The sequence below is a fragment of the Cetorhinus maximus genome, chromosome 7 (genome assembly GCF_964194155.1).
Source record: "Cetorhinus maximus chromosome 7, sCetMax3.hap1.1, whole genome shotgun sequence".
In the NCBI taxonomy this organism is placed as follows: Eukaryota; Metazoa; Chordata; class Chondrichthyes; order Lamniformes; family Cetorhinidae; genus Cetorhinus; species Cetorhinus maximus.
In genome coordinates, this window is record NC_135885.1 from 83,675,362 (window position 1) to 83,916,202 (window position 240,841).

General features: G+C 43.5%; 1 protein-coding gene across 4 annotated transcripts; it reads left to right on the forward strand.

Annotated features, from left to right (window-relative positions):
• Positions 1-28,537: 28,537 nt before the first annotated feature.
• Positions 28,538-176,550, forward strand: amotl1 (angiomotin like 1). Of its 4 annotated transcripts, none has more exons than XM_078545779.1 (16): positions 28,538-28,686; positions 41,032-41,152; positions 49,820-49,843; positions 51,611-51,661; positions 84,032-84,178; positions 86,111-87,023; positions 92,974-93,247; positions 110,914-111,058; positions 125,527-125,619; positions 139,275-139,420; positions 156,818-156,967; positions 160,877-161,067; positions 164,803-164,928; positions 166,986-167,251; positions 169,323-169,571; positions 170,929-176,550. In XM_078545779.1, exons 2-16 carry the CDS (start codon positions 41,059-41,061, stop codon positions 171,033-171,035), a joined length of 2,976 nt encoding a protein of 991 aa, XP_078401905.1. In that variant the 5' UTR covers positions 28,538-28,686; positions 41,032-41,058; the 3' UTR covers positions 171,036-176,550. The 4 variants fall into 4 exon arrangements, with proteins under 4 accessions (XP_078401905.1, XP_078401906.1, XP_078401907.1 ...); XM_078545780.1 differs by having other exon boundaries at positions 170,932-176,550; XM_078545781.1 differs by lacking the exons at positions 28,538-28,686; positions 41,032-41,152 and adding an exon at positions 42,860-42,909.
• Positions 176,551-240,841: the final 64,291 nt, after the last annotated feature.

Below are 240,841 nucleotides of genomic sequence, written 5' to 3' on the forward strand. Positions count from 1 at the left end.
TTATTAAGAGGCTGATGGTTACTGAAAGCATCTGCTAGTGCTCATTAAGAAAGGCTGCGCAGTGGTTTAATGGCTTGTGCTTGTTCCAATGCCCTCACCTAACAGCAACCAGCTGTTGGTGAGCAAACACAGCATTGATGTCGATTTCAAGTGCTCCTTAAAGGGATACTCACCATTTCATATTCATTAGCTGCTGGAGCTGTGATGAGAATGTCTGAAACATATCAGGAGACTTTCTGGGACACCTTCATTGTCAAGACTTTAACAACACTTGAGCAACATTTATCGTCAAAATGCACTGAGGAATTCATCTGAAAAGAGTAAGTGCCGTGCTATTCCTCCTTATTGGACACCTATAGAAATCACCAGGAGAAGGGCACTGCTCGTTCATGTGCATCCTACTAGGGATCCCTCCTCATCTGCCAGTGGAATGGAAGGAGGGCATGAGACCAGACAGAGCAGCACCAGCTGCTATGGGAAAGAGGGACAGGAACTTGAAGTATAGTCCTTCCCCCCATGCTCCCTCCCCTTCCCTCCTCCTTCACCAGGACATCCAGGAACCTCTTGTGGCACTGCTGCCAGATCCTTGTTTCATTACTCTGGAATTGACCTTCCTGGGCACCTGCTTTTAATCCCTTCCGAGCGTGGTCCTTGATGGTGTCCAGGCTCAAGCGAGACCATGGCATCTCTCCTCTTTCCCACCTGCACCACTAATGCCTTCAACGCTGCATCTATCACTATGGATCCCTTTGTCTGTCCTGGTGTTCATTTTGTAAGATTCCCATTGCAGCAATCTTTTTATCAGCTTTGCTTTAAGAGGCAGCCTGCCTTTAAGAAGAGCAAGCTGCCTGTAATACAATTGGCAAACAACACTGCTGTGGCCTCCTGCTGTATGCAGAGCTCAATGGCTGCGTTCAGAAGCAGAAAGCAGCTTTGGATGTGTACCGCCTAGCACTGAATTCATTTGGATGAGGTGGGTACACAATTTTTTGTGTTTCCCACCTTGGTCTGAACAGGCATGGTCATGTCATGTCACTGGACTAGTAATCCAGAGACCAAGGCTAATGATCTGGGGACATGGGTCCAAATCCCACCATGGCAGCCAGTGGAGTTTGAATTCAGTTAATTAATCTGGAATATAAAGCTAGTCTCAGTAACGGTGACCATGAAACTATCATCAATTGTTGTAAAAACATCAGGATCACTAATATTCTTTAGGGAAGGAAATCTGCCATCTTTACCTGGTTTGGCCTACATATGACTCCAGACCTGCAGCAATGTGGTTGACTCTTAACTGCTCTATGAAATGACCTAGCAAGGTCAATTCAAGGGAGATTAGGGATGGGCAACAAATGCTGGCCTTGCCAGTGATGCCCACATCCCATGAAAGAATAAAGAAAAATATCATTGGTCACAATCTCCACCCACATACCTGAAAATCAGGGCAATCCAATTTCTAGATCTGTGAGTTAAATAAGCCAGGACTTTCCATGTATCTGGCAAATGTAATGCACTGTCAAGAAAGTCTTGCCAAGGCTAAGGCCGGAATTTTCCGGCCGCGTTGGCGTTGGTCATCATGGAGGGCATGAGCGGATAATATGGCGAGAAGGCAAAAAATTGGTTTCAAGCCATCGTGAAACCAGTTTGCAATCGTCTGCTCCACCCGTCAATAGTGGGCCCGCTTTCCCACTGCCAGAGGTCAGGAATCTAATTTCAATGCATTTGCATCTCATCATCTTGCCTGCTCACTGGAATCACCCCCCCATGTCATATTTACCACCCACATTGGTGGGAAAACAGGCTGGTCCAGAACACGTCTTGACAAATGTGACATGCAGAAGTCAGGACTTACCGTTAGGGTCTTGCTCACATCATGGACATCAGAGGAGCAGAAGATGCTGGAACCCGACAGTTACTGGACCCTGGAAGGTGCATCACATGCTGGGTGGATTCTCATGGACATGGCTCTGCTGTGAAGCAGCTCACGGAAGGTTTGAAGTCTCCGTTGATATCTGGGGCCTGTTTTGGGACATCACACCTTGGCTGTGGGCTGCTATAGGTGATCGTTGCAGTAGGAGAGAAAGGTCCAGCTGCAAGTGGGAGAGGAAGGTGCATTGGCAGGGGTGGGCGGGAGAGAGAGGCCTGGGTTTGACTAGGAAAGGAAGGTGTATCGGGGGGAGGGGCTGAGGTTGGGAAAGGGAGAAGGAGTTCAGCGGGGAGCAAGGAATCTGGGGGGAGGAGGGAATACAGGTGGAGGAGGGAGTAAGAGGGTGAGATGAACAGGTGAATATGCAAGGGAGGGGTCTGTGGAGCCAATGACTGCGTCCTGGGGAGGGAACTGAGGGTGGGTGTGGTAGGAGGGAATGGTGAATGTGAGAGGGGGCAGAGTGAGACAGAAGGGTGGGAGCGTGAGGATGTGATGGTAGCGGTAGAAGGGACGGCAAGAATGGGGACTCGGTGACAGACATGGACCAAGGAGGAGGGAAGGAGGAGGTCTGGGAGGTCAATGGACATACACCTGGACATCCTGGAAAGAAAAGGGTTCTGGTTGGTAAGTGATGGTGGGGAGGTGGAAGGTGGTACCGGGAGGCTCAGCAGTGATGGGGGAAAGGACATGGGTAACCAGGGAAAGGGAAAGGACGGGGGAGCTGAGAAGAAACCTTACTATGGCCATGTTTTTGAAATTGAAAGTGAGGAGCCTCGTGTTGAACGGGCACAGGTGCTGCATGGGAGTGTGATCAGTGGGTGGGTGGAGATGCAGGTCAGCTCAGACGGATAACTGAAAGGGAACCCCAACAGGCAGCATTGAAAATGCTCAGGACAGTGAGGCGAGTGTGATGGAGGAAGGCTCTGCATGCGTGAGTGAGTGCTTGTACAAGGTTCCAAATGGCCCTGCCACACACACACACTTCTTCCTCCAGAATCACTCGTGGTCTGGCTGCGTGCAGCTGAAATGGCTGTGGGGAGGGATGCGGGGGGAGGACTCGCAAAGCCTGTCAATGAAGCTGAAAGGCACCATTACACATTACTCAGTGGAAGAGAATATATTTTCAGATTATATAGTGACAAAATTTGTTCACGCGTGCAACCACTTGTGATCAGAAATTCTTAACTTTTCTAGGCCTACCACTTCTTCTAGGTGCTGCCCTGACATCTGCCGGAGAGGTGGAGACAGCCTGTGCAATTGTTGCCCTGTTGCCTCTGATGACTTCAGCACGGGACCTCTGGAGAGCCAAGGCCTTGAGAGCCCTGGCCTGCTTTGTCTGTCCTCCTGTGGGCCAGCTGCTCCCTCTGCAGTGACAGAGGACAAGGTTGAAGGGGTCACAGGCAAAGGGGCTTCGGAGGGAGAGGACAGCCTCTGAGATTCCTGAGTGGGTGACCCTGGGTGTCCAGCTGTCGTTCCTCCTCCCTTTGGGTGTCTGAGGGCCCGGGCCTGACTCCTTGAGGGGAAGGAGCACCTGGAGGGATGTCGAGGTGTCCCATTTTCCTCTCGTGTTGCCAACGCAGGAACATACCCATGGCTACTGTGATGGAGTGCAGGTCTGCGTGCATCTCCATATTCTGCTGGACCATGGTCTCCATGAGATCCGCCATCCTCCCCAAGGAGACCTCAATGCGCACATATGGGGGCACCATTTCATCAGAGAGCAGGCAGGTGCACTCCTCCAACTCGCGTGTTGAGGGTTTTCAACAGCTCGGTGTGATGTTCCCCCGCCTTCTGCTGACTCTCCAAGATGAGTTGGAAGGCCAAATTCAAAGGCTCATCATCAGATGCCTCTTCCCTAGCAGTCCACCAAGTGCCAGGGAGCTTGGCTGAACTGTCTCCTCCTGCTTCGGACATGTGTCCGTGTGGTGACCACCAGATTGTGATCACAAGCCTGCTCTAGATCTAGTCCCACCGAGGTGTGTGTGTGTCTCTGTGCTGGTGGAGGGTGTGGGTAAGCGCTGTATTGGGACTTCCAAGTTGCTTATTTCCAGCTGTTCAATGGAGGAGATATCCTCTTGGCTGGATGTGAGGACCTGGATGAAGCTGAGTGACTGGCTGGCTGAGGGTGTCAGTCACTTGGCAGAGCTCCCTGTGAACCAAAGTAGAGATAATTAGTGCCTGTCAGCAGAGTCAAAAACAGGAGAGACAGCACTCACAGTTGTGTTGAGAGAGGGATGGTGTGGTGCAGGATCCTCGTGTGGGTGCTCGCCACTGACCTCACCGTCACCACAGGCACGTTTCACGTCTTCACCAGTCAGTGCGATGGCACACTCCTTAAAGTGAGCGAGGGGCCTAGGCTAGGACTCCCCTGCTGTTGTGAGCCAGGTTCTCCTGCATGAAAACAGATGGAGTTGTGTGAGCAGGACACATGGCACTGCGTGGAATGTTTGTGTGGAATGTTTGTGTGGTATGTTTGTGTGGAATGTTTGTGTGGTATGTTTGTGTGGTATGTTTGTGTGGTCAGCAGATATGAGCCTGATGGAGATATGAGGGTTTGTGTGAGAGTTAGTGGCATTGTCCCTTAAGGTGTGAGATCCCTGTGGATGTGTGGGGGGTTTGTGAGTGTGTGAGTTGAGAGTGATGAGAAGAGTGACTTACCCTGGTGGAACAGATGAGAACATTCAATCTCTTCCTGCATTGGGTGGCTGTGTTCTTTTCCAGGAAATTGGCACTGGCCACAACTTCCACCGCCTCCCATGCTGGATTGGTCACCTTGCTTGCTGGTCTTTGCCCAGAGAGGGGGTACAGGGCTTGGCAGCGGACCTTCACTGCATCCGGTAGGCACTCGGGGGAGGCATCACTAAATTGGGGACAGCATGCTTCCTCCCTTTGGCAGCTATCAGTTCCCAGCAGCTTCCTATCTCTTGAAGATTGCTAACTCTGTGCAGGGGCGGCCTTAAATATGGCACCCAGTATACAGAAGGCCTAAGGTGATAGCGGGGTGGGTGAATCAGAGACCGGCCATCAGCGACCCAGCATGTTTCCTGCGAATGCATTAATAACGAAGCGGGACGCGCCAGGAAGGGACGATGTGACTTGAAAAGTCGCCATTGTGGCGGGCGGGTAAAACGTCCTTTTTTCCCACCTGCTACCACACTTAGTGCAAATCTGGGATGATTCTGTCCTGAGGCTCTGATTTCCAATTGCTAAAGTGATAAATGCGACTAATTCCAATAAACTGCCATTGGATGGCTTTACTCACAAGCTGCCTTCAGCTGAGAAGCACTTTGTTAACTCATTTATATTAATTTATTTTGATGACAACTGCCATCATCATTAAAAATTAATAAGTCCCCTCTCTTAAACGAGCACTGACATGAAGCTGTGAATTAACCCAATTTAAAGAAAACATCAAATGATATTAACATTTGCTCTTAGTGTTTAAAAATTCTTTCGAGTTATCAACAGTCACAGATTGCAACTCTATCGAGTACAATCACAGTTCTTGGTTTCCGGGAGTGGGACACGAACCCACAACCCTCTGATTCAAAGGCGAGGGTGCTATGATCTGAGCCACAGCTGACACCCCTCTTAGTGTTTAAAGATGCACTACAGTCCATCCAGTGGTAATTTTCTTTCTTTCATAAATAAATTCTAACGTCTGGGAAGAACTTTTTGCTGGGGTTGTACTGCATTTTTCTAGTATTTTTGCCCCTGTCATAGATGGTCTCCAGGGCTGCCTTTGGGGCTGGAGGATGAGGTGTCACAGTGGAAAAAGGAGAGCATGAGCAGCTGGAAGAAGAATTGAAGAGGAGGGGACTTCCCAGAAAGCAAAACCCAGACCAGCTCTTCAGGGAGAACTTCTCACATCTCAGATTCATGAACTGAAGAGCAACGTGTAGAGGCTGTCACTGAGCTATGTCATCTGTTGCAGCCTCAACTGGAGCCCCAAACTAGGGCATGCACAACACTGTGAGAGGAAAGGTCACTGTGGTCCTTACCTTTTATGCCATGAGCTTGTTCCAGGTTGAAACCAATGATATCAATGACATATTGCAGTTTACTGAGCACTGCAGTTTCAGTGAAGTCACTGAAGCTCTCTACGGCAGGAGGAAAATGTATATCACATTCAAAGTGCACAGAGCAAAGCAGGATGAGAGAGTACCAGGCTTCATCTGCATTGTAAGCTTCCCCAGGGTTCACAGTGGCATAGGCAGCACCCACATTGTTTTGCGTGCTCACTATCACCAACCTTGCATTTTTCTCAATGGAATGGAATTTCACTCTATATATATCACTGATTTATTTGCGACCACAGGCATTGCATCCTGCAGGTCTGAGCCCAGTTTCCCGGCAGCAGTCACGGTCCATTCATTGGGCACCAGTCTTCCGTGTCACCTTTGTTCCAAACGGGCGGTTAGGTCACAAGCTGGCTGTCGGGTAACAGGGGTATCCCATCCAGAGATGGCTCACGGCTCCTGTCAGGAACCTGCACAGCTGCAGAGCTGGTGTACAAGAGCCATTACACCACCAGAAACATCACTCAGCAAACCGTGGGTATGCTCAGGCAATGCTTCAGCTGCTTGGCCTATTTAGGAGGAACTCTGCAGTACACACCTGACTGCGTTTTCAGATTTATGGCCATGTGTTGTATGCTGCATAACTTTGCTACACTGAAGGACAAGCCTTTGCCACCAGCTGTGGAGAAGTGGAGGAGAAGCAGAACAAGAAAAAATAGGAGCACCAATAAGAGGAAGAGCAGCAATATCAATCACCAGTGCCCTTTTCTGTTTCTATTTCAGATTCTGTTTTCAGTTAAGTCTTGCATTGTTTAAGTTTCTCCATTTGCTGTTTTATAACTCTATCTCTCCTTCTCTGACTTCATTAAACAAACATGGGCCACCTTTTGAACTGCCATTTCTTTAGGTGTTCTGACAATCTCTAAAGCCCAGCTTTTTAATTACCCTAACTTTACAACTTTAATCTTCTCAAAACTAAAAGCTACCTCTAAAATATTAACATGAACCATGAACGAGATATTCACAACATTACCAAAATGTATTACCTCACGCTTATCTGTTTTGAAACTCATTTGCCAATTATATACCCATCTTCAAATTTGTTAATGTTTTCTTGTAATTTATTGCAGTCCTCCACAGTACAGACTATCCCTCCCACTTTGGCATTATCTATAAATTTAGAGATTTTGTTTTTGAGTCAGAAGTCTAAATCATTATTATAAATTGTGAACATCAATTGTCCCAACACGGATCCTTGTGTTACACCACCACCTGTAAGCCACACACTATCCTGACTTGGAACTATTTCACCATTCCTTTGCTGTCGCTGGATCAAAATCTTGGGACTCCTTTCCCAACGACACTGTGGCTGTTCCTACAGCACATGGGGCAGGATATTGCGCTTGTTGGGCGGGCGCGCGCCTGACCCGAATGAGCATAAAATGACACGCGATGATGGCAGGCAAGCATCCCGATGTCATCCTGCACTTGCATGATATTTCGGTCAGCGGGCATACGCGGGAGTCAGCAGCGCGCCCGCCGACAATTAACAGTCCTATTAAGGCCATTAAAGCATTAATTAAATGAACTTTTTCGCTGCCCATCCAACCTAACGGTTGGCAGGCAGGCGAAAAGGCCAAGCGGCCTTTAGATTTTGTGCGAAACATCATCCATGGGTGGGATGAGGTTTCGATCAGTGATTTAAAAAAAAAATTTTCAAACTAATTTGTAACATGTCCCTGCTCATGTGACATGAGGGGACGTTATTAACATTTTAAAATTCTTTATTTTTTATGTTCTGTGAGCTCTGTGCCTCAGGGAGCTTTTACTGCGCACACCCGCACGCATGCATGAACTTCCGCGCTTGCCCTTCTCCCCACCCCACACAGGCAGTGCTGAGCGCTGCAGCATGTGATTCATGCTGGCTGGCCGTTAATTGGCCAGCCAGCGTGAAATGGCAGACACGGCCTGATCGTGGGCAGTGGTCTGGTTTGCGGCCGCTCCTGCTTGACCCCACCGAGCCCACCCAACGACTGGAAAGTCTTGGATATGGATTGCGGTGGTTCAAGAAGCCGATTCGTTTCCACCTTTTCAAGTGCAATTAAGGATGGACAACAAATTCTGGTCTAGCCAGTGACACCCGCATCCCATGAATGAATAAAAGAAACTTCCACCTTCTGCTACTTTGAATAGCCACCCTTTACCCCTATTTTGCGCTTTCTGCTTTTCAGCCAGCTGGCTATTCATTCAACTTGTCCCACTCCAATACTCTGAACTTATTTATTAGTCTATTATTTGGCACCTTATCAAAGGTCTTTTGGAAGTCTGGATATATTGCATGTACTACACTGCCCTTGATTATGATTGACCACATTTAACCTGATAGCATTAGTCCGGGGTTTATCCAAAGTGGGATGTTTGTCTTAATGGGAGGTTGAATTCCCTGATGGCTGATTTGTTTGTTACATTATTGGAAGGAGTATCATTAGAAGAATGAGTCAAAGGGCTGCCCCCATGTTTCCTGATGTCTCCCTAGAGATGGTGGTGAAAGAGGTGAAGACAAGGAGGGAAATTCTCTCTCTCAATATGTTGTTCCTTGATTTTTAGACTTCTCTCCTAATCTCTTTGTTTCCTTTCATGTCATGCTCTCGCCTGCTGTCCATATATTTAGTCTATGTCTCTTTCCTTAACCTCACTTTTTTCCTTATGTCTTTATTCATCCTGTCACGAGGCTATCCCCCTTTATTTTTGAAAATCTGATGTTTCAACTTTCAACTGATTGAAGATTTTGCAATTTGAACTGAGACAGAGCAACCTGCTTAAAATGCAAGGCCACCTTCCAAGGTGAAGGTAAGAAACAAATAAATCACCCTCAGGGGAGTGTGAAGAGAGAGAGACATTTCCTATAATCCAGATACACATTGAAACTCACAATTGTCTAAGGAAGAGACATTAAAAATGCAAAGTACTGGATATTCCACTCACTCTCTCTCACTGACTCAGCCGTGCCAACAGAACTTCACTGCTTCACATGCCCATAGTAAAGATTTACAGATCTTTGGCTGTCCCTTGGATCTTCTTTATTCTTGCATGCCTAAATTGCTTGAAATCAGCGTCCAGTAGCTTTCTTCTCTTTAAGCTTGAAACTTGGAGCCTTCCTTCTGCTCCTTACTTTCACTTCCACAGTACAGGACGTTTTCCAGATTTCCGTCCTTGTCCTTTGACTAGACTGTCCTCTTGGGACCTTTCCTGTTCCACTCCCCTTGAGTTGGGGACTTTCTTCTTTAGTTTCTTCTGGAACCTGCTCCTGCAGTTTCCTCTCCTGTGTCCAGCTTCTCCTAGCAGTTGGCTTCAACTTTAGTTAGGGACTTGCTATCTGTCCCTTTGCTGTCCAGCCTCTCTGGAATCCTGGCTTCAACTGAACTGAAACTGCTTTTCTAGTTTTCTCTGTCTATGGACCCTTGTTGCTAGGCAACAGTACAGTTTTTTTTAACCTTGTGTTTGTTTTAACTTCCCTTCAAGTGTCGTAAAACCTTCATTAAAATGCAGGCATCTTTTGAAGTGAAACTAAAACTCAACAACTTATTTTCATAACACACAAATGCAGAAATACAAATCAAGCTGAAACATTGGGCAGGTTTTTCCGGTCGGCGAGCGAGGACAGGGGGAAATGTTGCCCATTAAAGCTAAAATTCATTCCTAATGCCCACAAATACAAATATACCTTACTTAAACTATCTCTAGTTCCTGATAGGCTACCACAGACAGACATACCCAAAACCTCTTGAAAATACACAATGTTTACAGGACTCCTTGATAATCCAATATGTAAGAAGCCAACGAGGGAGGATTTTTGCTACTGGATCTGGTGATGGGCATGAGACAGAGCAGATAAAAAAATACAAGTAGGGGAACATCGAGGCAATAGTTACAATAATATTATACATTTAAAGATAAGAATTAAGAAGGGCATAAGTATCACAAAGGTAATAAATTGGAGAAAAGATGATTTTGAAGGGCTCAGAATAGAACTTGGGAAAATAAAATGGAAAACAATATTTGCAAACAATGGTGTGCAATGGCAATGGGAAACATTTAAAACTGTGATGATCAGGGCACAGGAAAAATATATCCCGCTAAAACACAAGAACAATCTAAACACTAATTTATATCAATGATTTGGATGAAAGGATGGAAAGAATGGTTGCTAAATTTGTTGACGACAGAAAGACAGGTAGGAAAGTAAATTGTGAAGAGGACGTAAGGAGGCTACAAGGTGACATAGATAGGTTTAGTGAGTGGGCAAAGATCTGGCAAATGGAGTATAATATAGGAAAATGCGAAATTGCTCATTTTGGCAGGAAGAATAAAAAAGAAGCTTATTATCTAAATGGTGAGAGATTGCAGAGCTCTGAGATTCAGAGGAATCTGAGTGTTCTAGTGCATGAATCACAAAAGGGTAGTATGCAGGTATGGCAGGTAACTAGGAAAGTTGATAGAATGTTATCATTTATTGTGAGGGGAATTGATTACAAAAGTAGGGAGGCTATGCTTCAGTTATACAGGGCATTGGTGAGACCACATCTGGAATATTGTGAACAGTACTGGTCTCCTTATTTAAAGAAAGGTGTAAATGCGTTGGAAGCAGTTCAGAGAAGGTTTACTAGACTAATACCTGGAATGGGCCTGTTGTCTTATGAGGAAAGGCTGGACAAATTAGGCTTGTATCCACACTGGAATTTAGAAGAGTAAGAGATGACTTGATTGAAACCTTTAAGATCCTGAGGAGTCTCGACCGGGTGGATGTGGAGAGGATGTTTCCTCTTGTGGGAGAATCTAGAACCAGGGGTCACTGTTTAAAAATAAGGGGTCACTCATTTAAGACAGAGATGAGGAGAAACTTTTTCTCTGAGGGTTGTGAATCTTTGGAACTCTCTTCCTCAAAAGGCGATGGAAGCAGAGTCTTTGAATATTTTTAAGGCAGAGCTAGATAGATTCTTAAATAACAAGGGGTGAAAGGTTATCAGGCATAGGCAGGATTATGGGGTTGAGGTTACATTCAATCAGCCATGATCTTATTGAATGGCGGAGCAGACTTGAGGGGCCGAGTGGCCTCCTCCTGCTCCTAATTTGTACGTTCGTATGTTCATATGTTCTTATGGATTGTTAAGCCCAGGTGAGAAGGGATGAACTGGCTCCCCTTTATTCAATCTCCTCGGACGGTCACAACAAAGGCCTAAGTTTTATTTTCATGAGGATATTCCTTCTCCAAACCAGAATGTATTTAACTAGTTAAGCTGTGAGCAAAAAGGAGCCAATCAAGTAAGGTTTCCTTGAGCCAAAGAAAGAGCAAATTTATTAACCACTAACCCCAAGAAAATTAATAAAAACACAATGTCTAGCATTCGACCCTCATGCAGTCATTTGGGCCACACACACGCACCCACACACACGCGTGCGCGCACACACACCCACACCCACCCACACCCACAGGCACCCACACCCACAGCCACACACACACATCCATGCCCACAGCCACACACACACACCCACACCCACAGCCACAAACACACCCACACTCACAGCCACACACACACACCCACAGCCACACACATACACCCACACCCATCCACGCCCACAGCCACACACACACACACACACCTACACCCACCCCCAAACACACACACACATAACATAATTAGAAATAAGGGGAGTTAGAGTACAATAAAAAAAAGTTAAAGGAATATACAGTTAAGTGTTCTTCGATTGTCATGGAGGTTTTAAACATTGTGGCTGATTTGGTTTCTTGAATGCAGTCAGATGTAGAAGATATTGCAATTATTACACGATTTCGGTTTGCTGGTAGGTTTCTGGTAGAATTCGCTTCGCGAAGCAGACGACACTCTTATTCCAAAAGAGAGAGAGGGACAGAGAATGGCCTTCAGCTTGTTTTCCTTGCTGAAGACTTTCTTGACATCACCTGTTGTGTCACTTGCAATCTCTCTCGAGTGACTGGGCAGCCTTCCCTTGAAATACTTCACCCCTTGTGAAGCAGCTGAAGGTGGTTGGGCCGAGGATACTACCCTGAGGAACCCCTGCAGTGGTGTCCTGGAGCTGAGGTGACTGACCTCCAACAACCACAACCATCTTCTTTTGTGCTAGGCATGACTCAAACCAGCGGAGAGTTTTACCCCTGATTCCCAATGACTCCAGTTTTGCTAGGGCTCCTTGATGCCACACTTGATCAAATGCTGCCTTGATGTCAAGGGCAGTCATACTCACCTCACCCTGGGAATTCAGCTCTTTTGTCTATGCTTGAACCAAGGCTGTAATGAGGTCAGAAGCTGAGTGACCCTGGCAGAACCCACACTGAGCATCAGTGAATGTGTTATTGCTAAGCAAAGATGGGGATATTTGTGGAGCCACTTCCTGCAGTGAGTTATTTTATTGTCCACCTCCATTCATGACTGGATGTGGCAGGACTGCAGAGCTTAGATCTGATCCATTGGTTGTGGAACCTCTTAGCTCTGCCTGTCACTTGCTGCTTATGCATTTGGCATGAAAGTAGTCCTGTGTTGTTACTACACCAAATTGACACCTCATTTTTAGGTATGCCTGGTGCTGCTCCTGGCATGCCCTCCTGCACTCTTCATTGAACCAAGGTTGATCCCCTGCCATGGTGTTTTTTTTTATTCATTCACAGCATGTTGGCTTCGCTGGCTGGGCCAGCATTTATTGCCCATCCCTAGTTGCCCTTGAGAAGGTGGTGGTGAGCTGCCTTCCTGAACCGTTGCAGTCCATGTAGTGTAGGTACACCCACAGGGCTGTTAGGAAGGGAGTTCCAGAGTTTTGACCCAGCAATAATGGGTCATGGTAGGTAATACCCAGGTAATGGTATAGTGGGGTACATGCCAGGCCATGAGGTTACAGATTGTGTTCGAGTACAATTCTGCTGCTGATGGCCCACAGTGTCTCATGGATGCCCAGTCTTGTGTTGCTAGAACTGTTGGAAATCTATCCCATTTAGCATGGTGGTAATGCCACACAACACAATGGAGGGTATCCTCAATGTGAAAACCGGACTTCATCTCCACAAGGACTGTGAGGTGGTTACTCCTGCCTATACTGTCATGGACAGATGCATCTGCGGCAGGAAGATTGATGAGGATGAGGTCAAGTATGTTTTTCCCTCTTGTTGGCTCCCTCACCACCTGCCACAGGCCCAGACAAGCAGTTATGTCCTTTAGGACTCAGCCAGCTCGGTCAGTAGTGGTGCTACCGAGCCATTCTTGGTGATAGACATTGAAGTTCCCCACCCAGAGTACATTCTGCGCCCTTGCCACCCTCAGTGCTTCCTCCAAGTGGTGTTCAACATGGAGGAGTACTGATTCATCAGCTAAAGGGAGGGCGGTGCGTGGTAATCAGCAGGAGGTTTCCCTGCCCATGTTTGACCTGATGCCATGAGACTTCATGGGGTCCAGGGTTGATGTTGAGGACTCCCAGGGCCACTCCCTCCCGAATGTACCACTGTGCCACCACCTCTGCTGGGTCTGTCCTGCTGGTGGGACAGGACATACCCAGGGTTGGTGATTGTGGTGTCTGGGATATTATCTGTAAGGTATGATTGCATGAGTTTGACTATAGCAGGCTGTTGCTTGACTAGTTTGTGAGACAGCTCTCCCAGTTTTGGCACAAGAACCCAAGTGTTAGTAAAGAAGATTTTGCAGGGTTGACAGGGCTGAGGTTGCTGTTGTCGTTTCCGGTCCCTAGGCCGATGGTGGTCCGCCTGGTTTCATTCCTTTTAGACATTTTTTTTCTCGGTTTGACACAACTGAGTGGCTTGCTAGGCCATTTCAGAGGGCATTTAAGAGTCAACCACATTGCTGTGGGTCTGGAGTCACATGTAGGCCAGACCAGGTAAGGACGACAGGCTTCCTTCCCGAAAGGACATTAGTGAACCAGTTGGGTTTTTACCACAATTGACAATTGTTTCATGGTCATCATTAGACTTTTAATTCCAGATTTTTATTGAATTCAAATTCTACCATCTCCCCAGATCATTACCCTGGGTTTTTGGATTACTAGTCTGGTGACAATACCACTACACCACCGCCTCCCCATGTAGAAGTATAAGAAGACTTTCTTCTGCCTGGGTGCATGATATTATTCAATATAATTATTTCATACAAGAGTTGTAATTGGATTCTATTTTATCAGGATTCTCACAGGGTAGAAAGATTAAATGTCTCCCGAGCAACAAAGTGGACTGATTGAATAAAGTAGGTCTTCACTGTCAGTGAGAAGAATTGGAGCCCTCAGGTGTCCCTGTGCAACACAACTTTTAAGAGGACAAATACTGAATGGTTTACGATTGTATCTGTGTTTTCTTGATCAGCAAGTCTGGAGACTCTGCTGATTGTTGCTTCTCGCTACAATATATTTTCAATATCTACTATACAACACAACTTTATAATGATATTTCAATAACTCAAAAACTCATTAAAAGAAACCCAAGATAGAGTGGGATAATCACTAAATAGACAAAAGGACAAGATTGAAGTCAATGGAGAATCATATGCAGTGTAATACAGGTTACTGATTCACTGAGTCCATTATGCAGTCCTGGCAATCTCACTCCACAAAGCAAGCTCACAGTAAACTTTCATTAGTAAAAAAATAAACAAAATCTAGCCATGATTGCACCCTTGGTTCGCAAGTTAATTATGGGTGAAAAAGGCAATCTAGCTCAGTTCATGTCATTCATCCCAGAATGACATACGAACATACGTATCAGGAGTAGGAGTAGGCCATTTGCCCCCACAAGCCTGCTCCTCCATTTGATAACATTTCCTACTTTATACCAGTGACTATAACTCAAAATTATCTCATTGGCTGTAACGCGATTTTGAGGCATTGTGAAAGGTGCTGTATAAATGTAGGTTCTGTCTTCCTTTCATTATACCGGTATGCAGCATGCAGAGTGACTGTAGCAATGGTGAAATTGAAGGTCCAATGCTGATTCTCTAAAGATAATTGATCACAGAGCAATCAACTGATGTTCAGAAAGTGGCTACAAAGAAATCACTACGGCTGGAATTTTCCACCCCCATTGGTGGGTGTCAGTGGATAATATGGCAAGAAGGCCAAAAATTAGTTTTACACCATCATGAAACCAGTTTGCGATCACTGCTCCACCCATCAATGTTGGGCCACCTTTCCCGCCATTCAAAGTTGGGAACCTAAACTCATTTGCATCTCATCATCTTGCCTGCATGCTGGAATCATCCCCTGTCAAATTTATCTCCCACATTGGCGTGACTTCAGAACGATGTGATTCATAACAGCACTTGAGCTGAATTTCAAGAGGAACTTGGAGGTGATTGCACACTAACGTAGTGCAGCGCTCACAAGGGTCACGCATTCAACTTCAAGGAAGAGGTGCCAAGCATTCAGGTGAGGGCACAGGCAAATAAATTTTTCCCGGCTGGCTTACAGTGTGGTGCTAGGGCAAGGGCTGCACTGTGGTTGGGGCGAGGCTAAGGGGCAAGGCAGCATGATCTGATAGTCGTGCACAAGCACATGTGAATAGGGGAGCGAAGTGGCCATGCATTAGGGAAACCTTGTACAAAGTGAGCATTCTTTCAGCTGAGACAGTTCAGGCACAGCCACATGGACATTCTTGGAGTTGGGCCTCTAGCTTACCTGTCCATAAAGGCAACACAGAGGCCCGAAAGTGCCACCAAATATTCCTGAACTTTGCACCTCTCAGGCACAGACTGCAAATTAATGAGCATTTTAGGGGCTGCCAAACAACTGGGCATGTTGTACAACCTCCTTGCGAAAGCTGGCCATGGAGTAGTCACTGCTGGAGGCACTCACAGCCCCTTGCAATGTCTTCATTATGTTTTGGACTAGCCTCCCCCATGGTTCAATCTAACAGTGCAGCTTTGCAGTGTGGGTTAGGAGAATGCCCGCACCTGAGCTGAGAGCACAGCATGGAGTCCCGTGGGCGAAGCTGCTGCCAATTGGTCAGTGGAGTGGGGCGGAGGTAGGTGGGTCTCGGGCAGCCATGCAGTGCACTAATCTCTGGCAATCCAAGTGGTGGCCAGCACTCTCCGGTATGTGTAAAAGGGCCTTGAGACGGAGCTGGAACTGCACACGCACCCATGAGATGTCCCTAGGAGACCAATGCTAACCCATGTATCTCTCTTTTTCATCCTGCAGGAGTAGTACATCAGGAGCATGGAGCCTGTAGCCTAGCTGTATGCCTCATGGCTTACAGAGAGCGGAGACAAAGGGGAAGAGATTGACAGTGGCGCCTGACTGGGCAGATGGAGGAGCAGCACCCTCAAGAGAAGGGGTGGTTGGGGCTCCTGCACATGCCACTGAAGAGCCACAGCGAGTCATCGCAGGTCAGTGCCTAGCTAGACCCAGGGTATTCAGATGGCAGTTGTCATTTACGCAGATGACTAAGAAACAGTGTCGCTGAAGACTGCGCATGTCCAGAGAACTGGTTGGTCACATCTACCATCTGCTGCAGGGTCTGGTGCAATGGTAACTTGGAAGGCATCCACTGCCGGTGGCCATATAAGTGACCGCGGCTTAATTTTTATGCCAGTGGCTCCTTCCAGGGCTCCACAGGTGACTTCTGCGGGACCTCACAAACCTCCACCCACAAATGTTTCCAAGAGGTCACAAATGCCATACTTGCGAAGGCCCAAGACTAGGAAAGCCAGTAAGTAAGAATGCTGGGAATTGTGCAGATCTCAGGTTTCCCTCCGGTGCAGGGTGCCATTGACTGCACTCTGGTGGTGCTTCAATTTCCATAGCAACAAGCAGTCAACTACGTCAACCGCAACGGCTTCCACGTGCTGAATGTTCAGCTAATATGCGACCACCATAAACGAATCCTGCAGGTCTGTGCATGATTCTCAGGGAGTGTCTATGACTCCTACATTCCCAGTTAGTCACAGACCCCTAATGTCTTCCAGGGTCCACAGAGGCTGCAGGGTTGGTTCCTCGGGGACAAGGGCTACCCACAGAGGACGTGGCTGATGGCACCTGTGCTCCGGGCTGCAGCACAGAGAAGGTACAACGAGGCTCATGCTGCAACTCGCACTTTGGTAGAGCAGACCATTTGGATGCTGAAAATGAGGTTCTGGTGCCTGGACCGGTCCAGTGGAGCCCTGAAATATAGTCCACAGAGGGTGTCACGCATCGTCATCTCCTGCTGCGCCTTTTACAACCAGGCGCTGCAACGGGAAGAGGAGCTAGCTGAGGAGGAGATGGAGGAGCTGGAGGTCTCCTCCGATGAGGAGGACGTCAACGGAGATGAGGGTGAGAAGGTCCTCAATGGCGAGGATGACGGAGATGAGGCCATCGCACTGGCCAGACAAGGCAGGATCGCTTGCGAGGCCCTCATAGCCGCTAGATTCATGGAGGCTGATGACGACATGCAGTGAGGAGACACCATAGATCCTCATATTGCATCTATGAAGGTTTGACTCTGGCTTATGGCAGCGCACATACCCTCTGTGATAAGGTTCTATAATGGAGACGCAGTGGATGCCCATAGTTCGTACATTCCAGGGGGATGATGACGACATGCAGTAAGGACACTCCATAGAGCCTCGCATAGCTTATGTGAATGTCTGACTCCTGTCTGGCTGATGGCAGCTCTCTTGAGCTCTGTAAACAAGGTCATATCATAGAGATGCAATGGAGAAACTTTAACTTCTCCTGATTCTATGGCATCCTTCGTGAGCTGAACCCTTCAGGACCACGGTGTCATGGGTCACAGATACTGATGAGATAGGGAGCCAGCCACACCTTAAAGATGCTGAGAGCGCATAGAGAGAATGACAGAACTCTGTGCCGCCGGCCCAGGACATTCTGGCAACAATTATAAACCCCATCGAGGTACAGGCATCCCTGATGTGTCCAGGGACTGTAAAGGCACACCATCAGTGTGCTGGGGAGGTTGCACAAAGCACTGGGAAGAGGCCCTGGACTGAGACACCTGTCTTTATCTTATGCAGGAACCAAGGTTTCACTTCAGACTGACACAAACAGTGTTCATCAGGACAAGGAGCTATAGGCAGGGTGGCATTTTTGGGAGTTTATTTATAATAGTCAACATTACGTTCAAGTGATTAACGGCCATGCCGACACAGTGACATTTTCTTTACTTCCTAACCCTGCCGCTACGTCTTGGTGCTCCCTCAACATCCACAGTGGAGGTGGAGGCAGCCTGCTGACTGCTACGTCCTGTCTGTGATGACTTGACTGGCATCCTTTGGAGGGCCCTGGTCTGCTTTCGGGGTCCTGCTGTGTGGCAGTGGCACCCACTTCAGCCTGTGGAGCTGGAGCTGCTGAGGTCACAGGAAGAGGGCTTTCAGATGGGGACACACCTGGAGTCGCCTGGGTGGATGGCTCTATGGTGTGCACCTGCTGGTCCTCCTCCCTATGGATGCCTGAGGGCCCCTAGCTGACTCCTTGAGGAGAAGGGGAAGCTGGAGTGAGATCAAGCTGCTCCACTCCCCTCTCACGTTGACACTGTTGGAGGCCAACCATGACATCAGCGATGGAGGTCAGCCCATGCAGAGTGCAGGATCGATGTCCTGGACCAAGGTCTCCATGGAGGCTGCCATCCTACCAGTGTTGACCTTGGCGCATTGGCATGCCAGCGCTATCACTGCAGAATGAAGGCGGATGGACTCCTCCATTGTGCCTTGCAATCTGAGGAGTGTAGCGGACGTCCTTTCCTGATGTTCCTGAGCTTGCCTTTGCAGCTCCAGTAATTAAGGCATGACTGAGTCCAGAGGTTCCTCATCTGACTTGGACTCGGCAGGTGCCTGGCCTCCAGCAGTCGTCCGAGCGCCGGAAACCTGGGAAGCCCCTGCCACTGCCTGCTGCGGATCAGATAGTGCAATGTGCTCACCAGGTTGTGACCCTGAGGCTACTCTAGAGCTTGGGCCCACCGAGGTGTGTGTCTCTGTGCTGGTGGAGGGTATGGGTGAGCGCTGTGACGGGACTTCAATGAGGGTGTCATCAGATTTTTCCTGTGAGGTTCTTAAGGGCTTGAATTGAGGACCTGGGTCATGGACCCCCTCGGCTGCTTCCCGGATGTGCCTGCAAAAATAAGGCAAGATAATTAGTGCACGGCATGGGACTGCGGAACAGGGGGACTCACTCACAGCATGGTTGTCTGATGGATGTTGCACTGCTGGATCCTCACTTGATTGAGCACCACTGACCTCACCGTCAGCACAGGAATGATGCAGATCATCATGGGCCAGCTGGACAACTCTATTTTCAAGGTCCGTGAGGATCTTGATATCAGGCATTCCTCCACCAGTCTGTGACCTCTCCCTCTTGTGTGTCAGCTTGTCTTGCATGAAGACAGATGGGGAGCGTATAAGCAGGACGACTGTCAGGCCAGATGATAAGGATGCCTGGCATGTGTAGGTGGTGAGCGTTGCCATGGATGGGATGAGGAAACAATCTACAGGGCAGGTGAAGTTGTGTGTGAGAGAGTGGGTGGTGATGAATGGAAGTGAGTGAGATCCCTGTGGATGTGTGATGGGCTTATGAGTGTGTGAGTTGAGAGTGATGAGAAGAGTGACTTTCCCTGGCAGAACAGAAGAGATCATTCATCCTCTTTCAGCACTGGGTGGCTGTCCTCTTTTGCACGGCGTTGGTGCTGACCACCGCTGCCACTGCCTCCCATGCAGGATTGGTGACCTTGCTTACTGGTCTTCACCCAGACAGGGGGTAGAGACTTTGCAGTGTGCCTCCACTGCATCCAGTAGGCACGAGGGAGGTGTCGCTAAATTTGGGGGCAGCATGTTTCCTCCCTTTGGCAGCCATGACTTTCCAGCAACTTCCGATCCCTGAGAGAGAGCCAGCGCTTTGCAGGGGTGCCCTTTAAATATGGTGCCTGAGGTGATGGCGGGGTGGGTGAATCTGAGGCCGACCCACCAACGACCTGGCGTGTTTCCCAGGAATGCATTATTAATGAGGCAGGATACGCCAGGAATGGGAAGTATCTCTGCGTCATTTTTCCCGCCCGTTACTGCACTTAGTGCAAATCTGAGATGATTCAGCCTATATTTACAAAAACAATTCAAATCTGTAGTTAACCTTCCCCCAGCCCCAACATCCCCCCTTCTCAACCCCTCCTCTGACTTCCCCCAAGTCCACTAACCCCTCCTCCAATCACCCCCTTAGCCTCCCCTTCAACCCTCCGACCTCCCCCAGTTCCCCTTCAACCAACCCCCCCCCCCCAACAGCCACCGAGACCATCCTCTAAACTCCCCAACCCCTCCAACTTCCCCTAACCATCCTCTAAACTCCCCAACCCCTCCAACCCTCCCTCCAATCCCACACTAACCTCCCCTAAACCCACTCTAACCTCCAACCAAAACCCCTCTCCAATCTCACCCCCAACCTACCCCCCCAAACCTCCCTCTGACCTCCCTCCAATCCCCTTACCACAACTCCAACACCCCCCAACCCCACAACCTCACCCCAAAACCCCTCTCTAACCCCCCCCATATCCCTAAACCCTTCAAACCCCCCAACCCCTCCCCAGCTAAACCCCCCTCTAACCTCCTCCAACACCACCCCCCAACCCATACAGACACACAGCATCCAATTGTTTCTGAAATCACATGGATTTGACTTACCATTTTCCAAGAAAGAACACTCCCAGTTGCTGCGCTGCGTTCAACCTTTGGGCAGCTTTGTGGTTTTCTGTGGGCTTTTTACATAGAAAGTTGGCATCACTAAGCTTCCCGAAGGTCGGAAGCAGCACAGCAACTCAGTGAAAGTGGCCTGACACCAACAGACCGGCTTTTAAAAATATCAGAACTTTCAGCCTGACAGATCCAGTTTTTTTTAAGCTGGTCTTTCAGGTTTGAAGTTTTGGCTGCTCAGTCTGGACGATGAGAAACTCTGCAACATTGAGCCTGGGCCCCCCAAGCTTTGATATTTGGCATTGTCTGTGACCTCCTCTCCTGGGCCCTGCTTGAATTTCATCTTCAGGTGACCTATGGCGGCTCCAGTTGCCACATACCTAGTGTTGTATTTCTCCTCTCTTCTGTCCTATGGTTCCTCACTGGAGTCAGTAGCCATCTCCTTAGTAGGTAGACCTTGTCACCAAGAATCCAACCTTGAAAGCTTGTTTGGCTGGGGGGTGGTGAATGGTATAAAAGCCTGGGTACCTGAGAGTACCTGAGTACGTTGGTGTCATGGCTGCTCCGAGGGTTCCGAACAATACTTGCAGGATCACTGGCAGTGGTCGCAGACTGGTTTCACAATGATGGAGTGGAATCTATTCCTATTAATGAATGCTGTTGACTGGCCTGTGGGAGTCTCAGTAGCTACTTGCATGCAGTCTATCACACCTTGTACCTGAGGGAATCCAGCCATGGCCGCTGTATCCTCTGGCTCTCTCAGGGTGACTGCCTGAATCAGTGTGATAGTGAAATATTGGCTGGCCTTCCTGAAGAGGACATCAGTCACCATCTTGATGCAGATATGTGTGGCTGATTGGGAGATGCCACACATGTCTCCAGTGGGCCACTGGAATGAAGCAGAGAGGTAGAAATTAAGGGCCACGGTAACCATCACAAGCACTCTCATTGGGTGACCACCAATGCTAGTGGAGTTCAACTCATTTGTCATCATGGCCTCTCAGCATAGACACTCCCTCTCCAACATCTGGAGGTAACTCACCCTCTCTCTGTATACCCTTGCTACAAGGTACTTTCTTCTTCATACTAGCACCTCCTCATGGTCTCCACCGTGGTCTTCTGCCACTTCCCCACCACCTCACCCTCCACCAAGGCAGCCCCTGCAGGTGGCCATGAGATTGCTGCTGTCCAGATCCCTGTCTCTGCACCTCCCTCTTCTCAGGTTCTCCTCCTCGGTGGAGAACCCGCCTCCTGAATGGATGATGCCAATAGGATGCAGGAATTACTGGCCTGAAGGGCCACTCTGTCACTTGCTTTCTTAACACCCCCCCCCCCCCCCCCCCCCGCCGGACTGCCTCACCCAGTAGCTGCCAAGTACAGCATTGATCTTAGCTGGCAGCCCATTTCCGGCCTTTAATTACCTGCTATGGCTCAGACCCCCTTGACCTCTGTGTAATCTCTGTAAAATACCATTCAATTGCGTGTTCAACTATCTTGACCAGCTCTCAATTGCCTGTTTTCCAAAAGCACACACCATTCACACTTCATTTACCATCTGCTGCTGGTTAAATACAGACCTGGCGTGATGACATTGATGGTCCATGTCAACACCACCCCATATGATCTTATGCTCCCCACCCCCGCCACCTCCAAGGCCATTCACTATGAGACTGGAAAATCTCGGCCCAGATGTGAGCACTAAGCATTTATTCAGATCCTGGCCTTCTGGCTATTAACAAAAAGTGCCATTCAATCTCACTACAGTTTGAATGCCAAAATTCCCAAACCCTGTGAAACCCATGCAGCAGTCATTAATTCCAAACTGGACATAATGACACACGATAAGAGCCTCATTTAAATATGTTCATGATGGAGCTGCTTCTCCAGGGTGGGATAGTCAAACACAAAAAAAAAAGTAAAATGATAAAAACGTATCTCTGTTGAAATTGGACATTTCAACGTGTCCCACGATGGAGTGAATTGGTCGCCCGCTATTACTGCCCATCTCCCCTGCCCCTGCACCACCTCACTCTTATCCTTTTTTTTGTTAATGTTGAGCTGGAGGTGTCCAGTGCACAGATAGGCCAGAATTTTGATGTCGGCAGGCGGGGGTGGGCCTGACATGCCGACGCGTAAAATGACGCGTGATGACGTCATTTCAGTGGGCAGGTGAGCTATGAGCTCCAATGCCCGCCCGCCATTAATTAATGAGTCACTTAAGGCTCTTGAGGCACTAATAGACTGAGATTCTTTGGAGCCCGTGTGATCTTCAGAGCGTCACATGGGCGCAACAGGCAAGCGGGTAGGCCACATTTTTAAAAACCTCACCCACGGGTGGAATAACATGGGTGAGTGGGCTCGTGAGTGGTATTTGTTAGATATTTACTTTTTAAACTTACTGCTACCTGCTTGTGTGAACAGGAGAACTTCAAATCTCTTCAGAGCTGCTTGTACAGGAATAACAGGCTTCAGGTCAGGATTCTGGAGTAAACATCATTCTTGGGGCCTTGCAGGTTTCAGGCAGCCTTCCCTTAGCCTGGGAATTGTGCTATCCACTGGAGGCACCTCCTCTGAGGAGGAAGAGAGGGCCAGAAAGGGGAGGAGGCCAGGAGTCCATATTCAGCCTCCAGGGGAGCCACCTGTGGGTGGACAGGCCTAGGCACAAGGGGCGCAGGGCCAACAGGAAGTGCAAGGTGGAAGGGGCCACAGAAGACGCCACTATCCTGCTGCCAGGGTTTACAGGCGGCGAAGCAGCTACCTCAATATGTCTGAGGTGCAGTGCCAAAGGAGGCTCCGTCTCTCAAGGAAGACAGTGACCTCCTTTTGTCAGAGGTTAAGCCCTGAGATCAGCTCTGACTGTGTGGGCGGACACACCATGCCAGTGGCGTTGAAGGTCACAGCTGCCCTCAACCTCTATGCCTCCGGCTCTTTCCAAGGGTTAGTGGATGATTTTTGCAGAATCTCCCAGTCAGCTGTCCGTATTTGTATCAAGCAGGTGGCAGATGCTCTGTTCAGGCGTGCATTGACTTTCATTCACTACCACACGGACGAGGCCAGACAGAGCGAGCCAGAGGCTTTGCAGCGATTGCTGGCTTCCCCCATGCCCGGGGTGCAATAGACTGCACACATGTGGCCACCAAGGTGCCAGCAGGTGAGCCCGGTGCCTTTATCAACAGGAAGGGCTTCCACTCCATGAACGTGCAGATAGTGTGTGATCACAGGATGCTGATTCTACAAGTCTGTGCAAGGTACCCAGGCAGCTCCCACGACGCCTACATCCTCAGACACTCCCAGGTGCCGGGGCTCTTCAGTGCTCCGGCTCGGCTTGATGGATGGCTGCTGGGTGACAAGGGCTATCCCCTCAGAAGGTGGCTCATGACGCCTCTCCGCCATCCAAGAACAGAAGCTGAGCAGCGGTACAATAGGAGCCAGGGCACCACAAGGGCCGTGGTGAGAGAACCATCGGTCTTCTCAAGATGCATTTCCGATGCCTGGACCGCTCAGGGTGCGCACTCCAATAACCACCAGATCATGTGTCACTGATATTGGTTACGTGCTGCACTCTCCACAATCGGGCGCTGGAAAGAGGCGACGCAGTGGAGGAAGAAGATGTAGATGCAGATGCTCTGGTTGTACAAGATGAATCCAGCAATGAGTCCGAGGACGAGCACGCTCAGGAGAACGCTGAGGGGATAGACGTTGACCCAGGCATACTCCAGGGAGGCAGCGACACCCAGGAGGCTTTAATCCAACAAACCTTCAGCTAGTCCACCATGGATGAACCACTACCACAAGCCAGGGCTGCAGGCTCCATACTCAGTACCTGAGAGCAACATCTGTCTGGTTAGGAACATTAACTATGTGCCTTGACAATAAAGCTCAATGACAAACAAGTCACTCATAACATCACAAGTTCCCGTACACCTGCAGAAGTAAAGAAACACCCTGTGCCTTGTTCACAGGTGTTGAGCTGCACACTGACTAATAATCAACTAATACGGGGGCAACAGAAAACCACCAGTGAGAAGCCCATGTTGTGCCTAAGGTGCCTTACACTTACGTTTTCGGGTGCTCTGTCTAGGTGCTCCCCCCTCGCTGACACCGGCATTGGAGACAGCCTGTTTACTCTGCTGTCCTGTTGGCCTTGATGACCTTGGTGGGCGTCCTCTGTCCAGTGGAGCCTGTGATGGCCCCAACTGGGAGGGAGCAGCCAGTTCCACGGCTGGCATCTCCCCAGTCGCCGCAGCCGCGTCAGATGCAACGGTCACTGGCGGAGGGGCGAAGGAGCTGCTGCCGTCATCCAGAGCACCCTGAGAGTAGCTCACAGAGACAACAAGCAGCTCGTGCACCAACGTGAGGTCGCTTTGGACATCCCTGCTCACCATTGATGAATGGGCACCTAGCTGGGATACTGGGTGCCAAATCCATCTCCCACACTGACAGTGACCAGCTGAGGCCAATGCTACTGTGAGGGCTTGCAGGTCCGAATGCATCCCCAGGAGGCCCTGATTGTTCTCCTGGAGGAGCCTGTCCATGAGAGTCGCCACTCTCTCCATGGAGGAAGCATTGCACTAGGCCATGAGGGTCAATGCATTGCTGATGCTCTGCATGGACTTCTCCATCACAAAGGCCATGGCACGCATTCCCTCATGTATCTCTGCCAGATCCTTCCATACACTCTGCTGGACTTCCAGCATCTGCTGCCTCAGGGACGACTCCAGAGGCCCATCATCAGCCACCGACTGAGCATGTTCCTGGTCTCCAGCAGTCCTCCGACTGCCGGCACCCTGGGCACTCTCTGCCACTGCCTGCACCTCAAGCGAGTGTGAAGTGCCCTCACTACTGCCCTGGGATACTAGCCGACGATCCTATCCCCAGCGAGGTGCTGGTATCTGCGCCGGTGCCGGCCTGGCTGAGATGGTGTGATGCTGGTGCTTGTAAGTTGTCAGGACCCTCAGGTGTTAATGGTGGGCCCTCTGCCTCCTCGGTCCAGGCCTGCTCTGGTGAGGCTGAAAGGAAGAACAAGGACATTTGTTTAGTTGAAGTAGTGACACTGTTAATGTGCTTGCCTGGCACCCGGATCAGGATGCGCTTCTCCTTCCATAATTAATGGGAAACCCATGTTGGATGCTGAATCCAATAAACAGTCAACAGTGGAATGGTTGCAAGGACAAACATTGTGACTTCAGTGCACAGCACTCTTACCTCCCACTGGCACCCCAACCTCACTGCTACCAGTTGACCTGGGCGCATGGCGCTCTCCAGCTTGAAAGCCTCCTGCTCGTATCTGGTGAGAATCGCCAATTGGGCCTGGCCTCCGCCAGTCCGCATCCGCTCAGAGTTATTGTGTGTGGTCTTCTGCTGAAAAGGAGCGAGGAGCATTGATTAGTCCACCCTGTACCTGGATTGCCATTGTATCTCTGCCAATCCCCACATGAGTGAAACATTTCAGGGCTCATGAGAATTGTGATCCTGGGGCTGCCATATGCTCATTCCAAGCAACCAGGGCTGACCCCTTTGCCCAGATGCTCCCTCCATCACATTTGCCACTCACACTGTATCACCTTCCAAAGCAAGGAAGCGCTACCATGTAGAACGCCAAGGGCAGCAGATGGATGACTGCCCCACCTCCTGGAAGTCCCCCTCCCAGTCAGTTAGCATCCTGACTTTGAAATGTTTCGGCGCTCCAGCACTGCGCCTAGGTACAACTCCTTGAGGTCACCCCCAAAACAGTACTGTGGGTGTAAATGTACCACATGTAGCAGATACAGAAGCCAGCTCAGCACCACCCTCTCAGGGTCAACTAGGCATGGGCAATAAATGCTGGCCCACCCAGCGAAGGCCACATGTCGTGAATGATTCAATGCAGTAACTACATTCAGAATTGGGGAGGGGGGTGGTGCCAGGGGGGCCAGCCTAACTGCTGTGCTAAGTGACCCATGCCAACACTGTACTCACCCCTGATCGTAACAAGTCGTTGAAGCGCTTACGGCACTGCACCCAGGTGCAACGCAGCACATCGTGTGCGCTGACTCTTTCTGCCACCTCCTCCCAGGCACGTTTCATCATGTGGAGTGGCCTCCTCCTCCCGTCCCTCAGCACGAGGATTTCACACCGTGCTGCCACCTCCTTGAGGAGGGCAGCAAGGCATTCATCTGAGAATTGAGGGGCACAGTGCCCCGCCGACCTGTCCTCCTGCCTGGCCTGCTCTCCGACAGCGCTCTCCAGAGTCCTTCTGGTCTCCATGTTTGCCAGCCTTTGGAAGGCTACCTGCGCGCTCTTTAAACAGGCCACCAGGTCGCCATTGGACCCAGAGGTCATTGCAGTCCCGCCTCCGCCCTCCCCCTCCCGCTGTCCTCAGGAGCTGCGATTCATGCTGGGCGGGCATAATTGGCCCACCCCGTAAAATGGCGGCATGGAGCCAATCATGGGCGGTGATCGGCTCCACGCCCACCCATGCCCGCTCCTGATCAGCCCACCCAACATGCAGAAAATTCTCTCCATAGAGTTGTTACCTCTTTGGTTTATGACTGGGCTGCCCAGTTTTTGAGTAGGTTACCTGGAAATTCCATGAAATTTTGTCAACTGCAGGTTTCTTTGGTTAACATCTAGGTTCATGATAGGATTGGCACATTTTCCCAATACATAAGCGCCAATCATTCTGTAACTCATCTCTGTACTAGTGTTGACAAAAATTGAAATTCCTGTTCTTCCAATTTGGTGTGCCACCTGTCATGATGATAGCTGATTGTGGTAGTGGGCTCCAGTATTAGATACTATACGGTACTTTCTACTAGATATGGGGTCACATCTCCTGCAGTTTGATGGTCACATAGCACATGTTGGAGCCTGTCTTAATTGAATTCAGTTACTGCAGATATGTGATCATGTTAGGAAAATGTGTTATCAGTAAAGTTAGCTCAGCTACAATGTCAATGGCCTGTGTGCCTCATTGAAGCAAAACTCAAGACAGCAACATTATCTGTGGGTCTAACAGCATCCGTGGGGAGAAAAAGAGAGTTAACGTTTCGAGTCCGTATGACTCTTCCTCAGACTGAAGAAGAGTCATACGGACTCGAAACGTTAACTGTGTTTTTTCTCTCCACGGATGCTGTTAGGCCTGCTGAGCTTTTCCAGCACTTTCTGTTTTCGTTTCAGATTTCCAGCGTCCGCAGTATTTTGCTTTCAGCAACATTATCTGGCCTGAAACATTGGCCCCCCTTGAGGAGGTGAGAAACTTTAGTACTAACTGATAAAAGACATGCACAAGGCATAAAAGGAAAGCCTTAAAACTATTTTCTGATCCTTCTAGTATTTTGTGTTTATCTCCAAACATCATTTGAACAGATTTTAGAACTGAAAATTTATAATTATCTATTTATAATTGCCAGTAAAGTGAAATGCTGCAGCAGCCAATTAGAATAAATTGTTGGATGATGCCTCCACTGTGAACACAAATGAAAGAATGTGCATCCACCCAGCTATCAGAAACATCCAACATGTTCAGACACGTGTTAGTGAAGGGAGCTTTGGTAGCAAATAAAGGGATATGTAATTTCATGCCACACTCCAACATAATTACAAGGCAGCTTCCTGACTTAAAAAGTAACTTTTTTTTTTGCTTGTTATCATACTTACCTGCATTCATGAAAGAAACAAGTTTACATCAAATCACTGATCAGGGAACCTCAGTGTTTTGAAGAAGCTGGAAACATGCTTTTTCTTGAAGACATTTTTTTGAAGAACTTTTGATCCCCGCCCTTGTGCACCCATTAATCACTTAAAAGATGTAAGAATGTGTTTGGCAATCTAATCATCAGTTGGAGAGAGGATCAGTGTAAGTATGCGGTAATGCTTCCAGCTAGAGGCAGGTTGAACCAACATACCTCAGACAGACACAAGTCCAGACATACCTCTGAAAGAGCTGCCCTCAGTTGACTCATGATCAGTTACAGAAGCTACGAGTTTATTGTCTGTTTCGAATATCGTGGATTGTGCGGCAGATTAATTTACTAAACCTTTATCAGCAAAATCTCTTTACCAGGTAAGAAAACTAAAATGGGGTTTGTTCTGAGATGTATCAAACAATTCTTCGATGTTCAATGTTGGTTGAGTTTTTTTGTTGTTCTATGATTCACAGAGCTTGTGAATGGTGCCTGCTGATTGTATAATTGTGACTATTGTATTTACTTGTGACTATTAGGGGGTTTTAAGTCCTGGGTCAGACATTCCAGACAACAAGCATATCCCTTAATAAGATTGGAGTTTTAAAATTATTTCCATCAGGACATGGTATTACTTGATAAACTGTTCTTGGAATCAGGTGTTAAGGGCAAATGTAGTATGCTACTGCTTAATGCTGTGCTGCATTATAAGTTGTGTTTATTTTTGTAACTTGGCTGCCTCCAGAAATGATAAGACCATAAGACATAGGAGCCAAAGTAGGCCATTCGGCCCTTCGAGTTTGCTCTGCCATTCAATGAGATCACGGCTGATTTGATAATCCTCAACTCCACTTACCTGCCTTTTCCCCATAGCCCTTGATTCCCTTACTGATTAAAAATCTGTCTATCTCAGCCTTGAATATACTTAACGACCTAGCCTCCACAGCCCTCTGCGGTAAGGAATTCCACAGATTCACCACCCTTGGAGAGAAGAAATTCCTCCTCATCTCTGTCTTAAATGGGTGACCCCTTACTCTGAGATTGTGCCCTCTGGTCCTAGACTCTCCCACAAGGGGAAACAACCTCAGCATCTACCCTGTCAAACCCCCTAAGAATCTTATATAAAATGAATGTAAACAATATATAACAAAGTCTGTAGGTTATTAATGCTGTGCATACATGTTTTGATATTTTTTAGGAATAATTTAACAGAATAGGTTTAGATCTCGTTTTGTGTAAGCCTGAATTCAGATTTCTCATAAGCTTTATAGAGTTATAATGATACATTTAATTGCTCAAAATATACCATTCTGAAAGCATTCTGTTCTATTTTGCTGTTGAGTATTATATTTAATGCTTTGCTGTTCTATAATTGCTGCCTCTATTCCGGCTCAGTCATTGTAAAAGTTTCATGTTGTCTCTTGTTGCATTTTGATTTTTTATTCTAATATAACTATAAACCATGGGCCCCATGTAGGCTTGTTCATTACTGATATGCTGACGATCCTTTTTCGTAAATTTGCCTGTGCCAATTTGATTTTTAAATTAAAATTTCACTTAGGCTCTACTGGTAACTGTGGCCTATTGGACAGCTAATCACATCACAAGCATTTAATTAACTGTTTGCTAATAGCACTTAAGTATAATTTGCTCAGTGTGAAAGTTGGGTTTACTAAATTTATACCTTGTTTATCTTTTCAAAACCACTTGATAAGATTCAGCTAGGGAAGGAATAAAAAAAGACAACCAGTATTCATCTGGTCTATCTAGTGTCCTTGCAGAAAGTTGCATTTTCATAAACATTGGATAAGAGCAGGATCAAAATCTCCTGTGATGTTCTCAAAGTCAAACAGCCTTTCAAAACTCATGGGGCTGTTAATGCTTTCTTGAGCGGTCAGGGAGGCAGAGGGGATAGTGTGATTAAGTTCCAGCCAACCAATCAGCGGCCAACCAAGAAGGAAAAAAACAGTAAAAACTGGGAAATAAGAATACTGGTCCGAACTGGTCTTGTATACCTTAAAATGGAACATCAGTAAAAACTGGGAAATAAGAATACTGGTCTGAACTGGTCTTGTATACCTTAAAATGGAACATCAGTAAAAACTGGGAAATAAGAATACTGGTCCGAACTGGTCTTGTATACCTTAAAATGGAACACCAGTAAAAACTGGGAAATAAGAATACTGGTCTGAACTGGTCTTGTATACCTTAAAATGGAACATCAGTAAAAACTGGGAAATAAGAATACTGGTCCAAACTGTTTTTTTTCCTTCTGGGAAGTCTGGTCTGCAGGGATGGTGTCAAATCATGGGCCTAAGTAGTGGGGTCAGGCCGTGAACTGGACGTAGGTTCCAGCATTTGATTTAAAGGGCCACTGACACTGGGGAAGCATGTTCAGGGCCTGAAAAGTTTAATTGGCAGACTGTCATCATTAAGTCAAAGCAGCACTGATAACACAGAATTAAGGAGCAGAAGACCTATAGGGCAGAACATCTGTCATCATTCTGATGACTCTTGTGCCAGCTGTGTCTCGTGCCAGGCCCGGATAACAAAGGAGGAAATATCATCTGCTCATTCAGGGCACCCCCACACCAGATCAGAGTGACCAACCCCCATGGCAGTGGCTGCCAAGAGCAATGGAGGAGGCTTACGGCCTGACAGTTCGATGATGACTCCCTGCCTGTCCTCCTCCAGGCTGTGACTGAATGCCGAAATGTTCTCATTCTGCAGGATGGGAAGAAGAGATCTCCCTGCCAGACGAAGCAAGACTGGGTGGAGGTGGAAGAGTAGGCCAGCAGCCGTGGGGTTGTCTAGAGAACCTGGCTGCAGTGCCGCAAGAAGCTGAACAATCTTCTCCATTCTGCAAACCTTGTTCCCCATGTGGGCTCACAACTGTGGGAGGGTGTGTGGGGGATATGCATCGAAAATGGGGAATGGGTTCACGATTGGGCAGTGACCAGAATGTGCAACCAAGGAGCTTTGTAGTGGCAGAGGGAGGAATGCATGTGTCTCATCTGAAGGATGAGAGGGTATCACCTTGTGTCATGGTTTACATGGCAAGAGTGTGTTTCCGAAATGCGACAATCTCTTACTCAACCTCATATGAACAGCAGAGGGTGGATAATCTTTATCGCTTCTCCAACAGGTTGGTCATCGGCCCCAGCAGTCACCCATCCCCAAGGGACCAGCGTTGAACTCTGAGGAAGGGGAGGGACCCTCCCCATCTCCCCATCCTTGCTCCAAAACTAGCACCATCTGGCACCTTGGTGAGTTTGTGTGCGTTGGCAAAATAGGAACCACGAACTGGTCTGAGAACATCACAATCTCCAGATCTGCTGTTGGAGGCTGTGGTGGTCTGGCCATCTGACACTCAGAGGCATGGTGGAGGCCAGCTTGAGACTGAACACCAAGCAGATGATGAGCCTCTGGAGTTGACCCCGTAAGATGACAGATGCTGGACGTCCAACAAGACATGTGTGAAGATCTGGTAGAAATTCCAAAGGGTAGGCATGCCCTGGCAAGGACAGTGGAGGAGTCCGTCCAGGCCATGAGCGCTGTGATCTCTCTTCTCTGAACATATGGCTGCCTTCATTGAGAGATTGACGACTTTCATGGAGAGCCAGAGCCAGCAGTTCAATCCAGGGATTCTGGGTACATGTTCTGACCTGAATTCCAACGCCTTGTCATTAAGCAGTGCCAAGGCAAGATGGGGATGGGCCACCTGGAGTCTGCACCAGGTCCTGAACACTCTCAGGAAAGCATGTAGGGCAAGTTGGAACTTAGGATGGTGGAGAACAGCAGCTGCCTGCATTTTGGGCCTCCTCTCTGGGTGATGGTGAAAACATCTCCTCCATCCCTATGCCAGTGACACCAGCATATCAAGATGCCATGGCAACGAGGAGGCTCCTGACATTGTGCAGGGGGTCCTCACCATTTTGGGGCTCAGGTGGCCAGAAGGCACCTCCCCCCGGCCCCAAGGTCATTCTGGACAAAGGGAAATGAAGGTCGCCAAGCTACCTCCAGTGCAGCTCACCGTGAAGAGGGGACACCAGAGTGTAGCACATGTAAAAGAATTAAGACATCACAATAGACACACATGGAACATCACAGGTGTTCATTTATTTTGTCTTGCTGTGCGAGAGGTTGTGTTGATGATCTTTGTTGAATGATTGTGACCAAGAATGAACGTGTTGTTGTTGTGAGGATCTTGTGGATGCATGTTGGTTTAAAGGGCTTTTAGCTCAAGACTGCATGATTGTGTATGCGCCAGCAGCCATCCTCCCTGTTGTCATCACCAATAAAATATGAGATCCTAGCTCTGGTGGTAATGGCTTGGAGTGGTCAAACAGGGTCACAGATTGGAAGACTGTGCGGCAAAGATCTTGTTACTTAAAGTTCGCCACATTAAGAGAGGCCTCTGTGTTTCTTTGGCACCCACTCCCTGCTGGCCCCTAGGTGCAGCAGCTGACTGGTCTGACTCTTCTTGCTTGTTTTCAGAATTCATTTCAGATTCATCATCTAAGGATGCAGGCTGGTCAGCTTGATCTTCCTCTGCCAGGGCCTCCCATCTCTGGAGCACCAGGTTGTGAAGTGTGCAGCATATCACAACAAGAAGGTGCCTCAATACCATCTTCTCAAGGGCAATTAGAGATGGGCAATAAATTCTGGCCTAGCCAGCGACACCCACATTCTATGAAAGAATGAATTAAGAAAAAAAAATCAGGGAGGCGAAGCCCATGCATATTGTAGTGTGCCACCAGCTCGGTCCAGGCATCAGCATCTCATTTTGATGGCCTTGGTGGGCGCATGGCTTTCATTATAACAATGTCAACCATCTATTCTTGGATTCCTTACTAGGGTCCTGAGCCATCCCTTCAGCAGACAGCTTTCACACCAAGTACCTATCCCTCCAATTGTGCTGGAGAGAAAAGCTGTGGCACCGGGATTGCCTGAGGATGTAGGCCTTGTGACAACTCCCATGCACGGACCTGCATGATCCTCTGGCAATGGTCACACATAAATTGTACATTCTGGGGGTGAAACCCTTTGCGGTTCATGAATGCCTTTGTCTGGCCAGCAGGAGCCTTAATAGCCGCATGTGTGCAGTCTATCACTCCCTGAACCTTGAGGAATCCTGCTATGCAGTCAAACCCCACTGGCTCTCTCAGCCTGACTGACTACATCCATAGTGCAGGTGATGGAGTCGTCCACTCTTCTAAAAAGTGCATCTGTCACCACCCTGGTGCAATGATGTGCCACAGCCTGAGAAACACCGCAAATACCCCCAGCTGATGCCTGGGAGGAGCCCAAAGCATAAAAGTTGAAGGCTCCAGTTACCTCCAGACCTATAGGCATCAGATGTCCATGTACACAATTTGAAATAACCCCCGCAGCCAGCATCACACAAAGGGACGTCACTGTCTCCTGGGAGTGACACAGTACTTGAAGACATTGGTGCTCTGATAGCTGGAGGTAGTTCATCCTCTGTCTAAGCTCTTCACACAGGGTAAGATATTCTCCTTGGAAGGACTTGCTAACATTGGTCTCTGTGGCTTTCTGCCTCTTGAGCAGCACCAGGTCACCTTATGTGCTTGGTCAATGGGACACAGTTGTCCCTGGCCAGCTGCCCTCCTCTCCCTCCTGTTCCCCTCCTTACTGGAGGAACATTCTCCAGAGTGCACAATTCCCTTGGGGACAGAAACCTCTGAAATCCCAGTTGGAGCCTTTTCTTTCAATGATCCTCCATGGCTCCAGACCCCCTGACCTCTCACTCCCCTCTATTGGCTCCTTTTAAACTGTTGGACCTCACAAAGATGTTCCAAGGCCCACAGGTTAATACCCTTGCCTCTAGCAGCAGACTCAGCTGCAACATTCACCCTCTCTGAATTGCTCCATTTCCAGGTCTTTTCTACCACCCTTGTCCCACCCAGGAATAGCTGCCAGAATCATTTCCCCCACTGGGCCCATTTGTGCCATGTAAAATGGAATGAGTAGTGCAAAATGTCAGTCAATTGCATGCTTAATTATTTCAATCAGAGATTAATTGCTTGTATTGTGAAAGTGGGCAAGCACCCGACTTTGGGCCTTGCTTGCCTTCTGTAATATCAGAGACTGGCATCATGGTGCCCACTTTTATGGAAACGCGGGAGGGACATCCGCCCTAATTGCCTGCATAAAATCCAGTCCATGCTCATGACACATGGGGCAGAATTTTGCCCTCGGATGGCGTGCAGGCCCCACTGGCTCGGCGGTGGGCAAACAGCCGACCCCCGCCACCGAAACGGGGCCCGCCGCCATTTTGAGTGGGCGGGCCAATTAAGGCCCGCCCAGCGGCCTGCCCGACAGGAAGCGCTATGCACTTCCTGTGAGGGGGAGGAGGGAATCCCCAACTGTCAAAGTGTGCTCTTTCACGCATGTGCACGAAAGAGTGCACTGCTCCCTGAGACTAAGTGCTGTCTCAGGTAGATTGGTGAAAGTTTCATAAACATCAAAAATAGAAAAATAAAAAAATTATTAACATGTCCCCTTCATGTGATAATGTCATATGAGATGGGACATGTTAATAAAAAGGACATAAACTTTATTAGACTTTTTAAAAAAGGAGATGAAACCTCATCCCGTCAGTGGATGAGGTTTCATGCTTTATCAGAATCCCACTGGGGCTCCTGGCCTGCCCGCCAGCCTTAAGGTTGGACGGACAGGTCTTTAATTATCTTAATTCCCCTGTCAATGGCCTCAATTGGCCATTGACAGGACGGCGGGTGGACAGCTGATTTCGCTGTCCGCCCGCCTTCCTAAAAATTTAAAGGGACCGGGATGAGGTCGGGGGTTCCTCCCAACATCATTTTCCCGTCAGCGAGCGGGCCCCGCCTCAAATCACCGACGGGAAAATTCAGGCCATGAATTCTTCATGATGAAAGAGCAGAGTATTGCCCAAATCCATGCTGGAAGAAATATTAATCCCCATTTTCCCAATTCTGTGCAGCAACATTACCTGAATTGAAACCACATCGCATGATGAGCACCACTTTCAGAAAAGGAAGAATTAATAGATGAAAAGTGAATTAAAGAACAGTGGCAGCAGCAAAATTAAAACCCTGATTTCATACCCCTGTTGCAAAGACCTTACTTAAAATATAATAGAGTTCAAGAAGCCCATCGTAAAACTATTTCAAAAAGCTTAGCTTTCTCACAAGGTATTTTACCTGCAGAGCCAGCAAAGTAAATCAAGGAAATTTGATTAGTGAGAATGGGCTACAAATGTCAGATGAAATTCAGTATCAGTACATCTGAGGTAATATATATTTGGCCACAAAAAACAGCAGCATAATACAATGATTGGAAATACCGTATGCTCAATATCTTGGAAGAGAAGAGAGACTTGGGGTTATGGGTTTACATGATATTTAAAACTTGATAAAAGAAACAAACAAAATTTTAATTTTTAATCACAAAGTATAAAATATAACAGTCAAAAGGCAATATTGAGCTGCATAAAACCTTAAAACTTCAAAGTTCTCTGCACACTATTAGACTACAGGAAGGATATTGAGGACTAAAAAATTTGTTTCCTCCCGTTTTTGGGCGCGAGGTTTGTGATTTATGATCTGCCTATACCCGGCTCCATTGAAACAGGAAGCACGCGTACTCCTCATTTGAGTGATTGCAGCACTCAGCCGAGCACAGCTCGCATTGCTGGCTTGCTGAATGCCAAACAGAAGACGGCAGCAGCATATGCAGCTCACACATGTTTCAGCTAGCCTGAACCTCCTGAAGGGAACTGCACTCAAAACAAGGAAGCTGCTGCTGGCTGCCTGAACTGCAGTTGGTGGAAAGTAGGTGCTGAACAAATGGAGCACCAGGGAAGTGAGAGGGCCCAAGGTTCATGGATGTGGTGCTGGAGACTGTAGCCAGGGCGCAATAGGAAGAAACAACCGCCCAGACCAGTACTCTTATTTCCCAGTTTTTACTGGTGTTCCATTTTAAGGTATATAAGACCAGTCTGGGCCAGGATCCTTATTTCCCAGTTTTTACTGTATTTTCGTTCTCCATGTTTCCACAGGGCCAGGAAGCCCTCAAGGAACACCCTCCAAAGAGAATGGAAGCAGGTGGCAGGGGAGGTCAGTTCCTGGGACTGGATTTTATGGGGTGCTGTGGTCCCTGCGCCACCCCCCCCTCCCCCCTTGACTAAAACGTCAGGCAGGAGCCTGCCCACAACACTGACAGTTGTCCTTTAGCATTGTAATGCTGAGAACAGCACAAATTGTTTTAAGGTGAGGCTTCTGCCCCTTTACTGTAGGAAGTCACGCCTTAGCGAGCTCCTGGCCAATCAGATGGCTGGCAGCTCTATAGTCCCAGCAGCACCACCTGGAGCAGTGGCCACTATTGGGACTAAAGACGGTCCCCAATTCTGAGGAACCCAGGTAAATCCAGGGTTGGGGGTCGCGGTGAGGGGGTAGGGGTAAGGGAGCAGGGGCTTTATTCAAGAGGCTGGGGGTAGCATTAAAGGGGAAGATGATCTTGGAAGCAGAGGTGCCTATGATTGGCCCAGAGGGCCCACAATGGAGGATTCTCCCCCTCCTTGCCTGACACCAGCCCGCGCAGCCAAAGCTGCTGAGCTTCCTTCATGGCTTGGGCCTTCCCCCGTTGTGGCTAAATGGAGGTGGATGAGGCCGTTAAGTGGCTATCTTAGGGCCTCAATAGACTGACGGGAGTTTCCCGCCCTTTCACTTGGTTGGGCGGCTTTCTTATGGGTGGAGCTGCAGCCCAAGGGCCTACCCAATCTACGGAATCATGTGAAGCCTCGGAGTTGCCGCAAATTATAGCCCGATTCAGCGCTCAGAGTTGAGGCTGCATCGTGCACCGAACTGCCTGTTCAATAACGGGGTTCCATGATGGATTAAAAGGCTCTAAGAATGGATTCAAAGTCTGTGGTGGGCTCCTGCGCACCCTGCCTTAAGAGAACATTGTCTGCTACTGGATCAGCTAAAGAAAGGAGCTAACTTGAAGCTTTGGCTCCTTTTCATGAAGACCTGGTGCTGCTCGGTACCAGAGAAAAGGGTGTTTCCATAATTCCCACCGCCAGCCTCTCTGCACTGTCGAGGCAGTCAAACAGGCAAGGCAAGATCAGGGCCTGCTCACCAGGTACAGTCATCGTTACCTCTCTCTCCAGTGTGCCGCCAACATTTTTTGAGCTGCTTTCAAAGGTTTCTTCATTCTGGTTCCTTCGAAAATACAGATGTGTTTTTTTTACATTGATGACTCCACGGCTGCCACCATGTTCTGAGATGGGTACTTTTGTCTTGGACTCTAGGTGTGGTACTTGGTTCTAAGACTGTAGACATATTCTGGTATCTGCTTAACACTTGTTTATTAGCACTACATTTAAACAGGTTACAAAGTAGGTATATTGCTCCTAGGCATGATTCCAAACTCTCTCTTGAGAGTCTAACACATGACTGAGTGTTGTCAGTGATACATCATCTACGTCATACATTAGCATACCCCATCTGTTAATCCTTTATACTACACTGGGAACAGCCTTCATCACTTGCCATCAAGTCAGGATTAGTGTCCAAGCTTGTTGACAATGGAGGAGTGAGGGATGTGCTGGACTATGGGGTTACAAACTGTGGTGGCATACAGTTCTGATGCTGCTGCTGATTGCCCATTGCACCCCATGGATGCCCAGTTTTTAGCTGTCCTTGGTCTGTCCCACTAAGAGTGGTAGTGCCAGATTACATATTACACATGGTGGATGTCCTCATTGTGAAAATGAGACTTTGTCTTCATAAGGATGGCTTGGTGATCACTCCTACCAGTGCTTTCATAGATGAATATATTTGGAAAGGTTAAGTTTATGAGAGCTTTGGCATGCAGAGGGATTTGGGTGTCCTTGTGTATGAATCACAAAATGTTAGTATGCAGGTGCAGCAAGTAATTAGGAAAGCTAATAGAATGTTATCGTTTATTGTGAGGGGAATTGAACAAAAAAGTAGGGAGGTTATGCTTCAGTTTTACAGGGCATTGGCGAGACCACATCTGTGTACAATATTGGTCTCCTTATTAAAGGGAGGATGTAAATGTGTTGGAAGCAGTTCAGAGACAGTTTACTAGATTGATACCTGGAATGGGCGGGTTGTCTTATGATGAAAGGCTGGACAGGCTTGGCTTGTACTGCTGGAGTTTAGAAGAGTAAGAGGCAACTTGACAGGGTGGATGTGGAGAGAATGTTTCTTCTTGTGGGAGAACCTAGACCTCGGGGTCACTGCTTAAAAATAAGGGGTTACCCATTTAGGACAGAGATGAGGAAACATTTTTTCTCTCAGAGGGTTGTGAGACTTTAGAATTCTGTTCCTCAAAAGGTGGTTGAGGCAGAGTCTTTGAATATATTTAAGGCAGAAGTAGATAGATTCTTGATAAGCAAGGGGGTGAAAGGTTTACGGGGGTAGGCAGGAATGTGAAATTGAGGTTAAAATTAGATCAACCATGATTTTATTAAATGGCAGTGCAGGCTCGAGGGGCTGAGTGGCCTATTCCTGCTCCTAATTCACATGTAGGATGAGGTCAAACAGGTTATTCCATCACCACCTGAATGAATACTCAGTCTCACAACTGGCCAGCTCAGTCAGTGGTGACACTGCTAAGTCTGTCAGTGGTTATTAATGAGGACCAGTGTGCATTCTCTTTCTCCTTGCTTCACTCAGTGCTTCCTGAAGGTGATGTTTGACATGGTAAACTATAGAAGAGTATAGAAATAGCCAGTTGTGGGTTGGTAAGCAGTAACTGGGAGATTTCCATGGCTTTGTTTGAACTGAAACTCGAACATCTCAGAGTCTGGAATCAATGTTGAGAACTCCCAGGGTTATGTCCACCCAACTGTATGCAGATCAGCCCTACCTGGCATGGACAGTACATACAGAGGGATGGTGAAGGAGGAATCTGGGACATTGGCTGATAGTTAGGATTATGTGTATATGACTACGTCAAGCTGTTGCTTGACCAGTCAGTGGTTCAGGTTCCAACCTAGGGAACAATTTCCTGGATATTGTTGAGGAAGACTGACTGGCATTGCCCACACCTTATCTTGATCTTTTACCTGGGTAATCTTTCTTATATTTCTGTTATTATTCTGCTCTGTAGCAGTTGTGTGGGTTGCTTGGCGACATCAGAAATGTTAAAAAAAATTGGGACTGCTGTTACGTGTAATGCAGATTGGTTAGGAGTGGCACATTGCCTACCTTGCAGAACATTAGTGAACTACTTGAGCTTTTACAACAATCTGGTAACCTCCATGGTTATTTTTCAGATGATTACCAAACTTATTGAATACAATTTTATCTGTTGTGGAATTTGATCTTGCCACCGCCTGAGTTGATGATCCAGTATTATAATCATATGTCTGATCAACTGCTGCCTAATTCTGATCTAACAATGATTCTAAAAATGTTCTGAAGTGAGTGGGACTATCATTGGGATTTCCAAGATTACTTGTCCACAGTAAGCATGCCTAGGCCAGAAGTTCTGTCCTGATAAGAGGGTGAGAAGGGAAGTAGGTGGGCACATAATTTGGTAGCTGTCTGAAGATGGCTGTCTGGTCAGCACTCCAAGATGCCTTTGAGGACCCCCCTCATCTACCTGTCTGGAGCTGCTGTTACATGCTGCTCTATGGTGGAGTTCCCCTCCACAGTGGTGGCCCGGCCATTTTTAAATTTGAAATTTGTTAAAGTTGCTGATAGGGAACCTCAAGATGGAGCCGCGTGCTCTCTCCCTTGCCTGCAATGGCAGATTGCAGCTCCTTCCATGCTGGATGGCCTCCCAATGACCCTTCAGCTTTGAGACCCCATCTGCTGTCCTTAATTGGACATTAATTGGCCAGTAATAGGGCTATTCAGGCAAAATTACTGCTGGGTGCCTGCTCCTGACACACTGTGGGGTAGAGACCCTGATTTGAGACCGATGTCCCAACCTGAAATGCAAGGTCCTGCCCCCAATCATGAATTAGGCAATTTAGGTTATTTTCTAAAGTAATAACATTAAGTAAAAAAATTGTGTCATAGATCATCAAATGGAAAACTACTGTATGAAGTCTTTTTTTTCAGGACATTACATTAATTATAGTTATATTAAATTAAATGAAAGCATCATTGTTTCTTAAGTATAATGAATTGCATTGAAAACATGTGACTATATTATTATGGAAAGCTGATCTGAGCTACCTCACATTTGCATCTGGTGCTGATTAAAATGTTTTCCAGATTTGGGTAGTATTGGAATGGCTCTTTAGCCAGTCTGAAATTGTAGCACTTGCTGTTTCCAACAGAATGCCTCATGTTCCAAGTGGCTACTGTACCAGAGCAGTCTGGCAATAAAGCAAAACTGACCTGATGATCTCCATTCTCGCAATCAAATTGCCATTTCTACAAAAATAGACTTTTCTTATTTCTGCAAATGTATGATTTGTGTTAACAATGTTGAAAGTCATGATATTACTTTTTTGGGTTTTTACACAGGCTGTTATTTTGGAATTCATAAAATATCCTGAATGACTGAAGCCATACGAGTTGAACAAATTCAGCAAAATGCCTTCATAAGCAAATAAGAAAATGGACAATTCTTATATATGAAAGCAAATTAGAAGTATGACAAATGAACTGACAAAAGAATATAAAAAACATTCAGTTGCATTAAATTAATGTCAGTTTGGCGTTATTATTGTGTTTCAGGCTGGCTTTTACACTTCAATAAAAGGCATGGAGCAATGTGAAAACTGGGCCAGTGCAGCTTTGACCAACTGGTTAACGCATGTTGGAATCCATCATATTGCTGATATTCTGAGAAGTGAAGGTAAATATATGTTTAATTTCATATTCGGTTTTTTTAAAAATCTATGTAATTTGTAAGCTGACAGTTATTTTAGTGCAACATTATTTCAGTGAGAGCTAAAATGAAGGCATATGCAAATATTAATATTTTAATTTTAAATATATATTCGATATGTATCATTGACACTTCAGATATTCGTAATTTCTTTTAAAGCAGTATTGCAATTAGGATAAAGTTTTTTGGTTATACATTTTTATACATTCATGGATAAATTAGTAAACCCTATTTATTTTAACATGTTTTCACACTCCAAAATGTACAATTCATCACACATGATCATCTCACAACTGGAAAGATTTTCCTAATCCCTGTGCTGCCACAAAGTTATCATATTTGGAGCTCCTCTATCGAAAGTGCACCATCTAGTAATGCAGACCTGAAGGTTTCCAGGTTCAAACCACAATCTGCTCAATTAATTCAGTACTGTCTAGGTAGTAGCCAAAGCATAACAAGTGGCTGTTCCAGACTTTGCCCCCTACCTATCCTCAAAGGTCAACAATAAAACATTTATCACATAACATTGCAGGGCTGCTGCTGTAAGAGCATAGTCCACCAAGATTTCAAAAAGGTTTGGAATTTTACTGCCTCAAACAAATACCTCCAAGCTAATTATCACCCAGCTGATATGAGCCTATAGTGCCTTCCTTAAGGGATCTTTTACCTATTCTATACATACCTTAAGTACTCATCCAGTCATTTCAACTTGAGAGGCGGAAGGCTGCTATGACCAAGTTGAGAGCGCCCAAGATGCTTGAGGTTAACAACTTCTTAGAGTCTAGGCCTAAGTAGACAATAAGGACCTCTTCCCGCATCTGGCATCTGCCAGTGGCAGTGGGGGGCCTGCTGTCACATGGGAGTTCCGGTTGTGGGGTGGGGGGGCTCATATTTGGCCATTCTATGGCCCACGGAGGGGACCCGGTGCAATGGTGACTGCAAAGAAACTGCCTACCCTTAGTGACCCCAGGCCCCCTTTACCAGAGCATGTCCACACCACTTACCTTACTCTGAGGGTTCATGGGCATCGATACGAAGGTCTGATACCAGGGCAGGCATTGGTTAAGGGGGTGGCAATGTTACTGTAATACTGGAAGAGGATAACGGATTCCACTTCCATCACTAACCCTGTTTTATGGTTACAGCTCAGTACTTGCACTGACCTGCAGATAAGCAAACAGTCATCCTCCACATGGCTGATGCTCCCTAACTATTTCGTCTCCCAATATGTCCTAGGGAGATAGTGGAGTCCAGCACCTGCATGGCTAATACATTGAGCAATTGCTGGTACATGGCAAACATTTTTCCTTTGATGGCTGGGCCACTAAATTCCTTCAAATGAGTCAGGACCCAAGTTTGTCTTCCAGCAAACTACTTCCTGAACTGACCTTTTTACTATTTGCTCCTGCACTGAGTATATTAATCTGTGCAGACCCTTCTAACTACATAACTGTTTGGGTTTGAAATGCAATCAGTTCTACATGTCCTCTCTGGCTTGCTGTAGTCATGTGACTTTGCCATGAGGCAGTCTCTCTAGAGGCTGCCATCTTGAGATCAGTTCAATAAAGACCTACAAAGAGAAAGCACTGAGAAGCTGTCTTTAAACACAAACCAATAACCTAGGCGCTAATCTTTGCGCCTGTGTTTCAGAAGGTATGAATGTGTAATAGTGGATCTTCGGAGGATGCTCCTTCCTCTCCAACTGCCTTGCCTCTACTGCCTTGGTATGGTTAAGCCCTTTCTGACACTCCAAGTAGATTCTAAAACTGATTCTGCTGATGCCGACTGGCTCAGCCACCTCTCTCCATGCCTGCTGACTTAATTGAATGGGAACATGCCTGACGCCTGAAGGAAACAAGAATACTTTCCTACCCTTGACTCCTTTAATAAATATCAGAAATTAGGGTCACCTCTCAGGTGGATGTTAAAGATTCTATGGCCGTATTTTAAAGAGAAGCAGGGAAGTTACCCCCAGTACCATGCCCAAATAACAATCACAAAATACAGATTATCTGGTTATTATCATATTGCTGTTTGTGGAAGTTTGCTGTATGCAAATTGGCTGTTGCAATTCATACACTACAACAGTGACAGCACTTAAAAGGTATTGTATTGGTAGTAAAGTGGTTGGGATGCTCTGTATTTATTGAAGGTACTTCTTAAATGCAAGTCTTTCCATTTTTTCTTTTATATTTTTATCTCGTTATAAATATTTTTGTTGGTCTAATTCTCTTAAATTTTGACAGATGAAGTAGGCAATACTGGTGAGCAGGTAGTGCCTGTGGAATTATATCCAGCACAGGTTAATGCTTTCAGGACAGTGAGGAGTGAATTGCATAGAAAGAAAGATTATCTGGTTCAGGTGATTTACTGTGAGGATTGCACATTTTCAGCTTATTGCATGACATTGCAGCAGCTCTGTCTGGTATCCCTTTCTTACCAACTGCCAACAGCAAAATGTTCTGTTCCGTTTGTGTGGAGTCATGGAGTTCAATATTCACACGAACTTCCTTGCCCACTCATGAAGGAAGAAGTACTTGGGGCCAAACGGAGATAAGAATTTAAAACTCTAACTTTGCATAGACTTTCAAGATAGCAGTAAATATGACATGGGCATAATTACTTCCTATGCAAATGTTAAAAAACTCATCTTAAAAGCACTCAAAAACTTTTAAAACTATTTGATATTTATTTTAAATAGATAAACCCTTCACCTGTTATAAAAGTAGAATCCAAAAGAGAATGGTGGAATATCCAATATTCAATATCTCACAAGAAAAAATACTTGCAATACCCAATTACTCTAGGCTTTCACATAATTCAGGTTTGCTGAGCTTACATCTTCCAGACTCTGCTCCCAATATTCACATTTGTATTCCTCTCTTCATTAAAACTCATGTTGTCTACCTCAACCAGTTTCATTGTTACCATCCAGCTCATCCAAATTCACGCCATCCAGTTCACCTCATGCTAGCAATGAACTCACTCAAACTCATAACCATCACCTAATTCGCCCAAAGTCAGGTCACCATCACTCAGGTCAACATCACTCAGTTGATTCACAGAAGTCACCATCGCCCAAGCTACATAAATAACTGCACAGCTTGGAAACTCATACACATTACAATTCTACCACAGTTGCTCACTATTCTTCATTTGTTCATTTCTCTTCTTTACTCCAGCTTTTTCCTTCAACCAAAAAACTGGGATGATTATCTGTGGCATAAGAAGATAAGAAATAGGGGCAGGAGTAGGCTATTTGGTCCCTCCAACCTGTTCCACCACTCAATAAGGTCATGGCTGATCTGACTGTGGTCTTAACTTCACTTTCATGGCTGCCTCCCATAATCCTGGACTCCCTTGTTGTTCAAAAATCCGTCTAACTCAGTCTTGAATATCTTCAATGACCCAGCCTCCACTCCTCTCCGTGGAAGAGAATTCTAAAGACTAACAACTCTTGGGGAGAATAAATTTTTCCTTATCTCAGTCTTAAATGGTTAGACCCCTTATTTTTAAACTGTGTCCCCTAGTTCTAGGGGACTCACATGGGGAAACATCCCTTCAGTGTCCACCCTATCAAGCCCTCTCAGAATCATATATGTTTCAATAAGATCACTTCACATTCTTCTAAACTCCAGTGAGCATAGGCCTAAGTGCTTAACTTTTCCTCATGAGGCAACCCTTCATCCAGTAATCAGCCTATTGAACACACTTCAAACTGCTTCCAATGCAAGTATATCCTTCCTCGAGTAAGGAGACTAAAACCGCACACAATACTGTAGGTGTGGTCTCACCAATGCTTTGTACAGTTGTAGCAACCCCTACCTACTTTTATACTCCATTCCCCTTGCAATAAAGGCCAACATTCCATTTGCTTCCTAACTAATTGCTGTACCTGCATGCTAACCTTCTATAATTCATCTACGAGGACACCCAGATCCCTCTGTACTGCAGCATTCTGCAATCTCTCTCCAATTAAATAATATTCTGCTTTTCTATTCTTCCTGCAAAGTGGACAACCTCACATTTTCCCACACTATACTCCATTTGCCACATTTTTGGCTACTCGCTTAACCTATTTATATCACTTTGCAAACTCTTTGGGCGGAATTGTCCCAGATTTGCACAAAATGTGGTAGCGGGCGGGAATTAAGTTGTTTTACCCGTCGGCTGCAATGACGGGTTTTCACACCATATCATCCCATTCCCACCTCATTAATTATGCGGCCACAGGAAACATGCCATCTCTTTGGCGGGTGGCCTTTGATTTGCCTGCCCTGCTGTTACCTCGCCACTTCCTCATGCAGAGCACCATATTTAAACTGCAGCTACGCGCACACTTCTCAATGCTTGCAGCCCAGGAGGGCACTGATGAAGACATGGCCCGAAAAGCCAAGAAGAGTTCAGCCCCCCGATTCAGTGATGCATCCCTGGGATGCCTTCTGTATACCGTGGTCTGGTAGGTAGAGACCTGCTCGTGAGCCCGCCTAAAAGAGATGTGGTGCTGCCTGTGAAGCCTGCCGCTGATGACCGCGAGTGTTGCCCGAACCAAGGTAGGCAAATAAACCTCGAAGTCCCGAGGAACTGCAGCTCACCGGGTGCACATCCCTTATGTAGTGTTATGAAACACATCAGCGTGCAATCATGCCAATGTGCACAGTTGACCCAGCATGGGGGGATGATTCCAGCAAGCTGGGCTTATAATGAGATGCTGAAGTATTGAAATTAGATTCCCGACGTGTGGCGGTGGGAAATGCGGCGTGCCATTGACGGGTGGAACGGATGATTGCAAACTGGTTTCACGACGGTGTGAAACCGATTTTTGGCCATCTTGCCATACTGTAAACCCTCCCGCCCACCATGATGCCTGATGCCAATGTGGCTGGAAAATTCTGGCCTTCATGTTCTCCTCACAACTTGCTTTCCTACCTACTTTTGTATTGTAAGCAAATTTGGCTACAACACAGTCAGTCTCTTCATCCAAGTCATCAATATAGATCGTAAATACCCCTTTAGTTGAGGCCCCAGCACTCATCTCTGTGGCATTCCTCTAGTTATGTTTTGCCAACCTGAAAATGATCCATTTATTCCGACTCTCTTTCCTATTAATTAGCCAATCCTCTATCCATGCTAATATGTCACCTCCAACACCATGAGCTCTTTTCTTGTGCAGTAACCTTTTATGTGGCACCTTATCAAATGCAAATACATTACACCTACTAGTTCCCTTTTATCCACCTTGCTTGTTACATTCTCATAGAAGTCTAATAAGTTTCCTAAACATGATTTTTCTTTCACAAAACCATGTTGGCTCTGCCTGATTATATTCTGATTTTCTAAATGCCCTGCTGTTACTTCTTTAATAATGGATTCTAGCATTTTCCCAATGACAGATGTTAGGCTAACAGGCCTATAGTCATCCGTTTTCTGTCTCCCTCCTTCCTTGAATAGAAGTGTTACATTTGTGATTTTCCAACCTGCAGGGACCTTTCCAGAATCTAGGGAATGTTAAAAAATTACCACCTGTGCATCCACTATCTCTGCCACCACTTCTTTTAAGACCCCAGCATGCAGGCCATCAGGTCCAGGAAACTTGTTAGCTTTTAGTTCCATTAGTTTTCCCAGTACTTTTTCTTTAGTGATCGTGATTGTTTTAACTTCCTGCCTCCCTTTTGCCTATTGATTTTCCACTATTCTCGGGATGCTTTTTCTGTTTTCTACTGTGAAGACAGGTGCAAAATATTTGTTCAAAGCCTCTGCCATTTCCTTGTCTTCCATTACTAATTCACCACTCTCATCCTCTAAGGGATCAACGTTTACTTTAGCTACTCTTTTCCTTTTTATATACTTGTAGAAGCTTTTACTGTCTGTTTTTATATTTCTTACTAGTTATCCCTCATACTCTAATCTTTCCTCTTTTTTAGTCATCCTTTGCCGGTTTCTAAAAATTTCCCAATCCTCTGGCCTACCACTACAATCTTCATAGCATTGTAAGCCTTTTCTTTCAATTTGGTACCATCCTTAGCTTCCTTAGTTAGCCAAGGATGGTGCATCCTTCTCATAGAGTCTTTCTTGCTTGGGCTGAATGGCCTCTTTCTGCGCCATAACTTTTTTATTGCTCTAACTTTTCTATGGTTTCTCAATGGAATATATTTTTGTTGGGAATTATGAATTACCTCCTTAAATGTCTGCCACTGCTTCTCTACCATCTTCCCTTTTAGCCTATTTTCCTGTTAAACTTGAGCCAACTCTGTCTTCATGCCCTTGTAATTGCCTTTATTTAAGTTTAAGAGCCACATTTCTCACCCTCAAACTGAACTTAATATTCTAAGAAACTGTCCTGAATACACTCTATGAATTTATTCTCCAGGCTACCTTTGCCAATTTGATTCATCCAATCTACACGAAGATTAAAATCGTCCATGATTATTGCAAAATTATACTGTTCTTACAAGCCCACATTATTTCTTAATTTATACTTAGATTATACTGGGTTTATAAAATACTCCCACAAATGACTTCCTTCCTTTGCTCTTTCTTATCTCCAACCAAACTGATTCATATTCATCTTGCATTTTTCATATTGATTTTCTAAACCAAGGTTAGTTCTCACAACTGTACTGGTCTCATCCTTTATTAACAGAGCTATCCCACCTCCTTTTCCTTGCTGTCCTTCTGAAATGTCAAATTCCTTTGAATATTCAGGTTGCAGCCTTGGTCACCCTGTAATCACACCCAAGTAACTTCCCCCTCCCTGATGCATCGCAGTGTCCGAATCTTGGACTCCAGCTCACAAACTTTGAGCCAAAGTTCCTCAAGTTTCAGACACTTTGTGCAGATGTGGTTGCTGTGGATCACACAAATGTCCACCAGCTCTCGTGTGCTCCGGCTGCAACACATCACCTGCGTTGCCATTTTTATTGTGTTTTATTTCACTAATTAGGTTTCAAGTTTAGAAACCTAACTCAACAATTATTTGTAGTTATACTAAGTAGCTTAAATATAAATTTAATACAATATATATATCTCCCCCGTACTAGTTAAACCTACTGCCCAGTAAATTAATGTATCTAGACCTGCTCTGTTCTTATACTTGTTATGAAAACTACACTCACCTCATTGGAGAGCGGGAGATCGGGAACTCCTGAAAAACTACGGAGTTGCCACACATGCACAGACCGGGAGCAGACTGCACGTGCGCAGTTCTGCATTTTTATATTCTTTGGGCCCAGCGCACTTGTGCTTGAAGAAAAACAGTGTGAAAAGCCAGGTCATGTGACCAGGAGTGGAGCGCCATTGAAGCCATGTGTCCCAGGCAGGGGACAGAAAGAGGTCCCAATTGAGTTAAAAATAGAGAAATACTGTGGTTATCAGACCTTAAGTGAAGAGGGCTCAGGAGAAGCCCTGAAGTTTCAAGAAAGTAGCAGAAGATTGGTGACTCCATGCTGCCAGCCATTAGGACAAAGGTACCCCTTTGGAGCAGCAGTGTTCTGCTCGGCATGGCCAAAGCCCTGAAGTTGTACTTGTGAATTGGTGCTTTTGTGCACACTCGGGAATCCAGGGGAACAGAACCTCAGGAGACGAGATTGATACCCTGTGAGATGGGCTGTTGCTGATGCCATGCGAGTTAGTGACATTTGGAGAGAATTCCCAGGTTAAATCTTCGAAGACGAGCACTGGAATCCCTCATGAGAGAGATAGAGTTTTGGTGTAATTGGTTTGGTGGATTGTCAAGAAATCTGTGGACTCTGTCCTGGTTACATTTGCCATTTAGTGTGTAGTGTGGTGTGATCGACCACAGTTTGCCTGTTAATTCACAAGTACCTCATATTAACCCTGAATGTTAGAGTATATGATAGATATTGCAAATTGTTTTATCTTTTTGTATAGTAGAGTTTATTTTTGTTTGTTCAAAACCCAAGGAATCTTGTAGCTTTATTCTCTTAGCAAATGTCTTGAATCTCAAACTTTGTCTACTTTAAACAAAACATTATTGGTCCCTTACCGAACCTTACCAAAAACATAGGGGTCAGGTCAAGGGTCATAACAACTCTTATTCACATATTTCCTATTATAGATACCCAATTTAAATTTTTAATTCCTCAACTTAGAGTTTAGAGAGAGAAGTGGAAAACTACTCACCAACCGCTCACTTACCTACTTCTCTCTGACTTCACACCAAGAATTTTTGGCTCTGAACCTACCTGCTAGCTCTTTTCTGCTTCGTGCCGGTCTCACTCTGTTCTCGTCTCGCTGCTCCTGCCGCTTCCATAGCGCAAGGCAATTCTCAATTGTTCTCCTTTAACAATGCTTAATGTATCTCTAAAGAGGGCATCAGAGCTATATACTACCATCTCATCTACTCTGGTGCCACCTGTCTGCTACTTCTCCCTTTTAAGGATTACAGTAGAATTGTGCACTGTCCAAATATGTGAAGGAAGAAAGATAGAAAAAGCTTGCATTTATATCATGCCTTTCACAATCTCACGCACTTTACAGCCAGTGAAGTACTTTTGAAGCTTGGTCACTGTTGTAGTGTAGGCTTATAACATAAGATATTATTGCAAGAATACTATGAATTATGTAAGATAGTATATGTGTTTTAACTTTTTTGTTTACTTTGCTTTTCCCTAGATGAGAGTCCTTTTTTTTGCCAAGGTATGTATTTCCATTTCCCTTTATTTGTACTTTTATGTATTACATATCAGACAAGCAGAAAAGCCAACAACTCAATCTTAGGACCTTGCCCACGTAACTCTGAATCTCAAGCAGATGTTCACTTAGATTCCCACTTCCTCTATCTCTCTGAAGGCAGCAGAATATGAGATCAGTAATTCAGCACATGGGAATCTTGGGCGTGACCCCCACATCCCTCCACTTTGTGGCAGAAACTGCTAATTTTCCAAAATGCTATATTACCCAGGGCACATCAATGGATCAGCCTATGAGGCCCTTTCAGAGGGTCCCTGAGACAATTATAATGCCCTCACCAGGGACAGAGAGCTGCGACTAATAGACAGCACATTTAGTACAACCCAAGCTCCGCTCCAAATCCTATTGGAGTAAGAAGTTTCCCATCAATGGCTGTGGCAGAAACAAATTCTCCTCATCTCTGTTTTAAATGGGCGACCCCTTATTTTTAAACAGTGATCCCTAATTCTAGATTCTCCCACAAGAGGAAACATCCTTTCCACATCCACCCTGTCAAGACCCCTCAGGATCTTAAAGGTCTCAATCAAGTTGCCTCTTACTCTTCTAAACTCCAGAGAAATCAAGCCTAGCCTACCCAACCAATAAGACAACCCCCACATTCCTGGTATTAGTCTAGTAAACCTTCTCTGAACTGCTTCCAATGCATTTTTATCCTTCCTTAAATAAGGTGATCAATACTATACACGGTACTCCAAATGTGATCTCACCAATGCCCTGTATAGCTGAAGCATAGCCTCCCCCCTTTTGTATTCAATTCCCCTCACAATAAACAATAACATCCCATTAGCTTTTCTAATTACTTGCTGGACCTGCATACTAACCTTTTGTGATTCATGCTCTAGGACACTCAGATTCCCTCTGCATTTCAGAGCTCTGAAATCTCTCACCATTACTCCATTTGCCAGATCTTTGCCCACTCACTTAACCTATCTATATCCCTTTGTAGCCTCCTTATGTCCTCTTCACAACTTACTTTTCTACCTATCTTTGTGTCATCAGTAAATTCAGCAACCATACCTTTGGTCCCTTCATCCAAGTCATTTATATAAATTGTAAATAGTTGAGGCCCCAGAACTGATCCCTATGACACACCACTTGTTACAACTTGCCAACCAGAAAATGACCTATTTAAGCCTACTCTCTGACTCCTGTTAACTAGCCAATCTTCTATCCATGTCAATATGTTACCCCCTACACCATGAGCTTTTATTTTCTGCAATAACCTTTGATGTGCCACCTTATCAAATGCCTTCTGGAAATCTAAGTACAGCAGATCCACCAGTTCCCCTTTATCCACAGCATATATTACTTTTTCAAAGAACTCCAAAAAATTGGTTAAACATGACCAAGTTGACTCTGCCTGATTACCTTGATTTTTTCTAAGTGCCCTGCTGTAACATCTTTAACAATAGCTTCTAACATTTTCCCTGTGACAAATGTTAGGCCAACTGGCCTGTAGTTCCCTGCTTTCTGTCTCCCTCCCTTTTTGAATAAAGGAGTTACATTTGCTATATATATTTTATAATATAATATAGTATATTTTATAACATAACATACCTTCAAAGCACTGTGGGAACAGCACAATGAAAACAGTACATCAGCTTTTCAGAGAAAAGTTTGCCTTTAAGAAAACAGTTTTTTTTTGTTTCATTAATGTCATGTAACATAAAATGTTTGAAAGAAAATTTATCTATGTGTATTTCTCTCGTACAGAAAATGTTCCCTCAGAACTGGTAGCTGCTCAGAGGGATGGCAATCAACTAGGTGAGATTGGTACATTTGGAATACGGAGGCATTGATAGTGCCATGATTACTAATGCAAATAATTTATTCTGAGGCAGGAATTACCACACAGTAATGCAGGCTTCTACTAATTGGAATATTATTCAATACTTAATAGTAAATGTATTTGGGAAGTTGATAAATTGTTAAATAATTATGATTCAGTAACAATTTAACTGAGCGAGTTTAAATGGCATCAGCTGTGAGAATACAAATTGTTTTCAGAAAAATAATTATGTGATACACTGGAAAGTATAATGCTGGAATAATTTTTATTTATATCCTATATTCTGGAACATAAAGCCAGTTCAACAAAAAAGACAATTAGCAGAGGATTAAAGTGTGATTGCGTTTATTGTTCTCTGTACTTACACTTACAGAAACCTCACTGCACAGGACTGTAGTACTAATTGACGTAGTACTAATTGATCTTCAGTGGCATTGCTCAGGGGGCATTAAGGTCAAGTGCAATATTCACACCCAGTAAGACAGTGGGGCAAGGAGGTAATTTTTAAAAATTATTCATTCATGGGATGTGGGTGTCACTGGCTGGGCCAGCATTTATTGCCCATCCCTAGTTGCCCTTGAGAAGGTGGTGGTGAGCTACCTTCTTGAACCGCTGCAGTTCATGTGGTGTAGGTACACCCACAGTGCTCTTAGGAAGGGAGTTCCAGTATTTTGACCCAGCGACAGTGAAGGAACGACAATATATTTCTAAGTCAGGATGGTGAGTGACTTGGAGGGGAATTTCCAGGTGGTGGTGCTCCCATCTATCTGCTGCACTTGACCTTCTAGATGGTAGTGGTCGTGGGTTTGGAAGATGCTGTATAAGGAGCCTTGGTAAATTCCTGCAGTGCATCTTGTAGATGGTACACACTGCTGCTACGGTGCGTCAATGGTGGAGGGAGTGAATGTTTACGGATGGGGTGCCAATCAAATGGGCTGCTTTGTCCTGGATGTTGTCAAGCTTCTTGAGTGTTGTGGACCAAGGCAGGGGAGGAGAAAAGGTTTAGAAAGGGGGCATATTGGAGAGGAGCAGCAAATGCAGGAGAAGAGACAAAGAGTGGGGAAGAGGGAGAAAGGATGAAAATTGGGAGAGGAGGCAACAAGAAAAGGAACATAAATGGAGGAGAGGGAAGGGATGGAGAGAGAAGGGGTGGGTCAAAAGGAAGAGGGTGGAGAGGGTGAGGGGGGAAGCCAAAAATCTATCCAGTGGGCTGGAACCCAAAGCCCAAATGTTACTCCAGGAGGTTGGCGTGTACACAATTGGCCAAAATGGGGAGGAGGGGCATCAGAATTGAAGTACAGTAGATCAGTCTGGCACTGGGGCTGAACTATGATAAACTATGGAAGTGAAAGAAAAGTTGCCAAGCCTAAAGTATGAGGGGAGACAGAGAGAGAGTGTCACTCCCAAAATTGGAGGAGTGAGGAGTTCCTCAATCGAGTATTTCAGTTCAATATGACAAAACCTCTCTTTAAATTTATCTCACCAATTGCTATCTTAGATGATTATTCAGTGCCCTACTTTAGCAAACACTTAATCTACCAATTTTTGTATTTACCCAACAAAACTGGTCAAAATTTTGGAATGATCCACCTTATACAGCTGCTCATTCTGTATAGGTTTTGCATCTCCTCCTTTTTGTTTGCTGCTCCTGTTCTGCTCAAACACAGAGATTGATAACTAGAAATGTAACATTGCAAATGAAGGAGAGCACAAGCAATGTCTCAACACTGAACGTTCTGTCACAGTAACCTGTACAGGGCAAGTAGATACTGCATGGAATGTTGTGATGCAACTACCACTTTCAATATATGTTATGCGTAGTGACTGACTGATTGTCATTAATTAAAAATGACTACAGGGCCACCACAGGAAAATTAAAGGCTTTAATTCTAGTGTTTGATCACAGGCTATTAATTGTTATCAAAATGGGGGGTGATGGGCAGAGGAGCAACACCATGGAGACCCTCTCAATGATTTGGTCTGCACCCCCAGCACTACTGGAAGTAAAAGTAAGATAAACACAGTCTCTGGTACAAAAGTAAAATACTACAAATGCTGAAAATCTGAAATAAAAACAGAAAATGCTGGAAATACTCAGCAGCTCAGGCAGCATCTGTGGAGGGAGAAACAGAGGTGACCCTCTCTGGTGGGACTGTCTGAGTGCTTGATCAACCTGTACAGATCGGGGAAGTCAAATAATATAGATGTGAATGATTACATTTTTCTAACTCTGCATGCACAATACATATCTGTGCCAAAGTGTGTCGCTTTTCCCCTTCTCCGTAACATTTTATCTTGATTTAGAAAGAAGGTATCTGGCATACACAAATACAATGCCATGTTTTAGAGTCTAAAACAAGCTATTGAGAAACCCACCCAACTGGTGTCTTCATTTGGATGATATAATGTGTACTCTCTCCCTGTAGGAATATATTCCATTTACATAAGTCCAGAAAGCTTAGGTTGGGAGGAATCAATGCCCTAAGCCTTGAGACCCCAGGAGTACATAAAAGTTGTGCTAGTGTTTACCCAACTAATTTCTGTGGGAGTTCTCCCAATTGTCCAACCCTGCCACAGTGTCGAAGCGGCTCTTATTGAAGTCACAAATTACATCCTATGAGACTGTGACAAATGTAAACTATCCCTCCTCAACCTGCTTGCAGCCTTTGACATGGTTGATCCCACCGTCATCCTCCAATGCCTCACTGCCGTCATTTAGCTGACTGGGTCGGCACATGCCTGGTGCCATTCCTATCTAGCTAATCGTAGCCAGAATAATACCTATGATGGCTTCTCTTCCTGCTCCTGCATCATTACCTCTGGAGTCCGCCAGGGATCTATACTTGGCCCCCACTTATTTCTCATCTACATGCTGACCTTTGGTGACGTCCATCATCTAAAAAGCACCTGTTTCCACATAAAAAAACAAAAAGTTGCATTTATATAGTGCCTTTCATGACCACCAGATGTCTCAAAGCACTTTACAGCCATGAAGTGCTTATGAAGCATAGTCACTGTTTTAATGTAGGAAACGGGGCAACCAATTTGAGCACAGCAAGCTCCCACAAATAGTATTGATAATGACCAAATAATTTGTTTTTGTGATGTTGAATGTGTGATAAATGTTGGTCTGGACACCGGGGAAAACTCCCCTCTTTTTCTGTGATATAGGGTCATAGGATCTTATTAGTCCACCTGAGAGGTCAGACAGGTCCTCGGTTCAACATCTCATCCAAAAGACATGTGCATTGATGACACCCAGCTCTACCTCATTACCACCTCATTTGACTCCCCCATTGCTGCTTATTATCAGTCTCCTTGTCTGACATTCAGTAATGGAGCAGAAATTTCTTTCAATTAAATATTGGGAAGACTGAAGCCATTTTCACGACAATCTCTTTTCCCTAGCTACTGACTCCATCCCTCTCCCTGGCAACTGCCTGAGCCTGAAACAGACTATTCACAGTCTTGGTGTTGTATTTGAGCCTGAGATGAGCTTCTGACCACATATCCATGCTGTTGCAAAGACCAGCTATTTCCACTTATGTAATATCATCCAGCTCCGCCCCTGCCACAACTCATCTGCTGCTGAAACTCTCACCAACGCCTTTGTTACCTCTAAATATAACTATTTCAATGTATTTCTGACTGGCTTCCACATTCTACCCTCTATAAACTTGAGGGCATCCAAAACTCTGGTGTCCATGTCCTAACTTGCACCAAGTCCTGTTTACTCTTCACCCCTGTGCTCGCTGAACTGCATTAACTACCTGTTAAACAACATCTCAATTTTAAGATTTTCATTCTTGTTGTCACTTCCCTCTATAGCCTCATCCCTCTCTGTCTGTAAAATGTTCCTCAGGCCCCACAGGTTTCTGAAATATCTGCGCTTCTCTAATTCTGGCCTCTTGAATGTCCCTAGTTTAATCACCCCACCATTGCTGGCTGTGCTTTCAGCTGCCTAGGCCCTAAGCCCTGGAATTCCCTCCCTAAGTTTACTCACTACGTTTCTTTCCCCCTTTAAAACTCTGCTTGAAACCTCTTTGACCAAGCTTTCAGCCATACGCCCTAATATCACTCAGTGTAAAATGTTGCTTTATACAGTTTTATTATGTTAAAGGTGCAAGTTGTTGTTGTTGCTGTTGTCCACTATAACCTCAGTGAAAGAGCTGCAGATATTCTGGAAATCAGTTGAAGCTATGCTCACATCAAATTTCCTGGGTTTCTGTGGCTTCCGTCCAAAGTTATGGTGGATAATCAAGAGAATCCCCATGGAAGTTCGCTTCCTTGGTTTTCCAGTGCCATCCCTGGCTAACTGCAAAGTGTTGAGGTTCTTCTCACAGAATTACAGAATTGTTACAGTACAGAGGGAGGCCATTTGGCCCATCATGTCTGCACTGGCTCTCCGAATGAGCTATTCATTTGGTGCCATTGTCCTGCCTTCTCCCTTTAACCCTGAAGATTCTTCCTTTTCAGATAACAGTCTCATTCTTGGGGCAGCATGGTGGTGCAGTGGTTAGTGCTGCTGCCTCACAGCTCTAGGGACCTGGGTTTGATCCTGACCTTGGGGTGTCTGTCTGTGTGGAGTTTGCACATTCCCCCTATGTTTGTGTGGGTTTCTGCTGGGTGCTCCGGTTTCCTCCAACTGTCCAAAGAAGTGCTGGTTAGGTGGATTGCCTATGGTAAATTGTCCCCCAATGTGTGTGAGTGTGTGCCCTGTGATGGACTGACATCCTGTCCTGGGTGTACCATGCCCATTGCTTGTCAGGATAGGCTCCCTGTGACCCTGAATTGGATGAAGTGGTTCTGGAAAAGTAAGTGAGTCTAATTTTCCTTTGAATGCTTCAATTGAACCTGCCTCCACCACACACTCAGGCAGTGCATTCCAAACCTTAACCACTCACTGTGTGAAAAAGTTTTTCTTCATGTTGCTCTTGCTTCTTTGACCAATTACTTCAAATCTATGCGCTCTCATTCTTGATCCTCTCATGTGTGGGAACAGTTTCTCCCTATCTACTGTGTCCAGGCCCCTCATGATTTTGAACACCGCTATCAAATCTCCTCACAGCCTTCTTTTCTCTGAGGAAAACAGTCCTTACTTCTCCAATCTATCTTCAGAGCTGATCTTCTTTATCCCTAGAACCATTCTTCTGACTTTTTTCTGAACTCTCTCCAGTGTTTTCACATCCTTTCTAAAGTGCAGCGCCCAGAATTGGACGCAATACTCTCTCTGAGTCCGAACTAGTGTCCTACACAAGTTCAATATAACCTCCTTGCTCTTGTGCTCTATGCTTTATTATCCACTCTCTCAATCTGTCCTGCCACCTTCAATGAATTATGCACATAGACACCCAGGTCCCTCTGCTCCTGCACCCCTTTAGAATTGTGCCCTTAATTTTATATTGTCTCTACATGCTCTTTCTATCAAAATGAATCACTTTTTGCATTGAACTTTATCTGCCGCCAGTCTGCCCATTCCACCAACTTGTCTATGTCCTTTTGAAGTTCTGACTGAAAATGCTACAGACTGTGGCTGAATGCTGAATACAGTTCTTTCCTGCACTACTGTCTCTATTAATTTATTTTAATAAAGCACATTTTATGAAATAGTTAATGATCTAGTTCATGTGACTATATCGGAATACATCTGCTGCACCTAAAGGCTCCTTTATTCTTTTTTTTATTTGTTTGTGGATTATAAGTGTTGCTGGCTGGGCCAGCATTTATTGCCCATCTCCTAGTTGGCCTTGAGAATGTGGTGGTGAGCTGCCTTCTTGAACTGCTGCAGCCCATGTGGTGTAGATACACCGCAGTGCTGTCAGGGAGCATGCTCCAGGATTTTGACCCAGCGATAGTGAAGGAATGGTGATTTAGTTCCAAGTCAGGATGAGTGGCTTGAAGGGGAACTTCCAGGTGGTGGTGTTTTCATCTATCTGCTGCCCTCGCCCGTATAGGTGGTAGTGGTCATGGGTTTGGAAGGTGCTGTCTAAGGAGGATTGGTGAGTTCCTACCGTGCATCTTGTGCATGGTACACACTGCTGCCACTGTTTGTCAGTGGTGGAGGGAATGAATGTTTGTGGATGGGGTGCCAATCAAGCAGGCTGCTTTGTCCTGGATGGTGTCAAGTTTCTTGAGTGTTGTTGGAGCTGCACTCATCCAGGCAAGTGGAGAGTATTCCATCACACTCCTGACTTGTGCTTGTAGATGGTGGACAGGCTTTGGGGAGTCAGGAGGTGAGTTACTCGTCGCATGATTCTTAGCCTCTGACCTGCTCTTGTAGCCACAGTATTTATATGTCTAATCCAGTTCAGTTTCTGGCCAATGGTAAACCCCAGGATGTTGATAGTGGGCGGAGTGATTGATGTAATGCCATTGAACATCAAGGGGCGATGGTTGGATTCTCTCTTGTTGGAGATGGTCATTGCCTGGAACTTGTGTGGCGCGAATGTTTCTTGCCACTTTTCGGCCCAAGCCTGGATATTGTCCAGGTCTTGTTGTATTTAGACATGGACTGCTTCAGTATCTGAGGCATTGCAAATGGTGCTGAACATTGTGCAATCATCAGTGAACATCCCCACTTCTGACCTTATGATGGAAGGAAGGTCATTGTTGAAGCAACTGAATATGAGTGGGCCGAGGACACTAACCTAAGGAACTCCTGCAGTGATGTCTTGGAGCTGAGACCAACCACAACGAACTTCCTTTGTGCTAGGTATGACTCCACCCAGTAGAGAGTTTTCCCCCTGATTCCCATTGACTCCAATTTTTCTAGATGCCGCACTCAGTCAAATGCTGCCAAGGGCAGTCGCTCTCACCTCACGTCTGGAGTTCAGTTCTTTTGTCCGTGTTTGATCCAAGCCTGTAATGAGGTCCATTTGTTAGAAAGTCCATGATTCCATCCTGTATTCATTATGGATAATGAAGTGCTATCCTGGAGATAAAGAAGTCTGTATCCACTCATTATGCTGACTTTCAAAAAGAAAAGAAATTATGGCTGGAATTTTCCAGCCCTGTTAGTGTCAGGCGTCATGGTGGGCATGAACAGACAATAAGGCAAGAAGGCCAAATATTGGTTTCATGCTATCGTGAAACCAGTTTGCAATCGTCCGCTCCATCCATCAATGACCATTTCCGCCTTTCCCACCACCTGACGTTGGGTATCTAATTTCATTGCATTTACATCTCATCATTTTTCTTGCTTTCCGGAATCATCTCCCCAAGTCAAATCTACTGGCCATGTCAGCGGGAAAACACACCAGTGCAGAACACGTCTGGACAAGTGTGACGTGCAGAAGTCTGGACTCACTGTTAGGGCCTTGCTCACATCACAAATCCTGTAGGAGCAGAAGATGCTGGAGCCCTACAGCTAGCGGACCCTGGAGGGACACTTGCATAGCATGCTGGGTGGATTCTCATGGACATGGCTCCATCGCGAAGCAGCTCACGGAAGGTGGGAGGTCACCATTGATGTCAGGGTCCTGCTTCGGAACATCAGAGTCTTGGCCATGGGCTGCTACAGATGATCATCAGGGTGGTGGGGGAGAGGAAGGTTCAGCTGTGAGTGGGAGAGGAGGTGTACTGACGGCAGGGGTTGGGGGGGAGGTGGGAGAGGAAGGTCTAGGTTTGACTGGGAGAAGAAGGTGTACTGGTGGAGTGGGATGGCAGGGAGTTGTTCGGGGGAACAGAAGTGCTGGGGGGAAGAGGTTGGGACCAGGGAAATGAAGGTGTCGGGGGTTGTGTGGTGAGGTTGGGAGGTGGGTAGGGAGTACGGGAGGAGGACCATGTAACGGGGAGAATGTGGCAACTGGGGAGATAGGTATGAGGGGGAGAAAGGTGTAAGGGAAGGAGTCTGGAGAGGGGAAGGAATCCAGAGAGGGGAAGGAGTCCAGATGGGAGTAAGGGTGGAGGAGGGAGTATGGTTGGGGGGAGATGTCCAGGTGAACGTGCGAGGGAGGGGGTCTGTGGAGTCAATGGCTACCTCCTTGGGAGCGAATTGAGGGTGGGTATGGTAGGAGGGAATGGTCAGTATAAGATGGGGCAGAGTGAGCAGGAAGGGTGGGAGGGTGAGGATGCAACGATAGCAGTAGAAGGGATGGCGAGGGTGATTGATGGGGACTCTGAGGCTGACACGGACCCTGGGGGTGGGAAGGAGGAGGTTGGGGAGGTCACTGTGGATGGGGGTGGGAATCTCGGGTAGGTAGGGAGCATACACGTTCACCTGGACACCCTGGAAAGAAAAGGGTTCTAGTTGGTGGGTGACAATGGGGAGGCGGTAGGTGATGCAGGTGGGTGGGGGGGGTGGGTCCACCGAGATGGGGGAAAGGTCATGGGTGACTGTGGGAGGGGAAGGACGGGTGAGCTGAGAAGAAACCTTACTACGACCATGTTTTTGAAGACGAAAGTGAGAGGAGCCTCATGTTGCGCGGGTACAGGTGTCCCTCGGGAGTGTGATCAGTGGGTGGGTGGAGATGCAGGTCGGCTCAGATGGGCAGCTGAAAGAGAACCCCAACAGGCAGCATTGAAAATGCTCAGGATATTGAGATGAGTGTGAAGGGAGAAGGCTCCGCATGTGTGGGAGATGCTTACACGAGGCTCTGAAAGGCCCTGCCCACACACACTTCTCATTGTCCCGTTGCATTCAGCTGAGCTGCTAGTGGGGAGGAATGCAGGGGGAGGACTCACAAAACTTGTAAATGAAGCTGAAAGATACCATTACACATTACTCCGTGAAAGTGAATATATTTTTAGATTATAAAGTGACAAAATCTGTACATCCCTGCAACCAGCTGTGATAATAAATTCTTAACCTTTCTAGGCCTATCACTTCTTTTAGGTGCTGCCCTGACATCCGCAGCAAGGGTGGAGACAGCTTGTGCAATGGTTGGCCCTGTTGCCTCTGAAGACTTCTCTTGGGTCCTCTGGGGAACCGAGGCTTTGAGGGCCCTGGCTTGCTTTGGCTGTCCTCCCGTTAGCCAGCTGCTCCCTCGGCTGTGACAGAGGATGAGGTTGGGGCGGTGGGGGGGAGGGGGCGGGGGGTGGGGAGGTGGTGGTGGTGGTGGTGGTGTCACATGCAAAGGGGACTCGGAGGGAGCGGATAAGCGGATAGTCTCTGAGATTCCTGAGTGGATGATCCTGGGGTGTCCAGCTGCTGCTCCTCCTCCCTTCGGGTGCCCAAGGGTTCTGGCCTGACTCCTCAAGGGGAAGGAGCACCTGGACAGATGTCCAGGTGTCCCATTTCCTTCTTGCGTTGCCATTGCAGTAACTCACTCATGGCTACCGCGATGGAGTGCAGGTCTGCGTGCATCTCCGTGTTCTGGTTTCATGATAGCATGAAACCAATACTTGGCCTTCTCGCCTTATTGCCTGTTCACACCCACCATGACGCCTGACACCAAAAGGGCTGGAAAATTCCGGCCATAATCTTTCCCATGGAGAACTCCATGCGTGCACCTGTGAGCACCACTTCATCAGAGAGCAGGCAGACACACTCCTCCGACTCATTTGCCACTCTGTTGAGGGCTTCCTACAGCTCTGGGTGATTTTCCCCTGCCTTCTGCTGACTCTCCACTATGAGTTGGAAGGCCAAATCCAGAGGCTTATTATCTGACTCAAAGCTCACAAATGCCTCTTTTCCAGCAGTCTTCCGAGTGCCGGCAAGCTCAGCTGAACCTGCCTCCTCCTGCTGTGGATACATGTCTGTGGGTGACCACCAGATTGTGAAGCCGAGCCTGCTGTAGATCTAGGTACCACCGAGGTGTGTGTCTCTGTGCTGATGGAGGGTGTGGGTAAGTGCTGTGATGGATCTCCCAGGCTGCTTATTTCCAGCTCTTCAATGGAGGAGGTGTCCTCTTGGCGGGACGTGAGGACCTGGATGGAGCTGAGGGACTGGCTGGCTGAGGGTGTTGGTCGCTTGGCAAAGTTCCCTGTGAACCAAAGTAAAGATAATTAGTGCATGGCAGAGGAGTCAAAGCAGGAGAGAGAGCACTCACAGTGCCGTTGAGAGAGGGATTATGTGGTGCAGGATCCTCACGTGGGTGTTTGCCATTGATTTCACTATCGCTGCAGGCACGGTTCACGTCCTCACCAGTCAGCGCTCCTCAAAGTGAGTGAGGGGTCTAATGTGAGCCACTGCACCCAGTCTGGGACCTCTGCTTGTCAGCCAACTTCTCCTGTATGATAACATAGATGGAGAGAGTGTGAGCGGGACACACGGCACTGCATGGAATGTTTGTGTGGTGAGAGGAGCCATGGATGGGATAAGGACATGGGCTCCAGAGGATATGATGGAGATGTGAGGGTGTGTGTGACAGTTAGTGGTGGTGTCCCTTGAGGTGTGAAATCCCTGTGGATGTGTGATGGGTTTGTGAGTGTGTGAGTTGAGAATGACATGCTGAGTGACTTACCCTGGAGGATTGGATGAGAGCCTTAATCCTCTTCCTGCACTGGATGGCTGTCCTCTTTTACAGGGCATTGGTGCTGACCATTGCCTCCCACGCTGGATTGGTGACCTTGCTTGCTGGTCTTCGCCCAGAGCGAGGGTACAGGACTTCGCTGTGTGCCTCCACTGCATCCAGTAGGTGCTCGAGGGAGGTGTTGCTAAATTTGGGGGCAGCATGTTTCCTCCCTTTGGCAACCATCAGTTCCCAGTAGCTTCCTATCCCTTGAAGAGTGCTGGCTGTGTGCAGGGGCGTCCTTTAAAAATGGTGCCCGGTTTACTGAAGGCCTGAGGTGACCAGGCAGGACAGGGCGGGCAAATCAGAGGCCCACTGTCGCACTTAGTGCAAACCTGGGACGATTCCACCCTTTACTTTGTTTTGTTACAAGAATAATCTTTTCTTCAAGTTAGAACTTATTAAGAAATATGATATACTTTCTTGAACCAATAAAGTTTGGATCCATAGGCATTCCAGATTCCTTCATTAGATGAGTAAAGGTTGACATTTTTTATTTTTGTTTATCTGCTTTAATGTTTTGAGGCCAATGTGATTTAAAAACAAGCTTGATACTTATTACAAGCAAATCTTTTTCCAAATTATCTACAACAGAACAACTGACCCATACGTAGATACAGAAGCTGGTATTAAGCAAATAGAGTTATCGATTATTGAATAAACTGTGTGTTATTTTTAAAAAAACACCTAGCATTGAGTAATATTAGACAAAAGCAAGCAATCCCCTAACAGACAGTCCTTAAAAAGGAAAAAATATTTACCTGATCACTTTATGACCCACAAGGGGGCAGGAGTTCCTACCTTTTTGTACAGTGTTCCTGGCTTTGTAACCACAGCACCAGTCATTTTTAATGACAGTATTAAATTGCTCCACTTCACCCCCAGTTTCTAGTGGTTTGTCCAGGCCACAAACCATGCAGACAGCCTCCTTCCAGGTATCCACCTGTGCCTCATGAACCATTTGACAGAATATGTATAGCAGTGGCCTAGAAGGAGCATGGGAGGAGACAGTTGACTACGCTGGAGTGAGGCGGAGACTGAGTGAGTAGCAAATTAGGTTCATGTGGTAAGTTCTGCTAAGTCCTTTTCAGATTAAGAATCAAGACCTGACATAGAACCAACCTTTAAGTAACTTAGGTTAGCTTGTTAAACAGAGAACTGCCTGGATTGGCAGTTATCTGTCAATCACCTGAAAGCAGGTCTAGAAGAGAGACAGGCTTTTCAAACCGCATGATCAGTAAGGGGTGCACAAGGAGACAGGCAACTATGCCAGAGTGAGATGGAGACTTAGTGAGTAGCAAATTAGGTTCACTTGGAAATTCAGTGTACGGGGAAAGAGGTGTAGGATACAAAGGAATCATTCTAAGTTAATTAAGTGAGTAATTAAATTAAATAAACTAAATAACATAAGTAGCAATGGCAGGACAGATGTCATGTTGCAGCTATGGAGCATGGGTGGTTTAGAACGTCAAGGCGATCCATGACAAACACATTTGCAAAAAGCATATGAAGACGGAGGAATTCTGGATCAGGCTTATTGATCTGGAAGACGAACTGCAGACACTGCACAACATAAGAGAGGGGCAGAAATACTTGGACACTTTGTTCCAGAAGGTGGTCACGCCTCTTAGAATAGGGTTGTCTGTTTTGGTCAGCAGTGAGAGACAGGGGGATGTGACCGTAATGGGAAAGAAGCCATTCAAGTGCGGGGAGCAAACAGGAATGTAGTGGTAATAGGGGATAGTATAGTGAGGGGAATTGACACCATTCTCTGCAGTGGAGAGCGAGAGTCCAGAAGGCTGTGTTGCTTGCCTGGAGCCGGGGTTCGGGACATCTGCTCAGGGCTGGAGAGGAACTTGCAGTGGGAGGTGGAGGATCCAGTTGTCGTGGTCCATGTAGGTATTAACGACATAGGCAGGACAAGGAAGGAGGTTCTGCTTAGCTAGTATGAGAAGCTAGGTACCAAATTAAGAAGCAGAGCCTCAAAGGTAATAATCTTTGGATTACTACCTGAGCCACGTGTAAATTGGCATAGGGCAATTGGATTAGAGAGATGAATTCGTAGCTCAAAAACTGGTGTGGGAGAAGTGGGTTCCAGTTCGTGGATAACTGGCACCAGCACTGGGGAAAGTGGGGGCTGTAGTGTTGGGACGGTCTACATCTGAGCCCTGCTGGGACATGTGTTCTTGCGAATCGCATAACTAGAGAAGAAGATAGGGCTTTAAACTAAATAAGGAGGGTGAGGGATCAAGCTTGGGTAGATGTGGCAAATCAAGGGGTAGGTTCAAGGTAGGACAACCATAATAGTAATATGGGAAATGAGGGTCATAGATTAGCAGGAAGGGAAAGAGAAATAAAACCTAAGAATGTACCAATAGTCAAGACTAGATGTAACAAAGATAACAAAAGACAAAACTAAGGCTCTACATCTGAATGTGCGTAGCATTCACGACAAAGTAAATGAATTAATAGTGCACATTGAAATAAAAAATATGATCTGATAGCCATTATGGAGACGTGGCTGCAGGATGACAAGGATTGGATCCTGAAAATCGAGGGATATATGATATTCAAGAAGAATAGGAAGCAAGGTAAAGGTGGAGGGGTAGCACTGTTGATCAAGGATGGCATTGGTGCAATAGTTTGAGATGACCTTGATTCAGGAGATCAGGATGTAGAATCGGTTTGGGTGGAGATGAGGAATAGTAGGGGAAAGACATCAGTGGGAATGGTCTACAGGCCCTCTAACAGTAACCACAATGTAGGACAAGTTATACAAGAAGAAATATTGGGTGCTTGTGATAAAGGGACAGCAATAATCATGGGTGATTTTAATCTATGTATAAACTGGAAAAATTAGATTGGCAGTAGTAGCCTGGATGAGGAGTTCATAGAATGATTTTGAGATAGTTTTTTTAGAGCAGCATGTTCTGGAACCAACCAGAGAGCAGGTTATATTAGACTTGGTATTGCGTAAAATGACAAGATTAATTAATGACTTTAGAGTAAAGGCACCTCTAGGTAGCAGCGACCACAGTACGATTGAATTTTACATCCAGTTTGAAAGGGAGAAGAGTGGCTCTAACACTAGTATTTTAACTTAAATAATGGCAACTATGTGGGCATGAAAGCTGAACTAGCTGATGTGAACTTGGATATTAGGCTAGGAGAAAGATCAATAGAGAAGCACCAGCAGACATTTAAGAGGATATTTCAGAATACTCAGTATAAGTATATTCCAACTATAAAGAAAATTTCTAAGGGGAGGACCGACCATCCGTGGTTAACTAAATAAGTTAAGGAAAGCATCAAACTTAAGGAAAAAGCATATAACTGCGCAAAGATGAGTGGCAGGTCAGATGATTGGTCAGAATATAAAGAATGGCAGAGAATGATTAAAAAGTTAATCAGGAGAAAGAAATTAGAGCATGAGAGGAAGCTAGCTAGAAATGTAAAAATGGAAAGCAAGAATTTCTACAGGCATTTAAAAAGGAAAAGAGTGAGGAAAGTGAGTGTTGGTCCTCCAGAGAGTGACAGTGGGGAGTTAATAGTAGATAATAAGGAAATGGTGCATTAAATGAACAAATAATTTGCTTCTGTCTTCACTATAGAGGATACAAAAAACATTCCAGTAAAATCAGGAGGTGGAAGGGAGACGGGAACTCGGTGAAATTACAATCACTTGGGAAGCGGTACTGAGCAAATTGATGGAGCTGCAGGCTGACAAATCTCCTGGTCCTGATGGACTTTATCCTAGGGTCTTAAAAGAGGTGGCTAATGTGGTAGTAGATGCATTGGTGTCCATTTTCCAAAATTCGCTAGATTCTGGAAAGGCTCCATCGGACTGAAAAGTGGCAAATATAACCCCTCTGTTCAAGAAGGGAGGGAGGCAGAAAACAGGAAACTATAGGCCAGTTAGCTTGACATCTGTGGTGGGGAAGGTGTTAGAATCAATCATTAAGGAGGTTATAGCTGGGCACTTAGAGAAACTGAAGGTAATCAGGAAGAGTCAGCAAGGTTTTGTGAAAGGAAATTGTGTTTAACCAATTTATTGGAGCTCTTTGAAGGAGTAACATGCGCTGTGGATAAAGGGGAGCCTGTAGACATGCGGTACTTGGATTTCCAGAAGGCATTTGATAAGGTGCCACATCAAAGGTTATTGTAGAAAATAAAAGCTCATGGTGTAGGCGGTAACATATTAGCCTGGATAGAAGATTGGCTGGTTGGCTGAAAACAGAGTATGTATAAATGGGTCTTTTTCTGATTGGCAGGATGTGACGAGTGGAGTCCTGCAGGGGTCTGTGCTGGGGCCTGAACTTTTTACAATTTATATCAATGACTTAGATGAAGGGAGTGAAGGCAAGGTAGTTAAATATGCAGATGACACAAAGATAGGTAGGAAAGTATGTTGTGAAGAGGACAGAAAGAGGTTGCAGATGGATATAGATAGGTTGAGTGCGTGGGAAAAATATGGCAGATGGAGCATAACATGGGAAAATGTGAAGTTGTTCACTTTGGCAGGAAGAATAAAAAAGCAGAGTATAACTTAAATGGAGAATGGCTGCAGAATTCTGAGGTGCAGAGGGATCTAGGTGTTCTAGCTCACAAGTCACAAAAAGTTAGCATGCAGGTACAGCAAATAATTAAGAAGGCTATTATGAGAGTCTATTATGAGAGGGATTGAACCTAAAAGTAAGGATGTTATGCTTCAGTTATACAGGGCATTGGCGAGACCACATCTCGAATATTGTGTGCAATTTTGGTCTCCTTATTTAAGGAAGGATGTAAATGCGTTGGAGGCGGTTCTGAGGGAGTTTACTAGATTAATATCTGGAATGAGTGTGTCATCTTAGAGGAAAGATTAGACAGGCAGGGTTTGTTTCCACTGGAGTTTAAAAGAGTGAAGGGTGACTTGTTTAAAGTCTATAAGATCCTGAACAGTATTGACAAGGTGGATATGGAAAGGATGTTTCTTCTTGTGGGTGAGTCGAGAACTAGGGGGCACTGTTTTAAAATTAGGGATTGCCCTTTAGGACAAAGATGAGGAGAAATTTTTTCTCAGAGGGTTTTGCAACTTTGGAACTCTCTGCCTCAGAAGGTGGTGGAGGCGGGATCATTGAATATTTTTAAGGCAGAGGTAGATAAATTCTTGTTAAGCAAGGGAATCAAAGGTTATCGGGGTAGATGGGAATGTGGAATTCGAAACACAGATAGATCAGCCATGATCATATTGAATGGCGGAGCAGACTCAAGGGGCCAAATGACCTATTTCGTATGTTCATATGTTAGAAGTGCTCTATTTATAGTTTTCTCGTGGCAAAAACTTATTCCTCAACTAGCAACAAAAAAACAGATTATCTGGTCATTATTGTATTTCTGTTTGTGGGAACTTGCTGTGCACATATTGGCTGCTGTGTTCCTAAATTTATAACAGTGGCTACGCTTCAAAATGTACTTCGTTGGCTGTAAAGTTCTTTGGGCTGTCATGAAAGGCAATATATAAATGCAAGTCTTTCTTTAATTCTTTTCCCTCCTAACTTGGTCATCCCCTTCCCTCATGATTGCTTCCTTCATCTTGAGTCACTCCCTTTCTCCTGATCTCCTCCTCCTCTGATCTCTTCCCCCTTTTCCCAGTCATGCCCCTCCTCCCAATCACCTCCCCACCAGGACCCATGCAAAGGTTGATATCAGTGACACAGTGGTCCAAGATTAAATAGCTCTTTGTTGGTGAGCTACCTGGGGATTTGCAGCTCAGCAATCCAATGGCCCAATATCTGCTCTAAAGAGTCATACAGACTCAAGACGTTAACTCTGTCTTTCTATCCACAGATGCTGTCAGACCTGCTGAGTTTTTCCAGCATTTTTTGTTTTTGTTTCAGATTTCCAGCAACCTCAGTATTTTGCCTTTATCCCAATATTTGTGTGTGCTTCAGGCCTACCCATTAGAGATTATTCACCGTATCTGGTTTGTGTTGGCATTATGGTGAAAACCAATTTCCATGCCCCACATGTTTAATGATCTTATGAAATCTTCAATTCTATAATTAAGAACATTGATGATAACTCTACAAGACATGTGGAGCACCATCAAAACTACTTGTGGGTTATAAAATAGGAAATACGTTAGCATAAAAATGTCTAAATTTAAGAATTCTTACATAATATAAAAACAGAAAATGCTGGAAAAACTCAGCAGGTCTGGCAGTATCTGTGGAGAGAGAAACAGAATTAATGTTTCAAGTCCAATATGACTCTTCTTTGGCACTATTAAGAATTCTTATGTTTGCTTTGTTTAAATTGCCACCTTCCTGCTTAATGCTCAACTCTGTGCTGAATTAACAAGTTCCAGGTGTGTGATAGCATTAGAATTTTGTATAATAAACATTAACAATATTGAGCTAAGAGAAAATCAACTTCAATTATTGTTTTTGTTCAATGACCGTTGCTAGAAAATGAACATATCTGGTGTGGGCTAAGGAAAATAAACCTCCTCACTGTGTATAACAATATTGTAAATTGATTCAAAAAGTCATGTTTGCTACATCACTAAACAACTGGAAGTTTTATTTATTTAATACCTTTAACATTGTTAAACTTCTCAAGGTACATCACAGCAGTTTTAAAAATTGACAACTCTGGATTAAACTTGACTGACATGCCACAATGATAGACTATTAACCTTTCCCTACTATGTGTAAAATGTACAGTACAGGAATGGGTTTCTTTGTTTCTTAATGTATGATCTTTTGGACACAATTGACCCTCCACATGCTTTTTTTCAATTGACTATAGGTCTCCATTTACAATTTATTAGTTTGGAATTCACTATTGATGATATTAAATATTATTGCACCAAATTTTTCTCCTTTCTCCCTAATCCTTATCATGTAGAACAAGCAAAAACTCTATGAAATTGGCACAAGAAATATAAGCAGCGAGAGTTAGTCAAGAAACAGAGGGAGTGGTCAGGGAAGCTTGAATTCTTTCAGCCAAAGTGGCAGATAATCAACAGATATTGTAGAAATTTCTGAAATTCTATTTGTGTAAGTGACAATCGGGGCTTACTGATGCACTGTCCAATATTTTGATATGTACATTGATCACTTTTTCACTGGCGACGATAGATAAACCAAAAGCACACCTTACATAAAATAGGGATTACACATATTTGGTATATCATGCTTCGAAAAGTAATACCATACAATCACTTCCTCTGGATCGTCTTTATGAGAACAATGGATCATGGAAATATACAGACAATGGGGTTGAATGTGATAGTGGGGCACATCACACTTCTCTATTGATTTTAATATAATGAATCTGTTTTTGCGATGTTGTTTGAGGGAAAAATATTGGTGAGGACACCAGGGATAACTCCCTGCTCTTCTTTGAGAAAGTGCCATGAAATCATTTAAGTCCACCTGAGAAGGCAGACAGGACCTTGGTTTAATGTCTCATCTGAAATACGGCACCTCGGACAGCACAGCACTCCCTCAGTACTGCACTGAAGTGAGTGTCAGTCTTGATTTTTGTGCTCAAATCCCTGGAGTGAACCCACAACTAGCAATTGAGCCACAGCTGGCACATGGAAAATTGTGTTATACCCAAGTGCCTGTGTGAATGGACCCATCATCCTTTTCTGCTTGACAATCCCAGAGAATCCTGTGCCCTTTCAGGGGAACTTGCCCATGAGTTATTTGAAATAAAAAAAAGTTCCAGAAAAATATTTTTTACAACTACCATATTGTCAGGCATGATTAATAAAAGTTACTGTACTATTGCTGTTAAAATCTATAAGATCCACCTGTTTTGGTAATGCATAAAATTAATGCCTCATATTTACTAATCAGAGGAAAACCCAGTGATGTTATTGTGTCTAGATTTCCACTAATCTTTTTCCCCCACTTAACCTGACAATCCCTAAAACTATATGGAATCCCTTTATGTATTACAGTAGGTAAAACTCTTTCTTGACTGGTTCTTGGATCCTTAGGAAATCTCTCTGTGTTACAGCATCAAAAACCTTGTAGAACTACCGCCAAGATTCTCCCTCGGTTGCAGTCGATATAGTGGAGTCAGAAACTGGCGCTAGGACCTAGTCGGCCCACGCTCTGGTGCAGTAGGTAAAGCGCTGACATTCCTCTCATTCCGATGTGAATGGGGCTGATTGTTGGATGGCTGGGGCTGCTCTCCGACTAAAGCCATTTTCCCTGCATTAGCCTTTAGGTCAACCCGGCCCGTTGCCCTTTCTAGCTCTACTCGGAATTTGGGGGAATTTGGAAGTTACATGGATTGGCTACAAATTGCAATTTCCGGCAAACATTGAGAGACTCTTATTTTTGGAGGAGGCAGCTGAAGGTAACAATCAGAAATATGTGTCGACTGGACAAGTTTGAGGAAGATGATGAAAGTTTGGAGAGTGTTGCTTGGATTGCTGGTGCCGCTGTTCTCTGCGCTCCTTGCTGCTGTTGGGAGGTTGAGAGCTGTGCTCAGTTATAAAGAGGAAATGTAAAGTTAGTGTGAGTGGGAGCACCGTGTTTTCTCGTCTGGCGGCTGATGAATGAGAAGCGCCCATGCAAAGAGGTGTCAGCTGCCAGATCACCGACATGTTTACAGTTAGCTTTACTTTAAAGCAGGAGCTGCTGTCCGGTTGTCACTGTTTCAGAGGCGTTAATATACGCGAGTAACATCACAAGGGGGCCGAATAAATCATTGCCAGAACGAGAGGTGAAAATAGCCCAGAATGTGTGGCTTTCACTTGTAGCACAAACACTTTTTTTTCGGGATGTAGAATTCACTCCTACACTCCTGACCATGTCTATTTACACACTGACTAAACGACTTCGTTTTTTGTTTCAGTCCACGGTACTACTTTTATTAATTATTAATACTTCAGAATTGTAAATCTGGCCACATTTTTAAGTTCTCACGTTTGTCACTTTCTCGAATTGAGAAGGAGTTCAGACTTTGTACAAAGGCTGTTTGTGTCTCTGGCCGCTCACTGCTTTGCCCCAGTTTTGTTTCTCTGTTCAGGGATAGCATTGAATCCTTGCAGGGTAAACGGTGAAAATAGTTCTCAAACACTCTCCGTGTTCCTTCTGTAGCTGATGAAACTGTTCATTTTCGACACTTGAGTTCAGCCACATGCAAAGTATTTTTTTAAAAGTGATTCTCAGCTGTGACAGGCCTGTTCACAAGAAAAAAATAAACTGGGGGTGATTTTCAGCTTGTGTGCTGTCCGTTTGCACTCAAAAAGGGACAGCAGCAGGAAAAAGGAACCCGCGGGGTAGTCCTGCAGACTACCTCAGGGAAGGCCCTGTGGTCTGACGTTCATTCTGAATTTCAGGTGGACTTGAACCCTGCCAGCCAGAATCTGGCGGGAGCCTACTAAACACATGCAAATAGGGGCCATTTTTACCCTCACAGCCTGACTACAGCCATTTCCTAACCTCCTTTCCAACCATGGATAGCATGTCAATGGTACCCATTTCTAGTAGCACTGAAGGGAACTTTAGCTGTTTGTAAGCTAAGCTGTATGAAGCTTTTGAAAACTTTTTTCATTCCCCTACATAGCCACTGTCACAGGCTGAATATGACTGTTCACAATATTAGCTTTCTATTTGACCCACAGCTGAGTTTCTGACCCTGTACCCACTCCGTCACCAAGATTGCCTACCTCCACCTTTATAACAGAACCTATCTGCCTCAGCCCATCTGCTAAAATGCTTATTCCTACCTTTTGTTACCTCGAGGCTTAACAATTTCAGTGCTGTTCTGGATGGCCTCTATTTTTTCCACGCTCCATTGAGTTGACCTTGTCCTGAATTGTGTTGTCCATAACCTAACTTGCAACAAGCCCCATACTCCTACAACCCTTGGCTCAATTATTACATTGGCTCTTGAATCACCAACAGCATGATTTTTTTTTCATCATCTTGTTCAAATTCTTCCATGACCTTGCTTTCCTCATCTCTAACCTCTGCAGTTCTACAGCCCTCTTGAGAACTGTCTGCTCCTCCTGGCCCCTTGTGCATTCCTGAATCCATCACCTTACCATTGCTGGTTGTGCCTTCATCCGCTTAGCCTTAAAATCTGCAATTCCCTCATACTGCCTCTCTTACCTCTCTCCTTGTTTTAAGATATTCCTTAAAATCTACTTCTTGAAGCTTTTAGTAACCGATCCTAATGTCTACTCCTTTGGCTCGATGTCAGTTTTTTGTCTAATTACAATTATCATAAGTGCTTTGGGATGATTTACTATGTCAATATGCTAAAATAATTGCAAGTTTTTGTTGTAAGTTTTACATTGTGCACTTGTATTCTGCTGATCCACACGATTGGTTCTCTCTGTGCCACACAAAAAATGCATTCTCCCTTTAAGCTGTTGCATGCCATTTGAGAAGTGGCCGCGCCACATGATTTCCCACCTCCATATTGGTAAATGCCATTGGGGGTGCTAATTTGTTTTGGCAGCTTGCCAGTCACCCTGCCAATCATCCTCCCCAACCCCCACTCCTCCCCATTTATTGCATACAAAAAGCCCCTGCATTTTAAGTAGTTTCATCATTTCAAAAACCGTGTGTAAATACCAAGTTTTTCTTGCAAAATTCAAAAACTGAAGAGTAAAATCTAATTAAATATATTAAAAAGTGGGCTTGTTGGTTTTTGACTTGCTTTCACTTCTTCCTCCTTTTGTATATGCCACACTTTGCAATGGAGACGATTCTCAAATAGCCTGCTTCATAGATTTTTAATTTGTTCCATTTGTGAATTATTCTGTTGTGTAATGGAGATTGTACTGCCTCCAAATGTTCCTTCTCCCCACGTGGCTCAGCACACTTCATCTGAGATCAGGAGCTTAGTTGGGGGAAGCTATTAAAGAATCAACCTTTCGTACCTTTCTGTGATACACTGTGTGAAGATATTTATATACTGCATGAATATGATGCCTGTTTTAATTATTTTTGGAGATTTTACTGCCATTTCCTGTCAGGAATCTCCTACTGGATTCATGTGAATCACGGCCTTCTCTATGACCTCTATCAGTGCTGATGCATAATTAGTAGGCAATGCTGGCCATTTACTAAACAATACTAAAGAGCTCTGGTACAGTAAAAACCTGATAGCTTCATAATTGCTTAATATCACAGATCTCTTTGAACACTTTTTTTTAATCTCTGACCTGTAACCTGCCATAAGAGGCCACCCAGTAAGATCCCCTGATTCTAGCATCATCCAATCTGATGTAGCAGTACCAGGATTTCCCAGTAATTCTAAAGTATTGAAAATCCATATTGTAATTCTAAGAGAGAATAGCTGGGGGGGTGGGGGGGAGACCTGATTGAGGTGTACAAAATTGAGGGGCATAGATAGGGTACATAGGAAGAAACTTTTCCCCTTAGTGGAGGGGTCAATAACCAGGGGACATAGATTTAAGGTAAGGGGCAGGAGGTTTAGAGGGGATTTGAGGAAAACTTTTTTCACCCGGAGGGTGGGGGGTATCTGGAACTCACTGCCTGAAAGGGTGGTAGAGCCGGGAACCCTCACAATGTTTAAGAAGTATCTAGATGAACACTTGAAATGCCATAGCATACAAGACTACGGGCCAAGTGCTAGAAAATGGGATTAGAGTAGATAGGGACTTGATGACCGGCGCAGACACGATGGGCCGAAGGGCCTCTTTCCATGCTGTAAAACTCTGACTAATGGCGAAAGCTGTGTCATCTGTTCTCCGTTTTGATGCTATCTCCAAACTTGACCAATTAACCCCCTTAGGATAGTGTTTATTGTATGTCAGTAGAATTCAAGAATTTTGAAGGAAGGGAATGTTTTGCTCAGCATTTTGCAGATGTCACAAAACTTGGGTGTTTAGTGAACTGTGAGGAGATAGTGTTAGACTTTAAGAAGACGTAGACTGATGGAATGAGCAGACGTGGCAGATGCAATTTAACGCAGAGAAGGGTGAAGTGATGTAAATTGGTAAGATGACTGGGGAGAAGCAATATAAATAAAAGAAAACAATTCCAAATGGGATGCAGGGACAGAAACACCTGGGGGTATATTTGCACAAATTGTTAAAGATGGCAGATTGAGAAAGTGGCTAAAGGACATGGGATTTTGAGTTTTACAAATAGAGGCATAAAGCACAAAAGTAAGGAAGTTATTACAAAACTTTATAAAGCTCTACTTCAGCTTCAACTGGAATTTTGTGTCGAATTTTGGTCACCCACTTTAGGAAAGATGTGAATATTCTGGAGGGGGTGCAGAAAAGATATGAAAATTGTTCCAGGGATGACGGACTTCATTAAATGGATAGACTGGAGAAGCTGGGCTTGTTCTCCTTAGAGAAGAGAAGATTGAGAGGAGATTTGATAGAAATGTTCAAAATTATGAGGGGTCTGGACAGAGTAGATAAAGAAAAACTGTTCCCGTTGGCAGAAGGGTTGTAAGTCAGAGGGCACCTGATTTAAGGTGATTGACAAAAGAAATAACGGCAACATCAGGAAATGTTTTTACACAGAGTTAGGATCTGGAATGCACTTCCTGATAGTGTAGCTGGGGCAGGTTCAGTCGTGGCTTTCAAAATAGTAGTGGATAAACACCTGAAGAAAGAGAATTTGCAGCGCAAGGGGAGTGGAACTGATCTTGCAGAAAGCTGGCATGGACTCGATGGGCTGAATGCCTTCTCTCTCTGCTGTAACCATTCTATGATTCTAACAAGCCCATCATTTTTAAAATTGTTTTCAATTTTACCCATCTGTCTTCTCACCATATCTTTCAATCTCCTCTTCATAAGTATGTTTAGTTACAACCCATTTATATTGACCATCTTGTTCCCAGAAAAATAAACTTGTATTAAAAAAACACTTAACTGGCTTTACTTCTTTCTTCTAACCATCTAATTTTTAACTACTTTCCTCTGATGTTTGAAGTATTCAGCATTGTCTAGATCTAAACAATTTGTCTAGATCTACTTTATCAATCTTAATCATGAAACAATCAGTTAAATGAGAAAATATACAAAATACATGCAAACTGTCCAGTTAGTACTATCCTGTGTTTGTTAAAACCCTTAGAAGTTAACTATGCATAAATGACAATGACTTTTATAGAGATTACTTCTCATGCTAATGAATCAGTTACAAAGTAGCCAAAGAATTATGTCTATAAAGGAGCAACCCTAGCCTAAACTGTTCCTATAAACTAATAGCTTTTTCTTCTTGTAATAATTGGGAAGGACTCAGAATATAGGCTTTTATAAAACTGAAAGAGACTTCCATGTTCCATCTAATCAGCCCCAAACATCGTTATTTTTCATATCCCTCAGGCTTTCTTTCTGCCAAAAATCTATCCAGTTGCCTCTTGAACATAGTGACACAATTTGCCATCACTCTTTCCCAGGGCAGTATGTTCCAGTTACTCAACACTCTTCTTGTGAATTAGTGAAATCTAAATTGTCTTCATCTTCTCCCTTCTGAATTTAAGTTCAGCCCACTAGTTGCAGAGTTTCTGATTATGCTAGTGAAGTTATTAGGATTCTTGGTTAACCAAATGCTTGTGGTAACTGGTACATATTAGCTGTCGTGTCCTGGAGGAACAGATAAGTTAGGGGTACGAAGGCATTGTTTGTATTGGTAATAAACTTGCATTGGTAAATGCATTATTGCACAGCTCCAAGTTCCACCTACCACAGCATTCATCAATGTTACATTAGAAATTGACTGAACCAATGTGAAATATGTCAATGGTAACTTATTAAGTATGGACCAAAACAGAATGCTGGATTTCAAATGGTTTAACCACAGAGTGCAAAATATTGAGTGCTAATTACTTAACAGCATTGGGTATGTTTGGGTATGGCATAAGTCCTTTTGTGCCCCATGACAGCCATACACTTTTGTTATCCACCATTTTCTAATTAAATAAACTAATCAACTGTGGGACCAGATGTTCCCATAACAGAGACTTCTGTGACAAGTGTCACTGGAAATTCAGTTAAATTGAGATGTGGTCTGCATTTAATTAGATGGTCCTGGTTAAAGAGCTGACTCACCTACTTTCGCATCCACATCATTAATAATCAGTATGCCCCATCACTAATATTCTGTGATTCAGGACCAATACATAATACATACACTCATCTAGTCATCAGATTTAACAGCTACAGGGCAAGCCATCTTAGCTGTGACAAGAGTTACGAGGATATAAGCAAAACTTTAAAATAATTATGTTTAAAAGCAGCAAAGTATTTTTGCCTTAGCTAACAATAGCTAGCGTTTGTCTTTTTAAATAATTTTTCCCTCTTTAGTGGGTTACATTATTCCTGAACATGCTTATTTGAGTAATGGGGGAGATTAATACAGAAACAGCTGCTTCCTACACAATCTATTGAAATTTAAATTTCTTCTTTAGAATATATTTACAGTTTTGATATATACATTGTCCAGAGGAAACTTTCCCCCAAAATTTACAAATTAGAAGAGTGTTATTTTCTCCAGCAATGACATCTCAGTGAGTATAAAAATTCACTGCAAATAAATAAATAGCTCCTTTCTTCCAAATAGCCAATTATCACATCAAGGTGGTCCTGGCTGAAATAAGGAATGTGCCTTGGAGAGAATTGCAAATGTGTATAAATTTAATGCATCAATAATGTTTACTTATCTCTAACATAGCTGTATAAGTGAACATTCATTGAGGTGATGGGAGTTAACCGTTTGAGGTTTAATTGCATATATGCAAGATGTATTAGTCCACTAACAAGGCTAGTGACTGAAGTATAAAGGAATTTACTATCTTAATGTATTTCTATTTTAATTGATCATTGTAACATTATTTGCAAAGTGAACTATTGTGCAGGGGTTAAAATCTTTATTTATTTGCAGAAACAAAATTGTCAATACTGTTGGGTAATTTTATTCTTTTTATTCCAATTCTCTGTTGGTAGGAAAAAAATGAGGGTAACTTTTCAATTTTGGTTTAGAATGGAAAGTTGGTGGTATTGTCAGAAATACAACCCATCCAATTTTCATCTTCATTGAGGTTAATCAAATGTGGTGTCAAAGTTGAAATTTTAGCCCAACATATTTTAAAATTTATTCTTGATGCGCAAAACCCAAAGAGGATCCACATTTAAAAATATAGTAGTGAATCAAGGAGTGGTGTTGATCACTTATGAGTCAGAGGTTATATTCCAAGGGATGTGGTGGGGGCACTGACCAGAGGAAGTGGGAAGAGTGGGCATTTACAGTGAAATAAATTTGTAAGAGCAGAGAGTTTTTGCCTGTGTCTTGGAAAGTATATTTTGTGCTGTGAGCCTCAACTTACTTGGAGCTAGATTGCTTGAAACTACATTGACAATGCCTCAGACTCGCTTCCTATTGGACATTGCGGTGACACTCTAGTTCTCATTCTGAGCTGAATTCAAACTGGGGCATCAGAACCAGAAGAACTGTGTGCTGCACCAACTTCTCCAAATTGCCTCCGTAACATTTTTTTCTCGTAATTTTCAAGCTAACTACCCTGTAATGTTCAGGGGTTCTGCCTGTGTATCTTCAAGATTTGTAATACAGCTTTTTACTAGTTTTCCTGCTTCCAAAGGGCGAGATATAATTTTAACTACAATAACCTTACATCATATTAGAATTTTAAAGGAAATTATTCATCTGTGCAAGATAATTTATTCTATAATTACTTCAGCCACCACAATTTGCACATCTCTCTGCATCCCCTTGATATTATGGTTAGAGGATGGAATAGCTGCCACAATGTATTATCGCGAGAACTACAAGAACTACATCGATGGAGTGCAATGCTCCTATTCCTCCTTTAGATACTTTGCTTATTCTTAGAGTTACGGCTTTAATACTTTTCTCCCACTATAGAGCTTTCTTTTACTTGTATTTGGGTCTCTTTTAATCTGTTAACTCTACTTCAGATATGTTAATGTGTCAATGGGGAATTGAGCTGCAAAAGTAACAGTGCCTTGTCTCTGCCAATACCTACTTATGAGTTTCCCAGCAATCAAAAGCGGAACACTGCCTCAATTTTTCTTTCCCCCTCCCCAACCAAAAGACACATGACAATTTTAGTGCCTCTACTACTCTCCTGCCCAACATCAGTTAACTCACTGAGACTGATGACTTAATATGGAACGTTCTTGGTCTGTAAGGGTTAGTACTACACCTGATGGTTCACCTGCAAATCAAAGTGAAGGTTGGTTATCATTTTTTCCCTTGGCTAAATATAGAAAACACCAGATTAGATTTTTATTTTAGATTCTGTTTTCCAAAGGTATCAAAACTATTCTGTGTTTTAAAAGGTGACCATACTGCATTTATTCAAAATGTTTGGACCAAAGTTGCAGCATTTTGGCAGCCATATTTATGGAAGAGTTCTAGGCATGGATTTCTGTGAATAAATAATCTATGGAGGTAGATCTTGCATACAGTCTACTGCATAATAATAGTCCAACATAAGAAATAGGAGCAGGAGTAGACCATTCAGCCCCTCAAGCCTGCTCCACTGTGCAATAAGATCATGGTTGATCTGATTGTCCTTAACTCCACCATCCAACCCAACTGGCCCATGCCTGCATTTATGTTCCACACTAGCCTCCTCTCCGCCCTCTTCATCTAACCCTATCAGCACACCCTTCTATTTCTTCTCCCTCATGTGCTTATCTAGCTTCTCCTTAAATGTTGTTCACCTCAACCACTCCATGCAACAGTTTGTTTCACATTCCTACCACTCCTTGGGTAAGCAAGTTCCTCTTGAATCCCCTGTTGGATTTATTTGTGACTACCATACATCTACTCCAGTTTTGGACTCCTTACAATGAAACCATTTTATCTACATCTACCCTACTCTATCATACCTTTCATAATTGGAGACCTCCATCAGGCCACTGCTCGGCTTTTTCTTATCTAGAGGAAAAAGCCACAGCCTGTTCAGTCTTTCCTAACAAGTATATTCTCTCAGTTCTTGTATCATCCTTGTGAATCTTTTTTGCACCTTTTTCAAATATTGATTTTATAATGCAGAGACCAGAGCTCTACATCATACTCTCTGTGATCCATCCAAGGTTCTATACAAGTTTGACAGAACTGGCTGCTTTTCAATTCTATCCTTCTAGAAATTAACCTCAGTGCTTGGTTTGTTTGCTTTTTTGGCCTTATTAACCTGTGACACCACTTTTAACGATTTGTGCATCTATATCCTTGTTCTTCTCTAGTATTGCTAAAAAGAGAGATATTGTCAAAGCTTTTCATCTTGCACTCATCAGGACAGATTCAAGAATGCCAAATTTCAAAGGAAACAACAATTTATACTGCATGAGAAAAGGGTGCTGATTTGTTGGCAAATCGATGCTGGTTGAGGTGTTGCCGTGGAGAATGCACTAGGGAATTATTGCCCCCATGTTTTTGTTAGCTTCAAAAAAGGTGCAATGCCTGGACATATTCCTTTTCCCTGAAGTGGTCAGGTCCCTGTGTGTGGAATATATGTAGCTTCTGGCAAGTGTAAATGCAAACCCAAGTTGCCAGAGTTCTCTTTGAAATTTGGCATTCTTGTGTCTGCCCCGATGAGTACATGATGTAAAGTTTTGACAGCATGTCTCTTTCTTTTACTCCATTTAGGCCCATTATGCTAGCAGTAAGTGGCTCCTAATAATTCCTATCAAAATTAATTTGCCAGTTATGTGCCCATTCTGCGAGCTTATTAATGTCCTTTTGAATTTTGTTGCATTCTTCTTCAGCATTAGCAATATTACCAATATAGTAGATTTGGGCCTACTAAAGTCTTGCTGTGATGATTTCAACTGACGTTTGCTTAAGCCACAGATCCAGGATCATGCAGATGTGATAGGTTGTTTATGTTTTCCAATAACATCTTTCAGCAGCTGTGGTTCTGGAAATATGTTAACTTGCATGGATAACATTGTACCAGATCTGAATATTCTGTCCAAGCCACAAGTGTCAGCAACCAACTGCTTTAGTTTGGCTATTGTTGCCAGTTGGTTCTGAATGAAATATGTTTTTTCATAAATTAAATTTTGTGTTTAGTAACCTGAAAATAAAGATTAAGAAAGACAAATTGGACAAAACAAAAATGTACTCTTTTAACTATTCAGAGCGTTATGAATAGGATTATTTAAAATAAGACAAATAGCCAATAGAGGTGAATGGGTGCTGACAGGCAATGGAGTTGATACTTCTGAAGTATTAACCCCAAATGTCAAATGCCAGCCTGTCTATAAACATCATTCCTTTTCTTGAATGTCATTGCTTTGATGTAATTGTGGTGGTTCATACTCGTACCTCATTGTAGTCTTGAAATTATGCTGTGTTCAAAACACTAATGTTTGCACAGCATAACATCAACCTTATTATTGAAGTGCTTTGTGCAAAATGAAGAATAAGAAAATAAATTATAAAAACTACCAGCAGAGGTGATGATGGAGGAGGAGAGTTTGATTTGCAGCAGACAAACTGACCTCTGAAGTGGATGACGTGGCAGTTTTTGTTGAAGACTGTTCCAGAAACACACCTATTTGAAAACTCCCCTAAATATCAAGGCAGCTATCATATTCCAAGTTCCTAGTTATGTTGTGTAAATTATATATGCAGTGGTTACTGTTCCAAATGAGTGAATTGCAGGCATCCATGTTGGTTGTAATTTTGTACCAGATGTTAGTCTTGTGACTCTTCAACAATAATAAGCACATGAGTGGATATGTACTTTATATTTGAGTAAAGATTTGATAGCCCAGAGTTACAGATATATACAGAACATGTATGACATGCTACATTTAAACATATGATTAGATGGAGCCTGAAAAGCCAAAGTGTGAAGTTATAATGGATTTTGGATGAACGAGCCTCAGAATCTGTGCAATAACTTATCTGAATTTAGTGATCTTATGAGGCCATAAAATGATCAACACACACATTTAACTTCTCAAGCCTTCTGCACTCCTGTAATGAAATGCTTTTCTAGGCATCTGTTCCTGTGCATTAAAGGCCTTCACAATCTGTTAGCACTTTAGCTTTACAGCCGCATCTCCCACATGTCTTCAAGCTGGATAACCAATTCTCTATAAATACTGAAAGGACCCTTCTGTAGTTTCTTAAATTTCTGCTTGTACAATTCAGACAGGAAATCATAATCCTCAAGGGTAGCATACTTTGCAGCAACACCATCCATGCTATCAGCAGAATTGACACAATAAAAAGTGGCTTTCTGCTTATTGATGTTGCAGGGTGACTAATCATTTGTTTTTGTCCCATTTGTTGTGAATGCCTAGCCACATAAATGCTTAGATAAAATCATCAATGTCACTTCCCTCTTTTAAAACTTGCCATGAGGTTTGATTTCATAAAACAGTGAGCCTCCAAGTTCAATGAATAAGTGGACATGCTGCTAATAACTAATTTCCCTTCCAGTTCAGGAGCACAGTGGTGCTGTTCCTCCTTTGCATTAGCCTCAGATTCACAACATTTGCTCTTCCTGCAATCTGCATTATTCATTCTAGTTCTTCTTGCTAATGTTGCTCTCAGCCTAATTTTTCTTCCTGCCTTAATCACTCAAGTCCTAATTGAAACTCTCACCCCCTTAGTTGAAAGTCTCTCTGCTTCACTTTCTCTTTGGACTCTAACATTGTTAGTGCAAGATCAACTTCTTTTCATTTGAATAATTTGCAAATATTACTGCTTCTCAGCAACCAACTGTAGAACAATAGCATTGTGTTGTGATCTGAGCTGGATATTCATGCCTTTCCTGTGCTCTGACTTGTGCATCTGCAATTTTTTGAAGGTGAACCAGGAACACACTTGGTAAGACAAGGCCAGATATAAATCATTAAGCTTTTTAATTTCACAACAAATAAACATACAGAGCAACAATTTGATTGAACTTGCTAAGTTCCTGAGAGCCAGTGCAGACACGATGGGCTGAATGGCCTCCTTCTGTGCTGTAACATTTCTGTGATTCTGTAATAATATAGTGGAAGATACACAATATATTTCTTCACATCAGTGTGTCACTTTTCCTGATAACCCCAAGCTATCTCTACATTCTCCTTTGGTGCCTCGTATAGGTTTGTCTCTCAGCTCTATTCTTGTAAGTCTCTACCTTTGTGATTTTTCACTCTTAGCCTGAGTGAAGGACCTATTCCTGACAATTCTTGCAGATTGCCTGGGACTAGAAATCTCCTAACACAATGGCCTGGAGTTTGTGGTCAGTAGTGAGAATTTAACCTCATTTGCATGCAGTGATCCTGCAATTGATTACAGTGTTCGTTACTGACCAAGTAGCCAATCACATTAAAGGATTTTCACAGACATCCAACCAGGAAACAAAAAGCAGTAAAATCATTTTTAAACATGCTAACATAGAACAAATTAAAGATTGGGGCATGCACATGGATGAAGGTAGAAGCTAAAATAGTCTGAAACTTTTTTTAAGACCAATAATTATTTTTAAAATGTAGTTTAAAAAATCTAATCCTTCAACGGCACCCCACAATTTTAAAATTAATCCTTTTGGGACCAGTTCTCCTCTTCAAATTTTATTACCCACATTGCTGATTAAAAACCAGTTGCACCTGACTGAACAAGGAATGATTTTTTTTATTGGATTTCTAACAATGATATGGAAGCAGGAAAGTTTAAGTTCTCACTGATTTTAGTGTTTGCTGGTTTGTGTGGGGTGGGGGGAGGGGGGTGTGTGTGTGGGGGGAGCGTAGAGTGCAGCCCGAGGCTGAGCACTGAGTAATATGTGTGGTCAGATTCGGACTGGTAATGACGGAGAATGCTGACAGCTCGTCACCCTCCCGACCCCACCCCTAACTGAAATATCCTGGTCTTGGGTGTGAGGTGTTGACCAATTACTGAGACAGACTGACAACTTGTTTATTGATTGTTTATACAATTTGAGGGAAAAAAAACAAAGCCCACCTCATTAGTTTTAAATTCCTTTTTAAAATCTTGTTTGAATATACAGTGTTTTTAAATACAACCCTTAAATGTAACTCAAATTTTTCTCAAATCCTTTCGATTAAAAAAATACTCAAAAAATCCCCTAATTCAACCAAGCTGTTAAAATTGAATGACTGTTGGGTGAGCTGCAACTCTAACATTCATATAAGATGCTATCGAGAAGCTAATGTGAAGGACCAAAGCTCTTTCAGGATAGCTTCTATGGTTAAAGACAATGGAAGAGAAAAACAGATAATTCCAGAAGTGATCAATATTTTATCCTTGGCTATGGCCTTTAAAACCAAAGTTAAGAACATAAGAAACCTAGGCCATACAGTTCCACCATTAAATAAGGTCATGGCTGATTCTCATGCTCACTTTCTTGCCTGACCCCCATATCCCTTGATTTTCCCAGGAGGAAGGCAAGATAGTAAGCTAATGTGTCTGAACATTCAAATATACATTTCAATGTCTTTACACTGGAATGAAGTATCACTAAAATAAAAAAAGTATATATGATGAAGAGTCCTAGATTATAATTGCAGCAGCTTTAGTGTTGTGTTGCTCACAAGTAGTCTAGGGACTTGGAGTATGGTTATGATGTTTAGCTTCTCACTTGGTCCTGTCTTTTTTATACTATAGCTGTTAACAGGCAAAGACAAGTAACTGTTGGTACTTATGTACAGCTACAATGACTTTCAGTTTATATGTAAGTTTCAGGCCCCTAGCCAATGTCTGATTTCAATCTCTTTTTTTTGAAGATTGTTTACAGCTGTAATGAAATGTGGCACTTTGAAGTGTAATGTCTGGTGTGTGATGGATGTATTTTAAATTCAAGGCTTTTTTAACGCACAACAGTAGCTCAGTAGATATGTAGACTAAAACTATTACTTCATAACATTTTGTTTCTGATTTTCAGATTCCCAAGATGAATGTTACCCAGGTACTTCATTCTACCTATTAGAACAAAGTGGATATTTGTATGAACAAGGATCATATGGAGAGCATGAATTATATCATAAGCATTTCCCATTAAGTACAGAAGAAATTGATGCAACTGAAGAAGGTACCTTTTTAACTTTTCACTGTTAGTAAGTGTTATGGACAGGAGAGAGACAGGCAAACTGTACTTATTTTCTCTCTCCAACTGTCTGTAAGCAGAAGGTGTTTTGAATTTTTAAGGTATGCGGCGGCGTGTTTTCCCAAACCCTCAATGTGTGAGATCCAATTTACTAATAACTCACAGCAAGCTTGCATTATGATTAACTCAGAAGGTTAGTTTATTCCACAATCAAAACCTGGGGGAAGAGTGTTTGCAATTTCCCACTCTACTACACACACACAGTAAAGGGGGGAATGGAAAAAAGAATTTTACAAGTATGGATACTAACAGTACAAGAAGCACAGAAATGGATATTAGTTCACGTGGTTTTCAGAGTCAGAGTCCAAGGAGGAGTTCTTTCACATAGGATTTCGAGTTCAGCTGGCTGAAGACTGGAGTTGTAGAGTTTGCTTTACAGTTGGTGCTGATATAGCAGATGAAGTAGGTACACAGAGACTGGGTTAGTTCTGTAGGCGATGGTAGGAAATCTTCCAGGAGGAATAGGCTTTGAGGAACAGGCGGATGTTCTGCCTAGACTTTTGCTCCTCAGTTGGTTCACTAGCTGGAAGTTAAACAGCAGACTGCCTGTAATGTTAAAACTATCCAAAAAGGCCAGAGGCTTAGGTCATGTGAAATGTCACGTTAATGGTTAATTGCAGCTTAACAATTAGTTTCTGTGCTTCTGGCCAGAGTTCCATTGTGCCTCCTTACGTGGTTATTAGCACTTCTTACAGCAGAGTTTTGATCTCTTTCTTTTGTGATTGTTCAGGTTGGGTAGCCAGTTCGTCTGCACTTCCTCTGCTTTTGTTGATTACAAGGGGCCTGTACAATGAGGTGTGCGATTCCCCGAGCTGAGCAAGGAATACTTTTGCGCTTGTAACTCCTGGTGGTAGCTCCCAGATTAAAGGGACCAATCATGTGGTCACATGTCTTGTAGCAGCCATCCTTTTTGGTTCACCAGAAAATCTATTTAAAAATAAAGCAATAAAAATAAAGTTTTTGAACGTAGTGTTGGATTTCTTTTCATTTCGTAGGAACCCAATATAAGAGTTGGCTGTGATTGTTTATTTTTACAATTCTAAGTTTATTTATGCAAAATAATAGAGTGGGCATATGCTTATCCTCATCTGAATTTCCCTTTTTACTTTTCATACTGAAATATTTATTCGAGAACTCAGCAAAATTGCCTTGTGAACTTGAAGTAACTTTTTCCAATGATTTACAGAGCATTAAACTCTAAACAAAACAATACAGAACAGGTCTGCATTTGCTCTAGACACCTAAGGAAAGAGCTTGCATTTTTATGGCACCTTTTCTAACCAAAACAATTCACAGCCAATGAAGTACTGTATTTCTGAAGCGCTAATGCTGGGAAACACCAATGGCCAATGTGTGCACAACAAAGTCCCACAAAAAGCAATGAGATGAATAACCAGGTTCTCTGTTTAGGCAATGTCAATTAAGGGAAAAATTTTGGGTAGCACACTTCCACGTTTCAGCGATGTGGGCAGACAGCATCTCTGATAATGTAGTGCTGAGAGAGAGCGTGTTGCACTGAAGTATCAGTCTAAATTTTGTGCTTGGGTCTCTGGAATGTGCTTGAACCCATAACCCATAGCAAGAGTGCTACCATGAAGCCAAAGTTGACACTTTGCAACTTTTAATTTTTTTTTAGTGCTACATTTTAAATCAGCTGCAAGGTAAATTGTACATAAAATGTTAAAATGATTTTAATGTAGTATGCCACTATATTTAGCTAGTGAATAATATCTTTTTCTCATGCATGTACACATCAAAGTCCATATCAATAAGTTTTGCATTTAAATGAATGCTAATAATGTATGCACTTTCTAAGTTAAGCAATACTTAAACCTTAACAAACTTGTTGTTTTCTAGGTGAAGAGCTACTTTTCAGCTCCATCAGGACTCCAAAATTTGAAATGAGAGGTTCAGAGGAAGTAGCAACAGGAACAGTTTTGCAACGCTTAATCCAGGAGCATTTAAGATATGGAAACCCAAATGAGAACATGAACTTGCTGGCAATACAGCAGCAAGCTACAGGGAGCACAGGGCCAACCAACAGCACTGGGAGCACATACTCTTCCACAGAGAACCTTGCGCAGGAAGATCCGCAAATGGTCCATCAGTCAGCACGCCAAGAACCTCAAGGGCAAGAGCATCAGGTGGACAACAGTGTGATGGAGAAGCAAGCACGGGTCACTCTAGCTCAGCAGAATATTGAAGAACTACCAACCTATGAGGAAGCCAAAGCACAATCTCAGTTCTTCAGAGGGCAGCAGCAAGCATCTGCTGGCCCTGGTTTCTATGTTGCAGGGGTCTCTAATCAAAAAACAAGAACTGAGGGGAGACCTACAGTTAACCGAGTAAGCTCTGGGCAGGTACACAAAGATGAGGCACTAAAAGAACTTAAACAAGGTCACGTTCGTTCGCTTAGTGAGCGTCTAATGCAACTTTCTTTGGAAAGGAATGGTGTAAAATCACATCCTCCTGCCTCAAATAACAATCTCCCATCCCAGCAAACCAACAAAGCCTTCAAGAATGGGGGTCAACCATCTGCTCAAACCCCTACGAAGGGAGTAGACCTAAGAGGTCCTCCTCCAGAATACCCTTTTAAAACCAAACAAATGTTGCCAACACTTAATCAGCCTCATGAGTTTGGGCATTTTTACAATGATCCACATTCAGCGAATCCTCAGGAATTGCTTAAACCATATCCTGGAACTGTGGCAATTAGACAAGAAGCAACAATCCTAAGGTATCAGTCACCACCAGAATATGGGTCCAGCAGGTAAAAACATGTTCCTTTTTTAAAAAAATGTGTTAATTGGAAGGAATTGTTAAGCAATAATAGATTAGGTATTCTGTGCTTGTGTATAAATTGTTGTACTCTGGAATTATTTTGGTATGTTAGCACCAGGATTTTGGAAATGTATAATAGTGGATGTGTGAAATATTAATGCTGACCTTACCCACCAGGAGCACGTTTCAGTGCTGTACTCCTCATGCGATCTGCCCATTAAATTGCCAGCATGCGTTTATAGACTTTACCCTTCCACATTTGTGTTGCATCTGAAGAGAGATATTTTGAACCACATGCCAGATTCACTGATCCTGCATCCCCAGTGGTTACTGTGCTTGAAAGTAGCAGGGATCAAAGATAGCATTGCAACATTGGTGTACCAATTCTTTCACTCGCATTCCTTTCAAGCCTGGCTCCCTACTGAGATTGAGTTTGTTGAATTTACCTTTGTATAACATGACAGTGAAGTACTAGTGATTGCAGAGCTATCACTGGTGATAATAACGGTGGAAACAATTTGAAATAAGTTAAGAATATCAGGCAAAAAGAACATTGGTTTAAATGTGATTTTTTTTCTTTATAAATCTAAAAACAACGGATTTTGTGTACAAGACAAAAGTAAATTATTTTAAATTAATATTAAAATCATTAATGTCTGATTTTTCAGTCATTGATACTATTTAATTATTTAGTGCTTAGAATCACATAGCAATGAAATAGAATGTATATCCTAACATCTTTCTAGTCCCTTACATTGTATAGAAACAAAATTCTCATTCTACAATTTCTTATTGACTTTTCAGCTCATGAAGCCCATTCTTTCACTATATCCAATCTATACATTCACATTCAGAACTTTCATGGTCCTCACATCTTCACTATTCAATTCTGCCTGGCCAGTATTGCTCTCTACTTCTTTATAGCAGAGAAATCCTTGTATCTCATGGGGAATTGATAATTTCAGACGATACCTGTTTCTACAATTGCAGACCCCTTTCTTAGCCAGATATTTTTCTAATTGTTCAGTAAAGGAATTATTAATCATATTGTTCTCATCATTAGCTTAGTTAAGTCAAATTAATTCTGTGCTCTCAAGTAACCTGCTTGTATCTGTATAATTTCTGACTCTCAGCATAATTTAACTACAACATTTCTTTTTAAAAAAATACTACTGGCATATAGCCATGATTTTCTGGTCTGGACATTCTAAACATTGTCCTGAAGAAATGGAAAATGTTCTGTTCCCCATAACGTCATTTCTCAGCATGATACATACGAACAGGCAGAGTTTCAGTAGTACTGTGGCAAAATCCTTTCCAGGTCCTTGATAGCTCACCACCCTCAACAGGAAAATAAATATTCTTTTCCTGAATTAACTGGCTTCTTATTGTTTGAAAAAAGTCTCCCATAAGGAGAACATTTGGATTGGATTGTAGGTAACCTATCTAAATATTATCAGTTGAAATGATGAGAAATGTACACTGAATAGGATAGGAAATTAGGGAAGTGGAGGTAAGGAGAAATAGAGAGGAATTAATCTTTAAATAAAACAATTTTTAGTTTTGAGAAACAACTTGTGAAATTACTTGAAAAAAAAATTAACAAGGAACTTAAAGACACCAAGAATCCTTAAGAAGTGTTATGATCATGTGAGGATTAAAAATGAACAGCTAGTTTATTTTTGTCTCTCTTTTTTGGCCAGCGCAGGCAAGATGGGCTGAATGGCCACTTTCTGCACTGTAGCTTGTCTATGGTGAGGAGGAGTGAACTGGCTTCCCGCTCTTCAGCCCCCTCGGTTGGTCACAACAAAGGTTTAAGTTTCTTTTTCATGAGGATATGCCTTTTCCGAACCCAAATGTATTTAGCTATTTATGCAGTGAGCAATAAGGAGCCAATCAAACAAGATTTTCTTGCGTTAAGGAGCAAATTTATTAAGCACCAGGAAAAATAATAAAGCACAATGTCAAGCATTCGGCCCTCATGCAGTCATTTAGACGCATGCATACACATACACACGTATCAGAGATAAGCTAAGTTTTAGCTCACTAAAAAAATTTAAAAGAATGTTATGGTTAAGGGTCCTTTGCCCTTGAGTCATAGATTTTTAAACCTTGCGGCCGATTTAGGTCAGTAGATTTCGTGGATGTGATCATATGTAGATGATGTTGCAATTATTATGAGACTTCGGTTCACTGGTAGATTTCTAGTAATGTTGGCTTCTGAACCGGGTAATACACTTGTTCTAAAAGAGAGAGCGGGAGAGAGAGAGAGAGTTAGAGCTTTCAGCCTGCCTGTTCTGCTGAAGTCTTCCTTGAAATCTCTCTGCAGTGGCTGCAGCCTGGCCCATTATAAGGGTTATGAGGAAGGCGGTGGTGGGGAGGGTGGGGTGGGTGGGGTTGGGGGGTGGGGGGTTGCTGGTTGTTGATGACGAACAAACAGCGGCAGGTAAGGGGAGCCCAACAACCAGTACCCTGCCTGGAGACATGAGGGTAGATGAAATGAAATGATGGGGCAAAATGGCAGGGGCTATTATTTAATAGAATAGCTTTTGAATAATTTTTTTGTGCTAAAAATGAAGATTCACTAGATTTGAATTAAAATGTTTCAGAACAGCTGTTAGGTGAGTTAAAAGAATACTTTGGTGTTGATTCTGTAGATGAAGAAAATGATAACTGTCCAGAGTTTCTACACAGTCTAACTCCAAAGGGTATGCCACCGCAAAAACTTAGATTCAAGGAAGGAGCAGTTGTAACATTGCTATGAAACCAAAGCAAGGACTTTGTTATAGAACAAGATTGGTTGTTAGGAAGCTGATTTCTTTGATAATATATGCTGAAATTATAACATTCAGATTTCAAGGAGATTGTGTTTATTCCTTGAGCGACATTGAAACCATCAGATCTAAACCTGTGTTTTCAACTCAGAAGGAAACAGTCCTCGATCAGACTGTTATATTCTATGTCTATACGCAAGTCATAAGGCCAGACTCTTGGCAAAATTTGTATTTATATTCCTAGGCCTGTTTTCATACATGGACAGCTCTATGGTGAGAGGTTTTAATTCTGGTAAAGCTTTTGATGAAAGATTACCTAGAAATCCAGTATTTAAAGAAGTACTGTGAAGTAAAGGGTGGGGTTTTCCAGCCCCTGTCATGGACGGACATTTATCAGCTTTCCAAATTTTGTTGTCCTGGCCATGACAATGCCCACGGGTGTTAGGGCAACACTTCACCCACAGCTACACCTTTTACAGATTTCTAAGGAGATAACCCAAAGATAATCATTCGACTGTAAATGTTTTGCAGGTCTCTGTTAGTTTAAAAAAAACCCAGAGGATAAAAGCCCTGGTCCAGATAGATTATAACTGCATATTTTGAAAGAATCTAGAGGGTAGTAGAAACACTTTTATAGATATTTAATTATCTGTTAGATAAATGTGTATTGCCAGATGACTGATGTATGCTGACATTTAAGAAGGGAGGTAGAATATGTCTAGGGAAAGATCAGCCTGTCAGTTTAACATTGGCAGTAGGAAAAATAATGGAATCCCTATTAAAGGAAGGAATAGAAAAATAATCTAGGAAACCAAAAATATAATGAGGGATGTTTAGCATGGATTTCAAAAAAGAAAAGCCTTGCGTAATCAACCTCACTGAATTCTTTGAAGAGGTAACTGAAAATGTAAATGCAATTTATCTAGATTTCCAAAAGGTGTTTGATAAGGTGCCACATAATCGAGTAATGAATGACAACGGAACATGTGGAGTTGGGGGATAAGTAGAAAAATTGGATAACTCACTGGTTGCAAGACAAAGCAAAGAGTAGGGATAAAGGGTAGTGTTATGATCCCAGCTGAGGTTACCCCTGGACAAGCCTGATCCCAGACTGGAACCCAGCTTGATAGATCCTAACTTTTATTTGTTTGTTTAGATACGTGGAGAGTAGCTACTGAACAGAGTCACAGACGTCAACTGATGAACTTTTAATAAAAGAATAAAACATAAACAAGATGAATTATATTACAATATTCTTTCACCCACAGCTACACCTTTTACAGATTATATACAGATTTGTAAGGAGATAACAAGTTACAAAAGCTATCTTATACTCTAACATTCACAGTTAAGTACACAGCCCATGTAACCCAATTGGCAACCTGTGGTCAGACACACCACACTCTGAAATCAAGTGACAGACTTCACCTCAACCAGATGCTATAGATCTCTCCTCAACTTCCCCCAGACACTTGTCACACAGTGAGCCAACTGGTCTCACTTCACTCCATCCTTCACACAAGGGTTTCCAATTTCCAGTCTCCAAGACCTCGCCTTAGAATCTTCTTCCAAACCAATGCTTTCTCTCAGATGCCTTCCGCAAAGGTTCACCTCCGGGGTTTCGAACTCTTGTTCCGATGTTCCTCTCCCCTGGGTCGCCACATGCATTCAAGCTGTCTTCCATGCACTCTTTCTCACCAACTCAGCCATCAACAGTACCACTGCGTCACACGCCCACAGCAAAGAGTCACAGACCTTCAGCCATCTCTTTGGACCTCCTCGCCTCTTGCAAGCTGTTATCGTTTTAAATCTGCTTTCTGCAGCTTTCATCTCTTTAAATCTGGAGCCTTTCTTTCTGCCCCTCACTCTTAACTTCACTTAACAGGACCTTTTCCAGGTTCCTGTTCTTCCTTTGACTAGAAGGTCTGCTTGGGAGTTTCCCCTGCTCTACTCCCCTGGATTTTTGGGGTTTTTCTTTAGCTTGGAACTTGCTATCCAGGTTGCTACCCTGGCAACTATCTTCAAAGGCAACTGAACTCCAACAGCTTCCAAAATAAGCTGCTGTTTCCATCTTTCCTGTGTGTGACTGTGGGAGGGACTTGCCTCTCTGGACTCCTGTTGCTAGGCAACAGCCCAATTCTTTCACCCTTGTTCTTCCACCCTTCCACTGTAACTGCTATAGTTGTAAAAGCCACTTTAGAAATGCAAGCGCCTTTTAACAGTGAAACTGAAACTCAATTTGACCTTTCTTAACACACAGATACAGAAATACAAATCAAACTTAAACCTTAAAGCCAAAACTCATTCCTAACACCCACAAATATAAATATAACTTACTTAAACTATCTCTATTTTCTAACAGTAGCTATTTGGAGTGACACGAGGCAGAAAGTTGGGTCTCACAGGATTGTGCTGGGACCACTGTTCATAATTCATGTTAACTATTTAAATTGGGTGTCGGGGATAGTCAATAGTGCAACAAATTACAAGATGATATTAATAAACTTGCAGAATGGGCAAATGAATTTCAACAGAAATCTGAAGTATTACTGTTTAGTAATAAAAATAATGTCACATATTTTACTTACAAAATAAAAATGTAGATGGCGTAAAGGAACAAAGAAATTTTGATTAGAGATACACAAGAGGCAAAAGGCAGTGACGCAGGTTAATAAGGCCGTAAAAGCAATCCAAGAACTAGAATTTATTTCCAGAAAGATGGAACAGAAAAGTAGAATAGGTAAGCTAAATTGGACATTGGTTAGATCATGTAGCCTTGCTCAACATTTGGATACACCGGAGAACTGATTATGGAGGGAGTCCTGCCTGGTCTGTGGACTTTCAGTATTGTGCTCCTAAGTTGTTTTGCAGAAACTTTATCAGACAAAAACTTGACATCAAACCACATAAGAGGATAATGGGGCAGGTGATGAAACAGCTTGGTCACAGTGATAAGTTTTATGGAGGAGAGAGAGGTGGAGATGTTTATGGAGGGATTTCCAGAGCTTGGGGCCTAGACAGCTATGTCGTCATGCTATGTAGTGCAACTGCCCGTAACCCCTGAGATTTCAACTTTTTAAAGTTGTAGCTAGAATTCTGAAGTATTCATCATGTGTGTGGCTGTGTACCATTCCATTGATTTTCATTTTTGTTGTGATTTTCCAGGCAATGCCAGGCATTTTTCCAACCACTGCCATCACAGCACCACAGCCCTATGTCTTCCCAGAGCTCCTTGGAAAAGAGTCAGTTGCAACTCGCACTGTTGCAGCCTGCTCCTCCCCAATCTCAACCACCTCCTGTGTCAAATCAGCAGCTTTCAGTTGATGCAGTTGCAATTGTGGCACGAGCTCAGCAGATGGTGGAGATATTATCAGAAGAAAACCGTGCCCTTCGCCAGGAGCTGGAAGGCTTCTATGAAAAAACTGCAAAACTACAAAAGGTATAGTGGTTCTTTATTTCAAATTGAATGCAAGCCAAGTTCCAAAGATAGTTCATTGTTGAGGTGTTTGTAGCATTTGTTGGCCATATGGCTGTTTATACTGTTTTATATAACCAGTGGATTTCTAAAACGGTATTAATAGCATAGCTGCAATGGTTTTTTTTAATGCTGAAAACAGCAAATACAATCAATATAAACTAAAGTTGCATTGTGAGAAAAGCAAAAGCAATACATCAGAAGAAATCTAAATAATTGTATAGTATAATTCTGGCAAATGATTTTCATTTGCACCATTTCATATTTTGTGTAACTGAAAAAAGTTAAGTGCCAAAACTGTGCTTGAAGCCTTGATGTGGAATCATGTTGGGCAAGGCTTGATTGAAAATCATGTGCAAGGGCGGCTTGCCTGATTCACAGCATTCCCAATTTTTCAGCTGCAGCAGCTGATGTCTGTATCCTACTGTCTAATCTAGTTCTTCTCAAGCTGCTGTCCAAGTGAGAGATGGAAATAAGATGATGGGTGCGGTGTGTTCCTTGGATCTTTATCTCCTCTTCAATCACAAAGGTTATCTTGTAACTGCTGGCACCATGTCTGGGATTGCCTTCTGCACGGATTATTTGCATGGACAGTTGGGTGAAATGGATATTGAGCCTTCTGAGAGGGGAACTTTCTCAACAGTACCTACTTTTTCTACTGGGCACTCCCTCCCGCATGTCTAGCTGATTTCTCCAATATGGGGAAGACATAGAAGACCAGTCTCAATGACGTTGCAAAGCTGAAGATCTCTATTATGTCAATTAGTAGACTCCAAAGTGAACCTACAGCTCTACTTAGGGTTTCAGTTACCAGTAGCCCTGAGGGTACCATGTGTTCCAGTATTGACAGCAGTTCTATGAAGTAGTACGAAGTGGATAAAATCTACTGTATGGATAGAGGTACTAAGTCCTCTACACTTAACGTCACACCTCTTAAATGATTCCAGAAACTAATAGGGCTTAAAAAGTATCATCCATTTGTAGACAGATCTTGGATAACATCTACCCTGCAGTTTTGCTGATGAGGTGGCCTTAAACTGTCCTCCAACCAATCACTTCAGTCTCTTATACTGTCACCTGCACTTGTTCCTCACCACTAATGCTATATACTTCACTTGGCATTTCACCTGTTACTTCCATTTGGAAATCAATCAGAACCCAGTCTTAATGTATCTATACAAATACTTGCAGCAGTTGGAATAAGTACTGTGTGCTGTGAGGTGGTGGGGTCATCATACCCCATGATTACAACATTTGGCCCCTCAGGGACACCTGGGAAAGCACAAAAAGGAACAAGCACAACAATATCAGTCACACATGTTTCAGTGTGGCTTCCCAATATGTGTTATCATGTTGTGGTATATGTTAACTTTGTGGCTGACAGAAGCTTGAGTTGTGAAAGAGTAATAGAAGCAGCAGCAAGATGAGTATTAGCCTGCAGATGTGGGATGCCCTCCTGCGCAAAAGTTATATCTTCCACCATTATCACTGCAGCAGTGCTCGAGAGCAGACATGTCAGTGAGAGTTGCTATGACTAGGTGAAGGGGGATTTAAAATTAATGACGTTAGCTTATCTTTGTATTAAGGGCTCTACAATTGGCAACAGCAACCCTAATTTAGCAAAGGACAATAAATATTGGTCACTATTCATGCTCCTAATTGGAAACATATTCCAACTTGAGTCAGAAAAGAAGGGGGAAAGATAACACACAATAAATATTTTGGTACCATATTGTTGTCTGTCTTCAGAAGAGGAGGGGGTAAAACTGGGAAGAGTTAGACTCTTAAGGTCACCTGAAAATTGCATAAACAACTGATTAATTTCTATTTTAATTCTGTGTAAATGTTTTGGGGGTGTGTGTGTGTCACTTTAGAAGAATAAACATGAATGTAATTATTTTTACATGCTTTGAATATCCAGTTCCATATCTGTTTAATGTAGTCCAAATAAATAGATGGTCAAGGTGTAAGAAACTTATAAATTATCCTGCTTAATGAATTTAAAGTGTCAGAGTTTTGGGAATATGCCAACTATGTCACTAAAAACGTGGTGCTGGTAATTTTAAATGCAAACTAGTACTTTCTAATGTTAGAATTTACCAACCTGTGCATCGTATTTCCACTTAATCCATTCCACTATTAATGATACAACCTTCAGCATTAAGGTTCCCTGAAACTTTTCAAAAGTTGCATCTTGAACTTTTCTTTCAGTAACTTTCTCCACAGTTCCTGGCTGGTATCTGTTTTGTCCCCTTCTTCCTCTCCCCCACCTATACTGTAAAGAGTCTAGGACCTGCGAATGTTAAGTACAGTTTGTTAATGTTACATTTGATGTATGATATTGAAATTGCATTGCAATTATGGTGTTCATTTTGTAAAGCGTTCATACACCAAAAATAGAATTTTTCCTCAGATGTTTGTGTATTTGGGCCACATTGCTTAACTGGAATTAGCACATAGCTGAACTGGCACAGGTATGAAAGTCTTCTTTGAACATAACATATTATTACTGAACTGCACTGGGCTTTTATAATGGGATTAGTGAAAAAGTATACAAAGATTTTGGGGGATTCTTCCCTCTCTGGGGGTATTTTATGGTTCTCTGCCGCTGTTTTTGCCAGGGCTGGGCACATAAAATAGAACAGGTTGCTACCCTGCCCACCCCTGAGCTGTCCCCCAGGTTATGGTGGGCAGGTAAGGTATCAGCCAGCCAGCATGCCCACCTTAGGCCTATTGTGGCCCTTACTTGGCCAATTAATGTCTAGTAAAGGGCGTGTTTCCAACTCCACCTCAATGTGTGTGGCTGGGGAAGGCAGAATGAAGGAGGCCAGCCCTCTCTATAACAACCCCAGGTTAAAAGGTGGGAAAGACAGGAGGGATAACTCCTCCGGGGTGCCCTGTGCCCACTGGGGGCACCCTCCAACCCCACCCCCCAAAAGATGGTACCACCCTTTTTGTGCTTTCCCCCTCCCCCCGGCCTCCAGAAACTGATGCCCCCACCTGGGTCCCTAATCCCTCCCAGACCAAACTCCCAGGCTCGCCTGTAAGTCTGACATGTATGGCTTGTCACCTCTGGTTTGCTTGTAGTCTCAGCAATGACTGCTATGGATTCTGGGGCTGCTGGCACTATTCAGCTGCCAGCCAATTAGATTGTTTGGCTGCTCTCGCGAGCAGGACTTCCTTTGCCTGAGGGGCCGAAGTCCCACTCTCAGCTCTTTAAGGTCACTGCCAGGGTATTATTACCGCGGGACAGCCTTCTTTTAAGTTGGTCAGCTCAAGGCCTCCTTTTCTACTGGGTGGGGTGTGTAATACACCCCACCCCCTCCCCCAACAAAATCCACCGCTATGTTTTATGGTTCGTGCTTTCGTACTATTTTCTAGTCACAAAATTTATAATTTTGTAGCCTTGATGTTATTTACTTATTTAAACACATATGCACAATGTTTTATGTTAAATTTAAAATGGAAAGAATCAGTTAAGTTTTTATAAATAGTCGTTTGGTAGTACAAAACTTGAGTAGTGCTGAAAAAAGACAGATGTTGTCGGAGCTTTTCGTCTTGCACTCATCAGGACAATTCACAAGAATACCAAATTGTAAAGGGAACACCAATTTATACTGCTGAGAAGAGAGTGCTAATTGGTTGACAAGTGGACTCTGATTGCTGGCGTTGTTGCCATGGAGAATGCCCCAATTAACTGATAACTGACAGTTAACTGCCAAGCTTTGTTTAAATTCAAGCCAGGCAAGTCGACTCTGATGGTCAAGGCATTGCTCTGGGGAATAAACAAGGGAATGGCTGTCACCTATTTTGCTTAGTTGAAAAATGCGCAACGTGTGTACATGTTCTTTCTTTCTGCAAAGGACAGGACCCTGTGAATTAATATGTAGCTTCTAGCACACGTAAGTAAGCCACATTGTGGGCTCGACTGATAATATTAAATTGGTTGTCAGTGTAATTCTTGGCACGCTCAGGATTGTTTAGTAAATTTTGTCCAATCGTTGAATCACATCTAAGATTGGATAGAGTTTTGAGTTTTACAAGCACGGGCTGGTTGGTACAGTAAGTATTTTGCCTGTTGCGAATAGCTGAAGGGACATGCTCTTTATTTAGATTATCAGCAAATTGGTGTTCCCATTACAATTTGGTATTCTTGCAAATTGTCCTGATGAGTGCAAGATGAAAAGCTTCGACAACACGTGTCTTTTTCAGCATACTTAGGCTGGGATTTTCTGGCCCTGTCGTGGCAGGATCCACTGCGGGGGTGGGGCGGGCCAGCTGAAAGTCCAATTAACTTGCGGTGGGACCGGAAGATCCAGGCAGTGGGTGGGGCTAGAAAATCCTGGCCTTAAGTTTTTTTACTTAAACATTATTTGAATATATCCCAGCTTTACCAAGCAATGAGTATCAACACAGTTTAAGATGGCACTCTCTACTGCACCTAATTCAAAGCGGCACTAGGGGTCATTTTGACTTTGGTTGATGTTGAATCAGTTGCCTGTTAACGCATCGTTCCTGATTTTCATTTCCATTGTGGGGTTTAAGAAGATGGTTTGCAGTAGAGAACAGAAGCTGTGGGGGGAGGAGGGGTTATCTTTGCATTCCAGGACAATTCTGGAATTATGAGCAGTTTTAGTGAATGAGAACAGGATTCGATAGTGCCTTTTGTGATCCAGCCAGATGGTTAGATGGCTGAATGGTTAAACCAGTTGTCCACCATATCTGTTCAAGTCTGTGTCCCTTGGACCCAGGGGAGCTTTGATGAGGACCAGGGCAAACAGCTAGGGTGAAAGAATAATGGTTTTATTGGGGACTAAGGCATTTAAGGCGGAGGTGATTGAACGACAGCTCGAACTTCACCCTTACACGAGGATAAATCTTGAACAAAATCGTAAATGTGAACATATTAATCTTTATTTGCATCTCTGGTCTGGAATGATCACCCAGGGCTCCCATTCCTGATTTTCTTCCCATGGGCCAAGTGAAAATGAACATCTCTGGATTTCAGGTGAAGGCATGAAGCTCAGCTCTTTCTCACAGATCTGATTAAGCATACCAACACACACACGTCATAAGAAATAGGAGCATGAGCCGGCCCTTCAAGCCTGCTCTGCCTTCAGTAAGATCATGGCTGATCTGAAGCAAAAGGATAAAAGCAAAATACTGCGGATGCTGGAAGTCTGAAGCAGAAGCAAAAACAAAAATTGCTGAAAAAACTCAGCAGGTCTGACAGCATCTGCGGCGAGAAAGACAGAGTTAACGTTTCGAGTCTTTCTCTCTACAGATGCTGTCAGACCTGCTGAGTTTCCAGCAATTTTTTTTTTGTTTCATGGCTGATCTGATTGTGTCCTTAACTCCGCTTTCCTGCCGACCCCCTCATAGCCCTTGACTCCCTTGTGGATCAAATATCTGTCTAATTCGGCCTTCTATATATCCAATGACCCACCTCCACTGTTCTCTGTGCTAGAGAATTCTAAAGACAAACGACACTCTGACAGAAGAAATTCCTCTTCAAATCTGTCTTAAATAGGAGATCCTGTATTTTTAAACTCTGCCCACTAGTTTTAGATTCCCCCATGAGGACAAACACCTTCTCAGTATCTACCCTGTCAAGCCCCTTCAGAATCTCACATGTTTCAATAAGATCACCTCTCATTCTTCTAAACTCCAATAAGGTATCGGCCCAAACTGCTCAACCTTTCCTTATAAGATAACCTCTTCATCCCAGGAATCAGCCATGTGAACCTTCTCTGAACTGCTTCCAATGCTAGTATATCCCTCTGGACATCAGAAGTGTACATAGTACTTTCGGTGTGGTCTCACCTATGCACTATGTTGCAAGACTTCCCTACTTTATACTCCATTTGCAAAAAAAAAAGGCCCACATTCCATTTGCTTTCTTAATTACTTGTTGCATCTACATGCTAACTTTCTTGTGATTCATGTACAAGGGCACCTAGATCCCTCTGTACCGCAGCATTCTGCGCTCTCTCTCCATGTAAATAATAATCTGCTTTTCCATTCTGCCTGCCAAGTGGACAACCTCACACTTTCCCACATTCTACTCCACCTGCCAAATTTTTGCCCACTCACTTAACCAACTATATCCCTTGCAGACTCTTTGTACCTTCCTCACAACTTGCTTTTCTACCAATCTTTATATCATAGCCAAACTTGCTGGCCATACAGTTGGTTCCTTCACCCAAGTCATTTAAGATAGATTGAGGCCTCAGCACTGTTTCCTGTGGCAGTCCACTAGTTACATTTTGCCGACCTGAAAATGACCCATTTAACCCATCTCTTTCTTTTCTGTTAGTTAGCCAATCCTCTATCTGTGCTAATATATTGTCCCCAACACCGTGAGCTCTTGTACAATAACCTTTTATGTGGCACTTAATCAAATACCTTTGGGAAATCTGAATACACTACATTTACTGGTTCCCCTTTTCCACCCTGCTTGTTACATCCTCAAAGAACACGAATAAATTTGTTCTACACTAGTTTAGAGGGACATTGATGTGCACGTCCACCGGTCCCTTAGGTAGTGGGACAGATAGATAAGGTGGTTAAGAAGGCATATGGGATACTTGCCTTTTTTAGCCGAGGCACAGAATATAAGAGCAGGGAGGTTATGTTGGAACTGTATTAAATGCTGGTTAGGCCACAGCTAGAATATTGTGTGCAGTTCTGGAATCTGCATTGTAGGATGGATGATTGCAGAGGAGATTTACCAGGATATTGCCTGAGCTGGAGAGTTTTAGTTATGAGGAGAGATTGGATAGACTGGGGTTATTTTCCTTGGAGCAGAGGAGATTGAGGGGGGACATGATTGAGGTGTATACTCTATCTATGCCCCTCATAATTTTAGACAGGAAGGAACTTTTCCCCTTGGTGGAGGGATCAATAACCAGGGGGCATAGATTTAAGGTAAGGGGCAGGAGGTTTAGAGGGGATGCGAGGAAGAACTTTTTCACCCAGAGGTGGGAATCTGGAACCCACTGCCTGAAAGAGTGGTAGAGGCAGAAACCCTCATAACATTTAAGAAGTATTTGGATGTGCACTTGTGTTGCCATGGCATACAAGGCCTAGTGCTGGAAAATGGGATTAGAATAGTTAGGTACTTGTTTGACCAGTGCAGACTCGATGGGCCGAAGGGCCTTTTTCTGTTCTGCAGACCTCTATGACTATGACTCTATTTCCCTTTCACAAAATCATGTTGACTCTGCTGTGGGTCACATATGAAGTATGGCAAATACAGCACTGAGCTCCTGCTACCTGTAAAACCAGCAATGATGAGGGTGACAGGGGGATCAGGGGCATGGTATGGGTGGGTGATCATTGTGGAAAAAGTCACAAGCCAGACATCTTGCTGTTGAATTGTGTAAAGCATGATGGATGTCAGAATTTGATAAGGTAATGTAAATAACAGGTTTGAAATCTGACATAAGCCCATGTTATAAAAAACAATCCTAACCAGCTGCAGGATTTGATGAGCAAGAAATATAGTCCAGATAACAAGCTGTGCCTCTATTGGTGATACAGTATCTGTTTCATATGGGTTACATATGCATGCTTTCCAAATAGTCATTCAATAAATTTGGCAAACACAGGTTTTCTTTCCTATCTTGGCTTACTTTAAAATTTCATGGAGCTAGGGGAAACTAAACTTGAGCACAAGAAAGTATTCAAAGAAACAAAAAGTTTTAACCTTTTTTTTCCATCCCTGTAGTGAATTGTTGACTTGGCCTTTGCTAATCCAGTAAGTCTGATTTATTTATTTTGTATTTTTTCTATTCTTACTCTTTTGATCCCTTCTACAATGTGGTATATTCTGGTTAGTAAAGCAAGAGAACTCTGTTGTTGTTAGCCAGTCTCACACTGTTAATGTTATGGGAGACTGTCCTCTAAATTAAACAATGAGTATGTCCTAAAAGTGTTCACTTTAGAAATTGAGGCTGAAAACCCATCTCTTGAGAAAAGGCTGTTATGTGAATATATCTCCATTTTGAGGGTTGCATTTTTGGGCAGCACCTGTTTACAACATGGTAAATCTTCGGTCTGGATGAGATTGGAACACTTCCTATAATTTTCCCATCATGGGCACGTATGGCTGCATAAGATGTCCAAATTTGCTATAGTTTCCACCCCTTTAAACATGATTTCCATCATTGTACCTTACATGCAGGTAAATTGAGGTGTGCTCGAGTCATGTGCCAACACAGTCAGGGAAAATGATCAGTTAAAAGGTTCTCACTGTCTGGATAACATTGCCTGTATCTCTGTATCTCAGGTTTGTCTACATTTGTCAGTGTTTTTATTGTCTTGGTGAGCTACAGAAATGTCTTTCAAATTGCCAGAGGGATGACATTCTCATCATAGTATCGTTTTAGCAGCACGTGTTTACTTATTGGATTTGAGGCTAACAGAAGACAGCAAAGGAGAGTGCTGCATACTTGAATGAGGCTAACTCAATATGGTCTTCCTCCATAATTATCCAGCAAATATTGAGGGGCTGAGTGAAGAGATGTATGCCTTTATCACCTGTTCCTCTTTTTTAAAAAAAAAAACCCCTTGCAATGACCTGCAACCCAGATCAAGTTTCCAAATGCCACTACCAGCGGCTATCAAAGTCAGTGCAGCTGTTAACTTTTCTACCATTGGCTCCTTCCAAGTTGGAACTGGGGTTTTAAGCAACTGAAGTATTAGCTGTGGTAGCACTTTCACCTCTGACTCAGAATCTTGCGAGCTCAAGTGCCGCTCCACAATTTCAGCACAAAACTCAACACGGAGGGAGCACTGCTGTGTTGGAGGTGCTATTTTTCAAATACAATGTTAAACCGAGGTGCCAACTGTCCTCTCCAATGAACTTCAAAAAAGTGCCATGCAATTTTTTTTACAAAGTGCTGGAGGGCTATCCCTGGTGTCCTGGCCAATATTTGCCAATCAATCAAAATTGCAAAATCTGATTACCCGGTCATTATCACATTACTCCTTATAGGAGCTTGCTGTGCATAAATTAACTGCTGTGTTTCCTACATTACAACAGTGAATACACTTCAAAAACACTTCATTGGCTGTAAAGCACTTTGGGATGGCTTGTGGTCATGAAAGGTGCTTTTTTCCTTCCGCCAGGATGTTGTGTATTTGACAAGTCACCAATATCATCTTCAGAAGATAATAAAATAAAAGGTGCTGGAGATCTGAAATAAAAACAAAGTGCTGGGAAAGCTCAGCAGGTCTGGCAGCATCTCAGGAGAGAGAAACAGAATTAATGTTTCAAGTGCAATATGAATCATCTTCAGAACTGTTCCGAAGAAGAGTCATATTGGACTCAAAATGTTAACTCTGTTTCTCTCTCCGGAAATACTGCTGTCTTCAGAAAAGCTGAACAACTCAATGCAATGGATGGGACCCATAATGCACTGCAGGCTCCTACTATGAACCCAGTGAATTTCTGGAATAGCAGAGATTCAACTCCCTCAGTGATCTTATTGTCTGTGCTAGCTTGGCAGTACCAGATTTTCAGTATTTTCAAGATGCATTTTCTTAAACTCCAGCCTCCCAGTTGAGAACTCACCTGCTTTTTCCAAAATGTGCCACAGATTTCACCTGTGTCACATTTCGGGATTCACCTGAACAAACAGGCTATGTTTTAGTGTCACATCTGATAGACAACACCTGCAGCAATATGGTACTCCTTAGCACTGCACTGAAGCATCAACTTGGATTATGTATTTAAATCCTGGAGTGAGGCTCGAGTGCTTGACCTTGTGAGTTAGGCAAAAGTGCAATAATTTATCCATGTTGATGCTCAAAAGTTTGCATAAATGACCAGGATACTAAAACAGATTTTCTGACAACACTAAACTAGAAAGATCAACAGAGATAGAATACAATTAAAGATTTGTAGAAACATTTTGCTTGATAATGTAAATAGGCAAAGAAATGAAATTTATTTGTTAACTGTTGCCAATTGTATGAAAATAATATGTGGCTTGGGAAAAATTGAGAGACTAGAATTAGCCCAGAAAGAGACCCAAGAATATTTGAAGACTCAATATTTTCACTGTCTAGACAATTTGGCAAAGCAGTTAAAAAGGTATCTAGAATACAGAGTATACACCGCTGGGAGGCTCCACCAAGACTTTATGTGCATTGTTCAATTCTAATCACTGTGCCACAGAAAAGATGTACATACATTGGAGACGATGCAGAGACATACAATAAGAATGATCCCAAGTAAAGGGGATGAGCTAGGAGAAAAATCAAAGATGCTTATGCATTATATTCTGGGAGACAGGAAGGAGCCCCATTCGAATATACAAAATATAAAATGATGAGTATATATAAAGTAAATTCAAAATACTATATCGATATAAGTCAGGTTAGTGGGTTCAGAAGAAATACAGGGATATCAGAGAAAAGTAAATTTTAAATATTAGGAAGAATTTCTTTCCTCAAATGGAATGATGTGACTGGCAAGACAGTACAATAGGAGCATTCAAAATGCAGTTGAATACAGGGTTGGGAGAGTTGAGAGGACTAGAAGGATGAGCTCTAGTGGGTAGGATGATTGATTTTTTTTTTGCCCTTGAGTGTTCTTGAGTTTGTACATTCTGTTCTCTAGTGGCTCATATAGTATATGCACTGACCACTTTTGGAACTGAGCCATTTAGAACAACTGGTCCAAGATAAGTTCCCTGCTTAATTATCTTATCTCCACCAGAATGGCAGTAGGGTGCTAAAATTGGCCTCAGTGTTCCTGGGCCAAGGAGCAGGGGGCAAGAAGCAACCATGTTTTCCTGTGTCCATCCGGTGATTCTGGCATGGAAAAATGCATATGTGTTTGGACATTGAATTAGGTGCCATTGTAATGTTTTCTGTGGTTGAATATATACTGTGAATCTAGTTCAATCAATGCAGGCAGATTACTGGATAAAGTAAAAGAACGGTGAAAAGAACAATTTACCCTAAGTCTTTTAGGAGAGGAGGTAAGTGTTAATAAAAAAGAACAGGTGGTCTCCGAGGTGTTAAAAGAAAATCATTTCTGCACTTTACACCTCTGAGGATGTGTCCATTCCTAAGATAACCACAATTTTCAATATCACCTATGGTGCAAGCCATTTTTACACCAGGATCAGCATCCAGAACCAGAGGATGCCAGTTTCTGCTCACTGAGTCAGCTGATCAGAGGTGAGGCCATCAGATATATAGAGAGAGAGAGAGCATAGGAAAGCAAAGTTCTTGGGTTTTTTTAAAAAATTCCCTCTTAAATGCCATTTCACATCAAATAACTTTATATCCCACAGGGGATGAATGATCACAGTCAAAATGTCTGTGCTTGTGTGTAGCGATTAGGGCAGTTAGATCTTTTGTGGAGTTAGCACCAGCACAGGCACCATGGGCTACATGGCCCCCTCTTGTGCTGAGATTTTAATTCTTTATTCTGCAAGAAGGAGTGTTCTCACTGTGTTGAATGAATAACTTTTGTTTCATGCTTTATGTTCGTATACATGTTCAGTACACCATGTCTCAACAACTATCATAATAGGTCAGACTGAACTGGAACTAATATATTTATCAGGACCAAACAAAATCAGATTAATTGCAAATTTGCAGACCTTTTAGTTTTGTCCAGAGGCCTTGTCTATCTAGCAGAAGCTGGTTGCTACAAACATTACATTTTTAGGCCAAACCATATTTAATTATGAAGACTGATTATCAATATAGGCTGAGTACTTAATGTAACCAGTTTAACCCTATGAGTGCCTGTCATTTTCAGAGATTTTTGTCTGATAGAAGCTAGTGTTTATTTTAGATTCCCAGGAATCTCAAGTATGGATAATTGGAATTTCTCCAAAAAGACATTGAAAAATCTGAATAATTAGTAGCTACGGCTGGACAGAGATTTCAGAATTTTTGAAAAACGCAGCTTATGTTTCTGGGTCTAATGGGTAAAATGCAAACATAGATCATTTTTCTAGAAAGGTATTATAATTGAAGACCCATGACAACAGTTTCATTAATTTGATATAATTCTACACTGAAGCTAGCAATGAATCTGTCCAATTGCATACCTTGTGCCTTGTTTTAGTGCAGCACACTGTGTCAACTTAGCAAGCATGAATCATAGTGCACAAACCAGGCACAGTTCCTTTTCATGCTTGACTGAAAACATGCATTGTTGGTTACTTGGCATCCAGTAGTCATCAGTGCACGGAAAGCATTTTTATAGAAAATATCAAGGCTTCTGGTGTCTTTATTGAAGCATGAACTTGGTATAGTGGTGTTTTACCCATCCCCCAACATTGCTTACACAAAGGATGTTTTGATGGGGCATCTTTAGCTAATTAGATGACGTGGATCTGCATTCCTAAAGCACAACCATAGAGCCAAGAGGAATCTAGTCCAAGATCTTAGACTCTTGTGATATGAAAGAAGAAAGTAGAATGACAATTCCAATAGCAGTAAGTAATAAAAAATATTATAGCCTGCAATATGTTAAGCTGATGAAGTTGCAAGTATGGGAATCCCTTTGACTGTTCCCATTGTATTGTAAACTGGTGTCCTCATGAGCAAAAGCATCTTACAAAATGTGTTTGCTCCCATCTATCTGGGTATGACACATGACAGCTGTTTTAGCCTTTCCACTTCACTGCCAAGGCAGCACAGGACAATGCTGGAACCTGATTTACAGACCCCGTCAATGATTGGGGTTCCCCTTCTCATAGCTGTGAAGGTCACAAGAACATTAAGTTTCTATATACAAGATCACTTCCAGGCAATCAAAGGGGTCATCTGCAGTTGAGCCAGTTGACTTTAAAACCAAATGATTGATGCCATGTTTGCTCAGACAATTACCTTTATCACTTTCCAGTGGAAAGGAGATGGCAAGAGGGGGAAGGCACCATAGATCTTTCACTGGCAGTATTCCTGAGAGTCTAGGAAGTTATAAATGGAACCCACATCAGATCAACTTTAATACACACATGCATGGGCATGGATTCTACTCCATGAATGTTCCGATGGTTTTTAATCTTAAAGATGTGACCCTGTATATTAATGTAGTCTGCACCCATGATATTTTAACTATGCAGCAGTCAGCTATGCGTATGTTATTTGAAGGCTGTTTGCATCTATGAATGATGATCTAAATAAAACAAATACGATGAGGCTGATCCCACTACTTGAGCTAATGTTGTGCTTTGGAACACTAAAGCAACAATTCCATCGTTAGGACTACCCAGTTGGAGTATTGTTCTAGAATTCAGCCAGCTTCTCAAGTCATCAACATTTGCTACATGTGTAATTTTGACAACTGACAGAGTAGGGAAATCATATGCCTGCAGTCTCACATTTTCTCCTGATACTTGAATATTTCCACTGTGCTTTCTCCTTCCCAGACTCTTCAAGCTTTCTTTAAAGCTTGGATTCTTTTAAGGTAGATATCAATTTGTTTCCCTTTTCAGTACTGCCTGTATATTAGCAAGTTGTTAGTTTTCACTTCTTTTTAAAATTAAATATCATTGCAGCTCCTGTGACATGGCTCATGCTGATACAGAGAGAATGACATGAGTCTTGTACCTCATTACGCAATGGGCCATACTTTGCTGTCCAAATGATAGCGATGCTAATGGTACTTGGTTTTATTTATGCACAAATGTTACAGCAACTTCAGATGAGGGCAGATGTGCAGTTATACACAGATGGATAGCATATATGGCGCTTCACCATTAGTTTTGTAAAAATGGCATTTTGCTGTCTGGTTCCCCATTCAAATGCATTAAATGGTATGAAATTGTTGTACGTGCACAGTAGATGTGAACTAAACTCAGCACGGAAAGTTAAATGTTATCTATTTCTGTCTCTAAGTACCCTTTTAAAGATGTAATAAATAGCAAATACAGCCACACAATAGCTCTGGCATTGAAAAGTGTGGAGTCTTATTCCTAAAGGTTTTAATTATTGTTGGAGATTTTTTAAAAAATTATTATTTTTGCTTTTCTTGTCTTTTTTCTCTCTCTTAATCCAGTTTTCCTTTCTCTCTCTCTTTTCTACGTCTATATGTGAATTGACTGAATTCACCCACTTCAGTTTGCACTTCCTTCTTAGTTCATGTGCTGTTACTTTCAACCTTTCAGTCTGCTTGGTTAGGGAGATACAGAATTGTGTTCACTCAGGTTCCTGATGCCCAGTTACTTTAGCAGCTTGCACATTTAGCAACTTGCAGTGCAAAATATCATATTGTGATTAAACAGGCAAGGGCAAGCCTAACTAATGGCAGATGCTTGCCCTGCTACAATTCTGACCCAATATGTTTTAAATTTGTTTGATCTTCTTTGGCAATACACACTAACAAAAAAAATCTCTCATAACTATTTCTGTGCTTCCTGCCTAGTTCATCCTTTTTGTGTCAATCTCTCTGACTTTGCCTTCACCTGCACCCTGCCCTTTCTGTTCAACTTCATATTTTTTGCATTGTGGTGACTCTGCCCCTTTCTTTTGCTCTTTGCTTTTGTCTCCTTTTTCCTCTATAAGTCCTTCCACACCTCTCTTTTCCATGTATCTTCAGTGTTGATGTGGTTCCCACAAATACCACGTTATAGATAATACTCAAAAGCCTAACTTTTCCAAGTCTGCACTGGTGGTAAAATACCTTGAACCCATATAAGAAATTGCAGTTGCGCACTTGTAATCTTCTGATATATGCTGGCTGTAAGTGAGATATCATCCCATGGATGGGAACTCCAAAAAACTTACCTCAATGTCCCTCTCTTCTCATGCAACTGCAGAAGGTGTTACACCTGCCCCTTTACTCCGCCGCCCACCCCCCCTCCTCACCGTCCAAGGGCCCAAACACTCCTTTCAAGTGAAGCAGCACTTCACTTGCTCTTCCCTCAATTTAGTCTACTGCATTCGCTGCTCCCAATGCGGTCTCCTCTACATTGGAGAGACCAGATGCAGACTGGGTGGACCACTTTGCGGAACACCTTCGGTCTGTCCGCAAGCATGACCCAGACCTTCCTGTCGCTTGCCATTTCAACACACCACCCTGCTCTCAAGCCCACATGTCTGTCCTTGGCCTGCTGCAATGTTCCAGTGAAGCTCAACACAAACTGGAGGAACAGCACCTCCTCTTCCGACTAGGCACCCTACAGCCTTCCAGACTTAACACTGAGTTCAACAACTTCAGATCATGAACTCTCTCCTCCATCCCCACCCCCTTTTCAATCCCCCTTTTTCCAATATTTTATATTTTTTAAATATATTTTTCTTTTCCCACCTATTTTTAAATCTATCGTTTTATCTCCACCTTTTAGCCCATTTCAATTCCTTCCCCCCCACCCCACCCCCACTAGGACTATCTGCCACTTGTTTGTCCTGCTTTCTACCCTTAATGTCACCATTAGCAAATTCCTTAGATAATATCACCACCGTCAACACCCTTTTGTCTATGACATCTTTGGCGATCCCTCCTTTGTCTCCACATATCACTGGCCCTCTATCCAGCTCTACCTGTCCTACCCCCCTCTACCAGCTTATATTTCACCGCATTTCTATATTTCTTTAGTTCTGAAGAAGAGTCATACAGACTCGAAACGTTAACTGTGTTCCTCTTCGCAGATGCTGTCAGACCTGCTGAGTTTTTCCAGCTATTTTTGTTTTTGTCCCTCTCTTAGATTTTTTGAGGTTGGGTTGCGCAGGGAGGCGAGGCTAGTAATATATACCAGGCTGGAGCAAAGGGAGTGAAAGATATCAGAAAAGTGATGTGAGAGTTGTATCTGGTCTGCTGTACCCTGTCCAAAATCATTCCCAGCCAACTCCAACGCAGACCTATTTATAGTCCTTATTGTCCCTCACTCGCTCTGATCCATTCCAAATGTCCTTTCTTGCCCCATAGAATCTGTATTAATTTTGATGCAGACTTATTAATGATCTCTTCATATATAATCAAATGTTTATAAGGTGAATTTATTCCAGACTCATTCAATGCTGCTAAATCCATATTTGTTCCAGGGAACACTCATTTAGGGACATGTTCATTTATAAACAACCAACACATTTAAGGACTTCACTGTTTATATTTTGTCAAAGTGCCAGTTCTGTTCTGTAGGTGCACTGCAATATGTAAGTTTAAAGATTTAATTGGAAGTACAAACCCACTGTGATCTTTATAAGGATCATTGTTGGAAAGTAAAATGAAAATTGTAAATAGTTCTACCCCACTTTTTTGATTATGGCATCAGCATTTACTCCTTTCTACAGGACAGTTTAGACTATCCTACATTGTTACGATACTGCCCATTCCTCAATCCAGCCAGACATTGTTATGATTTTAAGTTGTTATCCACTATAAAAAAAAAATTGAATGTATAGAAGCATTCAATTAAAGCTTCTCATTCAAATCCATTTAGCTATTGTTGGAATCATACCTCTCAAGACTGAATTTTTCTTTTACAAAATGGAAGGACTTGGCATGATCTGTACATTTGGATGCAGACCTGGGATTTTTTTTTAAAAAGTCATAAATTCACCTTGGAACTGTCAACAAGTAGGCCTCTTCAAAGAAATCACCTAACCTTTGTAATCACTTTAAATGATGGGGAAAATACTGAAGAAAAGCAAAGGCTAGTAACTTGCTGGAAATCACGTGGCAGAGGGGAAAAAAACTCAAGTTTTGAACCTGCTGGTTTAGAAGGGAGTCTTGTTGGGGAACAAGCTGAGGAAGGAAGGCTACCCTGACTGGCGCTTTCTCTCTCTCTCTCTCTCTCTCTCTCTCTACCCTGCCTCAAATTGTGTGTGGCTATCAACCTGTTGCCAGAGAACCCTCATCTGAGTATAAGTGGTCTGCATTTTGACCTGCAAAGCTGTGACCAGCTGGTGAGAACTTCCAGACATCCACCAGGACCAGCGGCCCATCTTCACAAAAGGGAACTCCAGGTCTACAGTGTCAAGACCGTGCGAAATGTATCCTTTATTTTATATTGCCCATCCTCTAAAGCCCATCTCTGCAGAGAGACTCTATCTCTTTATCCTTTGTGTGTGCTGGGGGGATTCTTTAGGGAGAGATAGATAGTTATACTTCCTGATTACAATTGTGTGTTAACCAGTACTTGCAACTTGTTGAAAAGAAGTTTTGTTTTATAATAAACAATCGTTCTGAGTTTATTGAAAAAAGACTGGTTGAAGACTCTTTTATTCTGGGCACCAGTAGGGGAAATAGACGATTAGCTATTTTGGTGAGAAAATTCAACTTTTAAATCAATGGTACAGTCTGCAGAGCAGTGGGGCTGGATCATACGCGCACTCCTCCCATCCCGATTATAACAATATAAGAATGTGTAGCCTTCCGTTCGTTTCCCCTGCTATCATCTGGTATGAAAACAAGCATTCCCCTTCATTCCACTTAAAAATTTGCAGTTATGTAATTGATTTTTCTAAATCATTGGATATGGCTGCATAAGCTTCAAAGGAGTTTTTGATATCGAGTTACATTAATGAAGTCACATGTACATGTTTTTAACAAGAAAATCATGTGCTATCGTCTCTGAATAGCTCCATTAAGTAAATGTATATGACTGGAGACAGGACCTAACAATTGCTGCACTATTTTTTGTATTCTTTTACAGTTTGAAATGGAAATCCAGCGGATCTCAGAAGCCCACGAGAACTTGGTGAAGTCCACTACCAAGCGAGAGACTCTGGATAAAGCCATGAGGAATAAATTGGAAGGGGAAATACGAAGGCTGCATGACTTCAACAGGGACCTTAGAGGTATTATTTTGGGGGGAGGTGAAAAAAACAACTTTAAGCCCAGAGATTTGGTCATTTTGAGCATCTGCCTATACTGGAAGCAAGCTCCAAAACAGATTAATTTTAATTCTTGAGATAATGCACAATAAGATGTCAGAACCTCAGTAAGATAATGTCAGGCACTGTTTGTTGCCTTGCTACATCAAAATCTGGCCCAAAATCTGGAATTCCCACCGTTTGGGTAAGTTTACTGTTTAGTTCATTAGCTTTTACCCCCAACATCCACATGCATGACTTATAAACAAAAATGCTGCAAATACTCAGCAGGTCTGGAAGCATCTGTGGAAAGAAACAGAGTTAAGGTCAATGTACTTTCATCAGAATTGAAGAAAAATAGAAATGTAAGTTTTTAAGCCAGTAGCAGCAGGGTATGGTGCAAGAAGAACAAAGGGTGGTAATAGGTATAGTAAGAGACAAAGTTTGTGTCCAGATGAGGCATGAATGGCTATATAGCGACCATCTGAAATGCAACATGAAGGGATAAAGGAAAAAACAAGCCAGTGGAAAAAACACAACGAGATGGAGGCAGAAGTTATTATCTAAACTGTTGAGTCCAGAAGGCTGTAGAGTGCTGAGAAGAAAGTTTGAGGTGCTGTTCTTCAAGTTTACATTGAGCTTAATTGGAACACTGTAGCAGGCCATGCATAGAAAGGTCAGAGTGAGAGCAAGGTGGAGAATTAAAATAATAAGCGACAGGAAGTTTGCGGTCATGCTTGCAGACTGATCAGAGGCGTTGTGCAAAATGGTCAGTGCAAAATGGTCACTCAGTCTACGTTTGGTCTTCCCAATGTAGAGGAGGCCCCACGTTGTGAACAGCAAATACAATATATTGTATAATAACATACAACTGATTTTTAAAAATCCATTCACGGGGTGTGAGCTTCGCTGGCTGGGCCTGCATTCATTGCCCGTCCCTCGTTGCCCTTGAGAAACTGGTGGTGAGCTGCTGCCTTGAGCCACTGCAGTCCATGTGGTGTAGGTACACCCACAGTGCTGTTAGGGAGGGAGCTCCAGGATTTTGACCCAGCGACAGTGAAGGAATGGGGTATATTTCCAAGTCAAGATGGTGAGTGACTTGGAAGGGACCTTTCAGGTTGTGGTGTTCCCATTTATCTGCTGCCCTTGTCCTTCTAGATGGTAGTGGTCATGGGTTTGGAAGGTGCTGTTGAAGGAGCCTTAGTGAATTCCTGCAGTGCATCTTGTAAATAGTACACACTACTGCTACTGTGTGTCAGTGGTGGAGGGAGTGAATGTTTGTGAATGTGGTGCCAATCAAGTGGTTGCTTTGTCCTGGATGTTGTCAAGCTTCTTGAGTGTTGTGGGAGCTACACTCATCTGGACAAATGGGGAGTAGTCCAACACACTCCTGATTTGTGCATTGTAGATGGTGGACAGGCTTTGGGGAGTCTGGAGGTGAGTTACTCATTGCAAGATTCCCAGCCTGTGACCTGCTCTTGTAGCCACAGTATTTATATGGCTAGTCCAGTTCAGTTTCTGGTCAATGGTAACCCCCCTAGGCTGTTGATAGTGGGGGATTCAGTGGTGGTAACACCATTGAACATCAAGGGGCAATGGTTAGGTTCTCTCTTGCTGGAGATGGTCATTGCTCGGCACTTGTGTGATGTAAATATTACTTGCCACTTCTCAGCCCACGCCTGAATACTGTCCAGGTCTTGCTGCATTTGGACATGGACTGCTTCAGTATCTGAGAAGTCATGAACGGTGCTGAACATTGCGCAATCATCAGAGAACATCCCCACTTCTGACCTTCTGATGAAAGGAAGGTCATTGATGAAGCAGCTGAAGATGGTTGGACCTAGGACATGACCCTGAGAAACTCCTGCAGTGATGTCGTTGAACCGAGATGATTGACTTCCAATAAATACAACTATCGTCCTTTGTGCTTCCAACCAGTGGAGAGTTTTCCCCCAATTCCCATTGACTCCAGTTTTGCTAGGGCTCCTTGATGCCACACTGTCATATGTGGCCTTGATGTCAAGGGCTGTCACTCTCACCTCACCTCTGGAGTTCAGCTCTTTTGTCCATGTTTGAACCAAGGCTGTAATGAGGTCAGGAGCTGAATGGCCCTGATGGAACCCAAACTAAATGTCAGTGAGCAGGTTATTGCTAAATAAGTGCCACTTGATAGCGCTGTTAATGACCACTTCCATCACTTTACAATTAAACAACTCACTGGAGGCAGCGACAGCGATAGAGAGTAGACTGATGGGGGGTAGGTAATTGGCCGGGTTGGATTTGCCCTGCCTTTTCTGTACAGGACGTACCTGGGCAATTTTCCACATTGCTGGGTAGATGCCTGTGTTTAGCTGTACTGGAACAGTTTGGCTAGGGGTGCAGCATGTTCTGGAACACAAGTATTTTGTATTATTGTCGGAATATTGTCAGGGCCCATAGCCTTTGCAGTATCCAGTGCCTTCAGCAGTTTCTTGATAGCATGTGGAGTTAATCAAATTGGCTGAAGGCTGGTACCTGTGATGCTGGGGACCTCCGGGGGAGGGTGAGATAGATCATCCACTCAGCACTTCTGGCTGAAGATTGTTGCAGATGCCTTACCTTTTGCACTGATGTGTTGGGCTTCCCCATCATTGAGGTTGGGGATATTTGTGGAGCCGCTGCCTCCAGTGAGTTGTTTAATTGTCCATCACCATTCACGACTGGATGTGGCAGGACTGCAGAGTTTAGATCTTATCTGTTGCTTGTGGAATCACTTAGCTCTGTCTATCGCTTGCTGCTTCTATTGCCTGGAACACAAGTAGTCCTGTGTTGTAGCTTCACCAGGTTGACACCTCATTTTTAGGTATGCCTGGTGCTGCTCCTGGCATGCCCTCCTGCACTCTTCATTGAGCCAGGGTTGATCCCCTGGCTTGGTGGTAATGGTAGAGTGGGCGATATGCTGGACCATGAGGTTACAGATTGTGTTCGAGTACAATTCTGCTGCTGCTGATGGCCCTCAGCATCTCATGGATGCCCAGTCTTGAGTTGCTAGACCTGTTTGAAATCTATCCAATTTAGCACGGTGGTAGTCCCACACAACACGATGGAGGGTATCCTCAATGTGAAGGTGGGACTTTGTCTCCACAATGGTTGTGCGGTGGCCACTCCTACCGATACTGTCATGGACAGATGCATCTGCAGCAGGCAGGTTGGTGAAGATGAGGTCAAGTATGTTTTTCCCTCTTGTTGGTTCCCTCACCACCTCCCGCAGACCCAGTTTAGCAGCTATGTTCTTTAGGACTTGGCTAGCTCGGTCTGTGTTGTGCTACTGAGCCACTCTTGGTAATGGGTATTGAAGCCCCCCACCCAGAGTACATTCTGCATCCTTGCCACCTGCTTCCTCCATGGTTTTCAACATGGAGGAGCACTGATTCATCAGCTGAGGGGGTGGGTGGTATGTGGTAATCAGCAGGTTTCCTTGTCCACATTCGACCTGATGCCATGAGTCTTCATGGGGTCCGGAGTCAATGTTGAGGACACCCAGGGTAATTCCCTCCCGACTGTATACCACTGTGCCGCCACCTCTGTGGGTCTGTCCTGTTGGTAGGACAGGACATACCCAGGGTTGATCATGGCGGTGTCTGGGACATTATCTGTAAGGTATAATTCTGTGAGTATGACTATGTCAGGCTGTTGCTTGACTAGTCTATGAGACAGCTCTCCTAATTTTGGCACTATCCCCCACATGTTATTAAGGAGGTATTACAGGGTCGACAGGGCTGAGTTTGCTGTTGTCATTTCCGGTGCCTAGTTGATGCAGGGTGGTCCGTTTAATTCCTTTTGAACTATTTAGCAGTTTGATACAACTTAGTGGCTTGCTAGACCATCTCCAAGGTCATTTAAGAGTCAATCACATTGCTGTGAAAGAAAGGGAAAATGGGATATGAAAGTAAACTAGCAAGAAACATAATAATGGACTGTAAAAGCTTCCGTAGGTATGTTAAGAAGAAAAGATTAGCAAAGACAAATGTGGGCCCATTACTGGCAGAGATTGGAGAATTTACAATGGGCAATAAGGAAATATGTCTGTCTTCATGGAGGAAGATGCAGAACACCTCCCAGAAATACAAGAGAACCAAGGGGCTCGTGGGGATGAGGAACTGAAAGAAATTATTGTTAGTAAAAAAAAGTAGTAGTGGAGAAATTAACGGGACTGAAAGTTGATAAATCCCCCGGACCTGATGATCTACGTCCCAGACTGTTGAAAGAGGTGGCTGTAGGCTGTAGAGATCGTGGATGCATTGGTGGTCATCTTCTAAAATTCTATAGATTCTGGAACAGTTCCTGCAGATTGGAAGGTAGCAAATGTAATCCCACTGTTTAAGAAAGGAGGGAGAGAGGAAGCAGGGAACTAAAGACCTGTTAGCCTGACATCAGTAGTAGGGAAAATGCTAGAATCTATTTTAAAGGATGAGTTAACCAGAAACTAAAAAAATAATGGTAGGACTGGACAGAGTCAACTTGACTTTATGAATGGGAAATAATGTTAGGATTTTTTTTTGAGGATATGACTCAGAATAGATGAGGGGGAACCAGTGGATTTGGATTTTCAGAAGGGTTTCGTTAAGGTCCCACACAAGAGGTTAGCAAACAAAATTGGAGTGCGTGGGATAGTAGTAACGTACTGGTGTGGATTGAGAATTGGTTAACAGACAGAAAACAGAGTAGGAATAAACGGGCCATTCTCAGGTTGGCAGGCTGTGACTAGCTGAGTACAGCAAGGATCAGTGCTTGAGCCCCAGCTGTCCACAATATATATCAATGATTTGGATGTGGGGACCAAATGTAATATTTCCAAGTTTGCTAATGACACAAAACCAGGTGGGGATGAGCTGTGAGGAGGATGCAAGGGGACTTCAAGGGGATTTAGACAGACTAAGTGATTGGGCAAGAACATAGCAGATGGAACGTAATGTGGAAAAATGTGAAGTTATCCACTTTGGTAGGAAAAACAGAAATGCAGAGTATTTCTTAAATGGTGAGAGATTGGGAGTGTTGATGTCCAAAGGGATCTGTGTATCCTTGTTAATGAGTCACTGAAAGCTAACATGCAAGTGCAGCAAGCAATTGGAAAGACAAATGGTATGTTGGCTTTTATTGAAAGAGTATTTGAGTACAGGAGTAAAGATGTCTTGCTGCAATTGTATAGGGCCTTGGTGAGACTGTACCTGGAGTATTGTGTACAGTTTTGGTTCCTTACCTAAGGAAGATTATACTTGCCATAGAGGGAGTGCTGCAAAGCTTCACCAGACTGATCCCTGGGATGGTGGGATTGTCCTGTGAGGCGGGACTGAAGAGACTGGGCCTGCAATCTGTAGAGTTTAGAAGAATGAGGGGTAATCTCATTGAAACATACAAAATTCTTGCAGGGCACGACAAGGTAGATGCAGGAAGAATGTTTCCTCCTTGCTGGGGAGTCTGGAACCTGGGACACAGTCTCAGATTAAGGGATAGGCTATTTAAGACTGAGATGAGGAGGAATCTTCACTGACAGGATGGTGAGTCTTTGGAATTCCCTACCCCAGAGGGCTGTGGAGGCTCAGACATTGAGTATATTCAAGGCAGAGATTGATAGATTTCTAGATAATAAAGACACCAAGAGATTTGGGGATGTTGCGGGGAAAATGGAGTTTAGGTGGAAGATCAGCCATGATCTTGTTGAATGGCGGAGCAGGCCCAAGGGGCCAAATGGCCGCCGCCTCCTATTTCCTACATTCCCCCTTTCGAAGGCACTTGGTGCCCAACCGTGAGACCCAGCATCGGGAAGCTGGAGGCCGCTGAAAGCCACCTCCTTGCCCGTGCCTCTGATCTCCTTCGCACCCTCTCCCATGACCCCTATCTGGCCCTCACTCTCATCTGAGTCCAGAGATCCACTAACTATCCCTGGCGAAGGTGCTGGAGCACCACTGGCAGCAACCACTGCTCCCGGTGGCACTGCCAACAATGGAGAGCCGTTGGCATTTAATTGGCTGGCAGTTCTAGATGGTTGGGATTTCCATCCCTGGGGTCCTGAATCCCAGGGAAGGCCCAACGCTAGCCAGTTTTGGTTGGGCTCTTCTCCTCCACCCCACCCTCCTGAACAGAAGTGACATGGGTTTCCCACTGGTTCTGAGACTGCTGGGCGAGACCTGCGTCAGCAGCATTAAATTCTGCCCACTGTTGCTGCAGTTATGTCCTTCACTGTTATACACTCCAGGGCGTCCTGTAGGACCCCTAGTGTAGTTCCTCCATTGTGTAGCAGTTGTGGGCAGATGCCAACATATCCACAATCTGCACCAGCTGCTTGGAAACAGTGTGTACTTTCCCACACATGAGATTCATGTTCTCTTATCATGATCTGTTTGAAAATCTGTCCTCTGGAATTGGAGTCCCAAGCTTCTCAGCCAAGGACAGTCATTTCTCCACCTGTCATGAAGCACCAGCTTGTTCTCCTAGTTTGACTCCCAGACCAATCTGTGTTCTTCCCACTGACTTGTTAACTGTATCCTTGCAAGTGGTATATCTGGGTTGCTGAAATACAAAACATGCCATGACAGATCTTTTGAGGCTGGGGGAGGAGTTCTTGTGCTTGATGTGTCAGACCTCTCTTCTGAGGACATATCTTCTTGTTCATGAGTTTCTGCTTGTTGGTTAAAGAAAGGAAATTACATTTCTAAGGGTTGATTCTTGCATGTCACTTGACAATGTTACAGCTCAGTAATCGATTCAGCTATAAACTTTGTCTCAAAATTGCACCAACCCACTATACATTACTATCTCATCTTCCTTTACTAACTCTGCCTACCCCTCATTTGTGTCCCCCTAATGGTGGTTGTGCCCCTCTCCTGTGTCCATTTTTTGGTGCTGATTTTATTTTACAAGAGGAAAAAGCACTAAGAATGGAATCTTAGTGGAAACTCTGTTTTCATCCAGTTTGCCTGTATCCGTACTATGGAGATATTGCTTTTGGTGGGGGTTAGCTTTAATCACCTACCCTTTACACTCTTATTTTGTGTCAGGCACAGAGAGAATACACAGTGATATGGTAGGAAAGAGATGTGGGTATGCTTCTTGAGAATATAAAAGTTTTATGCTCACCCAGTCAATTATATTGAGGGAATGGTGAGTATGGAGTTGTCATGCCTCTCAGATGTACAGGATTCTTCTTTATTTCTGCTCCTCATAGGAGATGGAACAATGTCCTGTCTACATTTTGCATCACAGCACAAAAATGCCATCCTCATCTCACCAGATGCATTGTTCTCAGGACTTAGCAATCTCCTCTTGATGGAGATAATTCCCATTTATGTCACCTGAGCAAAGCAACTTCAAAATCTTGTGAAAAATGCTATCTGCATACACTTTAATGCAATCCCACATTTACAGTCCTGTTTGCTCTTGGTGGCAGCAAGCAATTTCTGGGTCCTTTTAAATTAGCCTCATGCTTCTCCTCGGTTGACTAACTGTTGCATTCCAAAAGGAGCCTGTTGGAACTGCACATTATTTAATTCCTGGATCTACTGCAAGCTGCAATTCCAGAAATTCCTTCATCCTTATGTGTGGGCATCAGAGGGAGGCAGGCGGTTTCCAGGCTTTCAGCAATGTTATGGGCCAGTGTGGCAGGGTTAGAGAGGAGGGATTGAATTTTAAAGGGCTGCTTTGATCATGGAGAAAAAAATACTTTGAGATCTTCAACCAGCAGCAAAGTTGGCAGTTCCACCTCACCTGAGATGGTTGGTACCATAAAAATCCCTGCTGTCTGCTCAAATTATTTAAATTTCTCTGTGTCAATAAATCAGCTGGTTTCATGGACACAGTCATGGAGGAGGCAGAAAGTCCACTGCCATTGCAGCACAAAGGTAACCTGTCCCATTTTATTTTGTGAGAAACGGATGATCAGATGTTGGCATCTCACCATCTAGGAAACCCGACCTACTGTCATGTTTTCCATCACAAATACAGTTTGTGACTAACTATTCAGCTACAACAGATATTTAATCTGGATTTTTACAACATACAGCTGTTGACACTAGAAAACACTCCAACTTCAATTATCAAATATGAGCAAGTGGTTACCATTTTACCCAGCATGTACTTCTCTATTCAAACAGGCAACATGACTTCAAACAGATTTTAGTCCCAAAGGTCACTTTTATTAAATCTTGATGGATTCCCCAGGGGATGTGATAGATTAGATACCAAACTATATTAATGTGCCTGCATTGTATTAGACTGACAGGAGGAACATTTCCTATAGTCTAAGAAGTTAGCTTTTATATTGTGTCATATTCCATGTGTCTCACATTCCATAGCACATTTATAGTGCTCTTGCCTCGGTATCAGAGGGTTGTGAGTACAAGCCCCACTTCAGATATTTGAGCGCGTAATCAACTCTGGCACTTCAGTGCATTACTGAGGAGCTGCTGCACTATCTGAGGTTCCACCTTTCAGATGAGATGATAAACCGAGCCATGTCTGCCCCCTCTAGTAGGGTAAAGGTCCCAAGGCATTTTTCCAAAAAGAGCACGGGTGTCATACAGTCATAGGGTCTACAGCACAGAAAAAGGCCCTTTGACCCATCGAGTCTGCGCCAGTCAAACAAGTACCTAACTATTCTAATTCCATTTTCCAGCACTAGGTCCATAGCCTTGTATGCCATGGCATCACAAGTGCACGTCCAAATACTTCTTAAATATTATGAAGGTTTCTGCCTCTGCCACCCTTTCAGGCAGTGAACTCCAGATTCTCACCACTCTCTGGGTGAAAAAATTCTTCCTCACATCCCCTCTAAACCACCTGCCCTTTACCTTAAATCTATGCCCCCTGGTTATTGATCCTCCACCAAGGGGAAAAGTTCCTTCCTGTCTACCCTGTCTATGCCCCTCATAATTTTATACACCTCATTCATATATCCCCTCAATCTCCTCTGCTCCAGGGAAAATAACTCCAGTCAATAACTGCACGCAATACTCTACCTGTGGCCTAACCAGCATTTTATACAGTTCCAGCATAACCTCCCTGCTCTTATACTCTATACCTCGGCTAATAAAGACAAGTATCCCATATGCCTTCTTAACCACCTTATTTACCTGTCCTGCTACCTTAAGGGACCGGTGGACATGCACACCAAGGTCCCTCTGATCCCAGGGTCCTACCATTCATCGTGTATTCCCGTGCCTTGTTTGTCCTGCCCGAGTGCGTCACCTCACACTTATCTGGATTAAATTCCATTTGCCACTGATCAGCCCATCTGTATCCTCCTATAATCTAAGACTATCCTCCACATTATTTACCACCCCACCAGTTTTCATGTCATCCGCGAACTTACTGATCAACCCTCCTACATTCAAATCTAAATCACTTATATATACCACAAACAGCAAGGGACCCAACACCGATCCCTGTGGAACCCCACTGGACACAGGCATCCAGTCACAAAAACACCCCTCGACCATCACCCTCTGCTTCCTGCCACTCAGCTAATTCTGGATCCAATTTGCCAAATTGCCTTGGACCTCATGGGCTCTCATCTTCATTATCAGTCTCCCATGCAAGACCTTATCAAAAGCATTGCTGAGGTCCAAGTAGACTATGTCCAATGCATTGTCCTACACACCTGTCGCCTCTTCGAAAAATTCAATCAAATTGGTCAGACATGACCTCCCCTTAACAAACTCATGCTGACTGTCCTTTGATTAATCCCTGCCCCTCCAAGTGTAGATTAATTCTGTCCCTCAGCATTGCTTCCTATAGTTTCCCCACCAATGAGGTTTGACTGACTGGCCTGTAGATCTCCGGTTTATCCCTTCTTCCCTTCTTGAATAACGCTATCACATTGGCTGTCCTCCAGTCCTCTGGCACCTCTCCTGTGGACAGAGGTATTGAAAATTATTGCCAGCGCACCTGCTATCTCCTCCCTTGCCTCACTCAACAGCCTGGGATACATTCCATCCGGGCCTGGAGATTTATTTACTTTTAAGCCTGCCAGACCCTTAGAACCTCCTCCCTTTCAATGCTAATTTTTTCAATTATATCACAGTCCTTCTGCCTGATTTCCATACCCACATCGTCCCTCTCACTAGTGAACACCGACACAAAGTATTCATTTAGGACCCTACCTGCGTCTTCCGGTTCCACACCCAAATTACCACTATGGTCCTTAATGGGCCCTACTCTTTCCCTAATTACCCTCTTACTCTTAATGTACTTGTAAAATAACTTTGGATTTTTCTCTATTTTACCTGCCAATGTTTTTTCATGCCCCCTTTTTGCTCTCCTAATTTCCTTTTTAAGTTTCCCCTCTACACATTCTATACTCCTCTTGAGCTTCTGCTGTTTTGAGCCCTCAGTATCTGCCATAAGCCTCCCTTTTTCTCTTTATCCAATCCTGTATATCTCTCGACATCCAGGGTTCCCTGGATTTGTTGGTCCCGCCGTTTATCTTTACTGGAATATGTTGGCCCTGTATTCTCCCTATTTCCTCCTTGAATGAGTCTCACTGCTTCAACTCAGATTTACCCAAAAGTAGCTGCTCCCAGTCCACTCTGGCCAAATCATATATGACCTTCTAAAAATCGGCCTTTCCCAATTTAGAACTCTGATTTCTGGCCCATCCTAGTCCTTTTCCATAACAACCTTGAATCTAATGGAGTTATGATCACTATCTGCAAAATGCTTCCCCACTGATACCTCTACCACTTGTCTGGCTTCATTCCCTAAAGTTAAGTCCAGGACCGCCCCCTCTCTTGTAGGACCTTCTGTATACTGGCTTAAAAAGCTCTCTTGGATGCATTTCAATTATTTTGCTCCCTCTAGACCTATCACACTATGACTAACCCAGTTAATGTTGGGGAAGTTGAAATCCACCAATTTACTACCCTATTATTTTTACACTTCCCTGAAATTTGCCTACATATCTCCTCTTCTATTTCTCTCTGACTGTTTGGGGGCCTATAGTACACTCCCAGCAATGTGATTGCTCCTTTTTCTGTTTTTAAGTTCTTTCAATATGGCTTCATTTGAGGAGCCTTCTAAGATGTCATCCCTCCTTACTGCTCTAATTGATTCCTTGATAATTTTTGTGATACCCCCACTTCTTTTCCCCCCTCCCCTGTCTCACCTGAAGACCCTATATCCTGGAATATTGAGCTGCCAATCCTGCCCCTCTCTCAACCATGTCTCTGTGACAGCAATGACATGATACTTCCATGTGTTAAATTTGTGCCATCAACTTATCTGGCTTATTCGTCAGACTCCTTGCATTATAATAAATACCATCCAGACTTGCCAAACTCCCTTGTGCCTTAGCTGGCCTATAATTTCTATGCCTTCCAGACTCACTTGCTCTCTCTTCTAATTTTGGCTGTGCATCTCCCCCTGCTGAACCTCCTCTCAGGATCCCACCCCCTGCCAAGTTAGTTTAAACCCTCCCCAACAGCAGTAGCAAACCTCCCCGCAAGGATGTTGGTCCGTTCCGGTTCAGGTGCAACCCGTCCAGCTTGTACAGGTCCCACCGCCCCCAGAAACGGTCCCAACATCCCAGAAATCTAAAGCCCTCCTTCCTGCGCCATCTCTCCAGCCACGCATTCATCTGGACTAACACGTGATACCGGAAGTAATCCAGAGATTATTACCTTTTGAGGTCCTGTTTTTTAATCTGCTTCCTAGCTCCCTAAATTCTGCTTGCGGGACCTCATCCCTATCTCTGCCTATGTTGTTGGTACCAATATGTACCACAATCTCTCTGTTTGCCCTCCCACTTTAGAATGCCCTGCAGCCGTGCCGTTCATTGACATCCTTGACCCTGGCACCAGGGAGGCAACATACCATCCTGGAGTCACGTCTACGGCCACAGAAACGCCTGTCTGTTCCCCTTACTATCGAGTCTCCTACCACTATTGCTCTTCCCCTCTTTTTCCTCCCCCCCCCCCCCCCCCCAATCCCCCGTGAAGCTGATCCACTCAGTACCAGGAGCGTGGCTACACTTCCCAGGGGAACCGTCACTCTCACCATTTTCCAGCACAGAAAAACGGTTCTTGAGCGAGATGCACCGTGGGGATTTCCTGACTACCTACCTGACACCTTTCTTCTCACTGACGGTCACCTATTCCCTCTCTGTCTGCACTTCCATAAGCTGTGGGGTGAGTACATCGAAAATCATGCTATCCATAAAACTCTCAGCCTCGCGGATGCACCTCAGTGTCTCCAGCCGCTGCTCGAGCTCCGAAACTCGGAGCTCAAGTAGCTGCAGCTGGTGGCACTTGCTGCACATGTAGTTGGTCAGAGTGTAAGGAGCGTCTAGGACTTTTCACATGTTGCAGGCGGTACATAACATGTGACTGAGCTGCCCTGCCATGCCTCTAGCTAAATGTAAAACTCTTTAAGTTAAATACAGTTTTAAAAAAAAAGTTTAATTATTTATGTACTTTAAATCAAAACTAGAACTCTTACCTTTCCTTAGCTTAATCTATTTTAAACTGGAGAAGAACACTTACCACTACTCACCAATCAGCTCTCATCTTTGTGCTGACATCACTTTTTGAAGCTTCCCCGCATTCACGCTGGTTTTGTCCTGGCCAACAACACTCCTCAGTCAACACTAACTAAAACATTTGTTATGATCTCAGCTAATGTTACTACTGGATAAGTCAGATTCCAGGGTGGAACCTGGCTTGATAGATCCTATCTTTTACTTTTTGTTCAGAAATGTGAAGAGTGGCTGCTGAACAGAGTCACAGGAGTCAGCTGATGAACTTTTAACAAAAGAATGAAACATTTATTAAACAAAAAAGATGAACTATATTACAATACTCCTTCACCCACAACTATCCCTTTACAGATTCATAAGGATAACACCAGTTACAAAAGCTTCTTATACTCTCATGATCATAATAAGTACACAGTCCATGTAAACCAATAGGTGACCTAAGCTCAGACACACCACACTCTGAAACCAAGTGACTAGATCCCACCCTAAACAGATGCAATGGGTGTATCTTCAACTCCCCCCCCCCCCCCCGCCCCACCCCCAGACACTTGTCACACCGTGAGGCAACCAGTCTCACTGAACTCTTTCACACGAGGGTTTCCAATCTCTTGAACAACTCACTTTGGAATCTTCTCCCAAACCGACGCTTTTTCTCAGATGCCTTCCACAAGGGTCCACCTCCAGGGTTTCAAACTCTCCTTCCAATGTACCCTGGATTGCCACTTGCATTCAAGCTTCCTCCTACCCACTCTCGCTCAAATGCTCAGCCGTGCCAACAGAACACCACTGCTTCACATGCCCACAGTAAAGAGTTTCAGACTTTTGGCTGTCTCCTTGGATCTTCTGGCTTCTTGCAAGCCTATATTGCTTTAAGTCTGCACCCAGCAGCTTTCTCCCTTCAAGCCTGGAACCTTTCTCTGCTCCTTACCCTTAACTTCACTTAACAGGACCTTTTCCAGATTCCTGTTCCCTCTGACTAGAAGATCTTCTTGGGCCCCCTCTTCTGTTCTTTGGGGAAACCTGCTTCCTGCAGCTCCCCCTTTGTCTAGCTTCTCATGGCAGCTGATTTCAATTTTAATTTGGGACTTGCTATTTGTCCCTCTCCTATGTTGCTTCTGCTGGCAACTTCTTTTCAACTTTAGAGCACACTGACCAATTGAACTCAAACTGCTTTTGGTTTCTCTGTCTCTGTTGGCGGGGGGTGGGGTGGCGGGGATTGGGCTCCCTCTTTGGACCACTGTTGCTAGGCAACAGCACAGGTTTTTTCCTATTTTGTTTTAACTTCCCTAAACCACTACCCAGCCCCGACTTTGTTAACACAGCTCCCCACTTCAAGGGCCATAAAACTTATTAAAAATGCAGGCATCTCTTAAAGTAACTCTAAAACTCAGGTTTCATCCTTTTAACCCACAAAATACAGAAATATAAAATTAAACTTAGATATACCTTATTCCTAACACACCAAATACACATACAACCATCTCTTGTTCCTAACACATTATCTGGTTATTACCACATTGCTGTTTGTGGGATCTTGCTATGTGTAAATTGACTGCTGTGTTCCCTACATTACAACTGTGACCACACTTCAAAAATAGGTAATTGGTTGTAAAACTCTTTGAGGCATCCTGAAGCTGTGAGAGGTGCTATGCAAATGCAAGTCTTTCTTTCATCTGCGTGGCCAAGAGTAGGTGGGGTGGAAACAGGACTCCAGCCTCTGGGTGAAAAGTTAATGAGCAATTGTTATCTGAAATTTGGCCTGAAAATCATTAGTCACTTGGATTTTTTGGAAGTTGCATTCACAAGCCATGACAGTACTGTTTTGAAATTTTAGTGCAATTCTGTAAAGCAGAATTGAATTTGGTTTACCTAGGTCAGCTTGTGTAACATCCTAGCATAAATGACATTTCAACATATTCGAAATAAAAGGATTTCCTATTTCTTGTAGATCGCTTAGAGACTGCCAATAAACAGTTGGCCAGCAAGGAGTACGATGGTACTGAATATAACATGACAACAGAGGACCATTATACGACACAGAGTAAGTACTACAGACCACAATTCCTAGAAATAGTTTTATGAAATATGAGGGTGGGGATGTTATGTGCATTACAGTAAAAAAATGAAATTAACAAAATGGTGAAAATTTGCTTTCACTGCAGAAAATGATGTCCTTTGGTAGGGTGGATCTAAACCAATCTCTGCAAAGTGTGATTTTTGTTTTAAGGTGAATTGGCAGTGAATATTATATTTACTATTTTTCACTCTATTTGTAACAATATGTAAGGGCAAATAGAGAGGCTGAGCTGTTTGTTTCATTGTAATATTTTTTGTACAAAGGACAAGTAATTCAACATTTCCTTGAACAAAATGTAAAAGGTTAAAATTCAGTCAGTGCATTTCCAGAGGCAGTTCTTCCTTTCCTCAGTCAGATTCAAATTCCTTCTATTTTCCTTGCGCTCACAACATTTTTCTTCTCATTTAAGGCTCGCAAGTCTGAATATGTGTATTTTTTTTTTTACTTTCTGATTGGAATGGAGGGACTTTGAATTCCTTTGAATTTATTTTAATAACGTGCCTAATTTCTGTCTAGTCCCGACAGGCTGCCAAGTTACACAGTTATTTGTGCTGCCCAGATGGATGCAATTTACAGTAAACAATTCTAATGCAATGCCATTTTTTGTAATCCGCATTAGGTCGTGTATTGAGTGCGAGTGAAGTCTGCAGTGTGGTTAGCTGAGTGGACAGTTGTCTGGTGCATGTGATTTGGATGGAAAGACCATGTTTTTCAGCCTAAACATTTAGAATGAAAGAATTAAAGAACCTAAGAGACTGGAGTCTATGAAATTTTGGAACAAGGGAAAATGAGTATCAACACATCCACTGCCCATTGCTAAGGCCATCAGCAAGTATTCTCAATTCTCAGCTAAGGTGTTAGGACAGTGTCCTGCCTGAGAACAAAATATTCAATTTATTTAGGAGACTGTTTAAGATTGGGATTGGCCTATACAGGTTTCTTTTCATGATGCCAATGTGATATTGATGGATGGCCATAGATTAGGGCTTCATTCCTTTTCAGCTAGAAATATTGTCTATCTCTGAGCAGTGCCTGTGGGAAAATAAAAGTAATAACTTTATAAATATATGTTTTTTCAAAAAGGAACAATTCCAACAGTTTCACAGTAAACCTATATTATTGTATTCATTGCCAGGAGGGTTTGTACAGAGGTTCATTTGAAGCTCTTCAGAGAATGCGAGTCCCTCACTTTGTATTTAAGGCTGTGACCTGCTTGGCTTCTAATTGATTTACAGGCTCTGCTGAGCCTCTTATGAATGTGACCAATTGCAGTGTTTTCCATTACAAAATATGAAATCACATCAAAGGGAAAGGAATCTGATGCTTCACAAAATTCTACAGTGACTCTCAACCGTTTTATCCTAGTTCATAAAAGTGATGATCACATTGTATTCATTTTATTCCTCAAAACTTCCAACCTTTTATTCTGTCAACCAACAAAGGTAGAATGTAGGAAGAAGGACATTGAAATTACATAGCACATTTCACAATATCATATAATCCCTAAATATGGGTAAGGATATTCTACATCCTCTATTTTTGGAAGAATATCCCAGAAATGGCAACAACTAGAGTGCCAGCAGAGCTACATTGTGGCCAATTTCCCAATCCAGCCTGCCGTGCTACTTGCCAAAAACAGGCAGTAAAGGGGAGGACACTTTAGCCCTGTATGACTTTTGGGCTGTACCTTCAGCTAGACACAGCAACGTTATTTTAAATGGGAAAGTGCATCAGGACCCACATTTAAGTTTTCGCAAATTACAGGGCCAGTTGGGTCATTCCAGTTTACAGATTAATTGTATAACCATCCACAGCAGAAATTGACCATGTGTTATATGTCATGAATTTTCAAGAATTTGCTTTTGTAAGTGATAACATATGCTTAAGGCATGGAGCAGTAAACACATTTTATAAATATCCTTGATCAGTTGTAGTAATATCTCTAATTTCTGTCTTACCATTTTAATTTTTACACAGAAAAACTATTAGCGAACACAAAAATCTGTAAGAATTGCTTTGCACCAACAGTATACTGCTTAAATCTTTCGTTGAATGTTTTCTCAAACCTGCACATTACTTTTTTTTGTTTTTCAATGTGGATTGCTTTGCTATTGGATTTTTTCTGATATCAAGTGATCAGAAACTTGATACAAGATGTCAGGAGGAGCAACTTTGCATAAAAATACCCTACATTGAAAGGAAGCTGTGATGTTGACTGCAGCTAATTAAAAATAAACAACATATTATGACATTACATTATGGTCTAGTCTGGACTCAGTTTACACCTTAAACCAAACATAGGCCATGATGTAATGTCACATATGTATAAAAATAAATCCGATGCAACCATGCCAAATTAAGATTTTTCTTTAATTCTAACCATTTCTTTCCTTAGAAACTGGCAGAGTTAGAATTTATTAATCAAACTTCTAGGACTCTGAATCCTAACAGTAAATCCACCATTAGACCTGAATATGTTGAGTAAAATGAGAATCTTGCAATGTGTGATAGCAGCTTCATTTCCATAACTAAATGGTCAGAAATAGTGTGTCCAATTCTATATTAGCACATTCCCTTGAATTAAGTTTGGATGGAGCACATGTTGGGCATGCCAACAGCAGCTGCATTGCCGGTTAAAGATCTACAGTTTCTCGCTGGATTACCCATGCCAGGAGTTTTGCATACTTTAAATAAACACAGCACATAGTGAGCTTCAAGCATCACACTCTAACCTGGACCACGAGAAATGCCATTTGTTGCTGTCTGAAGATGCTCTGGTTTGGCAGCTTGCCAGCCCTGTTTCTCTACCCTGTCTGTTGGCCTCTCTGAACCTGTTTCCTTTATGGAAACAAAGATGAACAGAAGGCTAAATGGAATTGTGAGCAAATTGAGATCTGGGTTTCGGGGATTTCCTTTAGTAAGTTAAAATTAAAAAATCAAGCTACCTGCATTAAATGGGGAAAGTGGGGCAAAAACAATAATCAGAGGGCATAAATTTGCAGTTCCCCTTGGGCTACAGCTTCAGCGGGATATGAAGCAGAGGCAACAGAGAAAACAAGCTGCTCGCAGAGGGAGAAGGGCTGTCAGCAGGAGGCCTTGCCCACCTAAGGTTTTCAGGGTGCACTTCCACCTCCATCTAAAGCCAGGTGAAGTGTGTTCGCTGGCTGCACTTTACCAAGGACGTGATCTCTGAACTGTGACACCTCTTGTAATCAGGTCCATACAATTGTGGTATTGTCAGTGGCTGTTAAAGTAGCCATGTCCCTGAATTTTTACACCAGTGGATCTTTCCACACTGGAACACGTAACATTGCCAACATATCTCAAAGGTATTACCACACCTGGCAAGTCACAGAACCCCTGTATGCTAGAAGAGAGGACTTCAGTTTTTTTCTCTCTAAATAGAGAGAAACAGGCGGCGTGGCCACGTGGCTTTACCGGAATAGCCAGCTTCCTCATGGTGCAGGGAGCTATTGACTACATGCATGCAGCTTTGCAGGCACCACATCTCAATGGGAAGATATACTGAAATCACAAGAAGTACCATACGCTCAACATACAGTTATACAGTTGGTGTGCGACCATGTCCAGAACATCATGTTGGTGAATGCCTGCTATCCTGGCAGTAGTCACAATGCTTTCATCCTGCGCCAGTCTGCAGTTCCAATAATCGTCTAGCAACCACATCAAACCAGATGGTGGCTGCTCAGCAACAAGGGCTATCCACTTGTCTGACCACACACATGTGGCCAGTTCTCATGAAATAAGAGCTGTGTTTCAATGAGATCATCATCGAGTGGACCATCACAGTGCTGAAGCAATGGTTCTGCTGCCTAAACCAATCGAGAGGAACCCTCTAGTACAGAACAGGTGTCCTGATTGGTGGTTTGCTGCATCCTTCTCAACCTGCCCTTCATGGGGGTACAGCAGCTGCCACCGTGGCTTCAGTGGCCACCCCAGGAGGTGGGGAGGAGGTGGCCAGCACATCCACGGTCAGGGCAGGCTATCCAACGACGCACAATCAGACTTTGGTTCCCCTGAATGAAACTCTAGATCCCCATTACTCAACAATTTCGCACCTTACCATCTCTCTATTCCAGACCATCATGGTGACCGTCCTCTTGGCTACAGTCCTGAAATAAAAGCCATCACAAAATGACCATTCTGTAGAATGTCAGCCATGGTTCAGTTGTCTCGGAGTTAGAAAGTTGGGGATTCCAGTCTCACTCCAGAGGCTTGAGCACAAAAATCATGGCTTCTCCAGTGCTGTACTGAGGGAATGCTGCACTGCAGAGGTGCCGTCTTTCAGCTGAGACATTAAACCAAGGCCCCATCTGTTCTTACAGAATGACGTAAAGATCCCCTGACCTATATTTATCTCATAATCAACATTACAAAAACAGATTATCTGGCCATCATCATATTGCTATTTGTGGGAGTTTGCTGTGCACAAATTGCCTGCCACATTTCCTACATTACAGCAGTGACCACACTTCAAAAATACTTCATTGGCTGCAAAACGCTTTGGGACATCCAGTGGTCATGAAAGGTGCTATATAAATGCAAGTCTTCTTTCCTTATACCAACTTTATCTAACAATACTTTCAATAATGCATACAAAACTGAACTAATCATCCTTGTGCTTTTCCTTAGTGCCTGTCTTCTCTGTGCCTTTGCCTGTGTTATTCCTCTGACATAGTGCTGCTTCAGTGGCTGTAACACGGCTGGTGGAAGGCTTCTGACTTTCATTGGGGAGACTGCAGGTGACCTTGCAGAACATCCTCGAGCAGCTTTGACTCCAGAAGGCCTGATTTCAACAGAACCATAGAAAAGTTGTGATGCAGAAAGAGGCCATTCAGCCCATTGTGTCTGTGCCGGCCATAGAAAGAGAAAAAAGAAACTAGCTGGGATTCATTTTTAATCCCACTGTCCTGCACCTGGTCCATAGCCTTGCAGGTTACAGCACTTCAGATGCAGATCCAGGTACCTTTTAAATGAGTTGAGCGTTTCAGCCTCAACCACCAACTTAGGGAGTGAATTCCAGACGCCCACCACATGCTTGGTGAAAATGTTTTTCCTCATGTCCCCTCTAATCCTTCTACCAATCACCTTAAATCTATGCCCCCTGGTAATTGACCCCTCAGCTAGGGGAAACAAGCCTTTCCTGTCACCCTATCTAGGCCCCTCATAATTTTGTACACCTCGGTTAGGTCATCCGTTAGCCTCCTCTGTTCTAAGGAAAACAACCCTAGCCTATCCAATCTCCCGTCATTGCTGCAATTTTCAAGCCCTGGCAACATTATTGTAAATCTCCTCTACATTCTCTCCAGAGAAATTATGTCCTTCCTGTAATGTGACCAGAACTGTACACAAAATTCCAGCTGTGGCCTAACCAGTGTTTTATACAGTTCCATCATTCCATCCCCGCTTTTGTTTTGGACTACATTACCTCGGCATGGGATAGCTGGAAAATGGCAACAGCAGGGCATTGGTGGAGAATGCATGCTGCATTCTTGAGAAAGGACAGTAGGACTGTGCTGTACGGCGGCACTGCCATTTCTCAGAGGTGGAGCCTTAACGGAGTTAGCAATGTACTGGAGGACAGATTACTGGGCTATCGCAACAATCAGCAGCCATGGCTGTGGAAGTCTGAGCATGCATTACAGCAAGCAGAGATTTCATGATCTCAGTCGGAGACTGAACGCTGAGACTTTGGTGACTTTTGCTTGTGCTGCATTGGAAACTGACAGATCGACCATCAGATGCTTCATTGCAGTTCTCAAGGAGTTGATTGCTGTTTCCCCTGGAAAGATTGGTCTCCAAGCTCTGCTTGATCTCTGTGCTGAGTTGAAACTAGACTTCTCCATGCTCATTAACAGTAATAAGAGGCTTTCTGTCGGGCCTGCCAATGCGCAAAGCATTTCTGTGCATGTGCCTGTCAGCATTCTCCTGTACGCCGAGTCTTGTAGCAGAACTTGTTTGTGACCTCGTCTTCCAATAAACTGTCACGTGCGTGCTCCTTTCCCCTGGCCTGGCTGCAACCCACTTGTGCCTGATGACTCACCACAGCTCTATGCTTTCTCCCTAAGGTTAGTGCAGTGCCAGTATAAGAGCTGGTTTCTGTGAGTGTCAGATTAAGTGGTGGTATTTTTTCCTCAGATGTCTATTCTCCCTCTCTGCCTTCAGCCTCGGGCATTGGTTCTTCAGTGTCTGAAAGCACAAGTGCACAAAGGGGAGAGTCTGATGAGATGGAAAAGCCAATGGTGCATGGTTACACTGCCCTGCAGCTTGTGCATCACGACAGGTTGTGGAATAAGGGCGAAGTGGGATTTGAGAAGGTGCACAATGCAGGAACCTAATTCCATCCTCCATGGCTTCAGCGATGTTGCTAGCCTCGGTTACCACCACTCTGGTTATCCCCAGCACCATCTCCTCCAGGGATTCAGCACATGTAGCCATGCCTGCCCACTCCAGTTTGCAGCTGCTGCAAGTTTCTCCTTAAAAGAGAGGGAAGTGTATCAGTGAGAGTATTTGGGTGATGTGCCTGACACAGTTGAATAGCTGGCAGCATGTGAAAGCTGAGAGAGATGAATGTGTAGCTACCTGTACTTTGTGTGTGGGGGAGGTGAAGCACACGAATGCGAGGTTTGAGTCGTGGTTAATATAGATTGCTGGTAGGGGATGTGGCAGTTGGAGAGTGCGTAGGGCTAGTGGTACGGTTGGTAGGATTTGGCATGTGAAGATGCATTCACTGACCTTAACCACTCGTGTGAGGTCATTAAATTTCTTGCAGTACTGCAGCCATGTCTTTGGCGCCTGACCGGCATTGACCACCAGGGCCATTTGATCCCACTGATCAGTTATCAGGTGGGAGGGGGGGAGGGGGTGCTGGGAGCCTGCTCTCTTATCTGTTGTGCCATTTGAGGTCCTTCCTCAGGGTCTTCTAATGTTACCCACATGGTTTTAGCCTGCTGCATCCAGAATACACTATGCCTTTAAGTGTGTGCCACAATCATGGAAATGAGCAGCAGCACAAAGTTTGTGTGTTGCCTACTTCACTTTGATCAGGCCAGGGCTAATCACTTGTCAGGACCCCCTTCACTCAAGTTCAGGAGTTATTCAATTTAACTCCTTAAAACTATTACGATATTCCTCAGTTTTACCACGTTAGTTTGGGTAGCGCTATTCTGTGGCTCCCAAGTGATCACCACTTTTTCCAGGTTCTTCCAGTGAAAGTGACGGCAGACGTTGAAAAACCCACCCATGTGTAGGCAGGTGTATCTGAAGTAGATGGTAATAATGGTGTAACATATGTAATATTTTCAGCAATGCCATAATAATGCTGAGCGCAGATTACAGACATTGTGTTTCTAAGGACTCTCAATTTAGGAACAAGAGTAGGCCATCGACCCCTTAGCCTGCTTTGCATTCAGTAAGATCATGGCTGATCTGATTATAGCCTTGACTCCACATTCCACCTAACCCCAATAACCTTTGTCTCCCTTGTTAGTCAAGAATCTATCTACCCCTGCCTTAAAAATATTCATTGACCCTGCTTCCCACATGTGAAGTGTATCTAATTCAGATACACCTGCCTACACATGGGTGGGTTTTTTCAACATCTGCCATCACTTTCACTGGAAGAACATGGAAAAGGTGGTGATCACATGGGAGCCACAGAATAGCGCCACCCAAACTAACGTGGTAACTCTCTGGGGAAGAAAGTTCCAAAGATTCACGACCCTCAGAGAAAAAAAATTCTTCTCGTTTTCGTCTTAAATAGGAGACCCCTTAATTATAAACTGTTCACCCTAGTTCTAGCCTCTCCCACAAGGGGAAACATCCTTTCAACAGCCACCCTGTCAAGTCCCCTCAGGGTCTTGTATGTTTTGTTGAGAGCTCCTCTGAATCTTCTAAACTCCAATGGATACAGGCCCAGCCAATCCAACCTTTCCTCATAAAAGATAACATCCGCACCAATACCAGGTATCAGTCAAGTGAACCTTCTCTGAACTGCTAATCTATTTATATCCTTTCATAAATAAGGAGACCAAAACTGTACACAGTACTCTAGATGTGGTCTCACCAATGTCCTGTACAACTGCAGCAAAATATCCCCCTTGTAATAAAGAGCAACATTCCATTTGCCTTCCTAATCACTTCCTGTACCAGCATACTAACTTTTGTGATTCAAGTACCAGGACACCCAGATCCCTCTGTACCATAAAGTTTTGCGATCTCTCTCTCCATTCAAATAATATGCTGTTTTTCTATTCTTCTGGCTAAAGTGGATAAGTTCACACTTTCCCACGTTCTCCTCCATCTGTCAAATTTTTGCCCACTCAGTTAACCTATCTATACCCCTTTGCAGACTCCTTATTTCCTCTTCACAATTTACTTTCTTACTTATCTTTGTGTCATCAGCAAAGGGGGGGACAGTGGCATAGTGATAATGTCACTGGACTAGTAATCCAGAGGCCCAGGCGAATTCCCTGGGGACGTGGGTTCAAATCCCACCGTGGCAGCTGGTGGAGCAGTTTGACCATGAAACTACTGCTGATTGTCACAAAAACCCATCTGGTTCACTGATGCCCTTCAGGGAGGGAAATCTGCCATCCTTACTCAGTCTGGCCTACATGTGACTCTAGATCCACAGGAATGTGGTTGGCTCTTAACTGCCCTTCGAAATGGCTCAGCAAGCCACTCAGTTCAAGGGCAATTTGAGATGGGCAACAAATACTGGCCTTACCAGCAATATCTGCATCCCATGGAAGAATTTTTTTTTTAAATTAGCAACCATATATTCAGTCCCTTCATTCAAGTCATTTATATAAATTGTAAAAAATTGAGGACCCAGCAATGATCCCACTGTTTCCTGTTAGCTCACCAATCCATGTCAATATGTCACTCCCCTACACCATGTGCTTCTATTTTCCACAGTAATTTGATGTGACACCTTATCAAATGCCTTCTGGAAATCTAAGTGCAGTACATCCACCGGTTCCCCTTCATCCACAGCACGTTACTTCATCAAAGAGCTCCAATAAATTGGTTAAATATGATTTCCAACATAGGCTGGTCCTGTACCCATTGGAATTTAGAAGAATGAGAGGTGATCTTATTGAAGCACATAAAGTCTTGAGGGGATTTGACGGGGTGGATGCTGAGAGGATGTTTCCCCGTGTGGTGGAGTCTAGAACTAGTTTTGAAATGAAGCGTCTCCTATTTATAACTGAGGTGAAGAGAATTTTTTTTTTCTGAGGACAATTAGCCTGTGGAATTCTCTTCCCCAGAAACCATTTGAGGCTAAGTCATTGAATTTATTCAAGGCAGAATTAGATCTTTTAATTGACAAAGGAGTCAAGGGTTATGAGCAGCATACAGGAAAGTGGAGTTGAGGCCACAATCTAATCAGTTATATGCTATTGAATGCGGCGCTGGGTCAAGCGGCTGAATGGCCTACTCCTCCTGATTCTTGTATTGTGTAGAATCCATTTACTAAGAGGACCTCGGACCTCCTTTCTTGAGGTGGGTGGGGAGACGGATGGAGGAAAAAAAAGAGAAATATGCTGCTGTGCACAAGATTGTTACGTAACAATCCAACAGAAGACATTTTTTCAGTCTTAACAGCTAAAGAATCATAATACTTTACATGTATTCAGCCCATCCTCCTGAACCAGCTCCCTGAAGCACATTTGTCTGTCCTTATCCCATATCATTTTAAAAATGTTATGCTTTGAAGTATTTATCTGCTTTCCTTTTTAAAAGCTGTTATGGATTCCGCTTTCACCTTTGTTTCTGGTAGGTGAATCAATGTCATCAAATTGTTCTGCTTTTTAAAAAAAAATCTTCTAATCTCTTTCTTTGCTCCTTCGGTAATGACCTTAAATTCATGCCCTCTAGTTACTAATATGTCAACCAATAAGTTTTCTTAGATACCTTATCAAAAGCCTGTATCAGATGTTCTCTTAATTTTGTATCTATAATGAAATGTGTTTCAGTTTCTGGAGTCTTTCGTCACAGTTGATATCAAATTAATAAATCTCTTATGTACCCTCTGCATGACCTTGACGTGCTTCAAATGGGGGAATCATGTTCAGTGCCAGAAATTGGACAGAATATTCTAACTATGGCCCAACCAACGATTTGCATGTATTTGGCATGATTGCTATACTCCATGCTCCTAATTATAAAACTGAGGATTCTATATGCTTTTAACAATTATTAGTATTTAATTTAATTTAAAAATGGGTGTTTGAACACCTGAACCTCTGTAATACAAAACCAAAATACTGTGGAGGCTAGAAATTTGAAATAAAAACAAAAAATGCTGGAAATACTCAGCAGGTCATTCAGCATCTGTGGAGAGAAACAGAGTTAAAGTTTTCAGATCGAAGAACTTCCATCAGATAGACTTGAGCCTGCCGCCCCGGGTGTGGATTGGAGATGGCCGCAGGTACTGTCAAGTGCCAAGGCAAGCTATTTAAAAAGCACCCCCTCGGTTCTCTGGAAAATCCATCCCAGTTTTTTTGTTAAATATTAGGCCGTTTAGCCCTCACCCCTCACATCCCATCCCACCACCAGTCCCCATGCCCAATTCCTGCCAATCCCTGTCCCCAACTCACCAGCCTTTGCCCTTGTACCTCCATGCCAACTCATGGATCCACCATGGGCAGAGCTCAGGAAATGCTGAGATGAAATATGATAAAGTTCTAAATATCTATTACAGAGATCAGTAAATAAAAATCACCCCTATTCCTTGAAAGCTCAATTCGAATATTTAAATCCCCTCAGTACTTAATCCCTTATCAAAACAAACAGACTTGTATTCATAGCCCCATATCAAAGACAGTTAATCCTTTAACCTCTTTAGGCTGTCAATCAAACTGTGAATTTACAACAACCACACCTTCCCCCATGATAATTGTAGGTTGTGGAAAGCAGCCAAGTATTAATAATGCTAACATTTAGGACTGCATCAACAAACAACTATTGAAACTGCTGGAGCATATTTTTGTTTCAACTCTTACACCATTTAAATAACTTGACAGTTCTACATATCCTATCCGCCCTTCAGGAGCATTTATGACTACTCTAAAGATTTGTAACTTCCACGCTGCAGGATGAAACCCTTGCTGCAGTGGAAATGTGGTTTGTTTAATATCAGAACTGAGTTAACACAGTCCTGCTGAGTCTGGATTTCTCACATGTGGAAGTAATACCCCGCCTCCATTCCCCCCACCCCTTGGCGTAAATGGTTTCTGCCAGATATTGGGGGCGGGACTTTGGATCCGGGGTCCATTCACCATTTTGGATACGCCATGGAATCTCCGTGACTCGGTGAAAATCCACACCATTGCAACAATTGTAATGACACCCAATTTTGTCATCAACAAGAATGGTTGCAACCATGGGTTCACCCATGGGAATTCCACTGCGTTTTTACTTTCCGCAGAAAGAAAATGACCAAAAAGGGATGTCAGAAGTGTCCTGCACTAACCATAGTATCATAAAATTATTACAGCACAAAGAGGCCTTTTGGTCCATCGTGTCCTTGCTGGCCCTCTGCAGGAGCAATTCACTTAGTGCCTCCCGCCTGCCTTTTCTACACAGCCTGCATATTTTACTTTTTCAGATAATAACCAGTACTTTCACACCTATACCACATACAGATGTGCAATTACCTTGCATGGTCAGGAATTAACATGTGAAGAGGTCCCAATTCCCAATTGAAGGTGTGATAGTCGATCTAATGTCATAAATGCAAAGCAAGAACCTAATAACCTGCATACTGGATTGTTCTTCAGCTGCATTCCACAGTGTTTCATGTTCTAAATGGTACTGGATGAAAGAGAATATTTCAGCCACAGTTGGCAGAGCATGATTAGCTGAATCTACAATGATTCATGTTTCTGCAGGCCTTGGCATATCTGCCAGTTGATGGGCACTGGCTTCAGCAATTTCAGATCAGTGGAAAGCCAGATTGTAGGATTGTGCCATTTGCTGAGAGTAAACCTGCAGCTAATGTGCAGTATAGGACTGGCAAATCCAAGACAACATTGATCAGTTACCACCTCCTTGCAGACTTGCTGCAATGCTGGCTTATGACTAGTGATCCAAAGTGGTAAACATGGCCAACCTTCTTGCAATCAGCTCAACTAGCACCAGCTCTATCATGTCAGCTGCCATGAAACATGTGTCAGCTGCTGAGCTGTTTTGTCACTTGACAATTTGTGAAAGGTTTTGGTAGGATAAATGGCCTGGATTTTTGCCAAGTCGGGATGACTCGGGGGTCCTTTTAAAAATGGCGGCTGGAGCCCAATTCCAGGATTCCTGACTTCATTCCAGGGTTTCAGACTTTCAGGAGTGCTTTTTAAGGGTGTAGGCTGGTTCAGTTCAAAAGTTCGCACCCTGCACTCCCAACCTGATTGGCTGAAAAAAGTTAAGAGTTGTAACAGGTTTAAGCAAGTACAAAGGCAGGGAAAATGTTGGGTGGGGCAGGGAGGGACGGGAGTGATGGTCTGTGTTGGTATGAAAGAAAAGAATAAAAGGGGAAGGTGTGCGATAGGGTGGAAGGCAGGAAAGATAAAATGGTAAAAGGAATGAGTGCAAGGCAAAAGGCAATGGTAATAGGGCAAGTGAAGAAACAAAAGATGGTTGAGGAGATGTAAATGCGAAAAGCAGAATCATTATTAACAGCTGAAAATGGAGCCAAGGTTATGATCTGAAATTGTTGACTCAATGTTGCATGCAAAGCCTGCTAGGCGCTCACTCGAAAGTTGAGGCCCCGTTCCTTGAGCTTATGTTGAGTTTCATTAGAAGAGTGTAGGAAGGTGAGGTCAGAATGGGACAGAGAATTAAAATGATGAGACCAGTAGCTTAGTGTCACACTTGCAAACTGAAATGTTTAACAAACCTTTCAGCCTCCTACATTGTTCCACTGAAGCTCAATGTTAGCTTGAAATGGAATACTAGAGATTGATAATCCAAGTCTAAATTTCATCACAAAGTAAGCCCAGTTCAGAAATATGAATGCTAGCTTTATGATATTTTAATATCTATCCTCATAAAAGGTAAAAGGTGTCCTCATAATTAGAATAATGTGCAAAATAGATGTTGAAGTGACTTTGTCCAAACTGAATCCATTGCATCACTTGGCACTTTCATCAGTTTTTTTTTCTTGTCTTGGGGCAAATCCTACTCCATACTTGTGAACTTGGGAATTTCTTTTGCTCCATCAGTGGAAATTGCGACCACAGAGGGCAATTCATCAACTTTGATAGATCCAAGAATTACTTTTGCAGACCTAATACATCTGTAAATTCTCTCAATTTTGACAGTTTGTACCACCTTTCTCCTCTTCCTAGTCAGTAGCTTGAGTCCTACCAAAAAAAAATTGTGCTTGAAGAATTATTCATCTCTTTAATTCTGAAAGGCTGGCCATTGATATTCCCTCTGTAATGTGCTATAACAGCCAAGATTTACAAATGAGAAGAAAAAATGTCAGGTAACTTAAACTCTGCTTTAGGTTTTCTTCCTGCCTGAGGCTATCTGGCTTGGTCCCAGCTAACAGGAAAACTACCACACAGAGCTAACCTTGTTCTCCATTTTTCATTCAGACAAAGAGAACTTGAAGGAAGAGGAAAAGCTGGAAATGGAACTGGCGACGATGCGTTCAGCCAACGAGGACCAGCGGAGGCACATTGAAATCTTGGATCAGGCATTGAACAACACCCAGGCCAAGGTGGTCAGGTTGGAGGAGGAGGTGGGTTGAAAAATGTATAATTTGATTTGATTGACCTCATTGGTGACAACCAAATTCAACACTGTTGGCCGCAACATATTAAGCAGTTGATATCCAATTAGAAAACTGACTTGGTAATTTAGGGGAAATGATGGCTCAGTGGTAATGTCACTGCACCAGTAATCCAGAGGCCCAGGCTAATGTCCTGGGGACATGGGTTCGAATCCCATCTTGGCAGCAACATGCTGGGCTTTTCCTCCTTTATCTCTTGCTGCCTGAGTTAGAATCCTGCATGACAAATGTGAAGAAGGACCTATCTTTCTGCTAGCTCCAATACTGCCAGGTGAAATATATTTCAGTAGTCTAATTCTACACCATGGTTCAAACATGGACAAAAGAGCTGAACTCCCAAGGTGAGGTGAGAGTGACTGCGCTTGATATCAAGGCCACATTTGACTGAGTGTGGCATCAAGGAGCCCCAGCAAAACTGGAGTCAATGGCAATCAGGGGAAAAACTCTCCGTCGGGTGGAATCATACCTAGCACAAAGGAAGATGGTTGTGGTTGTTGGAGGTCAGTCATTTCAGCTCCAGGACATCACTGCAGGAGTTCCTCTGGTTAGTGACCTCAGCCCGAACATCTTCAGCTGCTTCATCAATGACCTTCCTTCCATCATAAGGTCAGAAGTGGGGATGTTCGCTGATGATTGCACAATGTTCAGCACCATTTGTGACTCCTCAGATACTGAAGCAGTTCATGTCCAAATGCAGCAAGAACTGGACAATATCCAGACTTGGGCTGACAAGTAGCAAGTAACATTTGCGCCACACAAATGCCAGTAAATGACCATCTCCAACAAGAGAGAATCTCACCATCGCCACTTGATGTTGAATGGAATTACCATGCCTGAATCCCCCCACTATCAACATCCTGGGGGTTACCATTGACCAGAAACTGAACTGGACTAGCCATATGAATACTGTGGCTACAAGAGCAGGTCAGAGGCTAGGAATCGTGCGACGAGTAACTCACCTCCTGACTCCCAAAGCCTGTCCACCATCTACAAGGCACAATTCAGGAGTGTGATGGAATAATCCCCACTTGCCTAGATGAGTGCAGCTCCCACAACACTCCAAGCTTGACACCGTCCAGGACAAAGCAGCCCACTTGATTGGCACCACATCCACAAACATTCACTCCTTCCACCGCCGACACACAGTAGCAGCAGTGTGTACCATCTACAAGATGCACTGCAGGCATTCACCAAGGCTCCTTGCAAACCCACGACCACTACTATCTAGAAGGACAAGGGCAGCAGATAGATGGGTACGCCACCACCTGGAAGTTCCCCTCTAAGTCACTCACCATCCTGACTTGGAAATATATCGCCGTTTTTTCACTGTCGCTGGGTTAAAACCCTGGAACCCCCTTCCTAACAGCACTGTGGGTGTACCTATACCACATGGACTGCAGTGGTTCAAGAAGGCAGTTCACCACCACCTTGAAGGCAACCAGGGATGGGCAATAAATGCAGGCCCAGTCAGTGACGGCCACATCTGTGAATTAATTTAAAAAAACTTGGCCCAAAACTAGCCTTAATTAGGCATTAAATTGGTAATTTTATTCAGAATGGCAACAAGGGTGAATATGTAGAGGAAGCTTACTCTGAATTTAACCTGAGCTATAGATGACTTGGGATGATGAAACTATTTACTCGAAATAATAAAATATTCTACTCTTCAGTGCTAACAATCCATGCCCTTTTTAGGCTCCCAAGAAAAGGATAAGGTCCTTCAGGCATATTTTAGGGAGCTGAGAAGGAGACAAGCAAACGGGACCACAAAGGTAGTAATGGCTGGATTACTCTTGGTGCCACTTGATAGTGAGTACAGAAATTGGAGGATAGAGCAGATGAATGCATGACTAGAGATGATGGTGCAAGAGCGGGAGGGCTTTAGATTCTTGGGGACATTGCAACCAGTTCTGGGGAAGATGGAACAGGCTGGAAAGGATTGTGCCTGAACAAGGCTGGGACCTATGTCCTTGTGGGGCAGTTTGCTACTGCTATTGTGGAGGGTTTAAACTAACTTGGCAGGGAGAGGGGAACCAGGAGGTAAAATTAGAAAGGAAAAACAGGCTGCACAAACAAGATGCACAAAGGTGTACGAGTGAAAGGTAGCACAGTAAGTAATTGTAACTAATTAGGTGGGATCAGAATAGGAGAGAATGCAATGGAGTCTAAATTAGATTCGCAGCGTGTTACAATCCTGTCAGAAGCTTTTAACGTTTAAAGAGACACCCGAACACATTGTGATTAACTGACAGAATTTTGCCACAAGGTTTCACATTTTATACAAAAACAAACTTTATTATATAAAAAGAATTAAGCAAAGCAAGCACTACTTACATAATACTATAGTTTATAACTAATTATGCTGCGAACTCAGTTCCACTTTTTATTTCTCCCAACCCCAGCGTCCTCTCCCAAAAATTCTGCTATACATTACAAGAATCTTGAAGGTTCATTCATTCACTCAGTTCTTTAGGGACCAACCCAAAGGTATGCCACAACACTCTGGAACACCCTTTACAGAATCACAGAATCATACAATGCAGAAAAGGCCCTTCGGCCCATCGAATCTGCACCGACAAGTGAGAAACACCTGACCTACCTAATCCCATTTACCAGCACTTGGCCCATAGCCTTGAATGTTATGACATGCCAAGTGCTCATCCAGGTACTTTTTAAAGGATGTGAGGCAACCCGCCTCCACCACCCTCCCAGGCAGCGTATTCCAGACCATCACCACCCTCTGGGTAAAAAAGCTTTTCCTCACATCCCCCCCTTAAACCTCCTGCCCCTCACCTTGAACTTATGTCCCCTTGTGACTGACCCTTCAACTAAGGGGAACAGCTGCTCCCTATCCACCCTGTCCATGCCCCTCATAATCTTGTACACCTCGATCAGGTCGCCCCTCAGTCTTCTCTGCTCCAACGAAAACAACCCAAGTCTATCCAACCTCTCTTCATAACTTAAATGTTTCATCCCAGGCAACATCCTGGTGAATCTCCTCTGCACCCCCTCCAGTCCAACACATCCTTCGTATAATGTGGAGACCAGAACTGCTCACAGTACTTCAGCTGTGGCCTCACCAAGGTTCTATACAACTCCAACATGATCTCCCTATTTTTGTAATCTATGCATCGATTGATAAAGGCAAGTGTCCCATATGCCTTTTTCACCACCATACTAACATGCCCCTCCGCCTTCAGAAATCTATGGACACACACGCTAAGGTCCCTTTGTTCCTCAGAACTTCCTAGTGTCATGCTGTTCATTGAATACTTCCTTGTCAAATTACTCCTTCCAAAGGAGTAATTTCAGGGTTAAATTCCATCTGCCACTTATCTGCCCATTTGACCATCCCGTCTATATCTTCCTGTAGCCCAAGACACTCAATCTCACTGTTAAACACCCGGCCAATCTTTGTGTCTTCAGCAAACTTACTAATCCTACCCCCAACTTGGTCATTTATGTTGTTTATATAAATGATGAATAATAGGGAACCCAGCACAGATCCCTGTGGTACGCCACTGGACACTGGCTTCCAGTCACTAAAGCATCCTCTGTCATCACCCTCTGTCTCCTACAACTAAGCCAAATTATCCTGTATCCCAAGTGCATTTGCCGTCTTTATAAGGCTCCCATGTGGGACCTTGTCAAAGGCTTTGCTGAAATCCATATAAACTACATCAACTGCACTACCCTCATCTACACACCTGGTCACCTCCTCAAAAAATTCAATCAAATTTGTTAGGCATGACCTCCCTCTGACAAAGCCATGCTGACTATCCCTGATCAAACCTTGCCTCTCCAAGTGGAGATAGATTCTCTCCTTCAGAATTTTCTCCAATAGTTTCCCTTCCACTGACGTGAGACTCACTGGCCTGTAGTTCCCTGGCTTATCTCTACAAACCTTCTTAAATTGCGTAACCACATTAGCTGTTCTCCAGTCTTCTGGCACCTCCCCCGTGGCCAGAGAGGAATTAAAAATTTGGGTCAGAGCCCCTGCGATCTCCTCCCTTGCCTCTCTCAGCAGTCTGGGACACAAATCATCCGGACCTGGAGATTTGTCCACTTTTAAGCCTGCCAACACCTCCAATACCTTGTCACTCCCTATATCAATTTGTTCAAGAACCTCACAGTCCCTCTCCCCGAGTTCGATACCTTCATCCTCATTCTCTTGGGTGAATACGGATGTGAAGTATTCATTCAACACTCTACTGATGTCCTCTGGCTCCACCCATAGATTGCCCCCTTAGTCCCTTATGGGCCCTACTCTCTTTCCTTGGTTATCCTCTTCCCATTGATATACTTATAGAGTATCTTGGGATTTTCCCTACTTTTACCAGCCAGAGCTTTCTCATATCCCCTCTTTGCTCTCCTAATTGCTTTCTTAAGCTCCACCCTGCACTTTCTGTACTCCACTAATGCCTCTGCTGATTTGCTTCCCTTGTACCTGCTAAAAGCCTCTCTCTTCCTTCTCATCATTATCCTGAATATCCATGGTTCTCTGGGCTTGTTACTCCTTCCTATTATCCTAGAGGGAACATGTTGAGCCTGTACCCTCCCCATTACCTTTTTGAACACCCCCCACTGTTCTTCTGTAGATTTCCTCACAAGTAGCTGTTCCCAGTCTACCTTGGCCAGATCCTGCATTATTTTACTAAAATCCGCTCTCCCCCAATCCAAAACATTTTTTGCGACTTGTCTATTTCTTTGTCCATAACCAGCTTAAACTGTGCCACGTTGTGGTCGCAATCACTAAAATGCTCCTCTACCGCCACCTCAGCCACCTGTCCGGCTTCATTCCCCAGAATTAGGTCCAGAACTGCGCCGTCCCTTGTTGGGCCCTCTACATATTGACCTGAAAAGTTCTTTTGTACACATTCAAGAAATCCACTCCATCCAAGCCCTTAACACTATTTCTATCCCAATTAATGTTGGGAAAGTTGAAATCACCTAATATAGTTACCCTATTGTTGTTTTTACACACCTCCGCAAATTGTGCAAATATTTGCTCCTCAATTTCCCGCTGACTATCTGGGGTCTATAATAAACACCTAATGATGTGGCTGCCCCTTTTTTTATTCCTAAGCTCTACCCACAAAGCTTCATTCGATGCCCCCTCCAAGATATCATCTCTCCTTACTGCAGTAACTGACTCCTTAACTAATAATGCAATGCCTCCTCCTCTTTTACCCCCTCCCCTGTCTCTTGTGAAGATTCTATATCTAGGAATGTTGAGCTGCCAATTTTGCCCCTCCCTCAACCACGTCTCTGTGATCTTTAATTCTGGTGTTCCAACTATTCTCCGAGGTATGACTTTTATGGGGATCCTTCCGTTAGCTTTTGAGCTAAGCAATCCTCCAAATTTTCTTTAAATCTCAAGACTGTGGATTCCTTGAACTGGCTGCTGGCAGATGGTCAAGTGACGTCCCACAGCTTTCCAAGCTAACTCTGCTAACTGCTTTCTGCCACAAGGCTCTGTGAGGACCACAGTAGATTTCACCCTCTAGCAACAAGCTAGGCATATATTCCTGCTGCTTTTCCCTTATGAAATACAAACTGAGCTTGAGTTCCATCCGCATTCTGTGTGGTGAACAATAAACAATATTTTCTGTGCTTAAAGAGCAGGTCTGACTAACAATCATCTCCTGTTGGCACTCTTAATTCAGTGAGTCTATACCAGTCCAAAAGCTGCAACTGCCTGCTGTGAAAAACATCAGCTAATTTAAACAGAAGAACCTTCCATTACAACAGCCCATCTCTATGACAACGTGGCATGCTTTGGGATGGTTTTGAACAGAAATCTAAACAAATTATTTTACCTTCAACACAAATTTTTGATTCTGCAACCTATTTGAATAATTTATATTTCTAACGGATGTAATTGCCCTCTCTCCGGACTCCCTGGGTCCATGAAGAAACCCCATGTTTACAAAGTACATTTCAGCTTATTTCACCAAGATAACAGCCTGGCTCTTTCAAGAGGCCCAGAGATGTGTCATCCATGGTTCAAATCATCTCCCTTCTAAGCCTGACCTCATTAACAAACACTTTGAACTGTAATTATCCTGGGTCCATTTGAATTGGACGTACTTAAGGGTGGCTTATCAGTTTCTCAATCAGATGTTTCCATTTAACGTATATTTAACACTTTAACCCCCAACCTAAAATTCATATTCCTAAAACATGAATTCACCAAATTTTCACGACAAGTGCATGTTTGTCAATGTAAGGAATGTGGGAAATAAGGTGGTTAGACGTAGGTGCAGGTAGTCAAGTGGAAATATGATGTGGTGATAACAGGAGACCTGGTTCAAAAAAGGACAGGGCAGGGTACTAAATATCCCTGGATACAATGTGTTCAGGAAAGATAAGGAGGAAAGAAAGGAGGAGGTGTGGCAGTGTTGATTAAGGAAAATGTTACAGTGGGAGAGAAAGATGATGTCCTGGAGGGATCAAAGAACCTGTTTGGTTACAGCTAAGAAACAATGGAGGTACCATTACACCACTGGGCCTACAGCTAGTGGGAAAGATATAGAGGAATAAATTTGCAAGGAGATTACAGACAGGCACAAAAATTGAGTATTAGAAAGGGGGACTTTACACTATTAATATCACAGTCTATATTAGGATAATTAAAGGGCAGAGAGGGGGCATTTCTGAATTGTGTTCAGGAGAATTTTCTAGATCAGAATGTTGCCAGCCCATTGTGTCAGGAGGTATTGCTGGATCTGATTCTGAGGAAAGAGGCATGTCAAGTGGACCAAGTACAAATAAGGAACATTTAAGGGATAGCAATCATAGCAAGACTTAGGTTAGCTATGGAAAAGGACAAGGAGCAATCCAGAGAAATTAATTGGCAGAGGGCCAATTTTGATCAGGTTATAACAGATCTGGCTGAGGTAAATGGAATCAAAGATTGTCAACCAAAACTATAAGTAAATAATGGGCTGCCTTTAAGAGGCGATGGTTCCTGTACAGGTATATTCCAACAAAAGGGAAGGGTAGCACAACCAATACCAGAGCACCCAGGATGACAAAAGATGATGGAGAGTAAATCAAAGGAGAAAAGGATGCCTATGACAGATGTCAGGTGGATAATACAATTGAGAATCAGACTGAATATAGAAAGTTCAGAAAGGAAGTGAAAAAAAAAATATGAGAAGCAAAGAAAGAGAATGAGAAGAGACTGGAAGCTAACATAAAAGGGAATCCAAAAGTCTTCCATATAAATGGTTAAAGGAGGAATAGGCCAATTAGGCACCATTGGGTACGGAGGCAGAAGTACTAAATTTATACTTAGCATTTGTCTTTACCAAGGAAGAAAATGTTGCCCAAGCCACCGTGAAAGAGGAAGTAGTGGAGCCGCTGGATGGACTAAAAATTCACTAAAGAGAAGGTATTAGGAAAGCTGGCCATACTTAAAGGTGATAAGTCACCAGGACCAGATGAGGTGCTGTAGTAATCTGATGTGTAATATACCTTTAATACAAATATTATAATGTAAGATCACATTGGGTATCACATGTGTAGTCAGTAGTCTTGAGTTAGAGCCTGAGGAGTAAAGACAGAGTTTTGAGTTGTAAGCACACAAGAGTAGCTGCCGAGTTCCTTTTGTAAATAAACAGAATATGTTTCTTCTACTGATCTTCTCTGTCTTGGTACCAACTCGGTCACCCCAAAATAAGCGTGCAACCTGGATCCTTTAGCCCCAACAAACCAGGGCACTGGATCCAACAAACTGCCTACAAGAGTAAAAAGCAAGAAAAGACATGAAAGGATGAGGTAAAAAGCAAGAAAGAATGAAGGAAATAAGAAGAACTGAAATCGGGCTGTACCTCGCACAGTAATACTAAGTAAAGAAAAATTTCCTTCCTGGTCGTCGAAACAGTCCCCTTAGAGCATGCCGCAATTTGGAAGAGTGGAGCCTTTCCATCCAACCTCGGACCACTGGTCTCATTAAGTTGAACGCCTTGCGTTCTTCCAGGCGAACGACATTGTGGGGGAGGAGAAGAGGCACGCGATCCTTTTATCCAAGTGTGGGAATAAAACATATGGATTCATTCGAGATTTGTTGGCAACCAGTGCTCCAGATTCGGAAATTTTTGATGACTTGGTGAACCTCGTGAAGAATCATTACCAGCCCCAAGCTGCCAGTGACCATGCAATGGTTCAAATTTAACTCAAGGAATAGAACCGCGGGGGAGACCGTTGGCTTGTTATGTGGCAAGTCTGAAACGATTAAGTGAATATTGCAAGCTTGGTACATCTATCAATGATATGCTTGGAGATCGTTTGGTGTGTGGTATAAATGAAGATGCGATTCAGAAGAGACTACTGTCTGGAACAAATTTAGATTTTCAGAAGGCATTGGAAATCGCTCTGGCAATGGAAGGTGCAGTGCGAGACTTGAAGCCATACAAGAAGCGCAAAATGGCGCCGTCCTCCACTTTTGACGGGGAGCCACAGCCCAAAAGAGCGCGAAAGTGCAGAGCTTTACTCAGGAGCAGCCACTGCTAGCAGACAAATTAAAAGAGGTAACTTAGTAGCAAAAACATGGAAAAATGGTAACGGAGGTCGAAGCAGACAACCTTGTAATGAATCACAGTTTAAAAAAATCGAATGTTTTTTCTGTCATCGAGGATGGACACAATGTAAGGCTTTGTAAAGATAGAATCAGGCATACTTTTAGACAAAAGCAAAAACCTAATGAGATTAACAGCGTTGAAAAGCCGGAAGTAATAGATTCAGATATTTATTTGTTATATAATTTAAAGGTAGGAATAACAGAACTTATCTATGTAACCGTGAGAGTGAATGAAAGGCCTATCAGAATGGAGGTGGATACTGGTGCAGCCACTACAGTGATAGGTGAGTGTACTTTTAAATATGTGAATCATGGGGAATGTAAACTAAATTTGGAAGAAACAGATGCCAAATTGAAAACTTACACAGGAGAAGACATACAAGTCAAGGCCATATGTAAAATCACAGTACACAATGGGGGTCAAACAGTGAAATTACCCTTGTTGGTAGTAGCAGGCGAGGGACCTAGTCTCCTCGGACAAAACTGGCTGAAAGAAATTAAATTGGAATGGACTGAAATCTTCCAACTGAGAACTAATGGGCTATCAGAGCTACTACAAAAATATGTCTGTTTTCAAGGACGAACTTGGAAAGATTGAGGGGCTACAAGCAAAAATTCATGTAGATCCAAAGGTAGCACCAAAATTCATGAAGGCAAGACCAGTACCTTATTCAATGCAGGAAAAGGTAGACGCCGAATTGGACAGATTAGAAAAACTGGGAGTGATACAACCAGTGCAGTTTTCAGAGTGGGCAGCACCAATTGTACCTGTTCTCAAACCTGACTGAAGCATTTGAATTTTTGGGGACTACAAATTAACAGTCAATAAAGTTGGACAGACACCCCATACCAAAAATTGAAAACTTGTAGGCTAAACTTGCAGGTGGAACTGCCTACATGAAGCTTGATATGAGCCATGCCTATCAACAATTGGAATTAGAGAAGGCCTCCCATAAGTTTATCACCATTAATATACATAAGGGGTTGCACCAATATACCCGTTTACCTTTTGACGTATCTTCAGCCTGCGCCATATTCCAAAGAACCTTGGAAAGTTTACTACAGGGACTGCCCCATGTTGTAGTTTATTTGGATGACATTCTTGTGACTGGACTCACTGAAAAGGAACACTTGATGAACTTGGAAGAAGTTTTGAAATGTTTTTCATAGGTTGGAGTGAGGTTGAAAAAGGAAAAGTGCACATTCCAAGTGAAAGAGGTAACTTATCTAGGTCACAAGGTAGATTCATAAGGCCTACATCCAGTTGAAGAAAAATTGAAAGCCATTAGAGAAGCCCCAATGCCAAAGAATACATCCGAACTGAAATCATTCTTGGGGATGCTTAGTTACCATGGACGCTTTTTGCCTAATTTGTTGACAGAACTGGCACCACTGTATCACTGGCCCAAGAAAAACCAGCGATGGTCTTGGCAAACATCACAGGAAGAAGCTTTCATAAAAATGAAGCAGTTGTTACAATCATCTAACACTTCTAGTACATTTTGACCGCCAAAAAAGTTGATATTAACATGTGATGCATCTCCCAATGGAGTGGGAGCAGTGCTTTCCCATCGAATGGATGATGGATCAGAACAACCTATAGGATATGTATCGAGAACACTCAGTACTGCAGAAAGAACGTACTCTCAAATAGAAAAAGGCCTGTCAATCATTTTCAGTGTTAAGAAGTTTCACCAATATGTACACGGTCGTCATTTTACTATCATATTGGACCAAAAGCCATTATGAGGATTATTCAGCAAAGATGAGGCTATACCCCCTAGAATTTCAAGAATGAAGACAATAGCACGGAGCTATTTATGGTGGCCTGGGATGGATGGAGAAATAGAAAACTTAGTGAGAAGTTGTATGCAGTATCAGCAAGTACAAAAATTACCTGCAACAGCTCCGTTACACCCTTGAATGGCCAGGAAGGCCATGGGTGTGGGTACACATCGACTATGTGGTAACCTTTTATGGGGACAATGTTTCTACTTGGCGTTGATGCACATTTAAAATGGATGGACATGTATGAAGTGAAATCGCCTACATCTTCTCCTACAATAGACAAGCTACGACGAAGTTTAGCAATCAATAGACTACCTGAAGTGCTCGTATCGGACAATGGAACAGTATTCATGAGTGCTGCATTTCACTGATTTATAAGCCTCAATGGTATGTGAGAACTTCAGCATACCACCCTTCTTTAAATGGACTGGCGTAGAGAGCAGTTCAGACGTTCAAATCTGGTATGAAGAAATTGGAGATTCTATAGCGACTAAATTAGCACGATTTCTTTTCCATTATAGAATCACCCCTCATAGGACAACAGGTGTCACACCTGCTGAATTGTTGATGAAGCACCGTCTCCAATTGAGATTGAGCCTAATTATGCCAAAGGTGTTGGGGGGGGCGATGTCAGGGAAGTCAGAAAATTGGACATAACTGCCATCCAGTCATGATAGGACGTTTAACGTAGGAGAGAAAGTACTTGTGAAAAAATTTTAGAGGGACCAACATGGTTGTTTGGTGAAATAAGTGCTGTAACGGGATCTCTTTCCTACCACGTGAAAGTGGAAGTCGAGTCATACGGAGACATGTGGATCATATAAGAAGAGGAGAAACAAAATGCCCAGGAATGATTCCACCAGTATTCATGACTGAGTCAACGTCTCCTGTTGAAAGAACTCAAGTTAGGTACAGATGTGTTTGAAGGGCTGACTACCTGAAAGAGTCAAAGAAACAGATTTGCAGGTACCTGCTGCAGAACCAGATGCTCAGGCGACTACAATGAGAGTGGGCCTGGATCAAACATCAGAAGCTGTAGAGTTGAGACATTCTACACGCATAAAACCACCAGAAGGACTGCCTTTGTAAATTATTGATGTGTGAATAATTAGATATTTTAACAAAAATTGTAAAATATATTTGAGAAAAGGGAGAGGAATGTAGTAATCTGATGTGTAATATACCTTTAAGACAAATGTTATAATGTAAGATCACGATCCTGATACCCAATAGCAGAGTATCATGGGCTACCTCTGTAGTCAGTGATCTTGAACTTGTCTGAAGAGTAAAGACAGAGTTTTGAGTTGTAAGCATACAAGTGTAGCGGCTGAGTTCCTTTTGTAAATAAACAGAATGTGTTTCTTCTAAGAATGGTCTACTGATCTTCTCTGTCTTGGCACAACTCGGTCACCCCAAAACAAACATGCAACCTGGACCCTTTGTCCCCAACAAACCAGGGCACTGGGTCCAACAAGTGCCTCTGAGGATATTGAGGGAAGAAAGGATGGAAATTGCAGAGGCATTGGTCGTAATCTTCCAATCCTCCTTAGGTACATAGGTAATGTAAAGGGACTGCAGACTTGTAAATCTTATACCTTTGTTCAAGAAAGGATATAATGATAAGGCCAGCAACTACAGACATGTGAGTTTAACCTTGGTAGTGAGAAAGCTTTTGGAAAGGTTAAACCAGTTCTCAATTAAGAGTCTTGATCATCAGCAAAGCGATGGAAGGAGTCATCAAGATTGCTATCAAACGGCACTTACTCAGCAATAAGCTGCTCACTGATGTTCAGTTTAGGTTCCACCAGGGCCACTCCAAACCTGATTTCATTATAGCCTTGGTCCAAACATGGTCAAAAAAGCTGAAGTCAAGAGATGAGATGAGTGATTGCCCTTGACATTAAGGCAGCATTTGACCGAGTGTGGCATCAAGGAGTCCTAGCAAAACTGGAGTCAATGGGAATCGGGGAAAACTCTCCACTGTTGTCATATGTAGCACAAAGCAAGATGGTTGTAGTTGTTGGAGATCAGTCATCTTTGCTGCAGGAGTTCTTCAGGGTAGTGTCCTAGGTCCAACCATCTCCAGCTGCTTCATCAATGGCCTTCTCTCCATCATAAGGTCAGAAGTGAGGATGGTTGCTGATGATTGCACAACATTCACTGCAGTAGTCCGTGTCCATATGCAGCAAGACCTGGACAACATTCAGGCTTGGGCTGTTAAGTAGCAAGTAATATTCATGCCATGCAAGTGCCAGGCAATGACCATCTCCAACAATTGAAAATCTAACCATTGCCCCTTGACATTCAACAGCATTACCATTGACGAATGCCATACTAGCAACATCCTGGGGGCTATCATTGATCTGAAACTGAACTGGACCGGCTATATAAATACTGTGGCCCCAAGAGCAGGTCAGAGGCTGAGAGTAACTTGCCTTTTGATGACATTCCCTAAACTTGCCCTAAAGCCTGTCCACCATTTACAAGGCACAAGTCAGGAGTGTGATGGAATACTCTCCACTTGCCTAGATGAGAGTAGCTCCAAAAGTACTCGAGTAGCTCCACATCATCCAGGACAAAGTAGCCCGCATCATTGGCATTCCATCCACCACCTTAAACATTCACTCCCTCTACCACCAATGCACAGTCGCAGCAGTGTGTACCATCTGCAAGATGCACTGCAGTAACTCACCAAGGCTCCTTCGACAGTACCTTCCAAACCTGTGACCTCTACCACCTAGAAGCAAAAGGGCAGCAGCTGCATGGGAACACCACCACCTGCAAATTCCCTCCAAGGCACGCACCATCCTATCTTGGAAATATATCGCTGTTCCTTCACTGTCGCTGGGTCAAAAATCCTCGAACTCCCTTTTTAACAGCACTGTGGGTGTACCGGCACCATGTGAACTGCAGTGGTTCAAGAAGGCATCTCACCACCACCTTCTTGAGGGCAATTAGGGATGGGCAATGAATGCTAGCCAGAAATGCAAACGTCCTGTGAAAGCATAAATTTATAAAAAGTCACTTGGACAAATGTGCATTAATGAATGAAAGCCAGCACGGATTTGTTAAAAACAAATCAAGTTTAATTAACTCACTTGAGTTTTTTTTATGACGTAACAAAGAGGATTGATGAGAGTAATGCAGTTGGTATGGTATTTATGGACTTCTAAAATGTATTAGATAAAGTGCCATAAAATAACTTTGCCAGCAAAGTTAAAGCCCACGGAATAAAACAGGCAATGGCGGCATGGATACAAAGTAGGCTGAGTGACAGGAAATAGTGGTGAACGGTAGTGGTCAATGGCTGTGTCCTGAACTGGGGAAGGTATTCTGTGGGGTTCCTCAGGGTCAATACTAGGACAACTGCTGTTTGTGGCATGTATAAATGACCTAGACTTGTGAGTGTGCACTCCCTCCCCGCCCCACCACTCCCTGCTCCTGTGATATTAGCAGCAGCCTCCCCCCTCCCCAAATCTCTGTTTTGTCAGCAACCTCCTCCCTGCATCCTCTCGCTCGCACTGCCCAAGGTGAAGTGTCCTTTTCTTTTCGTCCAGAGTTGATTACCCTGTCGGTGGAGGAGTGGTTTGCTGACTTGCTCTTGCAAAGAACTGACAAAACATAATGGGCTGAAAGGCCACTTTCTGTACTGTAACTGTTCTTGATTCTATGATAAAAACTTTCAACAGAACGTAAAACCAGTCGTCTTGTACATAATACAAATGGTTGGACAGTTTTTCCTCAAGTGCAATGGTGTGCTCCACTCTTTGAAATTCAGTTTCACAGAGGAGGCCTAAACAGGGCCATCCTTCAGATATATAAGGGGCCTAATGCCTGTTCCAGCTGTCCATTAAGGATGCCTGAAGAAGCAGCTTGACCCAGTAACTGTGCCCTGAATTTCCACAAGCATTTTTCCAATTCTGCTGTAACTTCACTGGAGATCAATGGAACCCCTGTAAAATGACATAAACAGCTGAAAATGGAGACTTATGCCATTTCAACAAGCTTTCTATCAGTCTATCAATGAAGTTGCAGCAGGAATTGAGGACAACCCCCTCAGAAATTCAGGGCCCTGATATTTGTGTTCATACATGAAAAATTGTGTGGGGTGAGGGACTGAAGTGGATTAATATGCCAACACAACATGTTAAGGAGGAGGGAGAAGGACATTTGAGGAAAGGGGGGAACAAAACAAATAATTTACCAATTTAGAAGAGTTAAATGAACTAAATAAAAATAGTATTTATAAATGAGTCCATAAAATTTCAGTGGCTAAACTGAGCTTACCACGTAGTGTCTGATTTGGTTTGTTCCATGTCTTATTCCACAAGTGGGAATACAATGTTTGATTTAACCCTTCTGCTGTCTGTAAGTCCCTGAAGGGAGCATTTTACAAAAGAGAAAATTGAAACAGTATTGTGCACTGCAAGCTATGTCTTGAACCAGTTATAAGCAGCTATAAATCCTGGATCAAGCAAGAACATAGAATAAATGGACCACTGCTCTGCAAAACACTTAGTTTATACAGTATCTGTTGTGGTTTCTTTAACTCCAACATCTGCCAGAGGATGTCCTGTGCTGGACTAGCTGCTTCAGTTATTTCTTCGGTTGATGTACTGGTATTGTGAAGTAAAAATTAACAAATTTGTTATCTCATTGAGCAATACTAAATTGAAAGTGACCTGGTTTGTTAACTAACTGAGTATTTAATGAATAATTGCCTCAAGAAGTTGTAGCAAATAATGACTACTCAGCCAAGTTGTTAACATTTGCTTCTTGCAGATTGAAGGAGGGAATTTATACAGAGCTCTTTTGGGAATCTGGCCTTGTTCTTCAAGACTATCTCCTCAAGATAATTATGAAGTCAGTTCCAGAAGCATTACATTAATGTGTGATGGGGTAACTTTTGCATCTAATTTGTGGTGTTCCTGATTCTCCTGTGGTTAACTTTAAACACTGGAAAATCATGAATGTCCTAAATTGGGTCAACTAACCTCCACACTCTCTGCCCTGGGTTTTAAGCCTCTCAGAATTTTAGCTTCTATCGAAAGCATTCACAAATATTTATAGAGAGTACAATTGACAAAAAACATAGATAATGTTTCATTCTATCAAAGAAATATTGAAATTCTGATCTTTTATCTAAATTTGTCATAATGAAAGGTCTTTTCAAACCCATTTAACATTTGAGTGTTCATTTCAAGCCTGAGGCCTAGAAATTAGGCTTGTCCTGGGTTGGGTGGTCCCCAGGCCCACCCAGTATCAGGTCTGGGCCCCATTAACATTAGACAGGCAAGCTCAGACACCTAGATAAAAGCAAAATACTGCGGATGCTGGAAATCTGAAACAAAAACAAAAATAGCTGGAAAAACTCAGCAGGTCTGACAGCATCTGCGGAGAGGAACACAGTTGACATTTCAAGTCCGTATGACTCTTCATCAGAACCAAGAAAATAGAGAAATGAGGTGAAATATAAGCTGGTAGAGGGGGGTGGGACAGGTAGAGCTCGATAGAGGGCCTGTGATAGGTGGGTATCCCCAGGCAGCTTGCTGATGAAAGGCTTGTCAATTCAGGCCTTTGCATTGCCAGCAGAGGCTTTCAGGTGGATGCTTTAGGGGAAGAAATTAGGAGGGGATGAACTAGGAGAAGGGTTGATTAGATGTTTGAGATGGGGTTGAGAAGTGGCTGGCAGTTGACTGTGGTTTAAATGTAGAATGTGGTTAAAATGAAAGATAGCCTGCTTCTCCTAGCTCCACATTCGAATATTTTTTTTAAACACTTACCTTTTTGATGACAGCTTGTAGCAGTCCCTTTACCACCTAGTTAGGCCACGTGCAGACCTGGTTTTCCTGAATGTAGTCCGTCAGGTACACGCAACAAACAGGGCAGCCCAAATTTGCCCAGGGGGCAATTTTCAATAGTATATAAATTTTAAAACAAATGCTCTTCTTGCAAAGCTAAAAATGCTGACTGGAACATTCTAATTCTATCTATTTGTACTGAGAACACATTGTCACTTGTATCATGTTGAATAATTTTTTCAATATCTTCGCAACCGAGCACAGTCATTTAGTTTGATAAATGTTGTGGAAATAAACCCTGGATGGAATCCTGTGCCTTCCCCCTGTGGTGAGGTTGGTGGCAGGGGGCATTTGATTGGCAGGATTGTAGCCACCCTCCTGCCTCCACCCCAATTATGTCCATGGTGGGGAAGGCCCCTTGATGGACTTTCCATCCTGCCCCCAATTGAGGCCCTTAAGTGGGCAATTAGGGCCACATCCTGCTGCCAGCTGTGGCAGGGGTGGGGGGGCTCATCATGTGGGGAGCACGACAAACGAAGCCTGACGTATTTGCTTGTGGGCTTCTGGGGTTTTTTGGGGTGGGGGTGGGGTCCCTTGTTTAAAGGCACTGAATTCCTGATTGAGGAACTGGTATTAGAAAGGGGAGGGGGTTGTTTGCTGGAAATCACTCTCTGCTCTCACTGTCGACCCTTCCCATGATACCCCTCTCCAACGCCATCACTCACCTGTGCCTTGGGTGAGTGTAATACTGGCAACAGCCACCACCTCCCCGCTGACGCTGCTGAGTAACGAAAAGCTCAGCGGGCATGACTTCCACCTCTGGGGTCCATGGTTCTGGGGGAATGCTTGCCAGTGGCATTTTGAGTGCCAGAGTGGCACAAGATGTGGCAAGCCCACTCTAAAAGAGGCGATGCAAAGGTCTCACTGGCTCTGCAGACAGTGGCCATGACCCCCAGCCCCTCTGAATGATTCTGTCCCCAGTTTTCAGCATTCATGCTCTTAGTTTGACATCTGATACCAAGTGTTATTGCTTGGATATGGAGTAAGGGAAACTAGACTGCCTGTTCTGAGGTGTACTGGTTGATCTGTGACAGGGTAAATTTGTGAGATGAAGCGTGAGTTATTTTCTAGCTCGGTGTATCCATTGGGCTGATGTTTACTTTCTGTTGTCAGTTGAGGAAGAAACAAGTGTATGTGGAGAGGGTGGAGAAGCTGCAGCACGCCTTGACACAGCTGCAAGCAGCCTGTGAAAAGCGGGAGCAGATGGAACGAAGGCTGCGCACTCGGCTGGAGCGAGAGCTGGAATCTCTCCGAGTGCAACAGGTACCTGCTGAATTCAGACATCATTTTGTGTCAGGAAAACCGTCACGCCAAACTTCAAAGTGTACAATTTTAATTGCACAATATGCAAGGATTGATAGGTTAATAATCACTTAAATTTAAGATATCCTTAAATTGTCACCTTTTTCCTATGTTAGTCACCTCTGTCAGTTTGAGGATTTTCTGTTCAATACCAATGTTGAATGTGTAAGCTTTCTAGCCTGTTTGGATCACATTGAAACCATTGCAATCACATCACAGACAATAAAAACATGTATTTATTAAGCTCATTTAACACTGCAAAATGTCCCAAGGCACTTTAGAACAATGTTATCAAGCAAAATTTTGACACTGAGCCACAGTAGGAGATATTAGGACAGATGACCAAAAGCTTGGTCAAAGTAGTAGGTTTTAAGGAACATCTTAGAAGAAGAGAGAGGCAAAGAGGCTGAGAGGTTTAGGGAGGAAATTCCAGAGCTTAGGGCCAAAGCATCCGTAAGCAAAACTAGCAATGGTGGAACGGTTATAATTAGGGGTGTGCAAGATGTCAGAATTGGAAGAGACTCTGTAAAGAAACTATGCGAAACAGTTTTTGAATTATTATTTTGAAGAAAATAAATATTTGGCTGTAATATTCTGTGTAAATACTGCTGGTCTGTACACTCTGCAATTATACACAGTTGCACTCCTGCCATAGAGCTTCACCTGATAGGAGCACATGTCAGAAATTGCAGGTCTGCCCACCCACCCCCCAGCCAAGATTTTCTAAACAGTTTTGGGTTCCCTATAGGAAGGGTGTTAAGGCGTATGGAGAAGGTACAAAAGAGATTCACAAAAGTGACACCAGGCATCAAAGTTTTTAGTTATGAGGAGAGATTAAAGAAACTGGGGCTCTTTCTATCCTAGCAGAGAACATTAAGAGGAGACTGATTAAGGCTTTCAAAATCCTGGAGCATTTTGTTGAGTTAAGTCAGGGAGAAACTATTTTCAATATTCAGTGAGTTGGTTATGAGAGGACATAAGTTTAAGATTGCACAACAAAGAACAGCGGGAGAGGTTGGGAGAATTTTTCATGCAGAGGGTTGTTAGGGTATAGGATACCCCACCAGAAGTGATGAGAAAACAGAATTAAAAGCCAAGTGGGTAAAGGCTTGAAAGAGAAAAGGATCGTGAGGAAAGGGCAAGGAAGTGGAATATACAGCACAGGCATGAGTTGAAACAACTTCTTTTGTAAAATTATATAACTCTGTTTGCCGTGTGCTATCTGGATCACTGAATAGCAATCAACAACAGCATCCCTGGATGACTTTTTCTGTTTCCTGTCTCAAGAAGCCAGCAGTCATTCAGTGTCATAACCACTGCCCTTTGAGATCAAGAACAGAAATAGACTTGGCATTAAACTTTGGATCTTTCTGCTCTGTGGTATTCAGCGCTATATAATATTGTGCATTTATTCTCACAGCCATGGCAGGCTAACTGGTAGATCCATTGGCTGAAATCACCTAGTTCACTGTTTGGCTTCAATCTATGTGGGGCTTAATTGAACAATTCTCTAATTAAATTTAGAAAACTAGTTTCAATTTTTAAGAAAAGGACACTGGACCAAGACAAAAAGGAAGCTTAATAGAAGTTTATTTTTTAAAATCTAAAGGATTTTAATAGGTTCAGTAGAGGGAAAGACTAGTTCCTCTGGTTGGGGAGTCAGCAACAGAGCGAGTCATCAATTTAAAAGGGAGAAGTTAGGAGAAATGTCTTTACAAAAAGGGTTGTTGCAGCATGGAACATTTCACCGCAGCATGTAATTGAGATATTGACCAGTGCATCATTTAAGGGAAAAGCAGATACATTTAAAGCAGAGGAAAATAGAGACCTATGGGCAGAGATTAGGTAAGAGGCTATTAGACTTAGATTGCTCCAGCAAAGAGCCAGCACAGGTGTGATAAGCCAAATAGCCTTCTGTGCTGTAAAGTTCTCTGATTTTATGTACCCTACTGAGGCTGGAAATTTTAAATACTCTTTGAGAGCTTGCTTGCTGGGGTTGAATATTGAGAAATCTCAGTACTCTATGCAATTTTCCACCCATTCATCTTAAGATGCTCCTGGTGGGTGAGGCATCCGGTTGTGTATAGTCTAAAAAACTAGCACCATAAAGATTCAGATCCTTAGCAATATTTGTGGCCCAGATGATCATTTTTGTAACTAATCATCCTGTAGTAAATCATCAAAAATAGTGCAAGTAGCTTTGAATATATGTTCGCTTTTATTTTTGAAAGTGTTGATTTGCTATTGAAGAACATCACAACTCATTTAGATCAGTTTCCAGTTACTTGGCTAATGAAAACTCTACAGTTCAGAATTACAGGCTGTATTTTACAAATTTTCCCTTTTTGTATAGTATTTTTCCCACTGGGATTGCATATTGGGGTTTCAGACGTGGGGATCAGTGGACTTTAGATTTTCTATCTTGCGAACAAAATTGTACTAGGAGCACAAATTTGTAATAATGTTTGATGGCAGATATTGTGAGGCTACGGTACCGCTGTGGAACCTCACTGGATGCGAGTACGGTCAGGAATATGTCTCTAAAGTTATAATCATGATTCCAAGTAGAACCATAGAAAAGTTAAGGCATAGAAAGAGGCCATTCAGCCCATCGTGTCTGTGCTGACTGAAAAAAAAGCTAGTTGGCCGTTTTAATCCCACCTTCCAGCAGCTGGTCCGTAGCCTTGCTGGTTACAGCACTTCAGATGCAGATCCAGGATCCTTTTGAAAGAATTGTGTGTTTCTGCCTCCAACACCACCACCAAACCAGGCAGCGAATTCCAAACACCCACCACCCTCTGGGTGAAGAAGTTTTTAGTCTTAAACAATTGTCTATTGTGGCTGTACCCTGGCAGTTGAGCCTCTTAGTACCTTCCCTATTCTCTCATAGTACTATGTGTATTCCTCTATATAACTGAACTTGAACATTTCTATCAAACAATGCAGAAATATGACATACTCATTAATATCTGGCTGTGCAACAGATCTTCCATCTATTCTCTTTCACACTTCTGGTCCAGTTGAACTTCCATTTAGGCAGTCTCAGTCTTAACCCCAGCCTTGACTGGCCTCAATGTGTGGAATTCCGTTTTGAACAAAAACAGAAGTAGGCTAGTTATTTTTCATAATCAATAAGAAGAACTGTGAGGTTAATGGCAGAGAGCAGGTCTCCAGCTAACTGCTCATTTTATCAGGGGACCCTACAGAGTCACACCTCCGTTCACTCAAGTACACTCTGACACCATCTTATTTCCAGATTTCATTGGAACTTTGGAATATGACACAAATAGTTTATCTCAACGTAACTGGGCAGTATTCGAAAGAAAATGATTTAAATAAAGAGCTAAAAGCAGACAACTATCAAGCTCCATTCCAGTAGTTTTCAGCTACCCCAGTCAGGCAAGTTCTGCAGTTCTTGCTCAGTAGCCTCTTCACACCAGGCAATATATTCCTTACACAGAATTACACGTGCCACTAGCGTATTACCTGTACAGCCAGAGAAAGAGAGGGAAACTGTTCAAGATCTGAGGAAATAAGAGGTGAAGATTATTGTTGGTGAGTTTGCAGGAGTCTAACAGTGGCTGACTTTAACATTCTTCCAGGTTAGGGAAGATATATGAACATTGGAGCCATAAATTGGAATGTAAATATCCTGCAATTTGCATGAATTATAATTGATTATTTAGCGCACATTACTTTTCAGCTTCCATAGTTGACCCAGCCAGTCATGTAGGTATGACACTGGCTACAGGTTGTAGGTTATCTGATGCCAGATAAAAAAAAATCTTCTGTTAGGGAAACTCTTCTATTCTACCTGGAGTTGATGAAATAGACTTTTCTTTTACTCCAAGCAATTATTTTCCCTCACAGCGACATGGTGGCCCTCTAATGGCTAACGTTCCCGAGTACAATGCACCAGCATTGATGGAGTTATTACGGGAAAAGGAAGAACGAATCCTGGCCCTGGAGGCTGACATGACAAAGTGGGAGCAGAAGTATTTGGAAGAAAGGGCAATGCGTCATTTTGCCATGGACGCTGCTGCTACAGCCGCTGCTCAGAGGTAATGATCAAGTAGTATGTACAGTGGGTCTTGGAGCAGGGCAATCTTTTTTATTTATTCATTCACAGGATGTGGGCGTCACTGGATTGGCCAGTATTTATTGTCCTGTAGGTGGTAGAGGTCGTGGGTTTGGAAGGTGCTTTGAAGGAGCTTTGGCGAATTGCTGCAGTGCATCTTGTAGATGGTACACACTGCTGCTACTGTGTGACGACAGCAGAGAGAGTGAATGTTTAAGGTAGTGGATTGGGTGCCAGTCAAGTGGGCTGCTTTGTCCTGGCTAGTGTTGAGCTTTTTGAGTGTTGTCATCCAGGCAAGTGGAGAATATTCCATTACACTCCTAATTTGTGCCTTGTAGATGGTGGGCAGGCTTTGGGGAGTCAAGAGGTGAATTATTCACCACAGCATTCCCAGCCTCTGACCTGCTGTTGTAGCCACTGTATTTATGTGGCTTGTCCAGTTCAGTTTCTGGTCAATAGTAACCCCCCAGGATGTTAATAGTGGGGGATGCATCGATGTTAATGCCATCGAACGTCAAGGGGAGGTGGTTATATTCTCTCTTATTGGAGATGGGCATTGCCTGGCACTTGTATGATGCGAATGTTACTTGTCACTTATCAATCAAAGCCTGAATGTCGTCCAGGCCTTGCTGCATATGGACATGGACTGCTTCAGTCCATTGGCTTTAAGAACAGCCAACTAAAAATATGCCAGCTAATGACTCAGTTTTAATAACCAGTATCACTGGTCAATTGTGGTGCTTCTGGATACTAGAGAGCAGATTTTCCAAGTCCTCAAACACAAGGGGCTATCTTGCAGCAAAAATCCTGGGATTTTCCCATGTATGTTTATAATGAATAAGATACCTTGTCAGAATCTACCTTATTTCATAGTTTCTCCCTTTCTGCTCTAATTACAAGTGTACCATTCTTGACTGAGAAGGAGGTCCAGTGATCTGCTGTCTGCTCCTCTAGTTTCTTTCTCCTCTTTTCTCTGAGAGAGGGTGGGATTTTCCGGCCCCAACACTGGCAGGCATCGTCACGGGTGGGACAAAAAAATTTGGAGAGCTGTTAAAAGTCAACAGCTCTCCAAATTTTCCCGTTCCGTCCCAGAAACTTCTAGGCTCCACTTGGCACCTTCACTTTGACAGTGTGGCTAAAATTGGGAATTGATCATGAAGGATGTTATGGGAATATAGTCTCTTGCTATTACACCGTGTCACAATGCCTTAGCATTGCAGGGTGCTTTTCCCACATCGCCATCTGCAAGTTTGCTTTACAGAGATTGAAGAAAATTTTACAGAGAGGAAGAAAATTAGGTGTGGATAAATGTAAGACAGAATTTATTGCCTTGAAAAAAATAAAATGTGAATGTTTGATAAGTGATAAATTACTGTGGTGATTTGATCGTTATGTCATCTGCTATTGGCTGACAGAGTTTTGGATATGTATAGAACCCACATGATGCCATGTTTGGAATTTTGCACCAAAGGTGATCGAGCCTAACAATGTAATGGGCAAGTTCTTAAATATACCAAAGAGAAGTTCCCGCTTAATCCCCAGTCTGTGTCCAATTAGCTAATCTTGGCTGTGACTCTACAATTTGCCTTGGTGTTCCCTGAATTAGGAAAGGAAAAGTTGGCTATAGTTCCTATTCCCATTCATTATTCAGCATCCCATGCTGGAAGGCATCTATATAGACATTGCTCAAGTATTAAATTGAACACAAATGCAGTGCCTCTTGAGTGAATAACTTGCCAATGTTCATTATCAAGGCTTACACATGAATGACGTTGCTTCAGTGAGGTACCCAAGGATGACTAACACCTGTGAAATCAGACCACAACATGGGGGAGAATTTTGCCTGCGGGTTTCAGGACCCCCGCCGTCAGGCACCAATGGGGTCAGACGTTTGCACTATGTGGGAGACGGTCACTGATCTTTCATTTTCCCTGAATCAGCCTATTAATGGCCAGAGGGCAGGCTCTCCATCCAATTAAGGGCAGAGGGGTAGGCTCTCGAAGCTGGAGGAGCCAATAGGAAGCTCTCCAGTTTGGAAGCATGATGCTGTTCCAGGTAAATGAGGAAGAGGAGCCCCAAAATGGAGTTGTCTTCTCTCCAACTTTTTAAATCTTAAAAAAAAACGTCATTGCAGCCAGGTCACCATGCTGAAGGGGGAATCCTGATGCTAGAGCAGCGCAGGTAGAGAGGGCTCAAAGACTGCTTGGAGAACTGCATCCCTGATGCTGCCTCCAGCCAGCCTCCCATCTGGTCTACTTGAAATTACCCTGGGAAGACACAGTATCTCAAAAATTTGAACAGCAGAATTAGCAAGCTGTTTCACCCTGCTACAATGCAGTGGCTACGCGAGCAGTATTTTCCACTAACAGGATGCTGCCGTCAGTCCAAAAAGACATTATGCCTACCATGCAATTGAGCAATGTCATGTATGAATTTCAGTGCAAATGCAATGCCAGGTACATAGGCCTTAAGCCTCAATGGTTGGCTGATTGAATCAAACAGCATTTTTTTGGTAATAGGCAGATTATAGACCATACACAACCAGCCTGCACTTGCAAAACCCAAAGCAAAATGTCTGCTGTTAGACATGACTCTGTGATTGGGAAACACTTGCTGAACAATCCTGAGTGTGCTAATAGCAACACTAACAACCAATTTATGATAATCAGTTGAGCTCATAACATGGGTCATTTACACTTGCTAGAAGTGACTTGCATTCATATGCAGGGACCCATTCTCTGCAAACAAAAGGAATATGGCCAAGGCCTATATTTTGAATTACCCAGTAGCTTTGGGAGCTGATAATTCCCCATTGCTTTCTCCATGGCAACACCTCGGCTAATCAGAGTCAACTTGTCAACCAGTCAGCAACTTTCCTCCTGTAGTATAAATTGTTGTGATCATTTGAAATTTGGCATTCTTCCATTTGTTCTGATGAGTGCAAGATGAAAGGTTTGAGCAACATGTCTCTCTTTTCAGCAATTTTCAAGTTCTGTACCACCAAGCACTGATTTAATCAGAGTTTTACACTTGCTATAAGTGGAATCTCACGAGCATTGTTCCCCTTGCAACTTAGCCTATGTTGAAAGCCTGAAACAAAACAAACTGATGGATTTACAGTAGGTACTTCATCATTTGAAAAGAGAGCTGACGAATTAATGTTTTAGATAGAGACCATTTTCAGAATTGGGAAAAGCAATCAATAATGTCCTTGTTTTTTTAAATGATTGACAAAAACCTCGAGAGGAGAGGTGAATGCCAGCTGCAGATCCTGCAAGGCCTCAGTTGCGAGTGTTCTTTTCTTTATAATCCCAGGGCGAAATTCAAATTTGGTGGAGGTGCAAAAAGGGGGTAGTGGATAAGCTGGTGGTTATATACTCATCTAATTTTCCTACTGCATTGAAATTGCTGTTTTACATGTTAATATATAACTTTTTACATTAACAGTTGTGGCTTCAGCATTCCATTTATGTTAAGATAGTGCATTTAATTAAATCCTACTTTTCTATTATATCTATGCTATGTTTATCTATCTATCTGTGTTTATCTATCTACCTATCTGTGTTTATCTATCTATCTGTGCCTATCTATACAATGTTGTCTTGTATTCATTTAGTAGTTTCTATGCTTTATGTAAAAAGGCAGTCGACCATTGACATGGGCAAAAGGATAATTGAACAACTGGAAAAACTGAAATTATTTTTTCTTATGTTATCAGGGACACCAATATAATAAATCACTCTCCAAATAGCAGCTACAATGACAGTTCACTGGAAGCACGAAACTGGAAGGAGGAAGAGGAGCAAATGCAATCAAATCAAAGATACCAAGATTCAGAGCACGGGTACATCTCGCCCACTAATGCATGAGAAACTGCACCTTTTGTCACTCGTACAAGATTATCCTTAGAAGGTTTTTTTTCTGGTGATGGGGCTAATTGTTATTAATGTACTAGTTAATCACCATTGTAAAGAAAATTGCAATGATCCCAACAATTTCCATTAATTCACAGAACATTCCAGCAACAGTGATTAATTATGTAGGATATATGGCACAGAAACAGGCCTTTCAGCCATGCTGGTGTCTATGCTCTACTTGAGCATCTTCCCATCTTTTCTCATATAAATCTACCATTGCAACCATCTATTCCCTTCTCCCTCAAATGTTTGTCTAGATTCCCCTTAAATGCATTTATACTATTCGCTTCAATCATTCCCTGTGGTAGTGAGCTCCACATTCTTAACACTCCCTGGATAAAGAAGTTTCTTCTGAATTCCTTAGATTTCTTGGTGACTACCTTGTACTGATGGCCTCTAGTTATGCTCTTCCCACAATAAGAATCATTCCCTCTCTATCCGCTCTATCAAAGCCTTTCATAATTTTAAAGACCTCTATTATGTCAACCCTAAACCCTTTTTCATGAGAAAAGAGACCCAGCCTGCCAATCCTTTCCTGATATAAAGCAATTATAATGGAGTTATTTTGATAGTAACATAATTAAGGCGTCTAGGATAGTAAAAATGGACAGGAAGAGCAGATATTGAGCCTGAAAGTAAAACAAGGAGGCACAGGTTCAAATTAGCAAAAGACGGGTTTAAGCTAAGATCTAGAATTAGCGGCAGTAAAATTAACTTCCAGGTATGGTTATGGAAGCAAAATCCCAGGAGCTGTTTAAGAGACAGTGATGGAGGGACTGTGCTATTTTCTGAATGGATGAGATAAAATGGGTGGAATAGCCCTCCTGTTTCTCATTTATTTGATCAGTAAACATAGAATGTAGGTGAATAAATTTCTAAATGACGGTCAGTGTTTTATTCTGAGTCTGCGTCAACTGGTGATGTTTTTGGTAGGTGAGGCACACGCTGTACATGCCTAACCAAGTTAGTTTGTCACCATGGCAGAGAGCGCTTTGTGCATGTGCAATGGCTTTGACTGCACACACTGCAAAGTGGGAACAGAGCCCAGACAGTCTGAAAGGTAGTTTACATGAGTTTTAAAAAAATGTAGTTTTCAAATGATCATCCAGTTGCATTTTGCACATGGAATATTCTAAGAGGAATTGCTTTTTTCATGAGTTTGAACTCTGCGGTCAAGTCGGACAATTTATGTAAACCAGTGTTTTACTTGCCACGCCCAATGAGCATTATGAATTATTACAAATATCAAATGAACTGGCTTATTGTATGATTGGTCCATATTTTTTAGCTGGGGTTTATCAGAGGTAGAGATGGGTAAATTCAGATACTAATTCAGGGCTATATAAAAATCAAAAGAAAACGGACTGCAAATGCTGAAAATCTCAACAAAAAATGCAAGTGCTAGAAATAAATAGCAGGTCAAACTGCATTTGTGAAGAGAAAAGGCCAAACTATGACATCTTTGGTGTATACATTCATCAGAACTGAGGACTGAAGGATGTTTTAATGAGGTTGGAAAAACACGGAGCAATAGAATGGAGGTAACTATCAGCCATACCAATCACAGAGGGAATGAGTTAATTGTGTTGCAAACTGCTTAGTAGAAAATAAAGATTAAAAATAAGCATCAGCAGGAAGGTTCGGTGATGTACAAAAGACAAAAGAATGTGCAAAACATTAGAGAGTGTGGTATGCAGGAAGAGGTCTATATAAAGTAATTTATGATTCCAATGAGTTTTTAATTGAAAGTTGTGATGCACCAGATGGTTAAATAGCCTATTGACATATCCTGTCAATGCCCAGATATGAAGAATGGTGAGTTTTCAGTACCTATTGAATTACCTAAGTACAAGTCAGTAGCTTCAGGCGAGAAATGGGTAAGGGACAAAAACAGCTCATCACTGAATGTGGAAATCAATGAGTGGGAACTGGAATCTTTTCAAATTAGAATATTTAATAAATAAAACAATTTTATTTCTAACAGGGTGGGAGAAGTTACAGGCTTCAACTGCATCTCTAATAGAATAAAAAACCTTCATGCACAGCTTATAGAGAAAGATGCCATGATAAAAGTACTCCAGCAGCGTTCGCGAAAGGAACCAGGGAAAACTGAGCCCGGATCCCTAAGGCCTGGCAGGTCAATCTCCTCTATATCTGGAAGCACTGGACTACATTCTCGCCAAGCATCCCTGAGCAATTCTCAGATAATAGAAGGAAAAAAGGAGGAAAAGGGCTGGAAGGGAAGTGTGGGTAAGCATCATACTAATCATTACATAATACACTCATTGTGACTGAGAAAGAAAAATATTATTACAAAACCAATTTAGTTATTTCACAGATATACTGTGGGAAAATAATGCCACTATGCTGTTAATGTTATATTCTTAACTTGACACCTCATGTTGCTCCTGACTCTAGTGATGGGCCTGAAAGTATCTGTCTTTCGCCCTGCTGTTATATAACTGGGGGACAGTAGTGGTGGGGGCCTGGGCCACTGGCCCACATTATTCTTGTGGAGCCTGCACGATACTCTTGCTGCTCTTGACCCCACAAAAAATAATTCTAACACCTACCTTTTGGGGCTTTTTTCTCTTGACCTTGCTGCTTTTACTGAGCAAAGCCTCCACAGTGAACACTCGCATGGTAAGCTGTTAAAATTGCTTCAGGATCTTGTGAACATCCAGTGAATGGAGGGAGTTAAAATCCCTCCATAAGGCTATAAATATACTGCCTAGAGATGTTTTTGAACTGCTTCTCTGAATGTGGCGTTATATTTTCACACACCCACTAGTTAACTCCCAGTGACAACACTACATTATTATGTCCCACTGAGACTTCTGAAAATGACACCATTACAATAATAGTTTTCAGTTGGAGAAACAGCATGATTTAAGGTTTCTTACCTATTTTTTTCATTTTACTTACTATTTTTAAGTTGTTGCCTCTCCCCCTACAGCCTTCTTCAGAGAAGCAATTAGCTGGAGTTGGATAGCAGAAGAAGTTGGGCTTTTATCCCACATTGTCCTTTATGTCATCACATTTCTATTGTGTCCTCTTCTAATACATTTCTGAAACCTGTTGACTAGAAATAACTTTATTGAACCTTACCAGCCTTGCAAAATGTTCTTGATGACGGACCCAAAATAATGGCCACTGTTTCATTTCAAAATTAAGTTAGGTGTCCCTGAGAAACAAGAGAATTGGTGCCAACCGTTTTTGTTTTTCATTTTACTTTGTGCATCTCGTTATGTGCCATATTTGAGTACTTTTCCCAGTTTTCTGCCCAACTTTCCTGAAACCAGTGAGTCATACTGAGACAGTTTCACTGGTGCTGGGCACTCTGCACCTCTTCATTAAATGGCAGTTCCAGTTCTGAGAGCTGAGATGGAGTGCTGGCAGCTTATTTGTAGCTGAGCCCAATCCTGCCCTCAGTGGACAATTAAGCCCACACATTCTACACGTATGGAAAGGGTCTTCGGATCGCTAGTCAGGAAAAACTAGTAGAATCAGCCATGATCAGTTAACTTAGTACAGACCAGGGATTGAACCTGCATTTCTTTTGGTCCAGATTGCTTAATACCACACCGGTATATTAACCAATTTAGCCATCTTTTATCAGCTACTATGAAAGTGAACTCTGACATTTAGTAAAACTCAGTGGCAGACAACCCAATTTGGAGTAACATAAATCTATCATTCAGCACCCTAAAAACACCAAGGAGGAAATTTCCTCTGCCATTTGTAAAAGGATTTTTTCCAAATGCATTTATGGTTTTGCTACAAAAAATAGAGGGAATCTCCTTCCACCAAGTTTTGCAATATTATATTTTGAAATCTTGTATATTTATTGCTGCTATTTTGTGTTCTTGTGTATCATACAGTTTTTTTTATAAATCCATATAAAGCAATGTTTATTTCATTGATGCTGCCTACTGTGGTTACATTTGCAAGAGCAATGATCGAAGCTATAAAGGGAAGGTTTACTCACTAGTGTACTACACAAAAAAGATTTGCACTTACTAAAAATGTATTCAGAACCTGTTTTGTTTGTTATGGTATTGGCTGCCATTTGCTGAGAGGAGCAGCAGAAAAGTTTTAATTGGGTGAGGAGTTTCATAAAAGTACAGTACACTAATGTAGTTCATTAAGTGTTCACATGTGAACTTCACCATTTTACCCTATTTCTGTTTCTGTTGAGATTTTAGTCTGAGGTGAATCTGTTACACAACCAAGTTTTCTGTATTTATGTGGGACCAGATTGAAATATGCAAACCTATAAAGCTTCTAAACACTCAACTCTTAATCTGGTTGCATTTCACAGGATTGCTTCAAAATAAAGACAATCAGGAATCTTTGCGCGCCTCACTTCAAATGACTGCACCTTCAATCCCAGTGGTTTCTACACATATTAAAACTGGCAGTAAGGATAACAGTACTCAGACAGATAAAAGTCCTGAACTGGTCCGTCCAAGTAGTGCCCCAATCCATGGAAGAAGAAGGCTCAGCACAACTCCCATCAGCAGTCCCATTGTGAGACCGAAATCAGCACGAGGCAGTGCAGAAAAAATAGGTAAATTGTACTGCTCATTGTAAAGTTGGCTTTTAATAAAGTTGATTTGAGGTTCCATCCCTGAAATGTACAAAGCAAAGTGTTCTGATACTTATGCTTCTTAAAGAGCAATGTCACTCAAACTGGTGAATATAGTGGGTGTTAGTGTTGGGAGATCATTTAAGGATGATCTACTAGACTTAACAGGATAAATTAAAATTCATAACTGTCATTTGCTATATAATTACTACTCAGAATCATGGAGTACTTCACCATTAAAAGTAGTCCACGACTCAGCACATTACCTCTGATTTAACATTCCTTTTAAGGGTAGATAGCAATCATGAACTGACTCCAGAGACTTGGAAGTTAGCTACAACATGCATAGATAGAGACCAGGCAAATCTCAAATGTGGTCCTTTCTCTGTGCTGAATTAGTTGCTCTAAGGTAGTGTTTGAAGCACTGTTATTAGCCTCAGTATTTGGACTGCTTTTGTTCAGGGAAACTTATTGGAAAGTAGATGTGGGTGGGAATTGACTACTATCCTTTGCCCAGTGCAAAACCTGATAGGTGGGAGTAGCAATATTAAAGAAGGCTTTGTGTATATGTGTAAGCATGGAGTATGTCCAGCTAACAAGTGTGAAACTGTTTTTAAATGCAACAGTCAAAAAAAGCAGGATGGATAATGACATTCAACTCTTACGTCTGCTGAGATAGCTGATGATAACTGGAGCTGTAGTCAGGTTGGTAGAACTAGACATCGTAAAACTGAGTTCGAGAAGAGATAATTCATTTGGGATTCAGTAATTCTCTGCTAGAAATGTGCCTCTGTGAATGTTAGGTGAGGACAGTATTCAGTTCAGAAATTATGTTTACCACAATTGAATAACCATTTACACACTCACGTGTATAATGGACACGAGTAAAGCTTCGGAACAAGTGGATTTGTACCGTTAGACCCCAGATTGGCATTCATCATTTTAAGGAGAAGATGGGAGAGCAAAAAATTAAAGAGAGTAACAATAGAGGTCAGTTGTAATATCTTAAGAGATTATTTGCCATTAATTATATTGTCCTGGAAGTAATTATTTAATAGATTAATATGCTGGAAATAGTTTTATAAAAAGTGTTTGAGAACCTTTTTTATTTGGAGATCTAGAAGAGTTGAGAATTTTCAAGACAGCAATGTTATATATAATTGATGCAATGATATATTTTGATGCAATTGCATGTTTATATAATGTATTCAAAACAAGGAATAATAAAAATTTTCAAAATACTTTTTGTGAAGGCAGCAGCTCTTTAAACTTAGGAACCTCCTTAAAGAAGTTACCTATCCCAAATAACTGGTTCATTCTAATATTTCTGCCTCTTTAGCAGATGCTGCCATCGTTCATATCAAATCACATGAAAACAAAGGAAGAGGCAGCTATTCCTTCCAAAAACCTGACTTTGATGATGATGTGGTAGAAATCCTCATTTAAGAACAGGATGTTGCTGCTGCTCAGCCCATGGATGATCGTAGCTTGCACTAAAGGCCGGAGAATCAAAAAGAGTATGGATCTTCAGAAGTTGAGGAACTGTTTTAAAATAAGACGACAAGCTGTTTGGAAGTAGATGCATTTGTCTCTGAGGAACTGTGGGAAGGATTTTGTATCTAGCTATATGCTGAGTGGAACATGATGTAAATAAGTTGAGAACGTACAGAGCAAAGAGGAAGATGGACAGATGAGATAGAAAGGATACGGTCAATGTTTTTGTTTTGGAACGTATTTGATGGACCTGTAATCTTAAAGATACGAGCTAAGAGCACAGCATCCTGAATACTCTGTCTCATAACGGTATATCTATGCACTTATCTTCTATTCATATAGAAGTGGATCAGTGTTCTTTTGGCTCTTTTGCACTTCTGCTGAAAACAATGACCATGTGTACACAGTACACAGTATAAAGTAGCACCTTTATTGCTTTTCAATAGACAATTCAATTGTGTAACTATTGGATATAAAAAGGCAGATGAAAAGCACAATCTGCCACTATTGCATAGTGTAAATCTGCTTTCTGTCTACTTCGGAATTTTGCTGGTGTAAATCTAAAGAGTATGCTGCATAAGGTTGAGTCCTGCTTTCTGTGAATTCTAAACTCAGCAAATGTATTTTATTAAACACCAATTAGAGGAAAGGTCACTACTGAAATAATGGATGATGTGGCATTTTAAAAGCAGGCTTTCTGGGATATACTATAATAATCTAATAGAAATGTCTACAGTGTATTTTTGTTACACATACCACAATCAAAGGCAACTAAAGCAAAAGCAGAAAAATAAAAATACAGGGTACCAGAAATTAAAGCCACACCCTGCTCATAAATAACTCTGTCATTGGCACTGCCCATCACTGTATAACTGACAATCACTATAGGTTTGCAGATTACAACAGCATTTACACTGTGGCATAGTGAATGATTAATCTCACTAATTCTGATTAATTAAAATATTATCAAAAGAGGTGAAAGATTATTTTATGTACAAACACTGGATTGCTTTAGGCATTTAGTAGTTGTAATGTTAAGTTTAAATATTATTGACAAACAGTAAAAGTCAGGATTATATTTTCTATACATACAGGTTAAAGTGACTAATATTGTCAGTTAGATTTTCCCAGGGTCCAATTACTCCCTGTTGGTATAAAAACAGATGACCACACTTGCAGCAAACTTGGGCACAAGTGAACCACTTGTTCTGCAGACATATTGGTAAGATTGCACCATATTTAAGAGGCAGATTCTGTTAAAATTCAGAACTACATTAGATAGCATACCTTATGGTGACTTACAAAGTATGGCCAGATGTTCTTTAGATCAATTTGCATCAGGTTGTAGTTTGTTGTTCTCTGGATCTGTGCAGAATTTTACAATATGTACCAAAAAGTTCATGCTTATATTGTGCATCTGACCATCCATCTAGTGAAAACCTGCCTGTTTTGGAACCTCAATTGCTATTCCCAGATCCAGCTGAGAAGAAAGTAGGCTGAACACAAGTTCTCTGGCCTGGTCTAGCTGCACCTATTTAAATAGAATCTCAAAGTGTAGACCCAAAAGGATTCAGCACTTCTTCAGTTTGCAGAAACAGTAGTAGTTGCAGAACTAAGTGCCCCATTAGATTTTTTGTTTAAAGCCATTATTTAGTTGAGAGTGTGATTATTATGTTTTAACCCAAAGATAAAGATCTCGGCAAATTGGGATAGTTAAAAGATAATTAAAATGAAAACAAATTTTTAATAAAGTACATGGTGATAGAATTTTCCCAGGATTATCTCCAATCCCTGGCCGTAGCTTGGCAGAAAATTGGTGGAAACCTTGAAGAAACGACCTCAACAGCCATTGATGCTGTTTCTCCAGAGCTTCCTTTGATTTTCTGCTGAAGTAACAATGGGAAATTGGAAAAACTCCTGAAGAGATTCCAGGCAGTGGTTGATGACCAGTGAAAATATTAACTTAAACAAATTACAGAGATCAGAGAATTTTAAAATGAAGTTGAATGGGTATTACTGAAACCCATTTAACCTTCAATCTCTCGTGTTAGTTATTTAGTCCAGTCTCAAAGCAGCAAGCCTGTGGAAGGCTGCTACTACTTGAAATAATGGTTAAACATTCTGTCAAGTCTTACGTGATAAGTGTTTCTAGGTTATTGAGTTAGTTCATGATATCTGTGTCTAAGTAACAATTGAGAATCTAACTGTATATCTGCAGTTTATTCAGAAAACTGCAAGGATGACTGGAAATGGGACATAGTGGTGCAGTACTGGTACTTTGAAGTTAGTTCTAAGGCATGTTGTTAGGGCAGTGTAGAGGAAACTGTATATCTGGACATGCTGTATATCAGGGGAGGCCAAACTGTGGCGCACAAGCCACATGGGCTCTTTCATAGATAAAGCTTTACAAATAAAGTGGGGAAGTTGTTAAGGCGGGGAGATTAATCTGGATCATTGTGAGGGATTGGGCGGGGCCCTGACTGGGCATACATAGCTGCTGCATCCACCAGCCCAACTGTAACGTGACAGGTCCAGCCCAATTTCTGTGACTCGGTGATGCAGAGGCCAAGGCCCCAGTAGCTGCTGCCCCCATGTGCAGCCTGCAGAGGGCCTTCCTGCAATGGATTGGCTGCCTGGTGCAGCCCCTGCCTCAAGAGTTGATGCCGCCAGACTGGGTGAAAGCAGAGCCAGAGGAGAACGGAGAGCTGGGACAGGGTGGAAGCTGGGAGCGGAGCTGAGGAGGTAGGGGTGGAGTGGTGGAGGCTGAGAATTGGGGCCTGGGGTTTGGGCCCTGACAGCTGCCTTTTTCCCACATCCGGGCAAGGTGGAGAAATTTCAAAATGTTTAATCCACGTGCAGGTGGAGGGTGAAGTAGGAGGAGGGAATGAGTGAGTGGGGAGGGAAGGCTCATAAGTGTGTGCAATAGTAAGGGTTGTCTGTGTCTTGTGGACCTCGAATGTCTGGAGATTATTTATGTGGCCCTAAGATTCAGTATATTTGGCCACTCCTACTATACATGATGGGGGTAGAAAGGGTAATAAGAAACTGAAGTAGGAAACTGTTTAATTCCCAATGTTAATATGTCTTCAAACAATTTTTTGAACAACATTATGGACTACCAGAACACACAGGTTTAAGTATTTTTACATATCAAGAACTGTATCCGTTTTCAATCAGTGAACAGCAATATATATTTTATTGCGCTGGATCTTCTTTAACTGAAAAGCTCATAGTCACCTGGTATATTTACTGTAATTTGATTGGCTTGTAGATTTGGAGATTGTACTATGATTTTTATTTCTTTACATAAAGCCAAATTATTTTATGGTTCCATCAGCCTCTACCATATTGGTATAGTCTTTGACCACACATACCAACAGCAATCATTGTGTATGTGAAAAGGCATAGACCTAGTTTTCCTGAAATAGGTGCAGTTATTGGTCACAAACGAGTTTTACATTTCCATGATTGAAGGTATACTACTTTCACTCAATTTTCCAAGGTAAATACAATTGATTATTCAGTTAAAGGAGCAAATTTGAAGTGTACTTGGAGCATACTGGGGGTGGGAGTGGAAAATCATATGTTAAATTAAATTTAAACTGGTGATAACAATCAAGTTGGATTTTCAGTAGGTGACGAAATTTGGGAAAGTGTTTGTAAAGACTCAAAATACTATTGGCAGCCTTTATATAACAGACGGGCTGTGTGGGGAAGGGGATATGACAAAGCAACAAACAATTTTTTTAAAAAGGAAGCCCAAGGTACCACTGTTGGGACAAAATTCAAATTCAAATAATCAGTGTGTCGGCTAATAAAAACATAAGACCCAACAAAAAAGCTGTGGTTCAGAAATGAGGAACTTTAACATAACAGTCCCATTTCCAAAACCTTCCTACCATATTCCTGCTATCACTTAGCAATGCTTGTTTATTGAGCAAATGTTCAATGCCTGAACGTTTAGGAATGATGTGTGCACCGTAACACCGGGAGACATCCGCACCCCCAAATTTTTATTTCAATAAAGATCCTACCAGCCTGAGTTGGCCACTTAGCCAAGTAGCATTCCCTGGAAATTGCATGTTGCAAAATATTTGGAGATTTGGCAAAAATAGATGTGTCTGGTTTTACTGATCAGGTCTACCCTATTTACAGAAAATGCTGGAAAAACTCAGCAGGTCTGACAGCATCTGTGGAGAGAGAAACAGAGTTAACGTTTCAAGTCTGTATGACCCTTCTTCAGATGTTAACTCTGTTTCTCTCTGATGCTGTCAGACCTGCTGAGTTTTTCCAGCATTTTCTGTTTTTATTTCAGATTTCCAGCATCTGTAGTATTTTGCTTTTATCTACCCTATTTACATTTGTTGTCAGCATCCTTCCACCTGTGTAAGATGATGGACATGCAGCATATCAAATCTGGGGTAGCTTCATATGGTGCACATTTACTGATGTCTGAAGAGGCACCATTTATATTTGTAAACTGGGTGAATCAATAGGAAACTCCAGACTATATGGTCCCAAAATGGTTTGAAAACTTTCCATTTATCTCAGGAGGGATGGCAGGGGGTGGAGTGCCCATCATCTTCATGACTCCTTCCAATTCAGTCAGGGGCAGGGAAGTTCGAGAATGGCCAGAAGCCAATTTAATGGCCACTTAAGGGCCTCAACCTGCTACCACTATCCTGAGTGGGTGGAGGAGCGGGGTGCGTATGCTACATGGGGAGGACACCCGGTAAAAATGGGCAACCTCCTTGTAAGCTTGGGTTGAGGGGGAGCTTCCAATTGGACACCCTGTAGCCCATGGAGTCCCCACTTCCCCAACCCTCCTGAACCCTGCTGGCAAAGTTAATTGTCTAATGGGTATGTAATTGCGTGGGGCTTTTGAGCAGGGTGGGGTAGCCCCTGGTTTTCTGGTTGGTGGACAGGGCCAACACCACAGCCATTAAATTCAGTATGCAAAATTCAACTTGGGCAACTGGGTGAAGCCTATTGACCAAATAAAACGCTGGCATGCAAACCTCAACAATTTTCATAACATTTCACAATTACATAGTACCTGTTTTAGATGTTTTTTTAGTAACCTTCCTATTGAGGAAAAGTACAACATTTTCCAGAAACCTGATTTTGGCCATCATATTATACACTTGCTGATGTTTACTTTCTAATTGTTTGCTGAGTTCATTCCAGACAGCACTTTGTTTTATTTTTGGCTGACTTGTGTAAAAATGTTTGTATTAATTGGTACAGTTGTGAACAAACCTATTGTCACAGAGGAGAAAGGCAATGGCTGGCCAGTGCTGTACAGGTAGCTGATTATATCAAGGATATGTTTTCGTACAGTCATCATTGGGGGAAAAAGGACTTAACGTCACAAAGCTATTTGTTAACCAAAGTGTCTTTTTTTTTGTCTTTCTTGCTTCATTTTTGAACATTTGCTTATTGTACATAATAAAAACATAATATACAATACATTGTAATATTTCTTAAAGGCAATTTCATGCTGGAAAGATTACAATCTCCAGTACAAGTTGATTATTATTACTTCATTCACTGAGAAATATTTTGGTAAACTTTCAACCTTTTCTTCTAAAAACTCATTTAGAAGGATTAGTTTCCAATTGTTTTAATGAAATTATTCCTTGCAGTAGTTTCAATTAATTGACAGGAGCGACAGGAAACAGTGGTGGTTAATGGATGTTTTTTGGATTGGAGGAAGATTTGCAGTGGAGTTCCCCAGGAGTCAGTGTTGGGATCCTTGCTCTTCCTGATATATATATTAATGACTAGATCTTGGTGTACAGGACACAATTCAAAATTTACAGATGATACAAAACTTGGAAGCATAGTGAAGTGTGAGGAGGATAGTGTAGAACTTCATAAGGACCTGGATAGATTGGTGGAATGGGTGGGGAAGTGGCAGATGAAATTTAGTGCAGAGAAGTGTGAAGTGATTCATTTTGGTAGGAAGAACGTGGAGAGGCAATATAAAACAATATAATTCTAAAGGGGTGCAGGAGCAAAGAGTCCTGGGGGTATGTTTGCATAAGTCATTGAAGGTGGCAAGACAAGTTGAGAGAGAGGTTAATAAAGCATATAAGCATCCTAGGCTTTATTAATAGAGTATTTTTTTTAATAGAGTATAAAATTCTTTCGAGTTATCAACAGTCACAGATTGCAACTCTTTTGAGTACAATCACAGTTCTTGTTTTCCGGGAGTGGGACATGAACCCACAACCCTCTGATTCAAAGGCGAGGGTGCTATGAACTGAGCCACAGCTGAGTATAAAAGTAAGGAAGTTATGTTAAACTTGTACAAAACACTGGCTCAGCCTCAGCTGGAGTATTGGGTCCAGTTCTGGGTGCCACACTTTATGAAAGATGTGAAGGCATTTGAGAGAGTGCAGAAAAGATTCATGAGAATCGTCTCGGGGATGAGGAACTTCAATTAAGTAGATTGGAGAAGTTGGGACTGTTTTCTTTGGAGCAGGGAAGGTTTATAGGAGATTTGATAGAGATATTCAAATTCTTGAGAGGACTGGACAGAGTAGCTAGGGAAAAACTGTTCCCATTGGTGGAAGGATCGAGAACAAGAGGGCACAGATTTAAGGTAATTGGCAAAAGAAGCAATGCCGACATGAAAAATGTTTTCATACAGCGAGTGGTTCAGATCTGGAATGCACTGCCTGAGAGTATGGTTGGAGACAGATTCAATGAAGGCATTCATGAGGGAATTTGATTGCTATTTGAAAAGGAAGAATGTGCAGGGATACGGGGAGAAGGTGGAGGAGTGGCACTAGGTAAATTGATCCTGCACAGAGCTGGTGCTGGCACAAGAGGCTGAACGGCCTCCTTTGAGCTCTAACAGTTTTGAGATTCTAAATTCCTAAAGATTGGTTACCCAAGCTTTAATTTATCCTAATAAGTTAATACCCTTTCATTTCCAGGCACACAGTTAATAAACCATAGAGAAGGTTGTATGTGTGTTTGGCTCAGTTGGTCTTTAACTTTCTCAACAAATCCATTATCTAAACTCACTTGCTTCTAGACTAGTCTAAAATTAATTGGGGCAGTAGGTTTCCTACTGTGCTGAGAACTTTGGTAAAGTGGATTAAAAAAGAGCTTTAATGTTGATGGGCCCTATCAAACACTTCCCCATTCTTGTCCTGACCTTTTCCTGTGAACATCAAATGGCTGCCATTCGACTGACCTTGTCAAAATCACCTTCCGTACTAAACACAATCATTTCTGCAGATATATGAACTTCACAATACCATTATTTTTATCAAGAAACGCAACATTTTTCTAGACACCATGCTTCCTCTTGCGCTAGCATTGCTTTCCCAACCCATAATGCTAATCTGCTGGTCCTTGACCTGAGTATTTCCAGCATTTCTGTTTTGATTACTGCTAATCTACTGCTACTCCTTGATGCATCAAGTGGTAGAAGTTCATTGCTAATGCACTTCAATATTAGTGCCTAGGAGCTGATATGGCCCATAACACAGGTTGATTAAGTGTTGAAAGGTCTGCTTTAGGCTGCGGCTCGAGTCTTCACAAAGTCATCCTTGCCATGCCCTTAGTACACATCCACACTCCCCTCAAATGCAGGCAAATGTGATGCCATCCTAAGCACAGCATCATGCAATCTCATTCATACTGTGCCAGTAATATAGGTCACTGTTTAGTCACTGATGAATGAGCGTGCAGATTAAATGCATGTCTGGGAGACTCCGAAACCATTGTGCCCTCTGTAATCTGGTGCAGTCTAGGCACCAATACTTGGAACTACGACATGGAGCAAACCGTAAAATCCTGCAAATGCTGGAAGTCTGAAATAAAAACAGCAAATATTGGAAATATAATGAATCATGCTGCATTTATGGAAAACAGAACATAGGATTAATGACCTTTCATCAGAATTCCAAAGACTATCTGTGGGGACTTTTACTATAGATAGGAGCTGCCACATTTCCCAAATTGAGCTAACTCACATTTATCATGCTGCTACAGGTACAGGTTGCAGACTCTCAGTGCATTACCACCACAAGCACATTCTCAGAGATTGCCCCCATGCTCTATGCTATGATAGCATCTTTGAAAAGCTGAGTCCTGAGGCTTCTTAGCTTGGAAAAGATACCTCATGTCTCTAAAGCTACATCCAACAGCTCCTTCTGCCTACTTGTGCTCTGTGTATCAGCTATACACCCCCCTAACTTACTAATGGTCCCTGATTAATATTTCTTGGTTGGTGGGTGGGCGTGAGAACGTTTTTGAAATTGTACATGAAATATAAGAGGTGAGTCCAGTCTCCACCTCCTGCATTTGCTTGGCTTTTTGCAGTGTTAAGATTCCTGCACCCAGATCGATAACTTTTATAAAGAAATTTGAACTTCTAGTGACTGACTAAAAAGATCAAACGACAAGGTTTCACGTTTTGAGACTTTTACTGTAAGAAACAAATTAAAAGCAGCATTGACTAAACACTATTTTTGTAGTCAACCTATACTCTACAGAAAGGGTTTCCCATTTAACCTTTAAAACCATTGGTAATCTACCTTTATGCTTTACTCTGTCGCTTAAGTGGACATTCCATTCTGTAGGAATCAGTCCAAAGCTATTCTCAGCTCCCAATGTCTTGCTTTCCTTTTTCCTTTTCCAGCTAGATAACTTCTAAACCCTAAACTGATTTTCATGGTTAGGGTTACCCTTGAGGTTCCTCCCTCTAGCTAAAGCCAAGCAAATCTTCCGACCTTGTTAAAATCCTCACAAACATGGTCTCTTCAATCGTAACACTAGGTTCCACCTGTATTCTGCGTGGTGAACAATAGAGACTGGCTGCCTCTATCTCTCTGTGCTCTCTCTCAGATTCTTGCAGACTGACCTGTTGGAGATTCAGGGATATTGTAAGAAAAATCCTGTAATCCCGATCCTACAAAGGCTTCCTTTGGATTCTCTATAATAGAAAAGCAGAATATTTTTTAAAAGCCATAGAACGTTTAAATGTTGATATTTTGAGAGAAGTGTGTGTACTTGTACAAGGAACATTGAAAATTAGCAGACAGGAAAAGGAAGCAATTAGGAAGGCAAATGTCAAGCTGGTCTTTTTTGCAAAGGGATTGGCTTACAAGAATAAGGAGGTAATTACACCCAGTTGGTTTACCAATGTTTTTAAGGGAAGGAAATCCATTTCCCTGGCTGGCTAATACATAAAGGATTTTTAAAATTCACTCTTGGATGTGGGTGTCACTGGCTGGGCCAGCATTTATTGCCCATCCCTAATTGCCCTTGAGAAGGTGGTGATGAGCTGCCTTCTTGAACTACTGCAGTCCATGTGGTGTAGGTACACTGACAGTGCTGTTAGGGAGGGAGTTCTAGGATTTTGACCCAGTGACAGTGAAGGAACAAAGATGTATTTCCTAGTCAGGATGGTGTGTGGCTTGGAGAGGAACTTCCAGATGGTGGTGTTCCCATGTATCTTCTGACCTTGTCCTTCTAAATGATAGCAGTCATGGGTTTAGAAGGTGCTGTCTAACGAACCTTGGTGAGTTCCTGCACTGCATCTTGTAGATGGCACACAGTGCTGTGTCGGTGGTGGAGGGAGTGAATGTTTGTGGATGGGATACCAATCAAGCTGGCTGCTTTGTCCTGGATGGCGTCAAGCTTGAAAATTGTTGCAATGCTTCAGCCTTATCTTTTGCACTGACGTGCTGGGCTCCCCCACAATTGAGGATGGGGATATTTGTGAAGCCTCCTCCTCCAGTGAGTTATTTAATTGTCCACTACCATTCATGACTGGATGTGGCAGGACTGCAGAGCTTATATCTGATCCGTTGGTTGTGGAATCACTTAGCTCTGTCTATCACTTGCTGCTTACACTGTTTGGCACACAAGTAGTCTTGAGTTGTAACTTCACCAGGTTGACATCTCATTTTAAGGTATGGTAGGTGCTGCTTCTGACATGCCCTCCTGCACTCTTCATTGAACCAGGGTTGATCCCCTGGCTTGATGGTAATGGTAGAGTGGGGGATATGCTGGGCCATGAGGTTACACTTTGTGTTCGAGTACAATTCTGCTGCTGCTGATAGCCCACACCGCCTCATAGGCGCCCAGTCTTGAGTTGCTAGATCTGTTCGAAGTTTATCCCATTTAGCATGGTGGTAGTGCCACACAACACGATGGAGGATATTCTCATTGTGAAGACAGGACTTTGTCTCCACAAGGACTGTGCAGTGGTCACTCTTACCGATGATGTCATGGACAGATGCAGCTGCGGCAGGCACATTGGTGAGAATGAGTATATTTTTCCCTCTTGTTGGTTCCCTCACCACCTGCCACAGACCCAGTCTAGCAGGCTATGTCATTTAGGACTCAGCCAGCTCGGTCAGTAGTGGTGCTACCGAGCCACTCTTGGTGATGGACATTGAAGCCCCTCACCCAGAGTACATACTACGCCTCTGTTGCCCTCGGTGCTTCCTCCAAGTGGTATTCAACACGGAGGAATACTGATTCATCAGTATGTGGGAATCAGCAGGAGGTTACCTTGCCCATGCTTGACCTGATGCCATGAGGCTTCATGGGGTCTGAAGTCGATGTTGAGGATTCTCAGGGCAACTCCCTCCTGACTGTATACCACTGTGCTGCCACCTCTGCCCAGGGATGGTGATGGTGGTGTAAAGGTATGATTCCATGAGTGTGACTATGTCAGGCTGTTGCTTGACTAGCCTGTGGGGCAGCTCTCCCATTTTTGGCATTAGCCCCCAGATGTTAAGAAGGAAGATTTTGCAGGGTCGACAGGACTGAGTTTGCTGTTGTCATTTCCAGTGTCCAAGCCGATGCTGTCTGCTCTGTCCGGTTTCATTTCTTATAGACTTCATGGTGGCTTGACACAACTGAGTGACTCGCTAGGTCATTTCAGGAGGCATTTAAGAGTCAGCCACATTGCTGTGGGTCTGGAGTCACATGTAGGCCAGACCAGGTAAGGACAGCAGATTTCCTTCCTTAAAGGACATTAGTGAACCAGATGGGTTTTACGACAATCAGCAATGGTTTCATGGTCATCATTAGAATTTTAATTCCAAATTTTTATTGAATTCAAATTCCACTATCTGCCGTGGTGGGATTCGAACCTTGGTCCCCAGACAATTACCCTGGTTCTTTGGATTACCAGTCCAGGGACAATATCACTACGAGGATTAGTATTAATGGGGAGTTAGATGACAAAATTGGCCCTGATTTATTTTAAGAAGAGATACAAGCTAAATCTTTGACTAAAATACTTAAATTCTTCAAAATATTTAAAGTGTTTGAATGTGTGTGAGCTTATTTAGGGGTTAACTAATACTATTGGAAGATCCCAGATTGAAGCTGCAGTCAGTCTAATTTAGCTGATCTCAGGCAGTTCCAATATAGGAGCATCACACACAGTCTTAGTCATCACAGCTAGGAGTGATGAAGGAGTTGAACATTCCTGGTGTTCCCACTTCTGATTACAATCCAGTGACCCCCCTACTGGAGAGTTTGTGGGTGTGCAACCATCTCCTGAAGACAGAATCTGGCTCTTGCTGTGTTGCCTCCCATTGCAAATAGCTGAGACCACTAAACATCAAAGCTCATGCAGAAATAACCACTTTGGCTGGGGTGCTTGTGGAACTGTCCTACAGCAAGGAGTCATTCCCTTCAGAAAAGAAGCCAACAAGAAAAGAAACTTGACAATAAATTGGAAAAAACAAATTTATGATTTTCCAGGAGAGTGAACCTTTTCCTTTCACACGATTGCAAAATTCACACCTCTGAAATAAATGAAACACATCATGATTGTCAAACTGCAACTCTACCATCCACTCCTGTGTAAATACTTAAAGACTGTTATTCCAATGTCTGTTAAGATCTCTGTTTCCATCTTTCTCTGGCACAATATTATTTCATACAGTTTTCATGTGGTTAAGCAGTCACTCGATTAGCAAATTCCTGACCTGCTCTCAACAGCTCCCGGAGTGTTCCATCTATGCCTGGTATGAATACCACCAGTGTGCTTCACATTCTGCCTGCACATTTCTTCCCCTGCACCTGTTTGCAAAAAATCTGGAATTAACATGTGTCAGCAAAGACATTCAGATGTCACAAATGCTTGTGAGGATGGCAAGAGGCAATCATACCCTGCAGAGTCCTGCATGCTTCAGTGTACATTCAGTGCACTGGTTGGACTCCAAGAGAGTCATTTTGACTTTGTGCAATAGTGTAAAATGAGTGATAGTGAATCAGCTGCCTGTTTTACATCTCTCCTGAATTTTATTTACAGTAAAGTCAATGGAAATAAAAATTGGGGGAGTGTAAAATGGGCTGCTGATTCGTTATCATCGCCACAAAGTAAAAAGTAAATTACTCCCCAAGTGTTTAAATTGGTGTGATCATTCATAGTCATTTAATGAAACTGACAAATAAAATAATAATTTTCTGAATTCGTTTTGGTTGCAACCTTTTATTCTGCATAAAGCAACACTTCTAACAAGTTAACTGTATTAACTATTGGGGCACCATTTCATTTACAAGATGTACAAAACTGCTTAAGAAATATAGGTAGAAATCTGCAAACATGCACAGGCGGAGAAAAATACACAAGGAAACTGTGCACCTTAATACTGCTGCTTTCTAATTCAGTTAAATTGATATTGGTCAGAATAAGGTGGGCAGTAAGCTGTGGTGTTAAAAATTGGAATATTCAGTCCCCCAACTAAGGGAAGAAGAGTAGAAATAGGGGACAGAATTGGGGGTCTAACATAACAAAGTCAATTTTCTAAAGGATTCATATTTTATTTCACAGAACCATAGGGTGGAATCACCCCAGATTTGCACTAAGTGTGGTAGTTTTACCCGCCGGCTGCAATGGCGGCTTTTCACGCCGTGTTGTCCCAAACCCGCCACATTAATTATACATTCCTGGGAAACACGCCGTTTCCATGGCAGGCGGGCTCTTATTTGCCCGCCATGCCATCACCTTGCTGCTTCAGCATGCTGGGCGCCATAGTTAAAGTGCAGCCACGCACACATATCTCAGTGCTTCCAGTTCACGACTGCTGCACAGAAGACATGGCTCTGAAAGCAAAAAGATTGCAGCCCCCAGGTTCAATGACATGTCCCTCGAGCGCTTTTTGGATGCAATGGAGGCTCACCATGATGTCCTCTAGCCCCACTCTGGCCACAGGATGGGCAGCAACCTCACTAATCTGGCTTGGGAGGCACCGCTGCCATGGTGGTCAGTGCCAACACCCTTCATAAGAGGACAGCCACTCAGTATGGCAAGAGGATGAATGATCTCCTCCGTTCCGCCAGGGTAAGTCACTCTTCTCATCACTCTCAACTCACATACTCACAAACCCATCACACATCCACAGGGGTCTCACTCACTCAAGAGACATCACCATTCACACTCTCTCACACACCTTCATTGTCCTCATCCTCTTCATGGGACCACTCACCACCCATACATGCCAGGCATACTTATCATCTGGCGTCGCAGGCATCTCCTCACACTCTCTCTATCTCTATTCATGCAGGACAAGCTGGCACACAACAAGAGGGAGAAGTTGCATACTGGTGGGGGAATGCCCGAAATCAAGATCCTCACAGACTTTGAAAACAGAGCCATCCAGCTGGCCGGCAAGGATCTGTACTGTTCCTGTGCTGACAGTGAGGTCGGTGGTGCTCTACCAAGTGAAGATCCAGCAGTGAAACATCCATCAGATAACCATGCTGTGAGTGATGTGTCCTGTTTCAAAGTCCACTGCCATGCACTGACAGATGCAACGGATGTCCGTTGCACTCCTCAGATTGCAAGGCATATTGGGGGAGTTCATCCGCCTTCAGGCTGAGGTTATAGTGCCGGCATTGCAAAGCACCGAGGTCAGCACTTGTAGGATGGCGGCCACCATGGAGACCTTAGTCCAGGACATCGCTCCTGCACTACTACGTGGGCTCAACTCCATTGCTGATGTTATAGTTGGCCTCCAACAGTGTGTACGGGAGATGGGTATGGAACAGCTCGATCTCACTCCAGCATATCTTCTCCTCAAGGAGTCAGCCAGGGGCCCTTGGGCACCCATAGGGAGGAGGATCAGTGGGTGCACATCCCGGGGCCATCCATCCAGGTGACTCTGGGAGTGTCCGACCCATCCAAATCCCCTCTTCCTGTGACCTTAGCAGCTCCAGCTCCACAGGCTGAGGAAGGTGCCACTGCCACACAGAAGGACCCCGAAAGCAGACCTCCAGGTCTCAGCCCTCCAGAGCATGCCCGCCAAGGTCAGTACAGACAGGAGCGTAGCAGTCAGCAGGCTGCCTCCACCTCCGCTGTGGATATCGGGGGAGCACCAAGATGTAGCGGCAGGGTTAGGAAGGTTAAGAAGATGTAGTTGCACAGCCTGGGCATAGGTGTTAATCACTTCTACATAATGTTCATTATTGTCAATGAACTCCCAAGAATGTCTCTCTGCCTATGCTCCTTATCCTGATGAACAGTGTTCGTGTCAGTCTGAAGTGAAACCTTGGTTCCTGCATAAGATTAAGACAGGTGTCTCAGTCCAGGGCCTTTTCCCTGTGCTTTGTGCAACCTCCCCAGCACACTGATGGTGTGCCTTCACAGTCCCTCGACACGTCGGTCATGCCTGCACTTCAATGGGGTTTATCATTGCTGCCAGAATGTCCTGGGCTGGCAGCACAGAGTTCTGTCATTCTCTCTATGCGCTCTCAGCATCTTTGAGGTGCGGCTGGCTCCCTATCTCATCAGCATTTGTGACCGGTGACACTGTGGTCCTGAAGGGTTCAGCTCACAAAGGATGCCAGAGGATCAGGAGAAGTTAAAGTTTCCCCACTGCATCTCCATGATATGACTCTGTTCACAGAGTGCAAACGATCTGCCATCACCCAGACAGGAGCCAGGACTTCACATAAGCTATGTGAGGCTCTATGGAGTGTCCCCACTGCATGTTGTCATCATCCTCCTGGAATGTAGGGACTGTGAGCATCTGCTGCATCTCCATGATAGGAGCCTTATCACAGATGTGCACTGCAATCAGCCAGACAGGAGTCAAACTTTCACAGATGCATTATGAGGGTCTATGGTGTCTCCTCACTGCATATCGTCATCATCCTCCACCAATCTAGCAGTTATGAGGGCCTCCCGAGTGAGCCTGCCTCATCTTGCCACTGCGATGGCCTCATCGCCATCATCCTCGCCTTTGAGGACTCCTTACCCTCATCTCCCTCAACGTCCTCATCGGAGGAGACATGCAGCTCCTCCATTTCCTCCTCAGCCAGCTCGTCTCCCCATTGCAGCGCCAGATTGTAAAGGGCACAGCAGGCAACGACGATGTGTGACACCCTCTTTGGACTATATTGCAGGGCTCCACCAGACCGGGCCAGGCACCGGAACCTCATTTTCAACATTCTGATGGTTTATTTCACCAAGTTGCGAGTTGCAGCATGAGCCTCGTTATACCTTCACCCTGCTGCAGTCTGAGGCACCACTTGGACATCATCAGTACGCCCTCTGTGGATAGCCCTTATCCCCGAGGAGCCAAACATGCAGCCTCTTTGGACTCAGGAAGAAGTCAGGGGTCTGAGATCTACTGAGAATGTGGGAATCGTGGGCACTCCATGGGAACCGTGCACAGACCTGCAGGATGCGTTTGTGGTGGTCGCAAACCAGCTGCACATTCAGCGAGTGGAAGCCCTTGCAGTTGACATAGTTGACTGCTTGTTGCCACAGAGATCTGAGTGCCATGTGAGTGCAATTGATGGCACCCTGCACCTGTGGAAAACCAGAGATCTGGGCAAATCCTAGTGCTCTTGCTTCCTGTCTTTCCTAATCCTGGGCGAAATGTACAGTTGTGTACCATCGCGAATATGACATCCGTGACCTCCTGGATGCATTTGTGTGTGGAGGCTTGCTATATACCACAGCTGTCGCCTGTGGAACCCTGAAAGGAGCCACTGGTGTAAAAATTGAGACCTGCGGTCACTTTCATGGTCACTGGCAGTGGATGCCCTCCATGTCCCCATGGAGCCAAATCCTGCAGGAGATGGCATATGTGACCGACCAGTTCCCTAGACATTCTCAGTCTTCGGTGACACTGGTTCTCAATCATCTGCAGGAATGAAAAGCGCCGTCAATAGACCCCGGGTCTAGCTAGGCGTTGACCAGCGATGGCTCGCTTTGGCTCTTCAGCGGTGCACGTAGGAGCCCCAGCCACCCCTTCCTCTTGAGGGTGCTGATCCCCCCTCTGTCCAGCCAAGTGCCTCCGTCACTCTCTGCTCCTTCATTGCCACTCCCTGTAAGCCATGAGGCAAACAGATAGGTTGCCAGGCTCAATGCTCTTGAGGTATTCCTCCTGCAGGATAGAAGAGGGAGATGTGTGGGTTAGCATGGGTGTACTAAGAACCTCTCTCAGTTAAGTCTGAAGGGCCGTAACGCATGCTGGCGAGTGCTGGCCACCAGTTGGATGGCCAGAGATTAGTGAGCTGCATGGCTGCCCAAAACCCCACCCACCTCCACCCTACTCCACCTGACCGATTGGTAACAGCTTTGTCCATTGGACTGCAGACTGTGCCCTCAGCTCAGGTGCAGGCATTCTCCTGACCCGCACTGCAAGGTTGCACTGTTAGCGGGAGCAATAGGGGAGCCTGGACCAAATCTGAAAGGTGACATTGCAAGGGGCTGTGAGTGCCTCCACCAGTGATTGCTCCATGGCCAGCTTTAGCAAGGAGATTGTACAACTTGTCCAATCATCCATTTGTTCTGCAGTCTACTAAAATGCTCATTAGGCTGCAGTCTGTGCCCGAGGGGTGAAAAGGTCTGGAGCACTTGGTGGCACTTTCATGCCTCTATGTTGCTTGAGTGGGTAGATAAGCTTGAGGCCTGACTCCACGCATGTCAATGTGGCTGTGTCTGAGCTGTTTCAGCTACAGAGGATTGGTCACTTTATACAAGGTTTCCCTAATGCATGGCCACTTCCCTCCCCACCCCACCCCCAGTATGTGCTTGTGCACTACCATCAGAACAGGTTGCCTTGTCCCCCCAGCTCGCCCCAACCGCAGTGCAGCCCTTACACCCTCCAACTCGCCTCACAGCGTGCTGCCTTGCCCCCATCACTCGCCCCCACCGCAGAGCAGCCCTTGCCCCAGCACTGCACAGTCAGCCAGTTGGAAAAAGTGACTTGCCTGTGCCCTCGCCTGAATGTGCAGCGCCTCAACCTTGATGTCCAATGGGCGACCCTTGTAAGCACTGTGCAACGTTAGTGTGCACTCACCTCTGAGTTCCTCTCGAAGTTCAGCTAGCCAGGTGCACGCCTTTTAAATGCTGTTGTGAAACACGTCGGCATGGCCCGGATGGTCCAACATGGGATGATGATTCCAGCAAGCAGGGCTTATAATGATATGCAGATGTGTTAAAATGACTATCCTGACGTCCGGCTGAGGGAAATGTGGCCCACCATTGATGGATGGAGCGGGCGATCACAAACTGGTTTCACTACGGTGTGAAACCAATTTTTGGCCTTCCCACCATATTGTCCACTCACCCCTGCCATGACACCCGGTGCCAAAAGGGATGGAAATTTCCGGCCCATGGTTCAATTCTGACATTATAACAATAGCTACATTTCAAAAGAAGTACTTCATTGGCTGAAAAGTGCCTTGATACATTCTGGGGCCATGAAAGACATATATAAATGCAAGTTCTCACTGTGAATTTGCCCAATTCAGTATTGGATTACTGTGTCTGCCACAGGAGATTGACTTTGCAAGGACTGCTAGCCACGCCAGGTTGCAGCTAATTTGACTCTAAAGTGACTCTCTTCTCCTTCCTCCATCAGAGAATAATTACTATTTGGTTATTAAATAATTGGCAAGCTTTTGAATTCTCGCTAAAGAGGCAGGGCTTGATTTTCAATTTACGTTGAGTTGGGATTGAGGAGGATCAGGTAGCTTATGCGAAAACTGGAAGCATATGCAACATGCCTTTTGGTGGCTTTTTAACCCAATCACTGTATTAACATATTATTTCCTGGTTTCCAGTAATTAGCTTGAATGGACATTATAATGAACTGCATGTGTGAATTTCAACTGAAGTATTTAAAGGGGCATTCCAAACATGAAATGTAACGGATTCTGGAGTTGGGAACAGATACAAGAACAGAATGTGCACCTGCTCAAAGGCTGTGCTTTACTTTAGTGACACCTCCCTGGATGTGATGCTGAGGGCTGTAAGGGCTGCCAGGGAGATATGTTTCCCTACTGACAGAAGGAAGAAGTATATCAGTGAAACAAGGAAGGCTCAGCTGGAGTTAGTGAAGGAAGTCAGCAGCAGGAGTGTGGTGTCACACTTAAGAATTCACTGCTGAAAATGGGGATTTAATGGCCTAACCAGAGCAGGAAAGATGTATGGTGCCACATTCAACAACATCCTAATGTGTGTCTCACCCCAATTTCCTCACCCTGCCTTCTCAAACTTACTCCAACACATCATTCTTCATACCAACTTACTTTGCAGGTACACCCAGCCTTCTCTGTTTAATCATTTGCTCATATCCCCATCTGTCCATCCACCACTGACATTCATGCTCATCTTTATGTAACATCATGCCCATGTGCAGATGGGCCATGAGAGGGATTATGGTGACAGGAGGCAAGGAAGTAGGAACTCGTTCAAAGCACTTCCACTTCTCACCCATTCCCCAACCCTAGCTCCCCCCTCAGTGAGTACCCCAAATGCTGCCTCCTGTCCTGATGGCTGAGTCTGACCCTGCCCAGATGCAGATGGAGCAGTTTTTGGCAGGGCCCTCATGGGCTCCAAAGCCTGAGGATGTCAACCAAGAGCATGTCAGCAATAAGAGCAGCCAGTCTCTTCCTCTGCTTGAAGCCACAGGGGTTGCACCACATAGAAGCACTAGGAAGAGGAAGAGTAAAGATTTGGAGTTGGACATGGGATTGGGCATGGTGTGTAACACAATGTTAGAATGTTAAGCTTCTGTATACTTTTTGAGCCACATAGATATTACTTGTTTTCACCACTTTCCCATCTTTCCCATTTTTGTTTGCTGCCCGGAAAATTGTCTTTTCACTTGTGATAAATGATAACACATGAATTGATGCTGAGCAATGGGTGGATATAGAAAGAATGCTTGGTTGTTTGCAGGACTGCTTTATATTGGGGGTGGAAAATGTTGGGGGAGAGGTCAATTGGGAGAATCTGCTGGAAGAAGGGGGCAGTTTTTCTCGGATGGGTGTACTGGTGAAACCCAAGTGAACCTCACAATAATGAGAGTGTTCCCAGCAGCAATGTGAACTGCTGTTGGTGTCCTCGCTACAACACATTCCTCTTCCTCAGAAACAAGAATAAAGGGTCTGTGTCTACACCTTGTGTCTCCTGCAGATCTAAAACTTGCTACTGTGCAATGTTGTGCAGAGTGCAGCACGCAATGACCATTCTGGAGACCCTAACTGATGCGTACTGATGGGGGCCTCCAAAGCTATTCAGGCACCTAAAGCACCCCTTCATGCTGATGGTTTGTTCAATGATATGTCTTGTAGTCATAAAGCATACCATGTATTGTTCCTGGGCCTCAATGTTTGGGTTGCACGAGTGACAGCAGCCAATTTTAAGTGGGTATCCCTTGTCTCCAAGCAGCCAGTCAGTAAGTGCAGAGATCTGAAAAGATCATGGAGGCTCGACTGTTGCAGGGGGAAGGTATAATTGCAACTGCCTGGGAATCTGATACATGCTGACATAAAGATGTTTTTGCACTTATAGACCAGCTGTACATTAATGAATGGAAATCCTTGCAGTTGATCGATGAATAATCCTGGGGGATCTGGTGTGCCTTAATTACCACATGCATACGGTCAATGATGTCAGCTGGAGCCGCAAATCCGAGCGCCCTCTCACTCTGATTACAAGGTACAAGGTTGGTATAATTGCCTGCCCGGGCAAACAAGCCATCAGTCACTTACGCATTTGTGGGCTGCCAATTGTGCGATCTTGCAAATATCTCCAGCAGAGCTCTGGAAGGAGCCAGAGGCTAAGACATTGGGGGTGGTGATGACTTTGACAGCCACTGGTAAAGCAAGGCTTCTAGGTCCAGTTGGCAGCAGGTCTTGTTCCAGCAGCTGCATATGTCTGCAAGTTCCTTAGCTTCCTCAGACACTGGTGTTCCAACATGTCATGGAAACTTAACTTCTGTCCGTACACCCTATGTTGGGGGGTATGATCTCCTGTGAGCTGCAGCTCTGCTCATTCCCTCTCTCTTGTGGAGCAGCAGGTCGATGAGGAACAGGCTATTGCTGCTCCTACTTCTGATGGTGTTGTTGACGCTGCTGGTACAAAGTAAAACAGCATAAGCGACAACATGGTGATCTGATCGATGAGAGCTCCAAAGCAGAGATCAGGTGTACAAATCTCTGAAGTTGTGAAATTAAACTTTCTGCACTTGTACTGTGAACAAAACCTTTCACACATGCAGCTCTGAGGTTTAAGTACTTACTGGCATATTTCCCTGACGTCTTCAGCTGCCTCAATTGCTACTATGATCTTACCTTGGTGAGTTCCAGAAAGCCCGGGAAACCTATGCACCGACATTTAAAGTCCAAAAGTCATGTTAATGTTGCTCTAATTGAGCAATTAACATATTGCAAGTGACAACCTGCCTCTGTCGAGGGGATTGCTCACATGCAGCCTAACGCACTGCAGTTTGATGTGCAAGTTGGTGGGTTCGAGCAGCTTTTTGCATGTCATCAATTCCTGCACTTTTAACGACCGCCCCCATCCACTCCCAAACCCATATGTTCCTGCGAGTTAAAATTCAGCCCTGGATAGCTGAAGCTCCTCACAAGTGATCTGATAAGCAGCACAATTCACAATAAAACATGTGAATGCATTACCACTGTCTCCTATCCACAGCAAAGACACACACTATATCCCACCAAATTGTGGTTCCGCGAGTTATTTATGCAGAGATTAAGAGGCAGTTGCTTGCCTATCAGTCCTCTGCAAGCCAATCATGGTAAGCACCAAATCTGGGTTATGTTAGTGTATGTTTTCATACCTGGTTTCCCGGTAGTGCTTTATGCCAGCTGTCATCCCAAATTCCAGAGTTTTCTTATCGATGGATATTTACTTTTGGTGTGATGATAAATTATACACAGGACAGCTTGCCACCCACCTTGTTGTTCAGGATGTACAAGCTTAGTGTCAAGTAGCAGGCCAACTGCTTAATCAAGGTTCTAATGTAGTTCCGGCAAAGAGACATGCCCACTGTGGCATTTTTTTCTTCATTAAAGGGATGTGAGCATAGTTGTCAAAGCCAGTATTTATTGCCCATCCCTTTGATTGCCCTTGAGATGGTAGTGGTGAGCCATATTCTTGAACCATTGCAGTCCATATGGCATAGGTGCACCCATAGTGTTCCAAGGGAGTTACAGAATTTTAACTCAGCTATAGTCAAGGAACGGTGATACAATTCCAGTCAGAATGGTGTGTGGCTTGAGGGGGTAACATGCAGATGGTGATATTCCCATGCATCTGCTACCCTTGTCCTTCTTGGTGGTAGAGGTTGTAGGTTTTAGGAGATGCTTCCAAAAGATGCTTGACAAGTTGCTGCAGTGTGTCTTGTAGAGGGTACACATTGCTTCCACTGTGCATTGGTGATGCAGGGAGTGAATGTTTAAGATGATGGATGGGGTTCCGTTCAAGCTGGCTGCTTTGTCTTGTATTGTATCGAGCTTTTTGAAAGTTGTTGAAGCTGCACTCATCCAAACTAGTGAAAAGTATTCCATCCCACTCCTGACTTGTGCCTTGTAGATGGTGGACATGCTTTGGGGAGTCAGGAGGTGAGTTACTCACTGCAGAATTCCCAGCCTCTGACTTGCTCTTGTAGCCACAGTATTTATATGACTTGTCCAGTTCAAGTTCTGGACAATGATAACTCCCAGGATGTTGATAGTGGAGGATTCCATAATGGTAATGCCATCGAATGTCAAGGGGAGATAGTTAGATTCCCTCTTGTTGGAGATGGTGAGTGAATCATTGATGTAGTCTGGAATCTCCAATCATTTCTCTTTTATGCCACAAATCCAACCCATATCTTGGCCCTGGATCTTGCACATGGCTTGGAGGAAGTTTTATTATTGCATTTCTACAAGCTCAATCAAGAAGGAGAACTGTTTGGACTACATGCTTGATAAGTCCATTAGGGCTTAGCTATCATTGAGGAAGACCAAAATATCCTTTGCTCCTTCTCAGTACTGTCCAAAAGGACTATGTCAGACTGAAGCTGGCAGCTACCAATATGAATCAAAATCAATTCTTTCAAGAGAGTTCTTCTTAGAGAATTGCTTGGAATAGAAAATAAATCACAAGAAAATCAGAAAGATTGAGGCACAGTTTGTGTCACACTCAGTTTTTCCACTCCTTCATAATCTCAGGAGCCATATCATTAGGGGTATTCAGCCTCAAGATCAGGCAGGCAAACTTAGGCTGCTCTAGGAGTTTCCAATTTGCCATGGAGAAAGGTTGAAACTCATTGTAGTTATTTTCCTGGATGAAATATTGTTCAACAAAAGGTAAAGAACATCCTGCACTTATACGGAAACTGGAGTATATGCCATTTGTACTAAAATCATCCAGTTAGTTTTCTGCATCAAGGAACCATTTTTACCACAAATGTTTTTTATTCATTCATTCACGGGATGTGGGCTTCGCTGACTGAGCCAGCATTTATTGCCCATCACTAGATGCCCTTGAGAAGGCGATGGTGAGCTGCTGCCTTGAACCGCTGCAGTCCATGTGGTGTAGATACACACACAGTGCTGTTAGGAAGGGGATTCCAGGATTTTGACCCAGCGATAATGGCGATATATTTCCAAGTCAGGATGGTGAGTGACTTGGAGGGGAACTTCCAGGTGGTGGTGTTCCCATGTATCTGCTGCCCTTGTCCTTCTAGATGGTAGTGGTCGTGGGTTGGAAGGACCTGTCAAAGGAGCCTTGGTGAATTCCTGCAGTGCATCTTGTAGATGGTAGACACTGCTGCTACTGTGCGTCAGTGGTGGAGGGAGTGAATGTCTGTGGATGTGGTGCCAATCAAATGTGCTGCATTGTCCTGGATGGTGTCAAGCTTCTTGAGTGTTGTGGGAGCTGCTCTCATCCAGGCAAGTCCTGAATTGTGCCTTGTAGATGGTGGACAGTCTTTGGAGAGTCAGGAGGTGAGTTACTTGTCGCAGGATTTCTAGCCTCTGACCTGCTCTAGTAGCCACAACATTTATATGGCTAATGCAGTTCAGTTTCTGGTCAATGGCAAGCCCCCAGGATGTTGATAGTGGGGGAAATCAGTGAAGGTAATGTCATTGAACATCAAGGGGCGATGGTTAGATTCCCTCTTGTTGAAGATGGTCATTGCCTAACACTTGTGTGGTGTGAATGTTACTTACCACTTGTCAGCCCAAGCCTGGATGTTGTCCAGGTCTTGTTGTATTTGGACACGGACTGCTTCAGTAACTGAGGAGTCACAAATGGTGCTGAACATTGTGCAATCATCAGCGAACACCCCCATTTCTGACATTATGATGGAAGAGAGGTCAATGAAGCATCTGAAGATGGTTGGGCTGAGGGCACTACCCCGAGGGACTCCTGCAGCGATGTCCTGGAGCTGAGATGACTGACCTGCAACAACCACAGCAATCTTCCTTTGTGCTAGGTATGACTCCAACCAGTGGAGTTTTCCCTCTGATTGCAATTGACTCCAGTTTTGCTAGGGCTCCTTGATGCCACACTATGTCAAATGCGGCCTTGATGTCAAGGGCAGTCACTCTCACCTCACTTTGCGAGTTCAGTTCTTTTGTCCATGTTTGAACCGAGGCTGTAATGAGGTCCAGAGCTGAGTGACCCTGGCGGAACCCAAACTGGGCGTCAGTGAGCAGGTTATTGCTAAGCAAGTGCCACTTGATAGCATTGGTGATGACACCACCTATTATTTTACTGATGATCGAGAGTAGGCTGATGTGCGGTAATTGGCCAGGTTGGGTTTCTCATGCTTTTTTTGTACAGGGCAAGCCTGGGCAATTTTCCACATAGCCGGGTAGTTGCCAGTGTTGTAGTTGTACTGGAACAGCTTGGCTAGGGGCGTGGCAGGTTCTGGAGCACAAGTCTTCAGTACGATTGCTGGAATATTGTCAAAGCCCATAGCCTTTGCAGTATACAGTGCCTTCAGCCGTTTCTTAATATCATGTGGAGTGAATTGAATTGGCTGCAGGCTGGCATCGGTGGCCAAGGAGGACAAGATGGGTCATCCACTCGGCACTTCTGGCTGAAGATTGTAGCAAATTCTTCAGCCTTATCTTTTGCACTGATGTGCTGGGCTCCTCCGTCATTGAGGATAGGGATATTTGTGGCGCCTTCTCCTCCAGTGAGTTGTGCATTTGCCCACCACCATTCACGACTGGATGTGGCAGGACTGCGCAGCTTAGATCTGATAATTTAGTTATGCGATCACTTAGCTCTGTCTATCACTTGCTGCTTATGCTGTTTGGCATGCAAGTAGTCCTGTGTTGTAGCTTCACCAGGTTGACACCTCATTTTTAGGTATGCCTGGTGCTGCTCCTGGCATGCCCTTCATCGAACCAAGGTTGTTTTCCTGGCTTGATGGTAATGGTAGAGTGGGGGAAAGCTGGGCCATGAGGTTACAGGTTGTGTTCAAGAACAATTCTGCTGCTGGTGGCCCACAGCGCCTCATGGATACCCAGTCTTGAGTTGCTAGATCTGTTTGAAATCTATCCCATTTAGCACGGTGGTAGTGCAACACAAAATGATGGAGGATATCCTTAATGTGAAGGCAGGACTTCGTCTCCACAAGGGCTTTGCAGTGATCATTCCTAACCATACTGTCATGGGCAGATGCATCTGCACCAGGCAGGTGAGGATGAGGTCAAGCATGTTTTTCCTTTTTGTTGGTTCCCTCACCATCTGCCACTTAGGACTCAGCCAGCTTGGTCAGTAGTGGTGCTACCAAGCCACTTTTGGTGATGGACATTGCACCCTTGCTACCTTCAGTGCTTTCTCAGCTGAGAAGCTGAGGGAGGGTGGTCAGCAGGAGGTTTCCTTGCCCATGAAAGATGAAAGGGGAAAGGTTTAGGGGGAACATTAGGGGGAACTTCTTCACTCAGAGAGTGGTGAGAGTGTGGAACGAGCTACCATCTGACGTGGTAAATGCGGGCTCACTCTTAAGTTTAAAGAATAAATTAGATAGATACATGGATGGGAAAGGTCTGGAGGGTTATGGACTAGGTGCAGGTCAATGGGACTAGCGGAATAATATTTCGGCACAGACTAGAAGGGCCGAATGGCCTGTTTTCTGTGCTGTAGTGTTCTATGGTTCTATGGTTCTATGTTTGATGGCGTGAGACTTCATGGGGTCCTGAGTCAATGTTGAGGACTCCTAGGACAACTCCCTCCCAACTGTGTAATGGTGATGGTCGTGTCTGGAACCGTAAGATATGATTCCATGAGGATGACTATGGCAGACTGTTACTTGACTAGTCTGTGAGACAGCTCTCTCAACTTTGGCACTAGTCCCCAGATGTTAGTAAGGAGTGTCGACAGGACTGAGCTTGCCATCGTCCGTCCGGTTTCGTTCCTTTTTTGTGACTTTGCAGCAGTTTGAGCTCGGCCATCAGAGGGCATTTAAGAAAAAACCCCATTGCTGTGGGTCTGGAGTCCCATGTAGCGGGAGACATACTTCCTTCAGTGAACCAGGTGGGTTTTTACAACAATCATTTTTATTGAATTCAAATTCCATCACGTGCCGTGGCGGAATTTGAACCCAGGTCCCCAGAGCATTACCCTTGGTCTCTGGAGTACTAGTCTAAGCAACAATACCACTACACCATCACCTCCCCACTAAAGGCCTAAATAAAAGCTGGAGTGAATGGAGCTGTGATCAAATCTTTAGGTACTTGTTAATTACTATTTCAGGAACCTGAAAGAAGCTCTGACAAATTGATTGGCAACATGGTGGCACAGATCGTAACATGCAAGCGTACCCTCCAGAAGGTAATGTATTCATGAGGTAGGCTGCTAGTTAACTTTGTAGGCACTGTAGGTTTGTAGAGTAGCTTTGGATGATGTTACCGGATTGCACTCACCAACATGGGATGATTGACTGTTGATTGACCTCACCATTACAATTCCTGCTGTTGACCAATTTTGGATCAACCCTGGTTGGGATTTTTAGTCTTGACCATCTCAATCTGCTGACTGAAGGAACTTATTTATGAACAGCACAAGGAGGAAAGAATGTGGGATTAAACAATTATACAAAGTCCTTTCAAGGAGGACAGTGCTAAAATATTACTAGTAATGCTAACAGCTAACAAGTCTAAGGGACAATGGTGCAACAGGCAGTACAATATGTTTTGACTTCAATGATTAGGTTTAGAGAATAATTCAAAAGATAAATGTAATTTTCTGCTCTCTATTCTGATGTAATTTCCTGAACATTACAGCTACCTCTAGCAGTTCACAGGTAATGATAAAAACAAGGAGACATAGCAAACTGCCAAATATATAATCCCATTTTAGAAACCTTTGAAATGTCCACACCCGTCTCATACACATGCTGGTATCCCAACCAATACACATTTGACAAAATTTTCACAAAAAAACGATAACATATACAAAAAATTTTTTATAAATTGCAAACAGTTACAAATTTCCTCCTTTTATATCCCTTTATAAAGAAAAACTGTGTACAATTTTGGGCATCCAGGTATTTCGCACAAGTATTTTACACTTTACTCTGTTTTTGCAACATACTTCCATATCCCTGTGAAGATCAATACATTTTTCATTTACTCTACATTACCCATCCTGTTTCTTATTAAACCATGGATTTGCTGTTCCCAGTGGCAGTCACTGCCATGCAGCCTGAGGAACTACATACCGTTCCATGGCTATAAAAGGCTCAGGAATCAGATGACACCATACCTAAAAGACCCTCGGGCATTTTCTTTTCATACCAGTCAGTTTACATTAGATGAATAAAATATCACTGTTCATATTTTCCAAAATACGCTGCAGCTGGGTAAGACAGCATTGAAATGCGAGCCTTTCAGAATGCAAGCTTCATATCCACCCCTTAAAATAGGAAGGCTGATGTTTATCAGTCTTGAAAACATTAAGATTCATTCATTATTAATTTAGTTAATTTAGCAGTTGACTTATTAATTTCTCCATCCATCTACTTTGAGTCATGGCAATGTGATTCTTAATGCAGCTGCTATTCAAGGGGCCCTGCATTATATGTGTTTTAAGAGAAACTCATAAAATCATGAAGAATAATAGCGGTAAAATAACAACTGGCCAATGAGTGGCTGCTATGTTTCCTACATTGCAACAGTGACTATATTTCAAAGAGCACTTCATTGGCTGCAAAGTGCTTTGGGACATGCTGAGGTTGTGAAAGATGCCAAATAAATGCAAGTCTTTTCTTTCTATATATTGTACTGCTTTCAGAATAGTTTGGGAAACTGTTATGAAATCAAATTTTTAAAAAATCAATAACCATCCACCAACTACAGCCTTAAGTCTTGGCTAAATACCTCAGTAGACATAATGGCAGCTTTCAATAGAAATGTGTGTGTGATTAACAGGCTGTATTTCTACAACTGATAACACTGCCCAGGGGTTAGTATCAGATGGCTGAAGCCTGTGGCATTTCTGTGTTGATGTTACTCAGAGAAGAGGGTGAGGAAGCAAGCCTGATATAAAAATGATTTTGCAACTGAACTACTTGAAATAAATAGATATATGTTTTTCATGCAGCTTATTTTTAAATTATGATTCATTCTTAGGAGCACATTCGTTAAAAGTACTCAAGTAGGTCATTGTAATCAAAACAACTAGTACTAAAATGAACTTCCTGCCTGCTGCTACTTTCCCTGGGTCATTCTAAGCTTCTCATTGTTATCCCCATTCTCAATGTTACTGATGTGCTCCACTAACCCTCAAACACAATTACAAATGGCGCTCAGCATTTTCAAAAATCATCAAAAGACCTCGAATGTGTTAAGTTGTTGAAAATCTGGCAAAAAAAAGGTTTCAAGCACATCAAAACATAAATTGAACCCGACTAAAGTATTCGACAGAACCATGAATTGTATAAATGGGAGCACTGATCAAAACTTAGATGAGAAATAGTGAACAGTTTAGATTTAACTACTTCACATAAAGGACAATAAATGCGTGGAACACACTGGTCTGTTTGGAACAAATACCTCAATTTTAACCACCCCTCATTTCCATTCACTCTCCTACTTCGTTCCTCCACGCAGCCCCCCCACCGCCACCCCCCAACTGATTATCAGTGGCCCCTGTCTATGGTATATGTGTCTGAATGTTTGGTGGAAAAAAGACTGGGCTCACCTGTGAATTACAGTCTGGGCTAGTTAGTGAAGGCCACTAGATATCTATGAAATCTCAGCTTTAAACAGCGCTTTGAGAAGACAGAAAATAGGAGGGAGGTAAAATAAGCCCATTCTACAAGTTTATTAATGTCTTCTTGTATTTTGTCACAATCTTTCTTGGTATAAGCTATATTCCATCTGAAAATGTTGAATTTGTACTTCCGATTCCTCAGTCCAAATTGTTTGTGTTAAAATAGTGAAAAACAGTGGTCCCAACACCAATCCTATGGAACACCACTTTTCAACTTCCACAAGTCTGAATAACTATCTTTAACATCTGCTGTTCATCTTCTGTTTTTTAACTAGCATTCTATGCATTCTGTTACTGGTCCTTAGTCATGAGGCTATTTGTTCTATCGTCCATTTTAAATAGAGGAATAACAACAATTAGCTGCCAGTCCTCTGACACTCTTTTTACTATTGATTTTTTATAAATAGATGATGGTGTCCCAACATTTACCGGTGTACGCCACACTGTCTGGAAAGGCTTACATGACTTCAGTTTCCTTTATTTTTGCTGTTCTTTGGTCTCTTTAAATTCCAATCTGCCTATTCTGGTGACTGGTGCCAGGATCTTCTGGCCAGACATTTGGGGTTGAATTTTCCCAGTGGAAACAGGAGTCGGGATTGCTATAGGTCAGAAACCTGCCTCCAGTGGGAAACTGATTAAAGTTAAGATTTTTGCAGGGATGAACCCTTAATTGATATGGAGAAGGGTTTGCTGTTAAGTTAGAGCAAGTTGGGAATGGAGTTGGGTCAGATGAAGTGTGGGATTCACCTAGATACTCCGCAGTAGCCATCACTGAGGCTGCTGTTTGCCCCAAAGGAGAGAGCTATGGTTTGTGTCAAAACCTTCCACAGCAGCAGAGGAAGTGAGATGTCATAGAAGAGCTGAAGGTCTGGCACCTAGGGCAGGGCTGGCCCTAGCTTCATTGATGTTGAGCTGGATCTTGCTGGAGGCTGTGAGGTAGAGGAGGGAGGTGCACTTCCCAGAGGGTGGCAGGAGGAGGCCATTTCATCATGTCAGTAGGGGCACTTCTCTGTTCAGTGTCATCTCCCTCTGCCTCCAATTCCTCCTCCTCTCTTACCCCCTGCTCCAGCTCATCCCCAGATGAACGTTCTCCTTCTAGGGTCTCTACGTCCTCAAGGTCCTCTGGAGGACCATATTATGGGGACCACTACAATGACTGAGACCCTTGCAGGAGGATGATGGGGGGCTCTACCCGACCAGTCCAGGCACTGGAATTACATTTTCACAAGTCTGATGGCTCGTTTAATGGTTGTCCTAGTGAGTAGGTGGCATTGGTTGAATCGCCTCTGTGCCTCTGTCAGGGACTCCGATAGAGGGGTCAGGATCCACATTTTCAAGGGATATCCCTTGTCCTTTAGCAACCATCCACATGTTTTGGGGGTTGGAGTGAAGATTTGAGGCAATGTGGACGGCCAGAAGATGAAGGAGTCATGTCAGCTGCCAGGAAAATTAATGCACACATGAAGGAAGTTCTTGAATGAAAGCAAAATACTGCAGATGCTGGAAAACTGAAATAAAAACAGGAAGTGCTGGAAAGATTCAGCAGGTCTGGCAGCATCTGTAGAGGGAGAAACAGAGTTAATGTTTTGAGTCCTTATGCACATTTCTACCTCTCTTCAACTCTGAAGAAGAGACATTTAGACTCAAAATGTTAACTCTATTTCTCTCTCCACAGGTGCTGCCAGACCTGCTGAGGTTTTCCAGCATTTCCTGTTTTTATTTATTATTGAAGGAAGCTCTTGTTGTGGTCACAGACCAGTTAGATATTGAGGGAGTTGATGGATATCAATGGCCTTTTAGCCATACGGGTACAAGTGATGAAGCCCTGCACCCAAGGAATCTAATGATGTCGGCTAAACCCATTACCCTCTGTCCCAGCGAGGCCATGTCTATTGTTAGATACATGTACTGTCCAGTTCCAGCAAAGAGGGTACCAGGGGCCTGCAAGATGCAGTGGTGTTTTGAGATGTCACTGAGGTCCACAATAAATCCTTGGAAGGAGGCAGAAGCAAAACAGTTCAAGACCACGGTGATTTTGATGGCTACTGGCAGAGAACTGAGGAGACCAGTGCTGTGAGATGTGAGGTCTTCAGTGACAAGGTCGGAGTTGCCTGTGAACATTTGCCTGGAAGGTTGCAGTCTCCTGCAGCACTGGTTCTCAGTCAACTCCAGGTAGCTCTACCTTCGGCAATAGATCCTATGTGGAGGCTACAGCCTTTGTTGCCTCCCTGCTCCTCTTTGCTTTCCCATGCCCTCTTGATGCTTGAGGTTCTGCCTTTCTTACCAAGGGGTTGCCCCTTATTGCCACAGGGCCCAAAATCTGACAATTGAGTCCCCATTGCCAGCTAGAGTGTTTCTTCTGGGCAGGTGGCAGCCCAATCATCCTTGGCAGCATTGCCCATTGCTCTTCTGCCCCCAAAGTGCCAGGGGTGGGTGTCAAAACTGTTCAATGCCCAGGTGCCAGGTACCCACTCTCCCTGCCACTTGGGCAGTGCCAAGAGCCCTTTTACCAAGTGCCCAATCCCCTTTTGCCTTGCTGACCCTCTTATTGGCCCAGGGTGATGCCCAGGGGCAGCCATGACTGGTTCCTTGCTCTGGACCTGCCTCCCTTCAGATGATCTTTCTCTGAAGATGCGGGTAACCTATGTGCCCCTTTAAATATATAAAGTTTAAACTTAAACAAGCTTTGAACAGTTTTAATTAGCCTGAATTAGGAGAGCAGGATTCCCTGTCCTGGTGAGTATTACCGACGCCAGGAACGGGAGGGCAAAATCGTCCCAAATTTTCACAAAGTGCGGTAGCAGGCAGGAGAAAGGACGTTTGACCTGCTGGCCGCAATGGTGGCTTTTCGCGCCGTATTATCCCATCCCCGGTGCATCCCGCCTCATTAAAACACGCCTGATTGTTGGCAGAGTGACCTCTGATTTGCCCGCCCTGCAGTTGCCTTAGCCTTCAGTTTTCTGGGCGTCATATTTAAAGGACGCCCCTGCACAGAGCCAGCACTCTTTAAGGGATTGGAAGCTGCTGCGATGTTATGGCTGCCAAAGGGAGGAAACATGCTGCTCTCAAGTTTAGCAAAGCCTCCCTCGGGTGATGACTGGACGCAGTGGAGGCCCGCCATGAAGTCCACTACCCGCGCTCTGGGGCAAGCAAGATGACAAATCCAGCATGGGAAGCGGTTGTCAGCACCTATGCTCTGCAAAAGAGGAGAGCCACCCAGTGCCAAAGGAGGATGATCTCCTCAGTTCTGTCAGGGTAAGTCGCTCTTCTCATCACTCTCAATCCACACACTCGCAAACCCATCACACATCCACAGGGCCCTCACTCACTGCCAGTTCAAGGAATATCACCATTCACTCTCTCACACACACCTTCATCTGCCCTGTGGATCGTGTCCTCATCCCGTCCATAGCACCATTCACCACCCACACATGCGAGGCATCCTTCTCATCTGGCCTGGCAGGCATCCTGCTTACACTCTCTCCATCTGTATTCATACAGGACAAGCTGGCACACAGCAAGAGGGAGAGGTCACAGACTGGTGAAGAAATGCCCGACATCAAGGTCCCCACAGACTTTGAAAACAGGTCATTCACTTGGCAACGATCTGGGCCATTCCTGTGCTGACGGTGAGGTCGACAGTACTCAACGAAGTGAGGATCCAGCAGTGCAACATCCATCAGACAACCATGCTGTGAGCCAGTTCCCCTGTTCTGCAGTCCCCTGCCACGCACTAATTATCTCTCCTTGCTTTCGCAGGCACATCTGGGAAGCAGCCGATGTGATCCACAAGCCAGGTCCTCGACTCAAGCTCAAAGGCACCTCGGAAGGAGAATCCGATGACACCCTAATTAAAGACCCATCACAGCGCTCACCCACACTGTCCACCAGCACAGAGACACACACCTCGGTGGGACCTAGTCCTAGAATAGCCTTGGCATCACGATCTGGTGAGCACATCGCACTGTCTGATTCACAGCAGGTGGGGCAGGGACTTCCCAGGTTTCTGGCACTCGGAGGGCTGCTGGAGGCCAGAAATATGCTGAGTCCAAGTTAGGTATCGAACCTCTGGACTCGGTCATGCCTCAGTTGCTGGAACTGCAAAGACAAGCTCGGGAACATCAGGAAGGGATGCCCGCTGCACTCTCCAGATTGCAAGGCACGTTGGAGGAGTCTGTCCACCTTCAATCTGAGGTGATAGTGCCGGCATGCCAATGCACCGAGGTCAACACTTGTAGTATGGCGGCCACCATGGAGACCTTGGTCCAAGACATCAGTCCTGCACTGCTGTGCAGGCTGAAGTCCATCGCTGACACCACAGTTGGCTTCCAGAGTCAATTTGAGATGGGTGCGGGCCAGCTTGATCTCACTCCAGCTTCCCCTTCTCCTCCAGGACTCAGCCAGGGGCCCTCAAGTGCCCATGGGGAGGAGGATCAGCAGGTGCACACCACAGGGCCATTGACCGAGGTGACTCCGGGAGTGTTTGACCCATCGAATCCCCTCTACCTGTGACCCCAGCAGCTCCAGCTCCACAGGCTGAGGAGGGTGCCACTGCCACATAGCAGGACCCTGAAAGCAGGCCGGGGCCCTCCAGGTCTCAGCTCTCCAGAGGATGCCTCCCAAGGTCATCACAGACAAGGGCATAGCAGCCAGTAGGCTGCCTCCACCTCTACTGCGCATGTCAGGGGAGCACCAAGACATAGTGGCAAGGTTAGGAAGGTTAAGAAGATGTAGTTACACAGCATGGGTGTTAATCACTTGTACTTAATGTTCACTATTGTAAATAAACTCCCAAGAATGTCTCCTGGCCTTGTTATGATGAGCGTTTTTGTGTCATTCAGATGTGAAACCTTGGTTCCTGCACAAGATAAAGGCAGGTGTCTTAGTCCAGGGCCTCTTCCCTGTGCAGTGTGTAACCTTCAGACCAAAGTGATGGTCTGGCTTCACACTCACTGGAGATATTACTGATGCCTGCACCTCGATGGTGCTTTTCATTACTGCCAGAATGTCATGGGCAGGTGTCACAGAGTTCCATCATTCTCTCTGTGTGCTCTCAGTACCTTTGAGGTGGGGCTGGCCCCATCTCTTCAGCATCTGTGACCGGTGAGGCTGTGCTCCTGAAGTGGACAGGTGCATTTAAAGTTTCATGGCTGCATCTCTATGATATGACCCTGATCACAGAGCGTAAGCGAGCTGCCCTCGGCCAGAGAGGAGTCAGACATTCACAGAGGCTATGTGAAGATCTATGGAGTGTCCTCACTGCATGTCTTCATCATCCTCCTGGAATCTAGTGACTATTAGGGCCTCTGCGGTGTATCCATGACATGAACCTGAGCACTGAGGGTAAGTGCGCTGCCATCAGCCAAACAGGAGTCAAACATTCACAGATGCAAGGTGAGGATGTTAGGACTGTCCTCACTGCATCTCATCATCGTCCTCCACAAGTCTTGTGGCTATGAGGGCCTCCTGAGCACACCAGCCTCATCTGGCCAGTGCGATGGCCTCATCTTTGGCATTCATGCCTTTGAGGGCCTCTTCTTCATCATTCCCTTCAATGTCCTCCTCATCAGACGAGACATGCAGCCCCTCCATCTCTTCCTCAGCCAGGTTCTCACCTCATTACAGTGACAGGTTGTGGAGCGTACAGCAAGCTACGATGATGCGTGACACCCTCGGGGGACTGTATTGCAGTGCTCCACCTGATCTGTCGAGGCACCAGAACCTTATTTTCAAAATGCCTATCATTTGCTCCACCAAGCCCGGGTCGTGGCATGGGCCTCATTGTGCCATCGCTCTGCTGCAGTCTGAGGCCGCTGCACAGGCATCACTTGTGGGTAGCCCTTGTCCCCGAGGAGCCAACCCTGCAGCCTCTTTGGACCCTGGAAGATGTCAGGGATCAGAGACCTGCTAAGGATGTAGGAGTCGTGGACGCTCCCTGGGAATCTTGCGCAGACCTATAGGATGTGTTTGTGGTGGTCGCACATCAGCTCAACATTCAGTGGGTGGGGGAAGCCCTTGTGGTTGATGTAGCTGACTGCTTGTTGCCATGGAGATCTAAGCTCCATATGAGTGCAATCAATGGCACTCTGCACCTGTGGGAAACCTGAGATCTGGGCAAATCCCAGCGCTCTTGCTTCCTGGCTTTCCTGATCCTGGGAAAAATGCACAAAGTTCTGTGCCACCGTGAAGATGGCATCCGTGGCCTCCTGGATACACTTGTGGGCAGAGGCTTGCAAGATCCCACACAGGTCACCTGTGGAGCCCTAGAGGGAGCCACTGGTGAAGAAATTGAGCGCCGCAGTCACTTTCACGGCCACTAGCAGTGAATGTCCTCCATGTCCCCGTGCCGCCAAAACCTGCAGTAGGTGGCATACGCGACAAACAGTTCCCAAGACATATGCAGTCTTCAGCAACACTGGTTCTCGCTTACCTGCAGGAATGACAGGCGCCGTCTATAGACCCTGGGTCTAGCTAAGTGCCTATGAACGATGCATTGCTATGAATCCTCAGCTGCCTGTGCAGCAAGCCCCGTTGCCCCCTCATCTTGAGGGAGGTGGTCCTCCTTTTGCCAAGCCAGGTGCCTCCACCGCTCTCTTCTTCTTCTTCTCTGGTCTCTTTAAGCCATGAGGCATACCGCTAAATCACCAGGCTCCATGATCCTGATGTTCTCCTCCTGCAGGATCAAAGAGAGAGACACGTGGGTTAGCATGGGTGTACTAAGAACCTCTCGTGGTTAAGTCTGAAGGCCCCTTCACGCATGCAGGGGAGTACTGACCACCAGTTGGATGGCCAGTGTGTAATGCACTCGTTGGCTGCCCAAAGTCCCACCCACCTCCGCCCCACTCCACTTGGACTGCATGCTGTGCTCTGAGCTCAGGCGCGTGCACTCTCATAACCCATCCTGAAGGCTGCACTGTTAGCTTGAACCATAATGGATACTGGTTCAAACCTTAATACAGACATTGCAAGGAGCTGTGAGTACCTCCGCCAGTGACTGCATCATGGCCACCTTTCGCAAGGGGATTGTACAACTTGCCCAGTCGGCCAATTGTTCTGCAACCCCCTAAAACATACATTAATTTGCAGTCTGCACCCGAGAAGTGAAAAGTTCTCGAGCTTTGGTGGCACATTCGTGCTTTTACATTGCTTGAGTAGGCAGAAAACCTTCAGAGGCTCAACTCCAAGCATGTTGATGGAGCTGCAGCTGAACGCTCTCAGCTGCGGAAGAATGCTCAGTTTTGACAAGCTTTTCCAAGTGCGTGGTCACATCCCTCACCCCCTCTCTCCCAACCCCTGTCATGGGCTTGAGTCTTTCCTTCAGTCTGTCTGTGCTGCCTTGTCCCCCAACCCTGACCCGCATTGGACCCCTTGCCCCAGCACCGCACTGAAGGCCAGCCAGTAAAAAGCAGCTTGCTGTGCCCCCCACGAAAGCCTCTTCCCTGGTGTCCTCCAGAGGATGCTTGCGAGCGCTGCGCAAGGTTGTGTGCACTCACTTCAGAGTTCCCTTGATGTTCAGGTCGCCAGGTGCACATCGTTTAAAGGCAGTCGTGAATCACGCCGTTCTGAAGTCACGCCGACATGGGTGGTAAATTTGACGTGGGAGGATGATTCCGGCGAGCAGGGCTTATAATTAGATGCGAATGATGTTCCCGACATACGGCAGTGGGAAATGCGTCCCACCATTGACGGGCGGAGCGGATGATCGCAAACTGGTTTCACAACAGCGTAAAACCGATTTTTGGCCTTCTCGCCATATTGTTTCCCCCCACCCCGCCCATCATGATGCCCGATGCCAACGGGGCCAGAAAATTCCGGTTGGTGTCTTGAAATTGACACATCACCTGATGCCATTAGATTCAGGTCCCCCCTCCCCCCACCCCTCCCCCCAACACCACTGCCTCCGTTCTAGACTTTGTGGGGGTGATCCAAAGATTCAGCCCTTGGTAACATTCCTCTGGGAGCCTGCCCTGCGAAATGGAATCAGAAGAAAAGGCTGAAATACCATCTTGCCCCTATTCTGCCCCAAAGAGGGAAATCTATCCTTGATGTCAAAGGTGTGAAAATTAGAAATGTCATTTAGTACAAAAGTAGCTTACACCTGGTGCACAATGTTGTTGCTGATTTACACAGAGTTCAAATGCAAAGTAAAACCAGTTCTCTATTGTTCAGCATAGCGAAACAGGAAACAACAAAGAATAGAAAAGGATAATTTTCTGGCTTTAAACACAATTCTTTAAATATTAAGCATCAAACTACCACAATACCAATAGCGGGTGGTGCAACATGACAGAACTTTGACAGCCTGCTGCATCACAGCAGTGGAATTCGGGTTCAATCTCCTGTATTGTTGATTTCCATGCCTTACTTTTTCAGTTTAAAGAGGTAGTAACTGAAGGCCAGGCATTTTTCTGCAAGGTGAAGGGAGAAAAATTAGAGTCATGGGAGATTGTTTTCCTGCATTTCATGAATTTCTTCGCTGCTGATGCAGAGCAGTAATAACCACCTTCCCCCCTCCCCTCACCCGACCCAGCTCTAAATAGCACATGACACAATGAAATCAGAGGAGAAAAAACAAACAACCACATGAAATAAAATGAGATGGCACACCTAGACAGTCTATTAGAGTCATATAATTATACAATGAATAAAACTGATTGCAAAATCCCACAAGTTATATTCTGTTAGCTAGTATTGCTCTCTAGGTTGTTAATCTCAACCCAGTTGCAGCTAAACGTCACCATTATTTTTCTTGGCATTCAAAATGGCAGGAGAGAATTGGTCAAGGAGAACTAGGGGTCACTGTTTAAAAATAAGGGGTGGCTCATTTAAGACAGAGATGAGGAGAATATTTTTTTCTCTCAGAGGGTTGAGAGTCTTTGGAATTCTCTTCCTCAAAAGGCGGTGGAAGCAGAGTCTTTGAATATTTTTAAGGCAGAGCTAGATAGATTCTTGATTAACAAGGGGGTGAAAGGTTATCGGGGGTAGGCAGGAATGTGGAGTCAGCCATGATCTTATTGAATGGCGGAGCAGGCTCAAGGGACCGAGTGGTCTACTCCGGTTCCTAATTCGTATGTGTGTACGTATGTACTACTTTCAAATGAGCAATTCTAACCAAAAAATATAGACTTTGTGTTGAAATCTCCATTAAAGTTTCTGCTCTTGTCTGGTCATGGACAACAAATATAACCTTGTTTAAATGCTATCTAGCACTCTTGCCTCTATGTTAGAAGGTCATGGCTTCATGCCTCATTGCAAGATTTGAGCACATACTTCAATGCACTGCAGTAGGAATGCTACCTTTTCAGAGGTTCCATCTAAAGGCTGAATTTTACTGTGCTATCTATGGTTCCATCGCTGGAACTGGAACAGTCAGCACAGATGTTTGCATGCAGGAGCATTGATTCTGTAACCCATGGCCAATTAACTGCCGGCAGGCAGAGGTGGCATCCACTAGTAGTGGCATGAGGTCATGCCACTACAAGTGTTGACGCCAACACCCTCTTGAATTGTTGCAGCTGGAAACAAGGGAGGGACAGCAGCAGATAAGAGCCTGGTGAAACAATGGCAGAGGCAAGATGGCAGCTGGCTCCACCATTTAGCGATGTCTTGCTGTAGGTTCTCCCCCAGGCTGCTCGGGGAGGGTGGGAGATCCTCTTTCCCGGGAAGGGAAGAGGAGACCGGCCCACCAGACCAAGGAACCCTGGATTGTAGAGGAGGTCAGCAGCTATGAGGTTGTCCCTAGAACCTGGCTGCAATGCCTCAAGAGGGCAAATGACCTCATGAGATCTGCCAAGGTAGGTACACCACAATGTCTCACTTTAAGTGTTTACATGTGGTGAAACATGAGGGTGAGATAAATAGAGAAGGGATGCCAGCCCAGTTCCTGGAATTGGGGCCCTGTAGCAGCATTGGCTATGCATTGCAGCATATCAGTGCATGGTTGGGTCCTACCTGAGGTGACTCCTGCGCTCCCACTTCTGAGTGGCCACATGCAGAAGGCAAACCTGTGAATCCATTATGAATGGTCAGGCAGCCAGTATCGCAGGTGACTCGTGTGTCTTTGTCAAGTGACTAACAATGGTCATCTATGTGCTTGCAGAAGACAGCCCATAACACCTGGGAAAGGGAGAAGAACAGCAGTGGTGTCCTGTACACCTTGATGAGGAAGAGCCAGAGTTTGGAGGTCAGCAAGGGGGTCGTTCCACTGCAGATGGTAAGATGGGAGTGGACAGAAGCAAGAGTGAGTGGCCGCATGGATGGGGACAAGACAGCCTCTGGCAAACAAGAGAGCCTCTGTCCTCATGTGCCCACCACAGGCCACACAGAGCTCCACACTAGGAGTGGGCTGAAGGCCATGATGGAATTATCTTCTAATTAATCTTCACTCTCATGCAAGTCAAAGGCCAAAGCAGACAGCCATCCACATCTGAGGAAGGGGAGGGGACAGGGTGCACCATTACACATTCCCCTGCACTCCCCACCAGCACAGCTACTCTCGCATCAATGGGTATCCATTCATGAGCAGATCTGGGATCACAATTTGGTGAGCACAGAATAGATGTGCCTGGAGCAGCTGAGGGCACTGACTGTCAGAGGACTGTGGGAGTGCCCCAGCATTGCTGTGCCTAAGGCTGATGACTCTGGAGTTGTCAGCAAGGTGGTAGGCGCTGGAGTTGCAGTGTCCAGAGGCTATGTGCACCCATTTGCAGACGGTGGAAAAATCCATCCAGGCCATGAAACGTGTTGGCATGTCTCTATTGTGTGTGTGCTTTACTCCCTCCATCAAATGATTGGTGATCCTCCTGGGGATCCAGGTCCAGCAGACCACTCAGTGGATTCCGGAGATGTCCACAGACTTGCATACCATCACTGGATTTCAAAGTCAGGCCATTTTTTATGCGTAAGAATGAGTTGTCAGTTGATACAAGTTTGTGTTATGTGAGGATCCAAAGTTGTAATTCCTGAAAGGTACAGATCACAGTTGCTATGTGATCTTCATGATCAACACTTAGTGTTGAGCTTGGCAAAGAGTCTAGCGAGAAGCTATCTTTGGTGGCCAGGATTAAATAGAGACACGGAAGACAAGGTGAAACAGTGCTGAGTATGTTAATTGTAGAAAAGAAGCCACCATTGGTATCTTGGCAATCATGGAAATGGGCAGCTAGAGTGTGGCAGAAGCTGCACATAAATTTTGCAGAATTAGAAGGGCAACAATTATTCATTGTTATAGATAACTATTTGAAGCGGTTGAGGGGTTCCTGATGAATTGAACAGGTAGCAAAACTCTAGGTATTTTACATAGTCTATTTGCTGCTTATAGGTTTCCAGAGGAAATTGTGTCCGATAATGGACCTGTTTTGTTCAGAAGAGTTTGTAAAATTCATGAGAATGAACAGGGTAAAACACACTGGAGACCCAACATATCATCCTGCTTCAAATTGAGCAGCAGAGCGCACAGTACAAATTGTTAAACATGTTCTTGTTAAACAAATGCTGGATACAAATTGGAAGAAATGGCAGTTGTCATTGAATTATCAACTGGCAAATTTTTTGTTTATTTATTGTAACATACCTCACACTACTACTGGCAGAACTCCAGCTGAATTTTTTTCTTAGAGACAGAGGTTTTCATCGCTAAAGCCACATTTAGCACAATCAGTAGAAGAGAAACAATTTAGGCAGAAAGAGAGAGTCATGATAGGGGTATAGTGAGAGAAAGAAGTCTGAATTTGAAACAGGAGGTTAAGGTGAAAGATCATCCTCGTAAGTGGTTGAAGAGGCTACCAGGAAGAGTTGTGAAAATATGTTGCCCTTGCATGTATTTGGTCAACATATTTGTAGTGGAAAGGTTAGAATTGTACATATAGATCATGGTTCACCTTTAGAGATTCATGACAAAGAAGGAAGTTGGGAAGAACTAAATAAGTTTAATGAATTGGATAGTTGGGATACGAGTAGAGTACCAATAGTTACTCCAACATATGTGTGCCTGAAACCAGTTCAGATCTAAGTCATAGACATTCAGTCATGTCTGGTGAAGTGGAAAATTCAATTGAAGGTCAAGGGGAAAATCAGCCTAACTTGGAGAAAAAGTCTCAGACTCAGGTCCAGATGGGCCAAGGTCCTTCCTCAAGTTTTGAAAGTTTGGATCAAGAAAGGCAGTATGTGCTTAGGAATAGGAATCTTGGAATAAGTATCTGTGTTGGTCACCCATTTGCGATAAAGTCATATATCCATGCCAATTCAGGGTCCCCATCTCTGCAACCTCCTCTAGAACTACACCTTCCCTTGAATTTCGATGATTCCAATACAGGCCTCATTGACATCCTGCCTCCTTTCACCCCACCATTGGTGACTGTGCCTTCAGCCATCTAGGTGTCTTTCTGGAATTCCTGTCCTAAATCTTACCACCACTCCATCACCTTCTTCTCTGAGATCCTTCTTAAAATCCAGCTCTTTGCATGTTGCTCCTAATCTTTCCTTCTTCAGCTCAGTGTACATTTTTTGTTACACTTCTGAAGCATTTGAGATGTTTTTCTACAGGAAAAGCATTATATAAATATATGTTGCTGTTTCCTTGAGCATTGGCCACTGCCTTTGCAATGTTATCCTCGATCATGATGATGCATAGAAGTATGGTGGGAATTGGAGTATTTATTGAAGTATAAGAATTAGTAAGATTACATTGAGATTTGTTAAGGGATTTAGAATCTTCATTTGCAACAGTTTGTCACTCTGTACAAGGAATAATAATTTTTTATAAAAATGTTAATGTTAAAGAAATCATCACATAAATGTTTATATCTAAAATGTAAATGTGTGTCAGCATTAACAGTTGAATTACAAAACAGGCATTTAGCAAACAGAGAAGAGCAATAGAACCTTATTGGCTGTGGTGTGGAATAGTGTGACTTTGGGCTGAATTATTCCAGCTCTTTGGAGCCATCCTGGGAGGTGAGAGGGGTGGTAAAATGGCAGCGGAAGGATTGGGAGAGAAGCCCTAAGTGTTCCCACTGCCACCAGATATAACCATGAGGGAAGGCAGCCAATAAAGGTGATTAATTGGCCTATTGATGGTCATTTTACCAGGATGGCAGCATTTTACAGTCATTGGAACAGTCGCCTGCCACATGTGGAGGCAACCAACTACTTTGTGGCAGCCTCCCAGAGGCTTCCCGAGTAGGGGAGGGGAGGACCTGCCTTTTCTGGAGTTCCATGTCCTACAGAGATGCCCACCATCAGCAATGGCCGTCTCTGTGGCCCTGACACTGCCGCTGGAAATTCCACTCCTCCAATCTGCAGGCTCTGCCTTCCTGGCCCTGGCATATCTAAACATTTCTTCCCAGCTGTTCAAGAGCACCTCAACATGGAGGCAACATTTCTTTCTCCTTGCAGCCTTTGCAGTGGCCATCTCTATCAGTGGCACTGCCGAGGCTCAGAGCTGCCAGCCCTCCAATTGGCCCAGCAGTTCTGAAACACAGGTTGCCATCCTTTATTACTTGGAGGTCCTGCTGGTGGTGACCTCTTAACTGGCTGCCTGCTGCTAGTAAAATCATCCTCATGATGCTGCCATCTACTCCCATGGGCTCAGGACAAGCATTCAGGCTTGGCGGTAGGACTTGCTTGCTTGAGGTAAAATTCATCCCATTGTGTCATACCTACCATTCTCCAAACTGGAAATTCCAATCTCAATGGTGCCATCAAGGTAACTTCAGCGGGGAGAATAGCTGCTAAAATACTAGAAAGAGGGTTGAAAACGTGGGGCTCAGACCCCATAAAGTAGTCAGTATAGAACAAAACTGACAGGGCCTTACTTGACTTTCACTTTTCCCTTCCCAACCAGCGATTTCTACTACCTAGAAGGGCAAGGGCAGCAGAAACATGGGAACACCACCACCTGGAAGTTCCCCTACAAACCACCCATCATCCTGACTTGGAACCATATCGCCGTTCCTCGACTGTCGCTGGGTCAAAATCCTGGAACTCCTTCTTAACAGTACTGTGGGTGTATCTACACCACATAGCCTGCAGCAGTTCGAGAAGGCAGCTCACTACCATGTTCTCAAGGGAAATTAGAGATGGGCAATAAATGCTGGCCTAGCCAGTGACGCCACACCCTATGAAAGAATAAATAAAAACAAACTCTAGGTGCTTGCTGCTGGCAGCCCTAACAATGTGAAAAATATAGAAAGACAACCCCAACTCCGCCCAAAAAAAATGCATGCTAATTTTTAAATTTCAAAAGGCCTAAAACAGAGGCTGCCTCCTTTAAATGTCAATGATATATCATTACCTGATAAAATACTCATCTACTTTTCACTAATAGGAACTCAAGCAAATAAAGCAACTTCTTTTCATTGTTTTTTTTCCTAAATATAATTGACAGCAGAGTAAAAGCATAGAATCTGATGCTTACTTCATTTTGTAAGGTGACTCCAGTGGATCATATCCACTTTGAAAGGTGTGCATTTATATAGCACCTTTCATGACAACTGGATGTCCCAAAATGCTTTACAGCCAATGAAGTGCTTTTGAAGTTTAGTCACTGTCATAGGAAAGGCAGTAGCCAATTTTCACGCAGCAAGCTCACACAAACCACAATATGATAACAACCTTTAATCTGTCTTGTGATGTTAATTGAGGGGTCAATATTGACCAGGGCTCCTGGGACAACTTCTTTGCTTTTCTCCAAAATAATGCCACCCGAGAGGGCAGACATGGCCTCGATTGGAATCTCATCTGAATGATAGCATCTCTGACAGTGCACTCAGTGCTGCACTGGAGTGTCAGTCTTGACCTTTGTATTAAAGCCCGGGAGTGGGACTTGAGCTCAGAAACTTGTGACTCGTGGATGAGAATGCTACTCACTGACCCATGGCTGAAAGATTTCAGCCTGCCAATACAGTGCTTATATCTGGTATGTTCCACATTTCTGATAGTCATAGAGTCATTTACAGAACCAAAGGAGGCCATCCGGCCCATCACATCCATGCACGCTCCCCGCTGTGCAACCTAATCAGTCCCACTCCCCTGCTCAGTCTCCATAGCCTGCAAGTTTATTTCCATCAAATGCCCATCCAATTTCCTTAGGTCGCTACTACTTGCTGCATGAAAATGTTCTTCCTCACATTCCGCCTGCATTTTTTGCTCAAGATCTTAAATCTCCTAGTCCTTGCACAATCTGCTGATGGGAACAGTTTGTCCTTATCTTCCTTATTTAAGCCTATCTAATCTTGCAGACTTCTATCAAGTCTCCCCTCAAACTCCTTTCCTCCATAGAGAGCAACCCAACCTTTCCAAATCAACCTTCTAACTAAAATCTCCCATCCCTGGAACCATTCTAGTAAACCTCTTCTGCACTGTCTCAGGGAGCTTCACACCTTTCCTAACAAGTGATGGCCAGAACTGGATGCAATACTCTGGTTGGGGCCTAACCAGAGCTTCATAAAGTTTCTGCATAATTTCCTTGCTTTTGTACTCAATGCCTCTATTAATGAAGCCAAAGATCTCATATGCTTTGCTAACCATTCTCTCAACATGTCCTTCCATCTTCAAAGACCGATGCACATGCATCCCCAGGTCCATCTGTTCCTGTGCACCATTTAAAATTGTGCCATTAAGCCCATATTGTTTCTCCCCATCCCTTCTGCCAAAATGCATCACCTTGCACATCTCTGTATTAAATTCCACCTGCCACTTGTCTGCTCATTCTGTTAGCCTGTCCATAACCTGTTGCAGGCAATTTGTATCATCCTCACTGTTTGCCACTTCTCCAAGTTTGGTATCATTGGCAAATTTAGAAATTTTACTTCCAAGTTCCAAGCCATTTATATATAGCAAAAAAAGCAGTGGTCTTAGCACTGATCCTTGCGGACACAGCACTGTCTACCACCCTTCAGTCCGAAAAATAACCATCTACCATGGCTCGCTGTCTTATATCCTTTCGCCAATATTTTATCCAATTGCACACTGTTCTTCCTATTCCATAAGCCTCAATTTTGTTCACCAGCCTTTTATGTGGTACCTTGTCAAGCCCTTTCTTAAAATCCATATAGACAACATCCACCACATTCCCTTCATCAACCTTCACTGTTACTTCATCAAAAAATTCAATTAGATTAGTAAAGTATGAACTGTCTTTTACAAATCCACATTGGCTTTTCTTAATTAACTCAAACCTCTACAATTGCCTGTTGATTTTTTTTCCTGATTAAGGATTCCAAAACCTTACCCACCACTGATATTAAACTAACTGACCTGTAGTTGCTAGTTCTATCCTTGCAGCCTTTTTGAATAAGGGTGTCACATTTGCCACTCTCCAGTCCTCTGGCACCTCCTCCATATCTAGGAAAGATGGAAAGATTAAGGCGAGCCCTCTGCTATCTGCACCCCATTTTCTTTCGCAACCTGGGATGCAAGTCATCCTGACCAGGTGACTTATGTACCCTAAGCATAGCCAGCCTTTCCAGTACATCCTCCCTTTCAATTTTCACCCAAATATAACTTTTACTATCGCGGCTTCTAATGAATTCCTCTTCCTAAGTAAACACAGATACAAAAATCTCAGTAAATATTCTATCCTTGTCCTGCATCTCTGAGCATATATCACTTTTTTCATCCCTAATAGGACTTGCTTACTACTTGCTTAATATTTATATGCTGGTAAATTTTTTGTGTTCTCTTTTACATTGACTGTCATTCTCTTCTTATACTCTCTCTCTACCAGTCTTAATTTCTTCTTCACCTCCCCTCTCAACCTATTGTATTTGACTTGGTTTTCACTTGGAGAATTCACCGGACATGCATCATACGCCTTCCTTTTTTGTTTCATCATAATCTCTATCTCCCTCATCTTTCAAGGAGTCCTGTTTTTGACTTCCTTACCTTTGTCCTTGTTGGAATGTATCTAGCTTGTACCTGAAGCATCTCTTCCTTAAAGATCACCCCACTGTTCCATTGCAGTTTTTTCTGTCAGTCTCTGGTTCCATTTTACCCTGGTTAGATCTCTTCTCACTCCACTGAAAGTACCCATCTTCCAATTTAGAAGTTCCATATTTGATTGTTCCTTGCTCTTATTCACTACTAATTTAAACTTTATGATACGATGATCATTCTTACCCAAATGTTTCCTCACAGGCACCTGGTCCACCTCATTTCCCAGCATCAGATCCAACAATACTTCCTTTCTAGTTGGGTTGAGAATATTCTGGTCAAAGGAAGTTACATATGAACATATTTACAAACATATGAATTAGAAGCAAGAGTAGGCCACTCAGCCTCTCAAGCCTGCTCCACCATTCAATAAGGTAATGGCTGATCTGAATGTAAACTCAACCCCACATTCCTGCCTACCCCCAATAACCTTTCACCCCCTTGTTACTCAAGAATCTATCTAGCTCTGCCTTAAAAACATTCAAGGACTTTGCTTCCACTGCCTTCTGAGGAAGAGAGTTACAAAGACTCACAACCCTGAGAAAAAATTCTCTTCATCTCTGTCTTAAATGAGCAACCCCTTATTTTAAACAGTTTTAAATAGTTCTAGATTCTACCAAAAGAGGAAACCTCCACATCCTCTCCACATCCACCCTGTCAAGACCCCTCAGGATCTAAAAGGTTTCAACTAAGTCACCTCTTACTCTTCTAAATTCCAGTGGATACAAGCCTAACTTGTCCAGCCTTTTCTCATGAGATAACCCGCCCATTCCTGGCATTAGTCTAGTAAACCTTCTCTGAACTGCTTCTAATGCATTTACATCTTTTTTTTAAATAAGGAGACCAGTACAGTACACAATACTCCAGATGTGGTCTCACCAATACCCTGTACAACTGAAGCATAACCTCCCTACTTTTGTAATCAATTCCCCTTACAATAAATGATAACATTCTATTAGCTTTCCTAATTCCTTGCTGTACCTGCTTACTAACCTTTTGTGATTTATGCACTAGATTCATCTGAATCTCAGAGCTCTGCAATCTCTCACCATTTAGATAATAAGCTTCTTTTTTATTCTTCCTGCCAAAATGAACAATTTCACATTTGGCCACATTATACTCCATTTGACAGATCTTTGCCCACTCACTCAGCCTATGTTACTTTGTAGCCTCCTTACATCCTCTTCACAATTTACTTTCCTATCTTTGTGTCATCAGCAAATTTAGCATCCATACCTTTGGCCCCTTCATCCAAGTCATTTATATAAATTGTAAAACGTTGAGGCCCCAGCACTGATCCCTGTGGCACACCTCTTGTCACATCCTGCCAACCAGAAAAAGACCCATTTATGCCAACTCTCTGCTTCCTGTTAGCTCGCCAATCTTCTATCCATGCTGATATGTTAACCCCTACACCATGAGCTTTTATTTTCTGCAATAGCCTTTGGTTTGGCACTTTATCAAATGCCTTCTGGAAATCTAAGTACAGTTCATCCACCTTTATCCACAGCACATGTGACTCCTTCAAAGAACTCCAATAAATTGGTTAAACATGATTTCCCTTTTACAAAACCATGCTGACTCTGCCTGAGTGCCTTGAATTTTTCTAAATGCCCTGCTATAACATCTTTAGTAGTAGTTTCTAACATTTTCCCTGTGACAGACGTTTGGCTAACTGGCCTGTAGTTTCCTGCTTTCTGTCTCCCTCCTTTTTGGATAAAGGAGTCACATTTGCTATTTTCCAATCTAATGGAACCTTCCCCGAATCTAGGGAATTTTGGAAAATTAAAACCGATGCACAAACTATCTCACTAGCCACTTCTTTCAAGACTTTAGGGTGAAGTCCATCCAGACCTGGGGATTTGTCAGCCTGCAGCCCCACCAATTTACTCAATACCACTTCCCTCGTGATTGTAGTTTTCCCAAGTTCCTCCCTCCCTTCCATTTCCTGATTTACAGGGATGTTGCTTGTGTCCTGTATAGTGAAGACCAAATCAAAATACCTGTTTAATTTATCTGCCATCGCCCTACTTTCCATTATCAATTCCCCAGACGCACTTTCTATAGGGCCAACACTCACTTTGTTAACTCTTTTCTTATTTAAACATCTATAGAAACTCTTACTATCCGTCTTTATATTACTAGCTAGCTTTCTCTCATACTCTAATTTTTCCCTCCATATTAATCTTTTTGTCATCCTTTGCTGTTCTTTATATTCTTTCCAATCTTCTGGCCTGCCGCCCGTTTTTGCACATTATATGCCTTTTTTTGAAAAAAGTTTGATACTGTCTTTAACTTTTTTAGTTAACACGGATGATGGGCCTTTCCCTTGAAATTTTTCTTTCTTATTGGAATGTGTATGTTCTGTGTATTCTGAAATATCCCTTTAAATGTCTGCCACTGAACCTCTATTGACCTATCCCTTAACCTCATTTGGCAGTTCACTTTAGCTAGCTCCGCTTTCATGGCCTCATAATTTCCCTTATTTAAGATTAAAATGCTAATTTTGGGCACACTCATTTCTCCCCCAAAATTAATGTAAAATACAATTAGATATGATTGCTGGTACCTTCCGGTGCCTTCATTAATCAATCCTATCTCGTTGATCAATATCAGGTCTAGCATAGCCTGCTCTCTAGTGGGCTCCAGAACGTGCTGTTCTAAGAAACTATCCTGAAAACATTCTATGGACTCATCTATGAATAGTTTCCGGTCACTATTACTGAGGCAAACTGTCATATTCCAGATTTATTAACTGAATTTAAATTCCACCAGCTGCTGTGCTGGGATTTAAACCTATGTCCCCAGAACATTACCCTGGGCCTCTGGATTACTAGTCTAGTGACAACGCCACTACACTGCCATCACCCCTGAACATAGCTCTCATAGTTCATAAATTCCTCCACTTCTTACCCTTTACGTTAACATTATCCCAATCGATATTTGGGTAATTAAGATCCAGCAATCTCACCACTTTATAGTTCTTACATATCTCTGTGATTCCCCTGCAGATTTGTTCCTCTCTCTCTCTCTCTCTCTCTATTTGGAGGCCAACAGAATACCCAAAGTAGCATGATCTTACCTTTATGACTTCTTAACTCTAACCAAATGGGCTCTATCCTTGCCCCCTCAAGGAAATCCCTTCTTTCCAATACTACAATGTCTTCGCCAATCATTACTGTCACCCCACCTCCCTTTTTGTCCTTCTCTATCTTTTTTGAACAATTTATATCATTGTATATTAAGTGCCCAGCCCTTACCATTTTTAAGCCATGTTTCTGTTATTGCTACTACATTCCCACACTGCTATTTGTGTTTGTAGCTCACCATACTTTATGCAGTTACATACATGCATTGTAGTCCTGTTTTTGTATTCCTCATCGTTCTTCTTCACCCACTCCTATCTAATGTGGTACTATTTTATTTGCTTCTCTGATACTGTACAGCACTCTCACTAATGCATCTTATTTCTCTTTTATACTTATATATGCTGATGCTCATCCCCCTGTCAATTTAGTTTAAACTCTCCTGTTACAGACAGGGAAGAGAGATAAATTGAAACTGCCAATTCCTCTTCCTTTCTGTCCGTAACCAGTGTAGTTTATTTTTGAAAAGGCTAATGTGTGTGTTCCCAAACCCCCATTGGTGTGGAATCAATTTAAAAGTCACAAGCAGCAGACTTCCATGGATTTAGACAGGGAACATTGTTTATTCACTCACTCACCCCAGAAACCCTAACACTGTGTCAATCACACATCACACACCCAAGAAAGTTATAATTAAAGAAGGTAGTGCATTTCTACAAGTATTAAAAATTCAAACAGAATAGTCAGCAGTTCTGGTATCTTTGAGAGTCCAGTTAAGGAGGAAGCTTTTCCCATTCTGGAATTGTTGTTCAGGTATGTTCAGAAGGCTGTTGTCAGATCCAGATTAACTGCAGGGTTCCTTCCAAGGGAAGATTGTTCAGCAGTCATATAGACCGGCACTGGTGGCTGTTGTAACTGGAGGCCCAATTTCTTTATAGGTGAACTCGGAGCTTTTTTGAAAGCAGGATGAAGGAGGCTTTTTAAAAGACTTTTAAGCCTCAACATTCTTGAAAGACAAGGTGGCACAGCCTTTCTCTGCAGTGGTGGTATGGTTGGTGTTGGGCTGCAGATTGCTCGGGTCTCTTCTGGAATAAATCTTTTGAAATAAAAGATTTTCAGTATCACAGAACAGTTCCAATCACATGATTAATGGCCATTGATACACAATAGAAGGCAAAAGGTGGTCTTTCAATGGTAAAGACTTAGTTTCCTTAGTTTCAGTCACATGGTTAAAGGCCATTGGTTATCAATAGAAAGTAAATGGTGGTCTTTCACACTTCACTTGTGGATAACTGGTCTCAATAGCTTTCCTTTGATAGATGCAAGCTTGGGGTCAGAGAGTCCAGGAGTCTATTGTCTCTGTGTTTTGGAGTAAACTTCAACAATAGCTGGTGTGAAATTACATTGAGGAGTGCTGTTTAGACATGTCCATTCAAGGGGTCGACAAGGGGGAGGCCCATTATAATTAAATTCAAAACTTTGCGGAAGTTTGTTAGTCTAATGAAGTTGCGAAAGGTCACTTACCCTCATGGCAGCCATCTTAACAGTTCATCAGGGTCTATTTTAAAAAGAATAGTTTTTAAAAATTTGTAATATTTTCATGCAACTTGTCCGTTTTGGATAGACACCTTCTGTCCCAGACTGGTCCCAGGGTCCCCAAGAATCTGAAGCCCTCCCTCCTGCACCATGCTTCAAGCCACACATTGATCCTCCCTATCTCCCTATTTCTGGCTAGTGTGTGCCACTGGGAGTAATCCAGAGATTACTACCCTCCAGGTCCTACTTATTATCTTCCTCCATAGCTCCTGAAAATCTGACCTTAGCACCTCAGTATCTTCTCCCTCCATGTTGTTGGTACTGCTGTGCGCCACATCTTACAGCTCACTCCCTTCCCCTGCAGTGTATTCTGTGATGCCCTTTACCCAGGCACCAGGGAGGCAGCACACCATGCGGGACTCACGATGAAGGTTACAGAATTGCCTGTCTCTTCCCTTGACTATGGAATCTCCTATAACAACTGCATTTCTATCTTTGCTGTTCCTTCCTGCACAGTCCCTTGCCCATTGGTGCCATGGACTGGGCTGCACTCCTTCAGGGTATCATTGCTCCCAGCTGAATCTAATATTGAGTAACTGTTTGAGAGTGGCACATGACCCAAAGATCCCTGTACTTCCTGCTCCTTCCACGTGGTCACCCACCTACTATCCTGACCCCTCACTGTCTGTGGGGTGACCAACTCATGAAATGTATGATCCAGGAATCTCTCATCCTCCCTGATGACCTGCAGTGACTCCAGCTCAGAAATCCTGAGCTCGAGCTGGAGCAGCTGGAGACACTTCCTACACATGTGGTCCCAAAGGCACATGAAGTGTCCTGAAATTCCCACATGGCACAGGAATTGCAAACAACAGGTTGCAGATGCCCATCCATGCTGTAAAAAACAAACTCTTTGTTCCCTCTTCAACAATCTAGTTAATGTTCTGTTTAAACATTTAATTATAATTAATGGCTCTGGACCTGCTATATGCTTATTAATTCGCTAATTTGAAATGGGTATCTTAGTTTGGACCTAATTTGAAATGGATAGCTTAGTTTAGAGAGAGAAAAGAGAAAAATACTCACCAACTAATCACATTTTGATTTTCTTTAGAACACAGTAGATTAGGCAGGCTTGCTGTTTCTCTCCGAGTCCACTCCACTCTCGCTGTGCTCTCTCCCATCCTGCTCCTTTATTTCTCTCTCTGGTCTCACTGGCCTGGATTTTCGTCACCAAGGCAGGTCGGTATATCAGGAAAATTCCTAACTTGGCCTGTCTGTCTTGGAAGAATGTGCCCGCAAAGGCGGAATCTTCATTTCTGGATGGCAGGTATGGGCTGCAATCAGGCCAGCTGGCCTAGGAAAGAGGTCGGATGCAGCCATGAATATATAATGATGCTTGGCTGAGAGCCTAGACATTCATTACTCTTATGAAATGCCTGATCCCCAAGAAATTTTATGATTGACAGTTCTGGATCTCTGATCTTTGCTTTCAATTGCACAATGTTCATTTACACAAGGTTAAAAGGTTTCAAGTGCCTGCAGTTTCTGTTATTGATACTTTAAAGTATCTGGATGATTGACGTTTTTATTGGACTGTAGTGAAAGGTCTTTTGTAACATAGTGGAAAGTAATAAATGAATTATTTTCAAACTTTTTTTTAACACATCCTATTGTCACTATTGTGTTCATTGGTTCTATACAGTGGCCAATGGGCATGGAAATGCAATGGCCTAGCACAGGAGGGGGGATGAGGGGCTATGGAGGGCCCTAGCTTGGTATAGGGGACATGAGGGACCATGGGTGGGTAGGTAGAGGGCAATATCTTGGCCTAGGGGGCATGACAGGCCATGGGGGTGTTTGGGAGGCATAGCATGTCATAGAGGAATGAGGTTGGGCGGGTTGAGGGCCATAACTTGGCATACAAACATACGAAATAGGAGCAGAAGTAGGCCACTCGACCCCTTGAGCCCACTCCACGATTCTTAAAGATCATGGCTGATCTTGTTTTTGTGTTTCGAATTCCACATTCCCAACTACCCCCGATAACCTTCAATTCCCTTGCCTAACAAGAATCTTTCTAGCTCTGTCTTAAAAATATTCAGTGACCTCGCATCCACCGCCTTCTGAGGCCAAGAGTTCCAAAGTCGCACAACCCTCAGAGAAAAAAATTCTCCTCATCTCTGTCCTATAAGGGTGACCCCTAATTTTAAAACAGTGCCCCCTAGTTCTGGATTCACCCACAAGAGGAAACATCCTTTACACGTCCACCTTGTCAAGGCCATTCAGGATCTTATATACTTCAGTCAAGTCACCCCTCACTCTTCTAAACCCCAGTGGAAACAAGCCCAGCCTGTCTAACCTTTCCTCATCAGACCACCCGCTCATTCCAGGTATCAATCCAGTAAACCTCCTCTGAACCACCTCCAATGCATTTACATCCTTCCTTAAATAAGGAGACCAAAACTGCACAGTATTTGAGATGCGATCTCACCAATGCCCTGTGTAACTGAAACATAACATCCTTAATTTTATATTCAATTACTTTTATATTCAATTCCTCTCATAATAAAGGGCCATGGAGGTGGGTGAGGGGCACAGATTGGCATAAGGGGCATCAGAGATCATTAGAGGTGGGTGGGGGACATAGCTTGGCATGGGGGCATGAGGGGCCATGGGGAGTGGGTGGAGCAGTATATCTTGGCTTAGGGTGCATGAGGAGGACCTTTTGAACTCACCTTTGAAAATGTCTGCTCATGCATACTAGGGGTCATGAACCATGACTCTTTAAAAAGCTGGTCCAACTCCATGAAAATTGCGGAGGATTAGGACATGCCTATCTACACATTGGAGCTGGCCAGGTCGGGAGTGCCGGGTATGGGCTTGTGACCTGAACCAGCCCACACCCTAAAAAGACACTTCTGAAAATTGCACTGCATGGGAATGGGATCGGGAATCCCGGAATTGGGATCCACCCACCATTTTAAGGGTGCCCGAATCCTCTGTCTCTCCTGCCATTCCTTTATCTCTCTCTCTCCCTGGTCTCACTGTCTCTCTCCCAGTCACTCCTTTCTCTCTGGTCTCACTGTCTCTCTCCTAGCCACTCCTTTATATCTCTCTCTCTGGTCTCCATGTCTCTCTCCCAGCCACTTCTTTATCTCTCTCTCTCTGGTCTCACTGTCTCTCTCCCAGGCACTTCTTTACCTCTCTCTTAGGCCTCGCTGTCTCTCTCCCAGCTGCTCCTTTATCTCTCTCTCTGGTCTCACCTGTCTCTCACCCAACCAATCCTTTATCTCTCTCTCTCCTTGGTCTCACTGTCTCTCTCCTGCCACTCCTTTATCTCTCTCTGGTCTCACTGTCTCTTCCACATCCGCTCCTTTATTTCGTGGTAGTTTCACTGTCTCTATCCCATCCCATTCCTATATATCTCTCTGGTCTTGCTGTCGCTCTGCTAGCCACTCCTTTATCTTTCTCTGGTCTCAATGTCTCTCTCCCATCGTATTCCTTAATATCTCTCTCTCTCTAGTCTCTCTCCCAGCCGCTCCTTTATCTCTCTCTCTGGTCTCTCTAGTCTCTCTCCCAGCCGCTCCTTTCTCTCTCTCTCTGGTCTCACTGTCTCTCTCCTACACCTGCTCCTATCTCTCTCTCTCTCTCAGGTCTCTCTGTCTCTCTCCCAGCCGCTCCTTTATAGATCTCTCTTGGCCTGCTGATTGCTAAAGTTTCTCACGATCTTCTGACTTAAGCCATTAGTGAATATTCATAAAAAGCAAAATGTGCTTAAAGTCAATTTTTAAAGCTATATATAAAACAATACGTTCACAGGTCGGCCTTTGTTTATTTGAGCTCCAACCTGGCTCTCCATCTCAAACCTGGCCAAACTAATGAAAGCCATCTGTCTAGGACAGAGGTAATTTGTTACGCTTCACTTCAGTACCACAGGGATACCTCAGTTGGGGCCAAATCAATGGAGCCAACCCATAAAGTAAATTCTCTGGGGTATGCTTATATCTGCCAACAGCAGCAAATCCATTAAAGGAATGCAGTAAAATAACAAAGGTTCATGGAGAAATGAATACACTGTTAAGTTAAAAATTAAAAATATGGCACCGTGATTCACATCAAACCTTAAAGCTTATTCAAAGTACACATTTTTGAAACTACACAAATTTGACAACACAAATTACAGTTTAAAAAGTACTATAAGCTCCAAAGTGCATAATGTATGGTGATTTCCATGCTTCACTTTACCTTATACCAATCTGAGGGGGGAATTTTACCAGGCAAAGGGAGACAGGTTCGGGTGTGGTTAAATCCTCAAAAAGGACATCGAGTCCTGATCACAACATCATTCAACCCTCTTTCAGGTTTCACCCGGATGGATTTGAAGGCAAGTGGGGAATCCCGAAGCAGCTGTTGGGTAAAGCATTAAAATATCATATTACATAATATAAGTATAGTTTTAACCCTTAATGCTGGCTTTAACAGCCAGCACATTTGTTCCTAACTTATTAATAGTTAACTAGGGTCAATGAGGCGATTGAACAGTGGGGGTGCTTGTTCAGCGAAACCGACAAGCTGGGCAGGCTTTGATCAGTTATACTGAACTGGTGGAGGGAAAGGACGTCTTCATCTCATGAGTCCTATATAAGAGAGGATTTCTTGCATCATAGAGTCAGGGAAGAGTGTCCTGCAGTCAGCATCACAGTGAAGCAGTCCGGGAGGAGTGTCCTGCAGTCAGCATTATGGTGAAGCAGTCTGGGAAGAGTGTCCTGCAGTCAGCATTATGGTGAAGCAGTCTGGGAAGAGTGTCCTGCAGTCAGTTCTTGTTGAAAATACCAAGTGTGACATCACAATACAGCACAAGACAGATCAGAACCAGCGCAAGTGTGGGGAAGCTTCAAAAAATGACATCAGCACAAAGGTGAGAGCTGATTGGTGAGTAATGGGTAGGTTTTTCTCCAGTTTAAAATAGATTAAGCTAAGGGAAGGTAAGAGTTCTAGTTTTTATTTAAAGTACATAAATAATTAAACTTTTTTTACTGTATTTAATTTAAAGTGAGGGTTTTTTTTCAACTAGAGGCATGGCAGGGCAGCTTAGTCCCATGTTATGTACCGCCTGCAACATGTGGGAAGTCCTAGACGCTCCTTGCGCTCTGACCGACCATGTGTGCAGAAAGTGCCACCAGCTGCAGCTACTTGAGCTCCATCTTTCAGAGCTTGAGTGGCAGCTGGAGGCACTGAGGTGCATCCACGAGGCTGAGAGTTTCATGGGTACTACGTTTTTAGACATGGTCACCCCACAGCTTATGGATGTGCAGACAGAGTGGGAATGGGTGACCATCAGTCAGAAGAAAGGTGTCAGGCAGGTAGTCAGGAAATCCCCAGGGTGCATCTCACTTGAGAACCGTTTTTTTCTGTTGGAAAACGGTGAGAGTGACGGTTCCTCTGGGAAGTGCAGCCATGCTCATGGCATTGTGAGTGGCTCAGCTGCACAGGGGGGTATGAAAAGGAGGGGAACAGCAATCATGGTAGGAGGCTCGATAGTAAGGGGAACAGACAAGCATGTCTGCGGCCATAGACGTGATTCCAGGATGGTATTTGCCTCCCTGGTGCCAAGGTCAAGGATGTCACTGAATGGCTGCAGGGCATTCTAAAGGGGGAGAGCAAACAGACAGAGATCATGGTACATAATGGTACCAATGATATAAATAGAAAGGGGGATAAGGTCCTGCAAGCAAAATTTAGGGAGCTAGGGAGCAGATTAAAAAACAGGACCTCAAGGGTAGTAATCTCTGGATTACTTCCGGTGCCACATGCTAGTGAGTATAGGAGGTTAGTCCAGATGAATGTGTGGCTGGAGAAATGGTGCAAGAGGGAGGGCTTTTGATTTCTGGGACATTGGGACCGTTTCTGGGGGCGGTGAGACCTGTACAAGGTGGATGGGTTGCACCTGAACCGGAATGGGACCAACATCCTTGCGGGGAGGTTTGCTACTGCTGTTGGGGAGGGGTTAAACTAACTTGGCAGGGGGATGGGATCCTGAGAAGAGGTTCAGCAGGGGGAGATGCACAGCCAAAATTAGAATAGAGAGCAAGTGCGTCTGGAAGGCATATAAATTATAAGCCAATTAAGACACAAGGGAGTTTGGCAAGGTTGGATGGTATTTATTATAATACGAAGAGTCTGACGAATAAGGCAGATGAGTTGAGGGCACAAATTAACACATGGAAGTATGATGTCATTGTTGTCACAGAGACATGGTTGAGAGAGGGGTAGGATTGGCAGCTCAATATTCTAGGATATAGGGTCTTCAGGCAAGACAGGGAAGGAGATAAAAGAGGAGGGGGTATTGCAATATTGATCAAGGAATCAACTACAGCAGTAAGGAGGGATGACATCTTAGAAGGCTCCTGAAATGAAGCCATATGGGTAGAACCTAAAAACAAAAAAGGAGCAATCACATTGCTCGGCGTGTACTATAGACCCCTAAACAGTCAGAGAGAAATAGAAGAGCAGATATGTAGGCAAATTTCAGAGAAGTGTAAAAATAATAGGGTAGTAATAGTGGGGGATTTCAACTTCCCCAACATTAACTGGGTTAGTCATAGTGTGATAGGTTTAGAGGGAGCGGAATTTTTAAAATGCATTAGAAGAGCTTTTTAAGCCGGTACATAGAAGGTCCTACAAGAGAGGAGGCGGTCCTGGACTTTAGGGAATGAAGCCGGGCAAGTGGTAGAGATATCAGTTGGTGCATTTTGCAGATAGTGATCATAACTCCGTTAGATTCAAGGTTGTTATGTAAAAGGACAAGGATGGGCCAGAAATCAGAGTTCTAAATTGGGGGAAAGCCCATTTTAATAAGATCAGATATGATTTAGCCTGGGAGTGGACTGGGAGCAGCTACTTTTAGGTAAATCTGCGTCAGAGCAGTGGGACTCATTCAAGAAGGAAATAGGAAGAGTACAGGGCTAACATATTCCAGTAAAGATAAAGGGTGGGACCAACAAATCCAGAGAACCCTGGATGTCGAGGGATATACAGGATTGGATAAAGAGAAAAAGGGAGGCTTATGGCAGATACCGAGTGTTCAAAACAGTGGAAGCCCGAGAGGAGTATAGAATGTGTAGGGGGAACTTAAAAAAGGAAATTAGGAGAGCAAAAAGGGGGCATGAAAAAACATTGGCAGGTAAAATAAAGGAAAGTCCAAAGTTATTTTACAAGTGCAGTAAGAGTAAGAGGATAACTAGGGAAAGAGTAGGGCCCATTAAGGGCCAGCGTGGTAATTTGTGTGTGGAGCCAGAAGACGTAGGTAGGGTTCTAAATTAATGCTTTGTGTCGGTGTTCACAAGTGAGAGGGATGACGTGGGTATGGAAATCAGGCAGGAGGACTGTGATATAATTAAAGAAATTAGAATAAAAAGGGAGGAGGTTCTAAGTGGTCTGGCAGGCTTAAAAGTAGGCCTGGATGAAATGTATCCCAGGCTGTTGAGTGAGGCAAGGGAGGAGATAGCAGGGGTGCTGGTGGTAATTTTCAATACCTCTCTGGCCACAGGAGAGGTGCCAGGGGACTGGAGGACAGCCAATGTGGTACTGTTATTCAAGAAAGGTGGAAGGGATAAACCAGGCAATTACAGGCCAGTCAGTCTAACCTCATTGGTGGGGAAACCACTGGAAGCAATTCTGAGGGACAGAAGTAATCAACACTTGGAGAGGCAGGGATTAATCAAAGGCAGTCAGCATGGTTTTGTTAAGGTAAGGTCATGTCTGACCAACTTGATTGAATTTTTGGAAGTGACGACCAAGTGTGTAGATGAGGGCAATGCATTTGACGTAGTCTACTTGGACTTCAGCAAAGCTTTTGATAAGGTCCCGCATGGGAGACTGATAATGAAGGTGAGAAGGCAATGTGGCAAATTGGATCCAGAATTGGCTAAGTGGCAGGAAGCAGAGGGTGATGGTCAAGGGGTGTTTTTGAGACTGGATGCCTGTGTCCAGTGGAGTTCCACAGGGATCAGTGTTGGGTCCCTTGCTAATTTTTTAAATGATTTAGACTTGAGTGTTGGAAAGTTGATCAGTAAGTTCGCCGGTGACATGAAAATTGATGGGGTGGTAAATAGTGAGGATAGCCTTAGATTACAGGAGGATATAGACGGCTGGTCAGATGGGCTGATCAGTGGCAAATGGAATTTAATCCAGATAAGCGTGAGGTGATGCACTTGGGCAGGACAAACAAGGCACGGGAATACACGATGAATGGTAGGACCCTGGAAAGTACCAAGGATCAGATGGACCTTGGTGTGCATGTCCGTCGGTCCCTTAAGGTAGCAGGACAGGTAAATAAGGTGGTTAAGAAGGCATATGGGATACTTGCCTTTATTAACCAAGGCATAGAATATAAGAGCAGGGAGATTATGCTGGAACTGTATAAAACGCTGGTTAGACTGCAGCTAGAGTATTGCATGCAGTTATGGAATCTGCATTATAGGAAGGATGTGATTGCACTAGAGAGAGTGCAGAGGAGATTTACCAGGATGTTGCCTGGGCTGGAGAGTTTTAGTTATGAGGAGATATTGGATAGACTGGAGTTATTTTCCCTGGAGCAGAGGAGATTGAGGGGGGACATGATTGAGGTATATGAAATTAGGAGGGGCAAGATAGGGTAGACAGGAAGGAACTTTTCCCCTTGGTGGAGGGATCAATAACCAGGGGGCATAGATTTAAGGTAAGAGACAGGAGGTTTAGAGGGAATGTGAGGAAGAATTTTTTCACCCAGAGGGCGGTGGGAATCTGGAACTCTGCATGAAAGGGTGGCAGATGCAGAAACCCTCATAACATTTAAGAAGTATTTGGATGTGTACTTGTGATGCCATGGCATAGAAGGCTATGGGCCTAGTGCTGGAAAATGGGATTAGAATAGTTTGGTACTTGTTTGACTGGCACAGACTTGATGGGCCTTTTTCTGTGCTGTGAGACCTCTGTGACTCCACGAGTGCCAGCTGCAAAGCAGTTGCAGCACTGATACTGCTGAGAATGTTAAGAATGACAGCGTCTTACAGCCTTATGCCTCTTATCAACTCCTAGCTCACCCTCATTCTGCTATCTGGCATGATGATAAGCTGCTGATGGTGTGACCATGGGCTTGTTGCTTCCCAGTCCATAACGACCCACCTTTGAGTTCCTGCTTTCAAACACCTAGTCACAGGAGTTCCAGAGGAGCAAAGAGCACAGTACTGATGATGAGGCCCCTGCCAATTGAGTTGACATTTGCAGCTACCTGCTCAATTACTGGTATTGCACTAATGCTGCACGCTAGTAGAGTTGGGATCAGCACGTGGTCAGTCACCAGGTATGAGTGGGCTGCAACCAGGTTAGGGTGAAAGGATGGTTCAGGTGCCAGCCCACTGGAGAGTGAGGCGGCAGACACACACTGTTGCCGATAGCTCAGGTGAGGACCTCTAGGGGAAAGCATACAGAAAAGCACTAAGGCATGCACAATAAGATGCTGGGTGCATTTCTGTGGTGCCACACAGCCTCCTGTCACTGTCAAGGGGCATAGAGGAGTCTGGCTCTAATTTGGCAGGGGGGATGGAACAGACCTGTCCCTCTCTGCAGCTTCTACTCTATCTCCCTGCCACTGCTGTCCCTGTATCTGTTGCAGCCTTTGTGTGCACAGGTCACCTACTCCTCTGCCATCCCTGTGAGGATACAGCAACCCTCTCTGATAAGTGCAGGAACTCACCAAATCACCTCCAAAAACACACGAGTAGTTTCAGGCAATCTTTAATTGAAAAAATTCCAAAAGTATAACTTAATTGCAATCCGGATACCTGGCCCTTTAAATCGCGTGGCTATAGGGCCCATCTTACTGCTTCACACTTCTTTTTCCAAGAGTAGGCAACATAGACATTGTCCAAATTTGAGATTCTGGCATTGCATCAGCTGGTTAGGCTGTGTCACACCATCCATTCGTATCTTTGACAAATGCCATGTAGGTCACACAGATAACAGTGCAGCATGCCCCCAAGAAAGCCAGATAGACCTCTGTTGCGCTTCCAGATGTGGTACCAAACATATAAATTTCATGCCCAAACTATTTTAGAATTTTTCACTAAAATGATGATCTATTGGGAAAAGGATATCTTAGAAAAATAACATTAGTTATGGGTGGGATTTTGACACTGATGGGATTTTACAGTCCTGCCAATGGACTTTTGAATGGCTCATCGCATTTTACGGCCCTGCCCCCACTGAAACGAGGCCGTAAAATTCCACCTTATGTTTTCTTTTTGTTTGTGAGCATGCCTATCCCAGGTGAATATTTTGAAACCTAACTGGAGAAGAAAAGTTTAAGGGAGAATTTTATTCATCAATAGGGGCCTCTCAACATATTAATCTTACTTAGTTCAGCACTACTGAGCCACAAAGTAAACTTATCCTTTCTTGGAATCAGCCAGAAGTGGCACATCAATTGTTATTTTTTTTTAAAAATCTCCTTAAAATCAAATTATGGTTGTGATAAATTATTTGTTTTATTTGTAATCGTAACCACAAGTGAAAATCTAAAAAATGTCCAGACCCTCCTGGACCCTGTACCTATTAATGTGGATTTGGTGCTTGATCCATTACTGCTAACAACCAATTCTTAGTTTCACACAGTGGGCATCATCCTGCTTTGTGTTGTGCCTACGGATCAATCGTATTTATTTTCTTCTAGGCCATAGGGTCCACCTTCGAGTTTGGCTTTTACCTTTACCCCTTAGATCGCAAAATGAGGCAGGCCACTCAGCAAATTGTAACTTATTTATCTAGGCTAAAGATCAACAGTCGGCCATCACAATATTTAACTGCCTCCCTTGAAGGAGGCTAAGGTTATAGCCATCTTTCCCACTAATGTGTAGTGCATTGTGTTTAACAGTATTAACCACTAATTTTTTTGGGGGGGGGGATGGTGACTTAAAGGTAATATCACTGGACTAGTAATCCAAAGACCTAGGCCATTGCCCTGGGGTCACGGGTTCAAATCCAACCACGGCAGCTGGTGGAATTTAAATTCAGTTAATTAAAAAAAAATCTGGAATATAAAGTCTCAGTAATGGTGACCATGACAGCAATTGTTGCAAAAACCCATTTGGTTCACTTACATCCTTTAGAGAAGGAAATCTGCCATCCTTATCCAGTCTGGCCTACATGTGACCCACAGCAACATGGCTGACTTTTAACTGCCCTCTGAAAGGGCAGTTAGGAATGGGCAACAAATTTTGGCTTTGCAGTGATGCCCACATCCCACAAAAGAAGAAAAAACTGCAGATTTTATTGTATTTGTAGGTCCCAATGTGTTGTCTACCTAGAGTTCTCCCCCCTAATCTGGTATTATCCAGGAACTTAACCAGCTGAATTTTGTTTCAGTACCTAAGGCCTGGATTTTAATGCTCAGATACACTTGCAGAGGGGTTAGGGGATCCAAGCCCACTGCCTATGCGTCTGAACATGCATTAAAATATAATTTTTTGAGTTTTATGACCAATTAGTGTCAACAGGTGGAATATAAAAATAGAGAAGTTTTACTGCAGCTGTACAGGGCCTTGGTACCACCACATCTGGAGTACTCTGAACAGTTTTGTTCTCCTTATTTGGAAAAAGATATCATTACATTAGCAGTTCAGAAAAGGTTCACTCAACTCATTCCTGGGATGAAGGGCTTATCTGACAAAGAAAGGTTAAACAGGTTGGGCCTATACCCACTGAAGTTCAGAAGAATGAGGTGATCTTACTGAAACATATAAGATCCTGAGTGGACTTGATAGGGTGGAGAAGACCAGAACTAGAGGCCACAGTTTAAGAAAAAGAGGTTTCTCATGTAAGACATAGATGAGGAGAAATTCCTTCTCTCAGTGTCGTTAGTATGTGGAATTCTCTTCCCCAGAGAGCAGTGGAGACTGGGTCATTGAATTTATTCAAGGCTGAGTTAGATGGATTTTCAAGCGAATCAAGGGTTATGGGAAGGCAGACAGGAAAGTGGAGTTGAGACCACAGCCAGATCAGCCATGATCTTTAGGAATTGTGGAGCAGGCTCGAAGGCCCAATGGTCTATTCCTGCTCCTAAGTCCTATGTTCCAATGAAACGTATAAAATTCTTAGAGGGCTTGACAGGGTAGGTGCTGAGAGGTTGTTTCCCCTAACTGGAGAGTCTAGGGAACGCCGACTCAGGTTAAAGGATTGATCATTTAGGAATGAGATGAAGAGAAATTTCATCATACAGAGGGTTGTGAATCTTTGGAATTCTCTATCCCAGAGGGCTGTGGATACTCAGTAGTTCAGTATATTCAAGGTAGGGATCGATAGATTCTTGGACACTAAGGGAATAAGGTAATATGGCAGGAAAGTGGAGTTGAAATAGAAGTTCAGCCTGATCTTATTAAATGGTGGATAAGGCTTGTGAAGCTGTATGGCCTACTCTTGCTGCTAATTCTTTTACTTCATTTGTTTTCTATAAATGGAATTCATTGCCACAGAAGGCTAGGTCATTGAGTGTATTTAAGACCGAGATAGATAGGTTCCTGATTGATAAGGGGATCAAAGGTTACGGGGAGAAGGTGGGAGATTGGGGTTGAGAAACTTATCAGCCATGATTGAATGGCGGAGCAGACTCGATAGGCCGAATGGCCTAATTTCTGCTCCAATGTCTTATGGTCTAAATGCTGGGAAGACCAACGTAATCATCTTCAGCCTCCATCACAAACTCTCCCTCACCAACAACTTAATGTGTCAGGCTGAACAAGCCTATTCATAACTTGGTGTTTTATAAAGCCCCTGAATTAACAACTCCATAATCCCCTTCATTAGAAAGACTGCCTACTTGGACCTCCATAGCATTGCCTACCTCTTGCTCACCTCAGTGTATCTGGTCATGTTGTATGGAACTGTGTTGTGACAGCATGAACAATGACAGTGAATTAAGGGTAGATTTCCCCATTCATGATCTCATATCGACACAAAAATAACAGCTTGCAATTAACATAATGAGATATCCCAGGCACTTCACAGGAATGTTTTCCAACAAAATTTGACACTAAGCTACATCAGAAGCTGATGGCCCGACTGCCAATGATGGAATGATTAAAATCAGGGATATGCAAGAGGCCAGAATTGGAGGAGCACAGAGATCTCCAAGGGTTCTAGGGCTGAACAAGGTCACAAAGGTAGGGAAGAGGAAGGCCATGGGGAATTTGAAAACAAGGATGAGGATTTTAAAATTGAGGCAGTGGCAGACCGGGAGCCAATGTTAGTCAGAGAGCATGGGGCTGCTGGATGAAGGGGACTTGGTGTGCAGGGTTTTGGATGAGCTCAAATTTATGTAGAGTGGAAGATGGAAGGCCAGCCAGGAGAGCATTAAAACAGTCAAGTCTAGAGGTAAAAAGGCCTGGGTTTCAGTAGTAGATGAGCGGAGGCAGGGTGGAGTTGGGCAATGTTACACAGGTGGAAGTAAACGACCTTGGGATGGAACGGATTATGGGGTCAGAAGTACATCTTGGGCTCAAATATGACACCAAGATTGTGAACAGTCGGTTGCCAAGGAAAGAGATGGAATCAGTGGCTATGGAGCAGAGTTTGTGGCAAGACCCAAAAGGTGACTGAAACCCCGAAAAATGCTGGGGTAAGTTTCTTTATTAAATCTATGTGCATGGAGAAATTATTTCACTTTAACGCTGAATCTTAGCATCCAGGGAGCAAGGGGAAAATATTCAGCTACTTTTTCCAAAGTAGATAAAAGGTTAAACTGATGCTTGGCTCAATTATAAAACAGCTGGAAAAAAAACCTCAGCACAGCAGCTGTTCATCACGTCACCAGTTTCAGAGTTCTTCTGGGGATATTTTTGGCAGGAAACAGTAAGTTCCAGGAGCAGAAAGAGTGAATAATTAATAAGCCTCCTTAGTCATAATAGAGATAACTGTGTTACCAGACATAGTTATAGATAGAATTAAAAAAGACTACAAAATTGTAATTATAATTGAAAGCTTGAGGATAAGATAATAAATATTTTTCGGGTGAAAATTTATTACTACACCACAATACCGTTGGTTTCTGAAATGATCATCACTGATATAGGGATTCCATTAAAGATTATGATGTAGATCCATTTGCACAATGGTCAATGTCTGTGTTACTAACTCTAGTTTGTTCACTGCAATGTCATTAAATTGCATATTAAGAGTTTCTAAGAAACGTCAAAAAATTCAAGCTATAGATATGACATTCCACCATTTTCTGGAATAATTATGGGTTATTAGGAAGATATGGAGGAAACTAGTTTGGGCGAGTTAAATCAACTGCTTTTACAGATAAGATTTAATTCTCTCAACTGCATTATTTCGGGATCAATACATTTTGATTCTGATGAATAATTTAACTTCTGTTTCATCTTAACAGTGATAACAAAGAAAATCCACACATGCACCTTCTTAAGGGCCTTGCAGCTTTAAATCAAGTGCCTCATATGCAGAGTTATAGCAAGTAGCATTACAATCAGGGCTGTGAGCAAAATACATATAGCTTTTCTGTATAATTTATGTAAAATAAGTATTTTTTTAATTGAAACTTTTACTACTGGATAATAGCATGCAATACAATGCGTGTTTTATACCAGGAATCATTACTCTTGGATAAAAATGGAAAAACACATGAAATAATTAAAAATTGTGTGAATTTATGAATAAGTTTAGATTTTATTTAAGGGTACGGTATTCACAATTTTCTTGCTATCCTTTAAACTGCTTTCTGAAGCACAGTTGAGTTATAGGTACAGGTGAATCAATATAAAAGGATAGCTGTACACCGTTGCATGAATGTTTGTGCTACAAGAACCTTAGCTTTGTGTGGCAACAAACCATTATTAAAAGCTTGGCTTTAAATTGGAAGGAGCTGGGTGGAGCTGGAGTAAAAGTCCATGCTTGGATGTACCTACAACTATTTGAAGTTTATTTGGTTCATGGATGTCTTCCTCTCCTAATAGAGTACAATCGGTGTTTCATTACGTGCTCTCCCCATGTATTAAGTACTGTAATTCAATTTCAAATCGTGTTAGTGACTTCCAGCAGTTCCTCTAAGCACCACAGGTTAGGCTGCAGAAAAACATAAGAAAACTGGGTGGAGTATGCTGACACCATCCTGTTAAATTTGAAGTTGTGTCATGACTAATCTAATGCTTATTTCATGAGCAAACAAGGGACACCAATATCACCCATTGTTAAAATATCAAAGAAATATAAACATCTATCAGCTCCTCAACACATTTAGTTAAAGCATCCATGTTTCTTTGAATGCAATCGGACCACAGAGCACATGCCTCATACCAGCTGTAAATTTGATAAAACCAGAAACAAATCAAATACAAATTGTTTGTAAACAATGCAATATTAAAGGATCTCAAATAGACGCTGAAGGACTCTACTACTACTGCAAAATCCCAAGCTTGCATCGAAACTGATTCTTCAAACAGGCCTCAAGATTAATGGCTTATAATATTGGGGGTTGTGTATCATATTATGAGCTCTTTCCTTCTGCATGTTGATATGTAAAAGTTATTGCATTCTGTGTTTTTTTTCTAGCAGCAGTAGGTATTTTAGAAATAAATTAACTTGCATTTATATATGTCATTTATATAAAATCAAATAAAGATACAGAAACAGGTAGGAGCAGAGATGATAATATTTCCAGGATCAGTGATGGGTGTACTTTTTAAAAACAGATTTGGATGGAATGTGGGGATACTTAACAACTGATTCACTTCAAGATATTGGAGGTAAAGCCTAAACTGGTCAAGAGGTGAGAAATGTTATAATAAATAAAAATTAAGCATTAAAGAAGTTAATTAACATAACGGATGCAGAAGTGCTGGGACCTAATGGGATTCGTCCAATGAGTCTGAGAGAAATGGGGGAAGAAATTGGCATTCTACTGAGAGTGGTTGTGTGCTGGGGAACTGGAAAGTAGCCAATGCCGTTTGCAAAAACGGAGACAGAGCTATTCTTAGCAATTAAAAACCAGCGTGGTTAGGCATAAATTTAGAGTATCGTATCTAGTTTTGGTTATCTTATAACGTGGGTGATATAAAGACTACGGGAAAGGTTCAGAGGAAGGATCCAAGAATGACAACCAGTTTTAAAAACTTTCAGTAGTAAGAGAAGCTTAAAAAATTGAATCAAATCACTTTAAAGGTGCATAGATTTTGGGATGATTTGATAGTGGTATTAAATAAATATAACATTAGATTATATTCTTTTGATAAATATTTTCAATTTGATAGGTTTGTGAAGGCCGTGGGATATACATATAAGTTACACAATGCTAGGGCTAGGTTAGACGTTAGGTGATTCTTATTTTTTCAGACCTTTTGGAACAAGTTGTGGCTCTTGCTGACTTGCTGTAAACCTTCTAGTGAGCTGGACCAGTTCCAGTGTGATGGGGCAGTCACATTGTTTAAAAATATCAGCTAATACAAGCACTGACAATGTACCCCCTGGACTAGTTTTCAAGGGGGTTGGAGAGAAATTTTGGTCCTCCCAATTGGCCTTGAAAATTTGCCTCTCTCAGGAGATTACATATCAGCTGGTGGATAGTGTCTAATCATGATGCTTTAACTATATGGAGCAGACTTAATGGACCAGCTGATCTTTTCCTGCCCATCATTTTCATATGTTCATTCATCTATATTAGGTATTGCTTTGAAATTTTTAATGAAATGTGAAATTACTGCATGTTTTGATGAAGGGAAACAATTAAGAACAGCAAATATGTAATTCAGAAAGGACGGTCATACTTGATAAACCTGGTAAGAGTACTTTGAGGAGGTGACAGATACGGTGGATGGAAAGAACAGTATACCATGCACACAGGAGATTATGGGAGAAGGTTGGGTATGAAATTAGGGAGAGGGTAGCAAATTGAATTAAAAACCAGTCAGAAGGAAAGAAAGCAAGCAAAGGTTAAAGACATTCTCAGTGTAGCTGAAAGTGGGTATCAATGTCTCATGGGGCTCTGTTATGGGACCACTTCTGCTCATTGTGATTATCAATAATTTAGATATAGAGCTAGATGGAGTTGGGCCTCAATTTGCATTTAATACAAAAATAGCAGACGTAGTAAATAGAAAACCAAAGCAGCTCCAAGGGGATATGGATAAGATTACAGAATTGGGCAAGGTAGTGGCAAATGAAATTCACTGTCAGTAAATGTGAAGTGGTACACATCAGTTAAAAATGTAATAATCCTACTTTGAATGGGGGAAGGCTAGGTGGTGTGGAAGAGCAGTAGAATTTGGATATTTAGGCTTATAAAATATTAGAAACACCTTATGTCAAGAGGTATGGAATATAAAAATCCAGATGAATGGGGAATCTACTGAAGCCTAGATCTTCCGGTCAGCAGCAATGCTGGGTGCAATGCCCCTGCCCACAAACATTTTACTGACAAGATTCTATTGCCCATTTCTTCCGCGAACTTCTGATCCCAGTTGATAAAGAAAAAGATAATTGTGTACTTAACATACACTTAAAGTGTTAAGTCCCATGTATCTATCCCAAGTCTCTGCCCTGAGTTTAAGGTCGGAAACATTTGCAGAGGGTCCTGGGTCACAGGGAATCAGCCCATTGGAAGTTTAAACTTCCCGTGCAATTCCCATATATGTCTGCGTGTCAAAACTTCTGCCGAGTCCTAACGGGCAGCTCCCAATATATGTCCCACCTATGGCTTTCCAGAGACAGGAAGGTTAGAACCATAAACTCTTAGTAGGATCATAGATGGAGTATTTGCTGCAGTTTTGGTACAGGATAGACGTTGAGGAAATTGAGCAGGTTTGCACAGCTTCAATAAGATGCTTTCTGGTACAAGAAAATGTCAATAGAAGGGAACAATTCAAAAATTGCTCTCAGTCTTTGATCTTCCAAGATGGTCCTCAGGCGAGTATTTTATCAGGGCCACTGAGATCTGTCTCCACAGGTTCTAGAGTCAAGGGCTGACTTTCACAGCACCTCAGCTTCCACTTTCACCTTTAACTCCTAGCATGGATCCAGTTCAGAGACATTGCTTACCTTCAGCATAATATTCTTCTTACTGTTAAGTCAGTTTGACCATGATTGAAAAGGTAAAGTCTAATGCCAAGTTTAAAAAAATATTGGTTTTCAATTATCTCTTATTTTTTAGATTACTTGCCCTAGGTAAAAGATTAATATATCTTTATCTTTGAGTCTAGCTATGAAAATCCATCATCAGCACTCTGGTGCTTCTACTCCCACCACCCATTCCCCAAGATTTCTCTGAGCTGGTGAGTTAGAGAAGGGTGAATGGAATATGATATGGTTAGCAGTGCAGAAGAGCTATGGCTTTTCTCTTTCTTCATTCTCCTCTGTGGCATCTTGTTTTCATTTATTTAGAAGAAAAAAAAGGAGAGATAATGTATTAGGGGCTACCATGATTGTTTCTTGTACGTTTTGAACTCGTCCAATCATGTATCTTGCTGGTGTGTTTACTAGACCAAACCATTGTATGGGAAAGTTATAGTTGGTCCAGGCAATATCATAAGAAATAGGGGCAGTAGGCTATTCAGTCCCTCGAGCCTACTCCACCATTCAATAAGATCATGGCTGATCTGATTGTGGCCTTTACTCTAGTCTCCTGCCTGCCCCATGTAATCCTGGGCTCTCTTGTAGATCAAAAATCGGTCTAATTCAGATTTAAATGTATTCAATGACCCAGCCTCTCGTGCTCTCTTGGAATAGAACAAAGACTTAACAATCAGAGAAAAAAAATTCTCATCTCAGTCTTATTTTTTTTTTAATGCGCCCCTTGCTGTAGATTCTCCCACTAGGGGAAATATCATCTCAGCATTTACCCTGTCAGAATCTTACATGTTTCAAAAAGATCACCTCTCGATCTTCTAAACCTCAATGTGTATAGACACAAACTGCTCAACCTTTCCTAAGGCAACCCTTTATTGCAGGAATCAGCCTAATGAATCATCTCTGCACTGCTTCCAATGCAAATATATCCTTCCTTAAGTAAGGAGACCAAAACTGTGCACACTGATCTCACCAATGCCCTGTTAAGTTGTAGCAAGACTTCCCTACTTTTGTACTCCATCACCGTTGCAATAAAGGCCTGCTTACTGTACCTGCTTGTCAACTTTGTGATTCATGTACAAGATCCCTCTGCACCTCAGCATTCCATAGTCTCTCCATTAAAATAATAGTTTTTCTATTCTTCCTGCCAAAGTGGACAACCTCACATTTTGACTTATTACACTCCATTTGCCAAGTTTTTGCCCATCACTTAACCTATCTATCCCTGAGGAAGGGTCATACAGATTTGAAATGTTAACTCTGTTTTTTTCTCCCCAGTTGCTGTCAGACCTGTTGATGTTTTCCAGCATTTTCTGTTTTCATTTCAGATTTCCAGCATCCGCATTATTTTGCTTTTAGCTTTTAACTTAACCTATCTATACCCCTTTACAGACTCTTTGTATCCTCCTCACAAGTTGCTTTCCTACCTATCTTCGTATAGCCAGCAAATTTGGCTACAATACAATCACAGTCCCTTCAACCAAGTTATTAATATAGTGGTGGCCCTGGCAACGATCCCTGCAACACTCCACTAGTTGCAGTTTACCAAGTTGAAAATT

Bases quoted from the DNA above. Each gene is read 5' to 3' on its own strand.
- amotl1 (XM_078545779.1), top strand. From the start codon at position 41,059: ATGGAGCAATGTGAAAACTGGGCCAGTGCAGCTTTGACCAACTGGTTA. The intron at 125,620-139,274 runs GTAAGTACTACA...TTTTTCATTCAG, and splicing joins GGACCATTATACGACACAGA to ACAAAGAGAACTTGAAGGAA. The intron at 167,252-169,322 runs GTAAGCATCATA...TGCATTTCACAG, and splicing joins GGGCTGGAAGGGAAGTGTGG to GATTGCTTCAAAATAAAGAC.